The sequence below is a fragment of the Panthera pardus genome, unplaced genomic scaffold (genome assembly GCF_024362965.1).
Source record: "Panthera pardus isolate Hobbes unplaced genomic scaffold, ASM2436296v1 HiC_scaffold_13, whole genome shotgun sequence".
Lineage (NCBI taxonomy): Eukaryota > Metazoa > Chordata > Mammalia > Carnivora > Felidae > Panthera > Panthera pardus.
In genome coordinates, this window is record NW_026526688.1 from 17,175,406 (window position 1) to 17,463,763 (window position 288,358).

The following is a 288,358-nucleotide window of genomic DNA, read 5'->3' on the forward strand; positions in this document are numbered from 1 at the left end:
GCACATTAAGTTTAACTTCTCACCCCCCAAAATAGAGAAATACTTCTAAAGATTTATGATGATACTTTGAAAAAAAAAATATTTCTAACTATTTTTCCTCACTTCAACATCTACCTATTTGTGTGTTGGGGAAGAAAAATGTCCCTATATGATTTAAAATTCTTCTGGCTGGTGTAAGAATTAAATTGGCATAAGACAAATTAAAAGGATAAAAATCAAATTTCATTACATATTTATGGAAAATTCATAGAAATATGAAAGATACCAAAGACAGGCAAAATGAGGTATATATGTCGTCCTGAGCTAAGAAGAGGGTAGGAATCTGGGACTTCAAAAGGAAGGAAAAGAGTTCACAAGAAGATAAAAAAGAGTAAGTGTTTGGTAAACAAATATTTGCTGGACCATGTAGAAACAAAAGAATGTACACATAAATTGTAGCAGACTTTGCTGGGTTCCTCCCTGTCTGTCACACCTAGATCATATTATACTATAGTTCTCTATGATGATAGTTCCCTTTCTGGAGCAGGTCCTGTATCTAAATTTTTTTTAGGTAGGTAGGGTGAAGGTCAATGTTTCCTCTGGTCCTTGATTGTTTTTAGTTTAAAATAATCCACATGCCAAAGTAATACATCTTGGGGCACTTCATCCTGAACCCCTACACATGTTATTACAATTACAATTAAATTGTTAAGAAATGCTTTATGGTGTTAAAAAACTTATTTTTATATACATCAACTTTCTGATAAATATTCTTAAATATATAATTGCCTCTCAAGATCTCAGTCATTTTTCATTTCAAATGTAAAGTGTAAATATGCTTTTGTACACATTCAACGGTTATTTTAGAGGGTTGGCACATACTGGGGAAAATTTTGCTTTTGACATTTAATCTAAATAATGGAAAATAGGTACAGAATTGTGTTCTGTGCATTAAAGAAAGTCAGTTATCTGTTGGTAAAGACTGGGACTTGCCCCAGTGGGCATGAGTGACCATTCTCAACTCTGTAAGTATTTTTCTTTGCATTGAAGACTTTTGACTATCCTCCAAAGAATTAACACAAACTTATTTTTTATATTACCTGATACTCACCAGCTATTTATGTAACCAATTCGGTTTTCCTTTTTTCTTCAATTCAGTTTTAATTTTGTAAAATCTTACTGCTCGGATTCAAATTTCATTTGTAAGCTGCAGCGAATCCAAATCTGCCATTTCAGTAAATATCTCTATTTTAGGGAGCTGGAATCTAATGCATGTAAGCTGGTAGAAATGTAGAACACAAAATACAAAACAATTAAAATGACACAGCAGGGAAGCAATTGGAAAGCAACAGAAAAGACTACAATGAATGAATGAACTTTGAAAGGGAGGAATTTAAACAAGGGCCCTAAATCCAATTACCAACAAAGGACGATTGAATGATAAAAACAGGTAAATAGAATGGGAGGTAGGGGGTGTTGTGGTAAAGAGAATAGGAAAGGAAATAGGAGATACGTGGATGAGGTCAAGAAAGCTGGTCATTCATTCACTTATCAATTCACTCAATGACTGAACAAGTGCTTATTTAGAATAAACTGTGGAAGGTCGTGCTGTGCAAGAGATGAAATACAGAGAACAGAAGTGGGGAAGAAGAACAAACGAGTAAACTGGTCTTGGCCAAGACTTGTAAACTCTTTAAATTGGGAAAGTGGCTGTAGTATATATAATCTGATTCAATTGGTGTATTGTACACAGGAGGAAACTGATGAAAAGTTGCAGTCTTCTTGGCAGGGATGTAACTAAGAGAGATGAAGATTTAGAAAAGGGAGACATGTTATGGGGAAGGCTGGGGAAATTATGGGTGGGTGGCACGGCTATTATACATACAGGTAGTCACACTGTTGAGCTCGACTGGATGAGGGGGTGGGGCAGGACTCTGAGGACAGAGGTTGGGCTCAAACCCAACATACCAGCCTTCCAGAATCTAGAAGATAAGCAGCACAACATGTGGATGCGACAAACACTGATGCCATTCCCTTATGTTTGCAAAGACGGGAAAATTGGGTCCATGCATCTTTACCTACACCTAGATACCCAGTGGGAAAACCCTTCCCTTTTCTGCTGCTACGAGAGAGCCCAATTCTCCAGCCGTGCTGCAGGCCCAAACAAGGGACAGGAGAAGACCAAACATAGGAAAGGGAGGAGCAACGAGCAAACTCAAGTGTCTAATCTCTGAGCAGCCTATTTCGTCACCTGATTTTAAAACAAAATTTTATTTTGCTGAGGTTTAGAATTTCAGGACATAAATGAGCAAAAATTGGTCTTTTTGCTGTATCTAGTGTTGTGCCTTGATATGACATGCTCCTTGACACCTCTCACAACCTGAAAGAACTGCAGTGTCACGTAACAGGAAATTTAATGAGCACCAAGGGAAGAAGAGCCTCTTTTGTTGCTTAACCCTGCTAAGTGTTCCAAGGCAGAAGGGTATGCATTCCTGGCAACAAGTGAATTTTCTCAGTGGTCTCCAAGGAATGCCTAAATCTAAGGCGAGGCAATAATTATGACTCAATTACTGACTTGGAAGTTCAGATTTAGGACACAACTCTACCTCCCGGTACAACATGAATAAACATGGCCGAGAATGTAACTTTGACATCAGCTCTTTTGTCAATTACATCACAGACTATAGAAGTTCACGTGCAATTCTAGAAGGAAGGAGGGAAAGAAGGGACGAAGGGAAGGAGGTGGGTAGAAGGAGGGAGGGGATATAGCATATCATATCTATATAACCATATCTGGTAAAAATAAATGAATAAGCAAAATACACTCTCATAAGGCTTTTTGATTATAATAAGCATATTGATAAAATGTATTAAATAGGAAAGTTACATTATCACTGAAAAATACTAATAACAGTAATAACCATTAGTTGAATATTAACAATAAGCCAGTTGTGTGTGTGTTTTTCATTCAGATCTCACAATAGTCCTCTAAGGTAGGTATCCCTATGATAATTATTCAGATGTGGAAATTGAGGCCCCTCAAGGTCACACATAGTCATTGAAGGGCAGAAAAATGATGTGAACCCCAGTCTTTCTGATGACAGAACCCTGGTTTTCCTTGCTGTTCCATGCTGCCTCCTCCCATCAGAAATGCTTTAAATTCATGACCAGCCATCAGTCTAAAAGCTGGACTCCCTCTTCGTTTGTGACCTTAATCTGTTTCCTATCATTTTCAATAGATAAGTTTTGAACTATATACAGAAATAACCATTTGATGTTGCCAAAGGTGCAACATGGATGAAAAGATCATTTGAGAGTTGGAATGCACCCAAATTCTAAGGCAAGGGAAAAGAACTTCAAGTTCATATAGCATTTCCAAGTGCCAAGGTGCAGCTGTCTCCATCTTACCAGCTCATAATATGAAGACGTAAAATTATCAACACGTTTATCATGTGAGAAGCAAGTACTGTACAAATGACAGTCTTTTCTGCAGAAATCTTGGCTCAATGACTTAATTAAGCAACAGTAGATTTGCAGTCTTGACGAAAGGGAGAATTGTCAAGTCTTCTCTTGGTTTAGGAAATAAACCAATTCCTAAGAGTCTTGTGCTTCCTGCAAGGCCATGTCAAGAGCTTTCTAAAACATAAGCCAAAAACGGGAGGAAAATGTTCCTTCAAGTTGCAATTTTTTTTTTTCACAAGAACTCTGTAAACTGCCCTAAAATTAGTTAAGTTCCTGCTAAGAAGAATTCTGTTCTATACAAGCACGAAACCATTCCATAATGCTCTGGGTCATCAAACTCTACAAGTTTGGAACAAAATAGAAACATTTTCTCTATGAATGGACATGAAGGGATGTTAGACCAAGGTAGCATTTTTGGTGCTGTGCTGAAATCAGCATAGTCTGATTCAAGACTAAAGTGTGTTTTATTTCTAAAGTAGTCAAGCTTGATAGTAAAATGATTTTGTGGGGGAAATTTAAGAGTTATCACCTACCTCTGCTCAGACTTTGTAGTTGATTTTTGTCATACTTCAAACATGATGTCATTGGTAAATTCAAACTGGCATGAAAACAAAGGTTTTATTTCTTTACTACTACAGAATTTATATGAGGGAGAGTTCTAGGGATCTGGCTGGATATAAATTTGTACATTCAAAAGCTGAAAGTACAACAAGAGATAGAGCACAATGGCTCCCTTTCCAGGAAGCTTCTGATTGGCACAGTGATTACTGCCGGAGGCTAACACTAGGCCAGCTGAAGTCCAGAAGGTGCTTTGTTGAAGTACCTTCACAGGATGCCTATGCAAGAGGTCAGAGCAAAGGAGTCTCTCCCCAGCAGAGTGCTGGTACAAGAGGTATGGGAGGACCAGCCACAAATACCACATAAGCCAGCCAGAGAGAAAAGAGAAATAACCCACTCTTTAAAATGAAGAAAGTATTTGGACAGACATTTCATAAAAGAAGACATGCCTCTTGTCCTATGAAAAAGTACTCAATAACTTTAGTGATCAGAGAAATACAAATTAAAGCCACCATGAGATGCCATTGCACAATTAGTAGAGAGCAGTTGGAACTCATACATTTTTGGTGGGAGTGTAAAATATTAAGACTGCTTTGGCAAAAGGCCTGACATGTCCTTATAAAATTAAAGGTATATACCTACCAGCAATTTCAATCCCGGGTATTTACATAAGAAAAACGAAAACCTAGGCAGCAAAATGCCTTAACCAAGAATTTTTATAAGTTTTATTTCTAATAGGCCACACCTTGAAATAAGACAAGTGACTATCAACAGAAAAATGGAAAAACAGCAGAATTCATCCAAAGAAACACCATTCAGTAATAACAATGCAAAAACCAAGCCAGTGGCACACACAGTAACATGAATGAATCTTAAAAAAAACGTTATGTGAAGTGAAAGAAACCATGTAATGCATAATCCCACTGTCGTAGACTCTGGGTCTAAAGTTCTTTCTTGTCTAGCAAGAGAGCGGGACACAGGATGAAAAACGAGAGATGGCTAATGTCCAGGAAGAGATAAGAGCCCTGAATAAGGGTCCTTGCCCCCTATTTATTCAGATCAGAAGGCTTGCAAACGTGATGGGTGTGCACAAAGAGACAAAGAAACTGTGAACATTAACTTGGGGATGTGAGGGAAAAGGAAGGTTTTGAAGATATACAGTGTTTGGGGTTTGGGTCAATATAAAACAAAGTCCAGGTGCCAGGCTGTCGGGAGGAAGGTTGTTTACAGCAGACATGAGGCAGCACCTCTGTTTATCTTTGCCAGCCTAGGGGATGAGGTAAGTAGGGGGATAACCTCAGGGTTAATAAGGCACCTTTTCTTTTGTTAACCATCTCCACTCTGGGCAGCTTTGCCTGAAGCACAGTGGTCCATAGTCCAATTCACCAATTTACCTAACCTGGCCCTATCCTCCTGTGAAAGCAGCTTTCTGCCATAGTACTAAATTGGGGGTGCTTCCACCCTGAATGTCTAATCTTGTTTATGTTATATACCTATGTATTGGGCACCTTTGCACCATTCCTATTTTAGGGTTTTGCCTCTCCCTCTCTATTCTGGGGGCTCTGCACCCCCTCTCTATTTTTGGGGTGCCTTTGAGCCTCCCTATTCCTGGCACCTTTGTACCTGCCTATTCTCAAGGTGCCTTTGCACCCCCTATTCTTGGGGTGCCAATCTGGTTTTCTCAAACTCAGGTGTAAGCATTTTATGGCTTTGTATTTCTTTTTTTTTTTTTTTAATTTTTTTAATGTTTTTATTTGTTCTTAGAGAGACAGAGCATGAGTGGGGGAGGAGCAGAGAGAGAGGGAGACACAGAATTCAAAGCAGGCTCCAGGCTCTGAGCCGTCAGCACAGAGCCCGCTGCGGGACCCAAACCCACAAACTGTGAGATCATGACTTGAGCCAAAGATGGACACTCAACCTACTGAGCCACCCAGGTGCCCCTGGCTTTGTATTTCTTTATGCCTTGTTAACCCACTTGTGTAAGCCTGGGGGATTCCTAAGCTTATCCCCCACATTCCACCTATTTGAAATTCTAGAAACAGAAACACTTATCTATGGTGAACAGAAAACAAAACAGTAGTTGCTTCTAAAACAGGAATATAGGGCAGAGATCAACTGGAAATAAGGAAGAGAGAACTTTCTGGGGTTAAAGCAATGATGTTCTATATTTTGATAGGGGTTTGCATTTATTCATATTGATGGAGTGATAAATATAAGATTTGTGCATTTCCTTATATGCAAATATCTAAAAAATTTGTAGGCAAATATTGAACTCTAGTTAATGATATGTCTTCTGAAGATTTTAGGGGTGAAGTGTACTGATGTTCAAAACTTACTTTGGAATGCATCAAAACATAAGATAGATTAATAAAGGGATGGCTACCTGGATAATTATGTAATAAAGCAAATGCAGTAAAATGGTATAAGAGTGTTTTACAGTTTTTTTCAACTTTTCGGTATGTTTGAAATGTTGGGAAATGGTCAGTATAAAGAGTCTTAATGAATATTCTACATGAAAGTTGATTTGTTTGAATTGGCCTTAGAGTTTACAATGTCACTAATAGCATCTGAAGGACTAAACTCAAAGGTAAAAGAGAGGAGAGGTCTTTCTAAAGAGAATTATGAGTTTGATTGTTAAATTTATTCTGAGGAGCAATTAATTTTTTTCAAGGTTTCAACTGAAAATCTTCCCTTAAAACATAAACACTATGCAGACCTATGATAGCACTTACCATATGTGAAGCAGATGCATAGAAGCACACAGAAGTCATACCAACATTCCCAATCCAAATTTAGGATGACATAGTCTTACTTAACTCTTTCATAGTGTATGGGTATCTTCTTCCTTTCACAACAAGGTTTTAGTTCTCAGGGATATAGAGGATGATACAATTAGAATTTCCAATAATTCTTGATGTGCATTAACCCACATTAGATAGTATACACAGTATTCTGAATATGAACATATGTATATGTATATACGTATATGAATGTCTACCACATGTAATTTTAGAAGTCAACATGACCTTACAACTTTTACATTTGGTGATCAGATGTGAAAAAAGGGAAAACTTTGAAAACTCCGTTCTCCTTTTGGCACACAGAGGCTCAGGACAGCCCCCTTCCTATGCTGTTGACACTCTTAGACCCCATTGGATGGAAATAAAGAAGGACAATGTGCCGTTTGTCTTCTCTACTGCTGCCACCATCTTATATTGATCTGAGGTTTTCCATAAAAACAGAGATAACGGTGATTTAAACAAAGAGCTATGCTTGTATGCTTAGAAATATGGAAGTGGTAATACATACTACCAATGCAAAAATATTCCTTGAATTTTGTAACCGAAGATGGTGCTGATGGTTGGTGTCTTATAAGTCGTCATTCCTGACTGTTAACCTACAGATTCTAAGGAAGCTAGATGCCCGGGTTTGGAGGTGGAGGTAGGAATGACTTGCTACTCAGGCAGACCATGACAAATTGTGACCTGACATAGCTATTTATTCTTCCTGAGGAAGCTTGAAGCAATATATTAAAATACACTTACCAACAATGATAACACTTATTTTGTCTATCTGAATTTTTCATTTTGAAAAGAGACCATGATTATCATGAGTGTTTTCTTGTCACTTGTAAGTTATACCAGGTATCCATCTGGGGTGGAATTAGGAACAACTAGTGCTCCCAAATTGGGACTTGCCCAAATTTTGGGTGCATTGTATTATAAAAGTTAAGTTATAAATTAGGTATTTGAGGCTCAGATTTCTAATTAAATTATGCTGAAAGCGGTACTTACATTAAAAATACACTGGAATGAACAATTATGGCTCAATTAGTAATGTAAATATATAGCTTTCTTTTTTTTAACGTAACTTACTGTCAAGTTGGCTAACGTACAGCGTATACAGTGTGCTCTTGGTTTCGGGAGTAGATTCCCGTGTAGCTTTCTGATAGGCTGTTGGGAATCCATCTGGGAACACAACTTCACTTTAGAATACTGTTTTCCTATCTGCATAAAGTCCCCAAAGAACCCATCCATATCTTGAGAGAGAATTAAAAATATGGGGAAAAGAGACCATTTCAAGTCTAAAACTGCTGGTTATTCTGAACTGGTTGAGGGAAAGAGTGATGAGAACTGGAGACACAGAAGATATGACTAAGCAGCATATGCATATCAAACAATTTCTTTTTTATGCTTGTTGGAAATCGATACACTTTTACAGAATTCATTCATTTAGCTACATTCAGCCAAATAAAATAATTTGCTGAAATATGTTGAGAGAAAAGGAATTCCATATAAATTTCATGATCCAGTAGTCTTTGATGGCTTCCTTGCTATAAGGAATGATAAGATGTCCCAGTTCTTGTACTGTTGTTTCCTTTAGTGGGAAATAGTGTATCAATCACAACCTAGTACTAAGAATATGGACTATGTCTCTCACTAGCCAGAATTTATACTAATATTCCCAATCCATGTTCAGAGCTACCTATTTTTACTTAACTCTTCCATATTACATCTGTATCTTCTTTCTTCTATAAGAAGATGCCAGTTTTCAAGGGTACGGGAGAAGATCAAATTGGAATATTCAATAATTACTTGTATGCTTCATCTTACTTTATCTACAAATAGAGTTTCAAAATATTGATACTAATACTACCATTGTGAATATGATTATAGAAAACAATTAAAACTTTTAATAGGAATGCTAGTTCTATTATCTCATTTTTAAAAATAACTGTACTATATCTACATTGTTAGAACATTGCAAACTGTATTCTTCCCCTTTTAATTTTCAGTTAGTATTATTTCTACAGTAGTTGTATATTTAATGGTCTCCACTAGCCTATATGTTGATGATTATTTCTAGTCATAGTGGTTTATCTGAAGTTCATTTTTTGATAGTTTCTTTAGGAAGGGTCATGTGAACAACATTCCCAAAGCTTTGGCACGCTGATAATAACTAGTGTCTTTTATATTTGATATTTTCATGGGCAAAAAAGTTTTGGCTCACATGTTTTTCCTTGAATATCTTAAAGATGTCAGTCCATTTTCTTTGGCATGAAACTTTGCAGATAGTGATGTTTCTCTTGTAAGTTCCCTGTGCTTTTCGTCTAGGTACAGAAGTTTTTTCTTTGTCTTTAAAGTCCACTAGTTTTTCCTTTTTAAAAATAATGTGGTGTTTTTTTTTTTTTTATTTTTGAGAGAGAGAGACAGCATGAGCAGAGGAGGGGCAGATAGAGAGAAGGGAACAGAGGATCTGAAGCAGGCTCCATGCTGACAGCAGATAGTCCAATGCGGGGCTCAAACTCATGAACCATGAGATCATGACCTGAGCCCAAGTTGGAAGCTTAACCAACTGAGCCATCCAGGGGCCCCTAAAGTCCACTAGTTTTTCTAGAATAAGCATTGACTTTGGTTCTTCCATATCAATATTCCTGGGTGTGTGGGGCTTTTATTACATGGTTTCAAATTATGGTTTTTCTCTTTCAGAAATACCTTTCTTGAATTGCTTCAGTACTTGATCAGTTTTCTCCTTCAGGAATTCTGCTTATTTAAATGCTGATATTATTTTCCTGTCTTTAACAACTGTTGTTTTCTCTTGAATTTTTTTGGTGTCTTTCTTCATATCTTTAATTTTTTTTTTAAATTGTTCTTTTACCTTCTATTCTCTTAAGGCACTATCACTTGCTCTTTTGTTCCTTCAAGTTTAAATTTCATTGCTGAAGGGATATTTTTATTTCAATTCTGATTCTTTCCTGGGTTTTGTCACTTTATTTCTAAGTTTTTCTACTTCTGGTTAATTGTTCTATCACACCTTGCTGTTATTTTCCTGTCTAATGCAAATTTTAACATAGTAGTTTGCAGTTTTGATTTTCCTTATGGGAATCTTTTCTGGCATGTTCTCATTTTCTCTAGGAATGGTATACGTTCCTTACAATTTTTTTTTTTTTCGTAAAACTTTGGATAAGATTTAATGCAAGTATTCTGTTGTTGCTGTTGTTGCTCAGTTTTAAGTGTAATTCATTTTCCTGAACTTTTTTTGTAAGGAAACTTTGTTCTGGAAAGTCTTTCTAAACTCACAGAGCTTTATCTTCTGTTGTTTTCATGTTGGATTTAAAAACTCATGGCTTTGTTTTTTGAGATTTCCTGTGTCTGCTCTCCTTCTTCACTATTATCTTGACCTTCTCCTTTCTTCATCTCTGTTTTGGCTCCACTTCTAGTAACTTCTCTTCAGTGTGAGGACCTGTTCTGGACTTGAGCCCTGTCTGGTCAGTTTTGAGAGTTCTTAGCTGTAAAGTTTCTCAGCCCCTTCAGACTTTGTGGCTGACCTTTTCTACTCACCCAACTATTGGCTTCATCAGAGTCTTCTGCAGTTTGAAATGCTGGTCTCATATTCATCTCCGATGCCTTCCATTCCATTGAACACCTGTTAACTGTTTTGGTGTTTTCTTACACTTAAGCTTGTCAAATACCATATCCCTCTAATTTTTTATGCACAGATGCTGATATGATGCTGGTCGTATGACTGTTGATAGCTTGTCCTCACTCTCTGACATTTTGGAGCTCCTGGGGATACTCTACCAACTAATTTTATTTTTGATGTTGTCCACGCATTTTAGTTTTTATGTCTAGTTGCTCTGTTTTTAATGTGATGATTCAGGGAGATTCAGAGACTCTCTGCTCTACTGTTGTTTCTTCAAAATGTATACATCTTGGGGCACCTGGGTGGCTCAGTCGGTTAAGCGTCCGACTTCAGCTCAGGTCATGATCTCACAGTTCGTGAGTTCGAGCCCCGCGTCGGGCTCTGTGCTGACAGCTCAGAGCCTGGAGCCTGCTTCTGATTCTGTGTCTCCCTCTCTGTCAGCCCCTCCCCCACTCACACTCTGTCTCTCTCTTCCTCTCAAAAATAAAGAAACATAATAAAAAATTATAAAAAAATGTATACATCTTAATATTCATTCTTTATTATAAAAATGGCACATGGGCAAGATACAAATTCAAACAACATAGAAGAGTTTACTACGAAAATTAACTCCTCCTTCCCACACATACCTGGAGTTTTCCAGCCTAACTTTTTGGAAGTAACCCCTGTTCACACATTTTATGTAACTTTCTAGACCTTTCCTAAGAATATAAAAGAATGTGATTTAGGTTTAAGTCTTTGTTTTACTTTTTACATAAATAGGGTCATACTATATATTGTCTTGTAATTTAATTATATCATTTAACAATATAACTTGAAAATCTTTCCAAAATTTTCAAACTACATGTTTTTGTTTATTGAATTAGCATATGTTATTGACGAATAAAAGTTTTGAACATAATTTTCAAAAATGTTTATTCACTTTGAGTGAGAGAGAAAGAGAGCAAGAGAGTGGGCAAGGGGAAGAGAGAGAGGGAGAAAGAGAATATGGAGAGAGAGAATACCAGCTCCTGCTGTCAGCAGAGAGCCCAACACAGGGCTCAAACTCATGAACCATGAGATCATGACCTGAGCCAAAACCAAGAGATGCACACTTAATTGACTGAGCCATCCAGGTGCCTCTGAACATAATTTTCAATTCATTTTGGAGAATGTATTTATGAGTCAAATGCCCTGAAATGGGTTTATTAAATTAAAGGGTATAGGTTGGGAAAAAACTTTCTAAACTAGAAACAAAACTCAGACATTATAAGCAAATGAATAAAATGTGATGATATTAAATTTTTTTTCATGGTTAAAAACAACACGCATACAAATTTTAAAGGACAAATAACAAACCAGACAGAAATGGCAGTTTATATGACCAAAGTTTCATTTTTGTAGTATTCAAAAATTTCTTACAAGGAATAAGAAAAAAACATAAAACAGTAGAAAACTGGAAAAATGACATATTCAGGCACTTCAGTAAAAAAGAAATACACATGAACCAAAAGAATATGGAAAAAAAAAAAAGCTCATCTTCACTCAACATTTAAAAGATATCATCAAACAGCAACATACAATTTTCCACTGATGAAGTTGTCAAAGTTTAACTATCCTCTCAAGAACTATTTGGTGGGAATATAATTTGGTAAGTAGCATAAATTTTGGATAAAGACTGAACAAGCCATAACAATTTAAAAAATATATCCTTATTTTTAGAGCCTGCATTCTTAAGTTTCTCATATCTTCATATAAATTCTTTGTCAATGATCTCTCTTCAGCCAATCTTCCCTTTTGATGTGCGGGCAGTGTGTCCCGGGACACATGGGCACCAGACTGGATCTATGGTCACTCCTTGAGAAATACTCCATTGTTAATCTGATGCAATTCTTACAGGCAGACAAGCTGTTGTCTACACTTAATTTGTTTGTTTTGAGTGTTCAAAGCTCAGAGGTACTGTCCATCTAGTTTTCTTATAAGAATTACTTGAGTTATCTTAATAGTAAAAGCAACAGTTGTAATTAATTGAGTACATTCTATACGTTAAACACTTACTTTAATTATCTCTAATCCTCACAGCATTTCTTCAATTGGGGTACATGGTCCCCGCCTGACAGAGGGAGAAATTCATGCTCAGAGAGATTAAGTAATTTACCAAAGGTCAAATCGCTAGTAATTGTCTGAGTCATGATTTGAATTTAAGTTTGATTAGCTCCCAAGTTCACACAATTTCTAATACTGCATCTGTATTTCTCAGTAGTTCAGGATCATATTTTAGAACTCAGAGACTTTTTGGGACAGAAATATAATCTATTTTTATCATTAGGAAATTAGAGATTTATTATTGCAATAAGTATTATTGAAGAAAACTAAACATGATATTCTACAAAGTGAATTTCGAAATGAGCTAATGTAACCAACAAGGATATTCAGAGACTGTATCCTAAAACATTTGATAATGTGGCCTCAACTCTTTTCTGATCAATATGATTATCATTCTCAAAATGAAGCGCCATTATTTGATAAGTTTTTTCGTAATTAAAAAAATTGTGGTAAATATAAATAACATAAAACTTACTTTTTAAACCATTTTTAAGTATACAAGTTAGAAGCATTAATTACATTCAAATTTTTGCGCAACCATCACCACTGTTTTATCATCTCAAACTGAAACTCTGTATCAATTAACTCCCCTTTTGCCCCTGTTTCTCAGGCCCTAGTCACTACGATTCTACTTCCTGTCTCTATGGCTTTGACTCCTCTAGTGAATGAATGGAATCGTGCAATATTTTTCCTTTCAGGTCTGGCTTATTTCACTGAGCATAATGTTTTCAAGGGTCATCCATGTTGCACCGTGTATCAGAATTTCCTTTTTTTTTAAATTTATTTAAATTCAAGTTAGTTAACATATAGTGTAGTATTGGTTTCAGGAGTGGAATTTAGTGATTCATCACTTAAATTTAACACCCAGTGCTCATCCCAACAAGAATTTCTTTTTAAGGCTTAATAATACTCTGCTGTATGTATATACCACATTTTGTTTATTCTGTTAATGGACAGCTGAGTTGTTTTCATTTTTGGGCTATCATCAAAAATGCTGCCATTGGGGCACCTGGGTGGCTCAGTCAGGTAAACATCGGTCTTTGCCCTAGGTCATGATCTCACTGTTCCCAAGTTCCAGCCCCGCACCAGGTTCTGTGCTGTCCGCTCAGAGCCTGAAGCCTGTTCAGATTCTGTGTCTCCTCCTCTCTCTGCCCCTCCCCTACTTGTGCTCTGTCTCTCTCTCAAAAAGAAATAAACATTAGAGAAAAAATTTTTAAATGCTGCCATTAACATGGATCTACAAGTATTCATTCAAGTCCCTACTCTAAATTCTTTGGGGGCATATATCTAGAAATGGAATTGCTAGATCACGTGATAAATCTGTGTTTAATTTTTTGAGAAACCACCATATTGTTTTCCAGAGCAGTTGTACCGTTTTACATTCTCATCATGTATGCATAAGGGTTCCAATATCTGCACATTCTCACTAACACTGCTGTCTGTTTTTTCAAATAAAATTTTTTATAGTAGTCATCCTAATGGATGTGAAGTGGTATCATATTGTGAGTTTCATTTTCACTTCCCTAATAATGATGTTGAATATCTTTTCATGTGCTCATTGGCCATTTATATATCTTCTGTTGAGAATTACCCATTCAAGTTCTTTGTCTATTTCTTGTTTCTTTTCTTGTGGTTGAATTGTAGTTCTTTATATATTCTGGATATTAATCTCTTATTAAATATTTTTTAATATTTTCTCCCATTCTATGGGTTGCCTCTTTACTCTCTTTGATAATTTTCTGTAATGCCCAAGGTTTTAATTTGAAATACTTCTAATTTACTTATTTTTCCTTTGGTTGCCTTTGCGTTTGGTGTCATTTGCAAGAATTCATATGCCAAATCCAGCGTCATGAAGATTATCCTTTATATTTTCTTCTAAGAGTTTTATACGTTAGCTCTTACATTTAGGTGTGTAATCCATTTTGAGTTAATTTTTGGATATGGTGTAAGATAAGTGTCCAACTTTATTCTTTTGCATGTGGATATCCAGTCTTCCAAACACCGTTTGTCAGAAACTGTTCTTTCTCTACTTAATGATCTTGGCACTTTTGGCAAAAATCAGTTGAATATATATGCGAGTTTATATGTATGTTTATTTCTGGACTATTCTATTTCTTTGGTCTATGTGTTGGTCTTTTGGCCATCAACACACTCTTTTGATTACTTTGTAATAAGTTTTTAAGTCTGGAAGTGTGAATCTTCCAACTTTGTTCTTTTTCAAGATTAATTTGGCTATTGGGATCGCTTGAGATTCCATATGAATTTTAGGCTGAGTTTTTCTATTTCCACAAAAAAGATAGTTGGGATTTGGGTAGGGATACATTGAATCTGTAAATTTTTTGGGTAGTATTGTAAATAGAATTTTCCTTCCTTCCTTCCTTCCTTCCTTCCTTCCTTCCTTCCTTCCTTCCTTTATTTTAAAGCTTATTTGCTTATTTTGAGAGAGAGAGAGAGAGAGAGAGCGAGCATGCAAGCTGGAGAGGGGCAGAAAGAGAGGGAGAGAGAGAATCCCAAGCAGGCTCTGTGCTGTCAGCGTGGAGCCCAACGCAGGGCTCTTTCTCACAAACCATGAGATAATGGCCTGAGCAGAAACCAAAAGTTGGGCATTTAACTGACTGAGCCACCCAGGTGCCCCAAATTATTTTCTTAATATCTTTTCAGATTGTTCCTTCTTAGTGTATGGAAACACAACTGATTTTTGTGTGTTGACTCTACAACTTTGCTGAATTAGTTTATTAGTTGTAACACACTTTTTTTTTTTTAAAGGTGTGTGTGGATTCTTTGGATATGTGAGCAGAGATTATTTCACTTCTTCCATCCTTATTTGGATACCTTTTGTTTATTTTTCTTTCCGAATTGTCCTGGCTAGAACCTCAAAAACTATGTTGAATAGAAGTGGCAAAAGTGGGCATCCTTGTCCTTTCCTGATCTTAAGGTAGAAGCTTTCTGTCTTTCACCATTGAGTATGATGTTAGCTGTGGGGTTCTCATAATAGCTTTTATGATGTTGAGAACGTTTCCTCTATTCCCAGTTCGTTAATGTAATATAGTGGTGTTTATTTTAATATTGTCTTCACCCAGTTTTGAGGAACCAGCTAGAGACCAGTCAGTTCCCCTTCTTGAGTAGCTGGTTGTGAGTGCAATCCCAGGCCCCTCCATTATTAAACCTGCACACTTTAGGCCATTATACATTTGCCCAGTTGGCCCAGGGCCAGGTACTAGACTACTAAGATGAGTCCCTAAGCCCCAGAGCCCACTGAAATTATTTAAATTAGCCAATCCACAGGGAGCCCCCAAAAACTGGCTAGCTCCATCCAGCTCGCCATACGTAAACTGCCTTCTGCAACCCATCTTGCTGTTACCCTGTCCCCAGTTGCAACCCCCTGTGCGGGTCAGCCTGGAAGCCTTCTCTTGTTGGGAGCTGCCTTTCGTCCATCAAAGTATCATTGTGTTCTGTCCTATGATCAAAAGAATCTTTGAATCTTATAAAACAGTCCTCTGAGCAGGATGGCACGATCATGACTGCTGATTCTTGAGTAGTTTTGTGAAGGGCCTGCTCTTGTCTTACTAGTTGGTTCCAGAGGAAAGCAGATTAGGACAGAATTGCCACTTGCTGAGATTTAGCCTTGCTGCTTGCTGTTATGTCAGCCAATGATTGTCCATCTCTTCTTACCCAAATGTCCTCAGTGTGGGAACATTAAAAACACACAGTGCCAATTGCTAAATATTAGCCCAGGAACCCACTTCAGGGCAATTGGAGGGATAGACCACTAGAGCTGCATTTGCAGGGTCAGGTGTTCTGGTGGGTTTTGGGTCACAGCCTGTGTGTTTCACAGAGGTCTGTTCCAATAACCCATCACTTTTTCGGCATCGGGTTGTCCTGGTTTGTCCCTGTATTTCCTGTGACTCCCATGGAGGAAGGTGTTGGTGTCCTCGTCTTTATGTGGGTGTCCCTCAGGAGGAGGTATGACTCTACCTTCCTTGAAGCTGCATACCTCACTATTCTTGCCAGTGAACATCATACTCCCAGACTCTCAGGGGTATCATGAGATGCATCCTCGGAGACCAGTAGCCCAATGTTTAATCCAAAGGGGGCCTCTGGGACAATAGCACCAGTGTCTCATCCCTGCATCCTCTCCCCCACTCCACAACACCTACCTGATTTAACCAATTGCTTAAATAATACAGGACCCAGGGCCAGAGTGCTTGGGCTGCAGCAATCGCTGCCCATATCAACATGCCAAAGACTGATAACTTGGAACAAGGGAACTAACTGTCTTGTCTCAAGATCAGGCTCCCATAGCCCTTTAAGTACAAACCCCAATCCAGGAGAGGTAGATTGGGAAGCCTGGGAAGGAGAGACAGCTGCCTTTGAGGTATGTCATGGGCCCTTCCTCCACTTTTCCTGTAACCATTCAGAAGATCCCCAGTTACTTATCAGACAGAGACAGAAACTAAATACCAGGGCTTGAGGTAGATAGAAGCATCCCCCACCCCCCCATTAATAAAAATATAAAATATAGGGGGAAGAAGTTGAAAAATTACATATTTTATATATTACCTAAACATATACATTTAAATTAAAACAAAGGTCCATAATTTGACCCAACTGGAAATCCAAAATTTACTTTAAAAATGTATATAACAAAAATAAAAGGGGGTTGATAATTTTGTGCTTTTACAACATAGGTACTAACATAACATAAACATTTGCTAAATTACACCAATTTGTAAAGTTTCGTGGACTTAATCAACATTGGGGCTAAAATTATAATTATTAGCCACATCCTGGGGATCCTGCTAAATTTAAGCCTGGGACCTCTATAATCTTAGGAAAGTAACTAAGTAGAAAATGTGAAGAAAATAGTTATGCCTCACTTCAACTGTACTTCATCTAAATTCCTCATGGTCGTAATACGCATTGCCCTGAAATATCCCACTGTGGACATACGCACTCTGTACAACGAGCAATAAATTAAAATTAAATTGAGTCTTTGGCACTTGCAAATCAGCTTAACAAAATGGGACTCCGTGGGCCTCCATCTAAAAGTGAATATGACCCGATATAAGTTAAAATAGGATCTTTAAAGAGTTAGACTTTTATAAGACCTAGTTAGTGATGATTGTCCCCACTGCTATTCTATTTGACAGCCCCCTTTGTCTTGTACTTAGATCTGTGAAGAAGAAATGGCACCTCATGGTGGGTTGCTACAAGTAATGCTGTGGTCTCATGTATTGAGTTCCCCACACCCAATACCCAATATTATTAAAATTACTAACTCTATCCAATCAGCAACCAGTAAGTATTCGCTCTTAGAATTTGGAAAATAGGTTTTACTGAGAATCTATTTCAACAGTCTCTCAGCTGTTCACCTCTGGAGGGACACAGTGCACCTTTTTCTGGCCATGGGGCACCATCACACATCACCTTTGCAGACAAGAGCTTAGTCACATCTGTCTTTCTCTAAGACAAAAAAAAATTTTTTTTTTTTTTAAAGTAACAGTGCCACTGCTAGGAATTTACCCAAGGGATACAGGAGTGATGATGCATGGGGCACTTATACCCCAATGTTTATAGCAGCACTCTCAACAAGAGCCAAATTGTGGAAAAAGCCTAAATGTCCATCAACTGATTAATGGATAAAGAAATTGTGGTTTATATACACAATGGAGTACTACACGGCAATGAGAAAGAATGAAATCTGGCCCTTTGTAGCAACGTGGATGGAACTGGAGAGTGTGATGCTAAGTGAAATAAGCCATACAGAGAAAGACAGATACCTATGTTTTCACTCTTATATGGATCCTGAGAAACTTAACAGAAACCCATGGGGGAGGGGAAGGAAAAAAAAGAAAAAAAAAAGAGGTTAGAGTGGGAGAGAGCCAAAGCATAAGAGACTCTTAAAAACTGAGAACAAACTGAAGGTTGATGGGAGGTGGGAGGGAGGGTAGGGTATGTGATGGGTATTGAAGAGGGCATCTTTTGGGATGAGCACTGGGTGTTGTATGGAAACTAATTTGACAATAAATTTCATATAATAATAAAAAAAGAGTAACAGTGCCATAGTTTGGACGGTACCTTTCCATGATTTAATAGCCTGTGAGTCCAAGTAAATGATCACTTTATTTGCTAGGGAGTGAAGTCCTGGGGCGGTTTCAGTGTCTCCCAGATGTTTAACCTAAACTTTTTCCATCAATCCCTTTAAGGCAAATCTGTATTTCAAAGAACCTTTCTCTGCAGTAGATCTTGCAGAGGAAATTTGCACTATTACACTCGAAAATGGTTAACCTTTTTGGCAGCTCAATAGGAAAGCTCAACATTTGCAACCTGATAGTACTGGAAATTTTGACAAGACTTTTACGTAGCACTTAAGTTTGTATAAATGTACGTAAGACAAACCTAGTAAGCATGACCTGGGGAAATGGTCAGACCTTGCATTGTGTTTCTGGCCTTGAGAGTAGCAAGTGACCAGAATCTGCCGTGGCAACAGGCTTTAAAAAGACCCTTAAAAAGACACTGTCTCGACTGTGGTGTTAGTGCCAGCCAGCTCCCTGTACATTTGCTAGCTTGTAGTTGCCTAAGACTGAGTAAACTTCTTATTTTTAGAAAGTGGAGATCTGGTTTGTAACTTTCCTTGTACTTAATTGGGTAAAAGTCTTTCCCACAAACCACCGTCTATTTTGTGGACTTTGTCAGTCATCTTTTATTTGGTAAATTATGAACTGGTGTAAATTTGTACAGTTCACGTATATCGACTGTGGCAAGGTTGTACAGGTTTCTGTATTTCGGATGAGAAATTTTTCCTCTCTCTATAATAAATTGTTTCTTATCTTGCCATACTTGTGTATGGCATCACCTTGATTACATTCTCCTCAGAAGAGATTCATTTGACATACTCTTAAAAGCATACACGTTCAACACCTTTTAGTCCTGTTTGGTTCTAGATTTCACCATATCGCTTATTTGCAAATTTTACTTAATCTCACTTGTAGGGATGCTCCTCCCTGCAAATCAGCCCACCTTAAATGGGCCCCCTCCAACAAAAACCTCTAGAATTTGTCCAAATTAAAATCAACAAAAATTCCTATTAACACTCTCAGAGACCCTTTCATTATAGATGCTTTAGCAATGTCCCCTTGTTTCCCGGAGTCCGTGAACTCCATACGATGGCCATAAATTGTCCATGGATATTTGATGCAAGAAACTGCCTTTCTTGGCCCTGTGCTATACGTTATTAGAATAAAAAGTGTTAGCTATACTGGGTTCCCCTGGCTCACAAACTCTGAGGCTGTGACTCTTCAGACCCAGCTGTCCATTATGCCTTTGATAACGGAAGGAGCACCCCACAAGCTTGACATGGCTACTGTGGTCTCCTTAATATAGCGTGGAGACAAACTTGGGCCCTCTGATGTATGTTGCCTGCGGGATGGGGTGGCCTCCCTTGTCCCCAGTTCCTTGTCAGATGCCATGGTGCTGGAGGAGGTCCCCCTTCCCTCAGACTCCTTAGCTATCTGGGAAGCCCCTTCAGATTACTGTACAGATGGGATTGCCACCACCATATGTGATGGAGCTCTGTGGAATGTTGCTGCTTTCAATCTCCTAATTAGGATGTTCCTGGTGAAGGGTGGAGTCCAGGTGTCCCCACGATTGGCCAAACTTCAGGCAGTCATCTGAGCACTAGATACTCTAGTCAGCTAATGTCTCCATCTGAATGTTTTTACAAACTCTTGAACCGTTGCCCAATTTGTGCCTTTCAGGGTAAAGGATTCTTGAAATCTCTTGCCTCCTGATACCCAAAATACAAGTCAAAGTTACACATGTCTTTACATATACAAAGGTCACAATACCAAGCTTTAGCAGGACACTCTGTATCCCCTTTAGTATTGCAGACATTACTGATATTGACCAAAACACACATTCTACTTCTCAAAATAAACAGTGCCAGCCTCCTCTAGAAGGCATTTAGCAGAACTTTTAGCCTCGTGGCAATGCCTTCATTTGATAAGCCTAAAGGGCTGCTCAGAGAACACCTATTTCAGTTACAATAAAACAAGCCATTAAATGGATCTGTCTCTTTCCCCGGGTCTTAATCTGTCTTAATTCAAGGCCCCGTGGTTTACTCACACTTTATACCAATTGTAATAGCCTTTCTCATTCCCATTTACTCTATGTAATGCAATGCGATGCAATGCGATGCAATGCAACGCAACGCAACATAACGCAATACAATACAATACAATACAATACAATACAATACAATACAATACAATACAATACAAAGACATATAAAAGAGGCCCTTTAATAGTGTCTCCCATATCTTCAGATATTTTCTCTCCTGCTCCCATCCTGTACAGGCTGGGTCCAGATCAATGGTAAATATTCTTCAGGGATTCATTAGACTAGGTTATGCCATGGGCCGGATACCTGCCCCTGTGGTATGGGGCCCATTTGAGCCTAAACTTTCACCCACCTTTTCCGTCTCTGTGATCCTCTCCAGAAAATTAAAATTAGTTTTCCAGGTTCATTTCCAGAGTAATGTCATTAGACTACCAAGAAGGGAATAGAAAGTTACACTTACTATATAAAAATTACATTCAGGGATAATAATGGAATCAACATAATATCCCATAAAGATAAAACTAGATAGCCCCTCCTTGGTAATAACACATGCCAGGAGAAAATCAACCTTAGGTAACAATAGCCATTCAGTTGGCTATTAGTCTTGCTACCACTGGTCTTGGAGTTTTCATTAATTTGTGATTTGGAGGCTGAAACCCCCCAAGTTAGCCACTGTTTAGACCAAACATAGCCAATGGTGAGGTCCACATGCCTTCTGGTTTGGATAAGGCAGCTCAAAGACCTTATTGATTGCCCATCACCAACAGAACTGACAACTGAGGCAAAGGCCCGTAGTCATTGGCTTAGAGGAGCTGCTGACAAACTAATGCCGAAGTTTCCATCTCAGTCACACTTTAGATGACTAACAATCCTACACCCTATTAACCTCATGCACTCAAATCAGTCCACAGGATTTAAATCCTACTTGCAGTAAAACCCCTCTCCTCATCCATCTGGGGAAAAGCTTTCAGATCTTGCCACCCTTAATTAGGCCATTAGTTGTGCCAGTTAGATTCCATAACTTTGGTCCAATTACAACACTGTCATGCATGCTGGGATCACTTTTGCTAGCTGTGCACCCAGAAAGCCCCTTGACTTAAAAGATATTTACAAGCTCCCAGACTCAACATTACCTTCAGCTTCTGTAAGGGCTCAGCCTTGTTATAGTACCATATGGCCCCCAAAACATGACAACATCAACCCCAGTGGATCTCTCTTGGGAAGGACGTCCCAGTCCCACGTCCCAGACAACATTACCCTGGCCCAGGGATTTGCTGCTAAAGATGACATTGCTCTTTTCATCAGACGTAACTTCATCCCGGACTCTTGGCCAACTGCCCCTGTAATGCCCACAGATAGCCTCTCCCAAGATACTGACAAATTAGACATGGGACGTTTATTGCTTTTCTTTCTTCGATATTAGGGATTCTACCAAAATTCCTGAGCTCGCTGTCTGCATACTTCCTGATTCTGGTATATACCTCGCTCTCTGCCAAAACCTCTACACTCCCATGCCTTAAGGGAAATCATATAGAGGCTGCTACTAGCTGTGCAATTCTAAAAATTAATGACAGTTATTATCCAAGCCCTCAAACCCGTGGGGAGAGAACTTCCGACTTTCCAGTGCCTTCTCTTACCTCCCTACTCCAGCTTTCCATCACAATCTCCTACTCTATACTCTGACCATGCCCCCACAACCATCCCTCCACAATGATTATAAACAAATACCATGAACCTTTACATATACCTTACTAAACAATTAATTTATATCCTCCAGTGACATAACTGCCCGTGCCAGTTTGACCCAAGAAGTACACCAAGATATTATCGTCATGAAAAAAAATACAATTCATGCTTTTAACACACTTTACAGCTCCACCAAAATACTGTTAGAAACCACAGAAATTTCAGATCTGGTTAATACCACTAAATGAGGAACTTGATTATGGGCAGGCCTACAAAGACTCATACTTTTTTTCCTCTTTTCTGCTCTCATAATAAACTGTTTTCTATGGTATTTAGGGCAACTACGCTCTGTCTCTGGAAGTCTCCTTTATTATTTAGGACACTCAAATACCACCCCTCCCCCAAACTGGCTCAGAACTGATGGTCAAAACATCAAGGGGTCAATTATAATATAGTTTTTTTAAAATGCTGTCTTGACCCAGTTTTGAGGTCCTGGCTAGAGATCTGTCAGTTCCCCTTCTTGAAGAGCTAATTAACTCTACACTCACTCACTTCCCTTATCAGGTTCTCATACTCTAGGCCATGATACACCCACACGAAGTGCCCCAGGTGCAGGTATTAGACCACTAGAGAGAGCCCCTGTACCCTGGAACCCACAGAAATTACTCAACTTAGTCAATCCACAAGGAGCCTGCAAAACCTAGCTAACCCCACTCAGCTTGCCATACATAAACTGCCAGCTACAGTTCCAGTATGCTGTTGGGAGGTGATCCCTTGTGTGGCAAGATCTAGAAGCCCGCTCTTATTTGGAGCTGTAAGTAACAGAGTTTAGCTTTCATCTGAATGTCGTTATATTGGGTTCTATCATCCAAAGAATCTTTAAATCTTATACATCAGTGGAATGTTTTATCATGCAAATGTGCTTAGTTTTGTCAAATGCTTTTTTCTGTATCAATTGAGATGATCATATGGTTTTCTCCTTCGATCTATTAATGTGGTGTATTACATTGATTGATCTTTGTATGTTGAGCCATTCTAAATTCCAAGAATAAATCATGGTGTATAATCCCTTTAATATGCTGTTGACTTCAGTTTGCTAGTATCGTATTGAAGATTGTTGCATTGATACTCATGAGGGATATTGTTCTGTAGTTTTCTTATAGTGTCTTTGTCTGCCTTTGGCATCAGAGTAATGCTGGCCTCGTTAAATGAATTAGAAGTGTTTCCTCCTCCTTAATTTTTTGGAAGAGTTTGATTATGATTGGTGCTCTTTTCTCAAAATTTGGTAGAATTCACCAGTGATTCAATCTGGTCCAGGGCTTTTTATTTTGTTGGGAGGTTTATGATACTGATTCAATCACCATTACTAGTTTTAGGTCTATTTATTTCTATTTTTTTATGATTCAGTCTCTTTAGGTTGTGTATTTCTAGGAATTTGACCATTTCATCATCATGTCATCCAATTTGTTGGTGTGCAATTATTCATAATACTCTCTTTTAATTTGTCTTATTGTGAAATTGGTAGTAATGTTCTCACTTTCATTTCTGCTTTTAATACTTGGAATATTTTTCTCTTAATTCGCATAGCTAAAGGTTTGTCAATTTTGTTGACCTTTTCAAAGAGTTGACTGTTGGTTTCATTGATTTTTCTCTATTGTTTCCTTATTCTCTATTTCATTGATCTCCACTCTAACCTTCATTATTTCTTTCCTTTTGCTGACTTTGGGTTTAGCTTGTCATCTTTTTCTGGTTCCTTAAGGTATACAGTTAGATTTTGATTTGAAAACTTTCTTCTTCTTTACTGTGTGTTGACAGCTATAAATTTGCCTAGCACTACTTTTGCCACATCCCGTAAGTTTTAGTATATTATGTTTTCATTTTCATTTGTCTCAAGACATTTTTTTTTTGAGAGAGAGAGAGAGAGAGAGAGTGAGAGAACATGGAGGAAGGGCTGAGGGAGAGAGTGAGAAAGAGGGAGAGAGAATCTTAAGCAGGCTCTACTCCCAGCATGGAGCCTGACAAAGGGCTCAATCTCACGACTGTGAGATCATGACCTGAGCTGAAATCAAGAGTAAGACACTTAACCCACTGAGCCACTCAGGCACCCCTGTCTCGAGCTATTTTCTAATTTTCCTTGTGATTTCTTATCTGACCAATTGACGTTTTAGGAATTTGTTGTTGAATTTCCATATATGGGTGAAATTCCCAGTTTCCCTTTCATTACTGATTGCTAGTTTTGTTCAGTTGTGATCAGAAAAGATATCTTGTGTGATTTCAGTCTCTTTTAGTTTACTAAGATTTACCTTGTGGCCTAGCATATGGTCTATCATGGAAAGGGTTCCATGTGCACTTAAAAAATGTATTCTGCTTTTGTTGGGTGGAGTGGTCTGTATATGTCCATTAGATCCAATTGGTTCATAGTGTTGCTCAGGTTCTCTATTTCCTTATTGATCTTCATTCTGGTTGCTCTATCCATAATTGAAATGAGTACTGAAGTCTCCAACTGTTATTGTATACCATTTATCTGTCCCTTCAACTCTGTCAATGTTCACTTCTTATGTTTTGAAGCTCTTATGTTTGGTGCATATATGTTTATAATTATTCCTATATTTTGGGTGTGTGGATACTTTTATCAACATATAATGTTGTTCTTTGTCTCATAACAGTTTTTGACTTAAACCAATTCTGTCTGATACTACTAAAGACAATTCAGCTCTTTTGGTTATCGCTTGATATGGAATATCTTTTTCTGTCCTCTCACTGTCATGTTATTTGTGTCTTTAGATTTAAAGTGAACTTCTTGAAGCTAGCATATAGTCATATATTCTTTGTTGATCTGATTTGCCAGCATATGCCTTTAGATCAAGGAACTTAATGCATATATACATTTAAAGTAACTACTGTTGGGGTGCCTGGGTCGCTCAGTCACTTTTGTGTCTGATTCTTGATTTTAGCTCAGCTCATGATCTTAGGGTCGTGAGACGGAGCCCTGGGTCAGGCTGAGAATGGAGCCTGCTTGGGGTTCTCTCTCTTTCTCCCTCTGCCCCCTCCTCAACGTGCGCTTGCTTGTGTGTGCTCTCTCTCTCGTATGTATATGTATATACATATATGTGTGTGTGTGTGTATATGTATATATATGTATATATAAAGTAACTACTGTTAAGGACGACTTACCTTTGCCATTTTGTTGTTTTCTGTATGCCTTATAGCTTTTTTTGTCCCTCATTTCCTCCATTACTGCATTCTTTTGTGTTTGGTTGATTTTTACAGTAACACACTTTTGACTCCCTTGTCATTTTATGTATATTTCATAGTTAAATCCTTTATAATTTCCATGGATATTACATATACAATTGTAAAGTTACAATAATTTCAATCGAATTGATACTAACTTAACTTCAATTGCATACAAAAACTATAGTCTGCCTCTGCCACTTTAAGTTATAGACACAGATTATACATTATATACTCACTAACATAGATTTATAATTATTTTATGCTTCTGTCTTTTAAATTCTCTAAAAAATAAAAGTGAAGGGGCATCTGGGTGGCTCAGTCAGTTAAGCGTCCAACTCTTGAATTCGACTCGGGTCGTGACCTCGCAATTCCATGCTGACAGCGTGGAGCCTTCTGGGGATTCTCTCTCTTTCCTTCTGACCCTCGCCCTCTCTCTTTCTAAAAGAAAATAAATAAATAAACTTTTTGTTTTCAAAAATAAGAAAAATAAAGGTGACTTGACAAACCATAATTACTATAATACTAGCTTTTACATTAACTGCGTATTTCACTTTGGAAATCTCGATCTTTATATATCTTTGAACTACTGTCTAGTGCCCTCTTCTTTCAACCTGAAGGATTTGTGTTAGCATTTCTTGTAGGCTAAGTCTAGGGGTAATGAATTTCCTTAGCTTTTATTTATCTGGGAATGTTTTACTATCTCCTTCAGTTCTGAAAGACAGGTTGGCCAGTATAGAATTCTCACTTTCCTGTTTATTTTTTCAGCACTGTGTATCAGCCTCACTGCCTTCTGCCCTCCAAAATTATTGCTTAGAAATTTCACTGATACTTTTATTGAGGATCACTTATATATGACAAGTCATGTCTCTCTTGCTGCTTTAATGATTTTCTCTTTGACTTTCCACAGTTTGATTTTAATGTGTTTCAATATGGGACCTTACGGTTTATCCTACTTGGTATTCCTTAAGCTTCTTGGACTTGTGCATTCACGGAGTTCATTGACTTTGGGGAAATTTTGGCCATTGTTTAAATATTTCAGCTCAATCTCACTTTCTTCTCTTTCTGGATCTCCCGTAATGCATATACCGCTCTATTTTATAGTGTTCCACAAATCCCTTAGGCTCTGTTCACGTTTCATTATTTTTTTCTATTTTGCTCCTTAGATTCAATTTCAATTGTCTTATTTTTTCTTTTATGAATATAATTTATTGTCAAATTGGCTTACATACAACACCCAGTGCTCATCCCAACAAGTGCCCTCCTCAATTCCCATCACCCATTTTCCCCTCCCCCCATCCACCCTCAGTTTGTTTTCTGTATTTAAGAGTCTCTTATGGTTTGCCTCCTTCCCTCTCTGTAACTTCCCCCCGCCGCCGCTTCCCCTGCCCCCTGGTCTTTTGTTAAGTTTCTCAGGTTCCACATATGAGTGAAAACATATGGTATCTGTCTTTCTCTGCCTGACTTATTTCACTTAGCGTAACACTCTCCAGTTCCATCCACATTGCTACAAATGGCCAGATTGCATTCTTTCTCATTGCCAAGTAGTATTCCATTGTGTATATAAACCACATCTTCTTTATCCATTCGTCAGTTGATGGACATTTAGGCACTTTCCATAATTTGGCTCTTGTTGAAAGTGATGCTATAAACATTGGGGTACACGTGCCCCTGTGCATCAGCATTTCTGTATCCCTTGGGTAAATTCCTGGTAGTGCTATTGCTGGGTCATAGGGTAGATCTATTTTTAATTTTTTGAGGAAACTTCACACTGTTTTCCAGAGCAGCTGCACCAGTTTGCATTCCCACCAACAGTGCAAGAGGGATCCCATTTCTCCACATCCTCGCCAGCATCTATAGTCTCCTGATATGTTCATTTTAGCCACTCTGATTGGTGTGAGGTAGTATCTGAGTGTGGTTTTGATTTGTGTTTCCCTGATGAGGAGTGACATTGAGCATCTTTTCATGTGTCTGTTGACCGTCTGGATGTCTTCCTTAGAAAAGTGTCTATTCATGTCTTCTGCCCATTTCTTCACTGGATTATTTGTTTTTCAGGTGTGGAGTTTGGTGAGTTCTTTATAGGTTTTGGATCCTAGCCCTTTATCCCATATGTCATTTGCAAATATATTTTCCCATTCCATTGGTTGCCTTTTAGTTTTGTTGATTGTTTCCTTTGCTATGCAGAAGCTTTTTATCTTTATGAGGTCCCAATAGTTCGTTTTTACTTTTAATTCCCTTGCCTTTGGGGATGTGTCAAGTAAGAAATTACTGCGGCTGAGGTCAAAGAGGTTTTTGTCTGCTTTCTCCTCTAGGTTTTGATGGTTTCCAGTTTCACATTTAGGACTTTGATCCATTTTGAGTTTATTTTTGTGTGTGGTGTAAGAAAGTGGTCTAGTTTCATTCTTCTGCATGTTGCTGTCCAGTTCTCCCAGCACCATTTGTTAAAGAGACTTTTTCCCAGTGGATGCTCTTTCCTGCTTTGTCAAAAATTAGTTGGCCATGCACTTGTGGGTCCAATTCTGGGTCCTCTATTCTATCCCATTGGTCTATGTGTCTGTTTTTGTGCCAATACCATACTGTCTTGATGATTACAGCTTTGTAGTGAAGGCTAAAGCCTGGGATTGTGATGCCTCTCACTTTAGTTTTCTTCTTCAATATTACTTTGGCTATTTGGGGTCTTTTGTGGTTCCATACAAATTTTAGGATTGTTTGTTCTAGCTTTGAGAAGAATGCTGGTGCAATTTTGACTGGGATTGCATTGAATGTGTAGGTTGCTTTGGGTAGTATTGACATTTTAACTATCTTTATTCTTACAGTCCATGAGCATGGAATGTTTTTCCATTTCTTTGTGTCTCCTTCGATTTCCTTCATACATTGATTTCGTACCCTGCAACTTTGCTGAATTAATGTATCAGTTCTAGGAGTCTTTTGGTGGAGTCTTTCGGGTTTTCCACGTAGAGTATCATGTCATCTGTGAAAAGTGAAAGTTTGACTTCTTCTTTGCCTCAATTGTCTAATTTTTAAAAAATCATTGATTCTTCTCCCTGCTCAAATCTGTTGAATCCTTCTAGTGAATGTTTCCAGGCAGTTGTGTTTTCCAGTTTCAAAATTTCTGTTTGGTTAACTTTTACAGTTTCTCTCTCTTAATTCTCTCATGTTATTTATTTTTTATTTCCCTGATTTCTTTTAGTTCTTTGTCTTTTCCTTTAGCTCTCCTTTTTTTCTTTGTGATTCCAGAATTATGTACTTATTTATTTTTAAAGTTTTTATTTAAATCCCAGTTACTTAATATACAGTGTAATATTACTTTCAGTTGTACAATATAGCGATTCAACACTTCCATACAACACCTGCTGCTCATAGCAATTGTACTGCTTAATTCCCATCACCTATTTTACCCATCCCCCAACCGCCTCCCTTCTGGTAAACATTAGTTTGTTCTCTATTGTTAAGAGTCTCTCTTTTTTTGCCCTTTATTTGTTTGTTTCGTAAATTCCACATGAGTAAAATCATGTGGTATTTGTCTTTCTCTAACTTATTTCGTTTAGCGTAATACTGTCTAGCTCCATCCATGTCATCGAAAGATTTAATTCTTTTTTTATGGCTGAGTAATATTCCGATATCCAATTTATATATATATATACATATATATATATATATATATGTATACACATACATATATACCATCATTCGTCATTCAATGGCCTGCTGGACTGTTTCCATCATTTGGTTATTGTAGATAATGCTGCTATAAACATTGCAGTGTATTTATCCCTTCAAATTAGTATTTTTGTAATCTTTGGGTAAATACCTGGTAGTACAATTGCTGGATCATAGGGTAGTTCTATTTTTAACTTTTTCGGCACATTCCACATGTTTTCCAGAGTGGCTGCACCAGTTTGCACTCCCACCAACAGTGTAAGAAGGTTCCCCTTTCTCCACAACCTTGCCAGCACCTGTTGTTTTTAGAGTTACTGATTTTAGCTCATGTGAAGTGATATCTCATTGTAGTTTTCATTTGTATTTCCCTGATGATCAGTGATGTTGAATCACTTTGCATGTGTCTGTTTTCCATCTGTATGTCTTCTTTGGGTGGGAAAATGTCCGTGTCTTCTGCCCACTTTTAATTGGATTTTTTTTTGCGTGTTGAGTTTTTAAAAATTTTTAAAAAATGTTTATTTATTTTTGAGAGAGACAGAGGCAGAGCATGAACAGGGGAGGAGCAGAGAGAGGGAGACACAGAATCTGAAACAGGCTCCAGGCTCTGAGCTGTCAGCACAGAACCCAGTGCGGGGTTCGAACCCACGAACCGTGAGATCATGACCTGAGCCAAAGTCAGATGCTTAACCAACTGAGCCACCCAGGCCCCCTTTGGGTATTGAGTTTTATAAGTTCTTTATATATTTTATATATTTACCCTTTATCAGATATGACATTTGCAAATATTTGCTCCCATTTCGTAGGTTGGCTTTTAGTTTTGTTAATTATTTCTTTCACTCTGTAGAAGGTTTATTTTGAGGAAGTCCCAATAGTTTATTTTTGTTTTTGTTCCCCTTGCCTCTGGAGATATCTAGAAAGAAGTTGCTAAGGCTGATGTCAAAGAGGGTACTGCCTGTGTTCTCCTCTAGGATTTTTATGATTTCATGTCTCACATTTAGGTCTTTAGTCTGCTTTAAATTAAGTTTTGCCTATGGTGTAAGGAAGTGGTCCAGTTTCATTTTGCTGCATGTTGCTATCATGTTTTCCCAACACTGTTTGTTGAAGAGACCGTCTTTTTCCCATTGGATATTCTTTCCTGCTTTGTGAAAGATTAATTGACCATGTAGTGGTGGGTTCATTTCTGAGTTTTCTATTCTGTTCCATTGATCTATGTGTCTATTTTTATGCCAGTACCATACTGTCTTGATGTCTACTGCTTTGTAATATAGTTTGAATTCTAGAATTGTGATGCCTCCAGCTTTGTTTTTCTTTTTCAAGGTTGCTTTGGGTATTCGAGGTGTTTTGTGGCTCCATACAGATTTTAGGATTCTTTGTTTTAGCTCTGTGAAAAATGTGGATGGTGTTTTGATAAGGATTGCATTAAATGTGTAGCTTGCTTTGGATAGTATAGATATTTTAACAATATTTGTTCCTCCGATCCATGAGCTTGGAATGTCTTTCTATTTAATTGTGTCATCTTCAGTTTCTTTCATCAGTGTTTTATAGTTTTTAGAGTACAGGTCTTTCACCTCTTTGGTTAGGTTTAGTCCTAGTTATCTTATTATTTTGGGGGAAGTTGTAAGTGAGATTTATTCCTTCATTTCTATTTCTGCTGCTTCATTATTGGTGTATAGAAATACAACAGATTTCTTTACATTGATTTTGTAGGCTGCGACTTTACTGAATTTGTTTATCAATGCTAGCAGTTTTTTGGTGGATTCTTCCTACATATAGTATCCTGTCATCTGCAAGTAAGGGAAACTTAATTTCTTCCTTGCCTATCTGGATGCTTTTTCTTTCTTTTTGCTGTCTGATTGCTGAGGATAGGACTTCCAGTACTATGTTGAATAAAAGTGGTGAGAGTGGACATCCCTGTCTTGTTCCTGACCTTAGGGGGAAAGCTCTCAGTTTTTCCCCATTGAGGATTATATTATCTGTGGGATTTTCATATATGGACTTTATGATGTTGAAGTATGTTCCCTATATCCTCTATCCCTACTTTGTTGAGGGTTTGCATCAAGAACAGATTTTGTACTTTGTCAAGGGATTTTTCTGCATCTATTGAAATGGTGATATGGTTCTTATCCTTTCTTCTCATTAATGTGGTGTATCATGTTGATTGATTTGTGAGTATTGAACCACCCTTGCAACCCAGGAATAAATTCTGTTTGATCATGGTGAATGATTTTTTCTAATGTAGTGTTGGATTCAGTTTGCTAGTATTTTATTGAGAATTTTTGGAATCATGCTCATGAGGGATATTGGCCTGTAGTTCTCTTATTAATGGAGTCTTTATCTGGTTTTGGTATGAGAGAAATGCTGGCCTTATAGAATAGGTTTGGAAAATTTTCTTCGTCTTCTATTATTTGTAATAGTTTGAGAAGATTGGTGTTAACTCTTCTTTAAATGTTTGGTAGAATTCACCTGTAAAGCCATCTGGTCCTGGACATTTGTGTGTTGGGAGGTTCTTGATTATTTTTTCAATTTCTTGTGCTGGTTATTGGTCTGTTCAAGTTTTCCATTTCTTCCTGTTTCAGTTTTGGTAGTTTATATGTACCTAGGAATTTGTCCATTTCTTCCAGTTTGTCCAATTTGTTGGCATGTAGCCTTTTGTAATATTCTATTATAATTGTTTGTATTTCTTTGGTGTTAATTATTATTTCTCCTATCTGATTTGTGATTTTATTTATTTGGGTTCTTTCTATTTTCTTTTTGATACGTCTGGCTAGAGGTTTATGAGTTATTTTATTTTCTTCAAAGAACCATCTCCAGGTTTCATTGATCTGTCCTATCGTTTTTGTTTTGTTTTGTTTTGTTTTTTAGTTTCTATATCATTTATTTCTGCTCTAATATTTATGATTTCCTTCCTTCTGCTGGCTTTGGGATTCATTTTTTGCTCTTCTTCTAGTTCTTTTAGGTGTAAGGTTAGATTGTGTATTTGAGATTTTTCTTCTTTAGGTAGTTCTATTTTGCTTTATACGTCCCTCTTAGGACCATTTTTGCTGCATCCCAAAGGTTTTGGACTCTTGTGTTTTCATTTTCATTTGTTTCCATGTATTTTTAAATTTCTTCGTTGATTTCCTGGTTGACCCATTTCTTATTTAGTAGCATGTTGGTTATTCTTCATGTATTTGTATTTATGGTGTCTCCAAATTTTTTCTGATGGCTGACTTCTAATTTTATAGTGTTGTGGTCAGAAAAGATGCATAGTATGACTTCAGTAATTTTGTATTTGTTGAAGCCTGTTTTGTGACCTAATATGTGATCTATTCTCTAGAATGTTCCATGTTCACCTGAAAAGAATGTGTATTCTGCTGTTTTAGGATGGAATGTTCTGAATATATCTATTAAATCCATCTGGCCCAGTGTGTCATTCAAAGCCATTGTTTCCTTGTTGATGTTTTGTTTAGATGATCTATCCATTCATGTAAGTGGGGTGTTAAAGTCCCCTACTACTATTGTGTTATTATCAATTTGTTATTTTAGGCTATTGTTTTATATATTTGGGTACTTCCAAGTTGGGTGTACAAATATTTACAATAATTATATCCTCTGGTTGGATAGTCTTCTTTATGATTATATAATGTCCTTCTTTGTCTCTTTTTACAATCTAGTTTGCCCAATATAAATATTGCAATATAAATATTGTCCAACTTTCTTTGGACATCCATTTGCATGCTAAATGTTTCTGCACACCCTCACTTTCAATCTGCAGGCATTTTTAGGCTTAAAATGAGTCCTTTGTAGGCAGCATATCGATGGGTCTTATTTTCTTATCCATTCTGACACACTGTGTCTTTTGATTGGAGCATTTGATCCATATATTCAAAGTAATTATCGATAGATTGTTTATTGTCATTTTATTACTTGTTCTGTGGTTTGTTTCTGGAGATTTTCTCTTATCCTTTCTTGTCTTCATTGATTTTGGTCTCTCCTTTGCACTTAAAGTGTCTCATTTATTATTTCTTGCAGGGCTGCCTAGTGGTCACGATCTCCTTTAGTTGTTTGTTTCTCTGGGAAACTCTTTGTCTCTCTTTCTATTCTCAATGATAGCCTTCCTGGATAGAGTATTCTTTGTTGCCAGTTTTTCTCACTCAGCACTTTGAATATATCATGCCACTCCCTTCTGGCTTTCCAAGTTTCTGTTGAGAAATCTGCAGCTAGCCCTATGGGTTTTCCCTTGTATGGTAAGGACTTTTTTGTCTCACGCTTTTAAGTTTTTTTCTCTATCACTATATTTTGCAATTTTAATTACAATATGTCTTGCTGTTAGCCTGCTTTTGCTGATTTTGATGGGAGTTCTCTGTGCCCCCTGAATCTGGATGTGTTTCCTTCGTCAGATTAGGGAGGTTTCTGCCTTGAAATATATTTTCTGCCCCCTTTTCTCTCTTCGTCTGCTGAAACTCCTGTGATACAATTGTTATCACATTTGATGGAGTCACTGAGTTCCTTAAATCTATTTTTTTTGTTCCCTTATTCTTTCTCTTTTGCTTAGCTTCATTATTTTCCATTATTTTGTCTTCTGTATCAGTAATTCATTCTTCTGCTTCTTCCAGCTTGCTTTTCATCATATCAAGACTATTTCTAATCTCATTTATTGCATTCTTCATTCTGATTCTTTTAATCTTTATTTTTTGAGAAAGAGACAGAGCATGAGAGAGAGGGAAACACAGAATGTGAAGCAGACATTCACTGTCTGCTCTGAGCTGTCACACAGAGCCCAATGTGGGGCTCGAACTCATGAACCATGAGACCATGGCCTTAGCTAAAGTCAGGCGCTTATCCAACTGAGCTACCCAGGCGCCTCCATTTTGATTCTTTTTTAACTATTTTATCTCTTTCATAAGGGCATCCCTTATGTCTTCTATTCTCTTCTCAAGTCCAGTGAGTATCCTTATGATTGTTGCTTTAAATTCTCCATCAGGCATGTTACTCATATCTGTTTTGCTTTTATCTCTGGCTGTGGCCATATCTTGTTCTTTCATTTAGGATAAATTCCTGTTTGGCATTTTATCTAAGTCTCTGCCTTCTCTGCCTTCTTCTCTGTGTTGGAAAACCTGGTTGTGTTTCTTGCTCCTGAAAGTAATGGCCTTATGAAGAAGTCATGTGGTGCCCAGGGCCTGGCGCTTCAAGAATTGTCTCCTTCGTGTTCTGTGTGTACTCTGCTCGTGTGTTCTGACTGCTCTATCCATCAGGCAAGTCATCTACTGAGGCTCTCCTTGCCTGCTGTGGGCAGCATTTGGTCCCTGGCCTGAATGTGGCAAGTTTTAATTAGGTGTGCTCTGGTCTGCTTGTGAAATGAGACCTGAAACCAATTCCACCAGAACCGAGGCCCTGCAGAACTCTCTGGTTGTGAGACTCGGCGTGGGTAAGGGTTTGTGTTGGTCTTCTGGGGGAGGGGCCCACTGCACTTGGACGGAGGCAAGCTTGACTGAGAAGGGCAGTTCCACCAGAGCATAGAGGGTCTGCTTAACCCAAGTTAGATAGCTAGTGTTGGCACTGAGCTGCTTCTGCTATGTGGCTCTGTATTTATGCTGAAGGGTGGGGGAGAGAAATGGCACTAGTCAGCCCCTTTGTTCCTAGGGAGAAGTCTCCGTGAACACTGCGTCTCAGGGAATCAGTCCTACAAAAGCTAAGAATCACGTCACTGTGTGCCTCAGGTGTTTCTCAGTTTGCTGTTTCCACACCATCTGCCCCCAGGTTGTTTGCTTGCCTTCTTTCCAGTAGCAGTCTAGTGCTCTCAGGACTCTATCCCAGCCAAACCCACTGACCTTTAAAACTCCAGGCTTTAAGCTCCACTGATTGCAAAAACTCATGAAATTCAGCCACTCTCATGTTCCAAGCCAGGAGCTTTGGAGAAATGTTCTTCTTATGTGTTCCCCTGTGTGCTCCTCTCTTGCCCTTCTCTGTGACTGTGGCTCCCTCCCTTATGCAGCATCCATGATCTGTTTGTCCATTAAACTGCATCTCTGCACTTCCTACCTTCTTCACTGTGGCCTCTTCTCTCCCTTTAATTGTGGAATTTGTTCTGTCAGTCTTCAGGTCTATTTCTGGGGTATTTAGGATCATTTGATAATTATCTAGTTGTGTTGATGGGATGAGACAAGCCTGGGATCCTCCTACTCTGCCACCATCTTTCCTCCCCTTCCTTTGGCTCTTTGAGCATATTTAAGAAAGCTGGCTTAAAGTTCTTTCCTGGTAAATCCAACATCCGTGCCTTCTCAAAGAGAGTGTCTGGATATTTACATTGTTCCTTTCAATGGGCCATGTTTTCTTGTTTCTTTGTATGCCGTGTGACTTTTATTTGAAAATTGGGCATTTGAAAAAACAGCTACCTCTCCAGTCCTTACAAACCTTTTCTGTGCTGGGGTAGTGCTTCACTCCTTGACCAGGTGTGTTCTGAGCTTAGGGATAAGCCCAAGATAAAAGCTTAAGGTCAATTCAGGTCTTTTCTGAGAATGCCTCTTACCTGGGCTTGTGTGTGGTACTCTCACTCCACATACGTGACTGTTTTTGAATGTCTTACTGTCCCAAAGAGTCTCATTCTGGCTTCAATCCAGGGATTTAGATGGTCTGTTATATGTGCCCACCTGTGATCTTTTGCATCGGGTGCCTGTGTATATGTATTTTTTCTGAAGCTTTCATAAACAGTGACTGCTGATTTTCCCCAGCCTGAGAACAAGTTCGATGAGACAACCAGTCCTTTAGGAAGCCCCCAGAAAGAGTAGAACGTTATCAATAAATTTAATCGGCAACTGGGAATTTAGTTGCTGCATATTCTAGATGAAGACTGTACTGAGCCAGGAGGGAGTAAGGAAATGGTGAGTAAAATTTCCATGAAATTTCCTATCATTTTTTAAGGTAAATTTTTCTTGACTGGTAATTCACTTGATTACTGTAGATCTTTGGGTGTTTTCCACAGTGACTAAAAGGTTAGTTCAGCCAGTTTCTCGATTTTTGATGTTTCCTTGGAATAAGGGATTGAAACTTTCTAGTCTGACATTTTGCTGACATCACACCCTTGAGGAACTTTTGTGTAGTTAAAACAATCACTTTGAGAAATTAAGAGCAAACAATATATCAGGCAAAAAATTTGTGATACATTTAGATGAAAGCTAATTTCTCTAATATCCCAAAAAGCTCTGAAAAATCAATTAAAAAGGAGCGCCCAGGTGGTTCAGTCATTAAGCATCTTGACTCGGAATTTCAGCTCAGGTCATGATCTCATGGTTCATGAAATGGAGCCCTGCATGAGACTTCATGCTGCAGCACAGAGCCTGTTTGCGATTCTCTCCCTCTCTCTCTCTCTGCCTCTCCCCCACGTGCTTACGTTCTCTCTCTCCCTCTCAAAATAAATATAAATAAACTTAAAACAAATCAATTATAAAAATATGAAAACCAAGTAGCAATTTGGAACAACATTAACAGGTAATTTAAAGAAAAAGAAATGTTACTATTTCATTTGATGATGTTAAATTGTATATTCAACTCTAATATTGGCTTCTTGTTTTTTATTTTTTTTTTTAATGTTTATTTTTATTTTTGACAGAGACACAGAGCATGAGCGGGGGAGGGGCAGAGAGTGAGGGAGACACAGAATCAGAAGCAGGCTCCAGGCTCCGGGCTGTCAAGCACAGAGCCCGACGGCGGGGCTCGAACTCACAGACCGCGAGGTCATGACCTGAGCCGAAGTCGGATGCTCAACCGACTGAGCCACCCAGGCGCCCTGAATATTGGCTTATTTCTAAATAAAGAATAAGACTGGCATTCTATACAGGCTGTAAACTGTATAGTGGAGCTTTCTGAACTTTGTTCGGTTTATGTATTTTAGCTCCATTATCTTTATCATAGAAAACTTTCACCTGTTCCACCTTTCTTCCACTTTTACTTCCCACTTTTTAAGGACCAGTTCTCATATTCTTATTATAAACCATCTAATGAAACATATAAAGCTTCCTCTTAGGTGGACATCAAGAAATGTGATAAAAAACCTAGCCTCTCCAACTCTGGGCTCTCTCTTGAATTTTCTCTGTTGATTCAAAATTTGCATTATAAAATGGAGATCAGCTACATAAGCATTAGTTCTCACCAATGACCAATTCAATATGATTATGTTAAATTATTAGTTGCTTTTGATACTTTGAACTCCCTTGTGTTAACGGTCATTATTTAATGGTTTTGTCTGCCATGTAGGACTCCATTCCTTGGATGCCCAGTGGACATCAGCTTATTCAAATTTTTAATGTCTAAAGCATAGAATGATAGTGAAATTGTTATTTTAGTGAATATTAAGTTCAAGGCATAGGATTCAAAGAGCCCTTACTCATCTCATGCAATTGTCAATTAAGGAGAGTGAGACTAATGCACTTCACAGATTTATAAGAGACTAGAAGATATCACCACTTCAACTACCTTAAAATTACTAAATAAATAAGTAGATAAGTAAGTTTAGGTTAAACCAGAAGCTCCATGTGTCATATGTTGATTTCTGTTTCAGAAGGGAAGTTCAGGAGCGCCTAGTGGCTCAGTCTGTTAAGCATCAGACTTTGGCTCAGGTCATGATCTTGTGGTTCACAAGTTCAAGTCCCATGAGTTGGAGCCCCACGTCAGGTGGGCTCTGTGCTGACAGCTCAAAGCCTGTAGCCTGCTTCAGATTCTGTGTCTCTGTCTCTCTCTGCCCCTCCCCTGCTCATGCTCTGTTGCTCTCTCTCTCTCTCTCTCTCTCTCTCTCAAAAATAAATAAACATTAAAAAAAAGAGAAGTTCAAGTTTCTAATTCTGCTCAGTAGATGAGAGAGTAGGGGGGAAGGACATAGTGTTATTTCCTCTCTTGTTAAAATTCTTGCTGAATTTGTTTTCTGGATGAGTTCAGTTTAAACCAGCTGAAGTCAATGAGCAGAAATGGAAATGACACTGGTAAGAGGAACTGTACCTTTAGTTTAGAGAAAGAAAAAAAAAAGAGAAGGAAATGCCTGCTAGAATTTCATACGGTTCAGAGGAGGATCATGTCTTTTCTGAATGGTGGCTATACAGTGAGACCAGTGAGCACGATTGAAAATGCCTGCCTGTCTAATGCTCTGAGGCACACTTAATTAACTCCATCTAGGTTCATAATACAATCATCACATTACAAACCCATAGTTGTTTTTAATGTTTATTTAATTTTTGAGAGAGAGAGAGAGACAGTGTAAGCGGGGGAGGGGCAGACAGAGACGGGGAGACACAGAATCCGATTCAGGCTCCAGGCTCTGAGCTGTCAGCACAGGGCCCCACGCGGGGCTCTAACTCACAAGCTGTGAGATCGTGACATGAGCCAAAGCCAGCCGCTTAACCGACTGAGCCACCCAGGCGCTCCTGAATCCATAAGTTTTAATGATGAAAGTGTATAGCCTTACTTTGGCTTCCTGCTAACACAAGGAAGATTGGTTAGTCCAATTTATTGCAGAAATTCTAAAGAGCCATTCTAAATTAAACCTGTGCTTGATGTTGACTCTTTTAAATACTCAGCAGCTCCCTAGAAATTGGATATTCAGTGCTGACCCAAGTTTAACTATTCCTCAACAATCCATTCTCTATTTGGGCATAGAATCAGGCAAAAGCATAATTATTTTGTCTAATATTAACCTGTCTGTTCACTAGGCTGTTTTCCCCACAATTTCAACTCTCTAATATGTTAGAAGTTACAAGGATGCAGTCTTCGTGTTTAAATTAATTTATATGGGAAATTATAAACACTGTCTCATATAGCCTTCAGTAGTCTAGTTTTATAGATGTGGATGATGATGAAAACCATAATCCAGCCCTCCTCTACAAATCTTACGATTAAGCAAATAGACTTCCTAATGATTATACATTGTCTTCAGTCATCAAAAAAAAAAATGATTTTCCTAGGATTAAAAAAGACTGTAATTGTCCTTTAAAAACAATGACGAATTTATTAACAATTATCATTAAAAGCAGGCAGAGGACAGAGGGTCTGTAATTCCATAAATATGTAAACAGTAAATTACTAATTATTTTCTACTTATAACTGCCAGATTCTGAAACTCGTTGCATTTACTATCTTATTCAATTCTCATAAAAAAGTACTCACTCAGGAGGGCCTGGGTGGCTCAGCTGGTTAAGCGTCCAACTCTTGATTTCAGCTCAGTTCTTGATCTCAGGGTCATGAGTTCAAGCCCTGCACTAGACTCTCTGCTGGGCATGAAGCCTACCTAAAAAAAAAAAAAAAAAAAAAAAAAAAAGCAGTCACTTGAGATGGAGGAGGAAACTATAACATTCATAAATTTTCGTAAAATCAGTAAGAATTTAGTAAATTTAAAAGACTGACTTCGAGAATTCTTTTTCTGGGATTGATTGGCTTGTCTATAATACTACAAAAGACTGGTAAATACTGGACTTATTCGTTTACATTTATGGATATAGGTCATAAACAACTTTGATTGAATACTCTTAAAAAGGGGAAAATGAGCTTTGTCACTGTAGCACCTACCACCGTAATAGCTAAATAAGTTCATGCATAATTAAGGAACGTATAGTGGAAAGAAATTGCCCCGTGATGTATTCAGAAGTTCAAGAATTGAGGACCTATTAACATTTGGATGTGAACAATCAGCCCAAGGTGATTGTTGCATTATGAGACGATCCGTAAAAAGTATTTGGAAAAAGCTATTCATTGGTTCAACTAACATTATGGAAAACCTCTTATGTGCAACGAGTCATAAAGCATAATGGGTAGGGGTGTCAGATTGTAGAGGGAACGTGTTTCGTGTCCCTAACGATACACAACATACCACTCCAATTTGGGGGTGGGGGGTTAAAACAACAACAGTCATTTATTTGTTTACTCTTCTTCATTTTGGGCAGAACTTGGGGACAATTCATCTCTGCTCCATGTGGCATCTCGTCCATGCGACTCAACTGGGATTGAAAGATCCACTCCCAATATGGAGTGACTCATAAGGACAACAATTTGCTGGCTGTCTTCTGGGTGCTCAGTGGAGTCGTTGGCCAGATTCCCAGTTCTCCTCCATGTTGCCTTTGCAGAAGGCTTGGTTGGGCTTCTAACCACACAGCCGCTGAGTTCTGAAAGGAAGAGGGTAAGTGCCAATGTGCAAATGCTTATCAAGTCTTGGCTCACTTTATGCTTAATAATATCCTATTGGGGCATGTCATGGCTCAGTCGGTTAAGCATCCGACTTCAGCTCAGGTCACGATCTCACAGTTTGTGAGTTCGAGTCCCGCATCAGGCTCTCTGCTGATAGCTCAGAGCCTGGAGCCTGCTTCAGATTCTGTGTTTCCTTCTCTATCTGCTCCTCCCCCGCTCTCACTCTGTCTCTCTCTCAAAAAATAAACATTAAAAAGAAAAAAAAATGTAAATATCCTATTGGCCAATACTAGTCATGTGGCCTAGCCCAGAGTCTTTGTGGGAAAAGACAATGCAAAGGTCTGAATACAGATGAGGAGCCTGGTTCATTGGAAGCCAAAGTACCAGCCTACCATAGAAGAGTGACTGGAGAGTTATAATACCAAGAACATACCCTGTTCTGCTTCAAGGAGCTCACAGAGAAGAAACCTCTTGAGTACTCTTAGTCATGTTTTACTACATATCCCAATGGGTAGACATGGGGGACTATCGTTTACCCAAGACAATTTTTTTATGGTATTATACATAGGACAGGTGAAAAATGAGACAAGCGTGACCATGAGCCCAGTGAATACAAGGTGGTCCCACCAAGATTGAGGCCCAAGGGAGGGCATTTTGCATCACAATGCAAACCCATTTCTTGCTCTCAATTCTGCCATCAAGTCGAGCTAGCGACCTATTTCAACTGTTCCAGGCGTGTTTATTGCCATGTTTGTTTGAATAAAGAAGCATTATGGTAACTCATGGTATATCCCTCACCTGGCTAGGTTGCCTGATGTCTCCAACAAAGGGGATTGAATTAGGTGATCTCTACAGTTCCTTCTAAGTGTTTTATTACATAAAAGCGTAGCTAATGATATCATATTACATCAATGGTGAAAAATGCATCCTTTTTCTGACAAGCACATTCCTTCAACAACCGGGAGTCAGTGAAGTTGACTGAGAGCTAACTGATGAATCTGGACTTCTCTGAGCACATCTGTGTGCTCCCTAATAGGCTCTCACTCTAGAAACTGCAGCAGCATGTGTTAGGACTGGCCTTCGGCTTTACCACAGCCGGCACTTCTGCTATAAACTAGGTGTCTTCTTTGACCAAGATGTTAATTTCTGCATTACTTATCTTCCAGGCTTGCTAAGAAGATAAGAGAAGTGAAATTACTTAGCTTTGATTAGGGATTGTGGTTTTTTTCTGTCACTCTGACCACACTCTACTAGATTCTGACGACAGTTTTGCATCAGGTTTTGGGGGGGAAAAAAAAGAGAGGAATTCACTCTCAGGGATCTGTTAACCTCTAGAGTACTAGCCCTGCCCACACCGAGTAGGGAGGTGCTGCTTTTTCAACTTCTCCGTTGCTAAATCTGTGACTCATTTAGTGAAACCTAAGGAACCATACCTGAAGAAGAAAAGCAAGACATTTTTAAGAAGCAGTTTAAAATTTCTCTTGCTGATAATGTGCTTTTTTCCTCCTGGCCTTCTTAGAATCCACGAAGTATAAGAAGCTTGCCTTTTTTTTTTTTTTTTTTTTTAGTTTCACTTTCAGGATTGCAGCAGGAAATGTACCATGCTTCCCTGGTGAAAACGACTGGATTTGGACTAATGAAAAAAAGGAACAGTCAGCTGTTATCAGAGTACATGAAGGTATTTCTTTAAAATTCTTACTGGGGTAGAATCTCTCATGTTGGGCAGATCTGGAATGCCCATTGGTTTTAGCATTCTTTGGTCTTTCTTTGATCTGGCCAGAATCAAGAAGGAGAATGGGAGAAAAGGGATGATAGAGGTGTGGGAGAAGTGTGTCCTAACTCCGAATACACGTAATAGCAAGAATTTATAATTAACATTATAAAACATTTTATGCAGTAGTTAATTTCCTTTCCTTTGCGGAGTTCTGTAAAATGTGGAAAAGCACATTAGAAAAGCTATGGAACTCATTTTGCAACCGTCTTTTAAAAAAATCTGATCTTTGTGTTAAAGTTACAGAGCTCTGTGATCTTGAATGAGCTTTCTCCTTTTCTGAGTCTCGTTGGCTGGAGAAGAGACAGGAGCTGGCACTTTATGATAATACGCTTGCAAAGGAGAAAACACTTCAGGTGTTCCTTAGCAATACGAAAGTGGCTTTCTTTAACCTCGTAAAGGAAAGTGGCAGAAGGTGAGAAAGTAGAAAGGCTTTTCGGTGGATAGGAAGGTCAGTAATTGACACTAGGAAATGCAGGTGAGTCAGATGAAATTCCAGTCCGCCTGGGGCAGTCCTGGTTTCAGGAAGTTGCCTCCTAATTTCACAGTAGATTGGGAGTTGGTGCGTGTGTCTGCATTTAGGTGTATCTCTATACACATTCAGGAAAAAAAAATACTGTGAGGTTTACAAACCAAGCCGTAAAAGCCAAACTAAACAGCGGTTAGCTCTAAGTAGCCCGGCTGCCGATTCCGCGCCTTAATCATGATGCAATATTGCCTCTCACTTGGAAGGAGGCATAGAATTCTGTGCATCCTGAAAGACCTTTGTAAAATTGCTAGGCCCGCTGAGTGCCTGTTTTTCCTCCTTTTAGCTTTCTTGGCTTCTGTTATGTCTCACTCAGTGGCAATTTGGTTTTCACTGGGGTCTCATCCTCTAACTGTATTTCGGTTTGTTTTACTGAAGCAAACTCCAGAGTAACTTTTTCAATATAGGTTGCACAGGCATAAACTTATAGAATCGTTGCATATCTCAAAATAGCTTTCCCCCTTATCTTCAGTTGTTTGGCTGGAAGTGAAATTGTCAGTTCAAAGGTATTTCCCTTGATTATTTTGAAAGCTTATCACTATTGTTTTCTGGTGGCTGATGTTGCTAATGAAAAGTTCTCTATCACTCAGGATCTTTTTCTTTTGAAAGTAATTGATCATATGTTCTCCTTTGAAGGTTTTTTTTTTTAATTTTTTCTTAATGTTTATTTATTATTGAGAGACAGAGAAAGACAGAGCGTGAGCAGGGGAGGGGCAGAGAGAGGGGGAGACACAGAATCTGAAGCAGGCTCCAGGCTCCGAGCTGTCAGCACAGAGCCTGACCTGGGGCTCGAACCCACAGACCGGGAGACCATGACCTGAGCTGAAGTCGGACGCCTAACCGACTGAGCCACCCAGGCACCCCTCCTTTGAAGGTTTTAAGATTGTTTTTCTTGTTTCTGAAGTTGTCTAAGATTCTCTCTGTGGATTTTCCTTTTTCACTCATCCTGCCTATCATTTGGTGAGCCTTTTTCCATGTGACAAATGTATTTTCAGATCTGGGAATGTCTTTCAGTCCTTCGGGGATCTTCTTCGCAAAGGGATTAGTCCTTTTCAGTAATTCTGATGTCTATCTACAGCCCTTCCAGAAGAGATAAATGTCACCCAGACAAAGAGGAGAGTATACTGCAGGGACTGTATGTGTGTGTGTTGGTAAATATAGGTAGAAGTGCTTATGGTACAGGGAAGGAGGTTTGGGAGAACCCCAGAGATGTGGGGTATGGGGAGTTAGTCCCTGATTTCCAGAATGTATCATTCCCAACCCCACATTCTTCATGTACCAGAGCAATTTGGTAAGGGGCTGGCCTGGGCTGCAATATTCCTCATAGCCTATAAATATAAAAATTGTGTGCAGCTGTAACAATAGTGTATTAGAAAGTGCCAGTATTATAAAGGCCACGACATAATTAATAGAAGCTGATTTTTTTCTGTTTCTGAGGACTAGATTAAAATAAAAATAAAACCACTATTTTTAAAAGCCTATCAGAACAATTATAAATACGTTAGTTCTGTTTTCCTGCAGTTAATCATCTAAAATGATTTTATTCTCTAAAACTTGTCTGGAATTCTTCTTGTGACATGACTTTTAGATCCCATGGAAAACCTAAATTATTTAAATAGCTTTTTTTGTTGATCCGTCTCCATACGTTGAAGATGTATTTGTTTTTTTTTTAAATATCTGAAAATGAAACTGGGTAAATGACCATACCAGAGAATACCACATTAGATACGTATCCTACCGAAATAAAGTTGTGGCTGTTTATGGAGATAAAGGAGGTTTTCGTGGCTGATTAACTGCCCAGGGGAAGCTATCCGTTCAACATCTATTTATTCAGTATTTGCTATGTTCCTGTCATTTTTCTAGACACGGCAAAGCAGTACAGAGTAAAAACAACCATGTCCTCTGCTATTACAGCTTTACATTCTAGTCAGGTGGAATAATTAATTAAAAAATAAGTAAAATGATTTCAGATAATTCCCATCAACCACGGCATGGAAAAAGCAATCTAGGAAAAGAATATCAAACAGGAGGATTTACACTTCTGACTTCAAGGTTTACAATAAAACCTTACAATAATCGAAACAATGTGGTGTTGGCCTAAGAATCAACAAATATTCAGCGTCAGAGAGTAGAGAGCCCAGATATAGACCACGCTTAAACCCGCCCACACTTATTTGGTTTTTAAGAAAGGTGCCGAAGCAAGCCAGTGGGAAAAGGGAAGTATTTAAAAAAAAAAAAAAAAAAAAAAAAAGTCTGACAAACTGGATGTGCAACTGAAAAAAAATGAACCTAGACTCTTCCTTCCCATCAGACGCAAAAGTTTATTAAAGAGCGATCAGAGACCCTTACCTGACACCTGAAACCATTCATCTTTAAAAAAAATAATAATGACTTGGGGAGGAGGCAAATTTTCTCAGACAGGACTCAGAAAGCAGTCATTAAAAAACTGATAAATGAGGCTTTATCATAACTATCAAGCTATCATTCACTAAGAAAATGAGCAGGTGACCCACAAAATGGGAGAAAACATTCACAAAATATAAATCTGACAATGGGTTGATATCTATGTGTATAAAAAGGTCCTATAATGCAGCAATAAATAAGAAACAACCTAATTAAAAAATGAGTGAAATCTTTGAGTATACGAGGGAAGATATACAAATGGACAATAAGCACCTAAAAAATTGTTAAACATCAGTCAGTCAGGAGATGCAAATTAAAACCATAATGAGAAATTACTGCACACTCACCGGAATGACTGAAAAATAAGAGCACGGTACCAATTGTTGGTAAAGGTGTTGGTGGGAGTGTAAAATGGTACAAACTTTGCTAAAAGATCTGACAGTTTCTTTTAAATACCCAATAATTCCAATCATAGGTAATTACCTCAAGGAAATCAAGTGTATATGTCCGTAAAAACATGTCCAGAGAGGTTCCTAGTAACTTCATTCTACTATAGTGAAAAACTGCACACAATCCATGTGCCTAATAATATGGGCATGGATAAAATATGATATATTCATACAGTGGAATCTCATTCGGTTAAAACAAAAATTTACAAAACAAAACTCCCACCACGTGCAACATGGATGAACTTCAAAAATACCATTTGAGTAAAAGAAGCGTTGTTTAAGTAAAGACTGACTATGATCCCATTGATAGGAAGCTATAAATCATACAACATCACCGTAGAAAACAGTCAGAGCTGTGATGGACTCTGGGAGGTGAGGATTGCCATCAATTGGGAAAGGGAGGGGAGACTCTTTAGGGTTTGGGTTGCACAGGCGTATACGTGCGTCAGAAATCAGAGAATGTGCACTAAAGATTTGTGCACTTCATCGTATGCAAATTTTATATCAGAAGAAAATCTATTAACAAATCCTGAGTTGAAGGCAGCAATACATACTCTTTAGAGGGAGAGGTACTGATGTTGAAGTGAACTGATGATGGGTAGATGGGTAGATATATGGTAATACAAGAGTGGTCACTAAAATTCTGTGAATTGTGCTCTTGTTTAGGATTTTTCATTAGAAATGCTGGAAGAACTTAACTGTGAGACAGCCATGTTCTTTGTGAATGGAAGTTAGCAAATGCTGCTATAGGACAAGATGCAGATCTCCTATGGAGTGAAAAAAAAAAAAAAAGAAAAGACATAAAATGATACATAATGCACAGTTCCACTAACATGCAATACAAAAGCAGGTCAACTGAATCTTTTTTGTGTATGAAATCGTGAAGTGCTTGTCTTTGGGAAGGAGGAGGTGGTGACTGGGCGGGAGCATGAGGGAGATTTCTGAGGGGCTCATAGTGCTGTGTTTCCTGAGCAGAGTGGCGATCGGAGTGGTGAATGCACTGACGTGTGAAAATTTAACAAGCTGTACATTCACGATTTGTGTACTCTTCTGTATGCATTTAAAATATAATTGCTAAAGTTAAAAAAGTATATATAATACAAATCCTGATGCAAAAAGCTGAGCTTCTATCTGGAAGTATAGACTAAAGAGATAAAAAGGTGGAATATAAATTTAAATACAAAGATGATCACATACAAGGACCCATGTCTCCCTAAAAGTGGTTCCAAAGGAGAGAACACAGGGAAAGGAGAAGTGGCAATGACCCAAGTAATAATAGAAAAAAGAAATCTGAAAACATAGACATGAGTCTTCAGATTGAAAATGCCTTAGAGTGTACAGGTACATTTTAGAGGCAGGATTTAGCATGAAATATACCTGTGAAATTTTACATTACCAAGAAGAAAGAAAAGATACTTCCAAAAAGAAAAAGAGGAGTAAGATAAAAGTGCCTTTCATAGAAAGGAAAGAAAACCATATGGGCATGATTTCTTTTTAGGAACAATGCATATTAGAGGACAGTGGGGTAATGCCTTCATGATTCTTCATTAAAAGTATTTTGAACCTCAGATAGCCTACCTGTCAAAATCATATGACAAAAGAACAAAAACAGATGTTCAAGAACTTGCATGATAGCCCCTGATAAATATTCTGGGGAAAGAGGGGGAAGAGCCACTCGAGGAGAGACTCTAGTCAGAACAAGAATATTTCAAGAAAGAAGATACTGAAATCCGTAAGATAGTGGCATTAACCCAGGAACATGGTGGAATGATTCTACAGTGATAACCAAAGAGCAGGTGTTCGACATATGCCTCCAAACTGGCCATTTAACCAAGAGTATGATTAAGAAGCTAAATGATCTTAGTATTATAGAGATGAAATCACATATAGTTCTTCTTTCAACAAGAATAAAATGGTGGAAATTATAAACTTCAAGAAAGTAACAGTCCGAATAAACAGCAACTCTACGAGGCATAAGCCTGAAGAACTGATTTAGTAGACGGTAGAAGATTTCATGTTGCCTCAAAGATTCTTCTGCACTCACCTCATTGTGCTCAACTGCATCCATGTTTTATTCATCAGCAATTTTAGTTCCTTAAAAACTCTATTTAGGCAAAGATTCTGTAAATGAAAATCTTACTGCCTTTCACCTCTATGTCTGCTGCTGTGATTGTTACTAAAGTATTCTCAAATCACCCATTTAAAATATCAAACATGATTACATTTCATTTATAAGACTTACAAAGTTTTACATAACAAAATCAAAATATTTTATGCAGTGTTTCCTAAGTAATTTTGATACAGCATATAAAATATTTTTATTAAAACTTTTAAGTTATTTTTTTTGTTTCAAGTTTTTATTTAAATTCTGGTTAGTTAATAGATAGTATAATATTAGTTTCAGTAGTAGAATTTAGTGATTCCTCCCTTACATATCACACCCAGTGCTCATCACAAGTGCTGTCCTTAATACCCACTGATTTAGCCCACCTCCCCACCCACCTCCCCTCCATCAACCCTCAGTTTATTCTCTACAGTTAAGAGTCACTCTTATGGTTTGCTCCCCTCTCTCTTTTTTTTCTTTCCCCTATGTTCATCTTTTTATTTCTTAAATTCCATATATGAGTGAAGTCATATGGTATTTGTCTTTCTCTGACTGACTTATTTCACTTAGCATGATACAATTTAGCTCCATCCATGTCATTGCAAATTGCAAGATTTTGTTCTTTTTGATGGCTGAGTAATATTCCATTGTGTGTGTATGTATCTGTATGTATGTGTGTGTGTGTGTATATATATATATATATATACATATACACACACACACAAATATATCACTTCTTCTTTATCCATTCATCAGTTGATGGACACTTTCCATACTTCGGTTTTGTTGATAGTGCTGCTATAAACATTGAGGTGTATGTGCCCCTTCAAATCAGTATTTTTGTATTCTTTGGGTAAATAACCTAGTAGTGCAATTGCTGGGTCATAGATAGTTCTATTTTTTACTTTTTGAGGAACCTCCATACTGTTTTCCAAAGTGGCTGCACCAGTTTGCATTCCTACCAACAATGTAAGTGGGTTCCCCTTTCTCCACATCCTCACCAACACCTGTTGTTCCCTGTGTTGTTAATTTTAGCCATTCTGACAGGTGTGAGGTGGTATCTCATCCTGGTTTTGATTTGCATTTCCCTATGGATGAGTGATGTTGAACATCTTTCCATATGTCTGTTAGCCATGTGGATGTCTTCTTTGGAAAAGTGTCTGTTCATGTTTTCTGCCCATTTCTTAACTAGATGATTTGTTTTTTTGATGTTGAATTTGATAAGTTCTTTATAGATTTCGGATACTCTCTATAAGATATGTAATTTCTAAATATCTTCTCCCATTCTGAATGTTGCCTTTTCATTTTGTTGATGGTTTCCTTTACTTTGAAGATTTTTATCTTGGCGAGATTCCAATAATTCATGCTTGCTTTTCTTTCCCTTGCCTCAGAAGATGTGTCTAGTAGGAAATTGCCACAGCCAGTGTCAGATAGGTTGATGCCTGTGTTCTCCTTTAGGATTTTGTTGATTTCCTATTCCATCCATTTCGAATTTATTTTTGTGTATGATATATGAAAGTGGTCCAGTTTCATTCCTCTGCCTGTTTCTGTCCAGTTTTCCCAACACTGTTTATTGAAGAGAACTGTCTTTTTCCCATTGGATATTCTTTGCCGCTTTGTTGAAGATTAATTGGCCATATAGCTGTGGGCCCATTTCTGGGTTTTCTGTTCTGTTCCATTGACCAATGTGTCTGTTTTTGTGATAGTACCAATACTATCTTGATGACTACAGCTTTGTAATATAGCTTGCAGTCTGGAATTGTGATGCCTCCAGCTTTGCTTTTCTTTTTCAAGATTGTTTTGTCTATTCAGTATCCTTTGTGGTTCCATACAAATTTTAGGATTTTTTATTCCAGCTCTGTGAAAAATGTGGGTGGTATTTTGATAGGGATTAAATGTATAGTTTGCCTTGGGTAGTAGAGAGATTTTAACAATATTTGTTCTTCTAATCCATGAGCATGGAATGTTTACCATTTCTTTGGGTAACCTTCGATTTCTTTCATCAGTTTTTTATAGTTCACAGAATACAGATCTTTTACCTCTTTGGTTAGGTTTATTCCTAGGTATCTTGTTATTTTGGGTGCAATTGTAAATGGGATTTATTCCTTCATTTCTCTTTCTGCTGCTTCATTATTGGTGTATAGAAATGCAACAGATTTCTGTACATTGATTTTGTAACCTACAACTTAACTGAATTTGTGTATCAGTTCAAGCAATTTTTTTGATGGAATCTTTCTGGTTTTCTACATAGAGAACCATGTTGTCTGCAAATAGTGAAAGTTCGACCTCTTCCTTGCCAATTTGGATGCCTTGTCTTTCTTTTTGTTGTCTGATTGCTGAGGCTAGGACTTCCAGTACTATGTTCGATAACGGTGGTGAGAGTGGATATCCCTGTCTTATTCCTGACTATAGAGGAAAAGTTCTGTTTTTCCCCATTGAGGATTATATTACCTGTGGGATTCTCATATATGGACTGTGTGATGTTGCGGTATGATTACTCTATCCCTGCTTTGTTGAAGGTCGTTACCAAGAATGGACACTATACTTTGTGTCATGCTTTTTCTGTATCTATTGAAATGACCATATGGTTTTTATTGTTTCTTTTATTAATGTGGTGTAGAGCATTGATTGATTTGCAAATATTGAGCCATTTTTGCAGCCCAGGAATAAATCTCACTTGATCGTGGTGAATGATTCTTTTAATATACTGTTGGATTCGATTTGCTAGTGTTTTGTTGAGAATTTTTGCGTCCATGTTCATCAGGGGTATGGCCTGTAATTCTCTTTACTGGGGTCTTTGTCTGGTTTTGGAATCAAGGTAATGCTGGCCTTGTAGAATGAGTTTGGAAGTTTTCCTTCCATTTCTATTTTTTAGAACAGTTTGAGAAGAATAGGTATTAACTCTTCTTTAAATGTTTGGTGTAATTCCCCTGAGAGGCCATCTGGCCCTGGACTTTTGTTAGGAGATTTTTTACTACTGATACAAATTCTTTGCTAGTTATCAGTCTTTTCAAATTTTCCATTTCTTCCTGTTTCAGCTTTGGTAGTTTATATGTTTCTAGGAATTTATCCTTTTCTTCCAGATTGCCTAATTTGTTGGCATTCAGCTTTACATAATATCCTGTTATGATTGTTCGTATTTCTTTGGGTGTTAGTTCTGATCTCCCCTCACCCATTCATGATTTTACTTATCTGAATGCTTTCTCTTTTCTTTTTGATAAGTTTGGCTACGGATGGGTTTATCAGTTTTATTAATTCGTTCACAGAACCAGGCTCCAGTTTTCATTGATCTGTTGTATTGTTTTTTAGTTTCTGTATCATTTATTTCTGCTCTAATCTTTATTGTTTCCCTTCTTCACTAGCTTTAGGCTTTGTTTGTTGTTCTTTTTCTAGCTTATTCATGTATAAGATTAGGTTGTGTGTTTGAGAGCTTTCTGGCCTTTTGAGGTAGTCCTCTATTGCATATACTTCCCTGTTAGGACAATTTTTGCTGCATCCCAAAGGTTTTGGACCATTGTGTTTTCATTTTCGTTTGTTTCCATGTTTTTTTAAAAAATTTATTCTTTAGTTTCCTGGTTAACTGTTCATTCTTTTTTTAAAATTTTTTTTAAATGTTTGTTTATTTTTGAGACAGAGAGCGTGAGTAGGGAGAGGAAGAGAGAGAGGGAGATACGGAATCCGAAGCAAGCTCCAGGCTCTGAGCTGTCAGAAGAGCCCAATGCGAAGCTTGAACTCACAAACTGTGAGATCCTGACCTGAGCTGAAGTCAGACACTTAACCAACTGAGCCACCCAGGTGCCCCTCTCATTCATTCTTTAATAGAATGTTCTTTAACATCCAAGTATTTGTGGTCTTTCCAAATTTTTTCCTGTGGTTCACTTCAAGTTTTGTAGTGTATGGTCAGAAAATATGCATGGTATAACTTCAGTCATTTTGTATTTGTTGAGGTCTTACTTGTGACCCAGGATATGATCTATTGTGGGGAACGTCCCATGTGCACTTATAAAGAAGATGTATTCTGCTGCTTTAGGATGAAATGCTCTGAATTTATCCGTTAAATCCATGTGGTCCAATGCGTCATTCAAAGCCATTGTTTCCTTCTTGTTTTTTTTTTTTAGATGATCTATTAATGTAAGTGGGGCGTTAAAGTCCCCTACTATTATTATATTATTATCAATGGGTTTCTTTATGTTTGCTATTAATTGATTTAATACTTTGTTTCTTCCAGTTTGGGAGCATAAATATTTACAACCGTTAGATCTTCTTGTTAGATAATCCCTTTATTTATTTATTTATTTATTTTTTCAGGCCAGTGACGAGATGCCTATTTTTATTTATTTATTTTTATATATATAATTTATTGTCACATTGGTTTCCATACAACACCCACTGCTCATCCCAACAGGTGCGCTCCTCAGTGCCCATCACCCACTTTCCCTCACCCGCATCCCCCATCAACCCTCAGTTTGTTCTCAGTATTTAAGAGGCTCTTATGGTTTGCCTCCTTCCCTCTCTGTAACTCCCCCCACCCCCCCACTTTCTCTGCCCCGTGGTCTTCTGTTAAGTTTCTCAGGACCCACACATGAGTGAAAACATACGGTATCTGTCTTTCTCTGCCTGACTTATTTCACTTAGCATAATAGTCTCCAGGTCCATCCATGTTGCTGCAAATGCCAGATTTCATTCTTTCTCATTGCCAAGTAGTATTCCATTGGATATATAAACCACATCTTCTTTATCCATTCGTCAGTTGATGGACATTTAGGCACTTTCCATAATTTGGCTCTTGTTGAAAGTGCTGCTATAAACATTGGGGTACATGTGCCCCTATGTATCAGCACTCCTGTATCCCTTGGGTAAATTCCTAGCAGTGCTATTGCTGGGTCATAGGGTAGATCTATTTTTAATTTTTTGAGGAACCTCCACACTGCTTTCCAGAGTGGCTGCACCAATTTGCATTCCCATCAACAGTGCAAGAGGATTCCCGTTTCTCCACATCCTCGCCAGCATCTATAGTCTCCTAATTTGTTCATTTTGGCCACTCTGACTGGCCTTGAGGTGATATCTGAGTGTGGTTTTGATTTTATTTCCCTGATGAGGAGTGACGTTGAGCATCTTTTCATGTGCCTGTTGGCCATCTGGATGTCTTCTTTAGAAAAGTATCTATTCATGTCTTCTACCCATTTCTTCACTGGATTATCTGTTTTTCGGATAGTCCCCTTTATTATGATATAGTGCCTTTCTTCCTCTCTTGTTACAGTCTTTTATTTAAAAATCTAGTTTGTCTGATACGAGTATGGCTACTTCAGCTTTCTTTTGACATTCATTAGCATGATAGATGGTTTTCCATCCCCTTACTTTCATCCTGTGTCTTTAGGTCTAAAATGAGTCCCTTGTAGGTAGCATGTAGATGGGTCTTGTTTTTGTTTTTGTTTTTTAATCCATTCTGATACCCTATGTATTTTGATTGGAGCATTTAGTCCATTTACATTCAGAGTGATTGTTGATAGATATGAATTTAGTGCCATTGTATTACCTGTTAAGTCATTGTTTCTGGAGATTTTCTTTGTTCATTTCTAGCCTTTGTTGCTTTTGGCGTTCTTTTCCCACTCAAAGAGTCCCCAGTAATATTTCTTGCAGGGTTAGTTTCGTGGTCATGAACTTCTTTAGTTTGTGTTTGTCTGTGAAGCTCTTTATCTCCCCTCCCATTCTGAATGACAGCGTTGCTGGGTAAAGTTTCATGGCTGCGTGTTTTCCCATCAGCACATTGAATATATCCTGCCACTCCCTTCTGGCCTGCCAGGTTTCTGTGGATAAGTCTGCTGCTAACCTTATTTGTCTTCCCTTGTAAGTTAGGGACATCTTTTCCTGGGCTGCTTTTAGTATTTTTTTCCTTATCTATGTATTTTGAAAATTTTACTATGATCTGTCCTTGTGTTGGCCTGGTTTTGTTGATTTTGATGGGAGTTTTCTGTGTCTCCTAGGTTTGGATGTCTGTTTCCTTCCACAGATTAAGGAAGTTTTCATCTATAATTTGCTCAAATAAACTTTCTATCCCCTTTTCCCTCTCTTCTTCTGGGACTCCTATGATATGAATGCTATTATGTTTTATGGAGTTGCTGAGTTCCCTAAGTTTACATTTGTGATCCAATATTTTTATTTCCCTCTTCTTTTCAGCTTTATTATATTCCATAATTTTGTCTTCTATATCACTATTCATTCCTCTGCTTCTTCCATTATTGTGGTCATTACATCTAGTCAGTTTCACCTCTTGGTTATAGCAGTTTTTATTTTGGCCTGACCAGTTTTTTAGGTTCTTTATCTCTGCAGTAATAGACTTCCTGGTGTCCGTTATGCTTTTCTCAAGGCCAGCTAGTATCCTTTTTATTGTTGTTTTAAATTCTGGATCCCGCATATTGCTTGTATCTCTTTTAATTAGATCCCTGGCTGTGACCTTTTCTTGTTCTTTCTTTTGGGATGAATTCCTCCATCTTCGCATTTTTTTTCTAGGTCTCTGTCTTCTTCTGTGTTAGGAAAGCTGGATATGTTTCATGTTCCTGAGAGTAATGGCTTTATTAAGAAGAGGTCATATAGTGCTCAAGACCTAGAACTTCAGGAAGTGTTTCTGGGGTTTGCTGTGTGCACTCTGATGCTCTGTTTTGACTGCTCTTACCCTCAGGTCAGCCCTCTGCAGAGTTTCTCCTCGCCTGCAGTGGGAAGTGTGTGGACCTTAGCCAGAGTGTGGCTTGTTTTAACTAGGTGTGCTCTTGTCTGCCTGTTAAAAGAGGTCTGATCCTATTTCCACTGGAGCTGAAGCTTTGCTGCACTCTATGGTCAGTAGACTTGGTACATGCGAGGGTTTGTGCTGGCCTTCTGGGGTAGGGGCCTGCTGCTCTGGTTCTTAGTCACATTTGCCCAGGTAAAGATGTACCTGAAGAACACAGGGGTTGGGACTTGGTGTAAGTGGCTCAGGCCTCCACTGTCAGCACTGTTCTGCTCCCTGAAGTCAATGTGTGCTGATGGGAAGGGGAAAAATTGGTGCCAACCCTCCCCCTTGTCCCTGAGAAGGGGAGTTTGTGTCTGCTGCTGTCCATGAAGCCCTCACAGAAGAGCTAACAATCTCCCTCTGTGTGTCCCAAGCATACCTCAGGTCCCTGCCTTCACTCTGGCTGTGTCTGGCCTGTGTGCCCACCCAACCAGTGGGTTTTACCTCAGGCAGGCCGGCTGAGTTTCAAAACTCCAAACTTTAGGGACCCAGTGTAATGCAGACTCATGCTGGTGCTCTGGGGGAGAGTTCCACCTTCACATTGGGGCTGGTGCTGGTTTGTCCCAGAAGGGCAGTTGTACCAACACCCAGGAGCTTAGAGTTTAAGAGTAAAGTGCTGCAAAAAGCTGGCATCCAGGTCAGCTGCCTTCAGGTGAACTGTCTCTGTTCCTTTGCTAAGGAACAGGGCAGCACAATGGTGCCCACTGGCTCTTTTGTCCCCTAAGAGGCAATGCCGCCTCTCCCAAATGCACCCCAAGAAGGGGTAAATATCTCTCCCAGTGTGTCCCAAGGGATCCTCAGATAGTGCTGTCCACTCCCAGCTCTCTGCCTACCACAGAGCATCGTTGCACCCACTAGGCTCCACACCTGCCATGGCACTGACTTCTAAAAGTCCAGGCTTTGAGCTCTGCTGGTTGTAAAAACTCACAGCGATCAGCCCCACTCATTTTCTCAGTCAATGGTTTTGGGAAAGTGTTTTTCTTGTGTGATCCCCTGTGCGCTCTCACTCTCTCTCTCTCTCCTCTCTGTTTGTGATCAGGGCTCCCTCCCTTCCATAACACCTATGATCCTTTTCTTCCCCAAAGCACATATCACCTTCCTACCTTCCACGATGTCGCCTCTTGTCTCTCTCTAGTTGTGCAACTTATTCTCTCACCCTTATATTGATTTCTTGGGTGTTGAGAATGATTTGATGTTTATCCAGGTATGTTCAAGGAATGCGGCAAGCATAGGGGCCTCCTACCACTCCACCATCTTCTCCCCTAAAACCCCATTCAAACTTTTAAAGGCCTTTCTAGTTTGTGAATGGTATGTTAGCAAATGCTTAAATTTGTTAACTTTGATTCTTTAGACCAACTAGTAGGGTAAAGTGATCCATGGATGCCTCATAATGTGGAACTTTCTTTCTATTCTGAACATGAAATTGAAGGGGCCCCTGGGTGGTTCAGTTGGTTAAGTGTCCAACTCTTGATTTTGGCTCGGTTCACAATCTCACGGTTTGTGAAATTGAGCCCCGCATCAGGTTCCATGCTGACAGTGCAGAACCTGCTTGGGATTTTCTCTCTCTCCCTCTCTGTCTGCCCTTCCTGCACCTGCATGTATTCTCTCTCTCTCACTCACTCTCTCTCTCTCTGCCTTCAAATAAATAAATAAACATTTAAAAATAAAGAAATAAATAAAATGAAATTGAAAACCAGAACAGGTTTAGAGGAATTGAGCCTCCTCAAATGAAGATCAGTTGTAGTTGTTCAGGGAAGATACTAGTTGATTCCCAGCCTGTGAGAACAGCCCTAGAGTCTGTACTGTGGCTCTCCATCTAACCCAAGGCTAGGTTAATAAGAAGCTTCTCACATCCTTCTAGCCACCATGAATTTCCTTGAATTTCAATGATTTTGCACGCTTGGCCCCCTCTTCTTGTTAATAGTTAGCTGTGATTGTCTCATGATATAATTGGCTTCTGTCTTGTATAGATTTTCCTTATGAAGTAAAACGTTTACAAAGTAGAGAATAGTTGCAATTATCTACTTATGAATCGTGGATTATTTTACTGATTAATAATAATAGTAATAACAAACGCTGGTGTGTGCCAACTACTGTAAGGCTTATCTCATTTCATCGTTGTAACAACCTATGGAAGAGCGACTTCGATTATCCAGACTTACAAGATGAGGGAATGAAGTCCTAAAAAAATGAGTTAACTTGCCGGAGGCTACCAAGCAGAAAACAGGAACACAACTCGGCAGTGTAATTCCAGGTTTTTTTTCTCCTTATCACTATGTTTCTCTATGTTGTCTTGATTCTGCAGTGAATGCTTATTTCTATAATCATAAAATTGCAAATGATATTTATTGGCTTTAGATTTTCTGAATTTATGTGGACCAAGTATGTTGGACTCGCCATAGTTTTAGGATACAAATGCTAACATTTTATATCTTCACAGTGTCAAGCCAGGGCTGTAGTTGGCAGTTTTAGGAAGCGTAAATATGGAAGAAATGGGTAGAACATTCAGGGGTGCACATTTCCTATATCACATCCCGAGGATCAAGAGAGGACGTCTCAAGTTGTCTGATCAATAAGACAGAGTTTTAGCTATAGTCATAAAACTTATAAATAGAACAATGGATTAAATAAATTAAAAGTGACTGAGGAAGAATTGTGAGGAGACTGATCGAATAGTGTAAGTTTCGTATCTTTACGGTGGAAAGAAACTACTCACTGTATTGACGAAACAGAAGCATAAGCGCAAACGTGTTATTTGAGTTTGTGGAGGTGACCGTGAACATTAGAAATAGAAACTGTCAGGAGGTTACCTTGAAACACTGAAGATGGGGCGGAGGTGAAGAGTGAGGAGCGAGTTTGTGTGTTCCATTTTTTACTTTTCTGTGCTACTTGAATTATTTCTATTGGAGGTACAACTTGTATAATACATACTTGTGTATCATGCCAGTTGTGAATAAAAAGATCACACGTAGTCACATTTGGTTATCTATCTTACAAGGAATATACCAATGCCTATGAAAACCTGTGTCATTAATGTCCGCTACTTTGTTATGTCTCTTTTAGAGGAGGGAATCATGAGCCAGAGTTCGCCTTATATCTATTCCTTTTTGGGGCTGTTGCCCTTTTGGATACTGTGTACATCCTCTACCAACAAATGTGTTGTTAGGCATGAAGCAGCTGACTGCAGTCATCTGAAGTTGACACAAGTGCCCGATGACCTCCCAGCAAACATAACGGTGTTGAATCTCACCCATAATCAGCTCAGAAGATTACCACCTGACAACTTTACAAGATACAGCCAACTTACTACCTTGGATGGAGGATTTAACTCCATCTCAAAACTGGAGCCAGAATTGTGCCAAAAACTCCCCTTGTTGGAAATTTTGAACCTCGAACACAATGAACTATCTCGCCTTTCAGAGCGAACTTTTATCTTCTGCGTGAATTTGATGGAACTCCATCTAAGGTCCAATTCAATCCAGAAAATTGAAAACGATCCCTTTCAAAACCTGAAGGTAGGATGGAAATGTCCACCTCCATATAAGAAATTAAAAATATGTTGCCTCGTGTTAAGTTTGCAAGTCACTCATGAATCTTGAGATTTCGTATCTAAGTATCAAGGTCAAGAATGAAAACTCTGATCTACCCAAACGGGAAGAGGGGCAGCTTTATGTACAAATATGGCCATTTAAGATTGGAAATCTTTTCAAAAGAGAAAATAGCATCTTACTTCACTTTCAGTCTTAAGTTTAAAGAACTCTGCCTCTCTTGCTCCCTCCCATTAAAAATACAACTCAGATACAAGAGGTAGAGATCAGAGAAGAATCTGGTCTGTCATAACCCGAGAAGAACAAGAATATCTCATTAGGAACACAGCAAATAAACTCTCAATGCTGCTGATAGTACCTGAAGTAATGAAAAACAAACAAACAAACAACAACACACATCCAAATTCAGACTTAAATAAAGTTAACAAAATGACACATGATAAAGCAAATTGTCCAACTAAAAATTACCTACTCTTGATTTAGAAATCTCTTCATATTATTGCTTTACTAATGGCTATCCTTTTTTTCCCCTGAGTACTTTCCTTGAATTTTAAATCTGTGAAAATGTATGTGAGTGTCTCTAAATCTGAGACACTTATTAGGTACTTTTCTTGAACCAAAGCCATTTTTTTAAACTCTTTGTTTTCTTCATCACATGGACCTATACAAAATTTGGCATTCCTTGACCTCATATGCCAAGAATAATGTACAAACAAGTATGCTTAGAAACATTTGTAAAGTGACTTGCTTGCTAGTGATTTGAAATTCTCTTATGCCTCTTGAGATTCTGCAGTGGACGAAATGGCTTTGGACACAAAGGCCTCAAAATCTGGTTAGAATAATCTTTGGCAAAATGTTCTTTCATGTTGAAAACATAAATAAAAGTCTTACTCTCTTGAATACACATCATCTAAGATTTTACCCTAATATGTATCAGCTTTTCCTTACCTTTTACCTGAGTGGAAATTTACCTGTTAAAAATAGCACAAGGTGGTTAAAATGTCCCACAGCACTAACAAAACAAAAATGAATATTCTATACTCGCCATGATGCAAAATTAACATACCTATCAATCTTTCTCAAAGTAAAAATCTTTTTTAGGATTTCATGGACTTTTAAAGAAAATATTTCTTCATTTTTTTTTGTTTCATTTCTTTTTTTATTTTAATGTTTATTTACTTATTTATATTTTTTAATTATTTTTTAAATATGAAATTTATTGTCAAATTGGTTTCCATACAACACCCAGTGCTCATCCCAACAGGTGCCCTCCTCAATACCCATCACCCACCCTCCCCTCCCTCCCACGACCCATCAACCCTCAGTTTGTTCTCGGTTTTTAAGAGTCTCTTATGTTTTGGCTCCCTCCCTAACATTTTTTTCCCCCTCCCCCATGGTCTTCTGGTAAGTTTCTCAGGATCCACATAAGAGTGAAAACATATGGTATCTGTCTTTCTCTGTATGACTTATTTCACTTAGCATATTTTTGTTTCATTTCAAGGCTGATGCATGACATTATATGTTTAATAAGCCACATGAATATTCCTTACATCATAAGGAAATGCTTATTATAAATAATAAAGTAAATAAATGTTTATTATGAATCTTCCTTATATCATGAATAAATATGCTTAAATCCCTTTATTTTGGTAAGAGAAATAAAATCATTCTTTTTAAAAAATGATTCTTGGGCACCTGAGTGGCTCAGTCAGTTGGGTGTCCGACTTTGGCTCACGTCACGATCTCATGGTTTGTGGGTTTGGGCCCCAGGTCAGGCTCTGTGTTGACAGCTCGGAGCCTGGAGCCCGCTTCGGATTCTATGTCTTCCTCTCTATCTCTGCCCCTCCTCGCTCATACTCTTTCTCTGTCTCTCGAAAATAAATAAACATTAAAAAAATTTTTTTAAATAATTCTTGAAGTGAGAAACAAACCCTTGTAACAATGTTATTTTTGATCACCACGAAAATTTTTCATTACCTCTACTGTCAATTGTCTATAGAATAATAGAGAGGTGACACTTTTGCTGTAATTTCTAAGATTCAGGTACATTTAAAGGAACTATTTTTGGTGGCAAGACTCTAACTTGTATGCATCTTTTTTCTCTCTCAGAATTTAATCAAATTAGATCTATCTCATAATGGTTTGTCATCTACCAAATTAGGAAGTCAGCCCCAACTGGAAAATCTCCAAGAGCTCCTGTTATCAAGTAATAAAATTAACATCCTGAGACGTGAAGGACTGGATTTCCTTGGCAATTCTTCTTTGAAGAAATTAGAATTGTCATCAAATCCAATTAAAGAGGTAAGAAGTCGGGTAAAATGATTTCGTGTTCTACCTTTAAGTGTGGGCAATCCCTAACTGTGTCACAGGGGTAAGAATCTAAAGATCCCTAGAGAAAGGGGTAATAATGTTTGCCATGCCTTCCAAAAGTCCTTCACACTTACTGCTTGGGGCCATTGATGTCCTCTTCGCAAAAAGAAACACTGGTAGTAATTGGGGGCTGGAGCTCCGCTATCTAACAGAAGTGGGTTAAAATCCGTGTTCCAGTTATAGGAACCTTGGGGAGCCTACATAACCTTTCTGGGTCTTAGCTTCCTCACTTGTAAAGTGGGAATACTATCTATGGCACAAAATCTCTGAAAGAATTAAAACAGCGTGATAGTGAAGAGCACAGGCTGTAGAGTTGGGCGAGCTGGCTCCCCTTCTGGGCTTTCTCTCCTAATACTTGTGTAATCAGGCAAATTATTCAAGTTCTTTGCGCTCCAGTTCCCCAGGTGTAAAGTTAGTATAATAATAACACTACTTCATAGGCTGTATGGTAAAGAATTTAGCACCGTATCTCATGTAAGTGCTCCATAAATGGTAACTAGCATTAGATTATTATGAAAATCTTCTGATAATGGAATATACTTCTTATAATGGAATATACCTAATTAACCTTCTCTTTAGATGCATGATATTCATTTCAGTAACTACTTTCATGTACAGGTATGTTTGTATTTTATTCCTTTACAGGCTGAGAATAAGAATATTGGAAATCGTAAACTAAGTCAGATTTTCAAAAGATGTATCAACTTAAAGACATAAAAATAGACTGTGTATTTGTCCTGAGATGATAAAATATAAACAAGCAAACATTTTATGTAATATTCATGCTAATTATTGAACAGCATTTTTTTGTTTGTTTAGAACATTTATAGTAGAAATCTTACAATGTATGCAAGTAATGACGGGGGAGATAAAAATCATCCAAAAACCCATAGTCCAGAGACAACCAATGTTGGGTATTTTTATCTCTAGCTTTTCTCCAAGTGATAATAAGAAAAAGCAACAGCCACTGAAATTCAGAACACAAATTCAAAAGACACCGTATGTTGGACACTATGATATACATACATATATATATATATACATATATATATGCATATATAGTATATATATATGCATATATATTTATAATTTATTGTATATATTCATAAATTTAAATTTATTATTTATCATTTATTTATAATATCTATATATTTATTTACATATAAATATATATTTATTAAATACATATATTTACATAGTCCTGTAACCAACTTATTCTTTTTTGAAAGTTTATTTATTTATTCGAGAGAGAGAGAAAGCAGGGGAGAGAGAGAAAGAATCCCAAGTAAGCTCCACACTATCAGCAAAGAGCTGGATGTGGGGCTCAATCTCACGAATCACGAGATCATGACCTGAGCCGAAATCAGGAGTCGGACACTTGACCGACTGAGCCATGCAGGCGTCCCGTCACCAATTGATTCGTATCATCATTTTACCCAAGGGTAAACTGAGATGAAGCAGGGTTGAGGAACTTGTCCAAGGTCTCACATGTGACAGTTTGGTGACAGAACTGGGTCTCTGGCAGTGTTAGATCGGAGCCCATGCTCTTAACAGCTGTGCTGTATTGCCTCCCATAGGCGACGGTGTATCCTCCCATTAAAAAGTCATCTCACGTCATGAGCATTCTCCGTGTCATTGAGAATTATTCAAAAACTCAATTTTGATTACTGCAACATAATGTTATCATGGAAGTTCACCCTAATGAACTGAACAATTTCCTGCTCTGTAGTCCAATTCACTTTACTTACAACCAAATTTGCCTTATCGCCCATTAGCCCTAACAGCTCACAAGTGACACAGGAGGAATCAGAGCCTCTTGGCTCTCCTGGTGTTTAACCACCCAGGCCTGGCTCCGACCCTCTCGGGATTCCTTCTCTCCTTGCCTTCTGTCCTCTTGTTCTGGGGCAGAATCCCACAGCAGACAAGGCTTCTGGTGAGGGAGTGGGGGCAGAGCGGAAGGGAGCTGGAGGCACTGTCGTGCAATGACATCAGGAGAAAACCCGGGCTGGACAGACAAAGAGGAAGGCTGGAACTCAGAGCTACAGAAGGGAAAGTGCGCGTCACTGTTGCATAATAAAATCCACCCGTTCATTCCCCACGTGTTCACTGAGAACAGTGGTCAGCGAGACAGAAACAGCATCTGCCCCAGTGGTCACCTTACAAAGAGTTTATTAATTACGATCATATTCAGTGTGATCAAGTAAAAATACTAGGGACCTCACCTAGACTGGGAGGTCAGGGAGGGCCCCCTGAAAAGGAGGCCATTGAATGCTGGGCAGAAGGTAAGCAGCGGCCAGGAAAGGTGGGGGACTGCCCCCGGAGGTGGGTGTCGCAGGCACAGAGTAAGGAGCTGTGCAGTAGAGGGATGGAGAGTAAACCCAGAGAAGATGGTGAAGGGGAAAGGGGCGGAGTAAAGAATTGTGTTTAAGCTTCTCTAGAGTCATGCGGACCCCACCGTGTTTTGGTTATTAACCTCTTTTTTCTCCCCCCACCTTTAGTTCTCTCCAGGGTGTTTTCATGCAATTGGAAAATTATTTGGCCTCTCTCTGAACAATGCTCAACTGAACCCCAACCTCACAGAGCAGCTTTGTTTAGAACTGTCGAACACAAGCATTCAGAATCTATCCCTGAGCAACACCCAGCTGTATAGAACGAGCAATATGACTTTCGTTGGGCTCAAGCACACAAATCTCACCGTGCTCGATCTTTCCCACAACAACTTAAATGTGATTGATAATGGTTCCTTCGTTTGGCTTCCACATCTAGAATATTTCTTCCTGGGGTATAATAATATAGAACACTTATTTTCTCACTCCTTTTATGGGCTTCTCAGTGTGAGATACTTGGATTTGAGACGATCTTTCACCAAACAAAGCACTGCCCTTGCTTCGCGTCCCAAGATCGATGATTTTTCCTTTCAGTGGCTAAAACGTTTGGAGTATCTTAACATGGGAGACAACAACTTCCCAGGCATAAAAAGCAATATGTTCACGGGACTGATAAAGCTGAAACACTTAAGTCTATCCGACTCCTTCACAAGCTTGCGAACTTTAACAAATGAAACATTTTTGTCACTTGCTCAGTCTCCTTTGGTCACGCTCAACCTAACCAAAAACAAAATCTCAAAAATAGAGAGTGACGCTTTTTCTTGTCTGGGCCACCTTCAGGTACTCGACCTTGGCCTTAATGAAATCGGGCAAGAGCTCACAGGCCAAGAATGGAGAGGTCTAGGAAATATCATTGAAATCTACCTTTCCTACAACAAATACCTACAACTGACTCCTGGGTCTTTTGCCCTGGTTCCAAGCCTCCAACGCCTGATGCTCCGCAGAGTGGCCCTGAGAAATGTGGACAGTTCTCCTTCACCTTTTCATTCTCTTCGCCACTTGGTCATTCTGGATCTAAGCAACAACAATATAGCCAACATAAACGATAAACTGTTGGAGGGTCTTGAGAAACTAGAAATTCTGGAATTGCAGCACAACAACTTAGCACGGCTATGGAAACGTGCAAACCCGAGTGGTCCTGTTTATTTTCTAAAGGGTCTTTCTCGCCTCCACATTCTTAACTTAGAGTCTAATGGCTTTGATGAGATCCCAGCAGAGGTATTTAAGGGCTTATCTGAATTAAAGAGCATTGATTTAGGATTGAATAATTTAAACATATTTCCGCTCTCTGTCTTTGATGATCAGGCATCTCTAAAGTCACTGAACCTTCAGAAGAATCTCATAACGTCAGTTGAGAAGGATGTTTTTGGGCCAGCCTTCAGGAACCTGAGTAATTTAGATATGAGCTTTAACCCATTTGATTGTACCTGTGAAAGTATTGCCTGGTTTGTTAATTGGATTAATGGTACCCATACCAACATCTCTGACCTGTCAAGCCATTACCTCTGTAATACTCCACCTCAATATCATGGTTTCCCGGTGATGCTTTTTGATATATCAGCCTGCAAAGACAGTGCCCCCTTTGAACTCTTTTTCATCATAAATACCAGTATCCTTTTGATTTTTATCTTTACCGTATTGCTCATCCATTTTGAAGGCTGGAGGATATCTTTTTATTGGAATGTTTCAGTGCATCGAGTTCTTGGTTTCAAAGAAATAGACAGACAGCCAGAGCAGTTTGAATATGCAGCATATATCATTCATGCCTATAAAGATAGGGATTGGGTCTGGGAGAACTTCTCTCCGATGGAAGAAAAAGATCAAACTCTCAGATTTTGTCTCGAAGAAAGGGACTTTGAGGCAGGTGTCCTTGAACTTGAATCAATTGTTAATAGCATCAAAAGGAGCAGAAAAACTATTTTCGTTATAACGCAGCATCTATTAAAAGATCCGTTATGTAAAAGGTAGGTGAACATTGTGAAATTTTAAGCGTGTACTTGTTTTTTTCACTTGAGCTTTCAAATATTAACTTACATTATGATTGACAACTCAAAGAATTTTAAAAATAAAAAAATAACTTAATTATTAGTGACAGATAAAAACAAGTGTAGGGGGGATGTTAGAGCTTTTGGCTGTTCTAAACCGTATGCTGATATATATAACTTATTTTAATAATAATTTTTTTTTTTTACTAGATTCAAGGTGCACCAGGCAGTTCAGCAAGCTGTGGAACAAAATCTGGATTCCATTATATTGATCTTTCTTGAGGATATTCCAGATTATAAACTGAACCATGCACTCTGTTTGCGACGAGGGATGTTTAAATCTCACTGCATCTTGAACTGGCCAGTTCAGAAAGAACGGGTAAATGCCTTTCATCATAAATTGCAAGTAGCCCTTGGATCCAGAAATTCAATACATTAAATTTATTTAAAGACTAAGTTAACAAAGGCGTAACTTTCCCCCACTTAAAGAGTTTCATAGTAAATTTAGGTTTTATTTGAAAATAATATATATCTGTTTATTCAGACTTAGTGTTATACCACAAGTCTATGTTTTGTATCTCCCTATTTCAGACCTTTTATTGCCAGTTGAGTTCATTGGCCCCAGAATAAACATACAAGCAGTATACGTAGCATATAAGCAGCACGTAGCTAGGATTCTACTCATGAAGATATAATTGGTTACTGAGGTCTACAACTTAAGAAAGTTTTAAAATATTCCTCATTTAAAGAAAAGTTAGAATTATGGGAAGGTTTCTGATAATTACATTTGGAGTTTTTTTGGATGCACTCATAGGAGAATAAGAGATCATTGTTTTAGTAGGCACAATGCTATTTCGACTGTAAAAGAGTAAAATATATATCCTAATTTTTAAAAGCTTCATCACAGGATTTTTTTTTTTTTTCAGTTAGAAAGCTTTCATGTTAGTGGTGCCCACTTCAGTGTTGATTTTGTTAAGTGTTAAATTCCATTTGAACCTACAGACTCATGGTCAGAAAACGTTTGTAATTCATTTTCATTACTTACTTAAAATACATATTTTAATAAATCCTTATTTTCCCTGATACTTGGGTTTCTGCTGTAGGTGTTAGAAGAAACAATTCTCTTACTTAAAAGTATTACAGGAAACAAAAAAAGTATTATAGAAAGGCTTGCTTCCTGAAGGTTAATTAGTAGATTAGTTTTGTGGTTGTAAAATATTGTTTTCTCTTGGCCACAGACTCAGGAGATGGTCCTGGTCGGATCATTTGGTCCTACTGGGACTCTTTGACTCCTGATCTTGGAAATTATGGTGTTGAACAAAATCTTTAATAATCCTATATAATTAGCGATGATGACCATGGTATAATACATTCACGTGAAACGTATTATCATGTCATAAAATAGCGTGCTATGTATACATTAGTCCTTCTCTAGAAAGACTATTATTTAAAATTTTATTTTTGCTTTTACAATGGAAAGAATCTAATTATTGAAAATAGACATGAATAGCGTTTTAAAACCTTTATAGTTCTGGTGTTCAAATAAAGAGAGTGTTGAAATCATGAAGCTGGGTTAATTTCTATATTAGAAGCACCGGTTTGGTAAATTTAGGGAGAATCGGAGGTGTCACAGTTCGGAACTTTGATTAAAATAGTATTGTATCCTCGGGGCTAAGTCCACAGAATCCTGGAAAAAGCGATACTCCCTGTACTGCCGGTTCTGAAAGAGTCTACAGTCTCTCGACAGTGTGAATGTGTGGAGGACTCATTTTCACTTCCGTGTTACGCAGCATCCTTGCACACGAGGCGCTCCTTCGATAGCGTTTTGGCTAAGGCGTGCTTTCCGCCTGTGAAATGATCTCGTTTTATTTTGGCATTGTAAAACAAAAATAAAAGAAAGAAAGAAAAGACAGATTAAATTAAACTTTTATGATGGCAAAATAAAACCCACAGCCACAGTTTTTCCTGACGTGCTTCGTGTGTCATTTATGTCTCGATAGTCCCAATGTTAGTCCAATATTTCTAAGTAATGGATATTCCATCGGTCCACAAAAAGCAGGGCAGGAAGTAATTTTGCTTTTATCCCCTTATTTGCTTATAAGATAGTTGATCAAATGGCCACAATTTAAATTGAGTTCAAGTGTAATCTTCTAAAGTTGCTTAATATTTAAGAAGATACACAAGGGATGACCCTTGAACTGAATACAAGTAAAGCTAATCAACGGTGTCAGCCTTGACTTGTATTTGGTCTACACAGGAAGAAACATCCTGAACCTTCGGCAAGCTGTCCTTTATAATTGTTCTCTGGAGGAGTCCTTATCCCTGGGGTCCAAAACAAGGGAAGTGCAGAAAAGGATATTTGTCTGACCTGTTGAACTTCCACAAGTGAAGTGACGTGTTTGAAAGCTCTCAGGGTACCATTATGTTATCTGTTCACTCCATCTCCTTCTTGCTGTTTTTCAAAACACATTCCAGCTGAATCAACATTGAGTTTAAAACAAATCCAGGTACTTAGATTTTACCTAAAAATGACACCTTTTTGATTGTAATAAGAAGTGAATACTCTCACCTTGTTAGTGAGGAGGAGGGATTTTCGATGTCATGTATTTAACAAGCTCTTAATTATTCAGATGTCTACCTTAGGTGATTTGTAAAGGGGACTCAACAGTAAGTGATGGTCACGATGTGTCAATCAAGAGTTTAAAAAATATTTCTTGAAATCTCTAGAGGCAGAAAGCAGACTAGTGGTTGTCTGGACCTAGGGATGGGAAGGGGGAGTAAATAAAGGTTGTGTAAGAGATCTTTTCGGGGTGAGGAGAATGCTCTAAAAATGGATGGTGTCAATGATTGTACAACCAGGTAAGTTTTTACTTAGAACCATTGAATCATATACTTAAAGCAGGTGAATTTTATAGTATGTAAATTATATATCAATAAAGCTGTTAGAAAAATAGTATTCATGGAGCAACCACGTGAACCTAGCCCTGTGCCAAACGTGATGGGGCACACAGGATGTGAGCTACATTGTAGAAAATGGCGCAAGAAGAGTTCGGGTAGGAAGGGACTATCAAAGATGGACCTGAACAAAAGGCTCCATGGAAGATCAGACCTTTCAAAGATGGGTAGGATTTTGTTGAGTGAGGAGCAAGATGGGGGAATGAACAGTAAGATGAAAGGGAGGGAGGCGTGATCTTGGTGTTGGGAGGTCACAGGATGCTGCTGAGGATGGAACCATGGTACAGAGAACGTGGCAGAGGAATTTAGACTGAAGGAGTCAGGTGTCTTGAGATTGTAACTTGATGGGTTTCAAATGGCAACACCAGAAGTTATAATAAAACTCTCCCCTGGAATCTATGACTTAGATTTATGTGGCAGCTAGTTGAATAGAGAGTGTAACTTCTAACTTTACAGTCCAAACAGTCAGGCATACCCTCATATCACAGAAGGAGATTTAAAGCACTTATTTCTTTTCCTATATATAAATCCATATTGAAGTAACAAAAAAAAGGGTAATCAATTGGTCATCAGTTGCTAATTACACTGGGTGATATATTCGCCATTTTTTATAATATAATTTATTGTCAAATTGGTTTCCATACAACACCCAGTGCTCATCCCAACAATTGCTTCCTCAATGCCCATCACCCACCTTCCCCTCTCCCCCACCCCCATCGACCCTCAGTTTGTTCTCAGTATCCAAGAGTCTCTTATGGTTTGCCTCCCTCCCTCTCTGTAACTATTTTTTCCCCTTTCCTTCCCCCATGGTCTTCTGTTAAGTTTCTCAAGATCCACATATGAGTGAAAACATACAATATCTTTCTCTGACTGACTTATTTCACTTAGCATAATACCCTCCAGTTCATCCACATTGCCGCAAATGACCAGATTTCATTCTTTGTCATTGCCAAGTAGTATTCCATTGGATATATAAACCACATCTTCTTTATCCACCCATCAGTTGGTGGACATTTAGGCTCTTTCCATAATTTGGCTATTGTTGAAAGAGCTATTATAAACATTGGGGTACAAGTGCCCCTATGCATCAGTACTCCTGTATCCCTTGGGTAAATTCCTGGTAGTGCTATTGCTGGGTCATAGGGTAGATCTGTTTTTAATTTTTTGAGGAAGCTCCACACTGTTTTCCAGAGCGGCTGCACCAGTTTGCATTCCCACCAATAGTGCAAGAGGGTTCCCGTTTCTCCAAATCCTCTTCAGCATCTATAGTCTCCTGATTTGTTTATTTTAGCCACTCTGACTGGCATGAGGTGGTATCTCAGTGTGGTTTTGATTTGTATTTCCCTGAGGAGGAGTGACGTTGAGCATCTTTTCATGTGCCTGTTGGCCGTCTGGATGTCTTCTTTGGAAAAGTGTCTGTTCATGTCTTCTGCCCATTTCTTCACTGGACTTATTTGTTTTTCAGGTGTGGGGTTTGGTAAGTTCTTTATAGGTTTTAGATACTAGCCCTTTATCTGATATGTCATTTGCAAATGTCTTTTACCATTCTGTTGGTTACCTTTTGTTTTGTTGATTGTTTCCTTTGCAGTGGAGAAGCTTTTTATCTTGATGAGGTCCCAATAGTTCATTTTTATTTTTAATTCCCTTGCCTTTAGAGATGTGTTGAGTAAGAAATTGCTGCGGCTGAGGTCGAAGAGGTTTTTGCCTGCTTTCTCCTCTAGAGTTTTGATGGTTTCCTGTCTCACATTCAGGTTCTTTATCCATTTTGAGTTTATTTTTGTGTGTGGTGTAAGAAAGTGGTTCTTTATCCATTTTGAGTTTATTTTTGTGTGTGGTGTAAGAAAGTGTGTGGTGTAAGAAAGTTTCATTCTTCTGCATGTTGCTGTCCAGTTCGCCCAGCACCATTTGCTAAAGAGACTGTCTTTTTTTCCATTGGATACTCTGTCCTGCTTTGTCAACATTAGTTGGCCATACATTTGTGGGTCCACTTCTGGGTTCTCTATTCTATTTCATTGGTCTATGTGTCTGTTTTTGTGCCAATATCATACCGTCTTGATGATTACAGCTTTGTAGTAGAGGCTAAAGTCTGGGATTGTGATGCCTCCTGCTTTGGTCTTCTTCTTCAATATTACTTTGGCTATTTGGGGTCTTTCGTAGTTCCATACAAATTTTAGGATTGCTTGTTCTAGCTTCGAGAAGAATGCTGATGCGATTCTGATTGGGATTGCATTGAATGTGTAGATAGCTTTGGGTAGTACTGACATTTAACAATACTTAGTCTTTCAATCCATGAGCATGGAATGCTTTTCCATTTCTTTGTGTCTTCTTCAATTTCCTTCATAAGTTTTCTATAGTTTTCAGCATACAGATCTTTTACATCTTTGGTTAGGTTTATTCCTAGGTATTTGATGGTTCTTGGTTATATTAGCCATTTGTAACTCCTGCAATCCCTTAACCTTCCTCCATCTTTCTGTCCAAGGGAGAAACTGGTTCTGTCACGTGACTTCCTCCCCACCCATTTAGCAAACTATCTTGTATATGTTGGGCAGGAGTCATGGGAATTTTCAGTGACAGAACTTTCCTGGTTCTTTGTGAGAATTTCTGGTAGCCAATTTTGAATTCTTAGCTCTGTTGTATCTTAAGTCAGTTCCCCAGGAAACAAATTCCCGCATGGAAATGTCTGCGCATCAGGATTCGGGGAGTGCTCTGATTTATAAGGGAGTGAAGTCAGTTGGATTGGGAAGAGAGCTTACGACGACCTGTGCTGCAATTGCAGCAGAAGCCTTAGCAGACCCCACAGGGAATGGCCTTACAGAGTTGACACCAAAAAGGGGCAGGACCATTCTACCCTCATCTCAACCAATCAGCATTGGCTACAGGCAGTCCCAGGGAGGAAGCTGTGCCCTTAAACAAAAAGCTTTGCCTAAAAGCAATTCCAAAGGAGGAGATCAGTTGTGAAGTATGAGGAGTGAACAATCTGTCGGAATAGGTAGGTGCCTGGGTCCTGAAGGCGAGATCTCAGCATCCGCTACACTTTCTAAGGTATTTAAGAATTAAAATAGATGTAGTTCACTTGGTTTCTTTAGGCATTTCTGCAAGCTTCCAACCACTTCATGTTTTAAAAAATAAAGTCTCTTCCAGACATCCTGGAAGACACATAGTTTTATCGGAAGCCAACATTTAAAAAAATAAAATAAAAATGCTTTCACAGTGTCAATGTCTTCCAGTCAAAGGCCACCAGAAACACACCTGCGGTTGAACGAGTTGGGTTTATTTCTCATTGAAGTGAAGAAGCATACGCACCATGGAGATCTAGGGGCGTCTCAGTAAAAAGGTGCCTGAATGAACCTGTTCCATAGGTTTGGACATTCCTTGGGTGATTTGGGGGAGGGCCTAAGGAAGCAGAGTTTCCTTCTAGATTTTATGCTGTTACAAAGGGGGAAATTTTGTGACTGGTTATCTCAATAAAGCTTACCTATAGAGAGAGAAGAGACGAGAACCAGGAGAAGGTTATAATTGATAAAGCAAAGAAATAGCCAAGAGAGGAGTGTTTGTGGTATTAGGAGGGTGGCGCAGTGACCTTATTTTTTTCTGTCTGTGCTTATACAGGATTACAAAGTGGTCATCCTGGGTCTCATTTTATAGTGTCAGCGTAACCTTGTCTGAGGTTGATACTCTGTGAAGTTGTTTGTGTCCGGCAAGAGAACAACATGGCCCAGCTATGAGTGCCGGACCGGCTTCTGGGTTGTCAGGGGCTGCTTTTTGTTTGGCACAGAAGGTTTAACACAGCCTTTTGGCTGTTACCAAAAGCGTTTACCTTTTTGGCTTCTTGCAGAGATATCTTTTCATCTTAGCGAGCACTTGGTTGTAAGTGCCAGAAACTCAAAGTTCTTTAGGCAAAAAGGGAAAATGTTTGTGGTCTATAATCAAACTGGGAAAAGGGCCGGAATATCACTAGCTGTCGATGGGAACTAGAGCCTAGAGCTCAAACGCCACCACAGCTCACACCTGCTCCTCTCTCTGTGTTAGTTAGTACCTGGGTTTGCACTGCTAGAAGTTGGGGTAACCAGGATCTCTTAGGTTCCCATTTCACATCGACAATCCCAAAGCTCGGGGAAGGCCTCTGATTGGCCTTATTTGGGGTATACATCCATGCTTGTGGCCATGACGGTGGGGTCCTGTGGTTGGAAGCGCCCACCAGAACCATGTGGATAGACCCATGTGCTATTTCCCAAAGATGGGAGCTGGATAAGCCAAGCAGTTCATGCCCACCATATGAGACTTGTGGAACTGCCCCATTGAACAAGCTGGACTCAGTAAGGGGCAAACAGGAAACTGTGTTATTCTATCTTCCTCTCAGAGCTCTTTTTAAGAAAATTCTGCCATTTGCACGAAACCTCAGGCTTGCCATAGAGCTTTTCAGACACTCTTAGATAGTACAAAGGGTTGTCCAACCTCACCGTCACCACTTGTGACGGTCCAGTAGTGATAACCAAAACCGAAACTCTTGCCCAATATGAGTTCTCTACTTCCCCTGCTGGCGTCTGTCTTCTGGAAGACCCCACTGATGAGGGTGAAGGTGTTGGCTTCTTGTCTCTCTCCTCACTCTACCTGCTCATCCACTGGCTGCCTGGGCACCTCTAGAATCTCAGGAGTTCGGAACACAGTTGAAAGAAGGGACATCAAGGACAGATGTCACAGATATGGGGTATGATCTGGCCTCTGGGCCTTCGCAGCATAATGCTTGGTTGCTGGCTCTTTTTTTTTTCTTTTCCCCATGGGATGCTTTTGTCACTTCAGAGACCCAGAACCTTCCGTTGCAGCCCAGCTCACATGCTAGCTGTGGTCAGCCTCTCCCAACACAAATTCTTCTGGTGACTCCCTGGCATCTAATAAAATGAATTCAAAGCTTTCCAGCACCCTGTCTCTACCCAGTCTTTCAAACTTGTCTCCACTATTGCTGTTTACATCTAAGGTATTAATTGGTGTTCCTCACCAGTCTGACAAGATAATATCCCATAAAAGGACCCCTGCCAAATAAATGTGGGAAGCACTATACATACTGTGTCCTCCTTTCAGAAATATGCAATGCGTCTCGGGATTTTACCAAGCTAAGATGTCCTGCTTTAAAGAAAGGTATTTAACTTTTTATTATCGAGGCAGTCCCTAAGCCAATTTGATTACAGAACCCTTCTTATCACTTACCTTGATAAAATCCCGCTGAATGCATGCTCTGCATAACACAGTTTTGCAAATCTAACGGTAAATGTTCAACTGAAGTTGTGGCAGTGGACATAGAAAGGAAAGAGACACATTTGATTTCATGGAAATATATTTTTACCATCCAGAAATTTTGTTAAATTTCTGAGACAGCAGACAAAAGAGAACAAGGACGCTCTAAAATTCCCTCTAACCACCTCCAGTTCTGCAATAACTATTCCAAAACATGCTGCTACTCCTTTAACAATGGCGTAGGGAATCCCAAGTCCCCACTTAAAACCTTAGTTTACATTCTAAGTGTGTGTATGTGTGTGTGTGTGTGTGTGTGTGTGTGTGTGTGTGTGTGTGGCATTGCTTTTTCTTCTCTTGCTTCACCGCCAACACACAGTAAATAGTCACAAAATATTTATGGATTGAATGATGAAAGAATTAAGTGAATGAATAGGCCCTGAAGTCTAGCCACCCAGAACTGCCTACAGTCTCGCCCACATGCGTGGCCCTTTCACATTTCCATCTGCATGTGACTGTGGGTCTGCTTTCCCCACTGTCCTATAGCCTTTTCTTAGCTAAACCATGCAGTTTCAGGGGTTAGGTCAGGCATCAGCTTCTCCTATAAGGAGACCTAACCTTTGGCCTAACTTGACCTAATCTTGAAACTTACAGCCTTCCTAAACATACCCCCTTCTTAGGATGAGTTAGTTGACTTTTACCCTGTGCCAGGCACTCTTGGATGGGAAAAGCTTGATCTCAAGTGAGATCGCCCTTCTTCAGAGAAACCCTGTTACCTAAGCAGTGGTAAGAAACAGAGGGTCCCTCTAGACTTCTCTGACAACAGTCCAACTTCCCGGCTTGGCCACTTGGTGATTCTGTAGACTTCTGATGTAACCTCTCTCCAGTGAATCGTCTGGTATTTTCTGGCCTTAAAGTGTGTGCTCCCAATACCAAACCTAGCTCAGGACAGTGTGGAATAAGCAGAACTGCCCCCCACTCCCACCCCGAATCCCACACTCATGAGGGAGCACCTGGTGATTTCTGAACACAAAGGCAGAGTCGTGAAGGGGGAGAAAGTGTCTAAGGGGTGGTATAGGGGTTTGGTTTAGGAAACTGGCCCTCCCGTTCATCCTGGCACAGTATGTTTTGAACATTGTGCCTTTGAACAAATTCCAGGGGGGGCCCTTGGGACCACCTCCAACTTTAAGGACAGATTTACCAGTTACACAGGATGTCCTCCATCATCCTTCTCTCTGTCTTATTTCTCTTAAGATCTTTCTTTCTTCTCTTTTCTCCTTGAGTCATACCCAGGGTGGAGGCATGCTGAGCAGAAAAACACAAATAATATTAATTAAAAAAAAACCTCTTAGGAAAATGCAATTGTACCCTTAAGTGATCCTTTTAGGACCATATTCTATTGCAGAGCGGCTAAGTTGCTTGGGCAGTGTTAGTCTTGAGCTGGTAAACACCAGAACACATTCTTCTGGGCAGAAAGGTAGGGGCAAGGGTCATATAACCCCCAAAAGTTTCTAGAACCCAATTACGATGTGTGGTGGTGGTGGTGGTGGTGTTCTACATCACCAAGCAATTCTCTAACACCAGCGGGGGGTGTCTTACAATTTAACTCAGCTTTCACACTGTCCACCAGGAGATAGAGTCGGATCCTACAGTTTAAGGGCTCAGTCCTGCAAGGGTGTTTCCCCCACACCTCTTCTGCAGATGGCAGTCACCAGTCTGGGGTGTCCCTGGTGCTTCTGACAGACCAGCTATAGATCAGAGGTTCCTAAGAAACCCTTCTGGGGTTTGACCCCTTACTGAGTACCAAGGGATGTACTGTGACCGCGAAGCGTGATAACCCTTATTCCCCCTTTGCTGATGATTAGTTGAGGGATGGACTTTTAGCCCAGTTTTAGCCAATGAGACTCAAGTGGTCAGCTTGAGAAGCTTCTGGAAAGTAGTTTGCTCCTTAATGAGAGGAAGAATGAAAGAGTGAGCTGTGCCTTTTGGGCTCGAATGTGGTTATTTGAGGGAAAGATGATTGGCGCTAAAGGTGCCATCTTGGAACCTTCAGGAACAAGCAAGTGAACAAAAAAGAAAAGGGATCTGCCATCTCTGATGACATTGGTAATTTCTGGCACCCTTCTCAGAACCAGCTTACTGTGGGCTTCTTGCTCTGTGAGTGCTTGAGCCACTGTTGGTGAGGGCTTTCTCTGTTGCCTGCAGCTGAAAAGGGAACTGAGCTCGTTGGTCTGTCCTCTGCTCTTTCCACTATGCTATATATGCTCCCATACCTAGCAGAGTTAGTCACGGTCTGTTAATAATCTCTGTGATCGAAAGCTGCTCCTTCATCAGTGGAAAGTTGTTCTTGTTCTACTATTGTTCCCTGTGCTAGAAACCAAAACACCTTAATCGAATATTAAGACAGTTTTCTGTTTAGTTTTCTTTTATTGCATTTGTCCCTAAAAGTAAATAATACGTATTTACCGAAAATATTCAAATAGTACAAAAGTGAATAAACTTGGAAGTAAATGTAGCTATAACTTCCTTCCAGATTTTCCTCAGGTTGTTCATTGTAACCTGAGATTATATGATAAGAACTAATATCGTATAACAAAATCACATGTGATAAAATCACGTATAATATAAATTAACATCTCGGGGCTCCCGGGAGGCTTAGGTAAGCATCTGACTTCGGCCCACGTCATGATCTCACGGTTTATGAGTTCAAGCCCCGCGTTGGGCTCTGCCCTGACAGCTCAGAGCCTGGAGCCTGCTTCAGATTTTGTGTCTTCCTCTCTCTCTCTCTCTGCCCCTCCCCCGCTCATGCTCTGTCTCTCAAAAATAAACGTTAAAAAAATGATAATAATAAAATTAACATCTACTGAGAGCTTACCCTGTGTGACGCTCTGTTTCAGTTACCAAGCATGTGTGAATTAATATAACCCTCGGAAAGTGCCATTATTTCAGATAGGAACCATTTCATCCCTGGATTATAGTTGAGGAAACTAAGGGACAGAAAGAAGCCTGGGTGTCGATGGATGGCAGAAACCATATGAACCTAGAGAATCCTCTTCCAGAGTCTGCTGTTCAGTACTGTCTCCATTGTGGTGCTTTATAATTATTTGTTGAATCAACAAATGCCTTTTGCTATTAAGAAGATTTAAATTTTTTTATAATCAAATCTGATTGTATTTTTCTTTACAGATTCTGGCCTTGGTGTTATGCTAAGTGAGGCAGTTCAAATTCTTTCAAAAAATTTTTTTACATGTTTATTTATTTTGAGAGAGAGAAAGAGAGGGAGGGGCAGAGAGAGAGGGAGAGAGAGAGAATCCCAAGCAGGCTCCGTGCTGTCACTACAGAGCCCAGTGCGGGGCTCGAACTCATGAACCATGAAATCATGACCTGAGCCGAAATCAAGAGCTTAAACGACTGAGCCACCCAGGTGCCCCATGGCAGTTTAAATTCTTAAACAGATTAATTACTCAATGTTATTTGCTTTAACTTTCAGGTTTCCAAAACATAACATTTCTTCATAGCAACATGGTCATAACTTCCTAATGTTTTTTTTTCAGTGATGCAGACGGGCATTGTTATACACACCAGAAAACCACTGCGTCTAATTCTTAATTAGCCAATAGAATCAGAAGAGTTTTAGCACGTAGAACACTGCTTTCACGTAAAGTCTGCCTAAAAATCAACACTGCCACAGTTAGAAGCAATAATTTACTGCGTTTCTTTTCATTACTGCACTTGAGCTCCATCCGTGTGGTTCCTCACCTGGGGTCATGTTATAAGAATGGTAATTAACAGAGAGGCCTGGTAGCATCTAACATCTGCCTGAAGGACTGTTGATGGATGAACAATGGGTGTAAAAGACCTAGCGTCTTCCTGAGAATCGTTTACCATGTTTCCAATGATAGGCCATTTTCAAAGGACTTCAAACAAAAGGATCGGTGTTCATTCATAGTGCCTTCCTCACCCGGCTGGGTGGCCAGAATATTTTATCCCCTACTTTAACTGACACTCCCCGCCCCATCCTTTCTGTGATTCCTGTCATTCTCCTAGTAGATTTGAGAAAGTCATGATTTGCATCTGTGACCAGCTTTATTGAGCGAGCACCCCACGGAAGATACTCATAAACATATCAGAAAGATACTGCGATCGTGAAGTACCCCACTAATTAATTAATACTCAAATAGCTTATTAGTTTCTTAGGGATGCCATAACAAAGTGCCCCAAACTGGGTGGCTTAAAACGACAGAAATTTATTCTGTCATTGTTGTGGAAACTTGAAGTTGACATTAGATGGGCAGGGCCATGCCCTCTCTGAGACCTGTGTAGGGAAGAATCTTCCTCGCCTCTTCCCAGCTTCTGGCGGTGGCTGTCAGTCCTTCACATTCTTTGGCTCGGCAGCTCCATCACCCCAGTCTCTGCCTCTGTCAGCACATGACGTGTCCCCTGTGTGTTTGTGTTCAAATTTCTTCTTGAGAGCATGGCAGCCATATTGAATCAGGGCCCGTCCTGACAACCTCCTCTTAACTGGATTACATCTGTAAAGGCCCTGTTTCCAAATAAGGCCACTTTCACACATACTGAGGGTTAGGACTTTTTTGGAGTGGATTCAACCGAGACAGGTAGGATGCATGTAAACACACCTTAGAAGCAGAATACTTTCAAGCCAGGTTCTGGAAGAGGATGAGCTTTTCTGCAGTCTTATTAACGGTATCTACATACTTAAAGAAAAGCATGTGCATGGAAAGGAAGTGGTTAGTAATGGAAGCATAGAAATATCTAAAGTTAGAGAGCTGAGACAGGTGGGTGAATGTCCCACTGTTTATATTAAGGCTGCTCCTCCAAGAGGGAGAAAAGTGTTGTCTCTAACGGTTTCTGCCCCCATGTATAAAATATTTATATACATAACATATGTATGAATTACTACCTTCTCTTTGGTTCTATGCCCACTTAACGATCTTTCCACTTAATTTGGTCTTAACAGGAATTCTTCTTGTCGAGAAAGAGCAGAGGACAAATCTGCAGTTGTGTAATTATTAGTTAACACGGTGGAACTCGGGCTTGTGCACCAGTATTTTCTGAGTCAGTCAGTGGGCTCCATCCTAAGAGGCTGGTCAGCGTGAAGGTCCTGGGCTGATCAGATTTCCGAGTCCGAGGAGTCAGGAACTCTGAGATGTGGCCACAAGCAAGTACTGTGCCCCAGGAACTGGGTGGCTTGCATCAGGCTTCGCTCAGCAGTGGCTGTCCTTTGCTGCCTGTCCCTTCAAGTTATAGTACATATGTTCAGCCTCAATCAGATGATTAGCAGCTTAAACACTGAGAGTGCATGCTCTAGAAATAATCTCTACCTGCATTGAAGATTTAATTGTTCTGTGAACCAGACTCAAGATCCTTATGAAATAAACAAACAAAATCTTTTTATTTATCTTCCAAAAAAAATTTTTATGTTTATTTATGTGAGAGCGAGAGAGAGAATCCCAGGCAGGCTCCAAACTGTCAGCACAGAGCCCAACTTGGGACTCGAACTCACAAACTGTGCAATCATGACCTGAGCTGACACCAAGAGTCAGACGATTGACCGACTGAGCCACCCAGGTGTCCCAACACACAGCAAATCTTTAGGACACAGATTTACGACCTTGAATGAGAGCTGAATGAAAACAGAAGCTGTTCAATGTTCTGATGGGCCTCCCACACCTCTGAGGCCACCTGATGAGTTGCTACAAAAGAACAATGAGAGTAGGAGGGATGTTGATGGTCCCAAACCATGATGCGTCTGCTGTCCTTGCATGACGACACAGGAGGTGTGGTTTGCTTGGTTTGACCCTGAGACCTCTGCCTCTAGTTTCCACTAGGTGTGTCTGCTGCTTTCCCCTCTTTCCTTCATTCTTCACCATGTGCTGGTGCTGTTCATGCTGACAACTGCATGCACTTCCCTCTCCCAACATGCAAGGCCCTTTATACTCTGACCCGTATCTGCCTTGTCTTTTACTTCTCTCAGGCACACATGTGTTATTCTTGCCTTGAGCTACTGCTGACTACAGTGCCTGCCTTGTTTTCTGGGACACTCACCTTACACTTAGCGTGTGATGTGAAGCTGATCATTCCACATTGTGGGAAGAGAACACCTTTTTTTTTTTTTTTTTTTTACCTCTCCGTGCCTACCACAATCTTGAGTTAGGAAAGGGGCTGGCGTATGTTTGTCCAGGGTAGTTGGATGCAGAAAAGGGCTCATGACAGGATGTGAATATCACTACTGGACTGGATATGTGAATATCGTAAGGAGAAGACTGGCCAGCTGTCTTCAAGACGATGAAAAGCTTGCATTACTATAGAAATGTTCCATGGTTCAGAATCCAGTTTGTGGATTCTTGCGAAAGACTCATGTATAGAGTCATGAATATCAGCTAACGTATTCACTACCAGACTTACTCATCTCTTTTTGCCACCTCTTATCAGAAAATTTACCTCCTGAGATCCAAGCAGAAACTCTTCACTAAACATTAGTGGATAAACCGTCAACATCTTATTTTTAAATTTTTTTTTTTAATGTTTATTTATTTTTGAGACAGAGAGAGACAGAGCATGAACAGGGGAGGGGCAGAGAGAGAGGGAGACACAGAATCTGAAACAGGCTCCAGGCTCTGAGCCGTCAGCACAGAGCCCGACGTGGGGCTCGAACTCACGGACTGTGAGATCATGACCTGAGCCGAGGTCGGACGCTTAACCGACTGAGCCACCCAGGCGCCCCAACATCTTATTTTTAAATCACGCTCAAAATCAACCCCACACTCCCGCAGATACTGGTAGTTACAACTCTACCATGCACACAGATTTCTTCCGACTTAGTAAAATGCAATGTATTCCACTTAATTAAAAACTCTTACCTTTCATATCTGCCTTTGGGTTTGTATCCAAGCAGTCTGATTATAGTTTGCGTGCCCAAACATTTTAGTTCTAAAATCTCTTGGTGCACCCAAATAGATGTTGTGAACGCACACATGGTGTGTGGATTTTACTCTCAGGGCCCGGTCTTTTTTCCACGTTCTTGGGTGAGGCCCTTCCTTGCTGTTGTTCCCCTAAGTCCTCTTCACTGACCCACTTTGAACATGGCCCTGAGGCGGGAGGCTGGGCGCTGCTGTTTCAAGACCCCTCGCCTGAACACGCGTTTGTACTAAGCTTCCCTCAGATCAGAGAGCTGGCCGGCTCCCTGATCCTGGCACCTTTGGTCTTCTCAGGCTGGACAAGCTCCAGATCTTTTGGAACCAGGATGATGGCGAGATTGCGGTGTTCCTTTAAGGCACGAATCAAGGAGGGCCGCCAGTGTGTCTATTGCGGCCGCGGCCCCGAGCTGCAGTCTGGGGCCCAATTAGCAGTGAGCTAAGCAGGGTTTTTGTTTAGCTTAGCAACCGCCAGCGCGGTCCCGGGGGCCCGTGGGGGTAGCTCCCGCGGGCGGAGCCCAAATCACCCTCCGGCCCGCGGTGGCGCTGGCGGCACTTCGTCTCCCTGGGCTCCCGGACCTTTGGCCCTCGGGGGTCTCGGAGTACTAGGCGGAGAAGGGGCTGCTCCCCGCAGACGGCGTCCTCGGCACCCCGCAGGCGGACCAGGCCGTCGGGGCAGGTCGGCCTAAAGCGCTGCGGAGCTGAGCGCCGGGAGGGGTTCCTGCTCGTGGAGAGAGTGCCAGGCGCCCCCCGGGCTCGGCGGCGTGCGGGGACCCCGGGACCCCCGCCCCCGCCCGGGGCAGCCGGAGCCGGATCGCCGAGCGCGGCGGTGGATGGAGCCCAGCAGCCCCGAGTCCCGTGCCCTGGAGGTTCAGGCTGCCGCGGGGACAGCGTTTCCAAGACTGGGGCATGAAGGTCGCTGTGTCGGACCTGGGGTCTCTCTTTGCCAAAATCTTCAAGACCCCGACGGCGCCCCCGGCGGTCCCCTCGCCGGTGGCCTCCTCCGGCCATTCGGGGGGCGCTGCCGCCGCAAGCCGGACGGGCTCCAGCGCCTCGCTCAGCGCGGCCCCGACCCCGGCCCTCTTGCCCGCCCTGGCCCCCGACTCCCCCTCCGCCGCGCGGGGAGCACCGCCCTCCTCGCTCCATCCTCTGCTCGCCGCCTCCTACCCCCGGGTCTCGGTCGCGAGCCGCGCGGCGGAAGCAGCAGGGACCCCCCTCTCGCTGCCCAGTAGCCCGGGAGCGGCCCGAGCGCAGCCCCCGCCCGCCGGCCACTCCAGCAGCGGCCGCAGCGCCGCAGGCTCCCCCGCCCACCTGGTGACCTGGGCGCGGCCCGCCCCGGACCCCGGCGGGGTCACCGCTGCGCTGCCGGCCATCGGGGGCGCCGGGGGCGGCGGCAGCCTAGCCGCGAGCCCACGGAGCACCCAACAGTCTGGCCCCGGAGAGCGAGAGCCCGGCGCTTGGATGCCCCCCGGGCCTGGCCCCAGGACCCTGTTCTTCACCCTGCCGGACATCGGCGAGGAGTGGGCCTCGGACAGCGACTCGGAGGACGGTGGAGAAGCGTGAGTAGCGGCGGGGTCCTTGTCTGTCGTGGTTAGGACGCCGACCTTCTCCTGCCACACCCACCTGGCCAGGCGCTAGTTGCAAATTTCACTTCTAGTAACACCCCTGGGCACCCTCCTTGCACTTTTCCTGAGTCCTTATTGCTCGGCTTCCTGGTCTTTTCAAACCTACGCCGTGACAGGCTTGTTGTTCAGCTTTCTGGAAGGTAATCCTCTGCTGTTTGCTCTCAGAGAGGGAGGGGAGACCAAGCAGGGCTTGAAGGACAGGAGGACAGAATTTTGTTTCTCTTCTAGCTGAAGTGTTCCCCTCGATCGTTCGATACTCTGGTTTCCTTAGGGACTTTGAAAGGAGGCTTCGAGTCCCTTTCTCTGATGCAGAATGTGACAGAGAGATGTGCAGTGTAACCAAATACACGCGTTGGCAGCGACAAGTTTAAGAAATGGTGAGACTTTGCGCTTTCCTAGTTTTCAAAGATCAGCCACAATTCTTATCCCAGGTGGGATGGGGTTTTCTTTGTGTGATATCTAGTTAATTTACATATGTATAACATCATCTGACATAAACGGAATTTGTAATACTCAGGACACTTCTGATCATATACCCTAGAGCTTGGGAGTTCTTGTCATAGCGCCCTGAGGTAGTTCAGAAACACTGACTGACTTCATGGGAATATTTCACTGGGGATTGGGGAAACCTGCCCTCAACACACACACACACACACACACACACACACACACACACACACAGTCCCTCCACCATCAAGAGCCGTGATGAAAACATTCCTCTTGCAAAATGTGCAGTTTAGAATTAAAGAGATTATTTTTCAATGAGCAGAACATATGGCTATTCTTAAGTGGGTATAGAAATGTTCAGCTTTCTGAATCCTGCAAAAGAATAGTGAAATGGTCAAGGGCACACCAGAGGGTCCCCATGATGGACGGAGATTTCTGCCTACACGGAAGCTCTTCCTCACCTCTTGCCCCCCAAAACAGATTGGAGAACCATCGCATTAAAACGTATTCTAACCCATTCACAATTTAAATGACTGCATCTTTACGATTCTCTGTGATACTCATCTCTGTGTTAAAATAAGTTGTTAAATAACATTAAGATGATTCTTTTGATTTAAAACATCATGTTGGAAAGCATGTTAGAAAGTGCATTAATAAGTTGATCCCCGCCAGAAGGAAAATCAACTGCATTTGAATTCGAATAAGTGGCTAGAATACCTATGCCTTAGGAATGAGGCCTTTGTTTTTGGCTACTGGTCCTTTAACACTTACACACTTAATGTTTTATGAGCACACAGTTCCACATGCTGACTTTAACCTCTAGTCTTAGTGCTTTTTACGAACAGGCACATTGCTATGAGAAATAATATGCACAGATCTGCTCGTTCACGGATCTTTCTGATGATGTGTGTTCATACTCTGCCATCAGACAGCCCTCTAGTGCACCAGGATCTGTTGTAGATACACAAACTCTCATATTCCCTTCCTTTCATACCTCATTCCTTTTGTCACTTAGAAAGTTTATGAAGGGGGAAAGGAAGAAAGTGTTGCGGTGAGTTTTCCTTCAATACTACAGACCTTTTGCAGCTTGAAGTGTATTTTTTTTTTCCCTCCCAGATTTCTCAGTTGGCAATTTATAACATTGACTAAAGAAACGTCATTCAGGGATGGATTTAAATTATACAACTACAAGCCTCACCTGCCAGTTTGCAGAGAGCGACTATGAATTATTAGACTCCCTGCTTAATATTAGAGTCTTTAGTTTTCTCAAGTCCAGGGAGGGACCTGGGGAGAGGGAGGTGGTTAATGTAGGAGTAGGAAGACAAAAAGAGTAGGTAGAGAGAGTTTGGGACATGGAAACTACTGGACATAAACCCTTGAGAAACACGAATCCAATGGTAAGACCACTACACTCAGTTACAAGGGAAGATCCTAATTCACAGTTTCTATTTCCTTGATGAAAACCCATGCATTTTACATCCTGATTCTGTACTGTTCTCTGAAAACTGGAAACAGTGGAATTAATTTGAGTGGGGAGGTGGGCAGACTTTCTCTCGATTCTGAGCCTTTTCTTTTTCACCGAGGCGCTCCATAGCAGCCCAAGTTTTGATCTCTGAACCACGGATTGGAGGAAGGAATGGCCCACAGAGGAGAGCCTTCCCTTTTTCATTCCACAGGGCGCATTGGCTGCCTCGCAGAGGCAGAGGGTATTGAGTTCCCTGCTTCACCTCGCCCTCTTGCACTCCCAGACATGTGATCCCCCCACTTTTTGTCTTCACCCTTACCTCCCCACGCATTTCATTTACACCGTGTCCCTCATTTACGCTGGTTTCCGGTCTTGCCCACCCTCTGCACTACCTCTCTTTGGCACTTCTGGTATGAACTACGCAATTACCGCCCTGTAAAAGGTCTTATTCTATTTGTTCTGGAAATACAAGAATTTCTAACAGTAGGTAAGGTGGAAGGTATATAGATGGATAATAGCTATATAGGAATGTGGATAGACCGTAAACTTCATGTGGTCAGAAAGTGTATCTCTTGTTGAGTTCCACTGTCGGAGTCACGTGAGTGTGGAAATATTGCAGTGACTGCCTTCAGGGCTTGTCAGCTTAGCTGGAAGTAAAATGAATGCAGGGACTGGGGCGCCTGGGTGGCGCAGTCGGTTAAGCGTCCGACTTCAGCCAGGTCACGATCTCGCGGTCCGTGAGTTCGAGCCCCGCGTCAGGCTCTGGGCTGATGGCTCGGAGCCTGGAGCCTGTTTCCGATTCTGTGTCTCCCTCTCTCTCTGCCCCTCCCCCGTTCATGCTCTGTCTCTCTCTGTCCCAAAAATAAATAAAAAACGTTGAAAAAAAATTAAAAAAAAAAAAAAAATGAATGCAGGGACTTACCTCTCAGTCTATCGGGGCTGAGGGAGCCTGTGTACCTAGGAATCAGAAGAGCCGGATTCCAATCTCAAACCGTCTGCCAGCTGTGTAATTCTGGGCAGTTTATGCAGTCTTCCAACCTGTGGGTTTTCCTCCTTGATAAAATGCAGATGATAATAATATTTGCCTCAGAGGGAGGTTCCAGAATTCAATTGCAGCAACATCTTAACGTGCCTAACACGCGGAGACCTGCTTTAAAAATGTTTTCCATGATTAGCATCTGCTTCTTGGATGAAGACGAAATGAAATCTGGGAGTGTGTTTCCTGAAAGAATACGTTCCAGGTGAAGAAAAGGGTGACAGAAAAAGAAAAAAAAAAAGAATTCGTTTACAGTTATCAAATGACTGTAAGAAATGGCACCGTTTGGTTCCACTATTTGGGGAAACCAATTAGAGTAGTCTAATCTTTCATGACAACGTCCCGAAGGTAAAGATTATCCTAATTAGTATGACCACTGGTTATGGTCGAATGGCTAGAAGAAATGTAGGTGTCACCCTGGGACCGAACGTTTCATGTTCAACTTTTAGAGACACTGCAGGAGAATCCGTAACATCACAAATCATTCACGGCCCACCCTCCATACAGCTCTTACCCATTCCTACCCCCTAACCCTGTGGCCTCTATTCACATATTACAACCTTTTTGGACTATAAACTCTTCGTCCTATGCCACTTAAGGCAACATGTGCAATAAATAAAACAATAAATAAATATAAACTAAAATAGGCAATTTTAGGAAAAAACATTTAATAAAATCTGTTAAATGAGTGAATGAAATTGTTAGCTTTGTCATATAAGCCACTTTTGTGGGTTCCTAATCTCAAGGCAATTTAAATGCCCTTTCTCAGGACATTTAGGTACAAAACTATATGTCACATAATGAGTTCAATTTGTTAGGAGTACAGCGTTTGTGAAAAGGCATTGGGAGAAAACCCGGCGAGCCTTGGATACTAGACTCTGTTTAGCAAACACTGGGGAGGCCACTAAATGTTTTTAGACAGAGAAGTGGCATGAACAGGCCTGAGCTTTAGAAGGAATAAGCTAATGCACAGAGAGTGTGAACCCAGAAACAGTGGAGAGGCTCTGGCAATGAACCCCATGAGAGATATGAGGGCCTGGGATGAGGATCATAAAAATAAAGATACTGGGATGATAAATATCACAGGACTTGGCAATGTGTTGGTGCAGTTGAAGGAAGCAAGAGGGAAAGTTAAAGATAATTTTACGTGACTGCAAGGAGAATGCCATCAATAAAGTATGATCACAGAAGGGAGTTTGTTGGGTAGATGAGGAATTCACTTTGGGATGCATACTGGGTTGAAATCTTGGAAAAACAACCAAAGAAGGTGCCAGGCGGAGAGCTGGACCTTCGTGAGTGGAACTTGGGAGAAAGATTAAGGACTAGAAATATAAATATGGCAGTTTTCCATATGCAGTTGATTTTGAATATGTACAGCAATTATAAATTTATAACACAGTGCATTACAGACTCTGGAAGATACATAGTGTTCTTTATTTTTGCTGCTGGGTGTTTTAAGATCTTCTACACGTGGAGGTGTCTCTTCTCTGTGTTAACCTAGTATTTCTCAACATGTGCCCTGTCAGTTACCTGTCACCAGTCCGTGATGAGTACAGAAAGTGGGAATAAGCATTTAGAAACTTTTATAGCAATTGAAAGAATAACTTGACGCCTGCTGACTGATAACATTTGTATTTGTATTTTGTGCCTCTTTTTTTTTTCCATTTTATTCTCTGGTTAATTTATTTTTATTAGACTTTAGCAATTATTTATTCACAGTAAACTGGAAAAAAAATTTTAAATGGTCTGACACTACACAATAGTTTGAGAAGCATCGAGGCAGACTTTACTTAGATACCTTTAGACCATAAAGAGCAAAAAACCTTTGGGACACCAAGAGAGAAAAAACCAGCCAAGTGATCATACTACCTTTTTTACTCTCGCTGAAATACAGGGCTAAGCAACATTCAGAGTACCCTGTGATTTAAGATGAGATTCTTTAAGTTGTTCAAATGATCTAGACTTCTCCCCAGCTGTGGCCCTGGGGAGAAACCTGTGGCCAAGAGTCCGCTGCTCAAAGGGGAAGGTTTCTCCTCCTGTTACTCTTTGGTTTTTTTTGAAGTTTAAGCCAATGGCTATGTCCATCGTGATTCCCATAATTCATTCACAACCCTTGATGGCTAATTTGTCCCATAAAGCATAACTTGCAAACACAGATAATTTCCAAACGAAAGGAACTTTGACAGGAAATATGCACCATGACCTGCTTTCTTGTTGCCAGTCTATTGTCTTTGAGAAGAGTCCTTTGCTCGTAATTAAGAGACGATCATAATGTATTAATCTCTTCTGAATCCTATAGAAAGGAAGCATGTCACAGTAAGGGCACTGATCTTTTGCCCCATGAGACTATTTTCCCATATTTTAAATTTAATTTCCATTTGAGGCTCACATCCCACCAAAGTGGTAGAAGCTAAAACTCAGTTATCTGGGATTTTCCCAACTTTATCTTAAGCTTGAGCCTCTTTCTGGGGTGGCGGGGAGGGGGGTGGTGGTTTGCCTACATGGGACCAGGATATTCAGTGGCAGGGAAGGAGCCCACTGGTTTTCTGATAACCTCTATCCTTGCTGCATCCACTGAAATGTCCATAATCTCATCTTATCCTTCATTCTAACCCAGGGCTCATGCACATATCTACCAAGGCTCTTCAAGTTAGGGTTCTCTTCCTTATTTCTGTGGTCCTCATGGGAGCCCCTCATACCAACATTCTCCATTATAGGACTTCCAGGAGGATGTCAGTCTGCCCCAGACAGCCTTTCTTTTCTCAGGGATCCTTACCTAAGTCCTATTGAAGGATCAGGACACAGGTCCCCTCTGATCCGTTACCACACAAACATACCTTAGGCCAGGTTCCAGCTAGTACTCCAGCTCACTGGAGGTCTGCATTTTGTGCCTCGGAACCACAATTTCCTAGAGAAAACCTGGTTCCTAGATTCGGGGACCCACCAGTTCACGGGAATGAGAAAAGACACTCCTTCCCCCAGTAGGCCCATTACTGACACCAAGACGGAAATCAAGTGGAGGGCTGGCTAGATTTCAATCTACCTCCTGACTTTGTGCCTTCTCTAGGGTACAGTGTCCCTAATGGACTGTTTTGCTTTGTAATGGCCACTTAACTCACATCCTCACTTCCTAAGACTGTCCCTAAGATTCCCTTCTAGGACACAGAAAATCTCTCTCACAGAATCTCCCCATTCTGGGGAATCTGTTTCTCTTCTGGGGGTGGGGAAGAATCTCCCTAATGTATGTGTTTTTCCCTAAATCTTTTCCTAAGCTAAAAGTCCATACCAATCTTGTAAGTTCAGGCTTAAAACACACACACACACACACACACACACACACACACACATCAAGGGGAAAAACCCCTGCTTCATTCTCTGTTTTCTGAAACAATAAACAAAAAGCTTTGGATTATTCACTATGGGAAGGGACGAAGGAACATGAAAACACTAATTGAATACATTTATCTTTTTTCAATGTTTATTTATTTTTGCAACAGAAACAGAGCATGAGCAGGGGAGGGGAAGAGAGAGAGAGGGAGACACGGAATCCAAAGCAGGCTCCAGGCATGTCAGCACAGAGACTGACATAGGGCTTGAACTCAAGAACCACGAGATCACGACCTGAGCCGAAGTTGGACGCTTAACCAACTGAGCCACCCAAGTGTCCTGAAATACCTTTAAAAATACTCTGCTACACATCCCTACATATAGAGAACACTTTTCCCCTCACCAGAGCAGTGTGGATATTTGTTTAATTCAACAACACCCAAATCATATACCTCTTTGGATATAATTTTATAATCTACAGGCAAAACTTTTGCTTTACCCCAAAATTATCTGAATATTCAATGGTCTTAAGAATGGTAGGATAATATATATTATATTATATTATATTATATATAATAAATAATATATGTTATATATTATATATAATATATATAAAATAGGACATGACTCATTAAATGAATAAATACCATTCTTTAAATATATGTTGAAAATTCAAATATTGTCCTTTTACTCTTGAGAGGTAGAAATAGTCAATGAATACACCATGTTTCATGCAGCACAGAAATTAAATAAAGCCTTTGAAATGATTAAATATCCAGTTGTGAACTTGGAAAAGAAATGAAGGTCTTTGACAAAGACAAGAAAAACAGTCAAGCCAAGCCTTACCCTACTTTTGTTTAATAAACAGATTATTAAGGTTAAGTTGAACGAAGTAAAATGTTCTCTTCCTATGCACATATGCATGTATATTCTTCTCAGGATCATTGTCACCTTAAATGTTTTATAATGCCAGTAATAAGGATGAGGAAAAACCCCACCTTGGAAGCTCACGACTTACATTAGGATTTTAATGCTAATAGTTAAATTTCAGAGAATGTCACTAGATACATAGAAGGTTAAAATGGACACTTCTTTTCAAATGAAACTAATTCAGATTTCTAACACTGAACAGTGAAGTCTTAGAAACCATTCATGTATATCCAAGATTCTTTATAATCTAGTTGAATTAAGACTCTACACTGGGGGCACGTGGGTGGCAGTGGTTAAGTGTGGACTTCGGCTCAGGTCATGATCCCCGCGTCGGGCTCTGTGCTGACAGCTCTGAGCCTGGAACCTGCTTCAGATCCTCTGTCTCCCTCTCTCTGCCCCCTCCCTGCTCGCTCTTTCTCTCTCTCTCAAAAATAAATAACCATTTTTTTTTTAAAGAGCCGACATTGAATAAAGTGAACACCTCCTGCTTAAAAACCAGTAATTTCATTGCTAAATTAATGCATAATGATAAATTCTGGGGGACTTTAATTTTATATATAAAATATATTTTGGGGCGCCTGGGTGGCGCAGTCGGTTAAGCGTCCGACTTCAGCCAGGTCACGATCTCGCGGTCCGTGAGTTCCAGCCCCGCGTCAGGCTCTGGGCTGATGGCTCGGAGCCTGGAGCCTGTTTCAGATTCTGTGTCTCCCTCTCTCTCTGCCCCTCCCCCGTTCGTGCTCTGTCTCTCTCTGTCCCAAAAATAAATAAAAAACGTTGAAAAAAAATTAAAAAAAAAAAATATATTTTAAGGAAGCAGGTGATATATTCTCAAGAGAGTCTACCTCAGTTAGACTTTTGTTTTACTCACTAGTTTTAACATTTTTATAAGCATATTGATTGAGCATTGCTCAAATATGTATTATTCTACAAAGCCAAGATTCTTAGCATTAGACACAACAGGTAGTATTTCCATGTCTACTGGGAACCAAATGTTACATGCATGTTTTTATAGACATTATCATGAATCACCAAAACAAACATAGTGGGTAGGAATTTTGTTACCATTTTACAGATGAAGAAATTGAGGCTCCGAAGGGAAAAGAAATTATTTATTTCCACCTGGCTAATAGGTAGAAAATATAACATTCAAATCCAAGCAATCAATCTATATTGTGCTCACACATATATATATATATATATATGTATATATATAACCAAATGTTTTTTTAATAACTTGTTTAACATGGTAAGGAGGATAAAAATCTGTTTCTAAAGTAATTGGTAGTGTTTGTCCTGGAACAAACTGACTCTAAGAAATTTTACTCTTTCAAGAAAGATAAATTTGAAAAATAAAAAGCATGTTAACGAATAATCAAAAAGTATCTTTCTTGGAATAATACTCCCTAGTAATACTGATAAGGGGACCAAATTTAACGCTTAGTTTTGTCCATTTTGAAGTGCAACTTAAAAAAATGACTTTTATTCTAAAGCCGTAATTTCTTTTTTTTAAATTTTTTATAAAACTTTTTTAATGTTAATTTATTTATTTATTTATTTATTTTTAAATTTTTTTTAACGTTTATTTATTTTTGAGACAGAGAGAGACAGAGCATGAACGGGGGAGGGGCAGAGAGAGAGGGAGACACAGAGTCTGAAACAAGCTCCAGGCTCTGAGCCGTCAGCACAGAGCCTGACGCGGGGCTCGAACTCACGGACCGCGAGATCATGACCTGAGTCGAAGTCGGATGCTTAACAGACTGAGCCACCCAGGCGCCCCAATGTTTATTTATTTTTGAGAGAGAGAGAGAGAGAGTGAGCATGAGTGAGGCGGGTGGGGCTGCTGGTGCAGAGAGAGAGGGAGACACAGAATCTGAAGCAGGCTCCAGGCTCTGAGCTGTCAGCACAGAGCCCAATGTGGGGCTTGAACTCGTGAGCTGCGAGATCATGACCTGAGCTGAAGTCGGACGCTTAATCGACGGAGCCAGCCAGGTGCCCCTAAAGCCATGACTTCTTTAAAATGAAACATTAGTTTTATTAACCTTCTTCTCGTTTATTTTATGTGTTATTCTTATAAATTATTTCATGTATATTTGAGAGCAAGTCAAATACTTTATCCATAAAGTAAGACAGATAATTGGTAAGCATTGTCTTACAAGAAAAATTGGAGAAGCAGATATTAGATACGGCCCTTGCTAGGGGAAAGGGTATACCCACACATTAGCATTTTCTTAATTAGACATTTCACTTGAGGGTTTAGAAGAAGCCTTATAATTAAATACTGACCGCTGTAATCCTTGCGTGACGCACGTTTCTCTAATGAATTTCCTTTTTTCACATAGCATTTAACATTTTAGATCTTACTGATTTCTAACATAATGATATCATTTTGAGTATCTTAAAAAAAATGAACAGTGAGTTATTTGTTCTTTTCAAGATTCACTAAAGTGACAATTTTTAAATTAATCATTAACTTCAATTCCTTACAATGATATTTTCAATGGAGCACATGGCAATTATACTGAAGAAAACCACGGGCCCCTATTTGAAACGTGCAAGAAATATTAATGACATTTGCTGAGTTCCAGTGTATGAAAACATACGTGGTGCCTGTCCTAACACATTGCCCCCCACTTACCTCCTAGGCTGAGGCCAAGAAACTGAACCTTTTAGGGGTTGTTGTCTCGCTGTCTCCCTTCTGCCTTCAGTAAAGTTCTGCCTCTCACCCTTTGTCTAACTTGGTGGTAGAGTTTAACTTTGGACTTGAGTAAGTTTGGCTAAATTTGGCCAATTTAATTTAAAATTGGCTAAGTTAGGGGCGCCTGGGTGGCTCAGTCGGTTGGTCGTCCGACTTCAGCTCGGGTCACGATCTTGCGGTCCGTGAGTTCGAGCCCCGCGTCGGGCTCTGGGCTGATGGCTCGGAGCCTGGAGCCTGTTTCCGATTTTGTGTCTCCCTCTCTCTCTGCCCCTCCCCCGTTCATGCTCTGTCTCTCTCTGTCTCAAAAATAAATAAACGTTAAAAAAAAAAATAAAATTGGCTAAGTTAAATTAAATTGGCTAAAATCTGCCTAAATTCATGTAACCCTCAGAACTCCTGAAAACCCGGCTTAAGCTTGCTCTTTACAAATGAGCAAAGTGTCACAGTTCTGAGGTGCTCTGGGGCCTTTTCCCTTCGGAAAAGGCTGGCTGAAGAGTAGGAGGGAATTCTGCAGTGAAGTTGTCTCGCGAGCCCGTTACAGATATTGTGGTGATCAGAGGTGTTTCAGGGGCAAAAGTGGTAGTTTGTGTGATTCTCTGAGAGTCCCTCCGTCCCCACGAAGCAATAGTGTGCCGAGTGGATAGAACTGGCTGGCGGGAGACGATCACCTGCAGCTATTTCCTGTTCCACACTTAGTGGCCTCACAGTGGTGGCTGGAGGCTGGCCAAGGAGGGAGCATTGCTTCACATCAGGACTTTTTTTTTTTTTTTTTTTTCAGATTGCTGGTTTCTCAGCACACCAGTGCTAGTAAGTGTTAGAAGTATGTTTACTTCCAAAGCCGTCCTGGATATGACGGGTACATTGGAACAAAGGGATATGTTTAGCAATAGCTTATGAAACTCCTGAAAATGTTTCTGTCACCTGAACACTCCAAAGAGATGAGGGGATCTCTGCCTTCCAGAAGTCACAGAGCTGGAGAGGAGATAGGGGGTCCCCGTCGGGTGAGTGGCTCCCGACCTTGGTTCCCTCTCCATTAGAGCACGGCGTTTGTATGCGCAAGACACGTTTTCATGCACAACTGTTCATGTAGTCCCTCGCTGTGCACGTGAACAAGAATATGAAAAGGCAAATGCAAATGATAGCCTCGAAAGTGCTCTGTTTCGCAACGCACGTTGTTGCTACAAGTAGTCTCAGAACTGAGACTGAGGTTAAGGACCATGATTTTGGATGATACATGGATGGATAAGAAAGAATTGTGTCCAGCAGGAGGACTCGGTAGTTTTCTGTCTCGAAGAGCCATCCAGCTAAATGTTCTAAAACAAAACAAAACAAAAACAAACAATAGAACTTTTTGCGAAGCACCTTAGCACACGATACATTTTCCTCATTATAAGAAGGAAAATCTGTGTTGATTATAGCCAAGGCTTGAGCTGGGCTTACTGGAGATATGCCTTAATGGAAATATGCCTGTGTTGAATTTTTGTGAATTCAAGGTCTATATTAAATTCAGTTTATGATGAACATGTTTATTTTTGTTATTTAATGCACTCAGCGGCTCATTTGTTTAATACTGAAACTTCTGATTTAGCATCGTGTGTGTGTGTGTGTGTGTACTCTAAATGTACTTCTAATCCATATACGGGTCCCTGCTGGAAACCTTTGGTTTCGCCTCAAGTTGACCATGAAGCAGGATGCACTCCAGTTTTCACCATAAAGCATTTGTAAATTCTTCCTCAGTAAAGCATTAGGGGACAATGTACATTTTACTGAGGACTCTCCTGGGACATGAATGGTGATTTGTGGCACACACTGTACAAGATTTTGCTACAAAAATTCCCTTAATTCAACTTCCAGCAATGGCACACTAACCTGAGTGCAAGTAGGAAAGCTGGGCAATAAATACAAACCCCTCAGGAGTTCAGCTGAACTGGAAAGAGACCAGCCCCACAAGGACTGAAACCCAGATTTAAATCTTCTTAATTACTGACTGGATTAGTGATTTGAGATTGCTAGGCCCCCCAGTCTGCCACAGGACGCAAATTTAATCCCATCTGAATTTAGCTGTAAGCAACAACTTTATATTATAGTTGATCAAAGAAGCAAGTTTAAATATTAGAATACAGAAATACCAGAGATAAATGTGTGGATGGAATGTTTTTACATGTAAACTGTAATCAAAAGAAAGCTGGTGTAGCTTTTATAATATGAGACCAAGTAACGTTTAAAACAAGAAGCATTATGAAAACTTTTCTAAAAAAAGAAAAGAAAAGAAAATGCGCTGACAGCATGGAACCTGCTTGGGATTCTCTCTCCTCTCTCTCTATGCCCCTCCCCCACTCATGTTATGTCTGTCTCTCTTAAATAGATAAAAACTTTAAAAAAGCACACAAGAAGCGTTAGCGGAGGTAACAAGGGCCGTTTTATAAATAGAAAAGGGCCACTTTGTCAGAAGATGTGAAAATCCTAAATGTACAGGCACCAATAACATAATTTCAAAAATATATGAAGATGTGTCTATTTTTGACAGACCTACAGTATCTGCTGCTAAGTTCTCCCTACCAGAGCAAGAAGAAAGTGTTCTCATGCTCTCTCTGATTGTGGCAGGCAAAACTGAATGGAGAACTGAATGAAGAATACAAGAATTATTGCTCATGGGGAAGAGATCATTTTTACAACTCAGAAATAACCTTGTAGATAGTGAAGAGTGAATTTTACAGCAAAAAAAAAAAAAGGGGAGCCTAAATTTTGAGTTTGCAAAAACAAAAACCTATCTACAGTTATAGCAGAAATTGACTAAAAGAAGAAATAAGCAAATCCAAAATCATAAGGAAAAATTTTAACGTACCTTTCACAGAAATTGATAGAAAATATACAGAAAAAATAACAGTAATTACTATACAACGATATTTATAATATACAATAATTATTCTAAAAACTTTTTTAAAGTTTTTTTTTTTTTTTGAAAGAGACAGCGCAAGTGGGGAGGGGCAGAGAGAGAGGGAGACACAGAATCTGAAGCAGGCTCCAGGCTCCAAGCTGTCAGCACAGAGCCCGACTCGGAGCTTGAACTCACGAACCATGAGATCATGACCTAAGCCGAAGTCAGATGCTTAACCGGCTGAGCCACCAAGGTGCCCCAGCAATAATTACTCTAAAGGACACCAAATTTATTATAAAGCCACATTAATACATAAAGTGTATTACTGATGCAAAGGCAGACAAATAGGCCAGTGGAACATAATAGAGAACCCAGATTCCAGATTCAGTCTTCTAAGTTTATGAATGTTTGTTGGTGAAAAGACCGTCTTTTCAATAAATGGTGCAAAATCAGTTGTTCATCCTTAAAGAAGCAAAAGAAACTGATCACCTGTGCGAAACTCATGCGAAAAAATCAGTTTTAAGTGAATTGTAGGTCTCAATGTGAAAGAAAACACAATGAAGCGTCTAGAAGAAAACATAGGAGATGATCTTTATGTCTTACGGTAGGCAAAGATCTCTTTGGACCAAAGAGATAGGACCAAAAAAGTGCTAACCAGAAAGAAAAGATTGGTAAGTTATACTAAATTAAAAGTAAGAGCTTCCAAAAAAATCAATAAAATTGAGAGGTTCATCAAAAGAGGCCACTAACTGGAAGGTTTTAACTACCCCCAAGAGAGCTTTGTCAGGCCAGCTGGCTCTGTAACTACAATTAATCAGTGGACAGGAGGCCTTTTGGATTTTATGAGTTGAGTTTAGCTTCTGTTTTGCTTTATCATCTCTGTTAAAGGTTGGAAGACAAAAACCTAAATAGTTTGAAATTAAGAATTAGAAACACAGATAAACTTAGAATTTCCACAGCAGAGAATTATTTGACAGATCACCCTGGTACAATATCATCTTCCACTTCATGCTGCTTTTTAATGAAGGGCAAATCTGTACAGGCCTATTGTCCATTTCAGCAAATTAAGCCATTGAATGTAGATAAAAACCCTGTTTCAAAATCAGGAATTACTGAACTTCGTTTAATTTATAATGTTATCGATTGTTAGACACATTAATATTTTATATTCCACTAAAAAGAAAAATGTTGCCGATTAAACTATGATACAATGCTTTCCCATCAGTTAGAATTCTAATTTTATTCTTATTGTAGTACTTCTTTGAGATTTAACCAGACAGATTTTTTTAAGTGATAAATTGCTTTTGTCCCAGTATAAGAAGGAAAATACAGGCTAAATAAATTCCTAGAAGTTCTTAACATTCAAAGATGACTCTTCTGAATTCATTTTCTACTCATCATTGTCAAGGCCTTGGTTTTTCCACACAATGATTTCTATGCCATTAAAACATAGATGAAACAGTACTTTTACTATGAATCCAGTAAAGTATTAAAAGATATTGGTGCTGGGCTCTTAAGCTGGCTTTGCAGTTAGTAACATAGAGCCAGCCTACACTTGACCCTACTTAAGGAACGTGAATCCGATTCGACCCCACTCCCATATCCTCCTAGGGCTTTGGTGGTTAAAGTTTAGATAAGTGCTTTTATGTTGTGGAAAAGATTCCTTTCCGAGTCACTAATATTCATTCTGCCCATTGGAAGGTGAGCTTTCTTTTTAAATGTGCTAAAACATATATAACTTAAGATGTATCATTTTAACCAATTTTAAGTGTATAATTCAATAGCATTAAATGCATTCACAATCATTCCTCTCCATAACTTCCTCATCATCCCAAATAGAAACTCTGTACCTATGAAACAACAGCTCCCCACTCCTCTGTTCTCCTCAGCCCGTGGCAACCACCATGGTCCTTTCTGTCTCTGAAATGAAATGCCGTTGAAATCTCATGTAAGCGGAGTTGTATAATATTTGTCCTCTTGTGTCTGGCTTATTTCACTTAGCACGTCTTTAAGGTGCATCCATGTTGTAACATGTATCAAGAGCTCGCTCTTTTTTAAGGATGAATCATATTTAATTGTAAGTATAGACCACACTCTCTTTATCTGTTCACATGCTGGTGAATATGTGGGCTGCTTCCTTCTTTTGGCTAGAGCAAATAATGCCGTTATGAACAATGGTGCACAAATACCTGCTCAAGTCCCTGCTTTCTGTCCTTTGGGAGTACTTACTGAGGAGCGGAATTGCTACATCATACGGTAATTCTATGTTTAATTTTGTAAGGAACCGCCGGACTGTTTTCCATAGTAGCTGCACCATTTCGCATTCCGACCAGCAATGCAATGGTTCCAGGGCACCTGGGTGGCTCAGCCGGTTAAGCCTTGGACTCTTGGTTTTGGTTCAGGTCATGATCTCACAGTTTGTGATTGAGCCCCGCGTAGGGCTCCCACGCTGATGGTGCAGATCTTGCTTGGGATTCTCTCTCTCTCCCTCTCTCTCTCCCCCTCCCCCACTCATGCATGCGTGCATGTGTGCCTGTGCTCTCTCTCTCTCTCAATATAAATAAATAAACATTTTTTTTTAATCTTAAAAAAAGAACAATGCAAAGGTTCCAGTTCCTCCACATCCTCACCAACGCAGGTTATGTTTTGTTTTTTTGGATAATAGTCATCCTAATGAGTGTGAGCGGGAAGCTAATCTTTTTTATGGTTTATGACAAGTACTTCCCTATTGATGCTCTCCTGGCCACTATTGTAAGATACTATTGGTGATAGACATCCTCACCTCAGAGATAAAAATGTGAGAAATTATGGGTTTTTTTTTTAATTTTGCAAATTCTAGGCTGACATTTTTTAAAGACTTTAATTTTTGAGCAGTGTGAGGTTCACAACAAAAGGTTGTGAGTGAAAGGAAAAGATTTTTCACAAAGATATTTCATAAAGATTGTACCCCCCTGTCCAACACAGGCATTACTTTCCCCCTTATCAACATCTCCCATGAGAGTCAGATATTTGTTATAAATGATAAACCAACAGGGGTGCCTGGGTGGTTTGGTCAGTTAAGCTTCAGACTTCGGCTCAGGTCATGATCTCATGCTTCATAAGTTCAAGCCCCTCGTCGGGCTCTGTGCTGAGAGCTGGGAGCCTGGAGCGTGCTTTGGATTCTCTCCCTCTCTCTCTGCCTCATCCCTGCTTGTGCTCTCTCTCTCTCTCTCAAAAATAAATAAATAAACATTTCAAAAAAATGAGAAACCTACATTGACAGATCATTAGCATCCCAAAATCATGGTTTACATTAGGGTTCAGCCTTGGCCTTATACATCATATGCATTTGGATGAATGTATGACATGTATCTACCATTACGGTCTCACACAGTATTTTCACTGCCCTAAAGAATTCTCTGTGCCCTATTCATCCCTCCCTTTCCCTTGGCATACACTGATCTTTTTACTCTCTCCGTATTTTGCCATTTTCAGAATGTCTTATAGTTGGAATCAGTACGTAACCCTTTCAGATTGCCTTCTTCCACTTAGTAACACATACTTGAGTTTCCTCTCTGTATTTTCATGGCTTGATAGCTCATTTCCTTTTAGAGCTGAATAAGATTTCACTGTCTGGATATACCACAGTTTATTTATCCACTCACCTACTGAAGGATATCTTGGTTGCTTCCTAGTTTGGGCAAGTATAAATAAAGCTGCTATAAACATCTACGTGCAAGTTTTGTGTAGACATGAATTTTTACTCTTTTGGGTAAATACCAAGAAGTGTGATTGCGGGGTTGTAGTGTAAGGGTACATTTAATTTGGTAAGAAACCACCAAACTGTCTTCTAAAATGGGTGTACCATTTTGCATTCCCACCAGCAATGGAAGAGTTCTCCTTGCCCTACCACCTTCCCATCATCTGGTGTTGTCAGTGTTCTGCATTTTGGCCATTGTAACAGGGGTATAGTGGCATCTCGTTGTTTTGATTTGCACTTCTCTGCTGCGTATGGTCTGGAGTATCTTTTCATTTGCTTGTTTGCTGTCGATCCATCTTCTTTGGTGGGGTGTCCGTTAAGGTCTTTGGCTTATTTTTAAACCGGGTTGTTTGTTTTCTTACTGTTGGTCTTTAAGAGTTCTTTGTATATTTTGGATAACAGTTCTTTAGCAAATGTGCCTTTTGCAAATATTTTCTCCCCGTCTTGTTTCCCAGGCTTGTCTTTTCATTCTCATGACATTATCCTTCGCGTAGTAGAATTTTTTTAGTTTATTTTAATGAAGGCTCACTTGTCAATTCTTTCTTTCATGGGGCATGCCTTTGGTGTTGTATCTAAAAAGTCATTGTCTTGGGACGCCTGGCTGGCTCAGTCAGTTAAGCGTCCAACTTCGGCTCAGATCACGATCTTGTGGTCTGTGAGCCCCACGTTGGGCTCTGTGCTGACAACTCAGAGCCTGGAGCCTGCTTCAGATTCTGTGTCTTCCTCTCTCTCTGCCCCTCCCCTGCTCACATTCTGTCTCTCTCCCTCAAAAGTAAATAATAAAATTAAAAGGCTAAAAAAAATTAAAAATAAATAAATAAAAAGTCATTGTCTTGATGATCTAGGTCATCAAGATTTTCTCCTATGTTATCTTCTAGAAGTTTTATAGTTTTTAAATTTTACATTTAGGTTTATGATCCATTTCAAGATAATTTTTGGAGAGGATATTACATCTGTATCTAGGTTTATTTTTTTACATGTGGATATCCAGTTTTCACATCATTTGTTGAAGAGATTTTCTCTGTTCCATTGTATTGCATTCACTCCTTTGTCCAAGATCAGCTGAATATATTTACATACATATATCTCCAGGGCTTTCTATTCTATTCCATTGGTCTATTGTGTACTTTTTTACCAATACCAGCCTTGATTATGGTAGCTTTATAGTAGGTCTTAAAGTCAGGTAGAGTCATTTCTCCAACTTAGTTCCTCTCCTTCAATATTGTGTTGGTAATTCTGAGTCTTCTCTCCATATAAACTTTAGAATCAGTTCTAGACATCTGTTTGTTGATAGCCACAAAATAGTTTGCTGAGATTTTGATTGAGATCGCATTAAGTCTATAGATCAGTTTGGAAAGAACTGATACCGGACAATATTGAGTCTTCCTATCCATGAACATGGATTATCTCTCCCTTTATTTAGTTTTGCCTTGATTTCTTTCATCAGAGTTCTGTAGTTTTCCTTATATAGATTTTGAACACATTTTGTTAGATATATATCTAAATAATTAATTTTGGGGTGGGCAAATGTAAATAGTATTGTATTGTTATTTTTAAATTCCACTTGTTTATTGCCTATATAAGGAAAGCAATTAGCTTTTTTATATAATCTTGAATCCTGCAACTTTGCTGTAATCACTTATTAGTTCCAGGAGTTTTTCTCTTGATTCTTTGGATTTTCTACATAGACAATTAGATCATCTGTGAACAAAGGTAATTTTCTTTCAAATCAGTATACCTTTTCTTTCATTTTTGTGTCTTATTGAATTTGGTAAGACTTCCAGTATAATGTTGAAAAGTGAGTGGTGAGAGAGGACATCCTGACATACTCCTGACCTTAGTGGGAAAGCTTCTAGTCTCTCATCACTGAGTAAGATGTTAGCCATAGACTTTTTGTAGATGCTCTTTATCAAGTTTTAAAAACTCCCCTTTATTCCTACTTTACTGAGAGGTTTTATTTTTTATTTTTTTGCTTTTGCATGAATGGATGTTGGATTTTGTCAAATGCATTTTATGCATCTATTGATATAATCATGTAATTTTTCTTTAGCCTGTTGATATGATCGATTACATTAATTGATTAGGTAGTGTTAAGTCAGCCTTACATACCCAGGATAAATCCTATTTGGTGATGCTGTATAATTCTCTTTATAATTGTTGGATTCAATTTACTAATATTTTGTTGAGGATTTTTTGCATTTATCTTCATGGGAGATGTATATCTGTAGTTTTCTTACAAATGTCTCTGTCTGGTTTTGGTATTATAGTGATGCTGGCCACATAGAATGAGTTAGGAAGTATTCCCTCTGTTTTTATCCTCTGAAAGAGATTAGGAGAATTGGTATAATTTCTTCCTTAAATGTTTGGTAGAATTCACTGGTGAACCCACTTGGGCCTGGTGCTTTCTGTTTTATTAATTATTGATTTAATTTCTTTAATAAATTTAGGTGGCCTGTTCAGATTGTCTATTTCTTTTTGTGTGAGTTTTGGGCAGATTATGTCTTTCAAGGAATTGGTCCGTTTCATCTAGTTTATCAAATTTGTGCTCACTGAGTTATTCAGAGTATTCCTTTATTATACTTTCAATGTCCATGGGATTTGTAGTGATGTTCCCTCTTTCATTTCTTTTTTTTTTTTAAGATTTTATTTTTAATTAATCTCTACACCCAACACAGAGCTCAAACTCACAACCCTGAGATCAAGAGTTGCATGCTCTACCGACTGAGCCAGCCAAGCACCCCTCGTTTCTGATTTCAGTAATAGTGCCCCCTCTCAATCTCTCTCTTTTTGGCTAGAGGCTTATTGGTCTTTCTTAAGCTTTATAAAGAACCGTCTTTTGGTTTCATTGATTTTCTCTATTTAATTTCTTGTTTTCGATTTTTTTTTTTTAATTTCTGCTCTAATTTTATTATTTCTTCTCTTCTGCTTACGTTGGATTTCATTTGCTCTTCCTTTTCCAGTTGCCTAAGGTGGAAACTTAGATGATTGATTTTAGGTCTTCTTTTCTAATATATGCCTTCAATGCTATGATTTCCATCTAAGCACCACAAATTTCGACAGCAAAATCACCAACTAAAAAAACAAGAATGCAAACAATCGTGGCACTAAACAGACTACAAAAAGGGCACTTGTTTATAGTGTTAGAGCAAAACTAAGAAGGCAGAGTGCTGTCTGGCTCCATCTCGGGGGAGAACACACAATTCAGGCAACTCAAGCTTTTTGCCCCACTACACGTGTCCATGAATAAGCATGAAAGCACCCGGAGTATTGATTTTGGAATTATAAATAAATTTTAGCAAGTAGGTGAATTCACAAATATGGGATCCGCAAATAACAAGGATCAACTGTATCCTAAGATTTCAATGACATCAAATGAAATCTCAAATGAAACCTTATAAGTAGTGATCTAGCAATTATTACCAAGTCTTTACTTTTTGCTCTACTATTAAAAGAATAGGTGAGGTTAAACATGAAAATACACTTCTTGGGGGAAAATTTGACTATATTGATGCTGTAGTGGGGGAAATTCAACTCTTCCTAGAATACGCTTAGGTGGTTGTTTTTACTTTGAAAGTCTGATGAATTCTTTATAAAAGTATTCATAAAAACATTTTCAAATTGTTTTTTTTTTCTTTCACTTTCTACTATAATAGCATGGTAAAGTTAATGCTTAAAAGTAAGAAAAAATACTAGATATTAAAGAATGTTATTGGGGCACCTGGGTGTCTCAGTCTCAAGATCTCAAGATCTCAAGATCAGTTGAGACCTTGATCTCAGCCCAGATCTTGGTTTCAGGGTCATGAGTTCAAGCCCCACGTTGGGCTCCATGCATGAAGCCTACTTAAAAAAAAAAAATGTTATTGAATCCATTCATCCAGTGTATTGGGTTGATACATAAAATTTCTGTTTTTCTGGTTCAAAACAGTACACTATTGGCAATTTCGTATGGTCTTACCTAATAATTATTGTCCTTAATAATTAAGGACACCCTTAATTATTGTCCACCCAATTTAGGTGGGTTTTTTTTTTAATAAAATACAAATTCTGTATCTCTCTGTAATTTTATATAAGCTGTTAACCTCATAGATTACTCAGGGCTTTCTAAGTTTTTTTACACCCTTCATATTAAAAGTCTAATAATTTTCCTCCGTTACCCTTTTCAGATACAACATTCTTCTACATGTAAAAACTTTTCTGTATTCTTTGTTAAAACTAGTGAGCTCGAACTTCTCCGGATATGTTGTAGAGGGCTTCTGAGGTGTCTGCCCTGCATAAAAGACTGAGTATGGTGTTGAATAAGCTTTATCTCCAGTAGCTGAAGTTAGAATGTTGGCTCTGTCATGTCATCGACTTCTCTGTGCCTCAGTTTACTACTCTGCATAATGATACTAATACTATCCCCCTTTCTAAGAATTATTGTGAAACTTAAATGTTAAACTCACTTGTATCAAGTCCATTAAAGGAGGGACTGGAACGTGGTTAGTATTCGAGAAACGTTAGTGAATATTATTATAGAACGTATTTGGTATATCCACAAGTGATGTCCATAGAACGTCTTTATCAGAGAAGGGACTTCAACAGAGAGCTGCAAGTTAGATCAGAGATGAATCTTAGAGAGGGCAAACTTTTAAACTCAGACTGGACCGAGCTGGATAAAACTGCTTACCCTCAGGAATTTACTTACGTTGCTCACCCTCGATTTTCTTTTCTGTACTGAAAAGCAGCGAGCATCAGGGTGGTTGTTAGGTTCAGAAGTAAGGTCCCTGAGCCTGTTTGCCTGCCAGAGGGTTAGCATTCCAGCCACGGGGGATGTTAGCATCTTGACACTTTCTGTCAGCTGTGCATACTGTGCATATTGTTCACTGCAATAGTGATTTCTGATCTAAACAGGATTCCACATCTGGAAATAAAATTCACTAAAGCCTAAGTCTTGCAAAAAATATATATACATATAGCATATAAATATATATATATGTATATACCTATATATAAAATCCACCTGGGCACGTTTTTCAGTTTTAACAGATGGGAAAGATTGCCATCTAGTGGCTCTCTGGCGGGACTGCATGCAAACATTTTGATTGCAAAAGGAGTCAAATAATGCACTTGTAGTTTGCTTTACATAGACTGCTCTTAGAAAAGAATTATATAAAGCACATTTCTGTTATTATTTATTAGTATCTGTCATTATAAAATCAGATATAACTTCCTGTATTTTGCTATAATTCTTTAAAAATAATGTCCTTATAAATTTTCCCACCTAGTAAAATTTTTTTTCGTTTTCCTGTTAAATAATATATTAATTCTACATTTTCCTATAATTTCATATAAGCTGTGGACTTCACAGTTTACCTAGAACGTTATAAAATTATTATATTCTTCACATTATAGTAATAAAATATGATATTGTTTTATTGGTCTTCTAGGAAGGTGTTATTAACTTGGACAATATATTTAAATGCGGCGAAGAGTTTAATGAAAGCATTTTTAAATTGACTTTACTTTAGGACAGTTTTAAATGTACAGAAAAGTTGCTCCCTATTATTAACATCTTATATGAGATGGTACGTTTGTCACAGATAACGAACTGGCATTGATGTATTATTATTAACTAAAATTTCACATTTCATTCTATCTTCATTCCATCACCAGTGTATTTAGCCAGGGTTCCCCAGAGAAACGGAATCATTAGGATGTATCTCTATGTATGTCTACACCTGCATCTATATTTATAGATTTATATAAGATGGTATATATTTATGGATAGACAGATAAAGAGCTAGAGAGAGAGAGATTTACATTAAGGAATTGGCCCACATGATAATGGAGTCTTGGTAAGTCTAATCTCTGCGGGGTAGGTGGGCAGGCTGGAGACCCAGGGAAGAGTTACAGTTTGAGTCCAAAGGCAGTCTGTTTGCAGGATTCGTTCCTGCTTGGGAGAAGTCAGTCTTTGTTCTATTAAGGGCTGCAACTGATTGGATGAGGCCCACCCACATTATGGAGGATAATCTGCTTTATTCAGAGTCCACGGATTTAAGATTAGCTGTTACAACCAGGTTTTCCCCACTGTCCTTCTTCTGTTCCAAGGTCCTATCCAGGATGCCATACTGCATTTAACCATCACGACTCCTTAGTATTCTCTGGTTTGAGACAGTTTCTCAGACTTGCCTTGTTTTGATGACGTTGACAATTTGAAAAGCACAGGTCACATATTTGGTAGAGTGTCTCTCAATTAGAATTTGTCCTATGATTAGACTGTGATTATGGGTTTCGGGGAGGAAGACCATAGAGATGAAGCGGCATTCTCCTCATATCTTGTTAAGGGTGTCGGCTTCCATCGTGACTCATCACTAATGATGCTGACCTTGATCGCCTGGCTGACAGAGTGCTGGTCAGGTTTTTCCCCTGTAAAGTTACCCGCCTCCCTTTCATACTGTACTCTTTGGAATCAAGCCCACACTCAAGGTTGAGGGTCGGAGATACTAAGCTCTGTTTCCTGAAAGGAGAAGCAGTGACCTGATTCATTTATAATTTTTCTGTACGAGATTCACCACTTTCCTCCTCCCCCTTTATTTATTTATTTATTTATTTATTTATTTATATCACTATGTACTCATAGATATTGATTTTGTTCCTTGGTTTGTAACTCAATACCACATTATTTATTTTGGTACTCAAGTTGTTTCAGCTTTCGCCATTCAGGGCTCTTTCAGGCTGGCCCCTGACATGCCCCCACTCTTTTGTAGTTTTTTGAGTACGTCCTTATTTTCTGGCACTGCACATGCTCCAGGATCTTATATTTTCCCTGCCCCAGCCCTGGAATCATATATTTCTCCACGGAAACTTAGTTCCTCCTATTGGAGGATTGTACTAGAAACCAAGATCTAGGTGCTGGGTGGGTGTGCTCACTGGTGAACAGCTCCAGGGTGGAGATAGAAAATACGTGTGTGTGTGTGTGTGTGTGTGTGTACATTTGCAAAGCAAGGACATGATTTTGATGCATACTGTTTCAGTTTACGTGATACTGGTGCAAAGGAAAGATTGCCTGAACTGGATAAATATAAAAGGGTATATGCAACATTTGCATATTATAACTGCATAAGAATAATATGGACACAAGTGAGCTCTCTACTCAATCTTCTTTTTCTTTTTTAATTAAAAATTCTTTTTAATATTTATTTTTGAGAGAAAGAGAGAAACAGAACACGAGTGGGGAGGGGCAGAGAGAGAGGGAGACCCAGAATCCGAAGCAAGCTCCAGGCTCTGAGCTGTCAGCACAGAGCCTGATGCGGGGCTGAAACTCACCAGCCGTGAGATCATGACCTGAGCCGAAGTCAGACGCTTAACCAACTGAGCCACCCAGGCGCCCCTCAATTTTCTTTTTAAACTCTCAATGTAATTAACTCAATGTTTCAAGAGCTGGAGTAATGTAAGTTACAATGTATTAGGCATCTACGTGCACTTTTTAAAAATCATCTCTAATTCATAGGCCTCTACAAGGAAGAGAATAATATTAGATTTGCTTTCGACAATTTATGCTCAGGGAATTGCTACCAGTTCGGGATTGCCTGGCTAGAGCAAGGCAGAGCCAGTATTTGAAATCAGGTCGGTTTTTGACAACTGAAACGTTGCTTGTGACTAGTGATAGATCTTTACATTTCTAATAGATTTTTCAGAGGATGGTCACATGCACAATTTCATTTCATCCAAATGAATTCTCCAAAATACGTTAAGGCAGATCCTAATATCCTTATTTTAGGAATTGAGGTCTTCTATTTAATTACTGTGATTATTGACCTCAAGCCCCACCCCCCTTAGAATGTAAAACACTCCATCAAGAATGCGGAAATAGGTATTTACTTTTGGTTCCCAAATCCAGGGAAGGATGAAAAATGATATGCTCTAAGTACAAATAACATTGAGGAAAATGTTTTTCTTTTATAAATCATATTCAAATGTGGAACATTTTTAATCCTTTTTATTTGAAATGAATTTTTGTCTGCTTATAGAAATGTCAATGTGCCTTTAAGAATAAACTGACAGGATCAGTAGCTTTGGTTGTGATAATGTAGTTAAGCGTTTAACTGCATATTGATGAAGCTTATGACTAATACTTTGGAAACGTGCATATTTATAAGAGAATATATACATATTCTCATATATACTTAGCATATGCATATATATCTTGTAGATATAAATAACGCACAACTTTAGGCTTGGCTAAGAATGATGAAGTCTTAAAATGTTTAAGCCATATTAAAAATAAAAGTCAAGGGATTTTAGGGGCGCCTGGGTGGCTCAGTCAGTTGAACGTGTGACTCTTGATTCGTCCTCAGGTCCTGACCATAGGGTTGTGGGATCGAGCCCTGCGTCAGTCTCCACAGAGGGCTCCCTATCGGGCTCTGCGCTGAGCGTGAGCCGGCTTGAGATTCTCCCTCTCCTTTGCCCTCTGACCTTCCCCTGCTCACTCTCTCTCTCTCTCAAAAAACAGCAAAAGTCAAAGGATTTTATAGTCTAGACCACTGGCCAGTACAGAAGCCACAAGCCACATGTAGTGAATGAGCACTTGAAACATCACTGGTTCTGAGATGTGCGCTAAATGGGAAGCATGCATTGGATTTCAAAGACAGCACCGGAAAAAAAAAAAAAAGGATTTAAAATATCTCAATAATTTTTATATTGATTACATGTTGAGATACAGTTGATTTTAGATAGAGTGGATTAAATAAAATACATTATTAAAAACAATTTCAACTGTTCCTTTTAACTTTATTAATGCAGATACTAGAAAACTTAAAATTATGTGTGTCGCTTCCATTATATTTCTGCTGGGGCATACTGCTCTCTAGACCGGTCCAGCGGGAAGATTTTATGACTTCTGGCTCTAAATCAGTAGTGCTTTGGGTTTGGAAATTTGAGAGAAGAGAGAGATGAACTAAAGAAGGAGCTGTTCAGTTATTGAGCGGAATTCGTATGACATGTGAGAGTCAGGACTTGTTGGGTTTGAAGAGTGGGTTGTTTCAACATCAGAGTCTCTGAACAGAATTAAGAAATGACCTCCATGCAGACAGAGATCAGCTCCCGGGCGGTGGTAGAGGGGGAACCACAGGTTCGGCTAACTAAAGCCTCGGGAAGATTTAGGGGCTTAAGAGCGTTGTCCCGTAGCAGCCTCAAAGGTGCCCCAATGACCTGTCCCAGAAAGAAGGGTCTGAGTGGCTTATGGCTAGTGGAGGGAACTTGAATGAAATTGAAAGGACAGGACAGAATTTATGTAAGAGAATTATATTGGTGGAGTGTTAGAAGCACTATCAGCTTGGGCTCGAAGCAACTCTGACTTTGGTTCCTCCCCCGTGAAGCTTCTCTGGAAGGAAGCAGGCTGCCCTGGGCCATTTCTTCCTCATGCAGACAACTCAGAGGGTGGAACCAGAAGCCCAGAAGGCAGAGCGAAGAGCCGGGAGGGAGCCAGAGAGCAGAAGTGGGTCCCCGATCAAGGATTTGGAAACATGAGCCTGCTTGGATTCGGATAGCCGTGGGCCAGAGGCTGCTGTGTCTCCCACTGCCCCTCCTTTGCGACAAGAGTGTCCGCTGTGGTTCTCCGGTCTCTGTCTCCCCATTGTTTGTGGGGCAGAGGGCGCTGGCTTGTCTCTTAGTTCACAGGTCTTCAGATGCAGAGGAAATGCCCCCGAGGAGCCTCCTCCTCCTCCTCCTCACTTGAATATGACTGAAATGATCAGATTTAGGGAATTTTGAGAGGCTTGAGTATGTTGTGCATGTCAGGGAGGCGTGTAAATAACATCTGGACGGAAGTTGATAGTGGCAGAGTAAATGCAGATTCTTTGACGCACTTCCCATAGAGGGATGCGTTCTCTTTCCCAACGCTTTGAATCTGTGACCACTTTGACGATGGAGTACAATGGGAGTGACGCTATGCCCGTTCCAAGCCGGCCTTTCATAGAGCTGACAGCTTCAGCCTTGGTTTCTCAGAGCCCCGAGCTGCCATGTGGGAATTCTGATTGCCCCGCTGGAGAGGTTCCCCGGGGAGGTCTTGAGCCTGCAATGAGAGAAGGGCCCAGCTGTGCCCAGCCTTCCAGCCATTCCCCCACCCCAAAGTGCTAGATACCATGCGGGTGAAGCTTTCTTGGACTCTCCAGACCAGTCCAGAGGCCCGCTGAATACCGCCGAATAATGGTAGACCAGCTGAATAATGCCAGTGAGCCACAATGCCAGCCAAAGCAGAATAATCACCCCGCAAGTCTTGCCCAAATTTCTGAATTCTGTGGTTTGTGAGAACAGAATGACTCCCGTGTTAATCCACTAAATTTGGGGTGGTTTGTTGTGCAATAATCGATAGCTGGGACACACACACACACACACACACACACACACACACACACACACCACAGCCTCGTGGAGTGACCTGGAACATTTTGCTTCTGGTTTTTCTGCCTTTGGTATTTTCATCAGTGAAATTGGATAATGGTATCTACCAAGCATGGGTGTTAAAAAAGTAAACAAGATGGCCTATCTTTGGATCATAATATTCTTCTTTCTTTTGTTTCCCTGTCATGCCTCCCTTTACATATCACTAGTGTTAGCAGGTGTGTGTTTACTTCAGACACCATCAGTTTTCCTGATAGACACACACACACACACACACACACACACACACACACATACCCCCCACATATATACACGTATGTACATATCAGGATTTAAAATCCCATTAATTTTAGGATTTGTAACCATTTATCACTTCAAAACCGATTTTGTGGTGGTACATGTGGTGAGCATTCTCGTATACTTAGTTCAAGAAGCGGTTTGTTTTGCCTGAAAATGTACATTATTTAAGCTAAATCACTCCTGTTTCTCTCAATGGTGGCTTGGATATTTTGCTAGCTCCCAACAAAGGGGTCCTGGTATAATTGTGTGACTTCAAGATTGACACAAGCGCATATTAAAAAACCTAAACACAGGCATGCTCGCTGGCTTGTAGAAAAGTTATTGGGTGGGATGAGATAAAGCATCTATTTGAATGAAGCTGGAGAGACGGAACATGAATAGAGACAAATCTGTGGTGCACAACTAGGCCTAGAGTTCCTGTTAATCGGTTTAGCATCTTGCATTTACCAGGTCTGCGGCTTCCATATTTTTTAACCTCCATTCCACCTACCTCCCACCTAGGAATCCTTTGATGGGAGCACGGGGATAGGTGAAATCTTTCTCCTGTTAATTCAAGTTCTCGGTCTTTCTCCTATTAATTAAAATCCTACTTAAAAGAATTAAGTATAGCAAACACCTGTCCGGACAGACCCCCTTCCTGCTCCCCCTCCCCCCGCCCGGACAGGCCCCGGGCGCGCGGGGTGGGGCGCAGAGGGAGCCCGACCGTGCGCACTGGAGGCGCAGGGAGGGCGGCGAGGCGAGGGCCAAGAGGCCGAGTGGCTTGGGGCCCAATCTTAGGTCACTGGAGTATGAAACCGGGCCTCTGGCAGCAGGACTTTTCCAAGGTCAGGTTCCTGGGAACGCGGGCCGCGGACGCAGGGCGGGGAGGCAGCGTGTGGGGGCGGGGAGCGCGGGCCAGGCTTGGAAACCGGGAGCGCCCGAGACCCGCCGCCTGGCCCAGACCGCCCTCGGCGAAGGGCGCGGCGGCCGGGGAGGAGGAGGGGAGGGCGTGCGCGGAGGGGACGGGAGGCGTCGCCCCGCCGCGCCGGAATCTGGCCCGTGCGGGGCCGTAGCATCGGGACGGGAAGCGGTGCGGGGCGCCCCGCGAGCAGCCGCGCCCATGGGCCGCGCAGACCCGGCCGGGAGCGCCCCTGGCCGCGCCGCTCGAGGCTCGCGGTTCCCGGCTGCGAAGCGGCTGTGTGTGCGGGGCTAGCGGTCTGGGGGCGCAGGGCTGGGCGGGCGGGGAGTCGAGGCCCCGGGGGCGCGGGGGCGCACGGCCGCCCGCCGCCTGCGGGGGGCCCGCGCGGGATGTCAGCGCCCGGAGGCGCCCAGGCCTCGGGGCGCGGGGCCGGGCCCGGGGGACGCCAGCCGAGGCCTGGGGCTGATTGTGATTGGGTAAGTGTTGATCTGGGAAGGGAGGTGGGATGATGAACTTTTGATCGTGTCACATCTCCTTGCCATGTGCGTGCTTTTTTTTTTTCCTGGCTGCAAAGCTGGGATCCATCGGGTCTCTTTCCCTGCACCCATTCATGAAATCTCTAGTGCTGACATCATCCAGCTTTCCCAGGCGAAGTTGCTCTCTTGCACTGAGAAGCATGCGTCGCGTCTGAGATGACAGATTCTCCATGGGCCCCGCCAGCTGTGGTTGCTTCCAGGCTGTGCTTGTATGAAGTCGGGGCGGCGTTGGGTGTTTTAGGGCAAGAGCCTCTTCGTGAGAGACAGTCCATCCAGAAAACCATCTTGCATTTCGACCCACTCAGAATACAGTGCTCATTTCAGACAGTCCTTTTAAGCAGGCATGCAAACTTTTGAAAGCTCTGATCACTGTTGAATGTTGAATTTCTATTAAGGCAAAGAGGCAGAGATTTGTGGGGCATCAAGAGGTGAGTTTTAAAAAGTAAATTTAAGTAATAGAGTCATTACCTCGTCCACTGGAAGAGTGACTCATGGAGATTGGGACTCAGCCTTAAATTTGATGCACTGACAAATTAGGGCCATCTAGTTCAGTGGGTGCACTTCAGTCGGCCCTAAAACCCACTCCCTCTTTCCAAGTGAACAGCCTTAAATATACCCATTAGCAGTTTTTTTTAACATCTCTAAAATCTAAGCAGTATAGACAGAAACTTGTGTAAAACTGTTATGTGTCTATGTATTATGTAATAAACTGTTATGTGTCTGTGTATTTAATAAAAGCTTGATAGACATTCCACCATTTTCAAGTTTTAAGGTACTTATAGGACACATCCTGTAAATCCTGTACACTTTTTTATTTTTTTTATTTTTGAGAGAGAGAGAGGGAAAGGGCACAACTGAGCAAGGAACAGAGAGAGAGAGAAAAGCAGGGCTTACCTGAAGTGGGGCTTGTGCTTACCCAGAGCAGGGCTCAAACTCATGAACTGTAAGCTCATGACCTGAGCCAAAGTCAGATGCTTAACCCAGGTGCCCTGTACCCTTTTTTAGACTGCAGAGTTTACAAGGGAATTGATAGTTTACAGGGAATTAAAGATGTTCAGTGTTATGTATAATGGTTGGTTAGAGGAAAGAAATCAGAGATTGAAAACAAGACATAAAAGGAAAAAACAAAAGGCAAATTGTATCGGTTCTGGTTTTACTGAACCACGTCGGTAGTTTGGGGTCCCCGGAGACACACGCAGGTCAGATGGCCTGGGTCCAGGGGGCAGCTCCATCCCTAGCTTTTTGGTGACTTTGGGTATTCATTGCATTAATAGGTTCAAATTCCTCTTCAGAATTTCTGAACTCTGTGGTCAAACGTATCTGTTATTACACTGAACTCTGAAGTTCAAGAAGTTCCACAGAAATACAGAGGCTTTTGAAGGAAAGGAAGCTCAGAGAAAAAAAAAAAATGGAGAACTAGTGTAGACCTAGATGGTGGTTGAGGGCATCTTATAGTAAGTAGTCCTCTACCCCCAGCCCCGACCTGCTACACACACCTAGTCCCCGCATCTTGAAGATCTGTCAGCTACCCTTTGAAGTCAGTAGGAATGCTGTCTGGGGAAAGGATATGGTGCTAGGAGAAGATCTTGAAGCATCAGTGCTTTCATTTTGTAAAGCATTTTCTTGGATTGGAAAGACCCCCCTCCTCCCCTGGCCCCTGAAAAAGGGTGAACTTCCTGGAGGAAGAAGGTATTGTTCATTGGGGACAAAACAAACAGGCATACCTCCGATTAGCGAATTCAGTCTTCCAGCGCTGACAGCAAGAAACCATTTTATGCAACCGATTCGTTGTAAAAGACACTTCTGTGGCCATCAGCTATTCCCAGAGCTGTGAATTTTCTTTCTTCACGAAGGATGACACATTCTGCAGAAACGTCTTGAGTTGAGTTTGAAGAGTATGTTTGTGTCTGGTCGCAATGCAGTCCTTTGTAGTAAGCATGGACTTTTAGAGTAAAAGCATGTTCGTTGTTTGAGTCACTAATTTAATCTTTGCGTGTTGATTCTTTCAGCAAACCTAGAGCATCTCTGTGTGAGAGGCATGCGTTTGATACGAAAACAATAAAGTGTCAGAATGATCTACATAAAAAGCTGAGGGATGGGGAGAGGTCTGTACGATACAAAATGCTGCGGGAGGTGCAAAGAAACAGCTCGGTGTTTTCAGAGAGGAATGTGTGATAGCCGTGGTAGCAGTGAGCAGGAACCACCCGATAGAGCCGGCACTGATGACGTGGGCACTGTACACACTTGATCTAATTGAGATCTCACAACAACCGTATTGAAACCGTTGACAGTATTTGCACTGTTTTGCAGGTGGGTCCAGGAGACAGAAGCAACTTGCTGGGAACACAGAGCCTGTCAGGGGCAGAGCAGGATTCTAAAGGATCTGTGTTCTTCTTTTATAGATATTATGAAGGAGCACATTTCATTTAATTCAGATGAACTCGTAGGCTAGCATTTCTTTCTTAATGCTCGAAGCAGTTCTCTCTGATGTAACGTTTGGTTGATTGTCTCCTTTCCATCATAAGTGTTTTTATGTTTCTCTAAAGAGTTACGGAGGCGCATGAAATTGATAAGTAATTGATGGTTTTGAAACACGACTGAATAAGGCCAGAGATAAAGGTGTTTATTACCATAAAAGCTTGTCCTGTATTCTTTTCTCTTAGCACCTTTATTCTCCGAATCGCCTGATTGTACCTAAGACACATAAGCAGTAAGGAGGGGGAAAAATACATGATTCTATTCTTCTCTCATACAAGATGTATGTATGGAAGGCAGAGGTTCTTACTAACCTGTTTGTACGAATTAACTTGTTTTTCAAATTCCCTTTGTTGTAGAGCACTGCAGGTATATAACTAAGGGCAGAATTTATTCTCTGTATTAATATTTTTAATTATTTTAATGTTTATTTATGAGAGAGAGAGAGACAAACAGCATGAGTGGGGGCGGGGGTGGTTTGCAGAGAGAGAGGGAGACACAGAATCCGAAGCAGGCTCCAGGCTCTAAGCTGTCAGCACAGAGTCCTATGAGGGGCTCAAACTCACAAACCGACCTGAGCTGAAATCGGACGCTTAACTGACTGAACCACCCGGGTGCCCCAATCTGTATTAATATTTTTTAAAACTCCATTTACATTCACTAATATAAATGCTGTATATTAGGCACCATTTTAATTGATGACACAGCAAACTTTTTTTTTAAATGAGTATTACTGTGGTATCCCTGTTAAAAAGACTGAAAGTTGACTTGTTCCCCCCAAATCACTGCCATATCTTCAGTTGATATAGAATATGAGTTATTTGTATGGGAAACTATTATTTCTGTAAAAGAATGAAAGTTGTTTACTGTTAAATGTTAGGAAGCTGCTTTGACTAAGAGGGAAGTAAATGTTTTAAGAGGTTCATTGAAAGGGCATTTTAATGATTAACTCTCCTACACCAGTCAGGTTTAGTACCTTATTTAAAGTTTAGAGATTTCTTCCTTTGTTGTTGTTTTTCATTAACTTTAATGTTTTAAAACTCGCCACACGTTAGGCAGACAACGGTGCCATGCTAAAATGAGCTATTGTCTGCGGGTTTCGATCATTTCTTCTGTTCATTCATGTGTTTAGCGATTCAACAGAATTTAATACATTTCAGAGTTAATACAGAACTATCAAGTTTTTCCCGAAAGGCTGGTTGGCTTTTGTAATCACAAGGGCACCCAGTCAAGGGACAAGTTGGAAGTGAAATCTAGCTCATGGTCCACTTGCCTTGGAGTGAGGCCGTGTCTGCGCAGAGTTGGGGGCAACGTTTACCGGTCTGGCTAAGTCACAAAAAGTTGTGTTTTCTCCGCCCCCCCCCCCATTTACATAAAGGGGCATATAGGTTAATGTCAACCTTGTTCTAAGAAAAATAGAGATGGTAAGATCCTAGACCTTCAGTTTCTTGAGGAAATATGGTGTGTGTGAGCACGTGTGTAAGCATGCACGCTTTGTGTGTTTGGGGGACGCAGCAGGAGGAAAGAAGCGACTTTATGCCAAAGGACATTTTAAAAGTCTCAATGGATAAAATTCGATTATTACATCAGAGATGGTTTTCCTATTTTATTTTTCAGAAGAGGACTGGCAGAAGGATCTGGAAAGCACAGTTCCATTGTGAAAAGCGAAGATCCTTTACCTACACATTTTACAAGAAATGTGCAGAAAGCCATTGATAAATATGCCTGGTAAGAATTAACTTGTTCAATGCTTCTGATTGCAAAATCGAAACGTTCCCATAATGAATACAGGAAGCAGAATCAGTGATTGGCCATGCATTTCTAAAAGTAAAAAACAAAACAAAAAAGCAGTTTTGTTTGTAGTGTCGGGAGATGCGACACTGCATGAATGTTTTAGAATCAGTTTTAAAAGCAGCTCAGAGAAGGAGAACCACGTCCGTATAACCTCTTCCCACTTTGCTTGCATGTGTCTCTGCAGTGGATCCGTATCATCGTTGCCATCGAGTGGAAGGCCCACGCCTGCAGGTGCCCACAACTCTTGGTCTGGGTCTGGCACACAGACTTCCACCACTGGCTTATCAACGGAGAGGAGCTCCATTTACTCCTGGAGAGATGACGTAGGTTTCAGAATCTTTTGTGCAATTCTGTGCTTACAATTTATAATGAAGAATTGCTTTCTTGACTTTGGAAAAATTTTTTTTAATGTTTATTTATTCTTGAGAGACAGAGAGCATGAGCAGGGGAGGGGCAGAGAGAGAGAGGGAGACACAGAATCCGAAGCAGGCTCCGGGCTCTGAACTGTCAGCACAGAGCCTGACGCGGGGCCCGAACCCACAAACTGTGAGATCGTGACCTGAGCCGAAGTTGGATGCTTAAGCGACTGAACCATCCAGGTGCCCCAAGAGTTGTTTTTTTTTTTTTTTTTTTAAGTTATTTTGAGAGAGAGAGACAGAGCAGGGGAGGGGCAGAGAGAGGAGGAGACCCAGAATCCAAAGCAGGCTCCAGTCTCCGAGTTGTCAGCACAGAGCCTGATGTGGGGCTTGAACCCACAAACTGTGAGATCACGACCTGAGCCAAAGTCAGACGCTCAACTGAATGAGCCACCCAGGTGCTTCATTTTCTTACTTTTAAATAAACTTTCTACCAACTTTGAAAGATACACATACATCCGTATGAACCTATTTACATGTCACATGGAAAAACTTAAAAATACAGAAAATATTAGGAAAAATAAAAATCACTCCTAATCTCATAACCCAGAATCTTAGCTGTTGAGAATTTTGGTTTTGTTTTCCACTTCCCAACCCTCTCCCTCCATGTTATAAATGATCTCTTGTATCCTCTCTATGGCTGGAAATTCAGGACAGGCTTTGACAATCAGGAACTTAAATACTAGAAAAATGTGGAGAAGTAAAGACTGTACAAAATCATCGATGATGAGGGAATTTCCCACTGGCATTCTAAATTTTTATTTTTAACATAGACTTATTTTTGAGAGAGAGAGAGAGACAGAGACAGAGCACGAGTGGAGGAGGGGCAGAGAGAGGGAGACACAGAATCCGAAGCAGGCTCCAGGCTCTGAGCTGTCAGCACAGAGCCTGATGTGGGGCTTGAACTCACGGACTGTGAGATCATGACCTGAGCTGAAGTCAGACGCTCAACCCACTGAGCTACCCAGGCACCCTCCCCCCCCCCCCCCCGCCAGTATTCTAAACCACATCTTTTACTCTCACCTCCAATCCTGGCAGAAGCTGGTAACTTTAACCCTCTTTTGGCTCTCTTCGGGAGTGGGATTCTTAGCTGTGTGAACGTGAGTCTCCAGCTCTGGCTTTCGTTGGGGGCTCTGCCCACCACGGTCTCCCACCCCTTTCTCCCCTCCAGGACCCCGAGAATAGGGGACGGGGGCAATGGCTGCGGAAGAGCCTCCAGTGCTGGCTCCTGCTCTTTTTTTTGGTTTGCGTTCCGGCTTCCTTTGCTTTCTCTCGAAGCATTTGGCCACTCGACAGGCACACGTGGGTCCACTTCCTTGGCCGGGGGCATAGCTGGGCCTCCCACAGTGGTGAGAGGGACACGGAGAAGAGTCAGCTCCCAATCACTCAGGACTTTTCAGACAAGGCGGGACTCCTGCACCTGCGATGAACAGCCCCTGCCCTTGCTCTCGTGCCTCTGCAGGTGGGAAGAAGGCTGAGGACCCTTGCTTCATAGTGTCCAAGTTCCGCAATTCTTTTCGGCACATGTTTTCGTGTAATTATCCAGAGAGATTCTTGGGGCTTCCGTTTCAAGAGTTGAAATTACATCAGGCCCTACAGTTGCTCTTTGTTTAAATTTTTTTTTTTAACGTTTATTTATTTTTGAGACAGAGAGAGACAAAGCATGAACAGGGGAGGATCAGAGAGAGAGGGAGACACAGAATCTGAAACAGGCTCCAGGCTCTGAGCGGTCAGCACAGAGCCCGACGCGGGGCTCGAACTCACGGTCTGTGAGATCATGACCTGAGCCGAAGTGGACGCCCAACCGACTGAGCCACCCAGGCGCCCCTGGTTGTTCTTTGTTTAAAAACTTTAACGTACCGGGGCACCTGCGTGGCCCGGTTGGTCGAGCGTCCAACTTCGGCTCAGATCATGATCTCACGGTTCCGTGAGTTCAAGCCCCACGCTGGGCTGTGTGCTGACAGCTTGGAGCCTTCAGGTTCTGTGTGTGTGTGTGGCTCTCTCTCCGCCCCTCCCCGCTTACACTCTCTCTCTCTCTCTCTCTCTCTCTCTCAGAAATAAATAAACATTAAAAAAATAATAATGAAAAAAATTTTAACTTACTTTTTTGGTAGGTAATATTTGCAATAAGCAACAAAAGCCAAAAGAGAAAATTGAAAGTAAGCCTTTCTCCGTGCCTCGGTCCCCCAGTCCCCTCCTGGGAGGAGAATATTAGTAGTTTTTTTATCCTATTTGCATTTTAAAAGAATTTAGCTCCCCTGCTGTAGCGGGAATGTAGTTTGTTATCAGTTTAAGGGAGGAAGCACAACAGAAAACACTGAACAGCCTTCTGTGAAAATCAACCAGACCTGACCATCTTGGGTCAGGTGTATCAAAGTGAATGTGCACCTGCTGCTGAGTTGTGGGTTCGATTTCAGGTTCCATCACCCCTAGAGGGTACATGGCCCTTTCTATAATGACTGCAAAGTCCACATTCTTGTTGTCATGTTGTACTCCTTCTAAATAAGGAGCACTTTAGGGGCGCCTGGGTGGCTCGGTCGGTTAAGCGTCCAACTTCGGCTCAGGTCATGATCTCGCGGCCCGTGAGTTCGAGCCCCGCGTCGGGCTCTGGGCTGACTGCTCAGAGCCCGGAGCCTGTTTCAGATTCTGTGTCTCCCTCTCTCTCTACCCCTCCCCTGTTCATGCTCTCTCTCTCTCTCTGTCTCAAAAATAAATAAACGTTAAAAAAAAATTTTTTTTTAAACAAAAAAAAAAAAAATAAGGAGCACTTTAAATGTGTGTTACTGATTATGAAGGCCTCACGTCTGCAACTTTTATTTTTTATTTTTAGTTTCATTTTTATTTTTTAAAATTGATTTATTTTTGAGAGCGCGCGAGAGAGACAGAGTGCAATCAGAGGAGGGGCAGAGAGAGAGGGAGACGCAGAATCTGAAGCAGGCTCCAGGCTCTCAGCACAGAGCCCGATGCGGGGTTTGAACTCATGAACTGCGAGAACATGGCCCGAGCCAAAGTCATTCACTTAACCGGCTGAGCCACCCGGGCTCCCGTCGTAGTTCTGCAACTTTTAGTCTTGCTACTGAATGTGCATTTCTGTTCTAGGAGTTCGACAAAGCCAATGCGCAGAAAGTACAGCAGCTATTCTGGGAGGTGGAAGAAATGTTGTTCGAAGGGAAAGTAAGCCCTCAGACTCAGAATCTAGTGGCCGAGTGCGGCGAGTGGGCAAGAAGATCCCTCCATCTGAGGTAGGGAAGTTGTTCCACAGTAATCCTCTGGAATGGGTTTTGGATCTACCTGCTTACTCCTGACCTGTTTAATACCGTTCGTATATTTTGACTGAAAGCAATTGCCTGATCAAAATATGTATCCAGAACACATGTCTTTACTGAGAACGCATAGTCTTTGCAATGGTGTCTGAGGGAACGTTGGGACATTCCAATGCCTAATTTGCGAGAAGCAAACCTCGCTCATTTTCAGAAAGGCCTCGCATACGTGACAACTACAGGAATGGGTCGAAACGAGCCTTTACCTTTCACCTTCACTAGTTTGTGAGCAACACGTCAGTCTTCAGAGCTGAGAACAGTCTTTGGGGTCGGGGTCGGGGAGGAACAGAGTAATTATTTGCCAAGTGATTGAATAGCTGAATTTTACTAACTCATCCAGATTCCTTATGAGAGAGGATAGCTTATTTTTTTTTTTAATTTATTTTAACGTTTATTTATTTTTGAGAGACAGAGAGAGTACAGGGTGGGGAGGAACAGAGAGAGAGGGAGACACAGAATCTAAAGCGGGCTCCAGGCTCTGAGCCGTCAGCACAGAACCCAACGTGGGGCTCGAACCCATGAACCGTGAGATCATGACCTGAGCCGAAGTCAGATGCTCAACTGACTGAGCCACCCAGGTGCCCCAAGGGTAGCTTAGTTTGCAATAGCAAAGCTGGAGAATATAGATTGGGTATGGAGAAAAGGTTTTCTTCCTTCAATTATTCAGCCAGATGCACTTAGGAGAAAAATCCGTCTCCGTTATCTGAAGTTCCTTTGTATTACATCCGGAGAGAATAGATTAGATAGAACACCCCTACAAATGTTGAGGGATTTTCTGGTTACCTCAAGTAGGTAACTTAAAAGAAATCTTGACTCAGTAGTTTTTAAATCTTCTCTATTCCGTCCTTCATCAGCGCTCTGTCTTGAAGGGCATAGTACGCCCACCGGTACTCATTGTGGGTGCTGACTTTTCTAGCACAGGGCAGTCACCCAAGAGCCAGGAGCTCAGACCTGCCCCTACCACTCCTGTCTTAAATAGTTCAGACGAAAACGAAGGAGGGGAGGGTGGAAAAAGGAAAGACTGCAAGGAATATAAGCCTGGTATGTATATTTATACAGGTTTATTCATTACGTGGATATTAGTTAACATGCATAGAGAGCCCCTGTGTGCCCAGCCTTACCCTAGATGTCTGGCTCTGGCATCTCTAAGCCACCCCTCAGCCCTAGAGGTAACTATTAGTATCGCTTTCATACAAAAAACAAACCAGTGAAATCAGTGGCTCAGAGAGCCCGAGAACTTTGCCTCCGATCTTTGCGTCAGTGGCGAGAACAGCCCGTCCTGCTCCCTCGAAGCCTGTGCTTTTTCCGTGACACCATCGTGCTTCTCGTGGACCAGCATGTGCCTCGTCACTTCATACACACGCCTTCAAAGCATCATTTCATCTGACTTGGAACACTGCAAAACGTGTTTGCCTTTTTCCAAATCAAAAGTGTTAGTAATTTCCCATCTTTTTTCTTTTTTCTTTCTTTCTTTCTTTTTTTCTCCCCCCGCCGGCGCAGAGTATTAGGAAGACAGCTCATAGTGCCGACTGATGAAGGATTCCAACATTTCCAGGGCGATGAGCCTAGTTCCACGGTCCACACACCCTTCCTGGATGCCTGCGGGCACAAGCACAACAGCAGAGAGTAGGTTCCTATGAGTTACTTTAGAAAGTATTTTTAATTTCATTTTAGTGATACTTTTTTCTTATTTACTTATTTATTTTTTAGGTCTATTTATTTTGAGAGAGAGCGAGCTGGGGAGGGGCAGAGAGAGAGAATTAGAGGGAGAGAACCCCAAGCAGGCTCTGCACTGACTGCCAGCATGAAGCCCCAGGCAGGGCTCAAACTCACACACCTTGGGATCACGACCTGAGCCGAAACCATGAGTCCAAGTTTAACCGACTGAGCCACCCAGGCGCCCCCTTTTGTTTTCATTTTTAATTTCCTGTTAGTTATACTCTTCCCATGTCTGTCTTAGCCGTGAGCCTTGGCCCCACTGATTTTGGAAGCTTAGATTTCAGGGAAGGGCAGGGGCAGAGCATTTTTTCACAGGATGCTTCTCATTCTAAATTGATGGTGATGCACCAGTCAGAGTGGCTAAAATTAACTCAGGAAACAACAGATGTTGGCGAACGTGTGGAGAAATGGAACCCTCTTACGCTGCTGGTGGGAATGCAAACTGGTGCAGCCGCTCTGGAAAACAGTGTGGAGGTTCCTCAAAAAATTACAAATAGATCTACCCTAGGGCCCAGCAATAGCACTGCTAGGAATTTACCCAAGGGATACAGGAGTGCTGATACGTAGGGGCACTTGTACCCCAATGTTTATAGCAGCACTTTCAACAAGAGCCAGATTATGGAAAGAGCCTAAATGTCCATCAATTGACGAATGGATAAAGAAGATGTGGTTTATATATCCAATGGAATACTACTTGGCAATGAGAAAGAATGAAATCTGGCCATTTGCAGCAACCTGGATGGAACTGGAGGGTATTATGCTAAGTGAAATAAGTCAGTCAGAGAAAGACAGATACCATATGTTTTCACTCATATGTGGAACTTGAGAAACTTAACAGAAGACCATGAGGGAAGGGAAGGGAAGGGGAAAAAATAGTTTACAACAGTGAGGGAGGCAAACCGTAAGAGACTCTTAAATACAGAGAACAAACTGAGGTTGATAGGGTGGGAGGGGGAGAGGGGAAAATGGGTGATGGGCATCGAGGAGGGCACCTGTTGGGATGAGCACTGGGTGTATCTAAGTGATGAATCATGGGAATCTACCCCCCAAACCAAGAGCACACTGTATACACTGTTATGTTAGCTACCTTGACAATAAATTATAGTTAGAAAAATAAATAAATTGATGGTGATGAGGAGGATGACGATATCAAGGGAGTTAACTTTTGAAGGTTAGATGGGAAACCTTTTGCTAAATGCCAAACCCAAAACTGACCCCTTGTGATGGATCCCAAGCTCCATCACAACAGCAGAAGGAATAAAGCTCTATCCCGTCTTCTCTGGCTCACCAACAGATTTTGATAAATCTCTCCATGACAGTCACACATAGTTGGGACTGTGCCAGGACGTCCTTTCACTACGGCAAAAGGGATGCAAACTCATAGAGTAAGTTAAGCTTTTAAGAGGCCCTTAAATGTTGACTGATGCCCGTGTTAAAATGTTGCTTTTAAGGATACGACTTTTATCGAATGTGATAATCAATGATTTTGTTTGTTTGTTTGTTTGTTTGTTTGGGATTCTGTACTTTCTGGATAAAGACTCGCCCAGATCCTGCAAGCATCGAATTCTTGACGCTCTACACGCCCTCACGGAGGCTCTGCTCTTTCCCCACAGGCTGTGCATCTCCGGCTCTCAGATACTCCCAGGGGCGTGCTCTTCCCCGGCACTGCCAGGCCCCGCTTGCACTCGGCCTGCTGCCTGTTCAGCAGGTTCACCCCTGGAAGAAGAGGTTTACGATGCGGATGGAAAGATGGAAGAATATTTTGCTTTTGACAGAAAAGAAGAGTAAATAGAATTTATTTGGCATTGACTTAGTATAATGTTAACTTTTTTGGCATTTATTTTGATTATCTGCTCATTTGGTGTTTTGCGTAGTTTTTACTTGTCCAAACGATTTTCCATTCTTTTGACAGTAATATACTCCCCAAAGTGTTTAGATTCCTTTTTTCTTTTTAATTTAAAAAAAAACTTTAACGTTTACTCATTTTTGAGAGACAGAGAGAGACAGAGCATGAGCGGGGGAGGGGCAGAGAGAGAGGGAGACACAGAATCCAAAGCAGGCTCCAGGCTCTGAGCTGCCAGCACAGAGCCCGACACGGGGCTCGAACTCATGGACTGTGAGGTCATGACCTGAGCTGAAGTCAGACGCTTAACCGACTGAGCCACCCAGGTGCCCGAAAAGTTTTTAGATTCCTAACAGGATGTGTCTGTGCTAGATCAGTGCTCCCCTTTGTGTTTTGACCATATGGCACAGATAGGAAACAAGAAGTGTGTTTGGCATTCTGGCGAAAGTGGACAAGGCCACCTGAGGGCTCCAGGCTGCCCAGAAGGGCACAAGGGAAGGCCCCGTCTCTGCACTAGATACAGAGGCTTAAATTGGTTCCTAGATAAAAGCTACAAATAATGGAATAATAAAAATTGGCCTTGTGATTGAAAATTGGTAGCATTAAAAAGTAACAATGTACTGTTTAAAACAGGATGTTATGTTTATTTATATATGCATAATATATGCATGCATGCATAGTAGATGGATGGATGGATGGATGGATGGATAGATAGATAGATAGCACTGTTTTAACTTGAACCACTGATACTTTTAGTAATTAGAGTGGGTTTTGTTCTTAGGGGTGATGAATGTCTCGAACAGAAATCAGTTCATCGTCATAGGATGCGGCATAAACACGGACTTCCTCCCGTTTCTCCTCACGACTGTATCAAAGATTCGGTGGCTGCCGAAGTGTTTGATCATGTCTGGACAAATGTGGTAGAACTATTGGAAGAGCTGGTTAGAAAAAATTGGGAAGTTACACTCCCAGGTACTTATCTGCAGCGTGTGTCCCCAGTGAAAAGAAAAATGACCCCTGTTGCCCAGCTTGGTGGCCCCACCCAGCGTGGCCACACCTGGGATATGGTTGGGTGAGAAGAGAAGTGAGTTTTCCACCCTCGTTCACACGTGATCTTTAATCCCTTCAAAGGGGACATCATCATTTTTTGAGTTCTAAAAATAATATGTGTGCACTTTTGGAACGGTAACCTAGAAATACACAAGAAAGGAGCTAAAAGTCCCTTTAAAAATCTCTAATAATAGGATAACCTCTCTAATACTGGGATGTTGGTTTTTAAGTGTTTATGGCATGTTTTTGTAAAGTAAAATGGAAACACAGATAATTGTACAGTTACTTCATTTAACCTAGTAAAATGTTCTCGAAGCTACTTGAGATCGAGAAGAAACAAATCCTAGAAATGCCAGTGATGGACAACACTGGCTAATGTTATGTGATCAGTAGGGTAGTGGTCGTGTTAATTTAAATATGTTCTTTTCCAACCAAAAGATTAGTTGGGATATTATACAATACCAAGAATTTTTCTTGCCCCGGCGTATAATCCCTAGTTTTCTACCTACCACCGAAATGATAGAACGTGCGTGTGGGAAGCATCACATCAGGCAATTGCCTTGTGGGGTCTCTGTGTTATACAAGGTTCAGTGGCCGTCGTAGACTCATGGTAACTCCAGAACAAATATTCTCTTAGAACAGAGAATTTTAAGTACCCATGTTAGATAATATGTTTCCTAATAATATTGATTTTTTTTTTTTTTGTCGTTGACTTGGAAGGAAAGAAACACAAAGAAAAATTGAAAGTAGCTGAGAATAAATCTCCACTTACGCTCATATCTCGTACGAACACTGATGCGTCGAGTGTTCCCCCATCCAGAAGCTCTGAAGCCAGAAGTATATCCCTGGCTTCTCATCTTAATCCACCTCAGGTAGGTGTTTTTCTACCAGTCTCTCTCTTTCCTTCAGTATTTTATGGCCTTTACGTCAGAGTGCCTGCCTTTCTATATCGAGTATTTGGGTCTGTCAATTGGACTACTTTAAAAATAATTTGTGGAAAAAAAATAAAATAAAAATAAAAGTAATTTGTGTATAGAGTTTAGTAGCATCACCATATTCTTGAATAGAGACACTCAGATTTGAGACTTCCCACCTGCATTGAGCTGTAGAACTGTTTACATATTTTTATTTTTATTTAAAAAAATTTTTTTAATGTTTATTTATTTTTGAGAGAGAGAGAGAGAGAGAGCGGGGAAGGGCAGAGAGAGGGAGACACAGAATCTGATTCAGGCTCTAGGCTCTGAGCTGTCAGCCCAGAGCCCGACGCAGGGTTTGAACTCACGAACCACGAGATCATGACCCGAGCTGAAGTCAGAGGCTTAACCCACTGAGCCACCCAGGTGCCCATCCATATTTTGAAGGAGAAAAAATGCTTTTCCCCAGCATTTCTAGCCAATATGAAGAATCCAGATGTTCTCCTGTCTTCCCTCCAAAATGATAAAAAAAAAAAAAGTCACTGAGAATATGTTGGATCCATTCAACATTTATTGAGTTTACGTTAAGTGCACTGTATTAGGTGTATTCAGTTGTATCAATCATATACATGAACGAAGCATAGTCCCTGATCAAGTAGAAAGAAAAGCATAATGCAAGTCAGATGCAATACATTGGGTCAGTTCTGTGCAAAACAAGGCCTCAGGAGAATAAAGGAGAGAATGATTCATCCTGACCTGAGCTCGAGCCTTGATGTTTTAGGTTGGAGGTGAAATTTGAACAGAACCACGAAGAAGCAAGTAGGGCTTGCACGGGCAGGAGGTCTGTGTGGGTCATTTCAGGCCAAGCAGAGGCATGGGGGAGTGGGAGGGTGTGTTTGGAGAACAGTGATTGGACGGGGCAGGGTTAAAGGTGGGGATGCTTGGACCACCGGGGGCATTGGGTCAAGACCAGGGTAGTGAGAGTCAAGAAACTATGGAGGAACTATTTGGGACGTGTCACTTAACTGTTCCAAAGTTGAGTTTCCTTTACCTAGGGAATGATGATAAGACGTTGTCCAAGGTATTGCTGTGAGGATAAAATTCTGTAAACAGGTGAGAGTTCCTAATGCAAAGCCTAGTGCGTTCTAGGCATTCAGGACATTTTTCTTGAATTGCTTCCTTAATCAAAGATCTAGTGGCGGGTGGGGCTGGAAAGGCTGATCTTGCCCATGGGAGATCTTCAGTAACACTAAAGAGTTTGGACTTTATGTTTTGCACAGCTTATCTTGTGCGGGTGGGGAGCAGAGAAAAAGGACAGGAGGGGTTTCCTGGTCTTGAGGTACATGCAGTTTAGCTGGAGGGAGTCGAGCCAGGCCAAACAAGACTGCACACACGCACACAGGCACACAGGCAAGGTGAGGCGGCCAGTAGACAGTAGGGTGGATGAGCGTTTGAGCCACAGAACTACAAGTGTCGGGCCCGATGGCACAATTTACGAGCTCTGTGATCTTGAATCAGTCCCTCAAAGCCTCAGTCTCATAATCGATGGGATCTGTGGGTCAGGAGGCTGTGAGAAGCAAAAGAGATAAGATGCTGAGTACAACGTGTAGGGTAGAGTAGGCACTCGATCAGCGTTAGCTTTCATCGTAACCAGATGCGAATTGTGTATCGTATCATATCATAGCACATCACATCACATTGTATATTGTAATTTGATATCCTTTAGCTCATAAATGCCCTGGAGAAAAAAATAGCATACCCTCCATAAAGTAGAGTAACGCCTGAATTAAATCCTAAGTGATACATTAGATTTGGTCAGGCTGAAAGGAAAAGGGAAGATATTCAAGGCAGAGGCAAAACTATGCATCTAGCATAGGAGCACACGAACAGACTACCTTTGCAAAGTGTAGAAGAACACAGGTCTGAATAAGATGTACCGTCAGGGAGTGGTAGTTTAAAATAGAAATATCTAGGTTGGTTAAGTGTCCAGCTGGTTAAGTGTCCAACTTCAGCTCAGGTCATGATCTCACTGTTCGTGGGTTCGAGCCCCGTGTGGGGCTCTGTGCTGACAGCTCAGAGCCTTCAGATTCTGTGCCTCCCTCTCGTTCTCTGCCCCTCCCCTGCTCACACTCTGTCTCTCTCTCTCAAAAATAAATAAACATTAAAAAAAAAAACAAATAAAATAGAAATATCTAATAGGGTTGTTTTACTCTGTAGTGTAAGGGCTTTGCAGTAAGACTTCTTTGCTTTTGCTGTTCAAAATACACTTTCAGAATGCTTCCGCTAATTGTATTTTTCTCTGGGGTTTTTAAACTGCTCTGGCAGGATCAACATTGGTTCCCACTTTGCATGTTCACATACGCAGTATGAATCGCATAAAAATGGGTGGCTGATGACAACATAGAAAAGAATCTATAAGTATTAGGCAAAATATAACTAAGCTTGATAAATATGGAAAGTTTTCAATCTAAGGAGTTTTTTTTACAAGTATTTTCTTTTTGTGGCTTTTATTTTTTTATTTTTGAGAAGGACAGAGAGGGTGCAAGCAGGAGAGGGGCAGTGAGAGAGGGAGAATCTTGATCAGGCTCCGGCTGTCAACATAGAGCCCGATGTGGGGCTTGAACTCACAAACCGTGAGATCATGACCTGAGCTGAAATCAAGAGTTGGACACTTAACTGACTGAGTCATCCAGGCCACCCTCTTTTTATAGCTTTAATGGGCTTCAAAAAAAAATTTTTTACAGCTGATTCATTGTTTTCATTTGGATCAATGTTAAAAGGAAATGAATGGATGACAAAGTTGAAAATAAAATATTATTAGAGCCTGTTTTGAAATAGTCAAAGTGTTCTAGCAGTAATGACAATAGGTCTTAATTTATTCCGCTAACATTTTTTTGTTTTTACATGTTCAGCATGGGGGAAAATGTGCTTGTGCCTGCTACATCTATTCTCGAACTAGAATATGATTCCAGTTCAGAAATCCTGTTTGCCTGAATCAAATGTCGTTTTACATCCTAGCTGGTCATATTGCGGGACCAAATAGGGAATTCGGGATTATTTAGCTCTTCGTGCTTTCCCAGTGTTATTCAACTTAATTCTCATACAAAGTATGTATCAGTATTCTGGACTTAAAGATTAGGGAATTAAACCTTCAGGAACCAAGTAAGCTTCCCAAGACCACCAGTCAGGAAGCGGTTAGAATTGGGATTCAAATTTAAGGGTCTGACGTCTTGTGTTCGGGTTTCTTCCTAGGCTCTTGTGCCCTTCCTGGCAGCTACCTTCCTCAAGCTGTGAAGGACTTCCTCTGGGAGCAGGCCAGTTAGGAGCTGGGGTGCCCTATCTTTGCTTCTCCAGATTCTCTCTCTACGTTCTTCACCCTGGTATGCCCTGGCCGCTGGTACATTCTGGCTGTCTGGAGGTCTCCTTCGCCCCAAGTAGCTCTCGGAGCTCAACACGGGAGCAGAACGTGGGACGTTGTTCACTCCTGGCCTCTCTGCCAGGTCACAGTGGTTGGTGGCGTTTCTCCCTGCAGCTCCCCTTGCCGGATTCCAGAAACTTCTCCCTCCCTTCTTGCCACTTCTTGCATTGGCACTGGCTGCCTTTTAACTTTCACTGTTTTTACTCTTCTCAGGTTCATCGCTTCTCCAACAACTTTTATAGTGATTTGAGTTGTGTGATGACAATTCAAGCAAAACCACTTCAGCAGAGACCTACCTGTTTTGCGGATAGAACGCAGTACGTATGCGAAATAACGATGCAGCCTGCTCTGTAGGCTGCATGCACCTGAGCATGAGGCCTGCAGAAGTCCGCGTGCTAGGCGTGTCTGAGCACACTCAGGGAAGGATACAGCCATGTGTGAGAATGAAAACTCACTGCTCCAATAGGAGCCACAAAAGTGACTTACCGTTAGGTGAGGGTCAATAGATAAGGGGAAGATAGCTGTGAATTCTTAATCTTCTGGGCTATCCTGTGTGATTGCAGTCAGGGAGGACCTTAGACCTTATGTTCCTGTGGACGATTCTTCAGTGGGATGGAAGTTGAATTGGAAATGATAGTCTGTCCATTCGTTCAGCCAATATTCAGAAGTATCTGCTTGAGGCGGGCACTCTTCTAGACAGTGCCTCGTAATGGGCACATCTATCTATGCCCTGTTCACCTAATGCTTACAAGCTGAGTAATTAATTTGGCTTTCCCCCCCCCACCCCTCCCGCCCCCAGGAATGAACAAGAAGGCAAATCACTGGGTGTGGGGGCCAGTGCTCCGTCTTTGGCCCGGCACCGTCTGGGACGAATCTCAGATGCTCGCGGACTCCACGCTTCCGCAAGGAAGACACCTGCACATCTGAGGCTGCCTTCTCTCACTTCAGACTCCCAGAGGATGAAAACCCCCAGTGTGTGCAGCGATGAAGTTCTAAGGGGAACAAAGCCGTAAGTCTCGTTTCTCTCCTGGGGAACCAGAAGCCACACGTGACAGAGGATAGAGACAGGTGGACACCTTCTAAATAGTTCATTAATTTGAATATTTCCCACGAAATGTGTTTCGGTAGTGTAGTTAAGCTGCGTGCTGGAAAGTAAAGTCAGGCAGAGAATCTGCGTTTGTGTCTTTCCAGTTTTTATTTAAAATTTTTTTTTTTCAACGTTTTTTATTTATTTTTGGGACAGAGAGAGACAGAGCATGAACGGGGGAGGGGCAGAGAGAGGGAGACACAGAATCGGAAACAGGCTCCAGGCTCCGAGCCATCAGCCCAGAGCCTGACGCGGGGCTCGAACTCACAGACCGCGAGATCGTGACTCCAGTTTTTATTTAAATTCTAGTCCGTTAACATGTAGTGTAACGTTGGTTTCAGGAGTAGTATGACTGTTCGTTCTTTTTTATCTCTAAGGCTGTGTTTCACTCTGTGTGGGGGACTTTCAGAAAAGCTTTTGACCTTAGGGTTCGACATCAAATCATTGCCCTGTTAGAAAGGAACTTGTCTTTTCCTTTATTACAGAGGTACTGGGGAGCAGCCCAGCTTTATCACTTACTCAAGTGTCCAGCAGTCTTTACATTAATAACAGCTAGTGTTTGTCGACAGCTTTCTGTTACCAGCACCAGTGGGACGAGTCACATTTATTATTTGACTTTTTCCCTGCCACAAATCTTTTGAGTTAGTACTCATGGGATCCCAGATCCAAGAGGAGGAGACAGAGGCTGAGAGAAGTTGCATAACTCGCCAAAGCTCCCAGGAAGGAGAGGCAGAGCCTGGGGCTCCCCCGCGGTGCTGTGCAGCTTCCGAGACCTCCACCCCCTACCCCGCCCCCCCCCCCCCCCCCCCGGACCACTGGCCCCAGGCTTCCTGCAGCAAGGGAGGGAGTCATTAAGGGGGCTGCCTTAGGCTCCCCCTGCAGGGATGGGGTGCATTATCAGCTGCCAGTGCTTAACCAGCAACTGGACTTTTCTGGATGTATTACACAGAGCCATGTTCGGCTTTGTGATGGATTGCTGTGTCTTTCACCCTCTGGAACTGATATTTCTGGTGTTTGGGTTATCCGGGGTTATTTGCTCTGGTAGTTCTTTTCAAGAGCTCTTCCCCTCCTCCAGTCCCACTGTGGTCACTTGGGACCCCTGACCCCATGCCCCAGTCACTGGCACATTGCTGGCCCTCTCCTCCTCCTCCCAGCCCCCCTGGGCTCCACAAACAGGCTTTCATCCGAAACCTTTTGTATTTTCTGTTGAAATCTGTGCCTCCAACTATACCTTCCCTTCATGTTCTGCCCCTTCCTATCCATACACCATAGACCTGTGTTTTTCAACTGTTTTTTTTTTATATTACTGGCATACTAAGAAGCCCTTTTAGACGGTCTTTCCTAATTCCTCCCTCACCTGTGGAATTTTAATGCCACAAATATACCGTACAGTCTATGTACTGTTCTTTATGTCTGTGTTTTATGCATAAAAAAAGTAAGGGTTGGTTTGTCTGTCCCACCAATAACCAGCGTTTGCCCCTTGGGGGGCAGTGTCGCCCTCATTGATATGCATACCTGTTTCCATTACTTCTGATCACCAGCCTTGACTGGGTTCAGCCTTTTTTTTCTGTCTGACCCACAACCATGCCAGCTGTGCTGGTCCTTCCCTCTTGGGGATTTTGTTCGTGCCCTTTCACTTTTAGCAAAGTAACCTGCTTTTTTCTATCAAAGTACTACAAGTTCACAGTGGAACATTAGAATAGTAGCAAAACTACAAGTAGTCACCTTGTATGCCTTTCAAAGGTCACCTGTATGCCTAATACCTAGAAATGTAAAAATGATACCTGTTGATAAATTCACTACCAAGTTTATCTATGGTTACGTTTCTTCTTTTCTTTCCTTTATCTTTTTTCTAATACTACGTTTTCCTACTAATATAGCTTTTTTCATATTTTTTTCACTTAACATTATTCCTATTTTCCACATTGTTAAATATTTGTGAAAGCGTGATTTTAATGACTAGAAATAACATATGGGTATGTGATAATTTGTGAAATATTTCGCTATTACTGGAACTTTTCCTTCTATATTTTCACTATTATAATGTACAGGGGACATCATTTTATGTAAATCTTTTAAGTTTTTATTTAAATTCCAGTTAACAAACAGTGTAATATTAGTTTCAGGTGTAGAGTATCATTTCATATAAATCCCAATAAGGATGTCTTTAAATTGTTTTTCCTGTTGGTACAATCCTAGAAGTAAAGCTACCGGGTCAAAGATTATGGATATTTTTATGACTCTTCACATATTTTTCCAAGGCTCTTCCCAGAATGGTTCTAACAATCTATAGTCCCACTGGCAGGACGTGAAACTCTTTCCTTGCAGCCTCTAAACTATGGGTAGTATGTGTATTTTAAAACTTGATAGGCAGTATGGTCATATTTTAATTTTCATAACTTGATTATTAACGAATCAATGAATTGGAATCTTATTGTAGAATATCCATTTCTATTCTTGTGCATGAACCAGACAGTCTTTCCATGTTAGTATCTGGTGGGGAATGTCTATCATCTGAACCTTTCCTCACCCTTCCTGACAAAGTCTATGATCTGGTGGTCAAATTCAAAAACGAAAAGTATCACATTGAACCTGATGGCATTAAATCTATTACAAATGTAGGGATGACCGACGCTTTCACAATATTTAGTTTTCTCATCGGAGAACGTATCTTGCCTCTCCTTTTAATGCCCTTACATAAAGTTTTATAGTTTTCCTCATCGAGGCCCTACACCTTGGTAATTAATTTTATCCTTCATTGATCGCCCGTTCTCTCAATTTCTACAGCACTTCTATTTAGAATCGTTTACCATAGCCCTTCATTACATCAACTGTTTACATTGTTCTCTAATAACTTCATGGGTTTTCAGTAACTTACAAGCTCCTTAAGAGGAGGAACCAGACCTTCAATTATTTCCGTATCCTGTACAGGGACTAGCATCGCAGAGCAGTCAGTAAATACAGTTCGACAGTCACTGCCGAGCAAGGAGAAGGTGACCGGAGCTGGTGGTCAGTCCCCCTCTTTACATTTGTCTTTCCCGCACTCTGCTCATTCTCCTTGAACATTTCTTTTGAAAGGCAGCTGTGATTACCAGTTCCGATGAGGAGCTTTGTGGTGAGGTCTGTCCCCCTGTCTCTGCACCTGGGTGCTCAGTTACATGTTGTTGTGTTTACAGGCAAACTGGCATAGACCGGGGGTCCTCCCCACCGGCTCAGGCCTCAAGGAGCAGGTTACCCCCCATAGGCTCAGAGACTGGTGGGCAGAATGTGGCAGTTCCTGGATCTCGACCTGTTCCTGTAAGACACATTTCATTATATTTAAGTGCACCATTTAGATCGTCTACTGCAAAACAAACAACCACAATATAATTTTGGCCCTTCCGGGGCCAAGTACGAACTCAAGTAACGTAAAATGTCTCCATAATCTGCTTCCTGAAAGTAACTGGCATGCGAGAACTGACGGGAGGTGGGAGGGTTAATTCACTGTCGTGCGAAATGAAAACCTGATTTGAACCGAATCAGGAAGTCCAGGTGTCAAAGAAAATCTGACAGGATGGTATAGCAAAGAAAATAGCATGAAGGTTAGGTCAGGAGACAGGGAGATCTGTGTTTGAACCCGGCCACCCAAATGTAGTGTAGAAATTAACGTAGTAGAAATTAATCTCCCTGCGCCTTTGTTTTCTGACCCGTAGAAGGGCCACAGTGATTCCTTCCTCAAAGGACTGATATAAGGATGACATGAATTTATAGATGGGAAATAACGCCTGCATAAAGTAAGACCTCTGTAGAACGCCCCTGCCATTTTTATCAGCTCTCATGTTTACGGCTCAGGGGCACCATGTCTGTTGCAGTGCGGAGGGAATGTCTTCTTCACCCAGGCTCAACGCAGCCACGTGATGGCAAAAGGTGTGGGGCAGGTGTGGGGCTGCTGGTGTGCATCACCAGATGTCCCCCCCACAGTTACAATGACGCGCCACTTCGCTCTCATACGAGTAACTAACTCATCTCTATTTCATAAAACACAGAAGGTTCCCAGTCGTGGGAACCTAAAAAGCCTAAGGAGAAAAACCGATGGAATGTTTTCTCTTGCATTCCTTTGCTTCCCTGAGTGCAGCGGCAGAATCCATTCCTAGAAAGGCAAGAATTGCACAGCTTTCGTGTGTAACCTTAGAATGTCGTGGCTTTGAGTAAAATCATAAAGGAAGGCGGACATCACATTAAAAAAAAATAAACGCAAAATTACATTTCTATTATAATTTAATATTGAGTACTTTATGCGGTTCGGGTTTTTAATCCGTATTTATCTGTTAGGACACTTGCTTTATCGGGTTAAATAATAAAATGACATAATCAACATGTGTTTTGACATTTATGCTTGATAGATGTTATACTTCCCAGTATCTAAATAAAAGTTTCAAATAAGGGAGTGAATGGATGAATAAATGAGTGAATGGTTGAAACACAAAGAAAGGAAACTTCTTTTGTCTTTTTTAAGGATTGCGTTTACCTGAAACCGAAACATATTATCCTTTATTTAGTACAGAGGGAGGCATCCACAGAACCGTGTGTTTAGTGCCGTACCTGACAGTTTGGAACGCTCACCTCTTCGAGAAAGATCTCTGACTGTGGAACAGTTTTCAAGACCCAGCACAACCCATACATTTCGGGTAGGTTGTCTGTTAACCATAAAGTTGACTTTTTTTTTTTTTTTTTTTTAACGTTTTTTTTTTTATTTATTTTTGAGACAGAGAGAGACAGAGCATGAACGGGGGAGGGGCAGATAGAGAGGGAGACACAGAATCGGAAGCAGGCTCCAGGCTCTGAGCCATCAGCCCAGAGCCCGACGTGGGGCTCGAACTCACAGACCGTGAGATCGTGACCTGAGCCGAAGTCGGATGCTCAACCGACTGAGCCACCCAGGCGCCCCCATAAAGTTGACTTTTAAAAATGTCTGAAACAATACGGGGAGGCTGGGTGGCCCAGGTGGTTAAGTGTCTGACTTCAGCTCAGGTGGAGATCTCACAGCGCGTGGGTTCGAGCCCCACGTCGGGCCCTGTGCTGACAGCTCAGAGCCTGGAGTCTGCTTCTGATTCTGTGTCTCCCTCTCTCTCTCTGCCCCTTCTCACAGTCTTTCTCTCTCTTTCCCTCTCAAAAATAAACATTAAAAAAAAAAAAGAATCTTGTTTAAAAAAAAAATATGTGTAACAATAAAGCTCACCCCTCATTTTATTTTTCTTCTGACAGTTAGATACTCCTCGAAAAGGTTCACTGACCCTGATGGAATTTGCTGGCCACACATGGACAAGTCAGAGTCTGTTGACAGGTCAGTTTTCTCCACATGTAAATAAATGAGGTGTGATGTGAAGTTTCAAGTTTTGGAAAGAGAAATGGAAGATCATCTACCTAAGTAGGACTCTTTTGACCATGTAAGAGCAAATTACAAGTGTTTGTCACCCATGGCCAGACACAGAAGTCTCTAGAAAGAGCCAAACTTCAAAGATAAGCCTTTGCCTGCTGTTAGTCATAAAGGGGAAAATGCCCAGATGCTCTGCATTAAACTGGGGCCTCACTCTCAGAAAAAGGAAAATGCTGTCTTAGGAGTCTCATGACAAATCAGTGTCTCTCTCCACAATAACAGTTTTTATGTTTTCTCATCACACCCTCCTCTTAATTCCCTTTAAAGATCTAATTTATAAAAATGCTCCATAAAATTAATACAAATATTCTAAGTATTTTAGAATGGAGAGTTTCACAGATAAATACTTATTTTCAGCCCAGTAGCTACTTTTAGAGTAAAGTTTCTAGTCCGAACGCAGGCCAGTGATGTTTTAATTCTCAAAACTGTTACCAGTATTTTTGTTTAAGGAGGCAACATAGTATTATCATGAACTGTGCCACTCTGGAACCCAATGCCAGGTTTCCATCCCACTCACTGAGCTATCTTAGGAGAGCCTCAACCTTCTTGGGCCTCAGTTTCTTCTTTTTATAATAGTCTGGGTTGATCAAGCCATCACTGGAAAAATGTACGGAGAGGACCTCGCTAGATTCTAGGCATATGTTGTTTGTTCAAGAATTAGGAGTCATTGGGACTATAGGTCATGTGAAATGCACAGGGTAACTTGCTGTGTTAAGGCAAATGCTACAGTTTACACAGAAGTCTAGTAAAATTGAAGCATTGTGACAACACGCTAATTTTATCACTGTTTACGTCAGCCCTTCTGTAGTTCTGTGGCATAGTGATGTCACAGATGCTTTAGCCTTTTACAGATTCTCTCGAGGAACGCTCAGTGTAGTGGGGAAGATGAGGGGACCGTGAGAGAGGTGAGCAGGACCACCGGCTGGCTGTGCAGATGGGTAAAGGGTCGAGGGGCGGCCCGGAGGGGCCATGAGCCACGCAAATCGGGATGAGCATCACGTGGTACACGAGACCGATCCCCTGGATGGTCAGTAGACAGTGGTGCCGGCAGAGGGGACGCAGAGAATTTTGATGAGTTTCGTTTTGGAGATCTTGACCGCAGGACACTAAGTGGAGCTGTCTAATACTTTACTGGGCACCAGGATTAGAGGTTCCGAGAGGGAACTGGGTTCTGAATTCGTTTGAAATCTGCACATTTAATTTACCCCCCATACTAAGTCAGTATATATATTCTCTTATCAGGAGTCTTGTGACTATTATTACCGACCGTCAGGAGCTTTTCTCATGGCTGTAGAAATAACTGAGGTACATAAGAGGTATTTCTGTAATTCTAAGAACTTATTTTCTTACTTTCTGACAAGCAGGCATGTCATCTCTTAACCTTTGCTTCCAGGTCAAAAAGCACCAGGAACTATTAATTTATCGACATTTGTTCTGTGGCAGAAGAAAAAGAGAAAGGGAGAAGCTGAGGGGAATCCCCAACAGTGGCAAGGGTCTCTTAAGGCAGCTGACATTCCTTCTGCCCCCATGAAGCCAGTAGGCCACCAGAACTCACTACTCGGCTTCCTGGGATCCACCTCAGGGTAGAAGGTGCTAGCAAAGCCACCAGCTCTCGGAGGACACAGGGCCAGAACTTAGGCTTAGTGGAGAAGGGGAACAACATCCATCCTTCCTTCCTTCCTTCCTTCCTTCCTTCCTTCCTTCCTTCCTTCCTTCCTTCCTCGCTTCCTCCCTCCCTCCCCCCTCCCCCCCTCCCTCCCTCCCTTCCTTCCTTCCTCCCTCCCTCCCTCCCTCCCTTCCTTCCTCTCAGGACCCTCAATGGCAGTTTTTGCATATTTCCCGGTTTATGTAAAAGCAACATCAAAGTATTTTGGTTTTCTTTTAAAAAAAAAAAAAATCATCTGCATTGAATGTACAAAGCCATCCTTTTGAGAGCTGGAAGTTTGAAGCAGTTTAATGGGCGTTACTTTGTGGTTGGTGTTTCAGGTTCACAGTATCCACCTAAATCTTTTCAGAGGACGACTCTGACTTCAAGGAAGAGATTCCAAGTGGCATCTTGATGGAGCTGGGAGCAGCCAGTCTCAGCATGCCATTTATCACACGAATAATGGAAGAACAAGTATTCTACTACGCATCAGTTTGTCTGACAGTGGGACCTGAGCCGGTCGGAGAGAAACGCAAGCACATAAACAGCTTAGTTGTGAATCCTTGCATTGTAAAGAGACTCCAAGTCAAATTCACCGACCTTCTTCACTGGAAGCATTCGGATCTAATAGGTGTTTATAATCCATCATCTTATCGATCACACAGACACAGACACACACATAAGCAGTGCATGTATTTACACACTCAACAGATGAGAGGATATTGCCTAGGAATGGGCCATTCTGTAACTTTGTGTCTTGACATGCGTTTTGTGTCTCATTCTGTGACTAATCCACCGAAGTCCTGGTTACTAATTGATGTGATGTCACTCCCTTCTTTAGAAAATAGCAAAGCAATCTTTGGTACAGTACGTCAGTTTATCTAAGGTTCAGATTGTTCTGGTCGTTGTGCTGACTTTCTTACACCTTTTTAAAAAAATTTTTAATGTTTATTTTTGAGAGACAGAGTGTGAGTGGGGGAGGGGCAGACACAGCATCGGAAGCAGGCCCCGCGCTCTGAGCTGTCAGCACAGAGCCTGACACGGGGCTCGAACCCATGAACCGCGAGATCATGACCTGAGCCGAAGTCGGACGCTTAACAGACTGAGCCACCCAGGCGCCCCCTTATACCTTTTTTTAAAAAGTACTTGAGTCACGAGCCTCTTTGAGAAATGACAGCGACTGTCTCCCGAGCCAATTTCATTTTGCTGGTTTTCATGCTCGGCCTCAGGCAGTCTATCCAAAAGTGTTCCAAATTTATTGACTTTTAAAGCTGACTAGAAACCTAATTTCCACATACCGTGTATGGTTTCCTATTTGCTGCCTGCGGGTGAAGGTGTTCATCCACTGGAGGGAAGCCCTGAAGCAGCCTCCTGCTTATTTTATCACAGTCTGATCTTTGCTCAGATGTCACATCTGCTGTGAACCCTCCCTGATCCCTCTAAAGGCAGTGGTTCTTTCCGCTCTGTCTTCTGACCCTGCGTGTGTCTCTTCCGACCATGTACCCCTATCTGGCATTCATACAGAAAATGGAAAGGGATTGCGAAGGGGAGGTGATCGGTTGGAGGCCAGGCTCTAGGGTCATTTTCTTTTCTTTCCTTTTTTATTTCTTTTTTTTTTTTTTGAGAGACCGTGGAGGGGGGGGGGTGAAAGTGAATGAAGGGCAGAGAGAGAGAGAAAACCATGAGGGGCAGAGAGAGATGGAGGGAGGAGGAGAGAAGCGAGGCTTAATTGAAGCGGGGCGTGTGTTTTCTTTTGTTTTTTTGTTTTTGTTTTTTTTGTTTTTAACCAAAGTGGGGCTCATGTTCACCCAAAGCAGGGCTGGAGCTCACCGGAAGCAAGGCTTCTGTTTTATCCAAATTGGGCCTCAAGCTCATGAACCACGAGATCATATCCTGAAATGAAGTCAGATGCTTAACCGACTGAACCACCCAGGTGCCCCTAGGGTCATTTTCGTTTGCCTCCCACCTGCCCCATGGTTTTCCTTTATAGTGACTTATGTTCTTAGATGTTTCTATTCTCAGATCTCAAATCACCAAAATTTCTTTTTTTTTTCCGATCAGGTACTTACATTGTATCAATTTATTTTTTATTAATCTACAATGACACTTGTTCTATTATTTAAATGCATAATAAATTATTTTCAGACATATTTCTGGTTGTAAGAAGAGAGGATCTTTGCCTTCTTAGAGATGTCTGGAAATTAAAAAGTGTGTTGAGACGGGAACTAGTGTTGCCCTTGATCACAGAGGACAGAACAAAAATGGTGCTGGAGCCTTGCCTCTTTTTTGTTTCTCCCTTACATTTCTCCTGACTTATTTTTCACAGTTATGGAACCTGTTACGGAGTAGGTGGCTGGCCCCAGCTCCGTAAGTCTAGATTTTTAATGCTTAGTTACCCACACAAAGCAGACCGAAGCATTTAGAAATTTTTCAAAACTCTCCCTCAACATTAGCCATAGGCACTTAAAATACCAGTCTTGATTTAGCCACTCTCAAATGTGAGGGATTCCTGGACACGGGAGCAGCCTGGAGTCCCTGTTCCCAAGGGCCTCTAGTCCTGGTGCCCTCTGGTCCCTAATTCCTGCTAACGGTGGGTTTTCTATCCACCTTGCTCTTTCAGAGTGGCTCAAGCGAATTCATGTCAATTTCCAGGACCCATTCAACTCCTTCCCAGTCAGCACAGACTTCTTAGAAGGAAAAATGACTGATATGCATTCTAAACTAACATTAAGGAAGAGTATCCAAGAGAAATTATTTTCTCATGGAGAACCACTGAATAGATTTTATGGTAGCTTTACTTTCTGTGGCTTCAAAGGTTTCTAAATGAAAATCTATTATTTGTATATTTATTGCTAAAACCGCTTTAAAAAACAGAACCAAGTGCAGTAATCATTTTTCAACTAGAGCATACAGTACAATTTTATTTTTATTTCTTTTTTAATTTTTTTGACAAAATTACTATTTTGAGAGAGCCTGTGAATGAGCATGAGCGGGGGAGGGGCAGAGAGAAAGAGGAAGAGAGAGAATCCCAAGCAGGCTCCGTGCTGTCAGCATCGAACCTGGCATCCTGCTGGATCCCACAACCCTGAGATCACGACCTGAGCCAAAATTAAGAGTCAGAAGCTTAACCAACTGAGCCACCCAGGTGCCCTGAAAAAGTACAATTTTAGAGAGAACAGAGGCATGGCTTTGCCACTGACTTTAATAAGACCTGCTTAGAGCATGTACTTTTATACCTGTACACTTCATTTATAGGTTAAATGAGATTTAGAGGTTAGCAAATGATGCTTGCATCAAGGATAGTGCTTTTTGAAGTGATCAGGGAAGAACTGGGGCCGTGTTTTCATAATACTCTACCTTGATAAGTAAGTCTTAGAATTTCTTTGTTAAAAATTGAAAAAGGCAAATTGAATTACTCCTGAGGTCAATTTTTAAATGAAGGTTAATGACTGTGTTAATTGAAATGTCTGTTAATTCATCCAAAACCAAGGAAGGAATGAAGGAATTTTAAAATAATATAAAAACATGTAAAATACCATAGAAAACTGCTAGATAAACAGTATACATATTCAATGCAATCCCTATCAAAATAACACCAGCATTCTTCACAGAGCTAGAACAAACAATCCTAAATTTGTATGGAACCAGAAAAGACCCCAAATAGCCAAAGCAATCTTGAAAAAGAAAATCAAAACTGGGGGCATGACCGTTCCGGGCTTCGAGATGCATTACAAAGCTGTAATCATCAAGACAATATGGTAATGGCACAAGAACAGACACTCAGACCAATGCAACAGACCAGAGAACCCAGAAACGGACCCACAAGCATATGGCCAACTAATCTTTGACAAAGCAGGAAAGAATATCCAATGAAATGAAGACAGTCTCTTCAGCAAATGGTGCTGGGAAAACTGGACAGCGACATGCAGAAAAATGAACCTGGACCACTTTCTTACACCATACACAAAGATAAACTCAAAGTGGATGAAAGACCTAAACATAAGACAGGAAGCCATCAAAATCCTAGAAGAGAAAGCAGGCAAAAAACCTCTTTGACTTTGGCCACAGCAACTTTTTACTCAACATGTCTCTGGAGGCAAGGGAAACAAATGCAAAAATCAACTATTGGGACCTTATCAAAATAAAAACCTTCTGCACAGCGAAGGAAACAATCAGCAAAACTAAAAGGCAACTGACAGAATGGGAGAAGATATTTGCATACCAGATAAAGGGTTACTATCCTAAAGCTATAAGAAAGTTATCAAACTCAACAACCAAAAAACAAACGATCCAGTGAAGAAATGGGCAAAAGACATGAACAGACATTTCTCCAAAGAAGACTTCCAGATGGCTAACGGACACATGAAAAAATGCTCAACATCACTCATCATCAAGGAAATACAAATTAAAACCACAATGAGATACCACCTCACATCTGTCAGAATGGCTAACATGAACAACTCAGGCAACAACAGGTGTTGGCGAGGATGCAGAGAAAGAGGATCTGTTTTGGGTTGCTGGTGGGAATGCAAACTAGTTCAGCCACTCTGGAAAACAGTATGGAGGTTCCTCAAAAATTTAAAAATAGAACTACCCTACGACCCAGCAATTGCACTATTAGGTATTTATCCAAGGGATACGGGACTGTTTCGAAGGGACACACGCACCTCCCATGTTTATAGCAGCACTATCAACAATAGCCAAGGTATGGAAAGAGCCCAAATATCCATCGATGGATGAATGGATAAAGAAGATGTGGTATATATATACAATGGAGTATTACTTGGCAATCAAAAAGAATGAAATCTTGCCATTTGCAACTACGTGGATGGAACTGGAGGGCATTATGCTAAGTGAAATTAGAGAAAGATAAATATCACATGACTTCACTCATGAGGAATTTAAGATACAAACAGATGAACATAGGGAAGGGAAGCAAAAATAATATAAAAACAGGGAGGAGGACAAAACATAGGAAACTCTCAAATATAGAAAGCAGAGGGTAGCTGGAGGGGTTGTGAGACGGGGGATGGGCTAAGTGGGTAACAGGCACTAAGGAATCTACTCCTGAAATCATTGTTGCACTATATGCTAACTAACTTGGATGTAAATTTAAAAAATGAATTAAAAAATAAATGTTAAAAATAATATGAAAGGAAGTGTCCATGCTGATGTTGTTCTGAACTAGAATGGAATTTCTATGCCAATTAAGAGGTACATCTTTCTTATTCAGGATTTTTATGTCTGTAATTTTTTTTAATTTATTTTTTAAGTTCAAGTTAGTTTACATACAGTGTAGTATTGGTTTCAGGGTAGAATGCAGTGATTCATATATGCAGTGATACATATAACACCCTGTGCTCATCCCAATAAGTGCCTTCCTCAGTGCCCATCACCCATTTAACGCATCACCCCACCCACCCCTCCCTCCAGCAACCCTCAGTCTGTTCTCTAAGAATTTCTTATGGTTTGCCTCCCTCTCTGTTTTTATTTTATTTTTCCTTCCCTTCCCCTATGTTCGTCTGTTGTGCTTCTTAAATTCCACATACGAGAGAAATCATGTATGTCTTTAACGGACTTATTTCACTTAGTGTAATACATTCTAGCTCCATCCACGTTGTTGCAAATGGCAAGTTTTCATTCTTTTTCATCTCACCTCTATAATTTTTAATAAAAGTATTGAAAGAGTTTTCAAAAATTCATTATACTCCTAAAGCTGCATTCAATTCCCAATTTGTATATAATTTGCATACCTGCCCACGGTTTCTAATACACAGGTTATTCATTCCTTTATTTTTTACTGCATAAGCAGACTTGGACCAGTGAATTAAAAATGCATAACCACACTGTTTGTGAGAGGTTTATCTCATTTATGAATTCCCAATTAACCTTTGTTTCTCCACAGAAGATGACATTCCTGTGTGCTAATCATGGATTTATTATGTCATCAAATACCCATCAAGCACCTTCTTTATGTAAGGGTGTGTCCTAAGCAAGTTCAGGTAGCAATAGCTGGGCAAGGTAACAGTGGAAAGAGCTGTAGCTTCGAATCAAATAGGAAAGGCTTTATTGCAGAGGTTATATTTGAGCAAAGACTTGAAGATGGGGAAAGAGACATGTATCTATGGTGAAAAAAAATTCTAGAGAGAGGGCCAAACACACAGACCTAGAACAGGAGCATCCCTGGAGGTTTGAGGAACAGCAGAGGCCAGTGGGGCATGACATGGAATTAGCCAGGGGGTTAATAATGGGAGATGATATCAGCGAAGTAGCAGGAGCTGAGGGGTTAAGATCCTTTCTGGCCTTGGAAATCGTAAATTATCTGAAATAGGAAGCCACTGGAGAGTGTTGAGCACAGAGTGGCGTCACCTGACCCCAGAGGATGCTGGGATCAGATGGTCGTGGTGCAGATGCTGAAGAGTCAAGGGACTGGATGTTTTGAAATTCGAGCCAATAGGATTTGCGGTTGCATTTGATGTGTGAGGAATCAAGACTGACTCCTAGGCTTGGGCTTAACTCTAGGGAGCATGTCGGGACACGTCACGTTTGAGATGTCTTTGAGATGCTTCAGTGAGGACGTTGAGGCATTTGGGGAGCTGCACTTGGGGTTTAGAGAAGAAATACAGACAGGAGGGATACATTTGGCAACGGTCAACAGACAGATGGTATTTAAGTGCTGGAACGGATGAGATAACCAAGAGACCGAGTGTAGACATGCGGGGAAAACAAAAGTTCTGGGCCGTGGGCACCCTAACATCTAGAGGAACGGGATGTGAAGAGAAATTAGCAAAGCCGACCGAAAGGAATGATTGGTGAGGGAGAACAAAAATCAAAGAATGGGGAATGCTCCAAATCAAGTAGGGGAAACTTTTCCAAGGAGGTGACAAGGACTCAAACATGTTGAATGCTGTTGATAGGTCAATTTAGATAAGAGCCAAGAAAGGACTTAAAGATTTAGCCACAGGGAGGGTATTGGGGACATCAGGGACATCGACAAGATCTATGTTAGTGGAATAGACAAGGCAGAAGCCTGACTGCAGAGGGTTCAGGAGAGAATATGAGGAGAGAAATTCAAGCCCAAAGGCATAGCCAGTCTTTTGAGGGATTTTTCTGTAAAGGGGAGCCAAGGAATGGATCCAGAGGGAGATGTGGACTCAATCCTTTAGAGAGAAAGAAAATAAAAATCATGAGATATATTTAATGATATTAAAGGTACTAGATAAATACATTTTCTTAAAGTCTTAACGTGATTGAACAATAGGGAAGTGAATAAAATACCAAGACTTTGCTCTCCAATCTCACTCCATAGAACTGATGAGTAGTTTTCTTTCCAGACGTTAGTCTTGCTGGAGAGAAACTTCTTCTCCCAAAGATCCCATGACATGACTTAATGTTCTACAACTTGTTTTATTGTTAGTGTTTTAATATTTCATGAACCTCTTTCCATGTTGGTACTTACAGATGGCTTGAACAAAAATCAGTTGGAGAAAGGAGCCCTAGGCAATGTTTTTCTCTACTTCAGACAGGCCTGTAAATGGCTGAGTGAAGCCTATACGATAGCTGCAGACAAAACTAATGTAATTAAGCAAAGTAGGAATCCGGGCATTTCTCAACGTATCAACTTCCCTGCCACTTTTGCTATAGCTTGGGGACCTGCCACAGGGAGAGGGGCACTCCAGCCTAGGCCCTTTGTAAGTTAATAAAAGGAAACCTCCAGGACACCTGGGTGACTCAGTGGGTTAAGCATCATCCCACTCTTGATTTTGGCCCCGCCTTGGACTCTGCCCTGGGCATGGAACCTGCTTAGGAATCTCTCTCTCCGTCTCTCTCTCCCTCTCTAAAATTAAACGAACGAACGAATGAATGAATAAATGAATGGAAACCTCCTGTGAAATGAAGGAGGAGGCCAGACGGGAGAGCTAACACACCCTACCACTCTTCCTCAATTGCAGACCCAACACAAAGGTACTTGCAGGTGGCAGGACTTTACTAACCCTTAGGGTGTGGGGCTGGGGGGAGGGAGAAAGGTTTTTCTCTCCCCTAGCAACAGCCCAGCCAATGAGAGACTGTCACAGCTCAGCCAATGAGAAGCCACTACGCTTTAAACTCCCAGTTTAGACAAAGGAGTTTTAGTTTCTAGCAGCCACTCCCAATCCCCTCTCTCCTGTATAAAACAACGTTCTGGGGATCCCTGGGTGGCTCAGGCCCTTGGGTATCCCACTTCGGCTCAGGCCACAGTCTCAAGATTTGTGAGTTGGAGCCCCACAGTGGGCTCCCTTCTGTCCGCGGAGAACCCACTTCGGATCCTCTGCCCTGTCCTCTCTCTCTGCCCCTGCAGCACTCACACTCTCTCAAAAATAAATAAACTTTTTTTTTTAAGTGTTTTTTCTTCTTTGTTCTCCACACCTGTCTATGGTTTTGCTGTCTGCTGTGTCTCAAAATTGCAACTCTCTGCTGTTTCCAAATATACCCATTTTGCTGCTAAGATAAGTGAGTTTTATTTTTAAGGTTAAGGCAGGACCGAGGCTGCCTGAAGAAAAGAGGGGAACTGGTAGTTAGGGAGCTTAGTCCTTGGGCAGAATTCCAGCCTCCCAGTCACTTTGCTTTTCCTTCTGCAGGCTCAGTGCTGTGCCTTCGTTCCCTCTTGAAGAGCTCACTACAACTACCATCCCCTTACAACCGCCCCACTCCCCCCTACCTTTCCCAGCTTCTCTTACTCCGCCTCTTTCCAAGGCCTTGACCTTCCCCTCTCACTTGTTTTTCTGGCTGCTGACTTTTCACGGTCCCGAGGATATGGTGGAAAATATTTGCATCACAGCAACCTTACTCAGCTTTCCCTCGTCTCAGTGGGCCACCGGATGCAAACTGGAAACCGCTGCTCCCAAGGATGTTGCCCCTAAAGCTGCCCCAAGATCAAAGCGGAAGGCCGCTCTGCGTGATGGAGAAGCCGGGGTGCAGCCCCGCAGGCAGGCAGGCAGGCAGGCAGCCAGGCCCCAAAGGGTAGAACCCTGCCCGTTGCGCGAGGAAGCATGAGGTCAGGGACCCAGCCAGGAAAAAAATAAGCCCCAAAGGCTGAGTTTCAAACCAAATGCCTCTTTATTTCAATGTTCAAACAGCCGGTTCTCTGTAGCTGCGGTTCTCCCGTGCGTGACCAGCAGCGGGGACCTAAAGCCCAAAGCCCTGCCCCGCCCTGGCCACACGCAGCTGCCTCAAATTCCACCCCCATTCTTCTCCTCCCCACTCCAGTGCCTTCACTTACATTCAGCAACACCCCATAGAAGCCAGGAGCTGTGTTCCCGTCTGTCAGTTTCCGCTGGACCAAACACAGGCCCGAGTGCATGGCTGTAGGTTTGTGCCCAGCGCAGTAACAACCCGGCTGCTGCTGTTTGGGGAGCCTGGGAGGCTCCAGCCTAGTCCCGAGGCCCAGGGCGGCCGCCGCAGGGAGAAGCCCCGGTCTCCGGGTCCCCGCCGTAGGGAGGCCGGGCCTGTCTCCTGCCGGAGGAGGAAGAAGCGAGCGGCCCGGGCGCCACCTCTTTCCTCTTGGGGGAGGGCGCTGGCATCCTCGCGGCCGCGGCTCGGAGGCTCCCGGAGTCCCGGAACTCCTCCCAGGACCGGCGCACTTGAACTCCGGGAGTTGGCCCAGCACCTCGCCCTGCCGTCCTGCCAGGCTCCGTCCCAGTGCGGAGCGGCCCGCCGGCGCGATGCTGGCGCTGTGGCTGGTGGGCCTGGGGCAGAAGCTGCTGATCTGGGGCGCGCTGGGCGCCGTCTCCGTGGCGGGAGCCACTCTTCTCCTGAGCCTCCTGCAGATGGTGGCGAGGTGCGCGCGGCAATGGCAGCAGTTGAGGGGCCTCCCCACGTTGCCCGGCTGCTACCCCTTGGTGGGACACGCGCTGATGATGAAGCCAGAAGGGAAAGGTAAGAGACGCGGGGGCCGGTGGGCTTCCTAGCCTGCGCGGACCCGCCAGCAGGAAGGCCCAGGGTGCAGGAGCTTCCCCCCCCTCCCCACCTCCCCCCTACCCGCCCCGGGCTCAGCCGGTCCGCACCTGCTCCCCGCCAGCCCCCCTTCTCATCAGCCTAGAGCACCACGACTTGAGGGCCGCTTTGGAGAAACAAGAATCTGTCCCCTGCTGGAGAGTGGGTTCCCAGTTCTATCCGGTTTGCCCTTACGACCCCTGATAAAATTGCTCCTGCCTCTGTTTCACATCAATTTTTTCTTTATGTATAGGCTGGAACGCAGTATGTGTAAGCTGTCCTTCCTCTTCTCTTCTTTTCCCACTTGGTAGCTGTTCCTATCTCTAAACACCGCCTGTGTTCTCTCTTGGCTGTTAAAGCCTAAGAGCAGAAACTTCCCTGGAGCAGGGAATGCACCTGAAAACAGTCCCATCATCCTCCACCCACCCACTGCCCTCCGAAAATCAGGGACTAGAGATTTCATCTGAGGCTTCCCTCCCTCCCCGCATCACAAGATTTGACCACAACTTTCTATCCTTCTTGACCTTCTTATTTTAGTTCTTTTAAGGAGGTTAGGTAATAACAGTAAACTACGATACGAGGGCAAGGCCATCTGGCAAACTTAACACACCAGGTTTTAAAAGCCTTATTTATGAAACAGTGCATTGTTTTTGTTTTTTGTTTTTTGTTTTTGTTTCTTGTTTTTGTTAGGTTTCATGGATGAGGGGAAAAATCACCGTGAGTGAGAAAGTTCTCAGAAGCACCTGGTTTTACAGTCTCCCATCGGAGACAGTGAATTCGATCTTAGCACTCCGTTTTCATGGGTGTGCAAATGGGGATACCCAGGGTTCAAAAGATTTGCCCCAAATGACAGGTTCTAAAATGAGCCGAGGACCACAATCCAGTTTCGCCTCAGATTAATTTGTAAATCGCAGTTTCACAAGTTGAACGTTAACTCCAAAACTTGAAGTATTATTTCTTTTCTAGCTCTCCCCTCCCCCCACCCCTGACCCTCATGCTGTCATTGCATCCCCACAGAAATAGATAAGGCCTCGTGGGGCGGGAGTGACCTGGGGGGGTGTTTATCAAAATATCGAAAATGTTCCCTGGCAGAAGAAATCCAAGTTAACCTTTCACCAATGAAACATCAGTGTGACTAATGGTACAAGTTATCCAATACCGCATCTAGAGGTCTGAGAACCGTGTTGGTAGAACTCATCTGGGTTGATACTAAAAGCAGAGCTAACCTCTCCTTCTACCCTGAGACTTTATAGCATTACAGAGTAACTGTGGCGATATATAGGGCTCCCATTTCCCCGCAAGAAATAACATGCTTGAGAAATCTCATCGGATTCTTTTGGGAATTTATTCTGAAAATTGAAATCTCTAGTGAATGAGACCTGTTTCAAAATAAACTTGTGAGTTGATTGGAATAGTTAAAGCAATTCTCCCTGGAGTTACTTTCTTTTTTTTTTTTTTTTTTCTTTTTTTTTTTTTCAACGTTTTTTATTTATTTTTGGGACAGAGAGAGACAGAGCATGAACGGGGGAGGGACAGAGAGAGAGGGAGACACAGAATCGGAAACAGGCTCCAGGCTCCGAGCCATCAGCCCAGAGCCTGACGCGGGGCTCGAACTCACGGACCGCGAGATCGTGACCTGGCCGAAGTCGGACGCCTAACCGACTGCGCCACCCAGGCGCCCCCCTGGAGTTACTTTCTAAGTGAAAAGAGTGACAATATCCTCGCTTCGACGAAGGGACTTTTTAATCCATCCACAAGTACTGGATTTTGGCATCAGGCAAAGCTTTGCTCCGTGTCCGGCTTTGCGACCAAGCTGTTTTCATTTGAGGAGTCGTTTAAAACTCTCTAAAGGGAAAAGAGCAGGAGGAGAACTACAGCAACAGCCAGAAGACACTGAACAAAATGGCAGTATCGATAATTTCTTGAAATGTAAATAGACTGCATCCTCCAATAAGAACACACAGTGTGGCTGCATGGATAGGAAAACAAGACCCATTTTTATGCTGCTTACAAGAGACTCGCTTCAGACATAAGGACACACACAGACTGAAAGCGAAGGGATGGAAAACGATGTTTCATGCAAATGGAAACCGAAAGAAAACTGGGAAGCTACCCTTACACCAGACAAAATAGAGTTTAAAACGATGACTGAAATAAAAGACCAACAGGGTATTCATGATAATAGAGGGGTCAATCCAATAAGAAGATACGGCATTTATAAATGTAAATGTACCCAACACAGAAGTACCAAGATGTGTAAAGCCAATATTAAAATTTTCTAAGTTAGAGTTTTTACCCTTAACTTGTAAGTTAATTGTATGACGGTTATTTTAAGGATTAAAGACCAGGCGACACTTGAAGGCAATATGGCGTAATGGTCAAGACAGAGCACTGTAGTGTCTTACCCCCTTAAGTACAAAGCCAGGTTCCATCATTTACTCCCTGTGATAGTGGGCAAGTTTCGTCAATTGCGACAGTAATCGTGCCTTTCGTGTAACGATGGTGAGGCGTAAAAGGCAGTGCATCAAAAACGCTAACTCTAGCTCAGACATAGAATAACTTGCTGCTGTAAATGAATAGGACATAATGGATGTTAGCTCTTGTAGGATAATTATTACTAGGTTTCGATGTGCTGAAACCTGCAAACACTTAACAAAGTCATTACTATGTATTTAGTATTATATGGAGTGGACATCCGTGAGCTCCTGTCCTGCTGCGCTGTGCACAACCTGACCTGGGATTGGGTGAAGCCTGGGATTGGGTGAAGCTTAATGATGGATGAAGAGCAGGGATGGGCCGAGCCTGCGCACATTATTGTCACTGAAAAAGTGCTGAAAAGTTGAATAGTTTGTTTTTTATGCTATATCAATTTGTCCCTGGTGCCCAAATTCCCATGTCGAAACAACTCTGTCAAAGTACCTTAAGTACCGTATTAGTAGCCTCACAGTGAGGTTGAAATTAGCCTTGCTGTTGTCAATCAGGCATTCCCTCTGCCCAGGAGAAGCCCTGCATCCACATCTGCCTACCCGCTAGCCCGCCTCTCCTCACCCCTCCCTAGCTGGATTTTCCCAGCAGTGGAAGGAGGCTTCTGGTCCATTTCCTAACATGTAATCACTTGGCAGCTGGGACTCAAATCCTCCCTTAACCTCATCTTGTTTGACTTGTGTTCTGAAAACATGCCTCACCTTTGCCAGGTTTTTCTCTGAGGCCTGGACCCTGTGTCTCAATTCTTCGGTCACTGGCTGCTGTCGTTTGTTTCTACCCAGGTGGCACTCATCGACACGGCATTTCTTCACTGAGAATTTTGTAATGGCTTGATCTCTCCTGAGGCCACGCTGCATTCCCCAGACAGGGGCTTCGTGGATTTCAACACGGAAAGTGTTGACTCTCGAGTTTTCCACACTACTTTGATGCTGGAGTTGGGATTGATGGTCACCATTTCCCCAAACCTGATGCAAACGCCAGCCAGAAAGCGCAGCCAATGCCCCTAACCCTGGCTGCACTGAACTCCAGCCTTTTCCCCACCCCCAGCGGCTTCCTGTGGCCCCAATATACCCAGGTGATTCACAGATCTCACACACACTGGTGTTACTGTCCTAAAATACGATTCCAGTCTTGCCAATCCTCATCAGAAACCGCCAATGAGTGTGTAAAAGCAAATCAAACCCTCCAGTACTCCAATCTCCCCTCCCAATGCTATCACCCCATCTAATGTTGTGGCTGCACCTACAGGGAATTTTCAGAGTTTCATGCTTCTGCTCTGCTGTTTCTGCTGCTTGGTTTACATTCTGTCTCGACTCCTACTTCCCCTTTTCTGCCTATAAAAATACAACTCATGTTTTAATGCTCGAATACCGTCTCCTTGATGAATTTTTTTTTTCAGACCTGTCCATGAGGACCAGTAACTCCTCAGACCTAAACTTCTATCTTAGCAACCATTTTGTTTTGTCTGGTATTACAGAAGTGACCATCTCCCATAGTTAGCAGCTCCCTGAGAGTAGGGATTGGGTCCTTTGGAGGTACACGTTTCTTGTACCTTATCTTACTCATAATTAAATTACCCTCACAATTCAGTCATTATAGCCTTTAACAGGAACAGTGTGGTGGACCTCGAAGATGTGAGAGACTTGGCAAATATTAAATGACTTGCCCAAAGTAAACAACCCAAAAGGCACAATAAGAAACTCACTTAAAATTAAATCTCTCCTCCCAGAATTTTTTCAGCAGCTAATTTGTTACACAGAAGAATATCGGCATTTTCCACTGCTGAAACTCTGGCTTGGACCAGTACCACTCTTGGCCATTTATAATGCAGAAAACGTGGAGGTGAGTGTGTGGGAAATAGGATCACTTTTCCACTGTATATTCGATGGTGTGAGAGTCTCATCCAAATAAAGATAGCAAAAATGTTATTACATTAAAAAAACTTTTTTTGAACGTTTATTTATTTTTGAGAGACAGAGCACAAGTGGGGGAGGAGCAGAGAAAGAAGGAGACACAGAATCCGAAGCAGGCTCCAGGCTCTGAGCCATCAGCACAGAGCCCGACGCGGGGCTTGAACTCACGAACCATGTGCTCATGACCTGAACCGAAGTCGGATGCTCAGCCTACTGAGTGCAACCTACTGAGTGAGCTCAACCTACTGAGCCACTGAATTTAGTATATTGAGCATTTCACTAAATATTTTTGGCTATGTGGGTGCCATTTAACGCTTTCCAGATATAGTGTAAATATGGGGGGTGGGCAGTAGCCTCTAGATGTCTGTGCCCATCTGATATCAGGTCTAACACATTCTCCTTTTTTGAAAAGTCTACACAAGGATGCAGTTTTATAGAGCCACAAATAGGTTATTCCACAAGGTGAGCACATGTTACCTGCCAGACATTGTTTTCTCAGTCTCAAAATATAAGACTAATAAAGTATGAGTGTTTCTCTCAAGATGCTCTGAGTCTCCTATCCATTACAAATGTATTACTCCAAGTTAATTTTCTTAAAAAAGAATGCTCATCTGATATTGATAGGGCAGATACCATTAATCCATGCTATTGAAATTGGGAGTGTACTCCCAAAGAATACGTTTTACTTATCATTATGACTCTGGGGAGACTATCTTGTGGTTTGATGAGCAAAGGATTTGGGTCAGGGAGTAAAAATGGGGTAAGCAGGGTTTCTTTGCATGGAACAAAATTAAAAACAGAATTTCCTAGGCGATGGCGCTGGGATATGTCTTTCTTAGATATTGCCGTGAAAATGTGTGCTTCCTCTTGTACCGCACTGTAGCAGCCTGGTTCGGAGTAGATAATGAGGAGACAGGCATAGGATTTCGGCCATGGCTGACTTGGTGTGAGCAGGCTTGGTATGTGTGGGTGGAGATCTATCCAGAATGCAGGACTGGAACAAGGAGCCCGGGCAGCACTTTGTGCTCAGACCTAAGTGCTCATCCTTTCTACCTCACTTGGATTCCGGGGGGTCTAATCATACTCAGGGCCTTCAGTGTTGCCTACATGCTGGGGACACTCAAATATGCACTTCTAGTTCAAGTCCTATCCTGAGCATCTCACCTACCTGCCTTCAGACCATAGCGACTTGAATGTCTCCAAGTCAACATGCCCACAAATGAACTTGTGACTTTTATCTTCCTAGACATGGTCGTCCTTGGATTCACCTAGCTCCTCTCCCCCGTCCCCCTACCCACAGTCAATGACTCCTCTTGGTTCCTAGTTCATGGTAGGAGCCAGGGTATCGTCTTGGACATTTTCCTTTCTCTCAACTCCATTTGGTCCCCAAGACCGAATGACACTTGTATGTTCAACACTCTATTTGACTTTTTTAGAGGCACAGGAATAAAAATGAATCGCAGAGAAATAGTTACGAGACGTTACTTTAAAAAGTAGTGTTCTGGGCGCCTGGATGGCTCGGTGAAGCATTTGGCTTCGGCTCGGTTCATGATCTCATGCTTCATGAGTTCGAGTCCCGAATCAGGCTCTCTGCTGTCAGCACAGAGCCCACTTCAGGTCCTCTGTCTCCCTCTCTTTCTGCCTCTCCCCTGCTTTTCTGTGTGTGTGTGTGTGTGTGTGTGTGTGTGTGTGTATTCACGCTTTCTCTCTTCCTCAAAAATAAATACACATCAAGAAAAAAAAAGATAAGACGCTAAATTTTTTTAAAAGGTGGTCCTGTACTCTTATAATTGAAATTATTTTGATATCTATATATCTCTCAATTTTTTCCCCTCTTTCCAAGGTAATTTTAAGTAGTTCGAGTCAAATTGACAAATCCTGTGTGTACAAGTTCCTAGAACCATGGCTTGGCCTGGGACTCCTTACCAGGTATGTCGTTGTCGCTTTGTAAAGCCGTCTCGTAGAATCAGTTCCTTCTATTGGTAACTTGTGATGTCGGGAATTGGCACAAAGTAATCTTCCCATCCCGAGACTGTGCTACCAGGAAGCTGGGGAGAAGCCGGAAAGAAAGGACTGGAGAACACTGGGCTCTGACGGACAGGAGTCCAGCGTGTATGGTAACCTGTAGCCATGGTACTCAGCAATGGTGATGACCAGTGTCCCGAGAAGAATCAGGTCCTGGTGTGTGAATGGAGTAAAGGAAAGGAGCGTTTGGAACAGGCAAATCTTGAAAATCCAGTGAAAAGGGCAGTCAGCCCCAGCCAAGTATAGGGAGCACAAAAACCTCAGTCCTGGAGCTGGTGTCCAAAAATAGGACTCCATCCTCTGGGAGAGGACCCACCAAGAGAGAGGTGGGACCCTTGTGGGTCTGTGAAGAATCTAAAGAGAATAGAGATCAAAGGAGAAGCACAGACCATCAGGATCATCTGAGGACTAAGGTAGTAATCGAGGGGAGACAAAATATTCTAACTTGGAAACTCAGAAATTGAGACAAATTCTTCCATTTGTCAAGTCTTATGAGGGCTCCTTTAAATACGACCCAATTTAGAAAAAGATCTAAAATGCCCACATTCTGTGACTATATACGAGTCTTTGTCATTCTGACCAAAGCACGCGAGAACCTATAGATTAAGCTGTTTCGGGAGAATTTTGTTGAACTGGCTAAATTTACACTCTGTTTCTCTTTTATTTGTAACCATGTATTGTTATTTCTAGTACTGGAAACAAGTGGCGATCTAGGAGAAAATTGTTAACACCCACTTTCCATTTTACAATTCTGGAAGATTTCTTAGATGTCATGAATGAACAAGCAAATGTATTGGTTAATAAGCTTGAAAAACATGTTAACCAAGAAGCCTTTAACTGCTTTTTTTACATCACTCTTTGTGCCTTAGATATAATTTGTGGTAAGTCTCAGTGATTTGTTTCTAAAGGTACGGTGTAGTGTAGACTGGCCCACACAGAAACTAACATTCCATTGGGAAGGCCAAGGAGGGGATTGGAAAGGCTCCTGGATTGTTCAGGATGGTCCCGTTGCTCAGCCGCCTGAGAAGCAGCAGCCCCTGCTAAGGCTTTGGGCAGGATTGTCACAAAGCCAACATGCCAGGAAGGTCAGAGGGAAGGAAGCAGCAGCAGCAGGAACAGGGAATAGAAGGTACAAGAGAAAAGGGGGAGAGAACAATTTCAAAACCTATAAGAGCTGAGCAGGACCTACGTCTTCTTTTTAAGGGGTGGCCCCTGGAAAATGAACGCAGGATAGGTGATGGAATTGAATGGTTGCTTCGTGCCTCTATTTTACAGAAACAGCCATGGGGAAGAACGTTGGCGCTCAAAGTAATGATGATTCGGAGTACGTCCGTGCAATTTATAGGTAAATGAAGTCCTTTGGATTGTCTTTAAAATGGTTCTTGATTAGAGCTTTGAAAAGGATTGCTGATAATTTGTGACTGTCTTTTTCATTGTTTCAAAATGAAACTTTATACTGAAATTAACCCAGTCGTTTAAGCATGTATTTGAGCAGTAGAGGAACGGTTTTGTAAATGATAACACACCCAGATGATGCCTTAAGTTAAAACGATTATTTTATAATATGTGGAGGGATTACATTATGACACTAAGTGATATAGGCAAAACCAGATTTTTGGTATGATAACCACCAGGTATAAAGAATTATTTATAGGGGCGCCTGGGTGGCTTGGTCGGTTAAGCGTCTGACTTCGGCTCAGGTCATGATCTCGCGGTCCGTGAGTTCGAGCCCCGCTTCGGGCTCTGTGCTGACAGCTCGGAGCCTGGAGCCTGCTTCCGATTCTGTGTCTCCGTCTCTCTCTGACCCTCCCCCATTCATGCTCTGTCTCTCTCTGTCTCAAAAATAAATAAACGTTAAAAAAAAAATTAAAAAAAAAAAAGAATTATTTATAGAAGGAGGGGCACCTGGGTGGCTCAGTCAGTTAAGCGTCTGACTCTTGATTTCCGCTCAGGTCATGATCTCACGGTTTGTGAGTTCGAGCCCTGCATCAGGCTCTGCACTGACAGAGCAGAGCCTGCTCGGGATTCTCTCTCTCTCCCTCTCTCTCTGCCCCTCCCCCATTTGCTCTCGCCCTCTCTCAAAATAAATGAGTAAACATTTGAAAAACATGATTTATAGGAAGAAAACACTGGAAGGCACTATACCAAAATATCAGTTACGGTTATTACTGTTTGCGTGCGTGCGTCTCTTTTTCTGACTGTGTTTTGTTTTTGTGGCTGTTCATTCTCCTTTCCCGTGTTTTCTGCTGAGTATCTATTATTTTTTCATGGAAATCATCAAGTTTTACCTCGAAACTGGCTGGCAGTTATTCAGCTATTAAGAGTCAGGGCCAGGATTTGATCTGACACATCCTATCTTGAAGTTCACTGCTCATTTCACCTTATTTTAATGAATGCGTACTGAGCGTCTATAACCTGCCATCCACGGCACTAGTCCTGACTAGTTGTATCGCCTCACACAAATAGGAAGAAAGCAGGGATACACACAGTGAAACAGATGAATGTAAACATAAACTCTAATAATTGCTTAGAAAGAAACGATCAAGTTGACATTAGAGAGGGAAAGAGGGCTACGTCCTACGGGTGAGTGGTCGGCAAGAGCCTCTCTAAAGAATCGGTGTCTAAGCCCGTCTCGAAGGAGGAGATCACGCAGAGGTCTGGCTGCTATCTTGCTGGACATGACAAGGGAGGCACTCGGGACAGCTGTGTGACACATGGGTATTCGGCGAGCACTTCTCTGCAGAAGGGGACGACCAGTTGCTTTTCTGTCACTCCGGAGGCGTGATTAAGCGAATAAGTGCATATTAAAAACTGGCAGATTTCATCCCAGTGGGTGATCCCAGAGCCACAGCGGCCTTGGGAGGTCAGGAACTCTTTCTGGAGAAGGAGAAGCAGGCCTCAGGTGCCCATCTAGTCCAGATGTGTTATAACAAATTCTTCCTTCTGCTAATGAAACCATTAAAATGTTAAGCTTCACTGGACGTGTAAAAGCCCGTGCATCCATTGTTGAGCATGAAGCACAGGGCTCTTAGTAGCCTTTCGGATAAGTCCTCCTCATTCCCGTTTATTTCCCTCGTTAAGAGCAGGCATTGAATAGGTGCCGAGGAAAGAGACATTTCCGGTGTGTCGGCTACCGTATTTTTATCCCATTTACAGGATGAGTGATTTGATATCTCGAAGAATGAGGATGCCGTGGCTCTGGCTTGACTTTTTGTTTCTTATGTATAAAGAAGGATGGGAACACAAAAGGAACCTAAAGATCCTACATAATTTTACCAATAAGGTAAGTCCTCAATTCATTTTTTTTTAGTGTGGTATAATATAAAAATTTGCCCTTCTAGCCGTTTTCAATGTCCAATTTGGGGGGCTTTAAGTACATTCAAATTGCCATGCAACCATTGCTACTATCCATTTCTAGGACTTAAAAAAATTTTGTTTTAATGTTTATTTAGTTTTGAGAGAGATACAAACAGAGCACGAGAGGGGGAGGGGCAGAGAGAGAGAGAGAGTCACAGAATCTGAAGCAGGTTCCAGGCTCTGAGCACTCAGCACAGAGCCTGATGCGGGGCTAGAACCCATGAGCCGTGAGACCATGACCTGAGGCAAAGTCAGATCCTTAACCGAATGAGCCACCCAGGCGCCCCATAGGACTTTTTTAAGTCCAAGATTTTTGTGCTTTTGTTAATATCCTCAGTGTAGGACCATGAAGCCTGAGTCTCATAAAATTTGAATTGAATAATGGAAAAAAGTAGGCAACCTGATTACATTTCAATGTATTTAGTAATTTTTTTAATGTTTTTATTTATTTTTGAGACAGAGAGAGACAGAACATGAACAGGGGAGGGGCAGAGAGAGAGAGGGAGACACAGAATCCGAAGCCGGCTCCAGGTTCCGAGCTGTCAGCACGGAGCCCGACGCGGCGCTCGAACTCACAGAGTGTGAGATCGTGACCTGAGCTGAAGTCGGATGCTTAACTGACTGAGCTACCCAGGCGCGCTTTAGTAAATATTAATTAAGCAGTTGCTAAGTGCTAAAACTTTGCCAAGTGTTAGAGATATAATAATAAGACACGTATGTTCCCTACTCTAAAGTAGGTTAGTTTAGTAAGGGAGTTTATTAAAATGGCAAAATGAGGTATGAGCTATGAATATTTATTAACAAACAAGGTGCTATGTTAAAAGAACATAGAGACAAGTATTATGAGGGTCTTCTGGAAGATGTTCGTATTAGACAGTAGTTTTCAAAGGCAAAGGGCCTTTCTAGTATCATTTTAATTTAGAAAAGATTAAAATTAACTGGATGTTCCTATTTCCAATTCAAAAATTACAAAGCGATCATGATGTTGTTTTGGATATAGGTTGCCAGTCTGTGTTAACGATGCATATAGGGCAATCAACCAGGCTGTAGGAGAACTCTAGGGTACCATCTAGTAGACCATTACACCCCACTGGAAAGTCTGTAAAAACGGCACTTGAAAATTCTGAAGCTGTCCGACAATGAAATTCATGTTTACAAGTCTTATCAAAGAATGCCATAAAATGTTAACAGGCAGCTTGACTATATTTTTACAAGAGCCTAAGTGGTGATTGAGGATAGGAAAGGTTTAGAAAAAATAAGTTAAAGAAGCTGGGATATTTGCACAGGAGAGTGTATTGTTAGATTATAACAAATTCCAAATCAAAGCATATGATGGTTTCAATCACAGGTCATCTCTGAACGGGCCAAGGAACTGAAGAGAGACGAAGAACATAGAAGTGGTGACAAGGACTCTTCCCCCTCCAAGAATAAACGCAGGGCTTTTCTTGACTTGCTTTTAAATGTGACTGATGATGAAGGGAACAAGCTAAGTCACGAAGAGGTTCGAGAAGAAGTGGACACTTTCATGTTTGAGGTATTGTATATCATCATGTTATTTTCAGGTATCATTAAATAAATTCCAGCTATTTTTTTAGAATCTACAACATTATTTTTTTAAAGTGTAGTGAAATTTTTAAGTAGCTTCATAGAGCTAAGGAAGGGTCATCAGATTAGCATTAAAATTTACACAATTTAAGAACCTGATTAAGTATCAGGTCAACTTCCGTGTTCAGAAAAATCTTTGAGTCATGGTGGGTACGGCATAGACACATTTTTTTTTCCCCTCAAGAAAATCTAAGGTCTGTCAGACTTTTCCAAGAAGAAGAGCGGCCAACAATTGCTATGTTCTTTTTAGTCTGTGAAACCCACTAGTCTGTTTCTTCACTACTTCCTTTGAAAGAAGCCCGTTTGCTTCCTGCCTCTACCAATGAGTCCTTAGCTACTGCCCTGAGCTGCCCTACCTTAGAAAGAGAACAAGAGCCGCCCCATGGACAATTTAACCAGTTTGAGATTCTAAAAAAAAAAAAGATTTCCGGTCTTCCAGTAATAATAGTAATAATAAAAGATGCAGTTTTTGACAAAGAGAATTCTAACTGTATTAAATATCACAAGGGGTGAGTCTCTCAACATATGTGGATTGCCAGATAGAGATAAAGAAATGGTTTTTTTAAGCACCGCCTGGTAATATGTTGGAAGCGGAGGTGAGCAAAAGGCATCCACCATTTCCGATGGCTCAGCACATGCTCACGGGTGTGTTAGCTGCACCCCCCGGGGCCGTCTAGATGCAATGCTAGAGCACATCCGTCCTTTTGTCCCGAGGGAGGTCGGTCTGTGTCCTGTAGCTGAAAGCGGGTCGCGTTAAGCGTCTGTAGGCTTGAGCTCTCCTCCCGGCTCTGTGCTCACTGGCCCTGTGAGATGCTTCCAATCTTCCCCGATCTCTGTCATCGCTTTCCTATGTGTACGACAGAGAGATGGGCTAGGGCAGTGATTTTTAAACTTCTTTTTTTAAGCAGAGCGCTTTACCGGAAAGAAATTTTATGTGGAAAATGGACACCCACGGAGCTAAAAAGTGGAGAGGTGTTAAGCACGTAGGCTCTGGGGCCAGATCCCCCACCATAAGCTGTCCTAGAGGTGTAACCTTGGGCACCTCATCGAGACTTTCTGGGCCTCGGTGTCCTCATTGTTCAAGCACGGGCCTCACGGATTAGATGAATGATGTTTTCAAGTGTACCAACAATTGTGCTCAGGAAGCATACCGTAGATCTTGGCTATTATTATTTGATGTTGAAGTGGAGAGACCTTCTCACATCTCCACCCTGTATGCACACACATGCGCGCACACACGTACATGCATACAAGTGCACACACATCCATACAAGTGCACACACATGCATACAAGTGCACACACATGCATACAAGTGCACACACATGCATTGTCATGCATGCACCTACACGTACACATACATACGTGTGTAGGGCATGCAAACATCCCTCTCACCTTCGTGAAGACAACCAGCCTGATGATCTCTTTCTTCCAGTTTTAACAGTCTGAAATTCTACATTTTTTTTTCTCCTTTGCATCAAATAGGCATACCACAAACTATCACGTCGTGACCTAACGTGACATCCTCCATAACGTGGATGCAGGCTCTTGGGGCCGTGCCTTTAACTGCCTGGGAGCCAGTCATTACATATGAAGGTTTTTACCCCTACCCTCTCCCAGCAGCACGCTCCTGTGAATTCCATGCTTAGTTTCGCTCTGGGTAGCAGATAAAACAAAATGGGAAGCTCTGTCTCGGTATTTGATCTCTAAAATGTGAATTATAGTACCAAGTATTTCATGAAGCTCTGGGGAAGAACAATCACGTTAGTTTCTGCACCTAGTTAGTGCTTAGTGTCTTGCCTAGAACTTGGCAAAATTAAATGAAGCTGTTAATCAACTTCTTGCCCTGGAGAATTACTCAGAACTGCATATGTACTCCCTGGGTACATACCCATACTCAATGGGTAGAGCCTACCTTGCAAATAGGGGAAGTGGAGAAGTACAGTTCTGGCAAGTTGGCTCAGAAAAACCAGACTTCCTCCCCCCCGCCCCCCACTTCAAAACTGTCTGGCCTACCCCGTTCCTTGGAACGCCCGCCCCCTTATCAGCACAGCTGAGCCACTTCTTACCAAGTAGACAGCTCCATGTCATGGTCAAGTGTCCATCTACGCAGGAAGGGATTGTTTTATATGTTTGTCACCAAGGTGAGATGCTGTATGGGATTAATTTGTTATGTTCTGGAGTCAGATTGCAACTGTCAGATCCAATTCAAAATGGAGTCATCCTGTCCGATCTTCTCGATATAGCTCTGCTCTTTAAGCCATTGTTTCTTCTCACCTTTGTAGGGCCATGACACGACTGCAGCAGCAATAAACTGGTCCTTATATCTATTGGGTTCTTACCCAGAAGTCCAGAAACACGTGGACAGTGAACTGGAGGAAGTGTTTGGTATGTTTGGCCCCAACATTAGCTGCTCTGTGGGTCCCACGTCCGCCGAAACAGACGCCATTCATGCTCATTCAGGATGTGCTGTAGGACCTGTTGTAAAGACAGTGTAATAAGCAGGAAGCCTCCCTTATGGGATCCCTTCCAGTACTGTCTCCTTTGCAAGGCCTCCCCTGTTCACTTACAGGCATTGGCCAACCACCTGGCGTGTGACTGCCCTAGGCTAGACACTGGGGGTGCATAGATAAATGCTACTGTCTCCAAGGACCTCACTGCTTACTAGATGAACCAGCTATTGTCCATAAAGTATGGAGTCCTGGCTGTGTACTTGAGTGATAAGAAGAAGGTGATATTTGGGAGCAGTGGGGAGCAGGTGATGTTAGTGAGAGGGAATCCAGGAGAGCTGTTTCCCATAGGATTGTGTCTGGCCACAAATGAGAGGGAAGTTGGGTGAAGCGGAGAGGCCATCCTTTCTTTTTTTTTTTTTTTTAATTTATTATTTTTTATTTTTTTAAATATGAAATTTATTGTCAAATTGGTTTCCATACAACACCCAGTGCTCGTCCCAAAAGGAGCCCTCCTCAATACCCATCCCCCTCCCCCCCCCACCCCCCATCAACCCTCAGTTTGTTCTCAGTTTATAAGAGTCTCTTATGCTTTGCTCCCTCCCTCTCTAACCTTTTTTTTTTCTTCCCCTCCCCCATGGACTTCTGTTAAGTTTCTCAGGATCCACATAAGAGTGAAAACATATGGTATCTGTCTTTCTCTGTAGGACTTATTTCACTTAGCATCACACTCTCCAGTTCCAAGGCCATTATTTCTATTACACAACCAGCAATCAACAGGTGAGGAGTCCTAGGCTGAGGTCAATAGGGATGTCACAGAGTCTCAGTCTTGCTCTTTTTTTCTCTCTGTTCTTCACCATCTTGGCTTTTGTGCCCTTGATTGTTGTTCGAGGTCTCGTGTGTATCTTCAAGATGAAGAGGAAGGGGAGGAGGGGATGAAGGATGTATTAGTTTCCTGTGCCTTCTGTAATACACTCTACAAGCTGGGTGGCTTAAAACAACAGAAATTTATTTTTTTCACAGTTCTGAACACCAGAAATCCAAGATCAGTATTGCTGAGCCGAAGTCAATGTTTTGGTGGGGTTGTACTCCTCCTGGAAGCTCTAGGAGAGAATCTGTTCCTTCCCACTTCTGGTGGCCACCAGCCTCTCCCTTGGTTTATGGCCACATCACTCAAATCTCAGCTTCTATTTTCACACCCCCTTCTCTTCACTCTGTGTGTGTGTCTGTGTGTGTCTGTGTGTCTGTCTAATCTCTCTCATCCTCTCCTATAAAGACATTTGTGATGGCATTCGGAGCCCAGGTGAATAATCCAGAATAATCTCCCCGTTTTTATATCATTAACTGAATCAAATCTGTAAAGGTACCTTTTCCCCAAATAAGGTAATATTTACAGGTTCCAGGGATTAGCACCTGACATATATAGGAGCCATTACCAGCCGACCACACAGAGGCTATGCATTGTGCCATCAACTTTATCCTTTGTTGAATCACACATCACGTGGCTCCCATAGCTGGAAGGAGAAAATGAAAGATTGGGTCAACCGGCCAACAAAATGGTGTCTCTTCAGAGAGAAGAGAAGTGGGGAAGGAAAAAGCAGGAGAGGGAAGACATTCTAGAAAGAGGAGAACCAGATGGACAATGGCACAGAAATGGAAAAGTTTGGAGGACAGTAGTGAATCGTGAGGGGCAGCTAGAATTTAACACATGTGGTACAATGTATTGAGAGATGAGGTTGGACAAGTAGTTTTGAGTTCGGATTGTGTGAGGCCTAGACATCTCAAAAAGGAAGACTTTATTTTGTAGAATGGAGGCAATCTTAACTTTTGGGCTCTGTTTCTATCGTCATTTTATTTATTTTTTTCTGGATTGATTTCGATTCTCTCATATTGTCTGTGGTGAGTAAACTTGGTCTTTCAGAAGCTCACAAGTGTTTTTAAAACATGGTCACATTTCGTAACCTCTACGATATCCAGCTTGTTGCTGTTGTACTTTTTGCTGTTGATCTCATGTGATTAAAGCATCATTATTAGTAGATGCCTTATTTTGCCGCTTCTCATGTTTTCTACTGATTGTCCCTCACTTTTTCTTTTATCCCCAGTATTAGTTCTAAAATTTCATGAGCAACTCATCTTTGGGTATTGAGTTGCAGGTATAAATTCCTCTTGTTACACATAAAATTAACCATTTATCTGTGTGTATTTAGTTTTATTATAACAAAGCCACTTGTGCCCTGTTCATGTTTAAAGTCAAGCATCATCTTTTCCCTCCAGTAAAACAAAAAGAAAATTTAAAAATAAACAGGAACAAAATTACAATAGAGAATGTCAATCCCAAATACGGTCTTACAGGCTCGCCGAGTCTCCCATGGAGCGGTAGGGCTCAAGGCACTAGGAGAGAATTTTATTTCTAAAGTGTCATGTTAAACTATAAAGATTTCCATTAAACATCACAATTAAACATGGCTGAAGGAGAAGCCATGTTGTCAAGATGCCCACTTCCCCGACCCAAACATCTGAAACCCACCCTTCCCTGATCTAGAAATGCATTTTTTAAAAAATAAAAACCAAGAGAAAGTAACCAGATACATTTTGGTAAATGCTAACTGTGTCCATAATCACGTAGAGACACAAAGTAATCTCTGAGCCCAGTACTGAGGAAAAGGAGGAAAAGAGCTAGAATTCTAGGCACTCCCACGTGGGGACCGGGCACCCACCAGCTTCCAGCAGAGCTAAGATAGCTGAAGGTTTTTCTTTTTTCCCCATGTGTTGTTTATATGAAGTTTTGGTTGAGACAGAAAAAGATAAGAATGAATTAAGAACAGAAAATGGTAGAGTTTCTCTTCCTACTGTATTATGCTCAAGGTATTGCCCCCCACCTCCCATCCCAATAAGTTGAGAATCATTGTGTAAAGGAGGAGAAAGAGACTTCAAGAACAGCATGGCTGAGGACAAGGGGGCTGGAGAAAATTAAGACAGGAGATTGGAATCCATCATCCTCATTCTATTCTTCATTAGTGCGTTCTCCTCGTCCTCCACCACCACCACCACCACCCCCACCCCCTTCTCCATCATCCATGGCAGGAACCAAGTAGTATCGTGATGGGTTTTACCAAACATCATCTTAGATGTCCCTTCCTAACTCATCTGTACCTCCATCAAGATGGCCAGTAAGCCAGAGAAAGAAGCTCCCTGGTTCCTCATGCTCCCTCTTCCTATGGCTTTATTTTGCATTTGACTTGAATGTTTTATCAAATCCTTTCCGATTCCCATTTGATTTCAGTAGATTTTGAAGATGGATCAAGCTCTCATCTAGATGAAATTCTTTGGAGAGAACTTTGTTTTTGAAGGAAGGGTTTTTATCAAAGTGAACATCTGTTCCATAACCTGATTAAATATCTTCCAAATCTGTCACTTCAACTCTGGTCAGATAATGCAATGCCTCTTTGTCTTCCTCTCCAAGGAATACAGATCTGTGGATGGCTGTTACCCCAAGTGTTGTTACCCCAGAATTTGGGATCTTGGCGATCATTTCCAACTTCCTTTGAAAACATGCTCAGTGGCGTTTGTTATATTTCTGTTCTACTTTCAAAATCCCTCCACTGGCTTGTTCCTTAAGTCCATCTGTACTGATTTCATTACAGTTGCTCCTTGCTATTCTCATTCTTCCTTTGGTAAGTCCAGGGAAGTTGATGTCTCTTCTGGCCGGAAGGCAAGACCATCTTAGTTTCTTTGTTTGACACAGGAACAAAAGGCGATTAGGGGCCATGTTGTGGGGAAAGTCCAAGAATCTGGCTCAAGAGAAGATGCACATCTGGAAGCTCTGAGAACTCAAAATTAACCATTTTAAAGTATATGAGTTCGTACATTCACAGTGTTGCACCACTTTTACTCTAATTCCAAAGCATGTTCAGCACCCCAAAAGGAAACCCTGTACCATTAATCGGCCACATCCCATTCCCTCTTCCTCCAGCCCCTGTCTCTGTCAGCCTCTCTGTCTCTGTGGATATACCTGTTCTGAGCCCTTCCTATAAATTCAATCATTCGGTACGTGGCCTTTTGTGTCTTGTTTCTTTCACTTAACACATTGTCTAATTTTATTTTGATTATGTATAATATGAGAAATCCTACTTTGGCTGTAGGTATTTAACATCCGGTGCTTGGATTAATTCGTTGTTGATGTCCCGTTCCCCAAGCCCATATGGTTCTTTCATGGTCATCTCGTGTATTTACTTTGATCAGGGAAGTCTGATCGTCCTGCTACCGTAGAAGACCTGAAGAAACTTAGATACCTGGAATGTGTCATTAAGGAGAGCCTCCGCCTTTTTCCTTCTGTCCCCTTATTTGCCCGCAATCTTACTGAAGATTGTGAAGTTGGTAAGAACTCTATGATTAGAATAATAGGGAAGATGGATTTTTTTTAACATCTGTCTTGCTCCATTCTTATGGCATATTGCCTACTTCTTGACAGCGGGTTACAAAATTGTGAAAGGCGCTCAAGCAATCATCGTTCCCTATGCACTGCATAGAGATCCAAGATACTTCCCAAATCCTGAGGAATTCCAGCCCGAACGGTTCTTTCCCGAGAATTTGCAAGGACGCCACCCATTCGCATATGTGCCTTTCTCTGCTGGACCCAGAAACTGTATAGGTTTGTATCCATCAGAATTGGTTTGATCTTTCCAGCCCACGTGGTAGTGGGTTTCTCACAATACTTTCTTTTTCTTTTTTAAAATTTTTAACGTTTATTTATTTTTGAGAGAGAGAACACACACGCAAGTGGGGGAGGGGCAGAGAGGGAGACACAGAACCTGAAGCAGGCTCCAGGCTCTGAGGTGTCAGCACAGAGTCCAACATGGGGCTCGAACCCACAAACTGCGAGATCGTGACCCGAGCTGAAGTCGGACGCTCAACCGACTGAGCCACCCAGGCGCCCCCTCACAATAATTTCTTCGAGATGTCATGTCTCCTAGGCTACGGTCTCTTAAAAATTGGTTTCTTTTTTCTTCCACTTCACTCTACATTATTGTCTCGAAAAAGATTGTCGTAAAGTAGAATAGTTTGCTAGGGCCACCATAACAAAGTACTCCCATCTGGGTGGCTTCAACAACAGATACTCATTTTCTCATATTCTGGAGGCTGCAGGTCTGAAATTGAGATATCAACAAGGTTGGTTTCTTCAGAGATCATTCTAAACCTTGGCTTATAGATGGTCGTCTTCTCCCGTATCTTCCTGTATCTTCCCGGTCTTTCCTGTGTGTGTTGTATCCTGATCTCTTCTTTGTATGAAAACAGTCAGATTGGAGTAGGGTCCATCCATATGACCTCATTTTAAGTTAATTAGGCTCTGTAAATACTCTATCTGCAAACACAGTCACATTCTGAGGTACAGGGTGGGGTAGGGCTTCAACATATAAATTTACCGGGACAGAATTCAGTTCATAACATACAGCACAATCAGTTTCATGGTAGAGTTTTAAAATACTATAGATTTGGGGTCCATGTTGAATGTATTTTATATGGTAGAAAATGTACTTGTAGCAGTTTTATTTAACCTAATATCTATGTTTGTTGCTTTTGAGAATCGCATTTGGCAAAACAGAAGCAAAGAATGTTTACCATATGGCCAGCTGAAGTACTTAAACAGGATGGATGCACATCACCATGCATCATACACACTTTGGCTTTAGGATCTCTAGCATTTTATGAGGATGTAAATGCAGGTGTTAGTAAAATGAGGTCAGATTTAAATGGATGAATCTGAAGCCTATTTGGTGACTCTGTAGTAAATTAAATTAAAGGCCCAATAAGCCATCTACAGTAGTGGTTCTCATGCTTCAATGACCCTAGAATTCATCTGGGATTGCTGCTAAAATACAGACACCTGCCCCACCCCAGCTATTGGGCTGCACTGGGTAGGGGCGGGGAAGGGAGCTTAAGAATCTTCATTTTTAACCAGCACCTCAAGTAACTCTGCTTCTCCTTATTGTGAAAATATAAAATTGCTTGCTTCCTCTAATAGGACCGGTGATTTCTCACCTTTGAGATCTATGCATATTTAAAGTAATGCCATTTTCATTAACTTGAAGGTCAAAAATTTGCCACAATGGAAGAAAAGGTCGTTCTCTCCTGCATCCTGAGACACTTTTGGGTAGAATCCAACCAGAAAAGAGAAGAACTTGGTCTGGCGGGAGAGCTGATTCTTCGTCCAACGAATGGCATCTGGATCAAGCTGACGAGGAGAAACGGAGATGCGTCCTAACCATAGTCCTGGGCTGTGCCCTTGTCATGTGAACGGTCTTTCTTGAAAGGAACTGGATTTACAATTTCTAGATCTGGGTTCAATACTCTGAGTCCCTAGACCTATTTTTTTTTTTTCTTGTCCCCACTTCTGTTGGGATCAAGCTCCCCAAAGAGTTTTTATATTTGCATCACGACCATAGGTCTCAGCCCTGGTCTCGATCCCCAAAGTAGAGTTAACCAGTGACGACACCCAAGTAAACATATGACAGGTTTCTCAGCAGAGGGATCCACAGGCCAATTCAATTCAATTGGCACACCGAAAGAATATAATTTAATTGAGATTCCAGAATTTTTTGAAGGTATTCTTACTGACTGGGGAACATGTATATGCATGTGCACATATGCATTTAATTTGAAAAGGGTGGGTAATTAAGTACTTAGACCTAAGAAGCTCAAGTTTTAAAATTATATGAGTGACATCAAATATGAGAAGAAGAATTATTATGGCACTTTTCAGATTATATTGCCTGGACTTGATAATTTTTTAAGTTGACTCATAAGTTCTGTTCCTGTTTCCCTTTTGACCAGGTGCCGATAGCCGTGACTTCATTATCCATAGCATCACAACTAGCCTTATATATCATACACAGTTGGGAAAGACGCCTCTCGGTAATTTCCAATCCCCCACAGTGCCTCAGAGGTTTGAGTAATGGCTTTTGGGGCTGGGAGGACCTTAGAACTTAACTAGTTATACTCCCTTTTATTTGAAGCGTCTGAAATCAATGAGAAGGTAAGTTACTGCCCAGAGTCACGCCGCTGGTGGGTGACAGGGCTGGAAATGGAGGTCTGTGCATCTCTCCATTCCCACCGTGATAGACTGCGCTGTGTTATGCCCTTATTTGATGGAACTCAGGTCTGTCGCTAGAGGTGTCCCTAGAACACAGCTTTTTCTGCCTCCGATCTTGGGATATTTCTTCTAGAGCTCTTCCATCATTAAAGGGAAAGAGAAGCCACCCATCTGTATTTAGTAACTCAGGAATATCTCACTTAGTTTAGGGTTAGACTTCCAGTAAATTCAGTCCTCCGGAACATACCTACCAAGCTGATAACTGACATTCTCTGAGTTCTAATTCCGTAGGCAATACCTGTATCCCCTCAGTCAGTGCCTTTACAAAGTGACTTTTAATGAACATAGTATCATTGTTGCTTCAGTTTTCCCAAGGCAATAGCAGATAGAAGCAACAGACTAAGAGGATGGAATTTCTCTTCTTCGATGGCTGTCCCAGGGAGAGATTGCAAACCAAAGCCATTTGCAAGCGCTTCAGGCTGAGTCATTTAGGCCAGGGTCAGCAGCTCTACCCACTTTACTATCCCAGGGCACCCCAGTGCGGACAACCCAGTGGCTTAGTTGATGAGAAAAAGTCAAGGAAGTATATGATACAGTTGAAAAAGGTTCATAGCATATGCTTAACTTTGTTAGCTAGAAAGTGGATATATGTAGAAAATCTTATTTCCAGATGACTATGGATAATCAAAGTTTTATTCATGGAAATTAGTATTATTTCTCAATTTTATGCATTTAGATTGAAAACTTGCTTCTTTCTCTTTTTCTCTTCCTTTCTCTCTCTCTCTCTCTCTCTCTCTCTCTCTCTCTCTCTCTCTCTCTCTTTCAGTGGCCCTGCCCTGGATGTGAAATTAAAGTAAAACATTGCTTAATGTTACCTTTTGGCCTGAGATCTTCATGTAGCTCCAGAATAATTTGTTATTTGTGTTTTAGTTGGAAACTCTCGTAACCGTGTTAGAGGGAGAATGGTCTATGGTATCAAAATGCAGATGCTGATTTTTTTTTTTAATAAGAGAATAATCAAGTATCTATGACCCTATTACTCGTCTAACTGCTGCTTGAAAGAGGTATCTCAAGAAAAATAAATTACATTTTAATCATGGGTGCTATATTTTATTCTGAGAATTGATGTCATCTTGGAATATAGATAGCTTTAAAGGACACATTAGCGGGTGACTGATTCGTAATGAGTAATAAAGGAAATAGCACTTTTGAACTGGTATCATCACTGCTACGCAGACGTTCCAACAAAATGTTCCTTGTGCCCCGTCAGAGACTGATGCTGAGTCTTCCTGAGTCTGAAGAATTAACTGGACACGAAGTAGAGATCCCAGCACAGTTTGCTCGGCTGATAGCAGCAAGTGAAATCTCCTAGAGGGGCCTGGGAATCAGCAAAACCACAAGCATCATTGGAACCCAGCATTGCAGGCTGGAAACCTCTCCAGGTGACGGGCTAGTGAACTGATTGATGCTGTGTTCATTGTCAAAGACAACAAAAGAATGTCAGTTTCTGGACCAAACGACCTGTCTTACAACGAAAGAGGTGCTGCCTGTGCGGCGCGCGCGCGCGCGCGCGCACACACACACACACACACACACACACACACACACACACACACACACACTGTATCTAGAAGATCAAAACGTTTTGCTTTCCAGCATCTAAAGAGGTGCTGGTAGGAACATGACAAATTTTTGAGTCTGCCTAGAAACCTCCCTCCTTTTTTTAGGAACAGTACCCCCTTTATCTTTGAAACTGTCCCATGATCAATACCTCCCCCAATTTTCTTCTGTTTCTCGCCTTTTTGCTTCCCCAACATATATACACGCTGTAAATATACAGTTCTCGTTGATGACGCCATGTTCTCAGGCAATCTCACCGTCTTAAGTGGACTGACCCAAGCAGGGTCCGCTCAGATTCTCCCCTTGGGAATCGATGGAGGTTTCAGGTTGTGAGACCGGGGATCAGTTGGCAGTTGAAGCTCTGGGAAGAAGGTGCAGGGGAGAGAAGATGCGTAGAAAAGAAACGGAGAGAATCCTGGAGGCTCTGAGTCCCACATTCCCGGGGATGGGCAAGTTCAGCTACACGCCCGCCCTGTGCACTGTTCAATTGTTCACCTGCACGCTGGAGCCCAGGCGCCAGGGTATTGCCATTTTGTTTAGGTTGATCGTCTTTCATTTCTAACCCAAAGCCAGTTAGTGTTTGTGAGCTCAGCTGCAGGAAGGAGAAAGGTGCTCTATTCTTCGGACGTGGTCTTCTGTCCTCATCCTCTTTCCTTTGTGCTGTTCACTACTTCTCCTCCAGGCTGGATAACCTCAGCGGATAACATATGTCTGCTAGTCATTGAAATGTGATAGGATTTTTAAAAATTAAGATTTAATCGACATTATATTAGTTGCAGGTGCATAACAGTGATTTGATATTTGTATGTGTACGAAGTGAAAAATGCAATAGCGTTTGAGGAAATGCAGAGTTCCCATCGTTTCTAGATGGTAGGAAAATTAAAAGGCCCCTGCTTTATCTTAGAACAAATTGGGATTAGCCTAACACAAGGGTCTAGTTTCTTAGCCTCATCCTGATGTATTGCCCAGGCTAATTTGTCTTTTTTTTTTTCTTGCTTTCATTAAACCAGATTCACTCCCATTTTCCTTCTGGCTAGCTGTATTCCAAATTCCAGGGATAAATCTCTCACCCGTGATTACTACAAAAGGACTGTGTATTCTCTCCTGTGCTTCTTGTCCAGAAATTCGCCAAATGGGTTATTTCTCTGGCCCTTTTGCACTGAATTCAGTCTCTAAACTAACTCCCAGCCTGTAGCTGTCCCTACTCCTGCTCTCGTGCTCCTAGGAGATAACTCCTTGGCACTTTCTTTTTCCTTCCCGTCACTTACTGTCTCCTCTTACCCAGCATTTTCTTGTTGTTGTGGTGGACAGTGGACGTGAACTCCTTCCTATCTTTCCTGGTATTAGTCAATGTAGGTCTCTTGGAAATCGAGGAGATGCTCAAACTCCTATACAAAAAACATAGGACAGCCTTTTCCTCAAAAGAAAAATCATTACTGTATTTAGACATTATTTATCTTATTTCTAGAATGTTTTATTTTTAAATACTGTATATCATTTAAATCTCTATGTTTGAGTTGAATAGTAAAGGGTGTGCTGGCACAGGAATCTTCTCCCAGGATGCAGGCCTAACTCCTTGATCCTATTTGTACTCTCGGTCTCTTTTTTTGCTCAGGTCTGAAGTTTTATTCTTATGGACATAGAGTGAATTAAAACTTTTCGGGGCGCCTGGGTGGCTCAGTCGGTTGGGCGTCCGACTTCGGCTCAGGTCATGATCTCACAGCTCGTGAGTTCGAGCCCCGTGTCGGGCTCTGTGCTGACAGCTCGGAGTCTGGAGCCCACTCAGATTCTGTGTCTCCCTCTCTCTCTCTCTATCCTCCTCCGCTCATGCTCTGTCTCTCTCTGTCTCAAAACTAAATAAACATAAAAAAAAAATTAAAACTTTGAATCCGCTCAGGCACAACTAATTGTTTTCATGTGGCCACAGCTCCGCAAGCCTGTGACCGTGCTTCTGGGTTCACGGCCTCCTGTGCCTTCATAATTAATTGTTACTCCGTTGGTGACGCTCGACGTTGTATCTACTGTTGATCCGTTACCACCAGAAACAAAGTTGTTGATGAAAGGCGAGGGTGGCAGTGTCTCCTCCTGAGCAATTGGATGGAGCCTCAAGAGGACACCTGGTCCCCACAGGGGACGTTCACAGAGTTAGAGCCAGTCTGCCTCTTAGTCCAATAATTGTCAGTGTTATCAGTGACCAGCAGCTCAACTTTGCTTACAAGAGTGACAGTGACTCTCGTACGTGACTTAGATGGTCCACAACTGTGGGTAAAAAGGACCACCCTGTCCTCAGTTGTTTTTTTCTTTCTCTCTTTTCTTTCTTTTTTCTTTCCTTCTCTTCCCTTCCTGCCCCCTCTCTTTCTTTTCCCTCCTTCCTTCCTCTCTCTCTTTCTCTTTCTCCCTTCCTCCCTTCCTTCCTCCCTCCCCTCCCCTCCCGTCACCTTCCCCTCCCCACCTTTCACCTCCTCTCCCTTTCCTTACCCTTCCTCCCTCCCCACTTCTTTCCCTCCCTTCTTTCCTCTCTCTCCCACCTTCCTTCCCTCCCTCCCTTCCTTCTTTCCTTCCTTCTTTTAAAAACATTTAATTTCTTATGTATTCACCACTTCACTCTCTCCTTCAATAATTGTCTGCCAAGAACTCCTCAGGGCTCTGGAGCTAGAGACCCAAGCCTAACAGCAAGGTGGGGGCTGGTGTGCCGCAGAAACACAACATAAAAATGAGCAAATGGGTAGCGCGATGTCAGCTAGTGGTAGGTGCTATGGAGAAAAAGAAGCATAGTAAAGACCCAGGACGGATAGAAGATCTCTTTTTAAATGAGATGCTGAAGGATGGCCTCTCCTGTTTGCTACTGCCCCCTTTCCTCTTCCGGATCCCTTACAAAGAGCAGATTACTCTCCCCTTCCAGCTGAAGCCTCACCACAAGGGCAGTCACGGCAGTTCTGTTAAATTATTTATTTTGTAATTTATTCTGTTCCTATATCTTTTACTTACGTATGTGTTTATAATAATGGTATTACATATGTAAAACACTATCTCACTGAAGTGCACCGGGAAGGACAGAGCCTAAAGTCAGGCCCTTCTCAGGGACACTTAATGCCACAGCGATGCGGACCGCAGAAATCCCTCAGGCGTCCAAGGTGCACCTCCCAAGACCTTTCTCAGCTCTCAGTGAACTGAGATTCTTACTGAGCTGCACAATGTAGCTTTTGTTCATCTGCCTCTTTCCTGGTCGGCCCTTCTCCTGGCCCCACAACAGCTTCATGAGAAATTCAAGGCTTTTCTCTTAAAAAAAAAAAAAAAAAAAGTGTGGAGGGGGGTACTTCTGGGTGGCTCAGTTAAGCATCTGACTTTGGCTGGGTTTATGATCTCGGGTTCCCCGAATTCCAGCCCTGCGTCGGGGCTCTGTGCTGACAGCTCAGAGCCTGGAGCCTGCTTCAGATTCTGTCTCTGTCTCTCTCGCTCTCCCCCTGCTTGTCCTCTGTCTCTCTCTCTCTTAAAAATAAACAAACACTAAAAAAAATTAAAAAAACAAAACAAAACCCAGGTTCTCTGAAAGCTCCCAGGGCAGATCACCACCCTGTCTCCAGCCCAGCCTCCCATCCAGCACCCTGTGCTCCACTAGGGACTCTCCTCCATTCCCCTCTCCCCAAAGTGTCCTGCTGCAAACCCCCCTCTCTCCAAGCCACTTTCACTTCAGATAAATAGACCTATATTAGCGTCCTTTTGCCATGTGACAAATGACTGCGATCTTAGCAGTTTAAAACAACCCTAATTTATCCTTCTGTGTTCTGTGGGTCAGTAGGTGGGCTTAGCTGGGTTCCCTTTTTCGTGTCTCACAAGCCCCAAACCAAGGTGTGGGCTCCATCAAGGTCATTACACATTTGTTGGAAGTAGTAGAGGCCACTCTGGGGTCCTTGCCGCAGGCCCCATCGGTGTCAAAGCCAACGAAGTCCCTCTCGCCCTTGGTGTCTGCCTTCTCCTTAGGCTAACCACAGAAGCAAGCTCTGCTTTTAAAGAGCCTCCGTGATGGGATTAGGCCCCCGCATCATCTCCGTTTTGATTAGCCCCAAATCAACTGTTCAGCGATCCTAATTACACCTGCAAAATCGTTTCTGTCACGTAAGGCAACGTCATCGGGGACAGACAGGGCGTCTCCTCCTACATTCGGTCCCCGGGATTAGACTGGGAAATCTTGGGGGACATTTTAGAATTCGGCCTACCCCTGCCCCTCTTCGAATTATTTCTCATTTGGTTCTTCCAAGAAGAAATTTTTGAGTTTTATTGCCTTGCTAGAGCATGACTTGCGTTTTGCTGTAAGAGATATTAAAATGGAACACTGAAGTCGACGCGAGTAGGTTAAAACCTGTAATCGCACCTTTTAGGGAGACAACCTCTGAGGGTTTCTGCTGTGCTTTGGAGGCAAAGGTGGATGTGTTCCACTCGTCGTTTTTCTGCTGAGGCTGGTAACAGGTGAGATCCCCTATTTAAATTCTTTTATACTGCACGGGGTAGAACATTCCTTTCTGTTGACGGCTGGTGTGCTAGTTAATGCCCCGAATCTACAAGGCAGCACAGCATGCATATTTGAAATATGCCACTTCGTTACAGCCAGAAAATATTTTACCGGCAACATTATGCTACATTTTTAATAAACACGGCTCTGCACTGCAGTAATATGCATAAAATATTTACATAAGGCTCAACTCCCTAAAAATCTAATTTACTAGCCAGAATGATGTACTGTAACTTGGAGGGTTAGAAGACAAAGGAGATTTAGTGGGCAAGTGATTATGGTCTTTAGGCAGTTTAAAAAGCACACAAAAAAGAATAAATTATTTTATGTAGATCGAGTAGGTAAATCTAGGACTGAAGGATAGAGGTTGCAAAGAAGGTATATCTCCGTATACAAGGAGAATTTTTATTAAATATAAGAATAAAATAGAACTCCCTGAGCAGGAGCAGACGTCTGGGAAAAGCAGTATGGTTTTTTTTGTTTTTTTTTTTTTCCCAGATGAGGCATCCTGACAGGGAAGTCTAAACTCTGCCACGAGTGCTTTATAGCAGGTTTCAGATTACTTTATCTGAAAAGGACCAGATAGTAAATCTTTTTCTGCCTGCAGACCGTGCTGTTTAACTCTGTAGTTGTAGGGTAAAAGCAAGCATAGACAATACATGAATGAATGGGTGTGGCTGTGTTCCAATAAAACTTTATTTATAAAAACAGGCACTGGGGGGGCGCCTGGGGGACGCCTGGAGGGCTCAGTCAGTTAAACGTCCCTCTCATGATTCGTGAGTTCGAGTCCCACGTGGGGCTCTGTGCTGACAGCTCAGAGCCTGGAGCCTGCTTGGGATTCTGTGTCTTCCTCTCCTTCTGCCCCTCCCCCGCTCACGCTCTGTCTCTCTCTCAAAAATAAATAAACATTAAAAAAAACACACAAAAAGCAAAACACAGGCACTGGGCCAGATTTGGTCTGTGAACCGTGGTTTGTCAGCTCCCGCTATATCTCGTTTCCTGAATCGGGTAGGAGAAGGACCTGATCATCTACCAATTCCCTTCCATACTCAAAACTTCTGTGTTACTACTTTGCACGCTTCTTTGACTAGAGTTTGGAAAAGCATAGATAGCATTGGTCAAAAGATCCTTCCAGAAGGAGCTATGCATCCCTTAGTCAGCTGTCATCCAGGTAACTGTGATGGAAAAAGTTCAGTTAGATGAGATTTAGGCTGCATGACTCCATATACCTGGGGTTGTTATGAACATTTCTGAAAACGGAAATCTGTGCGTGCATAGGGTGGCCCTAACATGAAATAGTTAACATATTAGATAGCTGAACACAGGAAATGGATGTTCATAGAATATGTTGACAGGACAAAAAGTTGGAACTGTTGGCCAAAAACCAAAGTCAATATTGGAGCCAAGCAAATACTGCCTGCAGTGCTCCATTAGGAGGCCTTGAACCATCCATTTTTAAGTGGCGAGAGACATCCTCACCTCCAGAACCACGGAAGCAATTTCGCTTTCAGGTAGAGAATTTCTATTATTCTGATTGCTTCCAAATAATTTGTGTGTGTGTGTGTGTGTGTGTGTGTGTGTGTGTGTGTATTTTTTTAATTAAGCGTATAAGCATATTTCTTCTTTGAGAAGAAGCTCTCAGTATACGTTGTAATTTCCAGCCTATTTAGTGAGTGTAGAAGAAACTCGATGTTCTTATACATGAAACCTTTTAGTCTCAGGACATTTTAAAAGCAAAGAGAATATTGACAGCTTTAAAATTTAAATGAGTTTGATCATGTTGAGTGCTTTTCTTTACGTAGGGACTCTGGGCCGACATTATTGCCATTATTTACAATAATTTTCCTCTTGCTCCAAACAAGAGGTTTCCATCTACCAACTCCCTTTCGGTAATTATCAGCCACATAGGTGGCAAGTGAGGGACAAACACAGCGGTAGTCTAGAGGTCTCAGTGGGAATCTTGTGCGAAGTCCCCGGCATTAAATATACAGAAAGCTCCTGTTCCCTGTACTGGTCATTATGTGCTTAGATTTGCGAGGCAGACATTGATAAGAAAATCTCTATCACTGTAAATTAGGCTTCATGTCAACTATGATCTGTAACCAGCAGGATTATGCCTGTGTTGCTTTCTTTTTTAGGATGATTTCATTCAGGCAAGCTGCTTACTTCACTTGCTTGTTTGCTACAGTTTCCTGTGGTGAGTGGATTGTCTCTAAGACCTAAGGTTGTGTGTGGGAAAGGAGTAGTTAACAAGAATGCCAGCCCCAGAGAAACCACTGAACATACAGCTTCGGGAAGGAGGCAGACCCCAAAAGTCAGGACACAAATCCTTTTCATATTCAGAGGCAACTGCTACTTTTCAGATGCAATGCCTTAGACACATGAGCGCTGGGGAGCCCAGAAGTGAGAATGTCTTTGGGCCTGTGTTAACAGAAACTTCTATTTGTAAATGGCTCTCTACAAAGCGGGTCTTAAACACTCAGCCCTCAATTTTTATTATTACCATATTCTACAAATCAGCTTTATCTAAATATTCAGGGTAGGCATTTTGTAGGGTCTGGGTCCGACCCAAGTCGTGTCGTAAGTACCCGTTGCATATTTTTACTCTTTCAGGCCACTGGGGAACTACTTCAGAAATGAAAGTATTTGGTTTAAATTTAAATTAGTAAATCATCCATTCGAGTAGTTCTGGTTTCAGTATCGGGTTTTGAACTTATTTCCCTTTCTATCCATTCCATTAAATGTTCAGGGAATACAGATGATTCTGGACACTGTTTATCATTCATGGTTATAGAATGTCGTTTTCTCTGAGCCACCATTATGGGTAGATTTTGAGTCTATGTTCACTTAAAAAGACCACACCTCACTGATTATTTACTTACCCCCCAGATGTATGGCTAAGATGTAAATACCTCTTGGGTAAGGGTTACATTTGTAAAGGAATATAATTTCTTCAGGAAGAAGCTGACCCCCCCCCCTTCTAAATGGAAATCTGCCCCCATGTCTAATTGCTTTTACCATGATCATTACCATATACAAATCCACTGAATACTGAGGAGTAAGAAGCCAGAGATGCTATGGACTGTGGCCACTTCAATTTTATCTTTTTGGCAAAAAAATTATTCTGGTAAAATTAGAGGTGCAGGTAAGCAGCAAACGAGAAAGTGCACATTGTCTGAAGTCCTACGTTACAGAAATGGCCACTGTTAAAAATCTTTTTTAGTCCTTGAGATATTTTTCTACACACGTCTATTTACACCTTTAACGAAGTTGTTATTAATTATAGATACTTTCTTATAGCTCACCTTTCCATTTATAGCTATTTTTTTATATATATGACATTTTTTGCAGCCTAGTAATCTTCCTTACTCGTGGTATTTTTGTATGCACATGCTTATACACATTTAGTTATTTCTGTAGAATAACATTTTGGAAATAAGCAATGTTAGGTACGAGGGTGTGTGAATATTTTAGAAGGTTTTGTGATATACGTAATGGAATTATCTTTCACAAGGGTGACTCTCCACCAACAGATAAGAGTAATCACATACCCCAATTAGGTCAACTCCAGTAGTGAACCATTGTTTTGTGACTGGACATGTAGTCACCTTTCTGGAAACAGTATCCTAATTTGTTTCTGGGAAACTTCTGCCTCCAAGTTTGGGTCTATGAACTTGTGACCCAGGCAGGCCTGGACCAGTAAGTAGGTCTACACATCCTGCTAGCTACGGTGACCTGACGAGAGCCAAAGCCCTAGAGCAAGACCTTTGCTTACACTTCTAGAAATAAGAGTTTTCTTCTTACCATTATTTCCAACTGGACTTGAACCACTGGGGACTACAAAGGCCTGGGATTCTGGCACCACCTTGTCACTATGTGGAGCTTGAGAGCGACAGCAAAGCCATGGAACAGAGCACATGTATGAAGGGGAATTGCACCTTGATGGGATCAGCCAAGTACGCTGTTCGGTTACTCCGGAAGCCAAATCCGCCATGGACTCGGCTTCTGAACCCATACATTTAATTTATACTGAGTCCCATTGAACTAGGTTTTCCATCATTTGGAGCCAAAATCAGCACATCAACACTGGGAACTTAGACAATTAAATTTTTTGGCTAAGCTGGTGAGTAAAATGGCATCTGTTGTTTTAACTTGCCTAATCTTTATGATCCTTACCATTTTTCATATGCTATTTATGTTTCTTTTGTAAATTACCTTCTCATTTCCTTTGCCCAATTTTTTAAAAATAGGGTATTTTTCTTCTCATTGATGATGCGTTTTTTTGTTTTTTTGTTTTTAACAAGACCAAATAACCCGCCGGAAATCCACGGACACGGAGGACAGCGTGACATAGTTTATGTTACGGGATAACTTGCGTAACTGCTTTAAAACTCTAAAACACGATACAAACAAGCCTATCACCGTTATCAACATCATCATTACCAATTTTTGAGGATAAGCAAGAACACCTATTAGAACTTTCCTCCCAGTCTGCTCCAATGTTGGTCTGTTTCCAGTTGCACCTTCCCATCAGCCGAGTCACGTGGCCGAATGGGAACTCCCAGGCTGGCACAGGCCGTTGTTCGCATGCACGTTTGTGCGCTGCGAAGGGGGAGGATGGCCGCTTGATAACTGTGCATCAGCCACATGCACCAGTTTTCTGAAACACAGGTCACTTTGCAGGTAACACTGTCACCGGACTGGCCGCTCAGTGTTTTGGGTGTCTCTGAAATCTGGGCCTGTACACTTGGCAACTTGCATTCCCATAAGCTTCCACCTGAAGAGATGTCTGCTTTTTCTAAATATAAAACTTGCCCAAGGGATAGTGATCTTAGCCACACCACCGAGAGGAAGAGAAGCGAGACGCGATCTTGCCGGGTTAGGTTATCGTAATAGAGCTCAGGGCCACAATCCCCAGAGGGGTGGGATAGTGTAAGAGGGCATTTTAATCTTCAGTGCGTAATGAAACACATGTGTCTAAGCTGCCCATTCCCTGGAGGGCAGTATGAAAATAGATGTCCTGGAGGGTGAACAAAGTTATCATTGGCGTATCTTGTGGTTAACGGACGATTGACTGGCAAGCAGGTGTGCTATCTAGCTGGAAAAGTTTATTCAGCTGACTTTAAAGTGAGCCTTTCATCAAAAATAAATAGACATTAAAAAAAGGCGGGGGGGGGGGCGGATGCGCCTGGGTGGCTCAGTCAGTTAAGCTTCCAACTTCAGCTCAGGTCACGATCTCCCCGTCCATGGGTTCGAGCCCCGCGTCGGGCTCTGTGTGGCAGCTCAGAGCCTGGAGCCTGCTTCGGATTCTGTGTCTCCCTCTCTCTCTCTACCCCTCCCCCCACTCTTGCTCTGCCTCTGTTCTGTCTCTCTTTCTCAAAAATAAACATTAAAAAAAAAGTGGGTCTTTCAAGGTAAACCCAGATTCATGCATTAAAGGTTTACTTTTAATATATGAAACAGTAGAGCAGTAAAGGTATCCCTTGATATTCTCATAACTCGTGAGATGCAGGGTCCTTTAGAACAGCGACCAATTGCAGATAGCAAATACTTCAGAATGGATTTTCAGGGTAGCATAGGCCTGCCTTTGCATTTGCTCGTAGAAACCAAGCGAATAAGTGTGTCCTCTGTACGAGCCGACTAAATACCCAATAACTCGTAGTTTGCTGACATTAAACTGAGATGGGGAACAACACTGAACATTGCACGCTGGGAAAAGGAACAGGGCTGGTGGTGAGAAGAATTCGGTTTCTCTTCCTGGACGTTCGTTAGCTACGTGGATCTTGGGCAAATGTGTACTGCTCTGAGACTCAGTTAAAGTCAGAGGCATATAATGAGGTCTGTCCCTAACTTCCCTTACAGAGCTGTTGTGAGAATCTAGCAGGAATGGTTGTTATGAAAGGGTTTTGAAAAAGAGATCATACGTTGTTGTGGGCTTTTTTTTTTTTCTTAAGTTTCATATTTGACTATAGTTGACACATAATGTTACCTTAGTTTCAGGCGTCCCACATAGTGCTTCAGCCTCTCTCTAGTTAGGCTGGGCTCAACCACAAGTCTACCTACCGTCTGTCACCATATGTACAACACTATTACAATACCATTGACTGTATTAACTATGCTGTGTCTTTTACGCCCGTGAATTATTCATTCCGTAACTGGAAGCCTGTTATTTTCAAGGCATGGTATTTCCATAGCATGTTAGGCAACAGGGAGAAACCAAGCTAGAACTGTATTTTCTTGGGGGCAATTTATGGGAAAATTATTGTTTGATTTGATAAAAATCAACCAAGCTTTTTTATATGGAAGTACCCATCGAGTGACTCTTCAATAACACGACACCTTGTTCAAATAGTCACCTCAATATGTGTGATTCCACCTCTCTAATGAAAGTGCTGTTGTGAAGCTCTTTGGATAGTGGAGGAAGTAAGAAGGTTCACAGCACAGATGTATTTCTATCAAGATAGTTATTTGCATTCCTTCCAAGTTAATGTCTCTTTTTGATGATTATACCACAGGCTGCCTGACTCAACTGTATAAAAATACCTTCTTCAAAGGTGGGGACCTAACTGCCATGTATACCCCGAATGCCGAGCACTGTCAGATGATGTGCACATTTCATCCGAGGTGCTTGCTCTTCAGCTTTCTTCCTGAAAGTTCCACTAATGACACAGACAAAAGGTAAAAGCTGATATTTCATTATTGGAGAAGCCATCCATTTTTCAAACTAGAGCCAGTGACGTGCAAAAAAGGTGTAGCTATGTCAGGGTTATGTTTCCCAAATGGGGTCCGAGGGCCAGCTTCCTTGGAGTCACCTAGAGCGGTTGGTTCTTATATTAGCAGAGTCTTAGGCCACAGCCTTAGACCCCAAACCGTTTGGCCTACTGAACCAGAGTGGCATGGGCCTGGAAATACACATGCTAGAACAACTGCTGCCTTCGCCTAAAGTAGTAGAAACGAGGCATTGCCTACCCAAGGCCTCGAGGAAAATGCTTGAAAACCATTGGGTTAAGCGATTGTCTCAAGGAAGGGTCTAAAAACAGGTGAATATTTCACCTGAACAAGGAAACATACTTATGGCCTGACTCGTGATCGTGTTGGTGGAAAACACGGTCTTAAGAAAATATAACAGAAGGCAAACATGTTGTTGACAATAAAGTTGAGGCAGTTCCAGAGCTTGTGACCTCAGGAAAGTTCTGGACTGAAGGGGCCTGTAGTGAATGACTTTGGGCACCTGTGGTACATACATTATGTGTGTGTGGAGGGGGGCATGCGCATACATGAAAATACATATTACTGGCATTTTGGAAAAGTAAGACCACTGGAAAAAATAGTCACTAAAAATCTTCTTAGGTCATGCAGCCATGGTTTCATAATCATTTGCTTTCATTTTGTTCAAAATACAGAATGAACATTTCTGTGTTGTTCCATTTCCATAAGCCTTTTATCTTAACACCATTTGAATTTAGAAACTAGAAACTAGATAAACATCCCCTGATTCAACATGTTAAGCGTGTACAGAAAACCCAGACTGTATGTGACAGGCATCAACTTGTCAAATAAAAAGTTGAGTTAGGTTCCAGAATCCTTGTGAAAGATTACCAAGAAGATTGACATCAAAGACAGAAGTGTTCCATTCCTGTGAACTAGAAGGAGTTAATGAACAGGATGAACACCTTATAGAGATCCAACTCTCATGACCGATTTAATTTCTTACGTGAAAACAGTCACCAGGTGAGAACATAATCCTCCAAAAGTTTAGAAACATGGGAAAAAAATTACCTCTTTAATATGATTGACTTTCCGTACTTAAAAATGTTTGTTTTTTTTTTTAAAGAGAAATAATGCTGAGGTTAGGTATTACAAAGCCTGTTAGATTTTATGCAATTGCCTCTAAGAATGTTCTTTCTAGCAAGCGTCGGGGAAGCTCTATTATTTTCCTTATTCCTGGCCCCATTTATTAGTGTATAGAGAATGTTAGACATCTCACCAGTGTGTGTTTATTATTCTACTCTCTAACTGACAGTACTTTTAAAAACAGATTTGGTTGCTTCTTGAAAGACAGTGTTACGGGAACCCTGCCAAAAATGTCATGGGCAAGTACGATTTCTGGACATTCCTTAAAGCAATGCGGCCATCAAATAAGTGGTAAGCTGTTGATTTCTTGATTTCTTATTTGAATGAGTAAGGGGTTCACCTTAAAATAGCTTCTGTTCAATCTCTGTACTGCCTTGGACTTTTGGAAGGGAGTACTCAGAAGGATAACAGAGATGGGGCACTGTTCTGGATGTGTCCTCCCTCTTGCCTTTACCAGTCATGTGCTTAAGGAGCCTCTATTCTTCATGAGGTTAGCCCTACAGTATAAGGTTTGCAGAAAGTGAACCACATTCAAATAATTGCCTCCTTCCCCCCACCTCCAATTGCAGATAAGGCTCTTTAAGAGAACACGAAGAGTGTCTCTATTCCCGTTTTACTTGAGATAATTTGTGCCCCAGTGGTTCTCAATAGTTCTCAACCAGGGGTGACTTTGTCCTTCCTCCAAGGGAAGGACACAACGTGGGGGGATGCTACTGGCATCTAGTGGATGGAGGTCAGAGATGCTGCTAAAGATTCCACATAGGGAAACCCCCTATGACAAAGATTTTCTGGTCCCAAACGTCAATAATGCAGAGGTTACAAAACCCCATTACGCCCCCAACCTGAAGGCCTGGGCTCTGTAAACCTTGCTAATAAGAATAATACCTCCAGGGTACCTGGGTGGCTCAGTCGGTTAAGCGTCCGATTCTTGATTTCTGCTCAGGTCACGATTTCTGCTCAGGTCGTGATCTTGTGGTTTGTGGGTTCAAGCCCCACATCAGGCTCTATACCGATGGTGTGGAGCCTGCTTGGGATTCTCTCTCTCTCTCTCTCTCTCTCCCTCCCTCCCTCTCTACCTCTCTCTCTCCTCCCACTTGCTCATGTATGTGTGCTCTCTCTTTCTCAAAATAAATAAAGAAACTTAAAAAAAAAAAAAGAATAAGACTTCTTCAAAAAAAAATGTGAGGACTAAGAGGCCAGGAAATTTAAATTCTAACACTCATTCCTAGTAATGTCTTGTGAAACATTTCCAACCCTATCCTAATTTAAGGCACATGAACCATTTGCCTGACATCGCTGATCTGAAAGTGAAAGGTACAGAAAAGAATCTCTCAATTGATGGGCTGGCAGAACCTTCAGATAACCGTGTTGTGACTATGTATCACTGCTGTTTTGCCTTTACTGCTTACAGTTAATTTTGTACTTTCATATTTCAGGTGTTTTAAAGTTTTTAAAATTTTTTTTAAATGTTTATTTACTTTTGAGAGAGACAGAGAGACAGAGCATGAGCAGGGGAGGGGCAGAGAGAGAGGGAGACACAGACTCCCAAGCAGGCTCCAGGGTCTGAGCTACTAGTACAGAGCCCGAGGCAGGGCTGGAACGCATGAACGGTGAGATCATGACCTGAGCCGAAGTCGGAGGCTTAACTGACTGAGCCACCCAGGGGCCCCTAAAGTTTTTGGTTTTTTTTTTTATCCTTCCTTCCCCAGTTATCACCAACCACTCCCTCAATACTCATGCATATGCATCTGCAGTTTGTATAGTATCCAGTCCTTCGTTATAAACATGGGGATCTGACTTGGCCAATATGTGGCTTACCTGAGGACGAGTACTTGTCCCATTTTATAAGATCAAATTTATGTCCTCCTACAACTTAATGTAAATTGTTCAATTAAGCATTATTTTTCATTATGTTATCATAATCAAATTTAAAGAACAATATTTTGCTTTTCTCAATAACTAGTAGTCATTGTTAATTTTTTCCCAAACTTAGTCTTATAGAACTTGATTTAATGTTCCCTTCTAACTCTCCCCGAGTATCTCAAATTAAAGTGAATAATTGCTCCCAAGGACATAAAGTCCCTAAGCTCAGGACCAATTTTCATGTAAAACGGTTATTGGTAGATTTATAGCTTTCAATTGATCATAAAGAAAAGTTTTAGTTTGCAATTATCCCATTCCAACTCAGTGAGTTTCTTTGCTCATGCGCACCAGAACTGGAAAGAGACTTCCTTTCTAGAATCTACAGACTCTTGTGTGCGTGAATCACTGTGAATTATCCACTGCTCCACCCACCTCAATATATTGTTTTCCTACTAGTTTGTACATTTTCTGTCTTTCCCACCATTAAATGTAGTTTTATGCCTTTTTTAACCACACCGCTGAGGAGTGGAACATTACATCCAATACATTATGGTTTATACTGCTGGTTTCTTTATCCAAGGTTCTAACGTATTTGAGCGCTTTAAAAAAAAAAAAAAAAGGCCTAGGGGCGCCTGGGTGGCTCAGTCAATTGAGTGGCCGACTTCGGCTCGGGTCATGATCTCACAGGTTTGTGGGTTTGAGCCCTGTGTCGGGCTCTGTGCTGACAGCTCAGAGCCTAGCGCCTGCTTTGGATTGTGCATCTCCCTCCCTCTCTGCCCCTCTCCTGCTTGCACTCTGTCTCTCTCTCTCCCTCTCAAAAATAAGTAATCATTAAAAAAAAGTTTTATAAAAAAATAAATTAAAAAAAGCCTAAATCATAAATTTGGTTCACTGTCTGTTAAAACAATTATCTATATTTTTTGTATATAAGATACATTCCAACTGAAAGGATGCTTAAGTGGAATTTAAGAAAATTTTAAAGCAAGAATAAAATTGGATTCCTCATGAATATACAAGAACTGTTCACCTTTTATGATAACGATTTGACACATGGATGTCAGTGGCAGGGCTTACGGGTGAAATTCGCCATCAGGCAGGAGTGGTTGAAAGCCAAGAAGTAAGCAAAGTGAGAAGCTTCTTCATTCAGTGCAGGAAGTCAAAGACACATGAGTTAGTGTAACAATGCAAATTCCTAGAACAATCACCAGGGCCCCCATTATTTGCCTCGTTTGTCTTCCTCTGCTTATTGTTAATTTCAGGGTGGACTATTACCCGTATTGTCTTGCACGTACTTTACAATGTGGGAAGCACAGTTACCCCTTCTCCATGGTAGTGCCCTAAAACATATTGGAATGTGTTTATCTCAAGCAGAGTTTGATCATCTAAAACTCCAAATCCCCTAACGAATGGGGCAGTTGTGAAAAACAGAGTATCATCCTTCAAAACTACCCTAACTGATGATCTACTTCTAGAAGGAAACGGACTGAATTTGCTCTGTGCATCTTGTGTGTACAGCTTGCCATCGAGACATTCATAAAGGAATTGATATGAGAGGAGTCAATTTTAACGTCTCTAAGGTTGAAAGTGTTGAAGAATGCCAAAAAAAGTGCACCAACAGCATTCACTGCCAATTTTTCACATACGCCACTCACACGTTTTACAATGCAGAGTACCGGTGAGTAAAATTCATAGCGTCTGTCCTTTCCGATGGTGCTTTGGAGATTTAATTGTACGCTTCATAACTTTTTTTCCCCCCAGTGGAAAACCAAACAGGGCTTTTAGACCTAACCACTCCACTTATTTATTTGCTCAGTTTTGTTGCCAGTTTTTCTAAGGAGAATAACTTCCATCTCTTGGGGAATGAGGGTTTGGTTGAATAATGTCTCCCACCCCATTCTCACCCGAAGCTTCCTTGGGTAGAGCGGAAAGATGTCTCTCTGATTAGTGATACAAACCCCGAACCCACTCATTTTCCAAGTCATTGTTCTGATTGCTTCATTTCCCACCGACCATAGATCCTTTCAACGCAAAATGGGCTTCTGCGTGCATCTTGCAGTTTGGGGAGAGAAGTAACCTCTTTTCTTCACATTCAGGAACACCTGCCTTTTAAAGCACAGTGCAGGAGGAACACCCACCAGTATAAAGCTCCTGGCTAATGTGGCATCTGGATTCTCCCTGAAGCCCTGTGCAGTCTCAGAAATTGGTAATTGTGTGCCTACTATTTCTTTTTCTTTTCTAAAAAATTTTTTAACGTTTATTTATTTTTCAGAGACAGAGAGACAGAGTGTGAGTGGAAGAGGGGCAGAGAGAGAGGGAGACACAGAATCCGAAGCAGGTTCCAGGCTCTGAGCCATCAGCACAGAGCCCGATGCGGGGCTCGAACGCACGAGTGTGTGGCTACTAGTTCACTGTGTGATTGTAGTAGGCAGACTTAGAGTCTCCCAAAGATGTCCACACTTATTTCCTGCAACACGTGAATATGTCCCCTTACGTGTCAAAAGAGGTTTGTAGATGTGATTTTGAGATGGGAGATTGTTCTACATTATGTGCGTGGGCTCAATGTAGTCACAGGAGTCCCTATAAGAGAAAAAGGAAGACAGAAGCATCGGAGAGAGGGAGGGAGATTTGAAGATGTTGTACCACTGGCTTTCAAGATAGAGAAAGGATCCACAAGCCAAGGAATGATGGTAACCTTTAGAAGCTGGAAAAGGCAAGGAAACAAGTCCTCCTAGAGAGCTTCCCGAAGGAACACAATCCTGCCGACATCTTGATTTTATCCCAGTGAGACCCATTTTGGCCTTCTGATTTCCAGAACTGTGAGCTAATATATTTGGGTTGTTTGAAGGCACTGGGCTTGTGATAAGTGGTCACAGCAGCAATAGAAAACTAGTACAGTTACATTGCGGGGAAAACAAGAAGGTCATTTCCGGGCAGTGTCCACTGTCTAGTGAACCCACTCTACCATAATGAATCAGCAAAGTGCTATAGTTTCAGACATTCAGGTAATTTCGATGGAATTATCCAGAAAATCGTCATGACCTTCCACCAGATTTAGCGTATCAGAGTGTTAACGATAAGATGTTGCAGAAACCAAATCACCAATGGCCAATGCCACACGGCATCCAGTGCCAACTCTGTGACAGGATCGGTGTCAGGTGCTGGGCTAGGTCCCCTCTGCAGGAGGTTAAGAACTTGTCAACAGCGCATCTCTTTTCCTGTTTCCTTTTCCTGTTTCCCCTTTTCCTTTTCCTGTTTCCTTCTCTGTTTCCTTTTCCCTCGGGCACACCCCCCTCCATGGTGTGTACCAGATTTCCAGTTCAAATTTACTGAATATTTCATTTTTAACATTCATATTCGGTCCTTTTTTTTTAAAAAAAAGTATAATTTCTATCTCTTTATTGATATCCTTTCTTTGGCAAGACAATGTTTTCATACTTTCTTCAGTTTTTTAAACACGGCTTCCTTTAGTTTTTCGAACATATTTAAAATAGCTGGCTTGAAGTCTTTGTACAGTACAAGAGGAAGTTTGTACTTCCTCAGCAAGGGTTTATATTAACTGCCTTTTTTTTCTGCATATGGGCCATTCTTTCTTGTTTCTTTGCATGGCTTGTAATTTTTTGAAAAAAATTGAGACCTTTTTTTTACAACTTTTTTTAAATGTTTATTTATTTTTAAGAGAGAGAGACCCAGAGTGCAAGTGGGGAAGGGGAGAGAGAGAGAGAGGGAGACACAGAATCCGAAGCAGGCTCCAGGCCCTGAGTTGTCAGCACAGAGCCCGACCTGGGGCTCGAGATCATGACCTGAGCTGAAGTCGGAAGCTTGACCGACCGAGCCACCCAGGTGCCCCGAGACCTTTTAAATAATAGCATATGGTCACCCTGGAAATCAGGTTCCCTCCTTCCCCAGAGTCTGCTGTTGTTACTACTTTTTGTTGTTACTATTTGTTTGGTGACTTTTCTGAACTAACTCTGTAAAGTATTTATTCTTTGGAGTCTATGACCACTGACTGATGTTTCCACTTAGTTTTCTTAATAGTTATCTAATGATTGGACGAGGATTTCCTTAGATGCCTGCAATCAATAAGTTTCTCAGTCTTTGAGGAGGGGCTTTTTGCGAATTTTGGAGCATACTTTCAACGTTCAGACAGGCGTTTCACAACTTTACCAGGGCCTTTCCTTCTGCTGACGCAGGCTGAAACATCAGCCAGCCTGAGAGCCTAGGACTTTCTCAAATCTTTGGGGGGCACAAGCACAGCCCTGGTTATGCCGCACAGCCCTGTACTTGCACATGGCCTTCCAGATTCCCGGGAATATGTCCAAGATTTTCACCACCACCTTCTTTCCCCTGGTTTCCCTTTTAAGATCTTTTATGAGCCTGTTGTTTGTTCCAGCTGTGATTGCTGCCCTAGGAAGCTGCAATGTTACATAATCGCCCCTGTTTGTTTGTTCTAGACAAACACTTGCAAGGAAAAGGCTGTTAGTTAACACTGAAGAAGCTCTGAGCCATGGAAAATAAACTCAGTCCTTGCGAGTGGGATTTTCCCAAGAATTTCCAGACAAGTCAAATAATGGCATTTGACTGGGGATGCAGATGGGACATTGGAGCAGCCCCAGCCCCATTCTGCCCGCTCCAGGGATGCGGGACTGCTGGTCTCTTTTCCGCATGATTATGAGGCTGTTTTCAAGGCTTTCATGGAGCTGGGGAGGGGAGAACTGGAACAGGGCAAACTAAAACCCCACAAAACTCATCCTTCTTTCTTTAAAATTCTTTTTAACCTTCATTTATTTTTGAGAGAGAGAGAGAGAGAGGAAGAGGAACCAAGAGAGAGGGAAACACAGAATCTGAAGCAGGCTCCAAGCTCTGAGCTGTCAGCATAAGACCCCCACTGCGGGTCTTGAACTCATGAACTGCAAGATCAAGACCTGAGCCGAAGCTGGACGCTTCACTGACTTGAGCCACCCAGGCGCCCCATTTAAAAATTTATTTTTTATTTGTTATTTATTTTTGAGAGGGAGAGAGACAGAATGCTAGTGGGGGAGGGGAGGAACACAGAGAGAGGGAGACCCAGAATCCGAAGCAGGCTCCAGGCTCTGAGCTGTCAGCCCAAAGCCTTATGCAACTATTCTTTTTTCTTAATGTTTATTTAATTTATTTTAGGGGAGGGGCAGAGAGAGAGAGAGGGAAAGAGAATCCCAAGCAGTCTCTGGACTGTCAGCACAGAGCCTGACTTGAGGCTCGATCTCTCGGAACTGTGAGATCGTGACGTGAGCCGAAACCAAGGGTCAGATGCTGAACCGACTGAGCCCCCCCCCCCCCGGGGGCCCCCAAACTTACTGTTCTTAAAGAGAGTCAGCTGTTCTTCTTGAACAAACGCTCCCTGGACGGTTATAATTTGATCAATTTCTAGAGTTCTGAAAACATTGATTTTGACAAATAGGCCGGTGCGCCCATCACTTTTATGGAAGAGAGGATCTTCAGAGGCCCTTCGTCTGCCATTTCCACTACCATCCTGTAGGGCTTTTGATAAAACAAATGAAACACACAGGAAAAGTAGCTCTGAAAAAGAAAACGGTCTTTCAAACAAGATAGCCCCTGGCTTGTTATCATCTGGATGGGTCAGATAGGGACTGAAATTGTATTCAGTTCTGTGTTGCCTACGTCCTCTGCAGCGACGGATGCCCGGGGCACTTCAAAAGGGGGTACCAGGACCATAAGAAATCTAGAAGCAATGGAAAACAAAAAGTGGCTAAAGGGACAGGTTAAAGGTATTTAACCTGAAAAAGCGTCAGGATGACTATCTGAATTCTTCGTTTATAAAGGGCTGTCTTTGGAGAAAGGATTAGACTAATGTGTGTGGCTCCATTAGGCAGATGTAGGTAGATGCTACCATGAAGGAAATAAGGAAAGAAAAAACAATCGTAACACCTAGAATGGTCCAGAAAAGAATTAGGCCTTGTCAGGGGTGCCTGGGTGGCTCAGTCAGTTAAGCGCCCCAGCTTCGACTCAGGTCATGATCTCACGGTTGATGAATTCGAGCCCTTTGTCGGGTTCTGTGCCGACAGCTCAGAGCCTGGAACCTGATTTCAATTCTGTCTCTCTCTCTCTCTCTGCCTATCCCCCACTCATGCTCTGTCTCTCTCTCTCTCTCTCTCTCTCTCAAAAATAAATAAATATTAAAAAAATTTTTAAAGAAAAAGAATTGGACCTTGTCATGAGGAAGTGAGCTCTTATAACTATAAATATCTAAGAAAAGTTGAACAACTTGTCACGTACATCCTTCAGGGGATATACTTGTAGGTTGGCACAAGTTTTCTTTCAGCTTCCAGAATCTGTGTTTTGGGTTTTTTTTTGTTTTTGTTTTTTTAAAGATTTAATTAGTTGAAGCCTCATTTCCTAGACTGCTCACATGTAGGTATTATGTCACGGGAGGTACTTTCTCTTAATACAACTATGTTCATTTAAATTGGGACTCCTTTTGTCCTTCCTGCAAATGCTATATTCTTCAGGCTCCCATCATTTTAATAAAATTTATGTTATCAAATTGAGTAAACTTAGTAAATAATATGAACACAAATAAAAACGTAATTTAGAATTAAGATTATATTGGGGCACTTGGGTGGCTCCGTCGGTTAATCGCCGGACTTCAGCTCAGGTCATGATCTCGCAGCTTGTGGGTTCAAACCCCACATCGGGCTCTGTGCTGTGACAGTTCAGAGCCGGGAGCCTGCTTCAGATTCTGCGTCTCCCTCTCTCTCTGCCCTCCCCTGCTTGCGCTCTGTCTCTCTCTCAAAAATAAATAAACATTAAAAAAAAAAAGAAGATTACATAAGGATAACGAAGGCGGGTTTTCTCCTATTTTTATTTTTTTGGTCACCTGATATTTTTGTTAAACGCTTTTTATTAAGCTCTTTTTCATAATATTCGGGAAAATACCACACAAAACCTGCTGCTCCTAAGGGCTGGAATTCAGGGTCGAGGTACCACAAAGAGTCATCATGTCCTTTCGTTACGATGACAACATACAGTCACCTGAGCATCGTGCGGTTTGAGGACTGTCTTCCCTCTGTGCGTTCCCAGGTTGCCACAGGAACCTTTTCCAGCATCTCGCGTTCTCGGATGTGGACGTTGCCCGAGTCGTTACCCCGGATGCTTTTGTATGCCAAACCATTTGCACCTACCATTCTAACTGCCTCTTCTTTACGTTCCACACAAAGGCATGGCATCTGGAACCGCAAAGGTAAGAATGTGCGACGTTTGCTACCGTCCGGTCATCGCCGTCTTTTTCTAGTTTGAGTGGTTGAAAACTTCTGGGAATTTCGCGCAGAGCGCTCGAAGCCGCAGCAAGCCCTTTTCTGCCAGGTGCAGGTTAGTTAGGAACTTCATTGACTTTTCCACCTATGTTCTTTTCTTTCTTTTTCTTTTTTTTTTTTAATGTTTGTTTATTTTTGAGAGAGACGGAGAGAGAGAGAGCGTGTGCAAGTGGGGGAGGGGCAGAGAGGAGATTGGGAGATAGAGAATCCCAAGCAGGCTCCCCAGAGCCCGATGTGGGGCTCAAATTCACGAACAGTAGAGCATGACGTGAGCTGAAACCAACTCAAAACCAAAAGTCAGACACTTGGGGGCGCCTGGGTCACTCAGTTGGTTAAGTGTCCAGCTTCGGCTCAGGTTATGATCTCGCGGTTCAGGGGTTCGAGTCCCATGTCGGGCTGTTGACAATTAAGGCCTTTGTGTTCCCTCATTTTAAAAATCATAGAAAAAGCGCACCTGGGTGGCTCAGTCGGTTAAGCATCCGACTTCAGCTCAGGTGATGATCTCACATTCCGTGAGTTCCAGCCCCGCGTCGGGCTCTGGGCTGATGGCTCAGAGCCTGGAGCTTGCTTTGAGTTCTGTGTCTCCCTCTCTCTCTGTCCCTCCCCCGTTCATGCTCTGTCTCTCTCTGTCTCAAAAATAAATAAAAACATTAAAAAAATTACTAAATACATTGAAATATAATCATGTTGCCTACTTTTTTCCATTATTCAATTCAAATTTTATGAGACTCAGGCTTCATGGTTCTACACTGAGGATATTAACAAAAGCACAAAAATCTTGGACTTAAAAAAGTCCTATGGGGCGCCTGGGTGGCTCATTCGGTTAAGGATCTGACTTTGCCTCAGGTCATGGTCTCACGGCTCATGGGTTCGAGCCCTGAGTCCGGCTCTGTGCTGACAGTTCAGAACCTGGACCCCGCTTTGGATTCTGTGTCTCCCTCTCTCTCTGCCCCTCCCCCACTTGATCTCGCTCTCTCCCTCACTCTCTCTCTCAAAAATAAATAAAACATAAAGTTGTTGTTTTGTTTTTTTTTAAACAGAAGAGTTTCTCAGAAGAATAAATTTTGCAGAGGTGCTTTTCAAAACGCGAAGTGCTTTGTTTGGTGTTTGCCTCTGACGCAATTTTGTTTCTCTGTCTTTTGCTTTTTGTTTTTGTTAATAGAAATGTTTGCTTTCTTAAGACTTCCAAAAGCGGGACACCAAGCTCCCCTACTCCTCAGGAAAACACCATATCTGGATACAGCCTGTTAACCTGCAAGCAAACTTTGCCTGGTAATGTGATTCAATAATGATAGTGATCTTTTAACAAGTAATAGCAACGAAACAATCCTCAGTGTACCAACGACTTGTGTAAATGTGGCTTAACTGCTGCTTTCATTTAATGTCTTTTTATGTCTCTAATTCACACAGAGCCCTGTCATTCCAAAATTTACTCAGGAGTTGCTTTTGAAGGGGAAGAGTTGAATGTCACCTTTGTTGAAGGAGTGAATGTTTGCCAAGAGACTTGTACTAAGACGATCCGCTGTCAGTTTTTTACTTATTCTTTACTCCCAGAAGACTGTAGAAGAAAGAAGTTAGTGAACATTCATTTTTCACAGACAGTCGGCAAGCCAGTTTCATGAATGATCCTCCTCTGTGAAGGTTTAATCTTTATACCGATCCTTTTATCTAGGTGTAAGTGTTCCTTACGATTATCTTTGGATGGGTCCCCAACTAGGATTACGTACGGGACGCGAGCGAGCTCTGGTTATTCTTTGAGGCTGTGTAAAAGTGGGGACGGTTCTGGTGAGTAAGCCTCACTTTTTCATGGAACTGTAAAGGCTTGTCTGTGTTATTTTGATAGCTTGCTTCGTCTTAAGCAATAGAACTGTGTACTTTGTTTCCCTTGGCTCAGAGAACTCTGATTCACCTCTAATTCCAACCATTAACTTTAACACTCTCTTTTCAGTCTGCTCAACAAAAACAGACACACGCATTGTTGGAGGAACCAACTCTTCCTGGGGAGAGTGGCCTTGGCAAGTTAGCCTGCAAGTGAAGCTGACAGCCCGGAGCCACCTGTGTGGCGGGTCAATCATTGGACACCAGTGGGTCCTAACTGCCGCCCATTGCTTTGATGGGTAAGTTTTGGGTGCGTCCTATCCAGGGTCTTATCTTGCCTTTTTGTTTCGAAAACTCTAAGTTCAGGGTCTAGATCATCATGTCCGTTTATCGATCGAAGTTTATTCTTCTTGAATAAAAGACATTTTCAGCGAGGGCTTGTATCCAAAATGGTGAACAACGAGGTAGGGCCTGTCTGAGCACTGAAAGATCTGAGCCATCGGCACGCAGTGTGGCCTCTTTGCAGGAATGCCTGACATTCCTGGGGGGTGTCACTCCTGCTTTAAAACAAAACGGAAAATGCCCTGTCTGCTGCTACCTCCATCTACCGCTCCCTAAATGTATTCTTCAAAGACTTTGTTTTCAGGCCTGTAGAGAGTTTACTTTCCGCTCTCTGATTCACAAATACACTAAATAACATTAATAGTGAAAACAAAAATGCGATAGTTTGTAACCTCTCTATTTCAGAGAATAAAATCTGATGCAACATTTCTACTTTATTGGGCAAATTGTACATGTGGCAGGGTTTTAAAGTTTTAAAACACTTAGACTTTGCAGTTAGAACAGGGCAGCTCTCACAATTACCAGAAGTACGGATGACCCTGGGCGATTTGTAAATCTCTCTTAGCTTTATTTTCCCATCTGTGAAATATGAATAATAATAGTATCTAATTCACAAGGTTGTTAGATGAAGTGACATACTTAAAATGCTAAGTACTATACTTGGAACATAAACATTTTTTTAAAAATAAGCTATAATTAAATAAGAAATGTAAAAATGGACAAAGCATACGAATAAGCAAGAAATACTAACAGCTCTAAAATAAAAGATAGTTGATCTCTCTCAAAAAGTGTTTTGTTTTCGTAAAATTCTCCCTCTTCCCCTGTCTAAAGGGTGGGGCCCGGGTTGCATGTATCAGGATTGAGGATACAGTTGCTGAAATAAGGGTCAGTGGCAGGGATGGGCAGAGCAAGGCTCCTTCATGGTTGCCAATTAGCAGCATGGGCCCCCAGTTAGCGGAGCATGGGCGTTGCTAAGGGGAAAGCTACTGACCTGAAAGGAAAGACCCCGAGAAGGGAAATGGTAGGTCCCCTTTTTACTAAATGCATGCAATTGGGGGTTAGGAATTTTCGTCTTTTTTTTTTCCAACTTTGTTGAGATATAATTGATACATAACCTTGTATAAATGTAAGGTGTACAATGTAATGATTTCACATATGCGTGTATTGCAAAAGGATTAGCATATTAAGGTTAGGTAACACATCCATCCATCCATCACCACACAGAAATACTTGTGTGTGTGTGTGTGTGTGTGTGTGTGTGTGTGTGTGGTGAGAACTTTTATGATTCACACTCTCAGCAGGTTTCAAATATTTCAAGTATTGTTGACTCTAGTCACCATGCTGTACATTAGGTCCCTAGACTTCATTCGTGTTATAACTGGAAGATTGTACCCTTTGGCCACTTTCACTCAGGCCTTGTAACATGTAACATTTGTCTTTCTCGGACTTCTTTCATTTAACATAATACCCTCAAGTCTCATCCATGTTGTTACAAATTGCAAGATTTCCTTCTTTTTTATGGCTGAATAATATTCCGTCATGTATCTATATATAAGTATATGTATACATACAGACACAAACACATGCCTAAATATATATATGCACTTACATGCATATGTATAATACATTTATGTATATGTATGTGTATACGGAGACATAATACATATATTATGCCACATTTTCTTTATGCATTCACCCACTGAGGGACACTTAGGTTGTTTCCATGTTTTGGCTACTGTAAATAATGCTGTTATGAAGGGAGTGCAGATATCTCTCAAAGTAGTATTTTCATTTTCTTTGAATATATAACCAGAAGCAGAATTGTTGGATCTTAAGGTAGTTCTAGTTTTTCATCTTTGAGGAACCCCCATACTGTCTTCCACAGTGACTGTAGCACTTTACATTAAGAACTTTCATTCTTGGGACACCTGGGTAGCTCAGCTGGTTAAGTGTCCAACTTCCTCTCAGGTCATGATTTCGTGGTTCGTGAGTTCAAGCCCCGCATGGGGCTCTGTGCTGACAGCTTGGAGCCTGGAGCCTGCTTTGAATTCTGTGTCTCCCTCTTTCTCTGGGTGCTAGCCCCTCACGTTCTGTCTCTCTCTCTCAAAAATAAATAAACATTAAAAACAATAAAAATAAAGAAACTTCCTTCTTGAAGACTCAGTGTTGTTAAGTTTATAAGAGATAATAGCCACGGAAACACTGATTTAATTGAAAGAAAACCACTTTGCCCCAATCTGCATGGTTTCCTCTAGAGTTTTATGCAAATATATCTTGTATCTCTCACTTAATGGTGATAAGAATGTCCCAATCTTTACACAAGATAAGACTTAGCTTTTGATCACAGTTTTAGACTTCCTTTGTATATACTCATATTTTATTTATTATTATTTTCTTAGGTTTATTTTATGTTTGAGAGAGAGAGAGCGCAAGTGGGAGAGGGCAGAGAGAGAGGGAGACACAGAATCTGAAGCAGGCTGTAGGCTCTGGGCTGTCAGCACAGAGCCCATCGCGGGGCTTGAACTCACGGACCGCGAGATCATGACCTGAGCCAACGTCAGTGCTCAACCAACTGAGCCACCCAGGCGCCCCTGTAGATACTTATATTTTAAAGAGTTAATTTAAATGTTCATACTTCTCAAAATCTATTTTAATTTACTATTTTATATTTTATATTTCTTTTTATGTTTTATTATATTTTTGTGGGGTTTTTCTTTGGCCCTGCCCCCAAGGTGTGCTTTGTTTTCATTAATCTTACAAATAATTTTCTCTGACAGCCCAGGGCAAGCTGGAGGATTGGCTGTAGGAGCGGGGGTCCCCTGAGAGCCCCACAGGCTGGTTGCCTCAGCTCCGGGTGTGGGTTCACGACGCAGCTTGTCGCTCATGTTCCCCTGGCAGGAGGCTCTCCTCCAAGTCAGGACTGAGGTGTCTCCAAGATGACAGGGGTGGGGAATCCTCCAGGTTCTTAGGAAATTTCACTCCGCCTCTCCTGCTCCGTGGTCTCGGGTGAGCAGGTGTTCTCCTGCGTCCCTCTGTTCTCCAGCTTGGCCTTGGGGAAGCCCGCCGGCTTGTCTGCCGTTTTCTTAAGCCGCCTTGGAGGTCCACTCTGAGCCCCATGCCTGGGGCTCCCACTCGCCTTACTGCAGCCAGAGACCTAGACAGATAATTATTTTTCAAGTGCATTTATTTTGAGAGACAGAGAGAGGGAAAGAGAGAGGGCACAAGCAGGGGAGGGGCAGAGAGAGGGAGACACAGAATCTGAAACAGGCTCCAGGCTCTGAGCAGTCAGCACAGAGACCGACGCGGGGCTTGAACTCACGAACCGTGAGATCATGACCTGAGCCGAAGTCAGACACTTAACCGACTGAGCCACCCAGGCGCCCCTAGATAGATACATTTTAAGTAACACTGAAGCCTCCCTAATTTGCCCAACGGCGGGGGCGGCCGGGGTAGGGGGGCTTGTGTAACACGGGTCCGACCTCTTGAGGATTCTGGATTTCATGGAAGCAACTGCTTTCAGGTTTGGTGAACTGAGCAGGATTTTCCCACAATCACCTGTGAGTCTCTCCCAACCAGTTTCTCTCAGAACTGGGACAGCAACATTCTTCTATCTTGACTTACAGTAAGCATGGAATAACTACAGAAATGTCCATTCTCAGTGTTTTTAACTAAAATCTTCAGGGTTTCCGTACCGCTGCTGGTGGGGATGACAAATTGCCGGGAAGCGAAATTAGGTGAGTAAAGATAACCCGTAGGTAGTATTTTCTTCCCAGTTTTTTTTTTTTGAAAGGTGAAGCGACAGGAAAAAGGACCAGTATCAAAGGCCAGTCTTTCTGGGGTCAAATAAGTATTTCCTTTTTCCTCCCAGGCTTCCCCTGCAGGACGTTTGGCGTGTTTATAGTGGCATTTTTAATCTGTCCGAGATAACAACAGAAACACCTTTCTCACGAATAAAGGAGATGATTATTCACCCAAATTACAAAATGTCAGACAGTGGTGATGATCTTGCCTTGATAAGACTTGAGCCTCCTTTGAATTACACAGGTACGCGGCGTATTCGATCGAGGAGAAGCTAGACATCTGAGTTCAGCGGTTTCAATTTTCACACCCGTTTGAATGAGAGGGCAGAATGTGGACAGATTGTCTTTATTTCCTGGTGGGTGGGGCTGGAGGAAAGGTGAGAACTGCCAAGGAAGGGAACATCTGTGATCTGGATAAATAGCTTCTACTTAAGGGTCAAGAAATATCAATTGGCTTCTTCAGGGAGGAATACAACCACTGACACGTTATTGAAATAATGCAACATCGGAAATGGCCATTTGGGAAGCCTGGCTCGCTTTGACAAAAGTAGCGGGATTACCACTGCCTGGGGCATATTAGGAATACAGGAAGGCAGACGGGGCCAGATCCTAATTCCCAGGTTGAATGTGCGCAGAAGGAGGTTCTGGGAAGCCAGTAGTGTGACGGTTGGAGGTGTGGCCTTTGGAGGAATAGTGTCCACGGTTGGTGAATGCCCACTGCGCCCAGTAACGATCCCGCGACCTCGGGCAAGTTGCTCTCACCTCTTTGCACCTCAAATCTGCTCATCTGTAAAATGAGCGTGATAATGACCCATTGGTTTGTCATAAAAATTGTCAGTTGATACCTTAAGGCGCTTAAAATCGTGCCTGGAGATTCTCCATTATCACTCTACAAAGTATCACACACAGGATAAAACGCGAGAACTTCTAATGCTTCTGGCAGAAACTTGTGTTCTGAGGTTTAAGATTGAATCCAGAAAATGTGACACCAAACACGTCATGGGAAAATGACTCGGGAGATGAGAAAGTTTCTTGAATCGTTGCCCTTAGCAACTGAGCAGAAAGCAAAAGGGTCATTTTCCTTGGTGCTGCCCTATGGAAAGAGCATCCAGGAAAAGGAAGGTGTGTATTTTTAAAGTCAATATCCATACCTTTATTTAACCAAACTCTAATTTAAAAATTACCTTTCAGAATTCCAAAAACCAATATGCCTGCCTTCCAAACATGATACAAACACAATGTATACTAATTGTTGGGTAACTGGATGGGGCTTCACAAAAGAAAAAGGTACGGCAAGACATTTTAAATGTTGTTCTTACGAGAAGTCTTCTCTCGCCTCAAATATTTACTCAGTGATTTTTTGAAAATTTTGTTTAATGTTTTTATTTATTTTTGAAGGAGAGAGAGAGAGACAGAGCATGAGCAGGGGAGGGGCAGAGAGAGAGGGAGACACAGAATCCAAAGCAGGCTCCAGGCTCTGAGCTGTCAGCAGAGAGCCCTGTGTGGGGCTCGAATCCATGAACCATTAGTTCATGACCTGAGCCGAAGTCGGATGCTTAACCGACTGAGCCACCCAGGCGCCCCACTCGGTGATTTTTGAGCTGTATTTTTGTTTGGGTCTGGGGAAATGTATCAGGCAACCTTTTAAGCATCTTACTTTATAATAAAGATCACTTGTGGGACTTCATAAAAGGACTGGTCCCATACAGGGCTAACAAGACCGCTCAAGCCCATCCTGTCCTCATTATTAATAGTGTTCCCATCTCTCTGTGCCTTGATGTTAAGGACCTGGAGCACAGGCAGGCAAACCATCTCTCTTTCTGACAGGCGGTCAATCTTGTTGGTTTTTTTTTTGTTTGTTTTGTTTTTTTTAAAATACATCCTTCTTGCAATCTGATGTAGCCCATGAACCACTTTTAAATACTTAAAACACACAGAAACACGAAGGACAGCAGTGAAATTGCAAATGAGCTCTCAAAATACTTCTCAAAGGATGTGCTATAGTAATGCATGAGTTTCTTTGTTAATATATGAAATAGCAAGTTGTTCAGGTAACTGCCGTAATTTAGAAATTGTAATGAGCACAAGTGATATTTACTATTATCTGCCACAATGGTAATGTGCAAATATCGCGACCATGACATGCAAATATCTGGGCTCTCTATTGATGGCAAGGTCGTAGATTCTGCTAACAGTCCCTTGCTTGGGGCTTGCCTTCATAATTGAAAGGAGTTAGACTGCAGTTGGATATCGGTGAAAGTAAAGATGTATTTTCCAATGCAAGTTAATAGAACAAGTGACTCCTTTCGGTGCAGCCCCGTTTAAGAGCCCCTGTTCATGGGTTGTTGGTGTATTTCAACTGGCCTTGAATTTTCCAGGAAACAGACTATTCTCCCTTTCCAAAACTATGTTCCTGATAGACACTATAGGGAGTAATATTTGCAGCATTCTTTACCTATTTAAGCTTGTCATGCTCTTTCCTTCTTTCCTGACTTACTCCTTTACTCGATGAATTCAAATTTTTCCAATTTTTGATAAGTGCCTTAAGACAGGAAGAAATTGTAAAAGTAACCTTAACTAAACAAGGAAGGCTCCCACTGTACGCTCAAGGGGAACCTGGAGAGTGGTGGAAATTTAATTATTTTTCAATAAATTGTTCTTCGTGGAAAATACTTGGACTTACTCAAAGAGCAAAATACTCCTCTGCTGTCAGAGGTCTGGTGGTCCCCTCCCCCCGAAACGATATATTTTAGAATGATCATGTTGAATATATAAAACAAAAACCGAGAGGTAAGAACTTCCAGCTTTTGGGTTAGAGGAGATAAGAGGGAATTTCTGAGAGACATCGACTGAGTTGAGATGACAGAGGATACGGAAGGGTTGTCCTAATATTACATGTCAGAGGCCAAAACATGGCGTGCGCTCGCTCTCTCTCTCTCTCTCTCTGTTTCTCAATTTTCCTTCTCTGTTACTCGCTGTTTGTGTGATTAATGCTACTTTCTCACCCTACTGTTTTTAATCTAAATAAATGACCTGAACGAAAAGCTCATTATTCTGATTTGCTTTAAGACGTTAGTATGTTTCCTATTTATCTTATTTCTTCCTTCTGAAGTTACATATTGGTGACCTTCTAGGCAAAATCCAAAATACCCTACAAAAGGCAAATATTCCTTTGGTATCAAGTGAAGAATGCCAGAAAAAATACAGAGATTATGAAGTAACCAAACAGATGATCTGTGCTGGCTATAAAGAAGGAGGCAAAGATGCCTGTAAGGTAATACATTTGATTGTGCAAAGAACACACAGTAACTTGCTTGAGAAAGTTAGCTCCAAAATACATTTTTCACAGTATGTTTCATTATATTTTTCTTAAAAAATTCTGAGCCACATAATCTGGCAATTTCATAAATAACCTTTAATGAACGTATATCATTTTTATTATATTTATTTATATTTATATTTATATTTATATATATTTATATTTTTATTTATATATATTTATATTTTTTATTATATAAATATATAATAATATATATAATATATAATATATATAATATAAATATAATATATAATATATATAATATAAATATAATATATAATATATAATATAAATATTATATAAAAATAATTTATAATATTTAATAATGTTTAATAATTTATATTTATAATATTTATTTTATATTATTATAAATATATGTATATTATATTATATATATTATATTATATATTATATATAAATATATTATATTTATATTTATATTTATATATATTATATATAATATTATATATTATATATATAAATATATAATATAAATATTATAAATTAATTTATAATATTTAATAATTTAATAATTTAATTATATAATTATATAAAATAATATATATGATATATAATATATATAATATAAATATAATATATAATATATATAATATAAATATTATATAAATATAATATAGTGTGTATATATATATATACACATACTATGTTTAAGGAGCACAATTGTACATATAACAACTGTACTAACATATAGAGCATTAAATGTATTTGACATTGAGATTATGATGTCAACATTTCCTTGTCGGAAAAAACGGAAAATGCTCCCATACGCTACTGATTTAAATTATTTTCATCCCATCAGCAGCCAATGAGGAACATACGACAAAAGTATAAGAAACCGTATGTGTGGGGTGCGCGCAGTGTGACTAGAGAATTTTAAAGGCACGTCTGTCATACTTTTCTGTGATTTTATTTTTCCACCCACTGTGCCACAGGGCGATTCAGGCGGTCCCTTAGTTTGTAAACACAATGGAATATGGCATTTGGTCGGTATCACCAGTTGGGGTGAAGGCTGTGGCCGCAGAGAACAACCGGGTGTCTACACCAAAGTCGCTGAGTATGTGGACTGGATTTTAGAGAAAACACAGGTCGGTGATGGGCTCACCAGTCTCTGATGAAGTCACCGGCGTGACGAAGCTTTCTGGAGGTGGGAGAGAGCCCAGTTTGTAGCCTACGCTTTTACATCCTAGGTTCACTTCAAGTCCTGAGCCGTGGGGTCCTCATGTGCAAAATCATGGAGACTGGTATCTACCTCGTGTCCTTGTCCTGAGGGTAAAAAGGGACAATGTATACGCAGCTGCTGAGGACAATGTCTTGCACCAGTAGGCGTTCGGCATTCAGTCATAACGCGAGTACCGGGAGATAACAAATGAACATTTCCGTGATTATTTGTTGTGCCATAAAATGGCAAAAGAATGTGATTTTCAAGTGCTTTCTTCTGGGGCACCTGGGTGGCTCAGTCGGTTGAGCGTCCGACTTCGGCTCAGGTCATGATCTCACAGCTCGTGGGTTCGAGCCCCGCGTCGGGCTCTGTGCTGACGGCTCAGAGCCTGGAGCCCGCTTCGGATTCTGGGTCTCCCTCTCTCTCTGCCCCTAACCCACTCGCATTCTGTCTCTGTCTCTCTCAAAAATAAATAAACGTTAAAATAAATAAATAAATGCAGTGTTTTCTTCTGACTGTGAAACAGAAGGGAAGGGACTCCAGATTCTAGCACAGTGCTTGTGCTGGCATCACTCTTGTCTTACTGCCTCCTCTGGATCACAGTATATCTTAGAGACAGAAATTTCTACTCTCTTCCCCATCTGCATGGTCATTGAAACCTACCACTGGTCGCCTCGCTTGGGGTGAAGTTCCAGCAAGCTTGCATTTTGTTCTGCCAAGTGGAAGGGAAGGAACCTGTATAAGACTCACTTTTCTAAGAAAGACTTTTCTGAACCTGGGAGAATAACAGTGCGTCTCTTCTTTTTCTTTTTCTTTTTTTTAATGTTTATTTACTTATTTTGAGAGAGACCTGGAGAGAGTGAGCAGGGGAGGGGCAGAGAGCGAGAGAATCGCAAGCAGACTCGGCACATCAGCGTGGAGCCTGACGCGGGGCTCGAACTCGCGAACCATGAGATCACGAATAGTGCACCTTTTCATCTGGGCCTCCTACCTTGTTACCTGGCACTGGCACACGGCCCCGGGCTGGGTGTGCAGGAGAGGCTCGCAGGCCTGCAGCTCCTATAACAAGCATATCACACAGCCTTCCAGCAGGGCAAGGAATCTGCTGTTCGGGGCTGGGTGGGGGGGTGTCCGTGGCTATGGGGCTCTGCGGTGGTAATTCAAGACGCATGAGGTGTGCAGCGTTTCGTAAATTCAGTCTCGTAAATTCACGGTAGCAGGGAGTCACCCTGGGAAAAATGTGACCTAAGTCCGTATGAGACCCAAATTCCAGCCGTGCCGGCGATGACCACAGCCGGCACCAGGTAGCTGGGATCCAAGTCAGTTACACTGACTTCACGCTTACAGAGAGCTGCCCATTTACAAGCTATTGTGCAAAACAAGTAGAAAGACGGAAAAGTGACGTTTCTAAAAATATTTTTTCCCTCCCCACCGAAAGACACGTAAAGTAGTAGAAAGGGCTAAAGGCGAAGGGCTGGAGGAAAACCATGAGGTGCGCCTTCCTCACAACCGCCTCCGATAGGGAAGTGTTTACTCCGGAAGTAAATGTTCTAGACGTTGTCGAGGCTGGCTGGGTTCCACGAAACAATTAAAAATAAAGACAGCTTCAACGTTTACTTTGGCGTGCAATAAACACAGTGGTCCTCGCTCTGTGTGGGTGTCATTTTATCTTTAAAAGGAAAAATAAGTGGCTCGCTACCAGAATCTTTCATCTCTGGCTTTTAGGATTAATTCTAACAGGTGTTTGAATAGGACTTTGGAATGCTTGCTGGGCAACCGCTGGTCAGGGAATGACCTCATTTCGGCAAAACCGGGAAGAGGGTTTTGAAATGTGGACTGCCCTGGGGTGTGATGATTGTGTTAAAAGTTGCTGATCAGAGCCAGAGGTGCTGGAATGGTCCCCGTTACTCTAGCATTTGCACGCGTGGAACACACAGCACAGGCACACGCCTCATCCGAGGTCAGCCCACGCCTCCGGCATCTGTCTCGTTCTCCCCAAGGTGTGCAAAACCTCTAACTTAAGTTTGCAACTTTTAGTTATTGTTGACTACTATTTCCTCACCAAATTATGAACGAATTTGAAGGAGGCTGTCTTTCATTCATATAGCATATAAATGGGCTTTCAGTAAATGTCTAATGAATAAATGCATCTTTATTCTAAAGAGGAGGCAACGGAGGCTTGAGGAGGTGAACAGATGAACTCAAGGCCACTGGCGAGGACAGGGCCAGACTGCACGTGGCATTCATAGATCCCAGATTGGGTCTCCAGCCCCTATCATGGTGCCTCATAAAGGGTCACGGGAGCAATTATAACCACCATTCATTATTTTCATTATCCTCTAAAGCAGTGTCTCACCTGGAGACAACCCCTGCTCAGGGGACATGTGGCAACGTTTAGAGACATTTTTGGTTGTCACACCTGGGCAAGGGGGTGCTACAAACATCCAGTGGATAGAAGCCAGGGCACAGGACAGCCCCTCGCAACAAAGAATTATCTGGCCCAGATATCGATAATGGCAGGGTCGAGAAACTCCCATCGAAGGTCAGCATTGATACGTTATAATGAAAAGGGGATATTTCAGGGACAGCAAGAATGGGGCTGTTGGACGTGGGAAACTATGCCCTCTTTCAAAGCAAATCTTGATGAGAGAGGAGCTCCGAGAGAAAGCTGACTGTGGCCGTGACTGAGAAGAGGGGTCTCCACTGCAGTGCGCCTGTGTGGTTTTCTTTGTCCCAGACAGGGGATTGTAGGTCATCAATGCTGCTAAGTTCTGACTTGCACTTGGGTCTCTGCAGACTAAGTTCTGGATTCTTCCTAAGATTTTGTCTAGTAATTCCCCATTTCCATTGGCCTTCAAAAGCATTTTATTTGACTGGGTTATGGGGGGGGTACCTTTGCCTTTAAGACAAAAGTAGTTGACATTAAAATTCTAGACTGCAACGGCATTAGTTGAAAGAAGTCTTTAGAATACTTTCTGTTAGTTTGAAAGGAAGGTCTATTTAATCTCAAAGAATTTCTATGCAAGTAAGACCCTTATTCCACTTTTACCTGGATGGACAAAAATAGTTTGGAATTTTTATATCATTTCAAAAGCTTTAGAGATTTCACTCACTAGCTAAACCCAACTTGGGATGCTGTTATTTGGTTTCCCAATGAAGTATTGCTCTCATTAGAGTCTTTCTGTTTCTCTGAATAGGGTTGGAAGGTTATCATTATGGTCTTTTCATTGAAGCTTTAGGATAGAGATGGGGTTTCATGGAGTAAACAATACAGGGATGTAAGGACCTTATATAACTCCACATATCGGTTTTCCATGAAAACCTGCCTTGGCATAAAATTGCCTTTCTGTGTTGGAGCTTCAGAGAAAGCAGTGTGTCATAAATATGCACTTTTTGTGTAACTGGAATGTAATTCATTTTAAGTGGGAAACTCAAGAAAGCAGCTAAGGACTCGTTCTGCCAAGACAGGTCACCCAATCTTGGCAACAGATGAAATAAAAATGGCTGAAGAACCGCCTTCCTGATAGAATGCCACAGTAGTCCTTAGCACTCTGCGTAAACACCTCTTCTGAGTCCAAATCCCCCTTAATTTTCTGCCCCACGGGACACAACGCTGTCTTCTCTCTTCTTTTCAAAAAGTGTCCAATTAGTTTATACGGAGCTAAACTTCAAAGCTACATTACTTCACTAATTATTCTCTCACTGTCTCCTTCAGTAAGTTCTCTTTTTCCATAGTTCCATTTCCATAAGAATTTGGAAAACGGTGTCCAGCGTTCCTAATCCTGGGTCACCTCTCCTCACAGGCACTTGGCCACTGGGGATTAGGTCTTCCACACTTTCAGAAACGGTTCAGATAATGGCAACCTACGTGTAACAGACATGAAATGAGAGGGTCTCTGTCTCCAAATATTAAAAGGCTCAAAGGAAGCTGGTGGCGTTTTCTAAGCTCAGAAGATCCCACTCCTATCACCGCATTGTCACTGAACGAAGTCTAGTATCCCCTCTGATACCAATAACTTCAGAAGGATCTCGAATGGAGGCAAACCTGTCTCCAGGTTTATTTCTCCTTTCATCTTCACAATGTTCCTTTTTCATTTCTTGTTAATGTTTATTTAGTTTTGAAGGAGAAAGAGAGCACAAGGGATGGAGAGGCAGAGAGAGGGAGACACAGAATCCAAAGCAGGCTCAGGCTCTGAGCTGTCAGCACAGAGACTGACATGGGGCTCACACTCACGAGCTGTGAAATCACGACCTGAGGGGCGCCTGGGTGGCTCAGTCGGTTGAGCGTCCGACTTCAGCTCAGGTCATGATCTCGCGGTCCGTGAGTTCGAGCCCCGCGTCGGGCTCTGTGCTGACAGCTCAGAGCCTGGAGCCTGTTTCGGATTCTGTGTCTCCCTCTCTCTCTGACCCTCCCCCCGTTCATGCTGTCTCTCCCTGTCTCAAAAATAAATAAACGTTAAAAAAAAAAAAATTAAAAAAAAAAAATCACGACCTGAGCCAAAGTTGGACACCCAACCGACTGAGCCACCCAGGTACCCCAAGAATGTTTTTTTTTTAAATTTATGACTGCATTTGTAAACCTAAAATCGTACTTTGCTTTCCTATGAAGAATTAGAAGTCTTCTCTGAACCATAAAATTATCTCTCTAAAATTGATGTATTTTTTTGGTTTTAGTTTTGCAAGGGAACTAAAATTTATGTAAATCGGACTTTTAAAACAGATGATTTGGGGGGGGCTGGGTGGCTCGGTAGGTTAAGCATCTCCCTTCACCTCAGGTCATGAGCTCACGGATTGTGAGTTCGAGCCCCGCGTCAGGCTCTGGGCTGACAGCTCAGAGCCTGGAGCCTGCGTCAGATTCCGTGTCTCCCTCTCTCTCTCTGTTCCTCCCCTGCTCATGCTCTGTCTCTCTCTCTCTCTCAAAAATAAATAAAGATTAAGACATTAAAAAAAAAAAGGCAAAGAGAATTGACGGGTTAATTTTTGATTGCTTGCAAAAGCTAGACACGTGACTTCCTAGCTCCCCTTTTGTCTCCGATTGCGGACTCTAAGGAAAGACAGGAAGCTCCATGTTTCTCCGTTTTTTTAAAAAAAAAATTAAGTTAGACTTTCAGTGTTTGCAAGATGAATAAAAAAGGGGTTGGCGTCTTGGAACTGACCATATCAACATAACCCCGGAGGAGGCGACTTGATACAAAGGGAAACTGAGTCTAGGAGCGCTGGGCACCTACAGTCCGCGCCTTCCTTTGTCCCCACCCCCAACAGGTGACGTTCCCCGGGGCCACACCGCGCATCAAGAAGCCACCAGACCTTCCCCGTTTTCTTTGTAGACTGTGAGCCTCGAGTTAGGCGAGAATTAATGATTAACAGCCGATGTTTGTCAGTGTGGTTAAGAGCAGCTGTGGTTACCAGGCATCCCAGTGTGAGGGGCCAGTTGCTAAGCCACACAAATTCAAGTTCTCTCTCAGTCTCTCTGGGGGGGGAAGTTTTGAAAAATACACGGTGAAATAAGACAAAAAGATGTGTTGTCTTGAAAGAGCGAGCAACTGGACCACTTTAGATACACCGAGCTTTTGAGAGCTCTCGCAGACACTGCTGTAAGAAAAGACACCGTTACACAACATCGGGAATCGGGAAAAGTAAACATTAAAGTTGAGTGAACGTGTCCTGCCCAAGCTCATTTAGAGGAGGATGAAGACCATTTTGGAAGAAGAGAAACCCTCTTGTTGAGAAGGTGGCAAACAGGCCAACAAAATATTTTCAGGTACGATTTCAAAAATTCTTTGATTTCTCTCCAGCAAATTTTCCTTGAAGTGCCTTTCCCTACCATGGGGGAGGCGGGGGGGGGGGGGGGGGTCTTACAAATTTTTTTACAATAGAGAATGATTGATTTATTACAATTTATCTGACTCGACATTTTACAAGCTTTTATCCCCAACCAATTTGAGAGGAGATACAGAATGAAAGAATAATTTGTCATCACTAACAAGTATTTGACAAATTAGAAGGATTTTCAAGATCGAGGTTAAAACAATAGCAAGTCTTGATGCGTCTCACTGATAGTGAGTTTTTCACAGAGCAGTTAGTTCGATGCTTTGTGAGGATAAGTACATTTATAGGTAAGGAAGACGGTCTATGAATATACTTGCAGCAGACTTTTCTAAATGGTAACGTCGTAAGTAGAAAGTCATTTAGAGCTTCCAAGAGGTACAGAGAGAGACTTCAAAGATGGAAAGGAAGGAAACAAATTGGAAAAGAACACAAAAATGGAAAAACGAGTTGGGGAGGGCTCGGATGACAACAATGAAAAATATCTGGTTAATGGTGAGCTGGAGGCACTGGGGAAGCAGAGATGGGGGGACTCCCCCCGTCCGCTCTGGGTTCTTCAGAACTAGGAAAGTCTTGAACTCTACGTGCTATCATCCTGGGGAGTGTCCTAGGATTTGGGGAAGGTAAAATTCAGCATTAACGTAACAACCTGCAAATACCGTAGAATTCACCACTCCTCTCCCTCCCTGTTTCTTGTGAACCCTGATGTCAGTGAACTGCTTATAAATTCACTTTGCATGCTCTAAATACATACACATTTTTCTTTTTGTAGGATGATTTTATTATATCGAGTGGTACATTTCATTTTATTTGCCTCAGTTTCCAGTGGTAAGTAGAGCTTAAGCTCAGATAAGAATTGGAAACAGCTTAATTTCCTGCTTTGAAGACTGGAAAACAGAAGGGCTTATCTACAGGCCCACACCATCTACTCCACGGAAGGACATTAAATCATTTTATTTTTCACTTAAGGGCTCCAGGGGTTTTCAAAACAGGGAGGGCAATTAAAGAACAGGAATTGGTCATAATAGTAGTAATCTGGGTCCATATGTATAAGTCATATCCAAATCTGTACCTCTGTTTATATCCAAATCTGCATCAGTCATGACAAGTTTGGTGGTAATTATTACTTTCTTTGCATCGCATGGTGGGATTTCCGTGGACCATGAGAACACTTCTAGGTGCAAACAGACTCTTAACTAATGAGGGGCCGCCTTGCAACTCCAAGGAAGCCGCCCGGAGCCTGGGGAGAGGGGGCAGGTTTCTGTTCACCTCCGGGTCACTCTTGGGTAGCTGCAAATCTTGGAGAAAATTATCCTATATGCAGAGGTTATAGTTGGGTAAGTTAGAAGGCGTATGTGGTGGGTTTTGAGCACAGGCTGTGGCAGGGATCCTTGACTCTCTTTTTCCCCAGAGATCTCTTTGGACTGCGTTCTCAGAGTCATGTTTTCGAAGGCGTAAAGTAAAAATACAAAGGATTGCCGAGAAAATCAATTGTATTGCAATATCGTTAGTGAAAATGTAAAAACAAAACGAAACAAAACAAAACCTGTTACAAAAATAGATGTGCTTCTTATTGACACATGATGTAACAAGATTTAGCGGTGGGTCTAAAACTGCAAAGTAATTATCACCACCGAGCTGGTGATATTATTTGAGGATATCGGCAGCAGTCATGTTTTCTTTTTAAATCTGTAATCTTAGTATGACAAAGCAGATACTATGAACATTGTGGTTTGTTGCATCAATGATGGAAGGCTGTATCACGTTTTGGGTAGAGGTTAGTGAAAATAAAGTTGGAATTTTCCCCATCCAAGACCCTGGCTAAATCTAGTGATAGTTTTAGTGATAGTTTTCACTGCTCTGTACCTACGTACTTTCCCACATACTCATTGGTATGTTTGTTACTACGATAAATATTTGAGTTATATTTTATCCTTCCCAAAGTATTTCATTTTTACTATAAGTGTATGTATACATTTATATATATATAGCATGCATATGCTACATATATGAAAGATATTAAGAAGCCTTCTTAATGGCAGTGTACTAAGATTAAAAACTACAACCTTTTTTTTCAGTGACTGAGTAATAATGACCCAAAGAGCCATAAGCTAGAATATTAAATATCTCTTTCTAGAAACGGAAAAAAAAAATCGTTTCTTGTCCTTTTGGCTAAGATCAAGGGTAGAAACAGAAAAAAAAAATGGGTTTTATCCAACTTAGCTTTTAAAAAAATACCTGTGTGTGGTTTCAGCTGGAATGGGAATTCAGATATTTTTCTGAGAATCTACAGTTCCTGTTCCTAAACTGGCCCATTTTAAATAGTGAGGTGATACAGTGTATCACAGCCAGGGCCATCAAACACTATTGAAAAACCATCACTCTGGATCTTTTGTTTCATATAAACAAGGAATTTTGACAAACAAGCAACAGGGAAAGGGAAAAGCAGGCGGCCCCTTCCAGACTTGGATGTGACCCTAAGGAACATCTTTGGCCAGGAAAGCTCTGAGAAACTATTCAGTTACCCGCAAAGCACCCTCATCTCCAAGATAATCCCTCAGAAGCACAGTTCCATCGAGGCAAATGTGCCATTTTGCGATTTCTTTTTCTGTCTGAGGCTGCTCATCCAATCAACCAACATCAAAGTGTTGATTGCTCTGATTTCCAAGTTCAGGCGCATTTCCTGGGAAGTAGACCTACTTCGCTTGCCTTTGTGAGATTATTATCTAATTCGATACGTGCAACTAAAGCCCCCAATAATTCATGCCACGTATTACATCACAGAATGTGTGACTAAGCTGTTCACAGATACCGGCTTTCAAGGAGGAGACGTGACTACCATTTTCACACCAAGCGCCAAGCACTGTCAGCTTATTTGCACCCACCATCCGAGATGTCTGCTTTTCACCTTCATGGCTGAATCGTCGTCGGAAGATCCTACCAGATGGTAAATGTTCGCGTTTCTGCACAGAGGAAGTAGCTTTCCGGGTTGATTACTTACCAATAAGTATTCATCTACCATTTTAGAAAATGGAAGGTTAATGATGGGAAAACACGTGGTCCTTCAATTGAAATATTAAGTATTGCAGGAAAAAAAATCGTGCCCAGGCAGATCAGGGAGGAGCAGACATGCCTCTCAGTGTGGACTTTCTAGCTCCTCTGTGGTCTAGATTTTAGCGGTACTCTTATTTCTCTCCGCTGTTATTACGCCTCTTAATCGTTTTGTTCCTTGCTTTTTGATTCATTATTGATATTTGATATTATTCAAACCGGTGATTTTCCTTCAATTATTTTATTAGGAAATAAATATTTATGGGGCGCCTGGGTGGCTCAGTCGGTTAAGCGGCCGACTTCGGCTCAGGTCAGGATCTCGCGGTCCGTGAGTTCGAGCCCCGTGTCGGGCTCTGGGCTGATGGCTCGGAGCCTGGAGCCTGTTTCCGATTCTGTGTCTCCCTCTCTCTCTGACCCTCCCCCGTTCATGCTCTGTCTCTCTCTGTCCCAAAAATAAATAAAAAACGTTGAAAAAAAATTTTTTTTAAATAAATAAATAAATAAATAAATAAATGTTAAAAAAAATCTTTTTTTTTTAATATTTATAAATGTAGTTTGAAAGAACAGCACAGTGATCCCCTGTCACCACCAAGTTTTTTGTTCGTCATTTGTGCCTTATCTATATCTATCTATCATCTGTCTATCTTTCTATTTAACCATTTGAAATAATTTGAAAACATTATAACATTTTACTCCTAAATATTTCAACATACCTTTTCCTACATAAAGGAAACGATTGTAACAAGAACCCCTTTATAACATCTCAGGTGTCCCCCAAATAAAATTTATAGCTATTAACCAGTATTAATAGCTATATCTGTATAGGACACTTGGGGACACCTGGCTGGCTCGGTCGGTTAAGTGTCCGACTCTTGGTTTTGGCTCACGTCATGATCTCATGCTTTCATGAGACTGAGCCCCACATTGGGCTCTATGCTGACAGTATGGAGCCTGCTTGGGTTTCTCTCCCTCTCTCTCTCTCTCTCTCTCTCTCTGTGTGTGCCTCCTCTGCTTCCGCTTTCTCTCTCTCAAAACAAATAGATAAAAACATTAAAAAGACTTTTAGGACATTCCATCCACCACTTTTGTTTCCATGTTGAACTTGAACATTCAAAGATGAAGCTTTACTACAGAGGTAAGTAATCAACATGTTTGTGTATTATTGCTGCATTCATAGATATTTACATAGTATCCTTAACTTAAAAAATTACTACTCTGGAGTCTACAACAAGGGTTGGCAAACTTTTTCTTGACAAAGCCGGGGTTGAATATTTTAGCAATGATGGATCCAGAAGCAAAGTCAAAGATATTATAGAAGTACTTCTATAACTATTTAAAATGTAACCATTTAGCAATAAGACTCCATTCTCAGCTGATGGGCTGCAAAAAACAGGCAGAGGGCTGCTTGACCAACGGGCCATAGTTCACTCCTGTTTCCAGTTAGTAGGGAAAACTGTAGGTGAGCTCTTAAGTGAAGGGATGTTAGAATGGAAAAAAACAAACAAACAGCTTTGCTAAGAAAATATTTGTTTTGGCATCAGATAGAGCAGTTTGTTTCTTTGTCTCTGATTTTCTGTGTGCTGACTTTTAAGATCCACTATTTTAAAACGTAAGTTCTCACGCAGGTTTACTTGTATCCTGAAAGACAGTGTAACAGAAACACTGCCAAGGGTGAATATGACAGGAGCAATTTCTGGATATTCTTTCAAGCAATGCCCACATCAAATAAGTGGTAAGATGTCCTATTAGAATTCGTAAACACTTAGTTACTATGATATATATATATATATATATATATATATATATATATATAGTTATATCACATATGCTTTTATGGCTATAAAACAAAACCCTGCGGTGTGGACTTAGAGTCTCCTAATGAAGTTCTTTAAGGGAAGAGTCAAAGCTAGCACGCACACTCTGTCCCCCCTTCATTAAAATTTACCCAACTAGAAGGACACGTCTTACTGTATCAGTTCTCATCATTCATCTTTCTCTTCCCAGCTTAAAGTTTTATATAGGAGTCCATATTTTTGTAATGTTTATTTATTTGTGAGGCAGAGAGAGAGACAGAGCCTGGAGCCTGAGCAGGGGAAGGGCAGGGAGAGAGGGAGACACAGACTCCGAAGCAGGCTCCAGGCTCTGAGCCGTCAGCACAGAGCCCGACGCGGGGCTCGAACTCACGTGCTGTGAGATCATGACCTGAGCCAAAGTCAGACGCTTAACCAGCTGAGCCACCCAGGTGCCCCTGTAAGTCCATACTAAACATATTACTTCGAATCAAAGGAGCAACTAGGAAGGTTGAGACGACACTTAACCGTCCAAAGATCCTCCAGTAGGTTAGCGGATCAATCAGTCAGTGGAGTTAAGGAGACAAGGGAGGCCAGGGCAGAAAGTTAACACAGCAATTTACAAGTCTAATACTATTGCACCATAAGAAGGGCATTTTCATTCTTTTTCTGCTTCCATGTGAGCGTAGAAGTTAAGCAGATGAAGATGAAAACAAAGGATTTCTGAGAAAGAGTGACTGGAAGAGTTGAAAGAGTAAGTCAGGAAGGGCAGTTGCTAACGTAGCACCGTTCAGGTTGGCTCTGGAGTCTGGAAGACCGCCACGTTGTCTGCTTTTGTCTCCAGCTTGCCACAGGAATATGTACGTGGACCTGGACATGAAGGGCATGAACTATAAGAGCTTGATGACCAGGGATGCCCAGGAATGCCAAGAGAGATGCACAAATGATGTGCACTGTCACTTTTTCACATATGCAACGAAGCAGTTTCCAAGCACGGAGCATCGGTGAGTGAGCCGTAGGCTGAGCCCGCGGACAGTGAGTAGATCGTCGCATTGTCTGATGGAAAACAAAATTTCTCCTCGACTTGATGCCAGAATTTTTGTTTTCAGCCCCCAAACGACATTTCTAGAACAAGTACAGTGCTAATAGTTTTCTTCACAGAAAGCAGCAGAAATGCATTTCCTTTATGTTAAGGACTCTGTCTTTTTACTGACATTGTTGTATCTGCTTCACCCATCGCCTGGCTAATTTAAAAAGTGATACGTTTCTTAATTGGAAGTTTTGAGACAGTTACAGTTGATCTGACTGCGTCATTCCCAGCCTAAGGATTATAGAACCGAAGGGAAAACCTACTCAGACCTCTCTAAGTAAGCGTTCCTTATCTAAGACAGAATAACTGAAGCCCATGCGAAGTGTTTTAAAATCCACCCCAAACTGGATTTTGAAATATGCTGGAGATAAATGTGTGAGAATGTAGAAATGACCTGATCTCCAATGACGAATCGGTGTTCTCGTTAAAAAAAAATTTTTTTTAGGGAAAAAAAATATCACTAACTTTTATATTTAGAAATTTCTGAGATGTTCTAGGGTTGTATAGGAAACCACACTGATCTAGAACCCAACAAAAAAAGGAGAACTAAGTTTAAATGACCATTATTTGGATTCCCTTTTGGGTTTTTCCATGCCACTCTCCACATTCACAAGGAGGTGAATAATATAAGTAATAATAAAGCATCCGTCACTCCTTCCAAAAACGACGGCGATAAAACCGAATGCTCAGATTTAGAAGTAAGTTTTCACGTTTTGTGTTTGGCTCAGCTCAAGCTACATCTTCTTAACATATTTCATGTCTGAGACTTGACACGACAGGGACAGCACGCCAGGAAATGGGGAGTAGAGAAGGGCTTGAGAATTCATTACTTCCTCCCTCCGATTCTTCAGGCCGTCATCTCTCCAAAGGTGTCATTTAAGTGATGAAAACTAGAATTGACAAAATTCAGGGGCCCCCCAGGTCCTGGCAGAGGAAGGACTCAAGTCCTGCTGTCCAGCATCAGCTTGATGCTTTTCAGAGCAGATCCTCAGCTGTCAGCCCAGGAACTCTCTAGACTGGCATTTCGTATCGTCTCATGTTGTTTCCTACATGTATTTCGACGAGTAAAACATTTTCCCATTTTTGTTTTCATTCAGAAACATTTGTCTGCTGAAGTACACCCACATGGGGACACCAACCAGAATAATGAAGCTCACTAAAGTGGTCTCCGGATTTTCGCTAAAATCCTGTGCGCTTTCTAAGCTGGGTAACTGTTACTTTCTCGGCGAGGTGGTTTAACCATTAAATAGTAGGTGCGGGTGGTGGGGATGAGGGGCCTGACTTAGGACACCCATGTGCGCCCCCTGGTGAAATGGACCAAATGATCTTTTACCTTCTTCGTGTGAAAAATGTCATCATGTCCCATGTAATTAGAGCGATATTTGAATTTAAAGTGTAAAATAATCACTCCAGTTTTCCGAATGAAAAAAATTTAAAGAGCTCGGGACAAACAAACTGTGAAAAGAATTGTTGTTAAGATTTTAGGTTCAACTTTAGGCTCACTGCAAAATGGAGGGGAAAGTATGGGTGTCCCATAGACCCCTGCCCCGGGGCACATGCACAGGTTCCCTTATTATCAACACCCCCCGCCCCCACCAGAGTGGTACATTTGTTACAATCGATTGACATACATTGACGCATCATAATCGCCCCAGAGCCTGCAGCTTACATTCCAGTTCATTCTTGGTGTTGTATATTCCATGGGTTTGGATAAGTGTATAATGATATCTATCTATCATCACGGTATCGTACAGAGAATTTCTACTGCCCTAAAAACCTCCTCCGTGCTTGGCCCACTCATCCCTCTTCACCCCGCAACAAACGTTTTATATGGAATTTACAAATACTCTAGCTGGGATTTTACTGATTGTATTGGGGAGTTGATTTCTTAAACATGGTTTCTTCTGTCGTACAGCTTGTATCAGGGACGTTTTCCCTAGTACGGCATTTGCAGACAGTAACATCGGCAGTGTCATGGCTCCGGATGTCTTTGTCTGTCGCCGCATTTGTACTCACCACCCCAGTTGTCTGTTTTTTACCTTCCTTTCTCAAGAATGGCCAAAAGAATCTGAAAGGTAAGGAATTAAGATGAAGATTCACGCCTTAAGATGGCCGATCAAGGTCCATCCTTTAAAAACTTCTGAGCAGCTACACATTTAATCTAAATGTCTGCAGAGGACAGGCCAAAGTTGCTGGGAAGAATGCCTAGCCCCTCTCTCTTTGCATTCGCCACCTGATGACTGCAAACCTGAGGTTACCGAGGACTCTTGTTTTCTTGAGCTGAGGGAGGTCTCTGCCTGCAGCAAAGGGAGGGTTGCCTCGTTCTGAACGGAGTAAAGAACATAAGGATGACCCTCAAGGGGCAACTTAGTCCAGTGCCCAGTTGGAGATCAGTGAACCTAGAGTAGAAAGGGCTGGGAGTATCAGGGAAATGTCAAATCTGAAGTGAAGAGAGGTGGAAAGGAAGGCCTATATTAATGGAATTGGGGGTAATTGTGGAGGGGTACTTGAGAATTGAGATGCTGTTTTCCTACCGATGGGTGCCAATCCAGGAAACCATGCTGAAACGTGGGAAAGGTCTTTGATCATTAAAGGGATATCTGCTGGGGTTGTTGTTCCTCATTAATAAGATTCACTAAAACAAACAAACAAACAAAAACAAGAAACCAAAAACCCCCACTTAAGAGTGCTTCAGAATCTCGATGCTCTATATTATCTGAATGGGAATTCTCAGAGCCCCCGGTATTTGCCTGACTTGGCTGTTTGTGTGAGGAATGGGTCCCCCAGAATCCAGCTGGGTTAGGCCCTTGAGGTCCTTGTCCGTCAAGCAAGCCTGGTTTTCCATTGAGTGACTTTTGGAAGCACTAGTTTGGTCCCATGAAAATATATCTGTTACTTTCATTTACTCAACGATATAATTTATTTGGTGCCTACTGCATATGAGCCACTGTTCTAAACACCAGGGATACCACTAGTGAACGAAAGAGACGAAAACCCTGCCCTACTTGGACAAGAGTGGAAGTGATAGAGAAGTCATCAGGTTGGGATGTATTGTCCAATGGGGAGGCAATAACATCTGTTGACTGGTTGTCTGCTCTGAAGGAAAGAGTCAGTGAGAGCTCTTAGACTTTTGGCCCAAGGAATCGAAAGGATAAAAATACCCATGACTGGGATGCAGATTTCATGAGGCGCAGATTTCAAGAGGGAAGAGATGCCCAGGGGACCTCCAGAGAGAAATGTTGATCTGGAAGTTGTAAAGGGAAATCTTGAACTAAGAGGAGAGGTTTGTGTTCTGGATCTGTGTCTGGGTGTCACTAGCATAACCGCTGGTAATTGAAGGGACTGAATGCAGTCAGAGAAGAAAGGGGGTTCAAAGACTGCATTATAAATGGCACAAATTAGAAAGATGCCTAATCACTGCTCATTTTCTTTTTTTACTCCTTTTATAACATTCCCGGTCAATACCTGTAAGAGGGGTAAAACACTGGATCCTCAATACAGGGTGAGAGAGGAACATGAGTGCTAGAAGCCAAGACTTGGCTTTTTAAATTGAAATTAATTAAAATTAAATAGAACTAAATAGTCATCTCTTCAGCTGTATTAGCCACATTTCAAGTGCTCAGTAGCCACATGTGATTAGGGGCTATTGAATTGGGTGGCACGGGCATGGACCGTGTCCATCATTGCAGAAAACTCTATTGGACAGCACTGCTCTAGACTGTGATTTGGGGCTAATCAGGAAAAGTTGTTTTGTTCCAAGAAGAGGCTGCTTGTACGGAGCCTGTGATGAATGTCATTTATCCGCGTCTGAGCCTGAAGCAACTCTGGATAACAGATTTCTCCAGAGCATGAAAGTTACGGAATCTTTGAAATGGGCGAGGAGTGTTGAAAAAGAGGAGAGAAAGAAGGAAAATGGTAGGAACACTGGCGATAGAAACAGCTCAGAAAACTTTTGTGGAGGCAAGTGGTATCCTGTTGAAGACCTGTCTACAACCTATGGATCATGGGGTCTGACTCAGTGATGTATGAAAAGTACTTACAAAATGAGAAATTGTTCACTCTTAAACACACCAACATGAGTTGACTTTTGTACGTGTTATAAAAACGGTTCTTTTCTTTGATATGTGTTACATGATCCATTTACATTCCCTCCTCCCCCCCCCCTTTTTTTTCTGTTAGAAATCTTTGTCTCCTAAAAACATCTGAAAGTGGATTGCCAAGTACACGCATTAAGAAGGACAAAGCTCTTTCTGGTTTCAGTCTGCAAACCTGCAGGCACAGTGTCCCAGGTAAACAATGGAGCCACTCTCTCCTGATCAAGATCAACAAACCTAGGTCGACTCGTGGTAAGTTTGGTGTCTTGTACCTGATGTGTGATTTCCTGCCTAGTGTTCTGTCATTCCTCATTTTACCACGACACTGATTTCTTGGGAGAAGAACTGGACATTGTTGACGTGAAAGGGCACGAAGCCTGCCAGAAAATGTGTACCGACTCCATCCGCTGCCAGTTTTTTACCTATTCGCCATCTCCAGAATCTTGCAACGGAGGGAAGTAAGACGTACAAAGAGTTGCACAGATACTCCCGTCCCATCTCCTCGAGGGGGGTGTTATGTTTATACTCTTCTGTTTCCCACCTGCAGGGGTAAATGTTACTTAAAACTCTCTTCAAATGGATCTCCAACGAAAATACTTCATGGGAGAGGAGGCATCTCTGGATATACGTTAAGGTTATGTAAAATGGATAATGGTGAGTTTAATGGCACGCGAGAAAATACATCTGAAGAAGTTATTTTATAACAAATGTATCATGACTCTCAGCGTCAATAGTAACCGCAAAGGGGAGAAAATTAGTACAATAACCAACTTAGATACAATTTTCTGTTAGTTTTACTCCTGTCATCCAGGCTGACCATGTTTTAGTGGTAAATATTGGGCCTCAACTAAACTCTGCATTACCTAATATTAAGTGAGTATGGGTTTTAATTGGACACATGTATACAGTTTATGGTGAGACTCAGGCTCAGTCAACACTTTTATGTTCAATTCCTACTATGAAGGCTATCTTTCTTATTATCCTTGAAGATTGAGTATCGGTCAGGAATTTGGTTAATCAGATTATTTATTTTCTGTCCATTGGCCATTACTTGGTATTTAGTTGAAACATAAATAACTACCATATGTTTGAAAAAATTTGTATGTATTCTAGAAATAAAGTAGCTCCCCTTCAGGGGTCTTCATTTTTTCAGATCCCCTGCAAGTATTCTGCATACTTATGAATATTGGCAAAAATTTACAGTAAAACTCTATTTATTTAGAACAATGAGTGTCACAGGGTGGAAAGAAAATAAAAAGATTCTCTAGATTAAACAAGACCTACAATATGTGTAAAATGTGATACAAATTACACTGAAAATAAGATCAGCTGTGGCCAATTCTAGGGGCTAATTTCTGAGCATAGTACTGAGGGATGGTTTGTGGGCAAACAGAATGATCTCCAGACAGAATCTCCAACAGGAAACATTATCGCACTTTTCTCTAAATTACCGTAATAACCTATGATGGCTTTAGTGCTTACTAATTCACATAAAACTACATATTTTAGACTTTTTTCTTGCTTAATGTCCGATATTATAATGTACTATCAATTTAAGATTCAACTGAGATTTAATGAGTAAAATAGAAGTGATGATTATAATTTGTAACAGTTTTCAGAGTATAAAAATCTTCTGTGTCAGAATTATTTCTCTACTGAGAGGAGAGTAAATCCTTAACTTCTGAGAACTTGTTTTGTAACATGTACAATATTGTGTTCAATCTAACATCCTAACGAGGAAACCATGCCTTCCTGGAGTACAGAGGGATCTGATGGCCCAAACTCCTTTAAAATGCCAGAATTATTTCTCTACTGAGAGGAGAGTAAATCCTTAACTTCTGAGAACTTGTTTTGTAACATGTACAATATTGTGTCCAATCTAACGTCCTAACGAGGAAACCATGCCTTCCTGGAGTACAGAGGGATCTGATGGCCCAAACTCCTTTAAAAAGCCAGTCAATTAAGGTGTATCTCCTATATTCTGTTTTCCTTACAATATATTTATCTAAGAAGGAGCATTTATGATAATTCTGTTGTCTTCGTTCTGCTAAGCACCAGAAGGGACGCTTGGCAGATGTTGTTGTCAGTGATGTTGACGTAGTTTCTAAAATGGGAACCAACACTCAACACTTGAACCCATCCCCCACTTTCCTTTCATTATGTTCTTCTCTGATGAATGTATGGATTCTGGCGTATGAAGGCTACAGAATATATCAGGTGGAGATTGATAGCTGAGGCAGAGAATACAAGATAAAGGAAAAGAAAATCTTAAGACTTTTTAGTGCACCTTCTGAAACTAGATAATTAGGTTTTCCTGCACTACGTCCGATGAAATAATACCCTAATGGGAGGGGATATATAACTGAGGTGACTCTCATATCTTACGCTATCATTGGCCTTCAACGTAACTTTCTGAAGATACAGAGGAATTGCTATCAAAAGAAATGTTTCCTGGGGCGCCTGGGTGGCGCAGTCGGTTAAGCGTCCGACTTCAGCCAGGTCACGATCTCGCGGTCCGTGAGTTCGAGCCCCGCGTCAGGCTCTGGGCTGATGGCTTGGAGCCTGGAGCCTGTTTCCGATTCTGTGTCTCCCTCTCTCTCTGCCCCTCCCCCGTTCATGCTCTGTCTCTCTCTGTCCCAAAAATAAATAAAAAACGTTGAAAAAAAAAAAATTTAAAAAAAAGAAATGTTTCCTAACACAAAATCTAATGCTAAACACAGATATTTGCAGCATTTTGTTTGAACTGAGAGACAAAATAGAATGAACATCAAGACCTATCATTTGTCCCTAAGAAAGGCACTATTGAATTGTTTATAACGTATTTTAGTTACTGTATACCCATTCATTTTCCTAAACTTTGCCTTTCCTCGTAAATCACAAGGGCTTCCCTGTAATTCCAGAATCTAGTCAAAATCTTCAAAATGTTTCTCTGAAACGAATCTCACCCCATCCACCCTCAGGTGAGAACACTTTTCTCAGTGTGCCAGCCTGTTTAAGCTTTCACAAACACACGCAGCTTTCTTCTGCCTCTGCTTGCTACCAACTAGAGTTTTCTTCAAGACTCCTGTCTTCCTATTTGAAGTTTGCCCCAGGATTATACGTCTATTTTCCTGTTCAGAAAAGAAAGTCCTAGAGAGATTGTTCTACACCCACACAAAACCAGGGAACAGACTATCAAGGACTTGGCTTTTTTTTAAAGCTTATTTATTTTTGAGACAGAGAGAGACAGAGCATGAGCAGGGGAGAGGCAGAGAGAGAGGGAGGCACAGAAGCTGAAGCAGGCTCCAGGCTCTGAGCTATCAGCACAGAGCCCGACACGGGGCTCAAACTCACGAACTGTGAGATCATGACCTGAGCCGAAGTCGGACGCTTAACCGACTGAGCCACCCAGGCGCCCCAAGGACTTGGCTTTTGACTGCTGACCCTTTTGCTAACTTCACACTCCTCCTCCTGTAGCTAAGGACATGAAGCCTCCCTGGTCCTCTGAGCCATGCTAGTCTAAGTGTGGTCTGGGTGTAGCATGTTGACATCAGCAGTGAGCCTGCTAGAAAGAATTTCAGCAACCTCCCGCCCCCACGCTGGATCAGAATCAGCATTTTAAAAGATAACCAGGTGATCCATATGCACATTAAAGTATGAGAAGCATTGCTCTAGAATACTATTGTCCCGGAACACCTCATTCCAATTCCATCTAGGTTACTGGGGCAGATCTGGCCAGGGCTCCCATTGGCAGGGTGGGTTCTCATTTGGCGTGCCAGGAAGTAGGAGCAAAAAGGACCATCCTGCCCAGGGCAGCTAAGACAGGAGGAAACAGAGGGGGTAAAGGTGAATCAAAGTGCTTGGAAAGTATCAAGGGTTGAACCGGGAGAACCCCAAACTGTCAACAAAGCCAAAAGGAGAAGCAGTTCACAGACAGAAGAGCAGCCCATGCTTGGCTGGTGCCCAGCTGGAGCAGGAGACTCTGGGACCAAAGGTCAGCCTGAGCGGAAGAAGATAGGAATTGGACAAAAGCTGTAAACTGAGAGGAGGGTGCTCACTTTTCTTTATGACAGTATTTCTCCAATTTCAGCAGGGCGGGTTGACGTTCAGATTTCTAGGCTCCGTTGTCCAAGTTTCTGATCTACTGGGTCTGAGGGGAGCTCAAGAAGTTGCATCTCTAAGAAATTCCCGAGTGCTGCGATGGGTCCAAGGGCCACGCTTGACAACTGCTTTAAGAGAACCATCAGGGTTAGCAGATGAGGGAGGAGAAGACTGCCACGCAGGACCGGATGAGACATTCTTTGGGAGCATGTCATTAGGAGGTGACTTAGTCATGCAATTTTCCTGTGCAAGCTTTGCTTGCTGAGTTGATTATAAAATTTCTTCAAGTCAAGGTCGTGATAAGGTACTGAATCGAGGGCAGGTTTTCTTCTCTTTCTGCCTGAAGGGACATAACTGCTGATGGAAAAGGAAGACTTAGGAAGCCACTCATTGCAACCCTTCTGTTGTAGTGTGTACGACCAAAATCAAGCCCAGAATTGTTGGAGGAGAGGCATCTGTTCATGGTGAGTGGCCATGGCAGATAACTCTGCATATCACATCACCTGCCCAGAGACACCTGTGTGGAGGCTCCATCATTGGAAACCAGTGGATACTAACAGCTGCCCACTGTTTGATTGGGTCAGTACCATTACCGATTTTATTAGTTCCCCGGGGATCGCCCGTATACTGAAATCTGTCATTAGCATTTTAGTAAATATTTTAAAAATGTAAATTACCCTATTTGCTACATTAAATCCCTGTAGTTAAAAAAAAAAAAAGGCAAAAAGAAAGAACAGTTATGGTCTACCAGCATCAGATTAGGTGTAGGAATATGATGGCATATTATTCTGCTTTCCCATTTAAATGCATCCACATGCCCAGGGGTGTTCTTGTTATTTCCCATCAGAACATATCATCTGTGCTTGTCTTGGCATCAGGTCCAGAGCCAAACACAATGAAAATTTCCCCTTCTCTAAATTTGTCGTTCTCTCTCTCCATCTTTCCACTCCTCTCCTCTCCCCTCTCCCTCTGCTCCCTTCCCCTCCCCTCCTTCTCCTTCTTGCCCTCCCCCTCCTCCTCTCTCCTCTCTCCTCTCTCCTCTCTCCTCTCTCCTCTCTCCTCTCTCCTCTCTCCTCTCTCTCTCTCCACCCCCCAACCCCACTGCCACGTTTCCAAATACAGAAGGAAGAGTTCATTACGTATCCTCAGATTGGATTCCCTACTTAGGTCAATTTTAATATTGGCCAAACCTAAAAGCTCCATCAGGAGAGTATATGTATTCCAGGGAATTTTAGTTGGCCAAACTTCCTCTTTGCACTTTGGTATTCTCTGAGTTTCCAGACATGGTTTTGTGTGTTTGTTTTTGTTTATACTTATGTTATAACTCAAAGATATGTTTGAAGTCAATAGCCTCCTTTACCTTTTACCTTTTCCATATGGGAAAATGGAGTACAAGAAAATCCAAGTGAATTTCTCAGGTTGATAGGTAATCAATGGTAGGGTTGAAACTAACACCCGGAACTCCTCATGGTGGGGGACGGGGGGAGTCAGGGGGCGGAAGGGAGGAGGAGAGAGAAAGAGAGCGTGAGTGTGTTTGTGTGTGTGTGTGTGTGTGTGTGTGTGTGTGTGTGTGTTGGAGGGTGAAAAGAGCATTCATTCATTTTTATGTGTTTAATATAGTAAATGCTCACCCAGGACCTTCTACAGGAGGAATATGTGAGTGAAAAATTTTAGCATGAAATCACTTCTTTCCGACAAAAAGTCTGCCGCCGGAAGAAAATATTAGTAATAGCTAGGTAAATAACAGTATAGCTCAAATGTTTGGGAATCATTTGGTAATGAAAATTTCTTTTCCTCTATTGTTTATTCCTTAGGTTAGAGTCACCTAAAATCTTGCGTGTCTATAGTGGCATTTTAAATCAATCAGAAGTTAAAAAGGACACAGCTTTCTTTGGGGTTCAAGAAATAATAATTCATGATCAATATGAAATGGCAGAAAGTGGGTATGATATTGCCTTGTTGAAACTGGAAACGGCAATGAATTATACAGGTGTGTCGAATTTTAAATGGAAAGTTGTCTACAATGATGGCCTAGATGTATTGTTTAACACTGCCAGGTTCATGGCCTGAGCCCCACAATCTCCAGGTGGTATGATCATGAGAGAGGGGCTACTAAGCTACTCTTTTAGTCTGCTAAGACCGGTGCTGTTCCCTGATCGTTAAATCTTACTATGGGGTGTGGGTGAAGCGCTGAGTTTTCTCCAGGATTCTTCAGGTTCACAGAATGACCCAACTCTATAATATATTGGAATATTAAAATGACCTATATCTCCCTTTTAGGGGCAAGGGTCAGAATGAGTAGGCAATTTCTACAGGGTCAACAGACCTGGTTAAAGAGACGAAGTTAGGAGGGAGGGCTGTGCCTTTTCTCTTCCTTGTTCCCTCGTCCCAGGATACGTGATGTAGAACGCTGAACACAAGGAGAGAAAGTGAATGACGATGAGGCACAGCCCGAATACAATAGAGAACACACTGAATAGTAGAAAGTGAAAGAAGGGAGTCTCTCCTGGGAGAGAAGATGTATTTTGTTTCTGATGACTAAACTATGACTTTTAAAATTTAGATGCTCAGAGACCCATATGTCTACCTTCCAAAGGAGATCGAAGTATAATATACGCTGAGTGCTGGGTGACTGGATGGGGGTACAGAAAACTAGGAGGTAAGAAACCATGTTTCTGTGTGTGCTCCACCCTAAAGATAAAGAACATGGTCTCGTCTTAACCTTTTCTGCTCTGTCAAGTCCCACAGCTAAAATGTGAGTAAAATAATCACATTCTTCAGCTACAGAAAGCATGCTAATGAAGAATGAAGAGACAAAATTACCCAAGTGAGGAGGATCCCCTGTTTGATTGGAAATTTTAAATATGACAATCTCTTTAATGACTAATTTTTTGTAATGAAGTTTAGTGTGAAACCTAGCACTTTTTTATTAAATGTCATAGCCTGTTATCCAATTATTTTCTCTGGGAGGTAATTCCAGTCAGAGCCATGCTTAGTTTTAAACTGAATGTTAAGAAACAATTTATTCTCTATAACTCTGTAGTTATAAAAGGTCTAGGAGGTAAACCTAGTATTTTTTTTTTCTTTCTAGATTTTTGTATCGGTACGCTTTTGATTTTAAACATACGTGTTTATATTATATATGTGATTATTCCAGTCACAAACCAAAAATTTTTTTCAGACAAAATACAAAATACTCTCCAGAAAGCCAACGTACCCTTGGTGACAACCGAAGAGTGCCAGACAAGATACAGAGGGCACAAAATAACCAATAAGATGCTCTGTGCAGGCTACCGAGAAGGAGGGAAGGATGCTTGTAAGGTAAGAGTGTTTTCGGCCATTGAATATATTCACATGAGAATGTTTAATGCATTTAAGGAGTCTTCTTAAATGGTTCCTGGAGCAGGGAACCACGGTCAATTTGTTTTGCTTACAGTGAAGTTTATCAAAGGGCCAAGAACAGAATTTTAAATGAAATCACTCTGAGACCCATGCATTTAAGACGAGAAGCATCTGAACCGATCCGTGCACCTTTTTTTTTCTGCCCCCCCCCCATCACAGGGAGACTCGGGGGGCCCCCTGTCCTGTAAACACAACGACGTCTGGCACTTGGTGGGCATCACCAGCTGGGGAGAAGGCTGCGGTCAGAGGGAACGGCCCGGGGTTTACACCAATGTGGTTGAGTACGTGGACTGGATTTTGGAGAAAACTCAAGAGGTGTGAAAGAGTCCCCAGATGTCATTTGACCCCTGAAAGGCAAACCAGAGTCTTCCCGGGAGGAGGGTTTTGATTTGACTGAAGAAGACAGACACCGAGCCGCCATGTTCCTCCGCGGGATCCAGGGTCAAGACAGTAAGGCGTTGAGGGGCCTTGGTATTTGTGAGCCACGCGTCAAAAGACACAAGCTGTCATTTCCACAATTCCCATTGTATGCTAATCATAGTTTGTTTTCAGCATCCAGTCTCTTGCCTTTTGATCACACCTTACTGAGCCAAAGAAATCCGAGACGGTGGTATTTTTTAAGATTAAAGGATTGCCAGATATACCAGGAAAGAAGCGAGTTGTGTCACCGGAGGCTCGGGTAGAGCGGCCAAAGCAACCACCATAAAGAGATTTGTTAGGTGAGAAATGGGGGCTGGAGAGAATGGGGACAAGGACCGTCACCATCAACTTGCAAGAATCCGTACTCTGCCTACGTGAGTATCCTCCTTCTGTAAAGGAGGAACTTGATGAGATTCAATGGCATGTTTTCAGAATGATCAGGAATCTTTGTCATTTCAACTTTTAATATGTTTCTGAATTAGTTTGGGTAGACATAAGCCATCAGCGAGCATGAATGTGGACTCCAGAATTTCTGTATGGGAAAGGATTAAAGATAGTAGTTTACCTGGAAGTGGTAGCTTAGGGGAAGGATCTTTTTTTTAAATTTCTTAAAACATTTATTCGTTTTCGAGAGACAGAGCATGAGTGGGGGAGGGGCAGAGAGAGAGGGAGACACAGAATCCGAAGCAGGCTCCAGGGTCTGAGCTGTCAGCCCAGAGCCCGACGCGGGGCTCAGACTCACGAACCGTGAGGTCATGACCCGAGCCGAAGTTGGTCATTCAACCAACTGAGTAACCCAGCCACCCCGTCTTAGGGGACGGATCTTAAAAGTTGTACTTGCCTAGAAAATTATAGGTGTGTAGATTGTATACTTAGTCAGTGTGATTCTGGGTCAGGGAGGCTGATAGAGATGAAGGGAGTAAGCTAGAACCTTCCTAAGAGAAGCTGCCACTGTGGGTGTAAGTTTACAAATTGACCTTTACAGATCACAAAGGGATTGGACAGAATTCAATACAAAATACATCCATACTACAGGGAAAAACCACTTTGGGAACAAGTGGATGGTTATCACAGAGCCCTCATTACCTTCAAAACAGCTCCCTGTATACTAAGTACTGGGGTTTTCCCTTTAGTGTGAGTATTTGCCCGGTTATGGTTTCTGATGAGGTGCCTTGACTAGAATCTGCACTGTCTCCACTGCAATTTTCACCCTGTGTCAACAACTATACGTCTCGTCCAAGATGAAAAATATCTATTGAGCACACTGAACGATGAGGACGCCGTGGTTAGCATATGTAACTATGTCCCTACTTTCACGGAGCCCCAGTCTAGTTAGCATGAACAATGCGAATAAGCCAATTACACAAGTATAAAATGATTTTACACTTGAACGAGAGGGATGCACAGGGCTCGATGACGAGAGAGAAAGAGCATTTGGGGGCAGGTTCAAAGATTGGGACAAGAAGGAGTTTGTGCTGAGGAAGACAAAACACAACCAAGGGCAAACAAAACCCCACGTCAAAAAGGCTGGGGTGGTATAAGGGGGCCAGATCTGAAACACTTGCAGATTCAAACAGGACTGGAACGGAAACTCGAATGCCATTGAGATTACCAAACAGCACTAATAATCGTCTCAGTATCTGTTTATTTACCTTAGTAGTCTTGCTGTAACACTTCACAGTAAAGAAAAAAAAAATACGTTAGGATATAATTCCTCGGAAGAAGACATCTTTCCTTTATATTCCCCATTTGTGTCTTTTTGTTGTTCCAAAGGAGAGGAAGAAGCCTTCAAGTTGGAGGGGAACACGTGTCACTGATCCATTTCTGAATAAACGTTTGGTGTTCTTTAAAAGAGAGACAGAGAGGAAAGAGCTTTCTGCAAAGTCTTTCCTGAAAAGTATTTGAGAAAAGCACACACGTTAGTTTTGTCAGACCTAACGTTGCAAAAGACCTCAGTTTTTGAACAGTGAGTATATGCCCACGGTTCACAAATGAAATCATGGAAAGAAGGTATAAAAAAATACAGTGAGAAGGTCCCCTGGTCCGCACCAAAAGATGACACGCTCTGTATACTGTTCAGCACTGCTCTCTTTTCCATGTAATGTTTTGCCTTGGAAATAGTTCTGATCGGGACGGACAGGGCTTCCTCAGTCTGTGATTTTACAAAAATATGGTATCCCAGGGCGGGGATTCCATACACCAGCCCCTCCAGATGGACACTTGGGTGGTTTCCAGTTTTTTTTTCACTCATCCACATGCGTGCAGGTAAATTTACAGCATGTATCCCGGAAGTAGAATTTCTGAAAACAAAACAAAAAGCATGACTGCATTTGTAATTTTGATACCTATTATCCAATTTTTCTCCAAAAACTTGCGGCAATTGTCTCCGCCATTAGCAATGTAAGAGAGGGTCACGCTTTGGCTAACGTTATGACATTACACTTGGGAATTTGCTTTTTAATTTTTTGATTTTGTTATTGAGAGAGAGAGAGAGAGAGAGAGAGAATTCCACAAGGAGCAGAGAAAGAGGGAGAGAGAGAAAATCCCGAGTGGGGCTTGAGCTCACCCAATGTGGGGCTCAAACTCACGAACTGTGAGGCCATTACCTGACTCAAAGTTGGATGCTCAAACTTGGGAGCCCAACAGGTGGAAAAAGGTGTCTCATTGTAGTTTTATTTTTGCAATTTTCTTGATATGAAAGTCACTAAACATCACATGTATAAGGCTGTCAACTTACTAACAGCTTAATTTCTTATTTAACTGTTAAAATTAGTCGTTACCATGTTGACAAAAATAGAGCATGATCCTTGCGGTTTTATAAACATGTTAAGAATTCTTGCAAGAAAATAAAAGTTCCAGAGCTTCTCTGGCTCAAACCGGACAGTGACTTCGTGCTGTGAAAACATTGGTTGCCTATCCTCCCTGCATTTTACAGACATTAATTTGGGGGTAGAATTAACTCAGTTCCAGGTATGGATCCTGATTTCGGTGCCTCTGGTGAGGTATCCTTGCCTTGGGAATTAGTGTACTAGTGAGCAGGTTCCAGACAGCTGGCATGTGACATCCCCCCCGCTACTGTGATTGGCTCAGAGATGTCACTCTGAGCAACATTTAAGACTTTGACTGTCCAGGGGCACCTGGGAGGCTCAGTTGGTGAAGCGTCTGACTCTTGATTTCGGCTTAGGTCACGATCTCGTGGTTTCGTGGGTTCGAGCCCCACGTCGGGCTCCGAGCTGACTCTGCAGAGCCTGCCTGAGATTCTCTCTTTCTCTCTGCCTCTCACCAGCTCACACTCTTTCTCTCTCAAAGTAAATAAATAAACTTAAAAAAATTAAAAAAAAAAAAAAAGACTTTGTCCAGAGGATGCCTTTCTCCTCCCCCTCCACGTGAATGAGGAGGCACTGATCTCGGTTGTGGTCAAGCACTCTTGAAAAGCCAGCCTGGGGCCCACGGAGACTCGGAGAAAGAAGGCCTGAGGCCTGACCGAGCTCTGGGCTTTCCTGTTTTATAGCAATAAATCCCCTTGCATGTTTAAGCCGGTTCAAATTGGGTTTTCTATTACTTGCAGTGGAAATGCTGGAATGCACTGGCCCTTAATGACCTAAAGTAGCAGTGTTACCCTGACTCAGTTCGGTTTAGCCCACAGAGATTAAGCATGTGGAGCTGTACTCTTCTGTGGAAAACAGTTCGGTGTATTCCTTCTAATTTTAAAAGTTCTGTTTTCTTGAATAATTTTGATTGTCAACATTCAAAGAAAGGTTGGTTGCGACTCTTGTTAGAGCTGTCTGGCTTTCTCAGATGAGTGGCTCTCCTGCACAGCCAATAATGAGGCCACACCCGGCCAGGCCTACTGTGGCTCTCACAGGCGGCCATAGGCTGCCATTGTCACAGACTCTGGGACGTGAACCCCTACTTTGGAATGAGGATCATGTATAATATTAAGGTCTTGATTTACGAAAGATTTTACAAAAACTGCGTTATTATATATGACCCACTTATGGCCTATACCTGTTGTTCAGCCGCATTAAAGCATCGGGGAAATTGATCCATTTTGATAAGGAGGCATTTCTCCCTCTGGTCCTGTTCAGTCCCTTTTCTCTGTTCATTCTCTGGGCTCTCTGTTGCGCTGACATCCCTTGCCTGTGTGCTTTTCCACACCCTCTACCAGCCTGGGTTAGAACGGGCCTTCCCCTTTCCTTCTGTGAGAGGATTTTCCACAATTTTTTAAACATTTAATAAATTAATTTATATTTGCAAGTTTATTCACTTATTTTGAGAGAGAGACAGCGTGAGTGAGGGAGGGGCCGAGAGGGAGGGAGAGAGAGAATCCCAGGCAGGCTCCCCACCGGCGGCACCGAGCCTGATGCGGGGCTTGACCCCACGAACCATGAGATCGTGACCTGAGCCGAAACCAAGAGTCGGACCCCTGACGGATGGAGCCACCCGGCCGCCCCGAGGATTTTCCACATCCTGGTTAGCAGTGACTCGAAGGTCACCTTCAGAGAGTTCACCAGCCACACTGACGTTCCAGCCGCGCTTAATGGTGACCGTGTGTCATCACAGTAGGTTCCTCTGTCAGTGGGCCTTCCTACGTGACGTCTGTGGGCCTGCCTGTTGCCCTCGGGAGGGCTTCTCTCTGTGTCAGGAACAGGCGGTCCGCGGGCTCTTCCCGACTCTGACTCGGGTGTGCGTGCAATGCCCGTTAACCAGAGCAGTCCCAGCTTCTTTCTCTTCCCTCCTGGGAGAACATTTCTGCCATTTCCAAAGCCATCCCATAGGGATGTACCTCTGTGCGTGTGCGTGTATGTGTGTGTGTGTGTGTGTGAGAGAGAGAGAGAGAGAGAGAGAGAGAATGTAATGAATATTTAACACTCCCTTCAGCTTCACTGCCTCTCTGCGTCTCCAAGCTTCCCCTTCTTCACATGTGGCTTTTGTTTCCCAGGGCTTCTGTAACAAATTGCCACAAACTGTTGTAAAACAGCAGAAATGTCTTCCCTCATGGTTCGGAAGACTGGAAGCCTACAATGAAGGTGTCGGCAGGGCCTCACTCCCTCTGAGGCCATCAGGGGCGGCTCCTTCCTTGCCTCTTCCAGCCGCCGGTGGCCCCAGGTGGCCCCCGGCCTCTGGCTGCACCCCTCCAATCTCTGCCTCCGTCCTCACGTGGCCTCCTCCCCCCCGTGTCTCTTCCCCTCTTCTCATAAGGACATCAGTCCTGTCACATTAGGAGCCCGCCTCCCGGGTTGAGTATATACCGCGAATAGTGTATCGTTTACTGTCAGTATCCATTTCATCCAAACGTTCAGAGGAGAGACTGTATTCAGATGAGTCCTACAGTAACTGGCACCAAACAGATACTCAGTGAACAGATACTCACCCCAATCATTACTCAGTAGTTCCCTCCCCTTTTCCCTTGTACCGGGCAATTTTGTCACAAATGTATTACTATATGGTGGGCTTTCCAGATGGAGATGATAATTGTCCAAGTGTGTGTGTGTGTGTTTTACCTAACACGGTGTTGTCTTTTATTCCCCGAGGCCGATTTCCCACCTCTCCCGACACGCCCTTCCCCAGCGACCGTGCACACGCTTTGTAACCACACTGAAACTCTCAAAGCACGCTGTGCTCTGCCCAGGCAGGAATTTGTAACGTTTGTGAGGATTTGTAGGTAAGGTCAATGCTTGGAGGTTGTCCGAACAGCCAGGGTGGCGCTCACGATCACGATCTTGCTTGGCAAGATACCTTAACAAAGTATACAAAATACGAAACCTTGGTCATTACATGGAAAACAGCATCAACCACCATGTAGGAGGGGTTTCCTGACAGGTCTCTGCTGCCACTACTTAAAATAATTTTCCCCATGATAAGAATGGTCAAACAGTGAAGAGAAATCAAGACAAAGAATTCCTTCCTCAGTAATATCTGTATGACCAAACTATTGATTTGCACTTGGCTTAGTGGACTTGGATGTATTTTTCAAGTCATTACTTCACTTAGTTGAAGGAAGGATTAATGAAGCTATTTTATTTTATTTTTTTTAATGTTTATTTATTTTTGAGAGAGAGAGAGAGAGAGACAGCATGAGTGGGGAAGGGGCAGAAAGAGAGAGGGAGACACAGAATCCGAAGCAGGCTCCAGGCTCCGAGCGGTCAGCACAGAGTCCGACGCGGGGCTCGAACTCACAAACCGTGAGATCATGACCTGAGCCGAAGTCGGACGCTTAGCCGACTGAGCCACCCAGGCGCCCCTAATGAAGCTATTTTAAAATGATATTTCTGGGGGCGCCTGAGTGGTTCAGTCGGTTAAGCGTCCGACTTCGGCTCAGGTCACGATCTTGTGGTCTGTGAGTTCGAGCCCAGTGTCGGGCTCTGTGCTGGCCGCTCGGAGCCTGGAGCCTGCTTCGGATTCTGTTCCCCTCCCTGTCTCTGACCCTCCCCCACTTGTGCACTCTCTCTCTCTCAAAAAAAAAAAATTAAAGAATGATATTACTGCGTTATATATATTTCAATGTGTCTATAAAGTGGCAGTAATCCAGGTAGGTCTATTTTTCAGACTTGAAAATTAATTTTTATTTATTCAGATTCTACCTCATAGATGAGAAACGAAATGAAAAATCAGAGGTATGACCGGCCGCTTTCACCTCCTGCCACCAGCACGTGAGTTGAGCAGCATATTGACGGCCGTGCTGGAGGTTATAAAAAACGGTGTCCAGCTCCATTCCAGGCTCAGGCGCTCAGTTTGCTCATTCTTCCAATTTATCCGAATTCCGAGCATTTTTACACTGATATCTATGTTTCCAGTCCCGCCTCACCCCCTCCCCAAGCTGCTCAGCCTACTAAACCTCACGTGAAGAGCACGATCTCTGCTGCCTTGCGGGATCAGAAGATCAAGTTCAAAGTCGCTCCAGGGTCTGTATGCTTGAGCCCAGTGGAAGGTCACATCTGGCACACGAACTCTTGGGGGCCCACAATAGTGAGGGCGGAGGGCTGGTGATCATACGCGCAGAAGTGAAGCACAGAGTGTGAAGAGATCTCCCTTGGCTGACACGGCGAGTTACAGCAAGAGCGGAGCCTGGAAAACCCAGATCTTCTAACTTCAAGGCCTGGTTCTCCCGGTGCCATTTCAGACGCGAAAGGAAGTCAGATAACAGATGGGAAGGCGGTCCCTTGGTCACAGCATGTCCTTCTGCTGCTACATACATATTAGAAACACTTCTGAGGTGTTACACGTTACCCACAGGCATTTTACACCCAGGCGCTAATGAGCCCGTACCCACACCATCGGCCTCGAGGGTAGGCTGCCTTTCTCAGGAGGTGTATGTTCTTCTCCCTCTTTCCTCCAAAGTCCACCTCCTAGTTCAGTGTTGGGGAAAAGTGTGTGTTGAAATAAATTCGGAGCTTCTTGAGCAGACATTTAAACAATCCCATGGAAGGCTATCACATCATTATCATTTCAGCCTATCCCCAGAGTAAAAACTGACGTTCTAGAGTTAAGCGAACGGCTTATTGTCAATGGATATCATGAACACGAAATTCAGTAGGCCAACATTCAGTGATCTGTCATATTAGTCATAGTAATATCATTTTGATCAACAAAAACAAGAATACAAATAAGAAATTACAAGATCTACCTGTTGTAGAGGGTCCTGTCTGCTCTACCCCTGGTATCACCTCATTGGCCTTATCACCACCATGTATGATAAGGTATTATTATCTCCGTTACAACAGAATATCGTGTTTTTTGTGTATTCACGCGGGGGGGCGGGGGGAGAGAAACATCAACTTGTAAATATTTTCAGGTTAATTCTCCATTGCCCCACTAGATGGCCCTTTTTACCTCTTTTTGTTCACGTTTTAAACCATAGCATCCAGACCGAATGCACTTAATTTATCTAAACAAATTCTATGTATATACAATATCTGGAAACATTAGATCAATTCAACTGCTTCCATTCAAATATGCTTGTGTTTTCCAATAGAACTGTTATAAATCGCTTGTCTATAGACAGTAGTTGTCCCTAAAGCAATATGTCCCAGGCTCCTCAGCTTTGGGGACCTCGCTTCCTTTTAGTGGCTATTGTGAGTCCCCAACAGTGGGGTCCAAGCGTACCAGGTGTCCTCCTCGGGCACCTGTACGACTGCAGGGTGGGGTCCTCTCTGGGTCCCACCAACCCATCCCTGCTGTCGTTTAGCAGGGTCACTCCCTGCTGAGTCACATGGCTCAGCACCGCTTGTTGCCATTTCTTTGTGGATTCCTCCAAAGCCCCTCCTGCCTCCCCACCTTTCCACCACTCACCAACCCTCCGGTCACCCCCTGCCTCTCCCTCACCCCTGCGCTGCCGAACACCTGAACGGAATCTCCTCCCTTGATTGCTCGGGCTGTTACCATCAAGTGGCAATATTTAAAACAAAGTCTTTGAATACTAGAGGCTTGATGATAACAGGAGAAAACAGAATGCCACCTCCACAAACACACACAAGCACACATACAGGCACCCTCCCCGCCCCCCCCCCCCCCCCCCCATTCCCAAGTAGACAAGGACGCTATCATTTTCTCCACTGGTCAAGTTCCTTCATGGAGGCTTCCCTACTGGCTGTGTGTTGCAAGGCCCGGCTTAAGGACACCCCAACCACAGAGCCCCCGGGGGCAGAACCAGCTTTTGCGGGGCAGAAGCGTATACTGCTCCGGGACCGCAGTAGTCCCGTTACCCGCGGTTACCCTTGGCCTGGAAGCAGGTGCCCCTCGTTTGACTCTGCGTCACGACGCTGCGTTGGGTCAGGAAGCCTCAGGTATTTATTCACCTCACGTCCTCCGCTCTGGTCTGCATTTTATCCTCTCGCAGCATCCCAGGCAGAAGGGTGAGTACCCGCGGGCGATATGTCTAGAGAGAGGGAGGCCACGGTCACGTAACGTTTATTTCAGTATGTTGTTATCGTCGTCGTAGCTTATTGGTTACTGTTGGTCTCTTCCTGTGCCTCGTCTGTAAAGCAAACTTGATCGCAGGTAGGCACGTACAGGAAAAAACATAGTATACAGAGGGTTTGGTACCAGCTGCGGTTTCAGGCGTCCCCTGGAGGTGTGGCAATGACCCCCGCGGTTGGGGATACGACTGTGTGCCCCAGAAAGCCTCTTGGGGCCAGAACGTTCATCTGTATTGGGTTGGTCCCCTTTGTGGGAAGGGAGCAAAGGCCCGAGGTGTGGCTCTTCCCTGCCTCGGGCACAATGTCTAGGGTACTGGCTAGCCGGCTTGGGAGCTTGAAAAAAATAAAAGTAAAAAAGAGAAAGTGAAAAACCAGTGGAAAGAGTGCGGGCAAGGAGGATTAAGGATGCAGCTCTTGAGGGGCGCCTGGGGGGTTCGGTTGGTTGGGCCACAGTCTATGGATACCTGCTCGGGTCGTGTCCCACCTTGGAGTCCGCTTGGGAGTCTCCCTCTCTCTTTGTCCCCTCCCCACCCCAACTCGTGCATGCAAACTCGCAGAATAAACAAGAACCGCAAAAAAGGATGCAGTTCTTGAAGGGGCTCAGTGTGAAATCTTCATAGCTTCCAAAGGGGCCCAGCAGAGGGTGCAGTTACCCCGTGAACTGCAGACCAACGCCGGGCTCTAGAGCTTCCAGAGCGTGAGAAATTGCTGGTAGCCTCAAAATCACATCCCCCCCTCAGTCCCACCTGACCAGGTCTTCAGTCTGTGGCCCTCATGCTTTCACCACAAGGGCTCGCCTTGGACTCCCAACAACAAGATGATAATTCAGCGCTACCCCCGGAGATATCTAGGTGTTGCGGGAGGTCACGTGCAGAGCCCCTGAAAATTTGCAGATCCCATGCGTTTTCATCTGGCCCCCGTGAAGCCTGGTGAGAGAATCCTGCCACGCCTGGCCATTGCTGGAATGTGCTTGAAACGCCTCCCCAGTTCAACCATTAAGCCATTAAGTTAAAATCACCTGTGGAATCTTTTTTTTTTTTTTTTTAAGGCCCCTTCGGAAAGTGAGTTCAGGTGATGCCCCTCTGGTAAAAGGTGCCTGATGGGCAGAGAGTTGTTGGAGAGCCGCATAATTTGTGTGTGGGGTTGGGGGGGGGGGGGCGGGGGGAAAGGGACGGGAAATAAAGCTTTAGAAGTCCTACTTTAGGGGCGCCTGGGTGGCTCAGTCGGTTGGGCGGCCGACTTCGGCTCAGGTCATGATCTCACGGTCCGTGGGTTCTAGCCCCGCGTCGGGTTCTGTGCTGACAGCTCAGAGCCTGGAGCCTGTTTCAGATTCTGTGTCTCCCTCTCTCTGACCCTCCCCCCTTCATGCTCTGTCTCTCTCTGTCTCAAAAATAAATAAATGTAAAAAAAAAAAGAAGTCCTACTTTATTCAAACGTAACCTTTAAATTGTGTACCTAAAGAAGAGATCATAGTCTCTATCAGCATAAAGAGCCCACTTCTACACATAAGTTTTATCTTGGAGTAAATTTCACCTCAACCATTTCTTTCTAAACTTAAGGGATGAGGACTCAAAGATGCAAACATCAAAAGTATTCAAATTCTCAGAGAAAAACTAACAAAACTGTCTCACCCATTATCCAGTTCCTCCAACAAGAGTCATTAAAATTGATTTAAATGGTTATTAAAATTAAAAATTTTAATTAAAAATTAAAAATGATTTAATAGGAAGTGACCTATTATGGAGGGTGGGAGGTGGGAAAGAAACTTGTAAGACACAATTGGTAATTTTATGAGAAATGTTAAATGGTGTTTTATCGGGAGAACTAATTGAAAATGCTTTCATATATTTATATTTTTTTCTCTAAAAATCAATGGATGGATTTAAAATATAACTAATATTAAAATCTCATAATTCTTTAAAGATGTTGATGTTCCATATCTAAAAAAGTAGTTAAGTAAAATCATCTAAACTTTCTGTTAAATACTATGTTATCTGAAAAGCTCTGTCGTCTTCTAATGGAAGCTTTTGGCCTAAGTTCACTTTCAAGTGACCAAAAATGAATTATTTTTTATTTTTAAAAACTCATTTTTAAGAGAGAAAGAAAGTGTGAGTGGGGGAGGGGCACAGGGGAACAGAGGATCCCAAGCAAGCTCTGCACTGGACAGCAGCAGGCTGCTGTGGGGCTCGAACTCATGAACCACGTGATCATGACCTGAGCTGAAGTGTGATGCTGAACCGACTGAGCTACCCAGGCACCTCCACAAACAATGACTTACTGCTCTTTAAAATGTTTAAGAATTGGCAGTGGTATTTTATGACCATAAACTTAAGATCTGTTTATTGAAGGAAATTTGTAAAATCAGAATACAGAGATACGAATAAAACTCACCCATCATCCCAAAGCACTGTTCACACTCGGACTGAACTCTATCAGTCATTTTTATATTTCTAGAACCTAGTAAAGATGGCTTGAAAGGGAAACTTCAGAGCATTGTTGTATTTGAGTATAGATAGAAATTTCCAATGTGGAACACAAGCCCTCAGAATCCAGATTTAGCTTTAAAAAAAAAGTAAATCATTTTATTAGCTGTAAATGGATCTAAACTGACTTGACTGCTCCAAAAATGCCACGTGCTTTTAGTAAATAGTTTCTCCTTGCTTAGTGGAAGGTTGGCTGTGTTACATTCTCTTCTCTGAATAACTGCCCATTAAGATGGTCTGTTAGAAAGCAAGTCTTAGACCAAATTCTACCAAACATATGAATGTTTACTAGCAAACAGGAACAAAAAGTTACACAACCTATCCTTGTAGTCTTGGGGTGTCTTTAGGTTTACTGCAAGGGGAACATAGAATTCTGGTAGAAGGACTAGTCAACCTTGAATTGGGGTTCAGTGGGGCTCCAGCCCCGGACCTTGAAGGCAACACAAGACACAGGTGTGCGACCTGCAGCCTTCTGCTCTACGAGGGTAAGGGGGCCTATGCAGATGTTTCTAACTAGCCTTCCCTCATCCTAAACAAACACAATCCTGCTTTGTTAATTTTGCTAAGGAACCAAACTCTCTGGTATAGATTCTGACGGCATCCTTTGAAATGCTATTTAACTACCTCTGGGTCACTGATTTTTTTTTTTTTTTAAGTTTTTACATATTTTGAGAAAGAGAAAATGGGGAGCAGGCAGAAAGAGGGAGAGAATCCCAAGCAGGCTCTGTGCTGTCAACCGGGAGCCCGAGGTGGGACTTGACCTCACAAACCATGAGATCATGTGGGTCACTGATTTCTGATGAGAGTACATCATATGCTAAGTAAGCACTCCTGTTATTGTTGAGGGTAACCTGTCACACATCACACCGTTGACACGAGTCTCTTCCATTTAATCTTTCCCGCCCTTTATCCGGTTTCAACCCAAGAGGCAAAGTGACCCCATTAACACCTACATCTAATCATGTTACTTTTTTGCTCCAAAGCCTCCAGTGGCTCTCCCCATCAAACTCCGAGCACAGGGCCCCATCATGTAATGGCCTATCGGACCCTAAACATCACACACCCGGCATACACGGGGGAACGACTCAAATATTTTTGTATGAATAACCGAACAAAAGAGCCGATGGATATGGAAAGATTTTTAATATAAACTACCATCTAGGCAACATAGTAGAGTTTTTGTTACATTTCCCGATGAGTTTCTTTTTTAACCCCTTTCTCTAATACTCTTAATTCCCTAGCTTTGATAAATTGGCAGAAGAAAAAACTTCTCGACTGCCCTAAAGGGGCTCCTGAATTAATCTGGAGATAATTTAAACACAGGAGGAGCACATTTTAAAATTTCTTGTCTGTTGACTTAGTTTTACTTCTGATAAGTTGGGGTTTTTTTAAGTTGGAAACTTCCAGTTGTATTTGCCTGACCTCTCGGAATTCTGGGACATTGCAGAGACCAGGATGTGAAATTTGACTGTAGGGGGTACGGAGGGCTGGGTAATGTCTCCCCCTCCTAAAGATGTCAGAACGTGTTACTGTGTTAACTTAGATAGCAAAGGGATGTCGCTGAGGTGGTTAAGCATCTTGTGATGTGGAGGTTGTCCTGTATTATCCCAGTGGGCCCAATGCAATCACGAGGTCCTCATAAGAACGACCACAGGAGGACCAGAGCCTGTAATAGATGTGACCTTGGAAGCAACAGGTTGGAGAGATTGAAGAAGGGCCACCAGCCAAGAAGTGCAGGTGCCTCTAGAAGCTGGAAAAGGCAGGGAAAGGGATATTCCCCTCGGAGCCTCCAGAAACACTGCAGCCTTCCTGATGCCTTGACTTTAATCTGGTGAGACTGAATGGAGTCTTCTGACCTGGAGAAAAGTTAGATGATAAATTCGTGTTGTCTTAAGCTACTAAGTTTGCGGTAATTTGTTAGAGCAGCAATAGGAAATTAATGCAAATGGTTTGAAGAACCTCCCTGTAGGTGGAGATGGCTGCTTTATTGTAGAAGATAATTAAAAGTGCAAATGCATATATTAAAAAAAAAAATTGCTTAATGGGGGCAAATTTCTATTGCTGCTAAGAGTCTGCCCTGAATCCAAACCCCTATCATGCAAGGACACCCTCTGTATTGGCAAATTTTTCTTAAATGTCCCAAGAATAATGATGTTGTCAAAGTTGTGTGAGGCTCCCCTGTGTGCAGGGTAAGCAAAGGGAGGCAGTGGAGAGGGCTCAGCCTCCACTCTGAACTATCCTGTGGGCAGCTGATGGAGCGAAGGTCAGCCATGTTGTTGCTTCATTGCTTTTGTCCCCCAAGCACTTGTTAGCATTATTTATGCACCCGGGTGAGTGCACAGCTGATTTTGCTCAACTGTGGGAAGACAATGCTGGCCCGGACAGATTTGGCTTTGCTCTGTTTCCCACATTCATGAATGTACAGCTTCTGAGGAAAAATAAGTTCTTTCAAATAGAGCCTCTTCCCTTCCTGCAAGAAAAATATGGTGGACATTTAGTAAAACTGTAAATTTCTCTCTTAGGGAGTGAGGAAATCTGGGCAAAGTGGTCCTACCTCGCCTGCAGTCCGTGTGGCCACCCACTTCTGATATTTTCTCTACTCTGGGTTGAATATATGGTAATCTTATAAGGTGCAAGTCCATTCCCCGGAATCAGGAGCTCTGAGCTTCTTTTCACATCTGATTGATCAGCAAGGTCTTTGCTTTCAATTTCAGTACATCTTTTCTGTCAGACAACACCGAGTCGCAATCACCTCTTTCCTGCCTGAACGAATGCAAGTCTGTGAAGGGGTGTCCTTGCCATCTCTTCTTGATTTCCTACAGTTTGTTCTCTGCAAGTAAGCAGAGCTTTTCAATATAGAAAGCAGATTATTGGACTTCTAGATCAAATCCCTCTAGGTCTTTGATTTTTACCTAAATCCCGACTCATTACCTGAGACTTCTAAAGCCTGATGTGTCGGGCTCTTCCCTCTCGAACATTACCTATCACTCCCCATCCTGGTCACCGCTCCGCACCAGTGCACTTTGCTTAGGCCTTGGGTACTGGCTTCTCTTTCTGGAAGGTACCATTCTCAGTCTTCACTTGAGTGGATCTTAAGATTTTAAGTCTCCGCTCCAAACCCACGGCTATAGAGAAGTCTTGCTCATCCACACAAACTGAACCATGACAGGAATCCTCAGTGATACATGACCTTATCACGGTAAAATATATCTTCTGTTGGGGTACCTGGGTGGCTCAGTCAGTTAAGCATCTGACTCTTGATTTTGGCTCAGGTAATGACCTCATGACTCATGAGTCTGAACCTCGCATCAGGCCCTGGGCTGACAGGGCAGAGCCTGCTTGGGATTCTCTCCTTCTCCCTCTGTCCCTCCCCTCCCTTTCTCTTGCTCTCTAAATAAACCTAAAAATATATATTTTACATGGGTTTATTTTCTATCAGAGACTAGAATTCCTACTTGCATCTAAAATATAGTTCATTTTCAATAACTGCTGAATCCATGAATGAGTTAACATGCAGAAGGCCAATTGCTTCTTGCTGGTTTATCATAAACATACATTTATAAAACCAGAGAAACATAACATTTTAATTCACAATGCTCTTCTGTTTTCCCATGCTGGGTACCAGAAATTCAAGTTTCTGTGTAATTTTCCCTAATAGAACATAATCGCCCTGAAAGATCTGTCCCCTGGAACAGGCATCTGTCGAAAATGAAAGCATTACTGTTAACGTGGTAAACAAACAACTGAATAGGTTCTTCTGTTCTCCAAGAGGGACTTTATCAAAGGTCAACCAGATGTTGAAATTTACTTAGATTCTTTAATAAATTGCTGTTTAAAGCTTGGGGCGGGTCTGAAATGTGCTTAGAAACAAAGCAGAGTAGAATAATAACTCTCTCCGGAGCCCAGGCTGTGCTCTTCACCCAAGATAATATCTGTAGTTCTAGAAAGAGGTTGCGTTAATGCAAAAGTCTCGTTAGTTTGTCTGGATTGTTGAAGATCTGAGTCCTTTGCTGTCCAGTGGAGGGGAGAAAAGGAGGTGTGGTGTGAAAGCCTAGGATACTTTGCCTGGGTCGTAACCAATCATGTCAGGGGAGAATTGGACAATTGCATTTGGGGGCATTAGTACTTTTTCTCTGCATGGTAGTCCTTGTTTTATGAATAACATTTGAGGGGAAGCTCTTTTTTAAAAATTATTTTTTAATTTACATCCAAGTTACTTAGCCTGTAGTGCAATAGTGATTTCAGGAGTAGAATCCAGTGATTCATCCCCTATTTCTAACACCCCATGCTCATCCCGACAAGTGTATTCCTACATGCCCCTTGTCCTTTTAACCCATCCCCACCACAACCCCTCCAGCAGCCCTCAGTTCTATATATTTAAGAATTTGTTTTGTCCCCGCCCCCTGTTTTTAGATTATTTTGCTTCCCTTCCCTTAGGTTCATCTGTTTTGTATCTTAAATTCCACATGCGAGTGAAGTCATGGGACATTTGTCTTTGTCTGATTAATTTAGCTTCGCATAATACAGACTGGTTTATCCACAGTGTCGCAAATGGCAAGATTTCATTCTTTTTGATCACTGAATAATACTCCATTGTAAATATACACCACGTCTTCTTTATCCATTCATCTGTCAGTGGACACTTGGGCCCTTTACATACTTTGGCTATTGTCAATAGTGCTGCTATAAACATTGGGGTACAGGGGTCCCTTCGAAACAGCACACCTGTATCCCATGGATAAATGCCTAGTAATGCAATTGTTGGATCGTAGGGTAGATCTATTTTTAATTTTTTGAGGAACCTCCATACTGTTTTCCAGAGTGGCTGCACTAGATGGCATTCCCATCGGCAGAGCAAAAGTGTTCCTCTCTCTGCACATCCTCACCAACATCTGTTGTTGCCTGAGTTGTTAATGTGAGCCATTCTGACAGGTGTGAGGTGGTATCTCGTTGTGGTTTTGATCTGTATTTCCCTGATGATGAGTGATGTGACCGTCTTTTCATGTGTCTATTGGAAAAGTGTCTATTCATGTCTTTTGCCCATTTCTTCACTGCATTATTTGTTTTTTGGGTGTTGAATTTGATAAGTTCTTTATAGATTTGGGGTATTAACCCTTTATCTGATATGTCGTTTGCAAATATCTTCTCCCATTGCGTCAGTTGCCTTTTAGTTTTGCTGATTGTTTCCTTCACTGTGCAGAAGCTCTTTATTTTGATGATGTCCCAATAGTTTGTTTTTGCTTTGTTTCCCTTGCCTCCAGAGATGTGTTGAGTAAGAAGTTGGTGCGGCCAAGATTAAAGAGGTTTTTGCCTGCTTTCTCCTTGAGGATTTTGATGGTTTCCTGTCTTACATTTAGATCTTTCATCCGTTTTGAGTTTATTTTGTGTACGGTGTAAGAAAGTGGTCCAGGTTCATTCTTCTGCATGTTCTCTAGTTTTCCCAGCACCACTTGCTGAAGAGACCGTCTTTATTCCATTGGATATTCTTTCCTGCTTGGTCAAAGATGAGTTGGCCGTATGTTTGTGGGTCCATTTCTGGGTTCTCGACTCTGTTCCATTGATCTAAGTGTCTGTTTTTGTGCCAGTACCATATACTGTCTTGATGATTACAGCTTTGTAATACAGCTTGAGTCTGGAATTGGGATGCCTGCAGCTTTGGTTTTCTGTTTTCGGGATTGCTTTGGCTATTTGGGGTCTTTTGTGGTTCCATACAAATTTTAGGATGGTTGGTTCCAGTGGGGTGAAGAATGATGGTGGCATTTTGATAGGGATTGTGTTGAATATGTAGATTGCTTTGGATAGTACAGATATTTTAACAATATTTGTTCTTCCTATCAGGAGCATGGAATGCTTTTCCATTTTTTTGTGTCTCCAATTTCTTTCATGAGCTTTCTATGGTCTTTAACATACAGGTTTTTTACTTCTTTGGTTAGGTTTATTCCTAGGTATTTTATGGTTTTTGGTGCAACTATAAATGGGACAGATTCCTTGATTTCTGCTGCTTCATTATTGGTATATTGGAATACAACCAATTTCTGTGCATTAATTTTATATCCTGCTCTTTTACTGAATTCATGGATTGGTTCTAACAGTTTTCATGTGGAATCTTTTGGGTTTTCCATGTAGAGTATCATGTCATCTGTGAAGAGAAAAAGTTTGACCTCCTCCTGGCCGATTTGGATGCCTTTTATTTCTTTGTGTTGTCTGGTTGCTGAGGCTAGGACTTCCAATACTATGTTGAATAACAGTGGTGAGAGTGGACATCCCTGTCCTCTTCCTGACCTTAGGGAGAAAGGTCTGTTTTTCCCCATTGAGGATGATATTAGTGGTGGATCTTTTGTATATGGCTTTTATGATCTTGAGGTATGATCCTTCTATTCCTACTTTCTTGAGGGTATTTATCAAGAAAGGATGCTGTATTTTGTCTAAAGCTTTTTCTGCCTCTGTTGAGAGGATCATGTGGTTCTTATCTGTTCTTCTCTTAATGTAATGTACCCCATCGATTGATTTGTGGATATTGAACCAGCCCTGCATCTCAGGTATAAATCCCACTTGATTGTGGGGAATACTTCGTTTAATGTATTGTTGGATCTGGTTGGTTAGTATTTTGTTGAGAATTTTTGCATCCATGTTCATCAGGGAAATTGGTCCATAGTTCTCTTTTTTAGTGGGGTCTTTGTCTGGTTTTGGAATCAAGGTAATGCTGGTTTCATAGAATGAGTTTGGCTTTCCTTCCATTTCTATTTTTTTGGAACAGCTTCAAAAGAAGAGGAGTTAACTCATGTTGAAGTGTCTGGTAGAATTCCCCTGGAAAACCATCCAGCCCTGGACTCTTGTTTTTTGGGAGGTTTTTGATTACTAATTGAATTTCTTCATTGGTTATGGGTCTGTTCAAATTTTCTATTTCTCCCTGTTTTAGTTTTGGTAGTTAATCCCTCTCTTTCAGATTTCCCAATTTATTGGCATATAATTGCTCATAATATCCTCTTAATATTGTTTGTATTTCTCCTCTTTCATTCTTGATTTTATTTATTCGGGTCCTTTCCTTTTTCTTTTTGATCAAACTGACTAGGGGTTTATCAATTTTGTTAATTCTGTCTAAGAACCAGCTCCTGGTTTCATTGATCTCTTCTGTTTTTGTTTTGTTTTGTTAGCATTGATATCTGCTGTAATCTTACTCTTTCCTGTCTTCTGCTGGTTTTGAGTTTTATTTGCCATTTTTTTTCCCTGCTCTTTAAAGTATAAGGTTACTTTGTGTATCTGAGATCTTTCTTCCTTCTTTAGGAAGGCCTGGATTGCTATATACTTTCCTCTTAAGACCACCTTTGCTGCATCCCTGAGGTTTTGGGCTGTGGTGTTATCATTTTTGTTGGCTTCCATGTACTTTTTAATCTCCTCTTTAACTTCTTGGTTAACCTATTCATTCTTTAGTAGGATGTTATTCAATCTCCAAGTATTTGTTGTCTTTCTAAATTTTTTCTTGTGGTTGATTTCAAGTTTCATAGCATTGTGGTCTGAAAATATGCATGGTATAATCTCGATCTTACTGTACTTGTTGAGGGCTGATTTGTGTCCCAATATGTGATCTGATCTGGAGAATGTTCCATGTGGACTCGAGAAGACTGTGTGTTCTTCTTTAGGATGAAATGTTCTGAATATATGTTAAGTCCATCCAGTCCAGTGTCATTCAAAGCCATTGTTTCCTTGTTGATTTTCTGTTAGATGATCTGTCCATTGTTGTAAGTGGGGTGTTGAAGTCCTTTACTATTATGGTATTGTTGAGTTTCTGTATGTTTTTGATTAATCAATTTATATATTCAGGTTCTTTCACGTTGGGGGCATAAATGTTTATAATTGTTAGGTACTCTTGGTGGATAGACCCCCTAATTATGATATAATGCCCTTCTTCATTTCTTGTTACAGTCTTTAAAGTCTAGATTATCCAATATAAGTATGGCTACTCTGGCTTTCTTTCATTGACCATTAGCATCATAGATGGCTCTCCATCCCCTTACTTGCAATCTGAAGGTGTCTTTAGGTCTAAAGTGGGTCTCTTGTAGACAGCATATAGATGGATCTTATTTTCTTATCCATTCTGATACCCTATGCCTTCTGATTGGGGAATTTAGTCCACTGATGTTTAGAATGAGTACTGAAAGATAGAGTTTATTGCCATTATGTTGCTTGTAGAATTGGAGTTTCTGGTGGTGTTCTCTGGTCTTTTTTTTTTTCCTTTTTCCCTGTCCTTTCTCCCCTCAGAGAGTCCCCCTTAAAATTTCTTGCAGTGCTGGTTTAGTGGTCTGAACTCCTTTACTTTTTGTTTGTCTAGGAAACTTGTAATCTCTCCTTTTATTCTGATTGACAGCTTTGCTGGATAAAGAATTCTTGACGGCATAATTTTCTGATGCAGCATGTTGAATATATCCTGCCAAGTTTCTGTGGATAGGTCTGCTATGAACCTGCTCTGTCTTCCCTTATAGGTTAAGGACATTTTTCCCTTGCTGCTTTCATAATTCTTTCTTGTCTATTTTGTGAATTTGACGAGGATATGCCTTGTTGATGGTTGGTTTTTGTTGAATTTAACAGGAGTTTTCTGTGCTTCTTGGATTTTGATATATATGTCTTTTCACAGGTTAGGAAAGTTTTTCCTGCTATGATTTACTCACATAAACCTTCTACCCCTTTTTATTCCTCTTCATCTTCTGGGACTCTTATGATTCAGATGTTATTCCTTTTTTAATGAATCACTGAGTTCTCTAATTCTTATATTGTGCTCTTTTGCCTTAGTTTCCCTCTCTTTTTCCTGCTTTATTATTCTCCATGATTTTGTGTCCTATACCGATGATTGACTGCTTCATCCATCCTTGCTGCTGTGGCGTCCTTTTGAGATTGTATCTCAGTTATAGCATTTTTAATTTTGTCCTGACTAGGTTTTACTTCTTTTATCTCTGTAGAAAGGGATTGTATGCTTCTTTCAATCCCAGCTAGTATTCTCATTGTGATTCTAAATTCTACTTCAGACATCTCGCTAATATCTGTGCTGATTAAGTCCCTGGTTGTCATTTCTTCTTGTTTTTGCTTTTGGGGTGAATTCCTGCATTTTCTCATTTTGGAGGAAAACAAATTAATAAAATAAAAAATTAAAAACAACACACACAATATAAAATAAAGGAAGCTAGATCCTAGATGAGTTTTGGTCTGGTTGTTGAAAGAAGGTTGATAGAATAGAGAAGAAAGGGAAAGAAAGAAAAGAAAAAAGTAAGAAAACATGTAAAAATTAAAATGTATACAATAAAATAAAATAAAATGCAAAGAAGAAAGTAAAATAGAAAAAAAATTTACAGAAAAGAGAAAGAATAAAATATAGTAAAAATTAAAAACATTTTTATAAAAAATGGAAAATAAAAATAAATTTTTTTTCTTTTCCTGTATCTAAGAATAAGAAAAAAACAACTAGTAGATGGACAAGTGAACAGAATGAAGTCTGAATGAAGTTTGATGTCTAGAGGAAGCTGAATATAACTATGAAGCACTTTATAGTCTGTATACTTTGCAGATGGAGAGACTTGTGGTCCTCTAGGACTTGGTTGGTGCAGTTGGACATGGCTTGGTGTAAGGGCTTCATTCTCCACCAGGTTATTGCTTAGGTACTGCTTAGGTTACTAGGGTGGACCATTGCGATGTGCATTCATACGTATGTGCATGTTTGGGAAAGGTCCAAATGGCATCGGCCAGCTTGCCAGTCTCTAGTGCCAGAACCCTGTGCTCTCACCAACCAGCAGTCAAGCACCTCTCCTTTGTCTCAGGTTTCTGTCCACCTCCTGCTTCTACACTGTCCGTGTCCAAGCCATCAGCCTGCCAGGCGGTACCTCCCTCCCAAATTTTATCTCAGATGGGGCTGTGTTTCCAGATCTCTCACTTCTGAGGGCCCTGTGGCTTGGACCCACTCTGACCCTCTGGGGGAGGGTCTTCCCAAGCATTGGCCAGGTGCCAGCTTGCCCCCGGGAATATTCTTGCAATCGTACTGCCACAGAGGCTCAGAGATTGTGGTTGGGGGCCAGTTTGCCCCAGAAAAAGTTCATGAGACTGCATAGCAGCAGCAGTTCTGGGATTAAGGTGAATCACAACACAGAGCTGGTGCCGGGTTTCACTGCACCCTGGTGTCTTTGTTCCAATACCAGAAAACATGGCTGTTATCTGGGGTGTGCTGGGAATTTTGCGTGTGGGGAGGCCATAGGTCCTCTACAAAATGCCCTCCTAACAGGGACACTGCTTCTCCCTGTATGGCTTGCAGACCTCTCAGACCTTGCTGCCTTCTCCTGGGAATTCACCCTTCCCACCAGAACGCTGCCAGGTATTGGGCTGTGGAATTTCCAATGCTTCTCTGCCCTGTTTATAGAGTCCTACTGGTATTAAAACCCTCTCCTTTCTCCTTCTTCTCTTTCTTGTTCAGTCACTTGCGGGTGTTTCCACTCTTTCTCTCCAGCTACTTTTGGGAGGAGCGCTTTTCCTGCACTCTGCCCCCTTTCTTGTCCTCTTTGCCCAAAAACAGTGCCCCGCCCTCCACGACTTCTCTCTCCTCCAGTTCCCTTCTCCACGCCCATACCTGCCGAGTTCTGTGGGTCAAGTTATGCAGAGGTTGTGTTAATCCTCAGATCCATATTCTAGGTGTGCAGAATGGTTTGGTGTTGATCTAGCTGCATTTCAGGGATGAGAGAAGCAGAAAACTTCCATGTTGCTCTGCCATCTTGGCCCCTCCCTGAGTTGAAGTTCTTTAATGACTTTCAGACTAACATCAAGCACTCCCCACACCTACTGTAAAACATCCCTCACTGATTCCGCCACGCATGAAATGCTCATGGCTTCCAGGCCACTTTCTAGTGCACACATGAGATTCTATTCCGTTCAGTTGAATGGCAGCTTCTGAATCGGCTGTTTGTTTTCATGTCCAGATCACTTTAACTAGTTATTGTAAAGAAGTCATTTACTTACAATTCCATACGCCCCAACCAAAAGAGTTCCCATGACCGAAGCTGAAACAATTTGAGTAATGAAATGAATCATATAGTATTGGATTATATCCCAAAGCAAAAAAAAACCTATTCATGAGTTCAGAATGATTAAAAAAATTGTTGAATAAATATAAAAATGAGAAGAGGCAAATCTCCTACACAAAAGAATTCCAGATAACTTATGGAGCTACTCCTCCTGTCATAGAAATTGCTTCTGGTGGGTAGAGTATGGAGAGGAATGAGAAGGTAGTTTCACAGTTCCAAACCAGCCAGGTGAATGAGTTTATCATCATCGGTGATGGGTCCTCTTAATAAGTCATCAGTGACAGTATGGATTCTTTAAGAAAAAAAATTTGAGAGATAATGCACAGAATACACCCATTTAAAGTGTACGTTTCAGTGATGATTAGTATATCCACAGGCTAGCCCAGCCATCAATATAACTTCTGAACATTTTCATTACTCTAAAAAAGAAACCTCATACCTATTAGCAGCCATTTACCATCCCACCTCTGGTCTCCCCATCTACCCTAGCCCGAGGCAACCACTAATGTACTTTCAATCCCTATATGTTTGCCTGTTCTGAGCATTTCACATAAATGGAATCCTACAATATGTAAATTTTTTGTGCCTGGCTTCATTCACTTGCCACAGTGTTTTCAAGTTTCATCCATGTTGCAGCATGTATCAGTACTTGGTTACTTTTTATGACTGAATAATATTCCACTGTATAGATGTGCATTTTGTTTATACATCAGTAGATGAAATTTGGATTGCTTCCACATTTTAGCTACCATGAATAATGCTGCTATTAATATTTGTGTAGAAGATTTTGTGCTGACGTACATTTCTCTTTCTCTTAGATGTATACCTAGAAGTGGAATAGCTGGGTTATACAGTAAAAGTATGTTGAATGTTTTGAAGAACTGACAAATTTTTTAAATTAAAATATAATTGACCTATAACATTGTGTTATTTTCACGTGTACAGCGTAGCAATTTAAAATTTATATATATTGTGAAATGATCACCACGATAGATCTAGTTCACATCCATCACCACACATAACTGCAAATTGTGTGTGTGTGTGTGTGTGTGTGTGTGTGTGTTAAGAACTTTTAAGATCTCCGTTAGCAACTTACAAATAAACAATATGGTGTTACTTAGCTATAGTCACCATGCTGTATGTTACATCCATTACATCCCCATGACTTGTCTGTATTGCAGTGGAAAGTTGGTACCTTTTGACCACCTTCCCCCATTTTGCCAACTTCCCACCCCCTAAACCACCATTTCTTTCCTCTGGCAACCACCAATCTGTTCTCTGAATCCATGAGTTTAGTTTTTTTGTTTTATGGGTTTCTTTTTATTTTAGACTCCATATAGGAGTCAGCTCATACAGTATTTGTCTTCATCTGATTTCATTTAGTATAATGACTTCATGATCCACCCATGTTTTAAATGGCAGGAATTCTTCTTTATGGCTGAATAATACTCCACTGTGTATATATACCACATTATTACCCATTCGTCTTTCAATGGACACCTAGGTTGCTTCCATACTTGACTTCCATAAATAATGCAATAAATGTGGGAGTACAGATATCTTCTTGAATTAATGCCTTTTTTTCCTTTGAATATCCAGAAATGGAATTGCTGGATCATACGGTTTTTCTATTTTTATTTTTTTAGAAACTTCCATTCCATACTGTTTACCACAGTGGCTGTACCAATTTACATTGCTATCAGCATAAAGGTTCCCTTTTCTCCATATTTCCATCAACACTTGTTATTTCTTGTCTTTCTCATAATATTCTAGTAAGTGTGAGGTGATATCTCATTGTGGTTTTGATTTGCATTTCCCTGATGATTAGTGATATTGAGTATTTCATGTACCTGTTGGCCATCCGTGTGTCTTCTCTAAAAAAAGATCCATTCAGATTATCTGCCCATTCTAAAAATCAGATTTCTCTCTATTCAAATTTAGGAGTTCTTTTTTTTTTAATTTCCTAATCTTTTTAATTTATTACATACTGGAGGTATCTAATAAAAAAGTTAAACTAGAAATTACAATCTGCCTCTCTTACCAATATTTATTCAATATATACAAAATAAATTTAAAAATACCGTGAAAGTCAACAATGGGGAAGTCTACTGAATTACTTACAGAATAACACTAAGAAAAAGTAGAGGGATCAAACTAAATAACTGTCATTGGGCATAGAGTTATTATAATTTGGGGGCAACATAATTATGCATTTTTTATTTTTGTTTAATTTTTTTAATTTTTTAATTTTTATTTTTTTCAATATATGAAGTTTATTGTCAAATTGGTTTTCATACAACATCCAGTGCTCATCCCAAAAGGTGCCCTCCTCAGTACCCATCACCCACCCTCCCCTCCTTCCCACCCCCATCAACCCTCAGTTTGTTCTCAGTTTTTAAGAGTCTCTTAGGCTTTGGCTCTCTCCCACTCTAGCCTCTTTTTTTTTTTTTCCTTCCCCTTCCCCATGGGTTTCTGTTAAGTTTCTCAGGATCCACATAAGAGTGAAAACATATGGTATCTCTCTTTCTCTGTATGGCTTATTTCACTTAGCATCACACTCTGCAGTTCCATCCACGTTGCTACAAAAGGCCATATTTCATTCTTATTGCCACGTAGTACTCCATTGTGTATATAAACCACAATTTCTTTATCCATTCATCAGTTGATGGACATTTAGGCTCTTTCCATAATTTGGCTATTGTTGAGAGTGCTGCTATAAACATTGGGGTACAAGTGCCCCTATGCATCAGTACTCCTGTATCCCTTGGGTAAATTCCTAACAGTGCTATTGCTGGGTCAATAGGGTAGGTCTATTTTTAATTTTTTGAGGAACCTCTGCACTGTTTTCCAGAGTGGCTGCACCAATTTGCATTCCCACCAACAGTGCAAGAGGGTTCCCGTTTCTCCACATCCTCTCCGGCATCTATAGTCTCCTGATTTGTTCATTTTGGCCACTCTGACTGGCGTGAGGTGGTATCTGAGTGTGGTTTTGATTTGTATTTCCCTGATAAGGAGCGACGTTGAACATCTTTTCATGTGCCTGTTGGCCATCCGGATGTCTTCTTTAGAGAAGTGTCTATTCATATTTTCTGCCCATTTCTTCACTGGGTTATTTGTTTTTTGGGGGTGGAGTTTGGTGAGCTCTTTATAGATTTTGGATACTAGCCCTTTGTCCGATAGGTCATTTGCAAATATCTTCTCCCATTCCGTTGGTTGCCTTTTAGTTTTGTCATTGTTTCCTTTGCTGTGCAGAAGCTTTTTATCTTCATAAGGTCCCAGTAATTCATTTTTGCTTTTAATTCCCTTGCCTTTGGGGATGTGTCAAGTAAGAAATTGCTATGGCTGAGGTCAGAGAGGTTTTTTCCTGCTTTCTCCTCTAAGGTTTTGATGGTTTCCTGTCTCACATTCAGGTCCTTTATCCATTTTGAGTTTATTCTTGTGAATGGTGTGAGAAAGTGGTCTAGTTTCATTCTTCTGCATGTTGCTGTCCAGTTCTCCCAGCACCATTTGTTAAAGAGACTGTCTTTTTTCCATTGGATGTTCTTTCCTGCTTTGTCAAAGTTTATTTGGCCATAGGTTTGTGGGTCTAGTTCTGGGGTTTCTATTCTATTCCATTGGTCTATGTGTCTGTTTTTATGCCAATACCATGCTGTCTTGATGATGACAGCTTTGTAGTAGAGGCTAAAGTCTGGGATTGTGATGCCTCCTGCTTTGGTCTTCTTCTTCAAAATTACTTTGGCTATTCGGGGTCTTACGTGGTTCCATATGAATTTTAGGATTGCTTGTTCTAGTTTCGAGAAGAAGGCCGGTACAATTTTGATTAGGATTGTATTGAATGTGTAGATAGCTTTGGGTAGTATTGACATTTTGACAATATTTATTCTTTCAATCTATGAGCAGGGAATGTTTTTCCATTTCTTTATATCTTCTTCAATTTCCTTCATAAGCTTTCTATAGTTTGCAGCATACAGATCTTTTACATCTTTGGTTAGATTTATTCCTAGGTATTTTAAGCTTCTTGGTGCAATTGTGAATGGGATCAGTTCCTTTATTTGTCTTTCTGTTGCTTCATTGTTAGTGTATAAGAATGCAACTGATTTCTGTACATTGATTTTGTATCCTGCAACTTTGCTGAATTCATGTATCAGTCCCTCCCATTGTCCTCCAGTTCTAGCAGACTTTTGGTAGAGTCTATCGGATTTTCCATGTATAATATCATGTCATCTGAAAAAAGTGAAAGCTTGACTTCATCTTTGCCAATTTTGATGCCTTTGATTTCCTTTTGTTGTCTGATTGCTGATGCTAGAACATCCAACACTATGTTAAACAACAGTGGTGAGAGTGGGCATCCCTGTCGTGTTCCTGATCTCAGGGAAAAAGCTCTCAGTTTTTCCCCATTGAGGATGATGTTAGCTGTGGGCTTTTCATAAATGGCTTTTATGATCTTTAAGTATGTTCCTTCTATCCCGACTTTCTCAAGGGTTTTTATTAAGAAACATTGCTGAATTTTGTCAAAGGCCTTTTCTGCATCGATTGACAGGATCATATGGTTCTTATCTTTTCTTTTATTAATGTGATGTATCACATTGATTTGCGAATGTTGAACCAGCCCTGCATCCCAGGAATGAATCCCACTTGATCATGGTGAATAATTCTTTTTATATGCTATTGAATTCGATTTGCTAGTATCTTATTGAGAATTTTTGCATCCATATTCATCAGGGATAGTGGCCTGTAGTTCTCTTTTTTTACTGGGTCTCTGGTTTAGGAATCAAAGTAATACTGGCTTCATAGAATGAGTCTGGAAGTTTTCCTTCCCTTTCTATTTCTTGGAATAGCTTGAGAAAGATAGGTATTATCTCTGCTTTAAACATCTGGTAGAACTCCCCTGGGAAGCCATCTGGTCCTGGACTCTTATTTGTTGGGAGATTTTTCATGACTGACTCAATTTCTTCGCTGGTTATGGGTCTGTTCAAGCTTTCTATTTCCTCCTCATTGAGTTTTGGAAGCATGTGGATGTTTAGGAATTTGTCCATTTCTTCCAGGTTGTCCAGTTTGTTGGCATATAATTTTTCATCGTATTCCCTGATAATTGCTTGTATCTCTGAGTGATTGGTTGTAATAATTCCATTTTCATTCATGATTTTATCTATTTGGGTCCTCTCCCTTTGCTTTTTGAGAAGCCTGGCTAGAGGTTTATCAATTTTGTTTATTTTTTCAAAAAACCAACTCTTGGTTTCGTTGATCTGCTCTACAGTTTTTTTAGATTCTATATTGTTTATTTCTGCTCTGATCTTTATTATTTCTCTTCTTCTGCTGGGTTTAGGCTGCCTTTGCTGTTCTGCTTCTATTTCCTTTAGGTGTGCTGTTAGATTTTGTATTTGGGATTTTTCTTGTTTCTTGAGATAGGCCTGGATTGCAATGTATTTTCCTCTCAGGACTGCCTTCGCTGCATCCCAAAACATTTGGATTGTTGTATTTTCATTTTCATTTGTTTCCATATATTTTTTGATTTCTTCTCTAATTGTCTGGTTGACCCACTCATTCGTTAGTAGGGTGTTATTTAACCTCCATGCTTTTGGAGGTTTTCCAGACTTTTTCCTGTGGTTGATTTCAAGCTTCATAGCATTGTGGTCTGAAAGTATGCATGGTATGATTTCAATTCTTGTATACTTATGAAGGGCTGTTTTGTGACCCAGTATGTGATCTATCTTGGAGAATGTTCCATGTGCACTCGAGAAGAAAGTATATTCTGTTGCTTTGAGATGCAGAGTTCTAAATATATCTGTCAAGTCCATCTGATCCAATGTATCATTCAGGGCCCTTGTTTCTTTATTGACCATGTGTTAGATGATCTATCCATTTCTGTAAGTGGAGTGTTAAAGTCCCCTGCAATTACCACATTCTTATCAATAAGGTTGCTTATGTTGGTGATTAATTGTTTTATATATTTGGGGGCTCCCGTATTTGGCGCGTAGACATTTATAATTGTTAGCTCTTCCTGATGGATAGACCCTGTGATTATTATATAATGCCCTTCTTCATCTCTTGTTACAGCCTTTAATTTAAAGTCTAGTTTGCCTGATACACGTATGGCTACTCCAGCTTTCTTTTAACTTCCAGTGGCATGATAAATAGTTCTCCATCCCCTCACTCTCAATCTGAAGGTGTCCTCAGGTCTAAAATGAGTCTCTTGTAGACAGCAAATAGATGGGTCTTGTTTTTTTTTTTTTTTATCCATTCTGATACCCTATGTCTTTTGGTTGGCGCATTTAGTCCATTTACATTCAGTGTTATTATAGAAAGATATGGATTTAGAGTCAATGTGATGTCTGTGGGTTTCATGCTTGTAGCGATGTCTCTGGTACTTTGTCTTACAGGATCACCCTTAGGATCTCTTGTAGGGCTGGTTTAGTGGTGACGAATTCCTTCAGTTTTTGTTTGTTTGGGAAGACCTTTATCTCTCCTTCTATTCTAAATGACAGACTTGCTGGATAAAGGATTCTCGGCTACATGGTTTTTCTGTTCAGCACATTGAAGATCTCCTGCCATTCCTTTCTGGCCTGCCAAGTTTCAGTAGAGAGATGGTTCACAAGTCTTATCGGTCTCCCTTTATATGTTAGAGCGTGTTTATCCCTAGCTGCTTTCAGAATTTTCTCTTTATCCTTGTATTTTGCCAGTTTCACTATGATATGTCATGCAGAAGATCGATTCAAGTTCCGTCTGAAGGGAGTTCTCTGTGCCTCTTGGATTTCAGTGCCTTTTTCCTTCCCCAGTTCAGGGAAGTTCTCAGCTATTATTTCTTCAAGTATACCTTCATCCCCTTTTACTCTCTCTTACTCCTCTGGAATGCCAATTATGTGTATATTATTTCTCTTTAGTGCATCACTTAGTTCTCTAATTTTCCCCTCATACTCCTGGATTTTTTTATCTCTCTTTTTCTCAGCTTCTTCTTTTTCCATAATTTTATCTTCTAGTTCACCTATTCTCTCCTCTGCCTCTTCAATCGGAGCTGTAGTTGTCTCCATTTTATTTTGCAACTTGTTGATAGGATTTTTTAGCTCCTCCTGGCTGTTCCTTAGTCCCTTGATCTCTGTAGCAAGAGATTCTCTGCTGTCCTCTATACTGTTTTCAAGCCCAGCAATTAATTTTATGACTATTATTCTAAATTCACTTTCTGTTACATTGTTTAAATCATTTTTGATCAGTTCGTTAGCTGTTGTTATTTCCTGGACGTTTTTCTGAGGGGAATTCTTCGGTTTCGTCATTTTGGATAGTCCCTGGAGTAGAGCGGGACTGCTGGGCAATTCCCCTGTGCTGTCTTGAATAACTTGTGTTGGTGGGCAGAGCCACAGTCAGACCTGATGTCAGCCCCCAGCCCACCACTGGGGCCACAGTCAGACTGGTGTGTGCCTTCTCTTTCCCTCTCCTAGGGGCGGGATTCACTGTGGGGTGGCGTGGCCCGTCTGGGCTACTTGCACACTGCCAGGCTTGTGGTGCTGGGGATCTGGCATATTAGCTGGGGTGGATCGGCAAGGTGCACAGGGGCAGGAGGGGCAGGCTCAGCTCGCTTTTCCTTCGGAGATCCGCTTCGGGAGGGGCCCTGTGGCACCGGGAGGGAGTCAGACCCGCCGGAGGGATGGATCCGCAGAGGCATAGCGTTGGGTGTTTGCGAGGTGCAGGCAAGTTCCCTGGCAGGAACTGGTTCCCTTTGGGATTTTGGCTGGGGGATGGGCGAGGGAGATGGTGCTTCCTAGCGCCTTTGTTCCCCGCCCAGCTGAGCTCTGTCACTGGGGGCTCAACAACTCTCCCTCCCGTTGTCCTCCAGCCCTCCTGTTCTCTGAGCAGAGCTGTTAGCTTATAACCTTCCAGATGTTAAGTCCCGCTCACTGTCCGAACACACTCTGCCCGGCCCCTCCGCTTTTGCAAGTCAGACTCGGGGGCTCTGCTTGGCCGGCGGGCCACCCCTCTGCCCTGGATCCCTCCTGCCAGTCCGTGGAGCGCACACCGCCTCGCCGCCCTTCCTACCCTCTTCCGTGGGCCTCTCATCTGCGCTTGGCTCCGGAGACTCCGTTCTGCTAGTCTTCTGGCGGTTTCCTGTGTTATTTAGGCAGGTGTAGGTGGAATCTAAGTGATCAGCAGGACGCGCGGTGAGACCAGCGTCCTCCTACGCCGGCCATCTTCTAGGAGTTCTTTATATATTTTGGCTGTTAATGCCCCTGATCAGATATGTGATTTGCAAATATTTTCTCCCACTCTACAGGTTGCCTTTTCACTTTGTTGATGGTTTCTTTTGCTATGCAAACGCTTTAGTTTGATGTAGTCCCATTTACTTATTTTAGCTTTTGTTGCCTTTTCTTTTGGTGTCAGATCCAAAAAAGCAACACCAAGACTGATACCAAGGAGCTTACTGCCTATGTTTTCTAGAAAAAAGTTTTATGGTTTCAGGTCTTATATTTAAGTCTTTATTTTGAGTTAATTTTTGTGTATGGTGTAGGATACAGGTCCAGTTTTATTCTTTTGCATGTGACTGTCCACTTCTCCCAACACCATTTAAGAGGCTATTGTTTCCCCATTGTATGTTCTTGGCTCCTTTGTTATAAATTGACTGTGTATGTGGGTTTATTTTGGGTTTCTATTCTGTTCCCTTGATTTGTGTGTCTGTTTTTGTGCCAACATGACACTATTTTGATGACTGTAGGTTTGTACGCCTTTAGCTTTGTTCTCTCTCAAGATGGCTTTGGCTATTTGGGATCCTCTGTGGTTCCGTACAAAATTTTAGGATTATTCTATTTCTGTGGAAAAAAATGCCATTGGAATTTTGATAGAGATTGTATTGAATCTGTAGCTTGCTTTGGGTTTTGTCAAAGTTTAAGAATTGCTGATGCCTTGGGGCACCTGGGTGGCCCAATCGGTTGAGCGTCTGACTTTGGCTCAGGTCATGATCTCTTGGTCCATGAGTTCAAGCCCCACATCAGGCTCTGTGCTGATGGCTTGGAGCCTGGAACCTGCTTGGGATTCTGTGTCTCCCTCTTTCTGTGCCCTTCCCCCACTCAAGCTCTGTCTCTCTCAAAAATAACAAACATTAAGAACATTAAAAAAATAAAAATAAAAATAAACTGCTGATGCCTTGATTTAGAGGTCTGTTAAGATTATCCATTTCTTCTTGAGTCAATTTCAGTACTTTATATCTTTCTGGGAATTTGTCCATATCTTCTATTATTTAGTTTGTTGCCTATAATTCATAGTATTCCATTATAATCTTTTTTTTTTTTTGGTCTGTAAGATTGGTAGTGATGTTTCCTCTCAGTCCTGATTTTAGTAACTTGAGTTTTTCACTTTTTTTCTTGTTGCCCTAATGGCTTGTTGGTTTGATTGATATTTTCAAATAAATACTTTTGTTGATTCTTTTATTTTTCTCTTTATTTATTTCTGCTCTAGGTCTGTTCTTTTCCTCCTTGTTGCTTGCTTTTGTTTAGCTTTCTCTCCAACAAATGCAGTAGTTGTGCAAGCAACCTTTTGTTTGGTTTCCCTTTAATAAACTTCTTGACTATCCAACTACCAGTTCGGATGGCCTATGAAAGCAGACGCCTGATTCGTCATCTTCTGTGTTAAAAATGGCTTGTTTACTTTTCCTCTGAATATAGTTGAATATATTTCAGGGAGATTTTTGTCCTCGACAAGAATTACGATGGTGGAGCAACACTTGGAAAGAGATTTCACTAGATCTGTGTTAACGTGTCTGAATCCCAATCCCATCTCTGTATTCCCATTTTTAGTTGAAAAACAGAATTTACTTGAAAATAGAAAAATTTAGCCTAATTGGGAATCGGGTATCAAATGTTGATGGAGTACCACCAACGTACGAGGCACTTACTGTGCGAGTTAAGTTCTGTTTTTACCGATGAGAAAATGGAGGCAAAGAGAGAGGAAATACTAGAGTTAGTAAGAGGTAGACTAACAAATCAAATCCAGAGTGTCTGGCTCATGGATCTAAGCTTTTTGCTACTACACGAGGGATTCTCAAAGGACTGATCTGGGCCAAATCTGGCCCATGTCCTGTTTTTGTAAAGTTGTATGGGAACACAACCCGAACCACTCATGGACGTACCACCTATGTCAATTTCTTGACTAAGAGAGCTTTTGCGCTCTAAGGTCACAGTTGAGTAGCTGCAACAGGGGCCCTGTAGCTCACAAAACCTAAAATACTTCAGTATCCGGCCCTTTCCGCTTTTGCTCACCCCTGCACTATGCTGTGCTGACCCTGACAATACCTACATTGTGGTTATTATGAAAATTAATGTAAGTGTCCAAAAGTCGCCAGAAGAGCATGTAGCATACACACACCCAGTCAGGGGTTCCAATAATTGTCTTGCAGGGTTATGTTGTAAATTAAAAATAAGCTCCTTTTCTCAGCAGCCGGCCTATCGATAATTAATCGTATCCTAAATTATTTATTTTGATCTTAGAGAACAGGTCATGCCCATTCGTCTGCTTTCCTTTTCTCATTCTGGGCCTCACTGAGCCCCGTTCCCCTCTTTGCCTGACCCTAACGCACGAGAAAGGTCGGTAGAAGCAGTGGGTGTTGATCGCGGAAAAGAGCCTGTGTGCCTTTGCCTGCAGAGGATGATGTAGTGATCCACACAGAAGAAGAAAGGAGAGGCTGACTTCCAGGGAGCAAGACTCTGGCTTCTGGCGGTGCCAGTGACCTGACGAGACGAGACGACACTGTGAATTCCTGTCTCAACGCAACAGACGGAAAATCCAATTTAAAACCAGCTCTGGCTAGATTTTGCTGCAAAACGGGAGATGATACTGAACTAACTAATTCCAACTTGTGTTCACACCTAGAGAGAATGTGTGGGACATTGACTGTCGGCTGGCGAGAGCCTGATGATAGGATTTCAGGTGCTCTGCTGCCAGCCTCCCACTTGGCTACCCTAGAAAACTGCCCCGAGCTGCAGATCCCCTCCACACCTCACCCGCTGGAGCTGACAGGCTGATTTGCGGAGGCAGAGACCCTCTTCCCACTCCCTCGCTTGGGGTCCATCACAACAGAACATTATCAAGACGGTTTAGGACGGAACAGAGCCAGTTTCTCTCCTCTTGGAAAAGAAAAAAAGATTGCCCGACTCCAGTGAGGTGAATCGAGGAGCACAGCACAGGAGGAACTTCCTTTGCAGGGTAATAACTTTTCCATTTGTTTTCCCACGTGGACGTTTCTCTAGTCTCTCCATGCAGCCCGTCCTGACCCTGTCCTGCCCTGTACGAGGTAGCACCTCTCCTCCCAAAGCGTTGCCAGTGGGCTCTGCCTGGGGTGCAGTCACACAGATGTCTTTCCAGCTATGGCCTTGGCCACATCCTGCTCCCAAGAGTTGGTCTAATGCCGAAGTAAAAATAAAGTATCTCCGCATTTATTTCATTACTTTATTAGCCCGCCCTTCCACTTTGCAGTGGATTTTTACTCCCATTGGATACCTGTCACATGCAGGGGACATAGCTAAGTTCCCTTAGCAATAATGGAGGAAAGCATCACTTCCCCTTAAGCTATAAGCAATCAAATAATTTCCTTGCCTCGCTTCCGCGTCTCCTCTGTAAAAACCTTTCCGGTGGTTTCTGTTGGTGGAGGGCTCGCAGCCACTCCCAGTGAGGCGCTGCCCAGTTTGAACCCATGGCTGCACAGATAAACTCGTAAATTTTAGTGTGCCTCATTTTCTCTAACAGTCCATTAAAGTTTACTCTTTGCGAGGTTAATTGCTATAGAATTGGACAAACTTAGTGTCACACATTTGACTTTGCAGGATCATACAGAAGAGTGTTGCTGGCAAAATACCTCTCTGCTTCTCTTGTTGAATACTACCCCCTTCCCTCAAACTTCCCACAACCCCCTGGCAACCACCCATCTGTTGACTGGCTCCACAATTTTGTCTCTTCCAGAAAGTCAAATGGTTGGAATCTGGTAGTATGTGGCCTTCACAGACTGATGTCTTTTGCAATATTTACTTAAGATTTATCTGTCTTGGTGCTCCTTCATGGTTCATTCTTGATTACAGGTTGATATCCCATCATACAGATGTATCGCAGTTTATTCTATGGAAGGACATTTCTGTTACTTCCAGTTTCTTGGTGATTTCGAGTAAAGCTGCTATGAACGTATTTGCCTGCAGGTTTTTCTAGTAGGCTGTCTTCAAATCCATTGGGTAAATACCCAGGAGCAAGATGGCCGGGTCATACAGTAGGACTATGTTCTGCTTTGTGAGAAACTGCCAGAGAGTCTTCCTAAGGGGCCATGCCATTTGCTTTCTCATCAGTAATGTCGCTTGACATCCTCGCCAGCAATTGCTATTATCAGTTTAATTTTTAGCTATGCTAGTGGTGGTGGAGTTACTTCTTAATTTGTTTCCCTCAAAACTTAGGATATTGGAGATCATTTCATATGCTTATTTGCTGATGGGGTGTCTGTTCAGTGCTTTCCCCTTCATAAAAATCGGGTTGTCTTCTTCCTGTTGAGTTTTGAAAGTTCTTGGTCTATTTTGGATTCAAGTTCTTCATCAGATCTATGCACTGCAGCAAAGATCTTCTCCCCATCTGTGGCTTGTCTCTTCATTCTCTTAACAGTGTCTTTTGCAGAACAGAAGTTTTTACGTTGAATTAAGTCTACTTTATCAATTGGCTGTTTCATGGATTGCGCTTTTGGTGTTTAAAACCTCATCAACACACCCAAACTCCTATAGATCTCTTTTATGTTTTCTCCTGGAAATTGTATTGTTTTGTGATCCGATCTATGACCCACCTTGAGTTAATGTTTGTGAAAGATCTAAGGTCCATGTGTAGGTCCTTTTTTTTTTTTCCTACGAGTGTCCAATTGTTCCAGCCCCATTTGTCGAAAAACCTTCTTTTTCCATCAAATTGTCTTTGTGCCTTTTTCAAAAACTCTGTGGGCTATATCTGTATGGATCTATTTCTGGGCTCTCTATTCTGTTTCATTGATCGCTGTGTCTGTTCTGTTGCCAGCGTCGCACGCCTTGATGAGTGTATGCTTACTGAAATCAGATAAGGTATCCTTCAACTTTGTTGGTCTTGAGCAGGCTTGCGTTGGCAATTATTGTGTGTGACTGTCGCCTTGTGATGAGCCTGCTGCTATATTACAAATCTTTTACTTTTCCGTATAAGGCAAAAGATGAGTTGATGTATGAGGTATGTATGTATGAGGTATGAAGTAGCTGGGAGAAGAAATTTTTATGAAGTAATACCTAATGAAAAATTGTAAAGGATATGGAGAAAATAGGAATGAGGATTCTAAGAATCATGGATTTTAATAGAAAAGTGAAAGTGTTGACAAATCCTCAAGTCTCTAATTTCCTTGATTCTAAAGGCTTGAAGCACAGCAGTTGTCCTTGACAGTGAGAGCAAAGGGTTCAATCCAAGCTCCTACATAGTTTCTGAAGCCACCACCACCACCATCCCGCCCCTGTGGTCAATACCCTTAGCAGGAGAGCTACCCTCTCAAGCAGTTTTTAAGCACACAGCACAGTATTGTTGACTATAGACACGAGGCTGTACAGCAGATCTCTGGAATTTGCTAATCCTTTGTAAAAGAAAACAACTGATACAGGGATGGAAACAGAGGCTTAACCACTACCGCATTACTATCCAGAAGAAAAAGAGATTTTGTGTGTCTGGGAGCACAAGACCAGCCATGATGCATGGGCGTATTTGAGGCAGGCCGGCAATGTCCTGTCTCCTAAAATGTTCTTCTCAAAGCTCTTGCCCTTGACTACTTCTCCATTGGGACAAGTTTGGGTGGCGTGGTAGCATACAACCAGAGGACGCCCTGAGGGCTTGGGTACCTGTGGGAAGAGGTAGGAAGGAAAAGGACACTGAAAAGTGCATTTCAGGGCGACTGGGTGGCTCAGTTGGTTAAGCCTCCAACTCTTGACTTTGGCCCAGGTCATGATCTCCCAGTTCGAAAGATCCAGCCCCACTGTCAGCACGGAGCCTGCTTGGAATTCTCTCTCCCCCCACCCCTCCCCCTGCCCTCTCAAAAGAAATAAATAAACTAAAAGCGCATTTGAAAAGGAGACCAAAGCAAACAGTAACTCGTCCAGGCTAGTTTTGGAAGAGTGGAAGCACAAGCACCCCCATTGTTAATAATCTAAACCTTAAACCATTGATACGTGAGACTAATGGTTTTAGGATGCCCGAGAATGAGGATTCTGACATTTTTGTTAGTAACATGTTATCTTGATTGTTGCATGAAAGCACATAGGTAAAGGGCTGTGACAACTGCAGCTCCCGCTGATGGCAGCCCCCTGGTCACCCAGTCCCTCCCATCCTGTGCCATGATCTGAGAGGTGGCCCCATGCTGCGAAGTGGTCCTCCTATGTGGAGAGCCCAGCACCTTTCTAGGCCTGCCTTTTGTATGCTTGTAACCTCATAAGTGGAAGAATAAAGTAAAACTGGAATCTTCAGACGGCTCAAACAAACAAACAGACCCCGCTTAGGTAATTGGCTTGTGAGAACTCAGTCACTGAAAAGCAGAGCTGGGTAGTAGCCATACTACCCAGGGGTCATGGTCCCTGCTTCTGCTGGCTTTGGAGGGATCTACAATCCATCTGCTAAATTTTTATTTTCTGCATGAAGAGTCAAGTTTCAAAGTGAGCTAAACTGAATTATTTCGCTTAGGTTTGTTAATGTGAGTTGCAAATATAGAGACTGAATTTATAACAGGGGAGGTTCACTTGCAAAAATCAGGAGTGGGAAGGTGTGGCCTGTTCTGGGGCTCACCTTATGAGGGGGAAGACTGGCAGTGTTAACCCTGTATCTGCCGCCTCTCCATCGGGGGACCCCCATCCCCCACCCTGTTGCAATGGGGGAACAACGTGTAGCACCAGAAATAATGTGTATCGCTTACAGGGAGGAGCATGTACTTGCAGGTATAAAACTGTCTAGAATTTTTGCCTCCTGTCGAGGAATTGTGGAAGCTTGAATTGATAGGGAGGACACGCCCTGGAGATGACCCGGGAGCCAATGGGCTGGAGCGTTGCCCAGACTCACAAGGGATTTCGCCCAAATAGGAAACCAGCTCTTTTGTTTTAAGCCACAGAGATTTAGGGGTTGCTTGTTAATGTGGCATAAGCTAGCCTGGCTAATGGACTCTCATTTCCTTATTATCTTGTTTCAGTGACAAGTCCTACGACTACTACGTGTTCTCTCTTAAAGCCCAGGCTGACAACTTAGATTATTTTTTAAGTCATTCAGATTTCTTTGAAAAGGCTGTTAGCATTTCTTGCAGCCTAGAAGTTGAAAATTCCCAATAAAAGTAAGCACCAGCCATAATTTTTCATGGGGTTCTTCTTATTTCATTTAATGTGAAGGAGTTAGGTTTTCACACTGTGCCTACTACAGCGAACAGTTTGGAAATGGATTCTGTCACCTCTGGTTATTGAGGACTTGGACGGGAGCTCAAGTGTTTCTGGGCGCTTCGGAGGTAATTCTTACTTACTTTTCTTCAATACCAAAGATGAGAAAGAGGAAAGTGTTACTTGAGCTCATTCACTGTAACAAAATTAGCGAGACTTAGCTTTTCTTCTTCCCTCATTTTCAGGCAGCAGGGATTCATGCCAGCATACCAGTTAGGCCTTCTTAGGGGGTTTATTGGGAGGGATAGAAGTTTAATGCTATTTATTCATTGATTTCCTGTGCTGAGGTTCGGCGGGATGTCGCTCAACAACTGTAATAGTGACAAGGGTCAAATTTTACGAAGTCCTAAATATTCTGGTAAAATAAATGCATATATACATAGATACCTTGGCCATTTTAATGAAATGACATTGTAGCTTGACTCTTAATGAAATTCACATTATTAAATACAAAAAAATCTGCTTGATGGATTTTCTGAACAACTTCAGTTTTACATTTACTACTTTTTATTTTTAACAATTATGTGTTAAAAAAAAAAACCTTAACATATTTACATGATTTAAACTTAGATTCCATAAAAGGGACATTCTCTTACACAGATAAATTTGCAAACTATGTGTGATCATAAAGGAGACTATTGGAAAACATTTTTGATGAAATAGAAGAAGAAAATCTCAAAATAATGAAGGCAATAATAGAAAATTTGAAAGGGTTAGTTACTTCTCTGGAGAAAGGACAGTCCACAGGTTCATGCTATTTGAAAGAGTAGCCATTGCACAAATGTGTTAGCTTCTTTTTCTCCCTTTCGGGATTGAAGGGAAGAAAAGCTAGAAGGAGAGACACCAGAGAGAATAATAGGCATGTGATGGTCTCAGAAGAGTGGTCTCTGGCTTAAGTTAAGGTGAATACAGTTTGAACAGTTGGAAACTTCAAAGCAAACTCCCAGGGAAGTGTGGATGCCATCCAATCAGGGATTAAGTTAAAATTACAGATATTGATAAAAATAGAAGGAATTAGGTCCATTTGGTAATGTATATAATTATATATTAAACTTGTTTTTAATCTATATATATTAGATTAGAATTAAATATATTTTTATGTATACATATTTAAATATACACACATATACACATAGGTATGTGAAACAGTGAGTATTTTAAATGTATAGGGGAGGGAAAGCAGAATGAATCAGGGAGAGAAGGAGGGAGAGAGGAGGGGACGGGGAAGAGAAAGGAGAAAATTAGATATATACTGAAACAAAATGCAATAAAATATTAACAGACTATTGATGGTGAAATTACAGACATAATTTCTTTCAAAAATTAAATGTCTAAAAATTGTTTTGAGAGAGCGAGAGTATGAGTGAGGGAAAGGGGGAGAGAGAGCCTTAAGCAGGCTCCACACCTGATAAAGGGCTCGTATCCCACAAGCCTGGGGGATCATGACCTGAGCCAAAATCAAGAGTTGGATGCTCAACTAACTGAGCCACCTGAGTGCCTAAAGAAAATATTCAATGACTATATATTTTGCTTCATTAATAAAAAGAAATAGCAGTGAATACAACTTAAAAGACATAATATGAAAGGTACCGAGTTTACTGAAGCAGACTTTAAAGAAACTTTAATTTAAAAATATGCCTGCTTGTTTCACTGAGAAATTACTTATATTTTTCAAACTGTACACCAGACTTCTGGCGTCCAATCCAGCATGTAAGAAGATCAAAGTGTTGGGAAAACTAGATAATTCATGAAGAAAAGAAGGAAATCAGGTCCCCATATTACAGCAGTCACAAAAATTAGCTTGAAATGGATTAAAGACTTAAACATAAGACTTTTGAAACGATAAAACTAATAACACCTAGGAAAAAGGCTTTCTGACGTTGGTCTTGAAAATTGTATCTTGGATAAGACCAGAGCCAAAGCAAAAAAAAATAACAAATAGGACCGTATCAAATTGAAATTTTTCTGTGCAGCGAAAGAAACAGTGAACAAAATGAAAATGCCACCTATGGATTAGAGAAAACCTTTTCAAACTATGTATCTGATAAGGGAGTTAATCTTCAAAATATACAAGGAAGTCACACAGCTCAATAGCAAAACCCCAAATAATCCTAGTTAAAAATGGCAAAGGACCTGAACAAATATTTTTTCCAAGGACGAGACCCAAATGGCCAACAAACACATGAAAAGGTCCTCAACATCACTTACCAGGGAAATGGAAATCAAAACCACAGTAAGATAGCCCTTCACACCTGTCGGAATGGCTACAGGAAAAAAAAAAAAAAAGGTGTGGGTGAGGATGTGGAGAAAAGGGAACCCTTGTTCATTGTTGATGAGAATGTAAATTGGTGCAGCCACTATGGAAAACATTATTGAGCTTCCTCAAAAAGTTAAAAACAGAATTACTCTATGATCCCGCAATCCCACTTCTGGCTGTGTATCTCAAGGAAATGAAATCACTGTCTCGAAGAGATACCTGTATCCCCTTGTGTATGGAAGCATTGTTTACAATACTCAGACATGAAATAACCCATGTCCATCAACAGGTGAATGGAAAAGGAAAACACGTATACAATAGAATATTATTTAGCCATATAAAGAAGGAAATCCTATCATTTGCATCAACACGGATGAACCTTGAAGGCCTTATACTAAGTTAAATAAGACAGAGAAAGACAATTGCTGAATTATCTCACTTCTATGTGGAATCTAAAAAAAGCCAAACTGATAGAAACAGAGTAGAATGGTACTTGCTAAGCGGTGGGGGGAAATGAGATGTCGGTCAAAGGGCACAAACTTCCAGTTATAAGACAAACAAGTTCTGGGACCTAACGTTCAGCACGGTGACTGTAGTTAACAATTTTGTATAGTACAATTCCAAGTTGTTGATGGTACATCTTCAATGTTATTACCACAGTCACACCAAAGGTAACTATGTGAAGGTAACGGATGTGTTAACTACTCTTATTGTAATCATTTTGCAACATACATGTATATGAAATAACCAGGTTGTACACCTTAAACTTACCCAATGTTCTATGTCAAACATATTTCAATAAAGCTGGAAAAAAAAATCTATCAGAAAACCCTATGTCCACACAAAAACCTGTGCATGAAGGTTTATGGAAGCTTTATTCATCACTGCCAAAACTTAGAAGCAACCAAAATGTCCTTCAGTGGGTGAATGGATAAAAACACAAACTGTAGCACATCCGGAAAGTGGAATATTCTCTATGAATAAAAGCAAACAAGCTGTCAAGTCATGAAAAGATCGGGAGGAGACTTAAACGTTTATAATTAAGTGAAAAGGCGGTCTGAAAAGGCAACCACGTGACTCTCTACGACGTTCTGGAAAAAGCAAAACTATGGAGACAGGAAAACGATCAGTGATTTCCAAGAGTTCAGGGTGAGGGAGGGAGGGAGAGGACAAACGGGGGGAGGACAGGAGATTTGTAGAGCAATGAAGCTATTCTGTAAAGTGCTTCATGGCGGGGGTGGGGGGGCACCTAGCATTATAGCTTTGTCAAAACGCATACAATGTATACCCCCAAGAGTGAGCCCTGATGTAAACTATAAACTGTAGTTAATAATAATGTGTCAATATGGTTCATCAGCTGTAACAAATGTTCTCCACTAATGCAAGATATTAATAGTAGGGGAATCTGTGGAGGGGACAGATGGAGGGCATATGAGAACTCTCTTGTATTCTCTGCTCGGTTTTTCTGTAACTTGATATCTGGTGAACAAAAGAAAGTTTATTTTTTAACATGGTGCCTTGATCACAGGGCTGATTTGAGGATCAGGTGAGATAATCTACAGGGAACATATACATGGCTGAGTTTTAACAGCATTACTAGATACGATTCTTTTGAGGAAATTTCACTAATCAGAAATTCTCAAAATGAGACTGGGCTGTTTTGTGAAATAGTTCCACGTCCCCGGAGTATTCAAGTATAGACTGATTGATTGTACATTTAGTATTGATTTTGAAAAGAAACACATCAGTAAAGGGATAATCAGATAGTATGCCATTTAATATCCCTTTCAATATTGAAATTTTCAGGACCTCTGACGGGAGGTGATGTGTGTAAAGCCACTTAGGAAATTATAAAAGCCAAACATTCAAGATACCGTCTGTGGTGTCTCCAGTTTTACTGCATATTTCAGCTTATTGTCAAAGAAATTTCTCCATAACCTTGCAATTAAATAGTCAAAGTTGCAGAAGACATCAGTGTTCTAATTTCAACCACGTTCTACAGGTGCAGAATACGAGACGCAAGAGATTAAGTGATTTCCCCACGATCACACAACTAATTCGTTGATGAAGCTGAGTTTAAACTATGATTCTAACCCTTGGTTCAGGCTTCATTCTTTCATACTTTCTGCCATCCTTCTTTCCAGTTAGAGTAACATTTTCAACATTCTTCACTTACATGAGAACAAAGAAAACTTTGTTCTTTCTTTTTGAAGTGTCTCCTCAAAGCTCATAATCATCACCTTTTTATGGGAGAGCGTTTCCAGCTGCTGCTCTGTGCAGAAGTTCCTCCCATTGGCTGTTCTTTCTATTTCTACAATACTGAAAATCAGAATTTTAGTATCGCCAACATGTGGGCGATGACCTTTACCTACCTTCACACTGAACAATTTTCAAATCACTATCATATTACCTCTTTTAATAGGCTTGCGAAATTGGCAGGACGGGGTTTTATTTTAATCTTCATTTCCTAGATAGGAAACAGGGACTCAGAGAAATATCATGACTCACTCGGATTCACAGAGCTGGTTGACTGACGAAGGGGATTTGGACACGTGTCTCGTGACCCCTAACCTGGTGGCGGTCTACCTGCTGCTGTTATTGGGAAACAAAGTGGTCTTGTGCAGCACATCTAAGAGAGACCAAGGCTTTGGTTCCGGACCACCACAATAAAGCAAATATGGCAAAAAAAAAAAAATTTTTTTTGGTTTCCCAGTACATATAAAAGTTATATTTACACTGTGCTGTAGTCTATTTAATAGGATATGTCTGAAAACCAATGTATTTACCTTAATTTAAAAATACTTGGTTGCTAAAATATGCTAACCATCATCTGAGCTTTCAGCAATTCATCATCTTTTTGCTGGTGGAGCCTCTTACCTCAATGTTGATGGCTGACTGATCGGGGTGGTGGTTGCTGAAGGCCAGGGCCTGCCATGACCATTGACTCTTCCTTTTATGAATAATTTCTCTCTAACATGTGATCCTGTTGATAGCATTTTCCCCATAGTAGGAGTCCTTTCAAATTTGGAGTCAATCCTCTCGAACCCTGCCACTGAATTTATGTAATAGACAAGTTTGTGTGATACTCTAAATCATTGGTGGTCATCTCAACAATTTTCGCAAGATCAAGAATAGATTTCCATCTCAGGAACCATTTGTTGCTGTCGTCGTCGTTCAGCCTTAAGAAGCAACTCCGCATCCATTAAGGTTTTATTTATCATGAGATTGTGGCAGTTCAAACCCATCTTCAGGCTCCACTTAAGATTCTAATTCTCTTGCTGTTTCCACCACATCTGCAGTTACTTCTTCCCCTGGAGTCATGAACCCCTCGAAGTCCTCCATGAGGATTGGAACCAACTTCTTCCACACTCCCATTAATGTTGATATTTTGACCTCTTGCCATGAGACCCCAAGTGAACAAATTCTGTTGGGAAAAAATGGTGCCAGTAGACTTGCTCGATGCAATATGGTCACAATTCTTCACTTTATAAAAAACCTAGTATCTGTAAAACACTATAAAAGCAAAGCACAAATGAAGTATGACTGGAATTACTTAATAAAAACACTGGATTCAAAGTCTTTGCTCAGTTGAACAAGTGAAATCTTAATACTATTGAAATATATTGCGTAGTATTTGATATAGACAAAGGAACATAGATATATTTTACCTCTTACGAAGCACAATAGGAGAAGAAACACCTGTGAATTCTTCCTCCCCAAATACCTTGACTTTACCTGTGTGTTTGCTTCATCTTTGTATTCCCTCTTTGAAAAACTTTAAAAAAAAAAATGTCACAAAATCTTGGGTACCTCTAATAGTACATTCAGTTTTGTTTGTTCTTAAGTAACATGACGTTTTTTTTCTGGGATGTATGCTGTCTACAGAAAATTTCTCTTTTTACCCAATGTTTCCAAAATTCTTGTTTTGTTTCATATAACAGCAGTTAGTTCATTTTCTGTCAAATCATATTCTATGCAAAATCACTCAATATATTTATTACTTTTTCTATCCGTGGACATTCAGGTTGCTGCCAACATTTTTTCTGTTGTGAACAATGATACCATGGTATTTTTATGATTATCTCGTAGGCAAGTATTCAAATTTATGACATACTTCTTGGTTTGAAATTGTTATAATAATTTGATCAGGTCTTAATCTTTTCCAGGCTAATGTTTATAAAATGGTATTTCATTGCTATCTTCAAATATAATTCCTGAAAAGCTTATGAGGGTGAATTTTTTGTGCTTATTTGTAATTTGGCTTCATTCTCTCGAAATAACTCTTCATAACTTTTACCCATCATTCTACTTGTTCATTTTTCTTTAGATAGGTAGCAGGTTGGAATACCAGTCTTTTGTCAATTACGTGTATTTTATGTGTCTTCTCCCAGTTGATGGGTTGTCATTTAATGTTCTTTACAAAGTCTTGATGTACTCAAGTAAATATTTTAAGAGAATTAGGATGACCAATCTTTTCTTTTATGATTAGCATTTTTAGGTGCTTTTAAAAGCCCTTCTTGGGGCACCTGGGTGGCTCAGTCGGTTAAGCATCCAACTTCGGCTCAGGTCATGATCTCGCGGTCCGTGAGTTCGAGCCCCGCGTCGGGCTCTGTGCTGACAGCTCAGAGCCTGGAGCCTGTTTCAGATTCTTGTCTCCCTCTCTCTGCCCCTCCCCCGTTCATGCTCTGTCTCTCTCTGTCTCAAAAATAAATAAACATAAAAAAAAAAAGCCCTTCTTCACTATGACGTTCCTAAAATGATTTTTCTAATTTTTCTTCTAAAAGATCTGAAGTTTTTGTTTCACATTTAAGTTTTAAATCCATCAGGAATTTTTTGTGGTGTCAGGAATGTAGAAGAGACCCATCTCCCTCCACCCCACCCTCTCATGGCTAGCCTATTGTCCCAGTATTATGTTTTGAAAACTTGATCTTTTCCTCAGTTAACTACAATGCCACCACCACATTCCTATTTGAATTTTTCATAGATGTGTTAGTCTATCTCTTGACTCTTTATTCAGTTCTTTTACCAGTTTAATTTTAGTGTCTATACCACACTGTCTTCATTAACTATTGCTTAACGATATGTCGTCATCGTTGGTGGGGAGTGATTTCTCAAATTCTCTTCCATCAGCATGTTGTTAATTCTTATGTGTTTGCTATTCCATGTTAATTTTAGAATCCAATTTCTCAAAAAAGGAAGTTTCTCAAACGGGAAAAAAAAAAGAACCTGTGGCACTTAGACTGAAATTGGATTGATTCTAGGTTGATTTGGAGAGGGAATACTGTTGAGTATACTGCTTGGAGCTTTATAACATTGAGATTTCCTATCCATGAACATAGAATATCTTCGTTTATTTTTATTATTGTGTTTTAGGTTTCTCCATACCATTTTTAAACATCTCTTGCTGGATTTATTTCTGAGCCTTTCATTTTTGTAGTAGGTTTTACTTGTAAAATTGTCTGATCCTCTTGACTTCTCTGTGCAAAGAATTTTGAATTGTAGAGACAATCATTTTAATGGAAAAATGTTTTAATTCAATATTCTAAGAGCTTGAGTGATTAAAATATTTTCCTCTAGAGATAAAATAGATTTTCTTCTGTTGGGAGCCAGGGAGCACTTCTGACCTAGAACCACTTCAGCTCCTTTAGGAATGAGTATAATCCTTGAGGGTCACACCCACCTTTCTATAGGTTCTGCTGGCCCTAGATTGCTGTACTGGCATCTGGGCCTCAGAGAAATTTTGCTTTTATGTGAACAATATTTAGTACTTATAACTCTGAAAGATGTCTTATGCAGGATGTAGGTGTTTTCTAGTGAAAAAGTCCCTCAATATCTAGTCTGTTGTGCCAAAAATCAGTGTCTCAAGGTTGATTCTTGGGAAACTAATTAGCATCATTCATGACTCCCCATTTCTACAGAAATAAAATTAGTAATTTATGTATATTGAAGCTGATGGAAGCTGGCTAAGAAGCATCTTTCTTTGGAGACTATATTTATTTGGATTTGTTTTTAACATTTATTTATTTTTGAGACAGCATGAACGGGGAGGGTCAGAGAAAGAGGGAGACACAGAATCTGAAACAGGCTCCAGGCTCTGAGCTGTCAGCACAGAGCCCGATGCGGGGCTCGAACCCACGGACCACGAGTTCGTGACCTGAGCCGAAGTCGGATGCTTAACCGACTGAGCCACCCAGGCGCCCCGAGACTGTATTTATTTAAAGTGGACAGCAATTAGTCATCCTTTCACACCGCCACTGCCTTCTTTGTTTTTCCCCACATCTACCACTCAGAGAGTGGCAAAATGAGAATATTTCAGTCAAACAGCAATGTTCTGGGGAATGATGAACACATACGGGTACCAAATAAAGTCATACGACCTATAAATTACCTTATTTGTGTACTTTTGCTAGAAGAATATTCTTGCCAGTGGTTATCAAATTCCAGTGAGGGCTGCACGTGACAGGCATGACCTAGGAATAACCAGCTAAGCAATTAGTTGTGATCGTGTTCCAACCTTGCTTATATTGTCTGTTCTCCTTTGTTTGTGGGGACCTAAGTACTTGAGATTGCTCTCTTTCCCCAAGAGTTCCTGTCATCTACCACCTTTGAAATAAGAACTGCCTTATTCATCACTATGTCAACCGCCTAGCCTGGTAAGATTGCCCTCATCATGGGAGGATGGAGTAAAGTATAGCATGTTTCTTTTCTGCTTGATCTTGGATATATATTCTGTTTAAATACAGATATGACACGTCACTACCTAGTAACGTGAACTTGGTTTGTGTGTGTGTGTGTGTGTGTGTGTGTGTGTGTGAGAGAGAGATACGTTTACAAAGCTCTTATGGAATACACCAGATAAGTTGAAGCATCCAACACATATTTTGGAGAGCATCACCTACAGGAATACATAGACTTAGACAGTAGATGTTTAATTCCATCTCATGGTCAATGCCAGAAATATAGCTGGAAGTTACTCATTAGGCTCATAAGGGAGGTGAGCTCCACTTCAGGCCTAATTAACACCCATGCCTGGGTCCTCCCTGATTGTGTACTTCACACATAGACAGTTTGGATTCTACCCTATTTAATTTGTGACATGTTTTCACCAGTTATTCTGTCAAGTAACAGACATTTATTGTGATTTTACTAAACGTACACTACACTGGATATTAGGAATATAATAAAAGGAAAGAAATCTGGTACCTGCCCTATAGGGTCTCAGAGTCTTCGGGAAAAGACAGTTGTAAGAGTGTGCAAAGTGCTTTGAAAGAGGTATATACGAGATATTCAGGACAGTAACAGAGTAATGAATTCTGCTTGACAGTCAAGAGAGACTCAGCAGAAGAAATTATATTTGGTTCAAAAGGAAACAGAAAAAAAATGTGTAGGAGTTTCCTAGGAGGAACATAACAGGAACATTTCAGGCAGCAGGAACACCATGATAAAGTGGTTATGGGTACAGTATGCTGCAATGAGAAAAAAAAAAAAAAAGCTCACAGTCTGGTTCATCACTTCCTGGGTTTTGTTTGACAAGCATTTTCTTCTGAGAGAATCATTTCTTCTTGGCAAATTAGGCATAATTACCTCAGAGGGTTGTTAGAGGTTTTATTGAGATAAATTAAAAAGTGTTTACTTACCAGAGCAAATTGGCTCATAAAAATAGATCAAAAAGTGGAAGCTCTAACTTGCAAAGGCAAATAAGTCATGATAAATCATGATCAAGACATGAAGAGTAGATCATCAGTGGGTTTTAATAATTTCCAACGAAGTCCAAAATCTTCAGAGACACATCCCTGGTGTATTTAGCATTGATATTTGATGGGTTCTAGAAAGAGCTTCGAATAAATTTAAGGGTTTGAAGGTGAAGAGAAAAAATGTTTAGCCCAAGTGTACTTTTTCTATTTTTTTAATGCAACTTCTTATTTTGAGATAATGGTATATTCTTAGGCAGTTGTGTTGTTGTTGCTTTAAAGAGAGAGAGAATGGGAATGAGTTGGGGAGAGGGGCAGAGAAAGAGAGAGAATCTTAAGCAGGCCTCATGCTTTGCACGGAGTCTGATGCAGGGCTCGATCCCATGACCCTGGGATCATGACCTGAGCTGAAATCAAGAGTCTGATGCTCAACTGAGTGAGCTATGCAGGCGCCCCATAGTTTTGCAAAATAATACAAGGAGAACAGATGTACTCTTTACCCAGTTTCTTGCAGTGGTAATACCTTGGAAAACTATAGTGTAATATCACAACCAGGATATTGACATTGATACAGTTAAGACACAGAACGTTCCGTCAACACGGTGATCCTTCATGTTGCCCTTTTATGGCCCAACCCACCATCCATCTGCCCCCCATCCACTGCTTAACCCCTGCCAACCACTAATCTATTCTCCATTTCCATTTTTTTTTTTTTTGGCATTTCAACAATGCTGTTTTAATGGAATCATAAAGTATGTAACCTTTTGGGGTCGACTTCTTTTTCACCCATCATAATTTTCTAGATATTGATCCGGGTTCTTTCCATGTATCAATAGTTCATCCCTTTTTATTGCTTAGTAGTAGTCTATAATGTGGATGTACCACTGTTTGTTCACTTATTGAGGGATATCTGAGTTGTTTAATGTTTGGGGTATAATGAATAAAGTTTCCGTAAGCATTCATGTACAGGTTGTTGTGTAGACGTAAGTCTTCATTTCTCTTGTATAAATACGCAAGGGTATAATTTTTGCGTTGTATGATGTGCTTGTGTGTGTGTGTATTAAAAAACTCCCCAAACGGGTGGTCCAACTTCTCTATAATTTTGCCAGCATTTGGTGTTCTTCAAAGAAAAAATGTCTTCCATTCTAGTATGTGTATAGTGATCTCTCATTGTGATTTTAATTTGCATTTCCCTAAATGTGCTAACTTGTTGAGTATCTTTTCATATGCCCGTCTGCCTTCAGCAAAATGTCTCCTTGTGTCTTTTGTCCATTTTCAGACTGTATTTTTGGATTTTTACTGCTGAGTTTTGAAAGTTCTTGATATATTTTAGATACTATTCCCTTGTTGCGTATGTGGTTTGTAAATATTTCCTCCCACTCTGTAACTAACTTTTTCATCCTGTCAGGTTTCTGCAAAGCAAAATTACTTAATTTTGATGAAGTCTAACCTATCAATTTTTCCTTTTATGGATTGTGTTTTTGGTACCAAGTCTCATAACTCTTTTGCTTCTGCCTAAATTCTGAAGATTTTCTTATGTTTCTTTTTTCCTTTAAGTTTATAGATTTACATTTCGTATTTAAGTGCATGATCCATTTTGAGGTAGTTTTGCATAAAATTGTGAGATTTAGGTCAAGATTTTCTCTTTGTTTTCCTCTGATGCATGCCCAATTGCCTATCATTTGCTGAAAAGACCATCTTTTATCCAGGCTATTTTTTGCATCTTTGTCAAAAATCAGTTGAGCGTATTTGTATGGATCTCTTTCAAGGTTTGTTATTCCATTCTATCTATCTATGTGTCTGTCTCTTTACCAACACCACATAGTCTTGATTTCTGTAACTACATCAAGTTTTCAAATTGGGTAGATGGATTCCTTCCACTTTTTTTTTTCCAAAATGGTTTTATTCTTTACTCTTCCATAGAAATTTTAGAATAATTTTGCTTGTGTATACAAAAAGTTGTGCTGGATTTTCTAAAAAAAAAAATATTCATTCATTCATGCATTCATTTAGAGAGAGAGAGAGAGAGAAAGTGAGTGAGTATGAACAGGGGAAGGGCAGAGAGAGGGAAGAGAAAGATTTCCAAGCAGGCTCCATGCTGTCAGCACAGAGTCCAATGTGAGGCTCGATCTCATGAACTGTGAGACCGTGACCTGAGCTGAGATCAAGAGTCTGATGTTTGGGCAACCGGGGTGCTGCTGTGCTGGAGTTTTGATAGGGATCTCAAGTAAACCTTTATATAAATCTAGGAAAAATTAATGTATTCACTATTTTCGATCTTTCTGTCCACGAACATAAATGTTTCTTCTCTTATTTAGATCTTGTCAAATTTCTTTGTCAGCATCCTGTAGTTTTGAGCATACAAGTCTTGGACCTGTTTGGTTAGATTGACACCTAAGTATTTAATCTTTCTGAGTAATTGTAAGCGGTGCTGTGTCTATTGTTAAATTTTTGTCGTCCGTGTGTTTGCTGCCAGTATATGGAAATGCAATGGATTTTTTTCCATGTTTGTCTTGTATCCGATGAACTTACTGAACTCACCTATTCTGGGAATTTTGTTTTTATAGATGGCTTGTGATTTTCTGTACAGAAAATCACGTTCTCTGCAAATAAGAGCAGGTTTATTTCTTTTTTTCCATCTGTTGTGCTGGCTAGAACTTCTAGTACTGTATTGAACACTGGTGAGAGTAAGCATTCTTGATTTGTTCCTGATCTTGGGGGAAAGCATTCACTTTTGGAATCTTGAACATAATGTTAGATGTATGTGTTTTGTAGACACTCTTGATCAAGTTAAGGAAGTTCTCTTCTATTCATATTTTCTGAGAATTTTTATTCCGAATGGGTGTTGAATATTATCAAAGGCTTTAGTCGAAATGATTTTTGTTCTTTAGCTTGTAATATGGTAGATTATATTCCTAGAATATAAAAAATTATACTGCTTAAATTTTGAATATTGAGCCAGCTTTGTATCCCTGGATTAAACCCTCTTTAATCACAGTTTATAGGTCATTTTATGTATTGTTTAATTCTATTTGCTAATACTTTGTCAAGGATTTTTGCTTCTGTATTAATGACGAATATTTATCTGTAGTTTTGTTTTGGTCTGGTTTTGGTATGAGAGTAATAATAGTTTTATAAAATGAATTAAAAAGTGTTTCCCCTTCTATTTTCTGGAAGACATTGTTTAGAATTTGTGGAAATTTTTTAATGTTTGATGGAATTCTCTAGTAAAACCATCTGGGCCTAAGAATTGCGTGTGTGTGTGTGTGTGTGTGTGTGTGTGTGTATGTTCAAAATAAAAATTCACTTTCTTTAATAGTTATAGTGTATTTAAATGACGTTAAGTGTTGGGGTTGTTTGTGTTTCATTCAAGGAATTGGTCCATTTTGTCTACATTTTCATATTTATGTGTATAGGGCAATTTATAATAGTCTCTTTTGATGTCTAAAGGGTCTGTGCAATATCCCATGTTTCTTTCTTGATTGTAATTTGTGTGTGTGTGTGTGTGTGTGTGTGTGTGTGTGTATGTTCAATATAAAAATTCACTTTCTTTAATAGTTATAGTGTATTTAAATGATGTTAAGTGTTGGGGTTGTTTGTGTTTCATTCAAGGAATTGGTCCATTTTGTCTACATTTTCATATTTATGTGTATAGGGCAATTTATAATAGTCTCTTTTGATGTCTAAAGGGTCTGTGCAATATCCCATGTTTCTTTCTTGATTGTAATTTGTCTCCTTTTGTCTTTGCCACTCTTGCTAGAAACATTTCGGTTTAATGATCTTTTTAAAGAAACACCCTTTATTTCATTAATTTTTTCTATTGCTGTTTTCAGTTTAAATTATTTTAGTTCTTTATTTTCTTCAGCTTGCTTTATGTTTATTTTGTTTTACTTTTTCTGGATTCTTCCCTGGGAGTTTAGATTATTAGAGACTTCCTCTTTACTAGCATATGCACTCATGCTAGAAATTTCCTTCTCAGCACTTATTTGGCTGTGTCTCACAAATTTGGGTATGTTGTATTTTCAGTTTCATAAATTTTTTTTTTAATTTTCTGAGACTTTTTCACTTGTGGATCATTTAGAAGTGTGTTGTTTAGTTTCCAAAGATTGGAGAGGTCTCTTTCTGTTAATGATTTCTAATTTGATTGCAATGTGGTCAGTCAACACTGTATAATTTAAATGATTTTGAATGTGTTGAAGTTTGTCTCATGGCCAAAGATAGGGTCTGTCTTGGTAAATGTTGTGTAGTCACTTAAAAAGAATGTATACCTTGCTGTTGTTGAGAAGAGTGTTCTATAAATATCAATTAGATCCTGTTAATTGATGGTATCATGGAGTTCTTCTGGTTTTTTTGCTACTTTTCTGTCTAGTTGTTCTATTAATGGTAAGAGGTGAGTTGAAGTCTCCAACCATAATCGTAGATATGTTCTTTCTCCTTTCAGTTGTATCAGTTTTGCATCATGTATTTCCCAGTTAATTTGGTTTGTACACAGTCACGTGGTGTTGCTGAATCTGTTTGCTGGAAGACATTGTTTATAAGTTACCATTATAATTATAAAATGTCCCTCTCTGTGTCTGAGAAATTTCTTTGCTCTGAAGTCTACTTTATCTGATGATAATCTAGCCAATTCATTTTTTCCTTTAACTCGTGTTCAAATGATCTTTATCCTTTGACTTTAAACCTGCTTACCTTATTATATTTGGAGCGAATATCTTGTAGAAAACAGAGTAGGACTGTTTATTGATCCACTCTGCCAATTTCTTTCAACTGGTGGATTTAGGTCATTTATGATTTAATATTATTATTTTTCCACGTTAGATCTTACATGTTAAGATATGTTGATATGTTATAGTATTTTCTGCTTATCTACCTGTATACTTTCCATGCTCTTATCTTGCTAATACTTAGTTGTTTTGTGATTTTGATTTGATCAGTATTCAGTGTTTACCTAATTACAACTTTGTAACTGGTATTTACATATAAGATAGGGAGTAATTATAATTCTTTTTTGTACAATGTTTTGTTTTCTTGTAATTAATTTTTTTGTTTTCCTTTGGCTTACTTGCTTGCCCTGGTTTACTTCCAAACACTCCACCATTAATTTTAGTCTCCTTCCTTGAAAAACTACTAGTCATATTTTCCATGTCTGAAAATGCCTTTCCCTCTCCCTTCATTCTGTACATACTTGATTGATATTTGACTAAATGTAAAAATTTATATATAACAACATAATTTTCCTTCAGAATTTTTTAAGGTATTATTTCATTATATCTTAGCTCATAGTATTGCAGTTGAGATGCCAGAAGCTATTCCTTTTTTTTTTTTAATGTTTATTTATTTTGAGAGAGAGAGAGAGAGCATGTGCACGCGCAGGCACATGAGTAAGTGTGCATGGGGGAGGGACAGACAGAGGGAGGGACAGAATCCCAAGCAGGCTGGGGTGCTGTCAGCCTGATATAGGGCTCAAACTCACTGTGAGATCATGACCTTAGCTGAAATCAAGAGTTAGGTGCTTAACTGACGGAGCCACCCAGAAACTCTGATAGCAGAAGCCATTCTGATTTTTTTTTTTTTTAATTTAAATCCAAGTTATTTAACATAGAGTGTAATAATGATTTCAAGAATAGAATTTAGTGGTTCGTCACTTACATACAATACCCAGTGCTCATCCCAGGAAGGATTCTCCTTCATGCCCCTTGCCCATTTAGCCCATCCTCCTACCCAACACCCCACCAGCAACCCTCAGTTTGTTCTCTGTATTTAAGAGTCTCTTATGGTTTGTCTCCCTGGTTTTTTTTTATTTTTTATTTGTTATTCTTTTTAATGTTTATTTTTGACAGAGACTGACAGAGTGTGAACAGGGGAGGGGCAGAGAGAGAGAGGGGGACACAGAATCCAAAGCAGGCTCCAGGCTCTGAGCTGTCAGCACAAAGCCCGACGCAGGGCTTGAATTCATGGACTTCGAGATGGTGACCTGAGCCGACTCGTTTGATATCCTTGGGATAATTCCCCAAAGTAGAGTTACTGGATCATACGGTAATTGAGTTTTGAATTTTTTTGAGGAACTTCCATGCTGTTTTCTACAATGGCTTCCCCAGTTTGCATTCCCACCAACAGTGCTTGAGGGTTCCTTTTATTCCACATCCTTGCCAACACCTGTTGTTTCTAGTGTTTATGATTTTAGCTATTCTGACAGGTCTGAGGTAATAACTCATTATGGTTTTGGTTTGTATTTCCCTGACAGTAACATTCAGCATCTTTTCATGTGTCTGTTGGCCATCTGGATGTCTTCTTTGAAAAAACATTCATGACTTTTAATTGGATTATTTGGGGTTTTTTGGTGTTACGTTGTATAAGTTCTTTATATATTTTGGATACTAACCTTTCATTGAATATGTTATTTGCAAATACCTTCTCAGTAGTTTTTTTTTAGTTTGTTGATCATTCCATTTGTTGTTCAGAAGCTTTTTATTTTGATGTAATTCCAATAGTTTTTTTGCTTTTGTTTCCCTTGTCTCAGGAGACATATATAGAAAAATAAGGCTATGACTGATGTGAGGGAAATTACTGCCTGTGCTGTCTTCTAGGATTTACATGTTTCAGGTCTCCCACTTTGAGTTTATTTTTGTGTATGATGTAAGAAAGTGGCCCAACTTCTTTCTTTTGCATGTAGCTGTCCAGTTTTCCCAATACCATTTGTTGAAGACTATCTTTTTCTCCTTGCATATTCTTGCCTCCTTTGCTGAAGATTAATTGACCATACAATCACGGGCTTATTTCTGGATTTTCTATTCTCTTCTCTTGATCTATTTGTCTCTTTTTGTGCCAGTACCGTACTGGTTTGATTACTGCAGCTTTGTAGTATATCTTGAAATGTGAGATTGTGATACCTCCAATTTTGTTCTTGTTTTTAAAGACTGCTTTGGTTATTCAGAGTTTTCTGTGGTTTCATATAAATTTCAGTAGTCTTTGTTCTACTTGTAGGAAGAATGCTGTTGGAGTGTTGATAGGGATTACATTAAATCTGTAATTTCTTTGGGTAACATGGACATTTTAACAATATTCTCCCAATCCATAAGCATGGATATTGTTGGAGTTTTTGTATTGTCTTCAGTGTGTTTCATCAGTGTTTTACTGTTGTCAGAGTATAGGTCTTTCACCTCCTTGATTAAGTTCCTAGGTATTTTATTCTTTTTGGGTGCAATTGTAAATGGGACTATTTGCTTATTTTCTATTTCTGCTTATTTTCTATTTCTGCTACTTCATTATTAATGTATAGAAATGCAACAGATTTCTGTATATTGATATTATATCCTGTGACTTTATTGAATTCACTTACCAATTCTAGTAGGTTTTTGGTGGAGCCTTTAGGGTTTTCTATATATGGTATCACGTCATCTTTATTATTTTTAATATTTTTAAACATTTTTAAAAAAATTTTTTTTTTTATTTTTGAGAATGTGAGAGCAAGAGAGAATATGAGTGGGGGGGAGGGCAGAGAGAGAGGGAGATACAGAATCCAAAGCAGGCCCCAGGCTCTGAGCTGTCCACAGAGAGCCTGACACAGGGCTGGAACTCATGAACTGTGAGATCATGACCTGAACCAAAGTCAGACGTTGAACCGACTGAGCCACCCAGGGGTCCCTATCATGCCATCTTTAAATAGTGAAAGTTTTGCTCCTTCCTGACCAATTTGGATGCCTTTTATTTCTTTTTGTTTCTGATTGTTGTGGCTAGGACTTCCAGTACTAAGGTGAATAAAAATTGGGAAAGTGGGCATCCTTGTCTTGTTCCTGATCTTTGGGGAGAAAGCTTTCAGTTTTCCACCATTGCGTATGATGTTAGCTGTGGCTGCTCCATTTTGGGCCTTTATTGTGTTGAGATATGTTCCCTCTTACCTTACTGCAATTTTTTTAACATGAATGGAAGTTGTATTTTGTCAGTTGCTTTTTCCACACCTGTTGAGATGATCATATGATTTTTATTTTTTTCTCTTGTTAATGTGACGTAACACATTGATTAATTTATTAATACTGAACCATCCTTGCATCCCTAGAATAAACCCTACTTGGTTGTGTTGAATGATTTTTTAATGTATTGTTGGATTTGGTTTGCTAATATTCTGTTCCTTGTTTTACAGTTGTTTTTGTAGTTCTTTTTTGTTCCTCTTTTTCTTCTCTTGCCCTCTGCTCTTGTGGTATGATGGCTTTCTTTAGTGATATGCTTGGATTTCTTTCTTTTTATTTTTTGTGAATATATGACCAGATTTTATTGTTAGCATTGGACTTATACATAACATCTTATGCATATAGCAGTCTATTTTAAGCTAATGGACACTTAAGTTTGAACCCATTATAAAAGCACTAAATCTTTTGTTGCCCCTCCCCCCATGTTTTATGTATATGATATCACACTTTCCATCCTTTTATTTTGTGAATCTCTTGACTGATTTTTATAGATATAATTGCTTTTGCTGCTTTTGTAAGTAAAATAATCTAATACTTTCATTATGTTTGCATTTACCTGTGAAAATTTTTCCTTTCATAATTTTCTTATCCTGATTATGGCCTTTTTCTTTCTGCCCAAAAAGTTCCTTTTAACGTTTCTTCTAACGCTGATTTAGGGGTGATGAACTCCTTTAACTTTTGTTTGTCTGGGGAATTCTTTATTTCTCTTTCTTTACTGAATGATCACCTTGTTGGGTTAAAATTCTCTTTATCACTACTTTTCGCCATCTTCATCACTATGTATCTTGGTGCTGTCCTCCTTGGGTTAATTTTGTTGGGGGCTCTCTGTGCCTCCTGAATCTGGATTGGTTTTCTTCAGATTTGGGAAGTTTTCAGCTATTATTTCTTCAAATAAACTTGCAGCCCCTTGTTTGCTCTGTTCTGCTTCTGGGATCTTGGATATTTATGCTTGATGGTATTGCTGAGTTCCCTTAGTCTATTTTCATTTGTTATTATTATTTTTCTCTCTTCTTCCAGCTTGATTCCTTTCCATTACTCTCAAGTGCCATGAATATCTTCATGACCATTAGTTTCAATTCTTTATTAGTCATATTTTACTGTCTCCATTTCACTTACTTGTCTTGCCCTGATTTTATCCTACTCCTTGATTTGGGGCATATTCCCCCCTCTCTCCATTTTGGCCAATCTCTGTGTCTATTTCAGTGTATTAGAAAAGTCAGCTACCTCACCTACTCTTGAAAGGAGTGGCTTTATGAAGAAGAGGGTCTTGCCGTGCAACGTCTCCTATTCACCAGACTCTGGTGCTTGAGGAATGTCTCCGATGCATGTCGCATGTGCCCTGTTGTTGTGGCTGAGTCAAGTTTATGTTGAGCCCAGTCATCTACAATGTCTCCCGTTGTCTGCTGTGGGCAGGATTTGGTCCCTGCGTTGTTAGTGGGCCAATCTGGGGCCTCCTTGCGCTTGAGTTGAGTCAGACCGGGCATTTTCCAGAATGGTGGTCACACTGACTGCAGGGTGCTCTCCCTGTGTTAGGCCCTGAGAAACTTTCTTTGGTGGGTGAGGCCTGCAGTCCCACTCGCTGTTTGCCCTCAACAAAGATAAACAGAGAGGAAATCCTGTCTTCCTCCCTCCGCAGGATAGGAGTCATTTGGAGTGGTGCCAGCCCCTGTTGGGTCTGTTTGCATACTGTCAGACTTGTGGTATTGCTTTGGTTGAACTCCTGTCAAAGGCGTGCTGGAGGGTGGGATCCCTCAGAAGAACACAGAGACGGGGGTCCATGGTGCCGGCAAGGTCTGAGCTGGTCTGTTGGAGGTGGGACCTGTAGCCCCCTGGGAAAACCCCTGCTGAGGCCAGCTGGGCTGGAAGGTTTGGTATGCGGATAGGGACAGGGCCAGAGCATGCTATTGGCAAACTAGATGGAGAGTGTTAACACGGTGCTGGTTCCCACAGGTGTCTAGGCTGGGGACAGGGTGGGGAAATGGCACCTGCCACCTCCTTGTTCCTGGAGAAGTCTCCCTAAGATCCATGCCCCTCCAACACGAGCTCTGAGATTATTCAGCACATCTCCATCAGGCTCCCACAGTCCCCAGGACTTTTTCAGACAGCTCCTTCTGTGCTTTAGCTCCACTGGGCTGTTGGTTACGCTGTCTCTTTAAGGGCAGGAACTCCGTTTCCTACCTCCCTCTGGCTGTCACAGAGCCAAGCCCACTGATGTTTTTAAAGTTCCAGGTGTTGAGCCCCACTGACTGTTAAGAACTTGGGAAGCCAGGACCCCCCGGTTTTCAAAGCCAAATGTTAGGGAGATTCGTCTTCCTTGCATGAGTCCCCAGTGCCTGGGGTGCCTGGCATGGGGTCAGGCGGTCTGCTCCTCTCCCTTCTCCCTGCCAGCAGTGTCCTTCCCTCCCGTGGACAGTCCTTTGGGTCCATTTGGCTCCTGATCCTAGCTCTGCTCTCCTACCCTCCTTGATATAGCCTCTCCTTTACTAACTGTGGAGAGTCTGTTCTGCCAGACTTCTGGTCATTTTCTGGGTTATTTACGCTGATGTGGGTGTTATCCAGATGTACCGGTGGGTCAAGGTGAGCTTAGGATCCTCCTCCTCTGCCAATTCTGCTAGAAGTGCTTTGGAATTAAAACAAAAACAAAAGCAAACAAACAAAAAACCAAGATATCCCCCCTCTATTGTCTTTGTTCTCTTTTTGGAACTTGTTATTCAGATGATACATCTCCTAGACTGATCCTTTAATTTTTTTATGTCACTTTTTTTTTTCTCATTTGTTGCTCTATTTTATGTGACACTTCATGAGTTTCACTTTTTAATATCTATTGTTTTCCTTTCTGCCATAACCCTTGTAAGTTCTAAGAAGTGTTTTTATATTAGGAAGCTCCCATCTTTTTGCTGCATTGTCTTCTCAGCTGATGGATGTAACACCTTTGCTTATCATTTTGAAGACCTAAGTTAGCTTTTCAGGTTTTCTTTGTCTGCGAAATTTATATTTTCTCCAAATTGCTTTTTACTTATTGCCTTTGTTTTTGTCTTTTTCTTTTCTCCCCTGCTGGAGGTCGTCTCCAGATGTCGGTGATCATGAGTTGTCTGATCATATATGAGTGAAGGACCAAACATACGATTGGCAGTGAGACTGTAGGGTGATCAGGTTGGACACAGCTTCTGGGAAAGTCTAATGTTGGAAATAATCAGAGTGGCTTTTTTCCTCTCGGGCTAATCCCATTCCTTAGAGAAGGTTTTTCCCCATCTGCTACCTGGAAGTAAAGTGTGGGAAAGCGTGAACAGGGAAAGAAGCGTGGAGGGGATTAGCATTCAAACTTAATCCTTTGGGTTTCAATGAAGTATGTTTGCCTCACCTGTGCTTTCTGTACGCCAAGGCAGAGGCCCCTCATTTTACCCTCTCTAGAATTTCCCCTTTTACAGTAGTGAAGAAGGGAAGTTATCCAGTGGTGTCAAGGAAAGCGATCTAGGCTTCTACGGAAAAAGCTTTAAGAAATTTATTTTGTATATCAGCCCACCCCTCTTCACTCCTACTGAAGAGGTACCTGGTGCCACCTATTTGAGTCTCTTTAAAATTCTGTTGATTATTTCTTGAATTCTGGGCTTTAAGTCAGATTTTTGGTTTTTTTTAGCTTTAGCTTTCTGCTGGTTTAGAATTTGAATTGCTTAGGCTTCCTAAGTAGATTACCACTTATCTATGCCCATGTTTCACCTACCAAACTGTGTGTTGTTGTCTCTTGTCTTGCTCTCTCCTTTTGCCTTCATTTCTCGAAATTACATTTATTGACATGAGATAGAGCTTCTGTGTTGTGGGGAAACAAAGTTGGATGCTTGGGTTCAGTCTTCCGTAACTATGGAATCCCGTATTCGAAAGGTGTTCTTGGGTGGTACGTAGGATTCGGAGATTGGAGAGGAGATCCAAAAGCGTGGCAGGGAAGAGAGAGAGAGAAAGAAGCGGTGATAGGCCCTGAATTGGGGCGAATTGTGAGGCAATGAGGGAAGATGCTGAGGTAGGCAAGGTGCGTGGAGAAAGTCAGACTTGCTTCTACGGCCTCTGCCTAGATGCTTACACCTGCTTGCTAGAAAGCAAGGCATTTTTTAGAAACTCATGGGTAATGACCTCCAAAATTGCCTCATTACTTTCCCCTGGAGATTGAGTTGGGCACAGGTACCAGTAAAATTCACCTGGCCCCACCTAGGACTCAATTCTTGGTGTCCCAGGGCCCTAGCGGACCATCTCCCTGTCTCATCATCAGGACTGTTGTAATTGGAATGAGATCAGCCACCAAGACAGAAACAGACCAACCCAGGTCTTAACCTTAACCTTACACTGAAGTGCACCAAGGTTCTTTATACTTGACTGTTTATGCCTTGGAAAACGTAATGCCCCAATCTCCTCGCTCTCTACCTGAATCAGGTTTGTGTTTGGCAAAGGGTAGTATTTCAGCCAAACCTTCTTCTTTTTTTTTTAATGTTTATTTATTTTTGAGAGACAGAGAGAGACAGAGCACAAGTGGGAAAGGAGCAGAGAGAGAGGGAGACACAGAATCCGAGGCAGGATCCAGGCTCTGCGATGTCAGCACAGAGCCCAAGGTGGGGGCTGAAACTCCGGAACCTTGAGATCATGACCTGAGCTGAAGTCGGTGCTTAACCGACTGAGCCACCCAGGTGCCCCTCTCAGCCAAACTCTTTAAAAAGTCCTGTTTGCTTTACTTAAGATATGCAATAGGCAACTTCTATTTCTAACTTCATTTTGTTAGCTTGTATGTTTTTTTTTCTTTGTAAGTCACCTCAAATCCATTATGGAACAGGAGGAATGTTAATTACTAAAGTGAATTAAATACAATAAATTTCCTTAATTTGGATTTTTTTTTTCCTATTTTGGTTCACTGGTTTTCTGGAAATAGGAAATAAAATAATTACCAGGTAAAAATTGACTTTCATCTTATATTTTGCATCAATAAATGATTAGTTTGGCATTATATGTTACTACACTAAGATTCCTCATTGAAATAATCTGTCATTTACAGAATTTGAAAGCAAGTTAATTTCCAGTGACCTGTACTGAAAATCCTACTCATGTTCAACATTTGGTGAGCTAAATGCAAATTAATTAGGAGCATATGGACAAAATTTCCCTTGAAACAGGCACAGATTTATCAATGAAAATATATGTACTTGATTAAATATCAAGTGCAGGCACTACATAAAATGTTTTAAATAGCTATTTAGCAAAAGGCATAATGCCACTGAAAACATCACCATGATTTCCTATGATTTGACATTGAGGACAGAAGTCTGTAAACTTTATAAAACATCTGTCTGGGAAACCATGGAAGTCAAAACTTGCATAAGAATAGAAGACAGCATCTAGTTTAACATAACCAGTCTATTTGGGCAGGGTGCCACCCCTCGTGACATCTCTCATGACAAGCATTTAGATAGTACGTTTTGAGAATGAGAGAGAAAGTAGAGATTGAAGGAGAATCTGAGCTGTGTTAGATTATATGGGAAAACCAAGGGTGCAAATTTTCATGAACATGGTTAGGAGTCTGCATTTTCTTATTAGAATCAGCCTTTGGGGTCTTTGATTCATCCCAGGACAAAGATAGAAGGTCCCATGAATGTGCAGACCCACCCAAGTTCATTTAAATAGTGCAGATCTGTCACTGGCCCTTTGAAGGTGGCCTTCCTGTGAAGCGAGCGCCAGAAAGGCAGGTTGAGCCCCACAACATCTGCCCAAGCTATTCACCCAGGGCCATGTTCCCATGTGTTTCTTAACCCTTTATATACTTTGTGTGGGTCTGGCATTTTGTTGCTGGACTTTCGGTGCCCATCAATTTTGGAGATCCATTTGAATACAGTGAGCTCACTGTATTTAAACTCAGTTGAATATTTAAGCTCTTACCCCTCTTCTATGTTAATTGAGTGGATTAAAAAATAGCAAGTTCTCAAAGTTTGTCAAAAGCTCACTTTCATTGCAGTAAAATGCACTGATATTAATTATGCCAGATAGATCTCAACGTAGGATGGTGTAGGCAAAGGAATTCCCAGAATTTTAAGCCCTACCTGGACGCGTGTCTGGGCACCCAGGGTTAGCAAATGGCCTAACAGATGGGTCTGGACAAATCTGAAAGAGGTCAAGGGAGCTTCCCATTTTCGGTCAATTATAGTCACTACTTTGACACCTCGTTATTTATCATTTCTGCTACCAATAACTGGTAGAAAAGGAAAGAGCTGCAATCATAAAGACGAGAACAGTCGTGATTATGTGACTCTTATATGTAGATCCTTAGGCATTTGATGTGGTTTCTCCTTCAAAATTAATCTTCACGTGTTTCATCATTAACACCCCATTGTACTCCTTGATTTTTAACATCCTCAGTTTGAGAGAGGTTTTTTCCACCAGTCCATTGCCTTATGAAAATTTCATTGCCTCCTCGGTGTATCCTCCCGATCCATGGGAACAATTTCCATAAGCAAACTAGCAGGCCACCTGGATGAGATGGAAAATTCCCAAAATTCTTTCCAGAGGGAAGCCCGAGGGAGTGGGGCTGCCTGGCACTTAGTACATCTGTCATGGCACTTGCTTTTTCTTCCACATATACTGCTATTCCCTACCCTTCCACTGACACTCGGAAAACCTCTAACTATTAATTCTAACCACAAAACTATCATCACTTCAATTAAAATTTTCTCTGGACACAATTATGCATTCACTTCTCTGTATTCCTAGTGCATTTACACATAATACAGGGTAGGATTTATTCTGTGGCTCATAATGACCTTTTTGGATATCTAACTGCCCATCAGACCGTGGGATGTCATGGGGAAGGGACTTTGGTTATTCTTGTTATGCACAGTAACAAACATGTACGCCTTTGAACACAGTGGATGAATAAGCATGGAACATACAGCTGATTCCTTATCTATCTCCAGAATCCTATATAAAAATAAGTTCAAAAACACAAAGTAGGGAACACAGATTCTCCTGATTCACCAAAAAAAAAAAAAAATGTTTGTACTGAGCATTGTTCAGGTATGTGTCCATTCTCAGGGTATGATTGCATATTTCTATACATCATACACCCCCAGCTCTAGCTTGGTTGTCAGTTTACCCGCCTCTTTTAGGAAAGAAAAGCGGAGAAGTCAAAAGATTGATTCTGGTCCCATCTCTAACATTAAGATAACTGGGGCACGGGGCGCCTGGGTGGCGCAGTCGGTTAAGCGTCCGACTTCAGCCAGGTCACGATCTCGCGGTCCGTGAGTTCGAGCCCCGCGTCAGGCTCTGGGCTGGTGGCTCGGAGCCTGGAGCCTGTTTCCGATTCTGTGTCTCCCTCTCTCTCTGCCCCTCCCCCGTTCATGCTCTGTCTCTCTGTCCCAAAAATAAATAAAAAACGTTGAAAAAAAATTAAAAAAAAAAAGATAACTGGGGCATAAGCACACAGTAAAGAATAAGTGAAACACAAATAGAAAAAGCCACATCCATTTCTTCTTACCTCCAGTACTTAGATATTCTTACAATAAAATCAAATATTGTTTTGGTTACAAGATTTTCATATAATAAGACCATTATTTACAAGTTGACATCATTTGTAAGATTATAGAAGTGTTTAGTAATCTGATTGCATTTTACGCAGTGAATAAGTAAAATAAAGGACATTAACTATAGAAGGAGTTCATTATGTAAGAACTATGTTTACTCACACTATCCTTCCTGTCACTTCCAAAGCATGATTTTTGTAGATAAACATTGAGATATGCCAAAAACAGTCATCATTGGTTTTTTATACAAATTGTTTTCCTCTGAGGGGATTAGGTTGGATTAAAAAATGATTAGACTGGAAAATAGGACTTTTTTTTCTTAAATATCACGAAGACTTTATTTTTGATTCGTTGTGGTATAGAATAATGGTGATTTTAATACTTGGCTGCATTCACAGTCTGGAATTTCAATGGTTGACCCTTGATAGCACTTGATGTTCTGAAAATCACAGCTGGCCATTGTATATTTCAAATGCGTTTCACATTCCAGCCGACTTCTCTTTGTTCTCAGGAAGGAAAGGGTTATTGGAAGGTCTCTAAACCATTTCTCTCCCTTCTTAGGAACACCAGAAGCAAACTTGGCCCTAAGCAGAACCCCTTACAAGCATGAAGTGGTGTTAAATCAGGGTCTTTCCGGGGTTGCTGTGTACCGATTACTCATCTAGAAATGCTTTTAGCAAGATATTCTTAGTCTGTCTAGAAAAGATTGTTTATTGCCAATAAACCTGCAATTCACGGGTAGCGGCTGCCCTGAAGAATGAATGTTGGAACCAGAGAAAGCTACATGATACTAGAAGATAAATAAGCTAAGAGGTCCTAAATTCAATGGCAGCTTCTTGCTAACCTATCCCTCACACAGTTCCCTCTCAGAAATCAAAATCCATCCCAGAAGAAACAGGGACTCAGGAAGTTCTGTCTGCTGGACTTGGGAATCCCTAGGTATTGATGTCACACATGCTTTTAATTATATAGTATATATTTTACTAATCATCAATAACAGTCTGTCAGGTATGACTCCTACTTCATGTGAATCTGTTCACAATTAAGGCCTTTGTGTTCACTCCTTTTAAAAATCATAGAAAAGGGGCACCAGGGTGGCTCAGTTGGTTAAGCGTCCGACTTCAGCTCAGGTCGTGATCTCGCAGTTTGTGAGTTCGAGCCCCGTGTCGGGCTCCGTGCTGACAGCTCGGAGCCTGGAGCCTGCTTCCGATTCTGTGTCTCCTTCTCTCTCTGCCCCTCCCCAACTTGTGCTGTGTCTCTCTATGTCTCTCAAAAAAATAAACGAACATAAAAAAAATTAAAAATCATAGAAAAATTCAACCTTAAAAAAAGGAATAACTGTATTCACACATTTGACTAAAATGTGTTTTAGGTTAGGTTTTAGGTTATGTGTTTAGGTTACTCTACCCTTCCTGACGTTTGGACCCAGTCCCGGTGGAGTGGGTTCTCTGCTCTGCTCTTATTTTCTCTTTGGGTGTTAGTAAGCATGGAGGACATTCTATTGGAATAAATACTTTACAATTACTTGTACAGATATCTGCTCGGTCTGGGACTCGTCTGACAACAGTAATGATCTCATTAGTTATTTTAATAGTTTAAATAGTGCCTTGGAGAGTAA

The 288,358-nt window shown here is 41.4% G+C and overlaps 5 protein-coding genes, 1 long non-coding RNA gene and 1 pseudogene across 17 annotated transcripts; 5 read left to right on the forward strand and 2 right to left on the reverse strand.

Moving 5' to 3' along the window:
* The first annotated feature begins 1,245 nt into the window (after positions 1-1,245).
* Positions 1,246-66,629, forward strand: TLR3 (toll like receptor 3). Its single transcript, XM_019422203.2, has 7 exons — positions 1,246-1,429; positions 40,111-40,343; positions 41,920-42,029; positions 57,434-57,885; positions 60,028-60,219; positions 62,787-64,639; positions 64,871-66,629. Exons 4-7 carry the CDS (start codon positions 57,445-57,447, stop codon positions 65,097-65,099), a joined length of 2,715 nt encoding a protein of 904 aa, XP_019277748.2. The 5' UTR covers positions 1,246-1,429; positions 40,111-40,343; positions 41,920-42,029; positions 57,434-57,444; the 3' UTR covers positions 65,100-66,629.
* Positions 66,630-80,262: 13,633 nt separating this feature from the next.
* FAM149A (family with sequence similarity 149 member A) lies at positions 80,263-135,950 on the forward strand. Its single transcript, XM_019422187.2, is given in 15 exon segments — positions 80,263-81,338; positions 114,128-114,238; positions 114,489-114,627; positions 117,820-117,962; positions 119,541-119,666; positions 121,373-121,543; positions 122,384-122,574; positions 123,373-123,524; positions 127,198-127,301; positions 127,784-127,993; positions 131,248-131,368; positions 132,610-132,738; positions 133,316-133,394; positions 135,503-135,645; positions 135,648-135,950. Coding segments are annotated over 15 exon segments (2,595 nt in total). The 5' UTR covers positions 80,263-80,688; the 3' UTR covers positions 135,774-135,950.
* Positions 135,951-141,052: 5,102 nt separating this feature from the next.
* Positions 141,053-143,799, reverse strand: LOC128776493 (uncharacterized). The gene is made up of 2 exons (XR_008421553.1): positions 142,592-143,799; positions 141,053-142,292 (listed from the first exon to the last, which is right to left on the reverse strand). It is a non-coding gene; the product is annotated as an uncharacterized LOC128776493 (long non-coding RNA).
* A 582-nt stretch (positions 143,800-144,381) lies between these two features.
* CYP4V2 (cytochrome P450 family 4 subfamily V member 2) lies at positions 144,382-168,736 on the forward strand. 2 transcript variants are annotated; one of them, XR_008421552.1, is made up of 12 exons: positions 144,382-145,047; positions 149,318-149,430; positions 151,345-151,430; positions 152,217-152,407; positions 152,802-152,871; positions 154,683-154,809; positions 156,232-156,417; positions 158,772-158,874; positions 163,179-163,313; positions 163,408-163,587; positions 165,026-167,090; positions 167,299-168,736. XR_008421552.1 is itself a non-coding variant. In XM_019422201.2 (11 exons), exons 1-11 carry the CDS (start codon positions 144,834-144,836, stop codon positions 165,196-165,198), a joined length of 1,578 nt encoding a protein of 525 aa, XP_019277746.2. In that variant the 5' UTR covers positions 144,382-144,833; the 3' UTR covers positions 165,199-167,134. The 2 variants fall into 2 exon arrangements, 1 of the variants encoding a protein (XP_019277746.2); XM_019422201.2 differs by lacking the exon at positions 167,299-168,736 and having other exon boundaries at positions 165,026-167,134.
* Positions 161,941-162,705, reverse strand: LOC109250993 (protein SET-like; annotated as a pseudogene).
* On the forward strand, positions 167,355-199,901 carry KLKB1 (kallikrein B1). 5 transcript variants are annotated; one of them, XM_019422192.2, is made up of 16 exons: positions 173,575-173,667; positions 174,295-174,353; positions 178,672-178,834; positions 180,195-180,301; positions 183,389-183,548; positions 183,967-184,076; positions 188,951-189,110; positions 190,346-190,455; positions 190,594-190,756; positions 190,856-190,968; positions 191,132-191,300; positions 195,212-195,387; positions 196,335-196,430; positions 198,278-198,417; positions 199,416-199,568; positions 199,671-199,901. In XM_019422192.2, exons 2-16 carry the CDS (start codon positions 174,296-174,298, stop codon positions 199,686-199,688), a joined length of 1,896 nt encoding a protein of 631 aa, XP_019277737.1. In that variant the 5' UTR covers positions 173,575-173,667; position 174,295; the 3' UTR covers positions 199,689-199,901. The 5 variants fall into 5 exon arrangements, with proteins under 5 accessions (XP_019277742.1, XP_019277738.1, XP_019277737.1 ...); XM_019422193.2 differs by lacking the exons at positions 173,575-173,667; positions 174,295-174,353 and adding exons at positions 167,357-167,468; positions 172,026-172,113 and having other exon boundaries at positions 199,416-199,901; XM_019422191.2 differs by having other exon boundaries at positions 173,576-173,667; positions 199,416-199,901.
* A 5,116-nt stretch (positions 199,902-205,017) lies between these two features.
* On the forward strand, positions 205,018-225,138 carry F11 (coagulation factor XI). 7 transcript variants are annotated; one of them, XM_019422179.2, is made up of 15 exons: positions 205,018-205,403; positions 206,241-206,296; positions 208,277-208,415; positions 210,145-210,251; positions 211,154-211,313; positions 212,497-212,606; positions 213,315-213,474; positions 215,579-215,688; positions 215,789-215,951; positions 216,041-216,147; positions 219,984-220,152; positions 221,388-221,563; positions 222,137-222,232; positions 222,755-222,894; positions 223,135-225,138. In XM_019422179.2, the coding sequence occupies exons 2-15, from the start codon at positions 206,242-206,244 to the stop codon at positions 223,294-223,296; spliced, it is 1,854 nt and encodes a 617-aa protein (XP_019277724.2). In that variant the 5' UTR covers positions 205,018-205,403; position 206,241; the 3' UTR covers positions 223,297-225,138. The 7 variants fall into 7 exon arrangements, with proteins under 7 accessions (XP_019277724.2, XP_019277723.2, XP_019277725.1 ...); XM_019422178.2 differs by having other exon boundaries at positions 205,019-205,403; positions 208,253-208,415; XM_019422180.2 differs by having other exon boundaries at positions 205,022-205,403; positions 207,723-208,415.
* Positions 225,139-288,358: the final 63,220 nt, after the last annotated feature.

Bases quoted from the DNA above. Each gene is read 5' to 3' on its own strand.
- KLKB1 (XM_019422191.2), top strand. From the start codon at position 174,296: ATGATTTCATTCAGGCAAGCTGCTTACTTCACTTGCTTGTTTGCTACA. The intron at 180,302-183,388 runs GTAAGCTGTTGA...TTGTGTGTACAG, and splicing joins ATGCGGCCATCAAATAAGTG to CTTGCCATCGAGACATTCAT. The intron at 183,549-183,966 runs GTGAGTAAAATT...CTTCACATTCAG, and splicing joins TTTTACAATGCAGAGTACCG to GAACACCTGCCTTTTAAAGC.
- F11 (XM_019422178.2), top strand. From the start codon at position 206,242: ATGATTTTATTATATCGAGTGGTACATTTCATTTTATTTGCCTCAGTT. The intron at 212,607-213,314 runs GTAACTGTTACT...TCTGTCGTACAG, and splicing joins CTGTGCGCTTTCTAAGCTGG to CTTGTATCAGGGACGTTTTC. The intron at 213,475-215,578 runs GTAAGGAATTAA...TTTTTCTGTTAG, and splicing joins TGGCCAAAAGAATCTGAAAG to AAATCTTTGTCTCCTAAAAA.
- CYP4V2 (XM_019422201.2), top strand. From the start codon at position 144,834: ATGCTGGCGCTGTGGCTGGTGGGCCTGGGGCAGAAGCTGCTGATCTGG. The intron at 152,872-154,682 runs GTAAATGAAGTC...TCCCATTTACAG, and splicing joins TACGTCCGTGCAATTTATAG to GATGAGTGATTTGATATCTC. The intron at 154,810-156,231 runs GTAAGTCCTCAA...TTTCAATCACAG, and splicing joins TACATAATTTTACCAATAAG to GTCATCTCTGAACGGGCCAA.
- TLR3 (XM_019422203.2), top strand. From the start codon at position 57,445: ATGAGCCAGAGTTCGCCTTATATCTATTCCTTTTTGGGGCTGTTGCCC. The intron at 57,886-60,027 runs GTAGGATGGAAA...TTTCTCTCTCAG, and splicing joins ATCCCTTTCAAAACCTGAAG to AATTTAATCAAATTAGATCT. The intron at 60,220-62,786 runs GTAAGAAGTCGG...CCCCACCTTTAG, and splicing joins CATCAAATCCAATTAAAGAG to TTCTCTCCAGGGTGTTTTCA.